Source organism: Phycodurus eques, chromosome 8 (genome assembly GCF_024500275.1).
Source record: "Phycodurus eques isolate BA_2022a chromosome 8, UOR_Pequ_1.1, whole genome shotgun sequence".
Taxonomy (NCBI): domain Eukaryota; kingdom Metazoa; phylum Chordata; class Actinopteri; order Syngnathiformes; family Syngnathidae; genus Phycodurus; species Phycodurus eques.
Window position 1 is genome coordinate 20,075,395 of NC_084532.1, and position 260,026 is coordinate 20,335,420.

General features: G+C 40.8%; 8 protein-coding genes and 1 long non-coding RNA gene across 18 annotated transcripts; 6 read left to right on the top strand and 3 right to left on the bottom strand.

Moving 5' to 3' along the window:
• Positions 1–747: 747 nt before the first annotated feature.
• On the bottom strand, positions 748–7,672 carry atp5f1d (ATP synthase F1 subunit delta). Of its 2 annotated transcripts, none has more exons than XR_009769096.1 (5): positions 7,432–7,672; positions 6,194–6,347; positions 5,985–6,073; positions 1,858–2,030; positions 748–859 (listed from the first exon to the last, which is right to left on the bottom strand). XR_009769096.1 is itself a non-coding variant. In XM_061684758.1 (5 exons), the coding sequence occupies exons 1-4, from the start codon at positions 7,546–7,548 to the stop codon at positions 1,908–1,910; spliced, it is 483 nt and encodes a 160-aa protein (XP_061540742.1). In that variant the 5' UTR covers positions 7,549–7,672; the 3' UTR covers positions 748–859; positions 1,896–1,907. The 2 variants fall into 2 exon arrangements, 1 of the variants encoding a protein (XP_061540742.1); XM_061684758.1 differs by having other exon boundaries at positions 1,896–2,030.
• Positions 7,673–9,715: 2,043 nt separating this feature from the next.
• cbarpb (CACN subunit beta associated regulatory protein b) lies at positions 9,716–31,335 on the top strand. Of its 2 annotated transcripts, none has more exons than XM_061683869.1 (10): positions 9,716–9,776; positions 17,729–17,801; positions 18,036–18,187; positions 23,559–23,620; positions 24,034–24,196; positions 24,724–24,895; positions 25,250–25,393; positions 26,999–27,236; positions 28,129–28,291; positions 28,614–31,335. In XM_061683869.1, exons 2-10 carry the CDS (start codon positions 17,754–17,756, stop codon positions 30,079–30,081), a joined length of 2,610 nt encoding a protein of 869 aa, XP_061539853.1. In that variant the 5' UTR covers positions 9,716–9,776; positions 17,729–17,753; the 3' UTR covers positions 30,082–31,335. The 2 variants fall into 2 exon arrangements, with proteins under 2 accessions (XP_061539853.1, XP_061539854.1); XM_061683870.1 differs by lacking the exon at positions 9,716–9,776 and adding an exon at positions 14,115–14,230.
• A 28,571-nt stretch (positions 31,336–59,906) lies between these two features.
• Positions 59,907–67,320, top strand: fstl3 (follistatin-like 3 (secreted glycoprotein)). 3 transcript variants are annotated; one of them, XM_061683866.1, is made up of 6 exons: positions 59,970–60,060; positions 60,606–60,769; positions 61,849–62,028; positions 65,284–65,499; positions 66,508–66,735; positions 66,799–67,320. In XM_061683866.1, exons 3-6 carry the CDS (start codon positions 61,854–61,856, stop codon positions 66,849–66,851), a joined length of 672 nt encoding a protein of 223 aa, XP_061539850.1. In that variant the 5' UTR covers positions 59,970–60,060; positions 60,606–60,769; positions 61,849–61,853; the 3' UTR covers positions 66,852–67,320. The 3 variants fall into 3 exon arrangements, with proteins under 3 accessions (XP_061539849.1, XP_061539850.1, XP_061539851.1); XM_061683867.1 differs by having other exon boundaries at positions 60,606–60,655; XM_061683865.1 differs by lacking the exon at positions 60,606–60,769 and having other exon boundaries at positions 59,907–60,060.
• Positions 67,321–81,692: 14,372 nt separating this feature from the next.
• Positions 81,693–94,165, top strand: LOC133406717 (E3 ubiquitin-protein ligase RNF126-like). The gene is made up of 9 exons (XM_061684546.1): positions 81,693–81,964; positions 86,754–86,812; positions 87,234–87,294; positions 88,949–89,184; positions 89,270–89,338; positions 90,071–90,140; positions 90,221–90,314; positions 91,549–91,664; positions 93,305–94,165. The coding sequence occupies exons 1-9, from the start codon at positions 81,890–81,892 to the stop codon at positions 93,479–93,481; spliced, it is 957 nt and encodes a 318-aa protein (XP_061540530.1). The 5' UTR covers positions 81,693–81,889; the 3' UTR covers positions 93,482–94,165.
• A 4,046-nt stretch (positions 94,166–98,211) lies between these two features.
• On the top strand, positions 98,212–111,309 carry bsg (basigin). 4 transcript variants are annotated; one of them, XM_061683143.1, is made up of 9 exons: positions 98,212–98,444; positions 103,315–103,665; positions 105,013–105,181; positions 106,269–106,357; positions 106,605–106,741; positions 106,821–107,097; positions 109,457–109,481; positions 109,560–109,632; positions 110,502–111,309. In XM_061683143.1, the coding sequence occupies exons 1-8, from the start codon at positions 98,381–98,383 to the stop codon at positions 109,618–109,620; spliced, it is 1,173 nt and encodes a 390-aa protein (XP_061539127.1). In that variant the 5' UTR covers positions 98,212–98,380; the 3' UTR covers positions 109,621–109,632; positions 110,502–111,309. The 4 variants fall into 4 exon arrangements, with proteins under 4 accessions (XP_061539127.1, XP_061539128.1, XP_061539129.1 ...); XM_061683144.1 differs by having other exon boundaries at positions 110,505–111,309; XM_061683145.1 differs by having other exon boundaries at positions 109,469–109,481.
• Positions 111,310–113,124: 1,815 nt separating this feature from the next.
• On the top strand, positions 113,125–147,627 carry hcn2b (hyperpolarization activated cyclic nucleotide-gated potassium channel 2b). Its single transcript, XM_061683142.1, has 8 exons — positions 113,125–113,774; positions 114,983–115,406; positions 120,701–120,862; positions 128,269–128,487; positions 138,669–138,815; positions 140,059–140,299; positions 143,137–143,301; positions 146,753–147,627. Exons 1-8 carry the CDS (start codon positions 113,125–113,127, stop codon positions 147,625–147,627), a joined length of 2,883 nt encoding a protein of 960 aa, XP_061539126.1.
• Positions 147,628–153,048: 5,421 nt separating this feature from the next.
• polrmt (polymerase (RNA) mitochondrial (DNA directed)) lies at positions 153,049–198,338 on the bottom strand. Of its 3 annotated transcripts, XM_061683972.1 has the most exons (21): positions 198,165–198,338; positions 197,787–197,885; positions 196,172–196,941; positions 195,056–195,189; positions 192,280–192,466; positions 189,478–189,627; positions 187,890–188,057; positions 187,593–187,763; positions 186,801–187,040; positions 183,799–184,584; positions 183,259–183,381; positions 177,457–177,579; positions 176,436–176,615; positions 174,642–174,728; positions 171,186–171,299; positions 163,756–163,808; positions 162,418–162,516; positions 161,943–162,015; positions 159,880–159,971; positions 159,046–159,119; positions 153,049–156,115 (listed from the first exon to the last, which is right to left on the bottom strand). In XM_061683972.1, exons 1-21 carry the CDS (start codon positions 198,325–198,327, stop codon positions 156,066–156,068), a joined length of 3,936 nt encoding a protein of 1,311 aa, XP_061539956.1. In that variant the 5' UTR covers positions 198,328–198,338; the 3' UTR covers positions 153,049–156,065. The 3 variants fall into 3 exon arrangements, with proteins under 3 accessions (XP_061539956.1, XP_061539957.1, XP_061539958.1); XM_061683973.1 differs by lacking the exon at positions 189,478–189,627; XM_061683974.1 differs by lacking the exons at positions 153,049–156,115; positions 159,046–159,119; positions 159,880–159,971; ... (2 more) ...; positions 163,756–163,808; positions 171,186–171,299 and having other exon boundaries at positions 174,675–176,344.
• Positions 198,339–201,323: 2,985 nt separating this feature from the next.
• LOC133406713 (uncharacterized) lies at positions 201,324–202,359 on the bottom strand. Its single transcript, XR_009769088.1, has 3 exons — positions 202,070–202,359; positions 201,677–201,760; positions 201,324–201,610 (listed from the first exon to the last, which is right to left on the bottom strand). It is a non-coding gene; the product is annotated as an uncharacterized LOC133406713 (long non-coding RNA).
• Positions 202,360–215,128: 12,769 nt separating this feature from the next.
• Positions 215,129–256,893, top strand: fgf22 (fibroblast growth factor 22). Its single transcript, XM_061684038.1, has 3 exons — positions 215,129–215,498; positions 252,533–252,636; positions 256,661–256,893. The coding sequence occupies exons 1-3, from the start codon at positions 215,129–215,131 to the stop codon at positions 256,853–256,855; spliced, it is 669 nt and encodes a 222-aa protein (XP_061540022.1). The 3' UTR covers positions 256,856–256,893.
• Positions 256,894–260,026: the final 3,133 nt, after the last annotated feature.

Here is a 260,026-nt window from a genome sequence, read left to right on the forward strand (position 1 = left end):
ATGAACTCATCAACATCCCTTGTATAAGAGTGCATTAAATAGTTGCTTGTGATGCGTTTCTTCCAGCATGTCTGAGGTGTTACTCGTGCCCACAAGCAGATTGAAGATTTTGATGAAAGCGTACAAACGGATCGGCCCATGAGCTGTCGAGAACTGGTCATTTTTACTACAGATCTGAGACATCAGCCCACAGGTCCATGCCGTGATTTAAAATAGTATTGCATTTATGTATTCACAAGGACGTAAGACGCCTAACCTTCACATAAGGCCTCCAAGAGTGTTTGGCTAGTAATAAAAAAAAATAAAGTGCTTTCATTGCATGCGCCTGATGTGTTGAGGGTCCTCAAGAGTCTTGACATTCAAAACAAACTGGTTTGAATCCAGCTCGTGAATGAATGAACTGGGGCTTCAAGGTGGTTATGAAACAGGAGAGGGTACCAGTTTACCACAGTGGGTAATGGAGGTCTTTTTCCAGCTTGATGAGCAAAGCCCGGGAGGTCATCGTTCATAACAAACAGATGTGTTATCTCATCTCAAAGTGGTTGTAATGGTGCTTTAATTCCTTGAAGGAACGTTTAAAGGTCAGTTAAATAATAATCAGACGATCTAACACAGTACAGTACTTGCTTTCTTCCCATTTCGCTGACATCTGCTGCCACCAATAGGCGGAAAAGCCACACAGCAACTAGTTAGAGGCAGTGGTTAGCGGTTTAAGTTGAATAAAAACAAGTACCAAATGTCACCAGATAATTCCAAGTAAATTTATTTTGTTTTTTCGTCCACTGTACAAAGCAAGCATGGAATTCACAGGACAACTGAAGATGCTGAAAGGGCGTTCCTCCAAAAAAAGCACTTTGACCTGGAAGTACAAAGGAGTAAAACAAACATTGATTAGCTGTCAAATATCTCTTATAGTGTATTTACTGGCCACTTCATTGGGTAACCCTGACTGGTCAAATCAGCCTACCTGTCTTCATTTTCCCGCTCATAATCTGTGAAAACCAAGCCCCATCAGTTGGAACAAGACATGTTAACAAACAGCAACAACTGAGGTGAACAAGCCTCTTGTATTTACTTCGACATGAGGCAAAAGCAAGGAGGCTGATTTTATGCAAGAAGGGAAGGAGGGCAGCAAAAAAAAAAAAAAAACAACCAAACATTCACGGATTCTTTTTTTCTCTCTCCATTTTTCTCTTTTTTTTTTGTTGGGGGGCAACCTCGAAAACGCTTATTCATCCCTGCTTCCATCCATCCATTTTCTGTACCGCTTCTCCTCACTAGGGCCGCGGGCATGCTGGATCCCATCCCAGCTATCTCCTGGCGAGACGCGGGGTACACCCTGAACTGGTCACCAGCCAATCGCAGAGCTCATCCCTGCTAATTCAAGAATTTTGCAGGGTTAAAAATTATATCACAATGATGAGGGCCATCAATTATCTGCAGATTTTTGCTGTTCGAGGTCCGCCTCAGTCTACCCCCTGCAAATAACGAGGGTACACAGTATAGGCTATCGTGCCACCAAACTCGGTGAGGTATGTTTCTAAAGCATTTTACAGTGGTTCTTTAACTCATGAGTGCACCAGCCTGCAAATTTTTTTAGTTACAAGTCGTCACTCTTAATTTGTTTGCTTTGTGTTGAGAGACAATTTGAGAACCGAGCGAAGCGTCATATACACCGCCACTAGATGGCGGCGGCATCAGACCTCACAGCATCTGCCCAGCATCCTGCATCTCACAGTTTGAGGTCACAGAACAGATTAAACTGGTATTACAAGATCAAAAAACTGTACAAGCATGTTGTACCCAATGAAGTGGCTGGTGAGTGTGAATCAACTTGTACAGTATTTTTTTCCATACAGATGAACTGGTGGATAAAGTTGGGTGGTGGGCCGTACCGCAGGGCATGTCTACTCCAACGCCTTGACGATGGCTTCGTTGGCATCTATGCTGACCTGAACCTCTGCCCTCGCCATCTCGTCTGACGTACCGGCCAGGTCAGCCTGGGACTTCTCCAGGTTGGCCTTGGCAGCCTGCAAAGGAGCAAGAATGGTGAGTTGAAAGGGGAATGGAGATGAAAAGAATTGGCTAATACAGTGCAGAGAGATACAACTACGAACAAACAATTGTTAATTTTCTAATTTGAATACATGACATCTCCATTACACAATTGGTCACTGTACTGAAACAAACACACAGAGACACCGGAGACCTCCACCGAGGCTTAAGATGGGTATATGCTACACCTAATGACACCTAAATCAAGTAGAATTGCTAGCTTAGGGTGTCGTCACATGGCATAATTAGATTTAGAGAAAGAGAATCATAGAATACAGGTCTTGAGTCCTAACAGCAAGTTTTGAATCACAGATGATTCAAGAATTGTTTGTCGTACAGTTTACATGGGTAACTGCTGATAGCGCTCGACCAGTCATGTGAACACTGGATGAATTACCGGCTTCAGTCTGTTACTACAGTCATCTCGAACAGTTGAAGCAACGTTAGCACTAGTTGTTTTTTTCCCCCCACAGACGGTGGGAACATCGTCCTTTTTGACGGTACACCACCAACACTTACAGGAGTTCAACGGGACAGCAACTTCTAGTAAGAAGGAATGAATAGTACGTTGTACTTCCCGATCATGACCCTCAGTTTTATTTTTGTATGTCGTAGGGCTGGGCTGAAAAAGGCTGAAAACTGTAGATCAGGGTGGTTACATTTTTATATAATGGGATACGATTTAACAGGGATATGCATTGATTCTTGTCGATATTTAACAGGCGTATCTGTGAAAAAATACCTACCCATCATAAAAAAATTAAAAATAAACCTTTAACTTGAAGAAAACAAATCCAGCGACACAGGTAAAATTTGTACAACCAATCACCTTCAAAAGGGGACAGAGCAAGTAACAGAAGGCAACTCGTGACGAAAGTCGGCTGGAGAAAAATCAGAACTGCCGCGTTTGCTCTGAAAGCTCACAGCGGCGATTAGAAAGTAGAAATGCCAAACAAGGCTGGAAGTGAAAGGTCTCCCAGTGGGGATTTGACACATCTGCTATAACTCAACAGTGAATGACCTTTCCCTGCTTATTAGCGGTGTGGCCCTCGTGCACATTGTTGCCGCACAATCCAAGAAGGGGATGGGGGTTTAAAAAATAAAAATAAAAAAATAATTTTTTAAAAAAATGCTCAATTAGTCCTTTGGAGTGAAGTTGACAGTGGCATTGCCCAAGGTCAAAAAGAGGGCAGCGTTGATAGCGTGGCGGAGCATTAACAAGCCTGACATTTAAACGGTCAAGTTCAACTGCGAAGATGACCAGACGGGTCGTCACAGACGCCTCGGCGGATCAAAACGAGGTCATTGCGGGGTTCACAGAATACTTTCTGCTGTCAAAGAGCACATCTCTGCTGGGAGGCACACCCGAACCAACGCCTGTAATTATGAATGCTTCAATAACGTAGATGAGGACACCCCCATCTTTCAAATCTCATTAAAACAATTAAAATCTATAATAATAGGTGTCGCACTGGACTGTTTTTCTTGGATGCAAGCAGAGTTTTCCATTTTAAGGCTGTCCATAACAAAGGTAACACATTTCCAACATAACAGTTTTAGTTATCTCTTGCAGACTAAAAATTGAGCTCGACTGTCAAACACACTAAAGCGTGTAAATTAGGTGTTTCACCCAATTTGTTAACAAAAGCAAAATTTTAAATGTCCAAATTTTGGACATTCAACTACAATAAAGCTTGACACCAGCATATCATGCAACCTGCCGGCGCACATCAGTACACCACCTTTTTATGGATATTATGCATTTATGAATTTATAATTTATTTATATAGATAATTATTGCATTTATATATATATTTTTTGTTTTTTTGGGGGGCATACTTAGAAAATAAAGATGATTCTGATGAAAGCATACGTAACAAGACTGTGAAATAAGTGGACTAATTTAAAGCAGAGTATTGCTCCAGTCTTAATGAGTGTTTCAATGTCTTGATAGCTGGAGCTGATCCCCATTAGTCATATGGATGACTGAGCATAAGTCCTTTGAGTTTAGCACAGCAGTTTATTGCTTACATTTTGGTAGGTTTTTACCTTATTTTGATCTGATTCCAGTTGTCTTGATGGGACTCTCAGCTGGAGTCAGTATTTACCAACCTTTTATGAACAAAGGACATATTTGGATCTTCTGTGACCAGTCTTGTAAATTTGAGACCGCTGTGACTGGTGTTGTAAATTTGAGGGAGGGTGGTTGCTTTGCTTTGGTTTGGTTTATTGGTTGATTGATTGATTGTCATTTTTAGCTGTTAGGTCAAGCAGAATGGAGGCTCTGTATCCCTTTTAGGGTGGAACAGTTTTACAGTGTCACAGTGGAGTTTTTGAGCTGCCGCTGTGGTTTCGTAGTATCATCATTTATATTCATTGAGAATCAGAGTCGATCAGTCGAACAAAATGTTTCTAGAGGGGTGTGAGAAAATAAGACAAAAGACAAAGCACTAACTAAACGATGAGGAAAGTAAATCATTACATATCTAGAACAATTAAACATTAGATATGAGTGTTGTCTGGGGCAGTAATGCTACACCCTGCGAGGGAAGGACAGTACAAGACAGGACACGACAAGGACAGGAGAAGAACCCGGCTGTACAACTGAAGTGTGGTGGGAGTGACTGTAAATTATAAAAGTCTAAAGGACAAGAGTGTGAGTGAAGGGATACCCAAGCAATTCTCATTTTCATGAGTTATTTGTCGCAATAAGTGAGTGGCCCCACACCCAGCGAAAGAGCCCCAGGGGGGTGTGCCTGCGGACACATGCAAGTGAATTGACACGGTTTCGCATGCACAATGACTGACAGAAGGGTCCTGTAATTGTTATGCCTTCACCACGGTGGCTGAGGACCCCACCCAAACAATCGAGAGACGGGATCAGGCCCAGGAGTCCACCCGAGAGCAGCCCGGCAAATGGGACACGTCCCACACCGAGGGACCAAGGGCAGGTCCGCCGGCCGCACCGAGGTGCCACGACAACCAGCCACACGGAGGAGGCCACAAGGACCCAATGCCACCCCCCATGCACCCACCCAGCCGCAGGGCATGAGAGGGGCGCCCCAAAGCCAAGCAGCCATCCAGCCCGGGGGGCCCGGTCTAAGGAGCACTGCCATGAAGCTTAGTGAGAACCCCCCCGTTACTATGACTGGCAGTCATTGGCCCTACCGTGTATCAGTGCCCCCCCACCCGAGTGGTGTGGTGCATTAAAATCTGAACAATTTGGTTCATTTGTTTATGAATTTTGGCAAGTAGCACTGAGTGAAGATGTAGTGTGGTAGAGCTTCTCACCCTAGCCTTCTGTTTGTCACCTGTGATCAAAAGGTATATACGTGTTGGATTATGTAGGTTCGACTCCAAATTATGCATCATTTAGAGTTTTCATTCCTTACTTCGTACTGCTGTATATGAAAGCCGATACAGGGCTTCCCCGGTTCGCTTTACGAGCCAATCCAGAGATACAACATTTGAGGTTATGAATAGTATGTAATGAACTAGTTTGCGCAGCGGTGTGAGAATACGTGGTCACGCAGCACAAGAAAGCACAAAAGTGATTTGGAATGGGTTCATCCAATTCAAATGGACCAGGCTTGTCTGTGAGTTACAGCTCCATAGACCACTTTGAGGTTTACTTCAGGCTGAGCAAAGAGCACTTACTTTTTTTTTTTTTTTTTTTAAACCATGTCACAAGTACATCATCTGACCCTGAGCTGGGGGCACGGCATTAATTACAGATTCCTCAATTTTCTCCCCCATGCTGTTTTTGCCGGAAAATTATGCTAGTCTCTTGCCGTTTACTCAAATTTGGGCACATGAGTATCATATCTTAACATCAGTAGTGAATGTAATTTCTAAAAAAAATCATTTTAACACACACAGGCTTAATGTGTCCATGTCTTTTTGTTAGAATTCCTTTGTATTTCACTCACAGCAATGTCCAGCTGGTCCAGCGGTACAGCCTCTTCAGCGAGCAGCTGCACTGAAGAATCGGCATTGACCGTTATGGACCCACTGCTCACTACATGACATACAAGGAGGCAGGAGAGTGGGGGAGGGGGGTGCATTAATAATAAATAAAAAACATTATACCACACTCAGGTCTGGTTGGGTTAGCTGTTATATGCCATGTCTGCTTTACCGAAGTATTTAGCAGCGGAGCCGTCGTCGCTGAAGACCGTGACAACGCCAGGCCGCAGGACCTGCAAGGTGGGCACGTGGGCAGGAAGGATACCAAACGCGCCAGTCAGCGTGGGCACGTCCACCTGCTTCACGGTGGCCTCTTTGAAGAACACCTGCAAATATGACATGAGAAATATGATGGGAATTATTTGTCAACATTATAGATGTTTCACAAAACTCCAGCTAGGTGTTTATAGTGCAGTAAAGTAAACCCGTGCCAATTTAACTTTTTCTGAGTTTTGTTGTAGAACATAAACTATTTGTTGCAAATCTGCCTTTTTTTGTGCTTTTTTCCATCTCAACCCAAGACACGGCCAAAACACTTGCAGAATGGTCTGGCTGATTATTGACAGTGGTGGAAGATAAGACCTGGTCAACTGCTAACAGTTAGCTGCTTAAGATAAGGTACAGTAAGAGCCCAACTAATTCTAGTCTTTCATAATATATGTATTTGAATAATGAGAGTATATATGCATCACTGAGTATTTTTGTGTGATACAAAGCAGTGTCATACAGACCTGCACCGTCATACTTACAGTGCATTTCCTTCTGTCAGCCGTTTCTTTATAAAGGTATTGTTGTACGATGAGTTTGAAATGCTATTAAAGTTGCTTGAGATTGCAGCTCTGGGTATTATAGGCAATATCTGGGAGCGTGCAATACAACTCAATTTTTTTCTAGCCGTGCTGGGGCATGGTCCCTCAACTCCAACAATTGCTACTGTTTCAGATGTGACCTGAATTCCATACAACTCTTGTATTGGACGCCAGAAGTTCAGGTTTACTTAAGTGTAACTGTCCATTGAGTAGAACTCAAGGTTAGAGAGCTAAGTTAAAATGTCAAGTTGGGGTCATATTGTTTAAAAATCGTGAAGTAGTTCATATGAGATTTACACAAGAATAATTTCAACCTAACGTGATTGTAATTAGTTCCACCGCAGGTCAACAATAAATGAATGGCATCTCGCTGACCGAGCTCGGTAAGGCTAACACATTGCTAATACTGTAAATTGTGCAATTGTAAACGGGAAAAGAAAAAAAACGGAGCATGGAACAAGGCATTAATATGCATGACAGAAAAACAGACAAATGACATACACTGTCGAATATTTTTTGACAATGCATTAAACCGAATATTGAGCAAACTGTTCTGTTAACGCTAGCTAGGCCCGGCTAGCATTCTCAACGCCGCGGCTACCTGTGTCGGGGAGGCGAAAGTGAAGGACATCTGCGGGGCACCGGAGGCAGCCTCGGCGTAGCAGCGCGCTTGCCTCAGTACGGGGAGAGAACGGCGGAGCAATCTTGCTGCAATCATGTTGGACAATTCCAACTTAGTTCAAGTACTAGTGAATGACAGAGACCCCCAAAATCCCAAGCGCGAAGCCAGTCGGTGGGCGCTTGGTGGACAAGGACGTTGGTAACCTACCCACAAGGCTTTGCGGCGCTGCTAGGTAATGTAGTCTTTTCGGGGATGGGTTATACCGGAAGTAAGGGCGACAGGACTTCAGACAGACAGACAGACAGACAGACAGATAGATAGATAGATAGACAGATAGATAGATAGATAGATAGATAGATAGATAGATAGATAGATAGATAGATAGATAGATAGATAGATAGATAGATAGATAGATAGATAGATAGATAGATAGATAGATAGATAGATAGATAGATAGATAGATAGATAGATAGATAGATAGATAGATAGATAGATAGATAGATAGATAGATAGATAGATAGATAGATAGATAGATAGATAGATAGATAGATAGATAGATAGATAGATAGACAGATAGACAGATAGATAGATAGATAGATAGATAGATAGATAGATAGATAGATAGATAGATAGATAGATAGATAGATAGATAGATAGATAGATAGATAGATAGATAGATAGATAGATAGATTCCTGTTGAGATTCCCAATGAGAAATACCAAAATTATGTGTCATTATCCACAGTGAAACGAGTACTGTACCGACATGGGCTGAATGGCCACTCTGCCAGGAAGAAGCCATTACGCCGAAATAAGCATCAAAAAGCCAAATAACAGTTTCCAAATGCACACAGGAACAACGACCTTGGTTTTTGGAGACTTGTGGTTTGACAATACTAAATGGAACTATTAGGCTATAATGAGCATCCTTACATTTGAGGGGGAAAAAGGGACGCTTGCAAGCCTGAGAACACCATCCCAAATTTGAAATAAGGGGCTGGCGGCATAATTTTGTGGGGTTGTTTTCTAGAGAAGGGACTGGTGCACTTCACAATATAGATGGCATCACGAGGAAAGAACATTATAAGGAAATACTGAAGCAACATCTCAAGACGTCCGCCAGGAATCAAATAAAATCGAATTTCCATCACAAAGCCCTGATCTCAATCCTTCTGACAATTTATGGGCAGACCTGAAAAGGCATGTGCAAGCAAGGTGGCCTACAAACTTGGCACGGTTATACCAATTAGTTCAGTTCAAGAAAAATTGACCACAATCCTTGCCAGCTCATGTGAAAAGCTTGTGAAAGGATACGCAAAACGTTGGACCCTAGTCATAGAGTTTGAAGGCAAAAGTACCAAATACTAATAAAATGAAAAATACTAATGTATGTAAACATCACTGCGATTGGCTGGCAACCAGCTCAGAGTGTACCCCGCCTCTCGCTCGCAGTTAGCTGGGATAGGTTCCGGCATACCCGCGACCCTGGTGAGGATAAGAAAAAGAAAGAAGAAAAAGGTAGAAAAAGGATTGATGTCAACAACAGACTTTGAAGAAAGTAATGAAAAACTGTCTTCTGCCATTTAGCAAAGAGAAATAATGTTGGTAATCCTAATTGACCTAAAACTGGGGGGCAAAATTGTCTGATTTCATGTCAGACAATGAGAGGGGGGGGGGGGGGAACATGTCTCTCTTCGTGTGGCGTATGTAAATATTTTATTTCAACTGTAGATACATGGCAGGTTGAGTTATATTTGCCAGGAGAGGGCGCCATATTACTGTTCGAAATACAGGAGGCTCAGAAATAACATGGACAAAGACGTTTGTTAACTTCAATGCCAGAATAATAACTGACAAAATAGCGAATGAGCTTTATCCATGTAATGATTTTTTTTTTTTACATCAAAAGTTTAAGTTAGATGTTAAACGTGTACGATTTGGAATTCAGATAATGAAACTTCTTATTTTATTTTTTTTTATTTTTATTTTTTTAAATTGCATCTTAACTGAGGGTCCTTCTGTGACTCTTTTCCAATGTTGGAAAATGATCTAGATAGATAGATAGATAGATAGATAGATAGATAGATAGATAGATAGATAGATAGATAGATAGATAGATAGATAGATCAAGCGTCGTGCCGCTTGTCTTTCCCTCACTGATGACGCCAATCTGATTGGCCGGTGGGCGTGTCTTAAAAGCAGGGGGCTTCCATTCATAAATACCTAAAAGCCTTTTGAAAAATCTCCACATTCAAAAGTGATCTCAGCAGATTTTCTCGTGGTTCGCCCCTCTCCGCCTCTGGCCGGACCACGCAGCTAGAGCAGGTAAGTGCCATGTGTATCGACGTGCGCTTGTTTGTGAAGCCTGCTGTGGATGAAAGCCTTCGATGTCGAGTGTCTTCGCCGCCGCATTCATGCATTCAGACCTCGCCGTGTCATCGATTAAGTGCATTTCGCCGTGAATCTGCATTCTTGGGTCTTCGATGCTCTTGAATTGTCACCTAATTTGCTTGGAATCGATTAATATTGCTGAAATATGCCTGCACCATACAGATTTTAGTGTTGTGTTAGAAACAGTGCAAACATAGCAGACAATCTAATACGATAAACAATGTTTTTTTTTTTATTATTATCATATATGTTTGTATTATATTACAATTATAAATAAGACTAAAAGGTAGCGTAACCGCAGTAATATTTAATATTTACTTTATTTAGTAGTGTTCTTTTCCCATGATAATGTAAATACAACGTCTTTTCCAGGGACTGTCACCATCAAAAACCTTTTTCAACTGATTTAAGATATATTTGAACGTTCTTAACGGTCGTACAAGTGTGAAAATAAGTTAGTTACTAAATGGTCAAAAACAATGATAAATCCGAAGAAAATGCAAATCACAAGTGCAGTTGATTAAGCATGGGCTAATTAACTGAGGTCTCACTTTGTTTGCACCCAATCATTTTGCAATTGTGTCACTGCTCTGTATTATATATGAAACAACATTACCCTTAACTGCAGATGGAGAGAGCTCTTTCTTTGTACAAACAAATGTTTTCGATAATATAAACAATATTACCAGTATATAACAATGTATGACAAGTGAAACTAAAGGTTAAAACAAAATAAAAAAAGCATTTATTATGGAGAAAGGCAGTGGAATGGTAAGAATCACAACATTGTGGAGTGACCACAAGTTCTACCTAAACGCTAATCGTCACATAATGCAAAATCAGGTTTACAAGTCCCAACACTTTAATTAATCTGAGAGACCGTTTCCATGCTGTACCTGAAATAAGTCCACTTGGTACCCTGTTTTTTCTTCCTTTTGATTGACAAAGGGAGGCATTTATTTGAGGGAGGTTTTTATTTGTCTTCAGTGGACGACCCGCACGCATGACGATAATTAACATATTAAGATGAACTTCAGCACAGACATCCATGCATCATTTTTCTGTCGTGCCTGTCCTATTAGGCCCACGGATTTGCTGGAGCCTATCCCGACCTGGACTGGTCGCCAGCCAATCGCAGGGCTCATATAGACAAACAACCATTCACTCACATCCACACCTATGGATAATTTAGACTGGGGCGTCCAAACTATTGGCCGGGGGGCTTTTTGCGGCCCATTTTATAGCAGCCCATGGTATATCCCAAAAATAACATTTGTCATAGTCCACAACGCCATTGGGTGAAGGTGTTGAAACAGTCAGAGGGTTTCGAAACCTACATCCCCCGTGTGCGACAACTACGACGCCATACAGTACGTCCCACCAATGTCGGTCCGTCATCATAAGTTCCATTGCCCATTGCTGCACTGAGAGCATTTGCTCATTGGCAATATGTCACCGCGACGTAGGTATTAAATCGAAAATGACCTCCACCACACTAAATCAAGTTAAGCTGGAGCACCGGCCAGGGTAGCCTCTTCAGAAAATCAGCACCCGAGTCCTCATTTGACAGTCTGCAGAAGGGGGGGGGGGTTCATTGTCTATGTTTCATCATTTAAATCTCGTGTCTAAGTCATGGCTGGTGTTATTGTTTGGTTCCATGTGTTAACACACCAATTTGTTTTGAGAGACATCACCTGTTAGAATTGAATGTACCACACACACACCAAACTAAAATATTATTAAAGTCAATTGCGTGCCAGACACGATATGCACCAACATCCATCCATTTTCTGAGCCGCTTCTCCTCACTAGGGTCGCGGGCGTGCTGGAGCCTATCCCCGCTGTCATTGGGCAGGAGGCGGGGTACACCCTGAAACTGGTTGCCAGCCAATCGCAGGGCACATAGAAACAAACAACCATTCGCACTCACAGTCATGCCTACGGGCAATTTAGAGTCTCCAATTAATGCATGTTTTCAGGATGTGGGAGGAAACCGGAGTGCCCGGAGAAAACCCACACACGCACAGGGAGAACATGCAAACGCCACACAGGCGGGGCCGGGGATTGAACCCGGGTCCTCAGAACTGTGAGGCTGATGCTCTAACCAGTCGTCCACCGTGCCGCCCATGCACCAACAATTATATAAAAATAAAACAGTTGTTCATCACCCATTTGCCTCAGATGGAAAGACGCCAGCGACTATCAGTCAATATCCGTTTCACAAGCATTTTACTTCTGCTCTGAGGTCACCTAATTCGAAAGAGTTGGTTAACACCATGGATCAATGTATGAAAGTGCTTGATAAATAAATTTGGTTTTGATGTAAAATACAGATTTACTTCCCAATCTGTAGGCACCTATGAAACATCACATAATATTAATAGTCACTTTGAAGCATTTATCTACCGAAGAACACACTGACAATGATAAACAACTAGGTCTTTATTGAACACATGTAACAGTGAGACATGTCAGCCGTGAAAGAAGCTTTGTCAATGCTTCCTTTGAAAAGCAATACACAGATTAGCCAACAGATAGCGCTCTTTTTAAGTGTGTCAAATCAAATGCTTCGAAGCAGTGTATCATTTTACGCCAAGTGTCTCCAAGTGATTCATTGTTTCAGAAAGCCTCTGTTTCTCCATCCCTACCTTTAACACGTATGTAAAGCTGGCAACCTGGCAAACTCAGTTTGTTCCTACAGTAACACACAACTTCATTACTTCATTCTCTACCAGTTTAAGTGAAATGATAAATTACCTGAAAAATGCTGATGGCGAACGGTGTACTGGTGCTGTAATCAATACAGCTGTGCACAATTGTACAGCCGCTGCCTGGTAAATTCCCGCCCACACAACATGTGATTAGCCAGCCCAGCTGATGCAAAACAGACCTTGCTGAGATTTTTAAAGAAGCTGGGTAATACATACGTTTCGGCCAATGCTTATCAGACTGTTAGCGACTGCCGCCCGACATGCCCTCCTAGTGGCCGACGTCAGTGCGACGTATGTTTGCTAACTGGGTACTGATAACAAATTGGTTTTATATAGAGCTTTTATGGATATGCAAAGAAACTATTTACAACGAAAGTAATAACAACATTTACATTTATAATACCTCTGGTATAGTTCATTTTCAGAAGCAAAAATGTTTTTCTCCACTTTCTGCTGTGTCAAGGTCTAAATTTATGAATATATCACAATAATGGTTAATTGTGATCCTCAAGTAAACACTGCTTTAAAGATTGCCAGCTTACTACTTGTTTTGGTTCAGAATATTGAGATCCGGGCGGAACGGTTGGACAACTGGTTAGCACATCTACCTAACAATTCTGAGGAATCTGGTTCAAATCCAGCCTCACCTGTGTGGAGTTTGCATGTTCTCCACGTGCCTGCATGGGTTTTTCCTGGAACTCGGGTTTCATCCCACATCCTAAAAACATGCATGGCACAAGACTAAATTGCCCATAGGTGTGAATGGGAGTGCGAATGACTGTTTGTCTATATGTGCCTGACTGGCGACCAGTTCAGGGTGTACCCCGCCTCTCCCTCAGAGTTAGCTGAGCGCCAGCACGCCCGTGACCCTAGTGAGGATGAGCGGTACAGAAAATGGATGCATATTGAGATCGGCGAAAGGCAAGGGCGGAACTATTCTAGTGGGATACAGGGCTGCGAGCCACCCCAAAAATCATGAAAACTCCAAAACTATTTTCTTTCTAACCTTTAACAGAAAGCTTTGATGTAGCAGTTTCTCAAAATAACTAAAATATAATTTCTTGTACACCCATGATTTAGTCTTCATTGAACCTTGACGTGCATGTTTTTGGAACATGTGGGGAAACCAGAGTACTTGGACAAAACACAAAAGGACATGCAAAGTCCACAAAGGAAGGCCTGAGCCGTGATTAGAACCCTGAACCTAAGAAATGCGAGGCAAACATGATAAACACGTGTCCACATGCTACCATGCCAGACACAATGTTATAAAACGAATAATGCATTCAGAATAATGCCTGCCTGTTATCGCTCATGTATTTCCTCACGTAATGGCCAACTTGACATTTAAGCGACCATTCTGCGGCTATGTTTTTGCTCTCAACCGTGCCGCCACGCTGTCCTGTTTCTTCGAGGCCACTGGGCCGCTGCTGAGGGAGGATGGGGGAGGGACACACACACACACACACACACACACACACACACATACGCACACACACGTCCAGAGCTGCTGCTTCCGATGCTATTGCTGCTCTTTCGCACTGCCCTCCATCAGGGGTAATACACTGGAAGCAAGCAGGAGGATAAGACAGGCTGCGAGCATAGGGTTATGTTTACAGGCTCTGGTGCTCAAGTTGCTGCAGTGAGTGGTGGGCATGTTGCTTCTTCCATGCTGTGGTGAGTATCCAGGTTGTGTGTGTTTGTGTGTGTTGGGGGCGTGCATATGATGCTGCAGTAACAGGATTAATGGCCATGATCTGGAGGAGCCAAGACATAGCAGCAGCAATCAGCAGTGGACCTCAGCTTCTGATTAGTGGCAAGAGCTTGTGTATCTGTGATGGGAGCTAGTTAGACATTCTACCAAGTTGATGTGCTGGAGTGCTGGCTGATGATTTACACAGCTCAGATGCTTTGCCTTTTGTTTTTGGCTGAGGATTAAACACATGCATGAGCAGCACGTGAGGGGCACACTTTTATCTGCTCACAGTTGGGATTTTGCAAAGGATTGCTGCAGCATCTATGCTTGCTCTTGTTTATTTTTAAACACGTATTATATTACCACCAGTAGGCAACAGAATAAAATTCACCACAGAGTAAAATGTGTGATTTAAATTGGGCATACACTGTACAATTTTAGAAGTGTTATTTTGGAATGATTGAAGTGCTCATGCTGCAGAGACAGACAGTCCAAGTTTACTCTCGAACAGTGATCACCAATCACAGCACTTTGTCACATTAGTGTGCCATAAAAGCGATATCTCAGCGATATCTGCTTGATCAGTGTGCTGCTTACTTGGTCTGAAAATGACTATTTATTTGCGACAAATAGTGTATCTTTATCTACGTAAACCACGTATGGTCACAGGCAAAATATTTTAATTCCCTTCCACTAGATGGCAGAAGGTACAGTTAACCCGTGTATCCAACTGTTGGCATTCATAGAACGTAAACCCAGCTTTTATACTGAGTACTTTGAGAAAAGCTCATCATTATATTAATCATTTTTGGGACATTTTCATCTGGGGGTATGCCAGCACGGTGACTGACTGGTTAGCACGTCCACCACACAGTTTTGAGGACCTGGGTTCAAATCCAGCCTCGCTTCTGTGGAGTTTGCATGTTCTCCCCTGGTTTCCTCCCCCATCCCAAAAACATGCATGGTAGGTTAATTGAAAACTCGAAATTGCCTATAGGTGTCAATGTGAGTGCGAATGTTTTTTTTTTTTTATATGTGCCCTGAAATTGGCTGGCGACCAGTTCAGGGTGTACCCTGCCTCTCACACAATGATTATTTGCTAAAAACAATAAAGTTGATCAGTTTGAACATTAAATATCTTGTCTTTGTGGCGTATTCAATTAAATATAGGTTGAACGTGATTTGCAAATCATTGTATTCTCTTTTTATTTATGTTTAACACAATGTCCCAACTTCATTGGAATTGGGGTTGTACAACGGAAAAACTGTACTCATGTAAAAATAACACAGGACTACGGACGTACCACTGAACCGAGGACAGGCGACTCGAAACTCGGAATACTAGAAATACAAAATTGCAATGGCAGTAGGCAGAAGCAATAATCTCACAACTCCATTCGCCCGCCCCTGGGCTTTCAACTCTACACATTGCAATAGCTTGCAGGTGCGTCTCAGCCATCTCCGCCCACCAACGGTCACCAAGGGAACTGACAGACAATGAAACCAAATGCACAGCAACACCAACTGGGAGCATAACAGATGATCTTTTCCATCACATTCAAGTCACACACCTCTCACAATCTATTATGCTTGTGGATATTATTGAATCGACCATTTTCAATGGCCAGAGAGAGAGTACCAGACCTCAACTGAGCAACCAAAGACCTTTGATTTCTAGATAAACGAAATAAAACGTTCAGGTATAAAGCTTTCCTTGAACAGCATATACGTTTTCATTTTGGGTTTTAACAAAATATTTTGGAGACAAGCTTCTTTAGTTTGAAGAAGCTTGTTTCTGGCAGAATAGATGTTACAACACAAATTATTCCTGTAAATATATCGTATATGCACTATTTCAAAAATTAAGAAAATCTCTTTGGTCCAATGAGAATCATCTAATTTGCGCCACTTAAAAACTTTCTTATTGATTCTACCCTCTGTCATTTTAACCAGTCGTTTCCATAGGGATAGACCCAGGGACCCAGCCCATATCTCCTTGAGTCACTGGAATTGGAGCAAATCTATGTACCCCCAGAACGGACCTAATACCTCTCTTCTGTTTGGCATCTATTGCTTTGTGTTCTTGGGTGCCCCACACCCCAGCAGCATAAATTACAATTGGTGAAACACAAGCATTGTACAATAGAGTATATGTAGACCAATCAAGCTCCTTACATACTTTGAGTTTGTTCATTACTGATAACAAACCTCTCCGAGCAAAATTAGCAACGGTCCCTGTTCCAACGTCAAAACAAATTCATAGAGAAGGAAGCCTAAATATTTTTATACATCATCATATTGTAAGGCAGGGGTGTCAAACTTATTGTAGGGGCAGGACCTGATATATAAAATAAAATAATAATAATAAATAATTGTAAATAAATAATAAAATAACCATACGCTTTTGTTGTGGTTTGAATGCAAAACAAATACATCTACATACATTTTTATATTTCCTAATTTAAAAAAAAATCATTTTTCAAAACAACTTCAGATTCCTTGATAATCTTTTGCTTGAGTTTGTCATCTACGTGTGTACATAACAGTTGATGACACTGAGTGTATTTTAAGGCACAAAACATTATGTCACAGGCATTTGGAACAAAAAAAAATTGTTGTATTGCACTTTAAAATTTAATCAACTTATGAAGACATAGGAAACATTACCATTCCGTTTTTTTTCCAAGAGCATAACAATTCTCAAAATTGTCCTTGTCCTACCACCACAATGTCTTATATTTTTTCACTTTCAAATTCATCCTGCAGGCCGGATTGTACCCCCAAGCAGGTCGAGCCTTATGTTTGACACCACTCTTCTAAGGCAACTGAACCTAAATGAAATAACTGACTGCTTCTTTCCATATTTTTTGTTCTGAAATGCATTATTCGTGATTTGGTCTGATTAATAGCCAGTCTCCATTTATTAAATATAACCACGCATTAAATATACTCTATTTACCGGTAACATATTCTATAGATTGAAGTCAGATTCAGCCAATAAAATAATATCATCTGTATGTCATCATAGATACATTTATTATTATTGTTAACAATCAATTCCACTCAATCGATCAAATTCTTTACAATCAATTAATCGACTAATGGATTATTACTCACATCCTTATGTGGTTCATTTCTACATAGAAGGTCAAGAAGATCATGGACTGAAAATGGCATCGCCTTAAAGTGCTTACTGAACCCGTCCGCTCAGATTGCTCTGACGCACTGAGCAGCGTTGTAGTCCTCAGTTCATTTCTTACTGTACTTCCACTTGGATCGTCAACGGCGGCTCTCAGCATTCACGTGCATTTGCTGTACGTTTAACTGTCATCTCTCGTTAGACTTCAGATTGTTTACTTGATTTAATGCAAGCAATGGATTGTGGGTACTGAGTGGAGATAAAAGGCAGCCGTCTGTCTGGTCTGCGTTGACTTTTGTTACTCCAGTAAGCCATTTCCTCTGTGTGTGTTCTCTCCCAGGGGGACTCCATAGTTGGCCTGGACCATGAGCTATGAGTCTACCGTCTGGAACATCCTACCAGAAAACTCTACTGTAAGTCTGGCCATATGTCAACCTTTCTGTGTTTGTACGTTTAGTGGGTCCATTGCCCTCGTTAATAAACAACTTCCTGACCTGGATCCGGAATTAGTAAATCAGTGATCCAATCCAAAATTTAATTTCCCCTCACAGAGAGGCAAGATGATGATGATGTACATTCTATCTATCTATCTATCTATCTATCTATCTATCTATCTATTGAGCTAATCTTATCTAATCATATGTCAGGAGGTACCGCTCGAGGCGGAGGAGCAGCAAGATGGCTACGTGCTTCTTCTGGTGATCCTGTCCATTTTCCTGGTAGGGACGTTGATCTTCGCCTCCATCCTCCTCATCACCTGCCGCCGCTGCTGCCGTGGAGGAGATCAATGCTGCAACAGGTATGAAAATAAAAGATTTTATTTCGGGCCATGCTGGTCATTGTCAGGCATCAATTAGGGTTCCACAATATAATTTGTTTATAGTGGAAAAAATGGTGACCTTACTGGTGGGACTTGATGAAAAACGTATCTAATTACTTTAAAGCACAGTGGAACCTAAGTTTTTGCATGTTCTAGTTTTCATACGATTTGGTTTTCGATGTCACAAATTCATCAAAGTCTTCTGCCTGCCGGCGTGACTCAACCACTAATTTCCTGGAATCGAGCACCCACACAAAGCTTCCCAAGTGCATGCACAACTTTATTGAGTGTTTTGTTGTTGAGTGAGCATCACCCAGCATGTTCATCTGAAGCATTGTGAAAGTTTGTTGTGCTTATTTATTGGGTGTGACTCTTCAACAAGCCACCGTGGGGCCAAGAAAAGTTCCTAGTGATAATAAATAAGGCAAGAAACACAATAGAATTCAAGGAAGAACTCAAAGCAAAGTACAAAAATGGCAGATTCCACTTCCAAACAATAACCTCAACTCCTTCCTCTCATTTCATTAGTCTTTTATATATATGTTACATTGTTTTCTGTATGTCAAACGGTAGTTATTCTCTATAACAATAATTTTTTAAAGATTTTTGGGTATCTGTAATAGATTCACTGGATTTCCATTATTTCGTATTGGAAATATTTGGCTGTAGTCTTTCAAAAAAAAAAAGTAAACTTTTTGAAATGGCTTAGTCACAAAAACTGAGATTGCACTGTACATTCCAAACCCTCATTCATCCTTGGCCAAAAGTAAACAAATGTTATATGAAGTGACATTTCTAACTTTTAAGATGGTTTAAGAAAAACCACATCTGAAACAGTCCCTTGTGTTGTATGGTGTGCATGTGTTTGTGGACTTCCAAGAGAAAACCGGACTGAACACGATACGCAGCCTTCATTTGTTGGGTGATAAGCGCCGTATTTGGCAACCGGTTTCGTGCAGCCGCCATTCATGTTTACATTAGGCAGTCAGGTGGCAGCCATGTGAGTGCATGGGGTGCGTTCAGGGACATGCTAGCGAAATGATAGTAAATGATAGCGAATGTAGTTCTTTTGTAATACATCATTGTGAAAATGAATGAGGAAAATTATTATTTGCATCAGAACGCTTTAGTTAAAACGCTATAGAATCATAATATGGAATTTTTTTATTTTGAAATATAAGAATAGATTAGTTGTTAATATAGTCAGCCAGAGCTGCGAGGAATGAAAAGTAATCAATGTCGGAGACTGAATGCGAATTACAGCTGTGTGTTTGTGTTTGCACATTAAGGACTGCAGTCCTGTTTTTGTTTGAATTCCTCTTTTGAAAAAAAAAGAGAAAGCTACAAGTTTTTTCTAATGTTTTTGAGACTGTAGGGTGACAGCTGCAGCTGTTAATTTTTTGAATGGCGACCTTAGGCATGTTAACGGCTGTCTGTAACCATCGTTGTCTCAATTCAACGCCACAGAGACACTACAGTACAATAAATATCATACAAACTGTTGACAATATTTTGCCCCAAAAAAACCCCACCTTTTTACATTTACGAGCGAATAATGGAGGATACAGTAAAAAAAACTTTTTAAAAAATTGGCAAATAGGTTATTGTGCAAATGCCAAAACTTCAACTGTCTGAGAATTTCTATAATTACAATATACACGCGCTCATCTCAAAATCCTATGTTAATTGACACATTTTACGATAGTTTCTGCTTGATCCATTAAGAAATATCTTTGTTATCTTTGCAGGTTAAAAAATATACCGTACCTTTTTTTTTCTCTCAAGTTGCTGCGCCACCCGTGAAGTCCTGTAGCACCCTCGAGCATGTGCGCATCACACAAAACACCAAAAATGGAGTTCTACTGTACATTCCGCATCGTTCAACGTCACAACAAAATGTGATTTAATTAGCAGGTACAGCAACGAAGAGAAACAGAATTGCTTGAATTCTTCCCCCTTGTTGCTAGGCAGAACCCGTGGGCCCACAATCATTTCTTTTCGCTTTAAAACATTTGCGTACATAAGGTCATGTTCACGATGCTGATTCCTTGGTAATTTGAAGCTGAGGGTTCCGCTACTTCACACAGCAGAGAAAGGACAGCGAGATGCTGAAATCAGTCACTCGGCCACACCCCTTAAAGACACACATTAACCTTTAAAGGCATACATAACACATGAATACTACAGTATGTACACTAATTATACTTTATAAAAGCAGTATATATTTGTTTATATTCTCTTGTATTGTTTTATTGTTTTCTACAATAACATTGCTAGTTTTCTTTAAAAAAAAAAAAAAAAGGAACAAAAATGGTGGTGTTTTTGGGGGCTGTAATGGATGAGTGGCATTTCAGGAGTACAATTTATTTGATATGCAAGTAAATTGAGTTAAGGGCTTGGTCACAGAAATAATTAAACTTGTAAGTCAAGGTACCACCGTACTACCACTGTATAAAATCCAAAATAAGAAAAACTTATTTTTATCAGAGCCATATCTGCTTGCTCAGGTGAGATAGTGCCACGCTTTCATCATGTTTAACTGCTTCACATGCAAGTGCTTTCTTAGCGACAGCACCTTTATTAAATGTCTACTTACATAATAGATGAGGCTCGTTGGAATTGCCTATGAAGCGTCCTGCGCAAAAATCCGGTGTGCAAAGTCCCAAAAGTGTCTTTAGTGTGAATACCTCACGAACAGACATGCACAGTAAAGCAGCAGTCAGTTGTTATGAATGTCTGTTATTTACATTTAGGTGGGGATTTTATTAATTAATTTATTTATTTTACAGCAGCACATATCATCGCCCGCACTTGAAAAGAAATATGAGAGGAGGAGCTGCCAAAAGGCAAGGAGGGCTTTAGTGGGTGAGAGCAGCGCACAATCAGCCAGACTGGTTCAAATGACGAATGTAATGAGATTTCATCGCAGCCATCGGTTGTGATTAATCCCCCCCCCCCCCACACACACACACTCATCCCACCCCTCACTGCTCTGTGTGCGCGTGGAGACTCCACACACACACATACACACTGACATGAAAACTGTGGGAGCCACACAGGAAATGAAAGACAAGAGGAAGCTGAGATTTGGGATGGCACACATACACACCCACATGCATGGAGCTCATAGCTCTGCACCAAGAAATCAGATGGCGGGAAATGACTGGAAGCGGATTTCATCCTCTTTTCTCTTCCTCATAAAGTAAATGGCAGTGCTGGGATTTCACTTGGATGGAGCAAGGCAAGCAGAAAGATGTTTAACCAGATACAGTGTATGTGACTGAAGTCTGTTGATTTGATTGTGCCACACTAACATTTGGGTTTTTACATATATTATGTCCATGGAAAACTATTTTGTGCCCCTTTTTATGGCGCTCTTCATTATTGTTTTATTTTGTGTTAAACGTGGTAAACTTAAAGTAGAACCTATAAAGTTGAGCACAATCCATTCCGAGACTCTGATCAACCTCTAATTTGTTGTCCAAATAATTTTTCCCATGGGAAATAGCAAATATGACAAATATAATCTGTTCTGTATGGGAGCATTTTAAGGTACCATTGTGAGTGTGTCATAAATATATCTGTCGATATACATATATAGCATAGATGGCAGGTTTGCAGGTGAACTGGAGCCTGTTCCAGCTGACTTTGGGCAAGAGCCAATCACAGGGAATGTATACGGGGGATATAAAAAGTCGACACCGTGTTCAAATGCCAGGTTTAAAACCTTTTTCCCACCGTTGATGTGACCTATAATCTGTAGAAGTCAATTGAAAAGAAAAAAGAAAACTGAGATAATGTGGTTGCACAAATGTGCACACTCTCTTATTACTGGGGATGTGGCTATGTTCAGAATTAAACAATCACATTTAAATTCAGCCAAACAAATCCACTTAAATCAAACAAATCACAGTAACACAGCCACATCCCCTTTTAAGGGAGGGTGTGCACAGTTGTGCAAGCACATTATACTTACTTTCTCTATGATTTTAGTTCATTTGAGTTGTACATGTTATTGGTTGCATTTAAAGCTTTGAGTTTTGTATAGCAGCACGGTGTACGACTGGTTAGAGCGTCTGCCTCACAGTTCTGAGGACCGGGGTTCAATCCCTGGCCCCACCTGTGTGGAGTTTCATGTTATCCCCGTGCCTGCGTGGGTTTTCTCCGGGCACTCCGGTTTCCTCCCACATCTCAAAAACATGCGTGGTAGGTTGATTGAAGAATCTAAATTGCCCATAGGTGTGAATGTGAGTGTGAATGGTTGTTTGTTTATGTGTGCCCTGCGATTGTCTGGCAACCAGTTCAGGGTGTACCCCGCCTCCTGTCCGAAGATAGCTGGGATAAGCTCCAGTACTCCCGTGACCCAAGTGAGGAGAAGCGGCTCAGAAAATGGATGGATGAATTTTGTATAAAAATAAACTGGCATTTAAACAGGGGTGTGTAGACTTTTTATATCCACTGTAAACAAATAACCATTAACATTCACAGCTATGGAAAATTTAGAGTCTTCAATGAACCTAATGTCCATCGCAAGCACCGGGTGTACATATAAACTAAAGGCCGGAGCCAAGATTCAAACCTAGTTCCCAGATGCTAACCACTAGTACACCATCAGTCTTACCTTAAATCTTGAAAGCTTTCACTTTTCATCACAAATCTTACTCACCATCTCATTTTTTGAGATTCTTGTCATTCAAATGTAAAAAGAAGTTAACCACAAACTTAAAACACTCTACCTTAACTCTAGTGTGATGAGGCATACAGTATGCTATACAGTCTGAGTAGTTTTACTGCTGTGAATTACAGTCTGCTTATTCTAGTGTATATTCTTCTTGGCCCACTATTCTCCAATTAACACCATTGTCGCGAGAAAGCCACAAAAAGCCAAAGAAAACTGCAAAGCACACACAAGCGATCATTCCTTTGAAAGGCAAGCCTTATCGTGATGTATCGTGGATGATTTGCTTCCAGATGTTGATTATGGCGCCATCGCTACATAGTTTTGGCAAAATATTTCATTGTTTTCAATTATGATACCGTCATTGTCGAGGAGTCATTTTCATTGTTGTGTCTTTTCCGGAAGTGACTTTCTTCAGGTTTCTGACTGGCTAAAATGTCCTTACGTTTGTTTGTTTTTTGTGCCACGTAAATAAACGAATGATGCAACATGAGTCGTGGATAGACGTGCGCAAGTGCCAGCTGATAAAGGACATTCTGACTGACATGATTTAGTCTTGAAGTCATTTTTTAAACAGCCTTCTGAAGCATCAGCTCCTGTCTTTGTCCCTTTGGTTTGATGTTAAACAAGACAGAACAATGTAATGCATTTTAATGTTTTTTTGTGCCGCAGCGGCAGCGATGATGCAGAGAAAACCACCGCTACATACACGGAGGAGTCTCAGCCCACCCATGGTAAGCATGGGCGGTGTGTGTGTGTGTGTGTGTGTGTGAGTGTGTAGGGGCGCATAGTTTGATTGATAGAGGGAGAAGTGATGGAAGAAAGATGCAGGGCACAGTGATGCTTTTATCATGTCAGCACAATGTCTAATCTATTACATTTAAAAAACAGCAGTTTTTCGAGCAAGTTGCTTAAAGCACTCACACGATGCCGAGAACGCATTCTGATACTCTGCGGACCACTGAATACACTCTGTCTCTGCAGAAGATGATTTAATAAAAGGCAGCATGAAACTGCTTTTCTCAGGCATTTTTTATGAAGGAGTTTCACCAGTCAGCAACCAATATATCAGATGGTTCCCTTCTGTAAAATGATAAAACAACTGCAATTGCTTGGGCATAATTGCAACTTTTCTTAATTTGTGTAGAAATCACCATCAGGGTGGATGAGTCTGAGTGCCTGTCAATGGCCAGCTCCCACGACCAGGAGACAGAGCGATTCCTCTCCACGGGAACCACGGGCCGTCGAGTTTCCTTCAACGAGGCGGCGCTCTTCGATCACGGCAAGAAGGCCCAGGAGAAGGGTCGCAGGTCAGAGAGAAATACACACAGGATCTTGCGTGCATGAAGGTGGTCAATGCTGGGTCACATCCATCTATTAATCCATTTTGGATAGCTTTTGTCCCCATTTGGGTCAGACTCAATTATTATGTAAATGAGTCCCACTGTTACGTAAAAGAAGTGCAAAACGGCTTGCTCTGGCACATTTTCAGAAATAGGTAGATAACTGAAATGTTCTTTGGCTGTTTAATTTCACACTAGATGAGTCCAGAGTCCCAATTGTATATAAGCACAGAATATGTCCCCTTTAAAGCCCAATCAGCAGCAGTGGATTGTTCCACCCTACTACTACCGTATCATACCACTCCACTCTAGAGTGCCAATAAGTGGTATAGTGTGGCACAGTAACTGTATTTTGGTACTCTTCACACCTTCAGTGAAAATCCAACAAAAGGTGTGTGCCATACTAGCCTTAGCCGAACTACACTGGTTGATCAATATGGGGTTATGCTCTACCCTTATATCAGATTTTTTTCCTTCCCCACTTAAAATTTCAGATACACTTTGACCGAGGGCGACTTTCACCACCTAAAGAACGCCCGGCTCACGCACCTTCACATTCCGCCGCCAGCGCTCAAGATAGTCACCATCCATGAATGTGACTCGGCGGAGAATACCATCACCATGACAACGCGCCCTGTCGCCAAGTCGGCGCTCTCCATCTTCCAGGTGACACTCCCGACTGGTTACATTAGCCCTGTTGCATCGCTCTTGACCAGCGCCAGTGGTGAACATCAGTCACTTCAGTTGGAACGAGAACACAAACTAAAACTAGACATAGAATAGACTCCAGCTCTTCCATTTTTGGCTGGATGCACTGATTTCCTTTTTAGCTCCTCATGTTCAATCATTGGAGCTAGCTGCCTGGGAGGGGAGCGAGTCTGGATTTGATATTCACTCATAGCTGGTGTTGGGAAAAATACAGTAATGGTGCTTTGTTGTTGCCAGCCCAGTCTGATTATTCATTTTCTGATGCAATTGTTAATATAAAAAAGACTCACAGTGTGTTTGCAATCCCTTCAGCCAATGCTGTGTCCCCTACCGCAAACTGCACTGACCAGCTTGAGCCCCAGTGCCAGCTGTGCTCTCCCCGGAGACACCCTCAACTCAACTGTTGTGGACACCAGCTTTCATGCAAATACTGCTGCTAGGACAAATGGAGGCTCTGTAAGTTACCTCCAATTATTTTATACTACATATACCGTTGAAACGAGATGTTTACATGCACTATATAAAAAAAATAAAAAAATTCTTACTGTCTGACAAGAAATCAGACTAAACATTTCCTGTTTTAAGTCAATTAGGATTACCAAAATTATTTCGATTTGCTAAATGCCAGAATAATGAGAAAGATTTTGTTAGGCAATTTTTGATAATTTTTTTCGACATCAGAAGTTTACATACAGTCAGATTACTATGCCTTTAATCATTTTGGGAAAACCCAGATGATAATGATGTCATTTCTATAGCAGCTTTTGACAGGTTTATTGACATTTGAGTTAATTAGAAACAAACCTGTGTGTATTTGATTTAGGCGCACCTGAAACACACTGCTTCTTTGTTTTTTTACTTTCTTGGGAAAGTAAAAAAAAAAAAAGAGCCAAGATATCAAGGAAGAGAATTGCACAAGACGCTGGCTCAATGTGGTAAAAGTTTGTCATCATCCACAGTGAAACGACTATTGTACCGATATGGGCTGAAAGGCCACTTTGCCAGGAAGACGCCATTGCTTCGAAAGAAACATAAAAAAAAAGCCAGGGACAAAGACCTTAATTTTTGGAGACATGTCCTGATGAAACTAAAATTTAACCATTTCGTCATAATGAGCATTGTTACATTTGGAGGAAAAAGAGTGAAGCTTGCAAGCCTGAGAACACCATCCCAACTTTGAAATATAGGGGTGGCAGCATCAGGTTGTTGGGTTGTTTTGCTACAGGAGGGACTGATGCTCTTCACAAAATAGATGGCATTGTGAGGAAAGAACATTATGTGGAAATACTGAAGTAACACCGCAAGACATCAGCCAGGAAGTTAAAGCTTGGGGGCAAATGGAGAATGACCTGACGCATACTGCCAAACTGGTTACAAAGTGGCTTAAGGATAACAAAGTCAGTGTTTTTGGAGTGGCCATCGCAAAGCCCTGATCTCAAGCCTATTGAAAATTATGGGCAGACCTGAAAAGTCATGTGCGAGCAAGGTGGCCTACAAACAGTTACACCAGTTCTGTCAGGAGGAATGGGGCAAAATTGGATGGGCCCAAAGAAACAGCTTTTGCCTCTGCCCATTCCCTTTTGGTTGTTGAAATGAAGGGACCATTGTATTGTATTGTGCTGTATTGTTTGCTAACACTGTGCAACAACAAAATAAAATTATTTATCAAATAAATCAAAAACTCCTGCCCACTATTGTGAGAAACTTGTGGGAGGATATTCAAAACATTTGACCCAAGTCATACAGTTTATCGGCAATGGTACCAAATGTTAATGAAATGTATATAAACTTACTTGGAAGAAATTAATGAAACATTGTCTAAAAAAATCCTCCTATTATTCTGGCATTTAGCAAAAAGAAACAAAATAATTTTGCCATTTTAATTGACTTAAAATTTAGGCTGATTTAATGTCAGACAGTGAGATGAAAAAAAAGTGTGTCTATTTACATAGCGTATATAAACATCTGGTTTCAACTGTATATTGACGTGTATCTGTAAGAGCTACTGTGGAAAAACAGTAGGTGGTCAGAGACTGCAATTGCAGCTCTTCATCTGTTCAGCTGGAGATGATCGCAGCAGGGCCCCGGGGCCGAGGCTGCAGCGTTAGCACAGGAGGAGGGACCACTCCCACCAGCACTGTCCCGCCTGCGAACAGTGATGCAGGTGGCCAAGGTCCAGTACAGCAGTTCTTCACCAAACTGCGGCGCCACACAAGCCTGGAGGGGGCCAGTCCCTATTTCAAGATCAAGAAATGGAAGCTGGACAGCAGCCAGAGGGCTTCAAGTCTGGACATGAGAGGTAACAGACACTCCATTGAGTGGATTCCTGTAAAACTCATCTTAATATGTCTTGGGGAACAGGAAAAGTAGCACAATCCTCAAAGCTCTTTTTTAATTACTAGTGAATACCTTTTCAGAAAGGCATGTGCAGTTGAAGTACAAAGGCTTGCTTAGAGATGCGAGATACATTCAAATCCCTTGGTCATTTTGCTGAAAATTGAAGAGCAACAAAATCCTTAATAAGACTTTGACACATTACGTGATGACCAAATCCAAAATATCCATACCCAAAAAGCCAACGGTAGTGTTTCTTATTGCTGAAATCAGCGAGGCAAAGCATCTTGATTGAATAAGCTTATTTCCGTTATCATACTCTTGGTGACATAATATGTCACAATGTGACATAATAATAATAATAATATTCTATTCCTTCCATATTTTGATCACATGACTCCAACACAGCGCTGATATTTGTCCTCTGATTTTGGGCTCAAAATCAATTTTTGAGCCACACCATGCAAAGATGTTTGGCTTAGGTATTTTGGTGTAAGACAAAAATTAACACAGGGGCTACAGTAATAAACTGTGAGAGGCTTCCTGGCTGCTCTGACTGTTTGGATATGCACAAAGACACAGGACAGATGGCTTGGTGACTCAAAATGTGGTTGTTCCAAGTCAATTTAAGCTCCTGAATGAATCCTCCATGCAATCACACATACACACGCACACCCTACCTAATGCAGCATCAGTTTTTCCATCATACCAAGACTCCAAAGATGATCCCAAAATCTCCCTTCAGACTCCTTAACAGCTGATGGTAGATTTAATCAGAATTAAGTATCATTTCCCAGCCTGCTGTCACCAAACTTTCTTAACTTCTTCTCATGTCTTGAATGTTTACTGTGAGTCAGGCTCACCAAAGAGAAGGCAGTTCCAGCGTCAGCGGGCTGCCAGCGAGAGCATGGACCAGGACGACAATGACACGCACCACATTGACCTCATCCAGTACATCGCCCGCACCCAAGACATCACCTATTGCCCACCTCCATCTGCACCACCCCCTTCCCTCGGCAGGTATCTTTAATTCCCTTGCCATTCATCCTGTCCACTGCTTTGCTTTGCAATCATTTCGTCAAAAAGGTTCAGCGATAATCTGTTTCAGGCTATGTGTCACACTTCTTCCTCAGGCTTCCATAGATATGAACAAGACACTAAATACTGTGGTACTGAGCTAAAATAAGTGTAAGGACATGCCACAGCAGCCATTGCAAGTCATGACAATCATTCCGTGCCCTGTGAAAACAGCCGTGTCGCCAATAAATGTGATATTCATAGTAATGTTCTGACACTGTCATTTTGCGTGTCTCCTTTTTACTTTACCTGTGTGAAACCACAGGGTAGAGGTAGAGGTGATGGTCGAGCCCACCTGCAGCCAAACTGGACCAGGGGTGATTGGCCTGTCCCCTAATCCCCAAGATGAACAGCTTTCCCTGGGGACAAGGGAAAGCTCTGAGCCTCTTGCCCTCCAGGATCCCCAGACACTTTACAGAGACATTTGGACCTTACGTGCATCACTGGAACAATATGCTGCCTCTGACCAAAGCAGCAATAATGATAGGAACTCTGTCTGCAGCGATGCTGACAGTGTGTGTACAGAAAAAGAAAGAGAAGAACTCACCAGCTGCTATTCCCAGGATTTAGGTGATGAAACAGAAGGTGCAGAGGATGACAAAGAGTTTATGGTGTACAGGGATAAGACATTGGGTGCAGAAGGTGTAAGAAGTAGGAAACAACAAAGTACTGAATCTGAGCGTGGCGGGAGCGATGGGGAAACATGTACTCGGAAATTGCTGCAAATGGATAGTGGCTACGCATCAATAGAGGCCCCATCTCGTGGTCCTGAAGATTTGCGGATGTTTGGAAGCAGCAGCCCGAAGGAGAGAACAGCCCATGAGAAGAGGCACCACTTCACCAAGGCAGGGAGATCTGGCACGATCGGTGAGAGCTTTGAGTCTCACCTCTATGAGGAGGAGCCAGACGAGCAATTGCTCGGCGCCAGTGGAGGAGTTTACATAGAAACTGGTGTCAGTCCACAGAGCCGGTTTCCATACGGCCAGATGATCACCCCTCGGGAGGCTTCACAACCATCCACTCAACCTCCAACCCTTCATCAGAGAGACTACAGCATCGATGAGAAAACTGATGCGCTGTTCCATGAGTTTCTCCGACATGACCCTCAGTTTGACCAGCAGGAGATGCCGCTAAAGAAGCACCGGTCCCGAATCCACCTTCGAAAGCAGTGGCAGCGGCACAAGCAGTGGAGCGACCCTGGTGTCAGACACTTCCATTCCTCTTTTGAGAGACAACGAACTCCACTACGGAGGGGTGACAGTGTTAATTGCCCTATGGAGACAAGCTACCATAGCATGCTTCCCCGCATTGTCAGCACACCTGACGAGGAGACCAGTGACTGTAGTACTCCAGAAAATCCAAAGATAGACACTACAACTAGCAAGGTTGCAGGGAAGGACATAGAGCAAGGTTCCACCGAAGACCAGATATCATCACCACATCCTCAACCATCCATCTCTGAGAAAGATGAAGGGAAGACTGAACATCCAGAGCCTCAAGAGGACAGCAAACCACCCAGACACCCCCTAGAACATTTAGATGAGCGGTCGCCCCTTCAGCCACCCGACTCCTCAGGCTATGGCCCACAAACCATCACGGCAGAGCTCACGGACAAGCTGACCGCTAACCTAGACGAAAGGCTATATACAGGCCTTCGAAGGACCAAGGACACAGCGACCGAGTGTTTGACAGTGACGGCTACTCATGCTTCTCCAGACCATAGTCCAGTGTAGCTCCATTTGTTTTTATGGTTGACCCTATAGCTGCTCATACACATCAACAATATTTAGCCTCAGTTCTGATGATTCACAATTTATTTTAAATTAAATCAACCAACCAATCAGGCGGTACAGTTAAGTTTGGTTTGCGAAGGTACTTTTGGCAATTGTCAACCCTTATTTGGATTGACATGGTTCAAATGCAACAGTGTTAACCACAATTAGAAAGTCTGGTTCTTATGTCATATCCAAACAAGAAAATTTGTATGCATGACAGTTTTTTGAATGGTACCTTTTTTTGTCTTCCGTTATAACACAGAAGTGACAAGCATCTGTGAACCAATCAACTGACAGTGGTATGTGTAGCTCCACCCTACCACTATTGAACAATGCCATACTCACACTAAAACATTTTTTTGTCCCCTTTACAACTTTTGAGAGAAGATGTGTAAAAATAATAATAATTAACCATGATACCAAAATTAATCAAACTGTACCGCTTGGTTGTAGTTCAAGGGTCTTATTTTTGTCATTTTTCAGGTCACTGGTGAAATAATTTGGAGAGTCGAAGGTAATGACTAAGTTGAACATTAATCTTTTAGTTTTTTTTCTAGTGTGAAATGTTATGTTATAGACTGGTGTCGCTGGTCCGCTGTGTGGCAAGTCAAGTGGTACAAGTGTAGACTAATCTACTGTCTAAAAAAAAAAATACTATTACAGATTAATTTATTTTATCATTATTTATATACAATTTGTCGTTTTTATGCCACAGAGGGAGTTGTTTCAATCCTACTGTTAAAAAAAATGTGTTGACTGTCTTAGACCCAAATACAGAAGATCTTTCAGGATGCACCGAAACCTGCCAGGAGTTTCAGATTAAGTTAGTTGTTATGTCGCTGCTTTGCCTGATCATCTGTTGGGACTCTCACATTCTTTGACTGGCTTTGTACTTAACTGTATGTAAACAGACACGAGTCACAAGTATCAGTTGCATTAGACAACACTGACACTTTCTTTGGGGAGTTAGCTGCTAGTATTTCTTCTATTAGAGCTCACTGGAACATTTTGCACCATTTTCCAGACACGGTGTTGTTTCAGGTAGAAGAACAATGTAGTTTGCAAACCTTCATACACTTTCTCCCAGAATCTGCTTCAATGTTGTTATTCATGACTAGCTAAATATATTTTTGTATGTGCTTTGAGAGTGAACGCACTAGACATGGCAATCCATCTCCAAACTACAAAGGACTGTGGACAACACTTAAGATGAGCTGTAGGTCCAGTCAAGTCCAGTCTGTTGTAGAAGTTTGCATTTCCGTGATAGCAGTGAGCTAAAAGGTTCGCTCTCACGGATGTTTACGTTTTTTTTTTTGTTTGTTTGTTTTTTATGAAAGGCATGACTTCTTGTGCATGAGGTGCAACAGAAAAGGCTTTATTTGCCTTGAATCAGACATTGTGTGTATATCCTCGGCTGCTCTTGAGGAAGTTGACAGCAGAGTGGATGCCTGCCAATTTACAATACACCCAATAGCCAGTATTTAAATTTTTTTTTGTTTACTCCAAGATCTATTTGCTTCATTATATGCTTGTTTTGATGAGGGAACATAATTCCCCGGGCTTCCTGCCTCATGCGTAGCGAGGGGAGACTGCAGAGCGTGGTGTTGAATATAAATCATAGCAGCAGAGGGGAACCCCTTGTCTTGTGTCTCCTCCTTTCCGTTCCAAGCTTGTTGCATCGCAGTACATCTGCAGTTCAGTTTTGAAGAATAAAGTCCCCTGAGAGTGAAGTTTTAGCATGTTGGTACTAAAACGTAAAATACCATTTTGGTTTTGATAGTGGCGGCACGGTGGACGACTGGTTAGAGCGTCAGCCTCACAGTTCTGAGGACCCGGGTTCAATCCCAGGCCCCACCTGTGTGGGGTTTGCATGTTCTCCCCGTGCCTGCGTGGGTTTTCTCCGGGCACTCTGGTTTCCTCCCACATCCCAAAAACATGCATTAATTGGAGACTCTAAATTGCCCGTAGGCATGACTGTGAGTGCGAATGGTTGTTTGTTTCTATGTGCCCTGCGATTGGTTGGCAACCAGTTCAGGGTGTACCCCGCCTCCTGCCCGATGACAGCTGGGATAGGCTCCAGCACGCCCGCGACCCTAGTGAGGAGAAGCGGCTCAGAAAATGGATGGATGGATGGGTTTTGATAGTGCTGTTAAATTGGTTCATTGAAGTAAAATCAGTTTGCACTATACTGACCCAACACAGTTACATGAACAGTTTAGTGGTAACTCGAAGTCTTTGCTATGAGATGTAGTTACTGTAGTTTTTGTTGAAAATATGGGTCTGTTCACACGACATGGTATTAGGAGTATGTGTCACACTAAAAGCAAACTGTCTATCCATTCATGTTTATGCCACTTGGCCTCACAAGGGTTGCAGGTCAGCTGAACTCTATCCCAGGTGAGTTTGGGTGAGAAGTAGGGTATACCCCAGACTGGTCGTCAACCAATCACAGCCCACGTATAGAAAAACAACCATTCACATTCACACCTATGGACAATTTAGAGTCTTCAATTACCTAACAATGTTTTTGGAGGAACATGCAAACTCCACACAGGAGGGCCCAAGCCAATATTTGATCCTGGCCCTGTCAACTGCAAGGCAGACGTACTAACATCTTGGCTTCTGTGCTGGCCTTGAAAAGAAACATACCATCCATCCATCCATTTTCTTCACCGCTTCTCCTCACTAGGTTCGCGGGCTGCCGGAGCTTATCCTAGCTATCTTCGGGCGGGAGGCGGGGTACGCCCTGAACCGGTCGCCAGCCAATCGCAGGGCACATATGAACAAACAATCTTTCGCGCTCACAATCATACCTACGGGCAATTCAGAGTTCCCAATTAACCTACCATGCATGTTTTTGGGATGTGGGAGGAAACCGGAGTGCCACCACCCAGGCACAGGGAGAGCATGCAAACTCCACACAGGCGGGGCCGAGATTTGAAACCCGGTCTGCAGAACCGTGAGGCAGATGTGCTAACCAGTCGCTCACCGTGCCGGCTGAAAAGAAACAAAAAGGTAAAATTAAAAGATGCATATTATTGCGGTTAATATTACTTTAGTGAGATGAGAACTTTATATTCATAATATTACAGCTTCATTCGCAAAGAAATACATCTTAATTTCAGCCTTCCATTTTCTATACTGCTTCTCACTAGAGTTGCGGATAAAATGAAGCCTATCGAAGCTGACTTTGGGCAAGAGGCAAGGTACACCCTGGACTGGTTGCCAGCCAATCGGAGGGCAACATCTTAATTACTGTAGTATAATATAGTCTTTAATGGTGACCTAATAGTCCTTCATAATTCAAAACATTTTAACCAGGTGTCAGAGTGGTTGTGAAAAAGATGGACAAAGCGCATGGGATTGGGATTGTCTGGCTGCAATCAGCGCAAAATTCTGCCAGAGCAAAAAATCCCAAATGAGGGGGAAAACATTTTACATTTGACCTCACTTACGGCTCACGTATGGTGGCCCTGAAGTGACGAAATTGGTGGAACACCATTTTTGTTAGATTTACACTGATAACGCTTCTCCAGCAAAGTGTACATTCACTGAGATTCCATTAATATTCTAACAATAGTTTTGGAAATGACTCAGTGGGATTAGCAGTTGGCTCGCATACATCTATTATCGCCAACTACTGGCCTGGCATGCACATTACAATGTTTTCAGTCATTCTCGAGTTGCATCTTTATGTGAAATCTTTCAGAAACCCGAAACAAAAATAAAATTGAGACTGTTTTCTTTGATGGTGGTGAGGATGTACAATGATTCTTCAGCGTAACACATTACACAATTCTGCTGAGAGACATACAAACAAGCCAAACCAATCACTTGACCTCCTCGGTAGAGGAAATAAATGAGCCTCGTCTCTCTCTTTGATTTGAGTCTGTGGTGAGGATGATGCTCCTTTTCCAGGCGGTCCAGATTAGATCTCTTTTCTCTTGAGGCTGAGTGGACTCGGAGGCTCATTAGTGGAACAATGGCGCTAATGGAAGGACGTGATTTCAAATAAGGCCTCTTCTTTTTTTTCCTTCCAATCTTATCGTGTTGGCTCCACAGACGCACATTCCCATCTTGACAATTTTCAGCGTCACACAACGCATGCTCTCTAACACATTTCTCATTCGTAATCAGACGATGGAAATGGAATATTGCTTTGAAGTGATGAGTCAGCTGTGATCACAATAACTACCCATCAGATTCAGAGAAGTAAAATGGAGTAAAGCTAATCACCTATAGTGGCAGAACTGCTAGTTACTTGGTTATTATTACCAGGCCCATAACTACCACTAAATCATGCAGTTAAGTAGCTAGCTATACCTACACCCTGAAAATGGATCTTCTCTGGAGAGCACAATTTACAGAACAGCTCTGTGTCGTTATTACAATTTCCAAGTGAGGATGTGATGGGCGGTACGGTGGAAGACTGGTTAGAGCGTCAGCCTCACAGTTCTGAGGTGCGGGGTTCAATCCCCGGCCCCGCCTGTGTGGAGTTTGCATGTTCTCCCCGTCCCTGTGTGGATTTTCTCCGGGCACTCCGGTTTCCTCCCACATCCCAAAAACATGCATGAATTGGTGACTCTAAATTGCCCGTAATTGTGAATGTGAGTGTGAATGGTTGTTTGTTTCTATGTGCCCTGCGATTGGCTGGCAACCAGTTCAGGCTGTACCCCGCCTCCTGCCCGATGATAGCTGGGATTGGCTCCAGCATGCCTGCTAGTGAGGAGAAGCGGCTCAGAAAATGGATGGATGGATGTGATGCTGTGGACAAGCCCGCCGCTAGCTGGTGGCTTCCGCCTCTCGTTGTGGTGTTGAAAGGCCCACGATGAGCCAGTGGGACATATTAGTCCAGCCACCAGAGACTTTAAGTGGATATATTTTCGCAGCTCAAACGTAGGGATGTGTAGGCTTAAGAAACATGACACAGACATGCCCACAGCATTTGAAATCGGAAACAACTGCTTCATTTTTCAGAATTTTGAGGCTTCCTTTTATATTTTTTGCTATCATTTAATCATTCAAATTTGGAATGGTTAACAACACTCTTCCATGTGGAGTGTCATATTTAGAAGACATTTAATTTGACTTTGCAGTGGCTAATGAATTTTTTTTGGCTCATATTGTACTGGGCACCCAGACCCTTTCCTGTGTGAAAGTACATTACATTCCCTTTTCAACGGTTGCTGTTAATACAAACAAACACACCAAAAAAACGGCAAGGAAAATCATTTAGATGCTCACTGAGCTCCCCTAACACTGGGCTTGGCCCCCCATGTACCCACCCCCACCCCCTCAACCCCATTGACAAAATGGATAGGATGTGACCGCAGTAGTCTGTCAGAAATGTTGATTTGCACCCCCACCTGTTAGACCACCTAATGACATTAATGACGGTGTTTCCTTGCTTTTTAGTCAACCGCTTTGTTTCTCAAAAAGGACAAGAGCTTTCGGAACAATTTTGTTTCTGTTCATCTATCGAGCCTGGTGGGACCAAATCACGCACACACATACAATGTTTTTTCCCCTTCTAATCTGTGAATAAAGGAATTGAGCAAAAGCAACTTGCTTCTTTTTATTTGAAGGGTCCAGCCATGGGAACAGATCGCAAATATTTTCCCCGCTAAGGAAACTCATCAGATTTATTTTTACTCCCATTTGCTGTGGCTCAGAGCGAATTTTTTTTTGCCAAATTAATTGGCAAAACAGGACAGTCCAGAAGTTACAGTACATTACTTTTTCCACACATGATTAAGAAAAAAGGAATATCGGCACAGCTCAAACAGAGTGAGAGACACACAGTTGGTTATGTAATTTTAATCCACCAAATCAAGGTGACACATGGAAATAATGTAAAACAGATAAAAATGGAAACTAACAAGATGCAGGACACCAAGATGGAGCTAATCTGTATTATGACTCCAGCTAGTGCCCTAGAGCTCCATAAATAAGACGGTAAGCAAATTTTTTTGTACTGTATATGCTTCACATGATTGAAATAAAAAAAATCACAAACATACAGTATATAACTATTACAATTATTCAAAATCATACAAAAAAGTGCCAAACTTATACCCAAAAGATACCAAAATGTATTATTGAATTCAACGGAGCACCACTGGGGAAAGTGTCAGACCGACATCTTGTCAGAAATGGACCAATTTCACATGGCTCCAACATACTTTTTTATTTAATTTACTCACCTGGCCTGCTTAGATTGGTTGGTTGTTTGGTCAGGTGTTCTCTGACAATAAGTCACACCTGCTCTAAAACAACCAACCCCGAGAAGTTTATTGAGCAACAAATTATGCTAGCTTTGATAGTTAGCAACTTTGCTTTTTTGATGTTGTTGTTGTTTTTTTTAAGAAAAAAAATCATTATCATTATCAGGTGTGTTGTGTAAAATTGAGCTCTTGAAGGTAAGTGATCTTAACAGGCTAGGCCAGAAATTACACACATTATATTTTGTTTAGTAGTTGGAAGAGGACTTGGCCAGAACAACAACGCACACATTCATAGCTAGTTCTGAGCACAGGAACAGGTTTGTCAGTACATAATGCAAACATTAATGCTATCAAGCGAAGGTGGTGACAGGACCAAATCGCTTACCAGAAGCTTAACAGCCAAAGACGTAGTTAGCAAACATTTAATACAATAGCCTGTGATTAGCTGCTAATTGCTAAGGTATGTGTCAAAGTAACTTAGCAGTGGAATGGTAGCTAGTATATGAAAAGTTAAAGGCTAAGGGTACTGAACAGGTAGGTAGGCTTGTAGTTGCTAAGGTGGTAGGTAGGTAGGTAGGTAAGTAGATGGATACATAGATAGATAGAGAGCTACAGTACATACATACATTCATACATACATAGAAGGAGGAAGTGGTGTTACAAATTGAGGTTTTGCAGATTTTTTTTTTCAAATCTAAACTAAAATTGTAACCATGGACATTTCCCAAAGCAACTGGAATTTAATTACACATTTTCTCCCGGCCCCGTCTGTGTGGAGTTTGCATGTTCTCCCCGCGCCTGCGTGGGTTTTCTCCGGGCACTCCGGTTTCCTCCCACATCCCCAAAACATGTATGAATTGGAGACTCTAAATTGCCCGTAGGTGTGAATGTGAGTGCGAATGGTTGTTTGTTTGTATGTGCCCTGCGATTGGCTGGGAACCAGTTCGGGGTGTACCCCACCTCCTGCCCGATGATAGCTGGGATCGGCTCCAGCACGCACGCGACCCTAGTGAGGAGAAGCGGCTCAAAAAATGGATGGATGGATGGATGGATGGATTTTCTCCCGGTAATGAAACAGATTACAATTACATACATTTTATAATACGGTAATCTCGTTACGTGTAATTAGTTACTCCCTAACAATGCAGACAGGCAGACATATGCTTAGTAAGAAGTGAAATCTAGCTCTATAAAAAGCTAAAGACTCACGCTACCGAATGAGCATTTATTTGAAAAAAATAAAAAGTAAATTAGCATCATGAGTAATGTGAAGCAAAGCTATGTGTGTGTCTCAGCAGGGTGTTCCCAATGCTAATATGAATATTGCATCATATAATGTGATCATTATTCCGGCAACTCCATATATGTGTTACTCGTCCCATCTGGAAAGCACGGATAATTGCAGTGTTCCCATCTTTTTCACATCGTTTCTCCTCCCATCCGCCCACACACTGCACATTTCAAGTCACTGCACAAAAACACACGCGAATGAACACATTTTTCTCTTCACCCACCTTCTTGCGACACCTCGCCTCTCCCGAGAGACACTGTGAGGAAACCCACCGCCCTCCTTCTCTGCTCCCTCTCCACTCGCCCACTCAATCTCACCATTACCCCCACAAGATATCTCCTTTTCGTAAGAGCACATTTCTTTAATGTGCAAAAAAGGACGCCCCGACTTCCTCCTCACTCCCCATATTTGAATTCTCACCTACGAGGATGGAACTGAATATCTGCGAGGAAGAAGGAGGAATGTGCAACGTTGACATTATGCTGTATAGCCCAAAAGTAAAATTGAGTTTACACACAAACATTTCAGGCTCTGAACAAAAAAACTCTCACAATCACCAAAAAGCTCACACACACGCCAAAAAAATACTCTCATACATAAGCAAAATGACACTCACCCAAAAACCCTCACACGATTGCACCAAAAACCTCTCTCACACAAAAATAATTGACTGACACAGACACCAAAAACTTTCACAAATATAAAAAATAAATATTTTTCACCAAAACCCCTCTTACTAAAAAAACACAACAAAACAAACAGAGAGAAAAAAAAGCAAATTTTTTTTGTCTAAGTGATAGTGAAAAATTGTGTGTTTGAAAAAAAGGCAGTTAATGCCTAAATCAAACTACAGGATTTTAGCTCCAATGATCGCGGGCGATTTCCCAGATCGGGCTTCACATACGTATTTTGTTGGGAACGAGATAACGCCATAACATCTTGCATTGTGACATACTGTAATCCATGGCCTACGATAGCATTACGATACCGAAATGAAAAGTCTTGCATGTTTGATTTTTTGGGATATCTTTCGTGTACTGTGACATATCATCGACAACACTCCGACAGCGCACCTTGCCGTCCACCAATAGGATTGCGTATTGTGCCCTGCGCATCGCCTGCCGTGCTTGCCGTTGTCAACATACTTGGTCGCCATTGTAAACATATATTCATGTGCACAAACCAATGTTTACTGAAGCTTTAGAGCAATATTTGACAGACCACCGGTATGTTTATGTACAACCGTTAGTGCTAGCACTGGCTTGTTAGGCGACATAACATTTTGTTGCCTGCTTGTGAGCCGTATCGTATTAAACGTACATGACCATACCTCAAGCAATCCTTGAATCGATAGCCCAAAACGTCATCTCCCGAGCACCGCACATTTATTTCTTCACCATTGCCGCAGCGATCCATTGTTTGACAATAACTTGTTGTTGCCATGGTAATGTTTGTATCTGGTTGAGGTGGAAGATGACACGTTTTCTGGGCAAACCACCCCGACAGTGGTTGATTTAACAAGATAAACCTCAGTGATCTTTGAAGATGGGATATGATGGTATCGGAATACATCGTGTGGTATCGTGTAGTGTTGCCACTGTCTGACCGAGATGTGGCAAGATTTCATGGGTGCAATCTTGAAAGACCAAATTTTTCTTGTAGTCTGATCCGGGCCTAAGGTATTTCTCATTTGGTAAAGCACAAAACCCTATTGTCTCAACTAAATCCTCAGTGCCCCTTGTGGGTAATGATGTGAAGAAGCCAATGAAAGACAGGTTGTTAAAGTTTCACTATGGCTCGAGACAATCAGACAGAGGCAGGGTAAGAAGTGGTTGAGGAGACAAAGCGCAATGACGTATTTCAGATGAAATACTTTAGATTTGAAATGGCTTCCGCTTTCAGTTTGACCTTCCTTTTGCACAGAATTTTTTACTTTTGCCGAGACAAAAAAGAAGTCTCACTTGGACAAAAAGGCGAGGAGAGGAGGATTTTTTTTGTAAGATTTTGAGTGACTAAGAGAACTTTTTTGATGTGTGTAATAGTTTTGGGGTTTGTATAAGAGGTTTTATTGTGTGTGTGTGTGTGTGTGTGTCTGTGTGTGTGTGTGTCAGAGAATTGTAAAAGAGAATTTCAGGTGAGTGTGAGAGGTTTTTGATGTGAGTGAGGTTTTTGTTGTGTTTGAATGTTTTGTGGGTTTAGTTATGTGTGAGAGTTTTTTGGGGGGGAGTGTATGAGAGGTTTTAGGTGTGTGAGTTTTTTTGGTGTGAATGAGAGTCTTTTTGGTGTGAGTGGGAGGTTTTTGTTTTTTGTGAGTTTTTTTCTGCGGGTGCAATGGTTTTGGCATGAGTGACAGTTTTCTTTTTTGGTGCATTTGACAGCGTTTGGGGTGCGTGAGTTTTTTTTGTGCGCGTGAGACATTTTTATTTGTGTTGAGAGTTTGTCTTTGTTTGTGTGAGAGTTTTTGGTGAGTGTGAGAGTTTTCTCCGTCTCTCCAGGGAAAAGCAACGTTGCGGTCCAATTAATTGCATGTCAACTGCGACAGCTTGACAGTCACACGTCGCCATGTAGCTACCAGTTAATTAAACCCCGGTGTGATACGATGGCTTGATGTCACAAACTGTCAACTTGTTCAGAGCTTGTTAGCCTGTGGTACCTTGTGTTGCCATATTTCTAAAGGCTAATTTATTCTGTTCTTTGAGTCTTTGGTCCACATGCTTTATTACTTTTTTCCCTAGTTCTATCCATCTTCTGGAAAGTTGCTGGTTTGGACCAAATGTTGCAGTACGACCAGAAACTGTGGGTGCAGCGTTTTTGTAATGGAAATTTAACAGAGCAGGCTGCTAAATGTGATCAGGTCATTAGACTTGCATGTGGTTCTTTCCTAAATGTTATTTTCATATGATCTGTTCCCAGTAAGTTTACAACTGTATATTTGTGAACAGGAAGTGGATCTTCTCTAGTGTAGGAGCAACAGCAGTTACTCAGATTCTTTCTTGCAAGCATTTAACATGAAAGACAACTCTTGGGGTTTCACAGTGTTTATTACAGTAATATAGAACCAACTGCCACGACAATCGCTGTTTTTGGAGATTTTGTGTCCTTTTATACTAGAACTCTGGTTTTAAAAGGGATTCTATACAGGAGGTCCTCAGTTTATGAGCTACGACATTTTGCGCCTACAAACAGCGCACATCAATTAACTTGTTTGTCTGGGAGTGGACGAATATGTTATCACAGGGCACAAAATGATGATATATGATATACTACAGCGACTTATGTACTGTAATGTAATTTGGGTTACCATATTTTCACGACCGTAAGGCGCACTTAAAAGTCTTCAATTTTCTCCAAAATGGACGGGGCGCCTTATAATGCGGGGCGCCTTATGTGTGCACCGAGTTCCAAAATCTGTAAATGTTGTTGTGTGACTTTGATGAGCGCTCCGCTTGACTGACTGGGAGCATTTCCTGCCGACACGCTGCTCATATAGAGGAAAGGCGGACGTGACTGAGGTGGTCTCCTTTAAGTGGGTGAGACTGTTTTGAACCATTGGCGTAGGCGTCACTATTTGAGGAAATACGGTAAAAAGATGTGACTTTCAGCTTTTCCTGTCAGGAGTCGCCACAGCAAATCACTCAAGTGATTTGTTTGGCACAGTTTTTACTTCAGTGGCTCGGTATCGGTGCACTGACAAGGAATCAAACCTGTGCTCTCTGGGAAAAAAAAAAAGGCAACAACATGTACCACTACACTACCACCGCGAGTAAATACGGTAACAATATAAATCAGTATTTATGGTTTATACTAGATATCAATATTGACATCAACCTGTTCTGGTATAGGACAGTATGGTAGTGTACATCTGTCTTACAATTCTGAGGATCTGGGGTCGAACCTCTTCTCTGTCTTTCCTTCCTGGACTTTGCATTGTCTATCCAGCTTCGTCCCACATCGTCCCAAAACAATCATGTTACTTTAATTAGAGACTGTAACCTGTCCATAGGTGTGTGAGTTTGAATGTGTTTGTCTTTGTATGCCCTGTGACTGGCTGGCGACCAGTCCAGTGGGTACCCCGCCTCTCGCTCAAAGTCAGCTGGGATAGGCTCCACTTTACCCACTACCCAAATAGGGGAAAGCACTATAGGAAGTTGATGGATGGATTTTCTGGTGTAACTATATCTCGCTATCACTATCAGTCATCATCTCTGTATGAGTTTATTTGGTTAGATTCCATTGTGAGTTGGTTCCTTGGAAGCTCCAAATGGGATATTTCCTTCTTTCCAGTGAATGCATCATTAATTCAACCTTTACGACAATAGTGTACAATGCCAGTCAAGCAGAATATGCTTTTAGCAAATAAAGCTCTTTTCATCAGCGCTAACAAGTGTTCTTGGTAACAATTGGGTGCCTCTTTCTCTCTTCGCCCACTTCATCATTGCCCCTCCCTCACAGCATGGGTCTCAGCTGCGGGTTTACTGATTAGCGGCATACATAAATATGCAATCAAAGTGAGAGCCTTATTATCACCCTGCCCGTCTAAACAGGAGCCATCACCACTAAATTTACACCGTTTGGAAGACAGCGGCACCTCAGTGCACGAATAGCAAAGGGCCGGTGGGTGAAACGGAAATAAAACGGCAAAGTGAAACACAGTTACCGCGAGTGTGCCTTTAAGCTGACTGCAGCAGAATGACTCACCCTGTTGCTATGACAACCTAAAGACATGCACTCCTTCTAATGTGCAATTTCAAGCAGCCAGTTTGGCAGGGAGACAACCGACGGGGGTTGTTGTGATGTACCGTTTCCGTAAACCATTGTGGAAAAGGGTCATTGAGGGCAGAGTGGGCGCGTAGGTGTCGTGGTACCAAAAATAAATAATAAAATAAAGTATCAGCAGCGATAAAGCAGTATACCAATGAAAGGCATTGTGTATTGAAATGCTGCGCGTGGGTGTTCAGCTCAAATGGCCCTGATAAGTAAAAGCCACGCTGGACAAAGTCTGGCCTCCCACCTTCTTCATTATAAGTTTTTATTGCTCGAGGAATTCTTATGCTCCCTCCTCGCACATTCATTTCCCTTACGCTGGGCATTTCGAAGCACAATGACACATTTGTTTTAAAGGCCAACCAGTTGCAACACTGCTTTTTTTTCTCTCACTGTCACTGGGATGAAATGTCAGAGGTGTCTGTCAGCATGTCAGATGTGTCTCAGGTAACATTTAATGCAAGCTGCAGACAGCTCTGTGAGTGTTTTCATTTTGAACATTACACATTGTTCTTTTGAAAATAACATGCCGTTGTATCACGAATGAGAAGGTGGATAGATGTGTGGATGGATGGCTCTGTGTGTAGATTTTGGCTGGACGCCACCTGGGTACAATGGACGGATGGATACATCCATGGAAGTATGGCTGGCTGGCTGGTAGATGACTGGATGGACAGAAGGCTGGATGGATGGACAGATGCATGGACGGTAAATTGAATTGATAAGTATAGATTGATGATACATGAAAGTAGGGCTGGGTGGATGGAAAAATGGATGGGCAGGTACAGGCATGGATGGTTTTGGGTATTTACATAGAGCATGAGTCTATGGACAGATGGATGGATGGATGGATGGATGGATGGATGGACAGATGGATGGATTGTTCTTCTTTACGTGTCTGCTTTATGTAATGTCTCCTCTTCTTGCAAGAATAACACTTATCTCCCAGTGTTTACAACAGTAATAGGGAAAATACAAAAAAAGAAACCTTTTTGACATGAGAGGATGAATGTCGAGGTGGAGTGCACAATGCTTGTGTACTCTCAAGCTGCTGTACAGTATGACAGTGGAGCTGTTCAGTGACACAACATGAAAGGGAATGTTTCCGTCTTCCCTTTCAGTGGAGGCGGGAGAAAAGCAAGCGAACAGACAAAGGAAATGCCCTGGTGTTTAATTTAATTGGCTCCTGTGTGGAGACACGCTCTCTTCCTGGCTGCTAGTTCGTTACGCTCGGCAGAGGGAAAACGAAAAAAAATTTTCACTTTATTCTCCTAAAATTATGACTTTATTCTTGTGATATTACCATTTTATTCTTGTGAAATGGTGGCTTATTACTTGTAATATTACGACTTTTGTCTCATAAGATTATGATTTAATTCTTGTAATATTCTGACTTTATTCTCCTACAATTATGGCTTTGTTCTTTTACTATTACAACTATATTGGGCAAAAGTGACCAAAACTGTATATTCTTATAATATTACAACCTTGATCTTGTAAGAGTATTCACTTTTTTATATTATCACACCTTTATTCTTGAAGGGTTAACTAGTTATAACATTGAATTACAATAAAAATGTAATTTAAAAAACTGAGTAACAGGGTGTTGCAGTTTTTTTTAAAAATATTCTTTTTTTTTTTAAAGAATATATAACAGCAGTATGCTTCTTTGTGCACGCGTTATGACAGTTAAAATCTAAAAACATTAAAATCTTAAAAACGTTTTCTGTTGTTGGTTGTGGTTTTGCTGTGGGATACAGTTTCAAGGTGAAATATATTCCTTTATCTCGTTATTTCTATAGCTAAATGGATTCAACACACACACACACACAAACACGATTTACACTCACGTGACAGAATAACACAATAACTAAAATAAATAAATAAATAAAAACTTTCATTAAAGCTTTGACCCTTTTTGTCGCTTTGTTGCCAAGAGAGACAAAGAAAATATGTCAACTTTCTGACAGCTTGTTAGCGTGAGTGTGTGTGTGTGCGTGTGTTTTCCCATGCAGCCATGGGATTGGAGTGAAATGAGAAAGAGTGTGAACACACTTCATAAAGAGAAGATGCCAGTTATAATTCTGTCACGCACCCACACCTACACACACACATAATACATATATATACACACACACACACACACACGCGCACACAAAAGGAGCTTCTGTGTCTCCAATGATGTAGAAACAGCTGGCATCCTCCCCTTTCGCATCCACATTAGAGGATTGTCATTGTCATTCATAACATTTCAAGTGGTCGACCAGTTGGTGACATACTGTCGGCCTCCCTCCCCCCCTCACGTAACCACAGTTTGGAAAAAAACTAAACAAAAACATTCTCTAAATTGTCCTTGGAATGCACAATGACATTTTGAATTATCAACTGGAATAATAGAGCAGTTACGTATTGACCGTAAACAGCTGTCCTACTTTTCGGGCTAGCACATTGACCAGAGCATATGAAAGCAGCGTGTAGAACTTTTGTTTTGTAACGGCTCACACAACATGGTGACGCATTGTGTGTGTGTGTGTGTGTGTGTGTGTGTGTGTTTGCTAAGTGGTTTTCAAAATGACTGCGTGTAGTGACACGTGGGAGGCGCAAGTGTTTAGGTAGAGCCCAGCATTCTGGGAAATAACGACTCCTTTTGTACACTCGTCGCACATCCAGGTGGCGTTTTGTCGTCATCTCCATCCTTGTGCGCTGGCTGGCTTTTGTTTTCTATTCTATTCATCTGATATTGCTTTTTCTTTTCTTTTTTTTTTATTTGCAAGCAGCAACCCACATGTTCATGCTCCATATCTACTGTACCTCACCACCTCCACCATGCACTTACATAAAAGAGCTTTAAAGGGCATTTACACCTGTCACCTGAACGGACTTCTTTGGCAAATGACTCATGCGCTACCTGGGCTTTCAGGCCTCAGGAAATATATTTGTTTCCCTCCTTTTTTGGTTTGCTTGCCATTATTTTCGTTATTAATAGAATTTTTGTACTATGAAGGAGGCCACAAATGGAGCCTAATATTCTCAGCAGCTAAATTGGGGGGGGTGTAATCCGTAAAAAGTCATGATATTACCAAAAAAAAGAAAAATCGTAATTCGAAATATTATGTTGAAAATATGGGATTGACTTCTTTCTTTAAGAGTCTGTATGTTATGCAGGTATACGTTCATGCCAATTTTATTCACATAAGAATTATTTAAAAATGTTATACTATGAAACTAAAATGAAGAGTTTCTTGTTCAAATCAAAAACACTTAATTTTCATAATAGCTCAACTTTATTCTCGTAACATTACACAACAGTTTTGTAATATTGCAACTTTATTTTCATAATATGTTGTTATACATGTTTGTCTTACTATTACAACTATTGTATATTCAAGTAAAATAACTTTTTCCCACAACATTAAAACTTTGTTTCTGTAAAATAATGGCTTGTATCTATCTTTTTTTCCCCTGTAAAACTGTTACTTTATCCTTGTAATTAAGAATGCATCGATACCACTTCTTTTGTACGCGTACAAGTACTTGCATTTGAATTCTTACCGATACTGGGTACTGATACTATAATGCCATTATATCTTGGAACTGTAATGAAAATGTGATTTATTTGAATCAAATATATACTTATATTACTTTTCTAAAGCACCTTGTATGAGCACATTACAAGCACATTATAGGGTACATTACAAAACACAGAATATTATCAACAGTTCCGGACCATCAAAGTAATGTGACTCACCACTCTACATGCGCAGTGGAGAGACGCGAGATTGCAGCAGCGGGGGTGTTTGTCATCCATTTTGCAGAGCATAATTTGCAGTTGCCTAAAAGTGTTGTTATGTTGTGGCTCCTACCCAGAAGATGTGGGATCGGCACTTATAGTATCAGACAAATCGCACGATTATCGATATTGTACAGTATTTGCACCGATACTCGATACTGGTATCAGGGTAGCTCTTGTAATATTACAAGTTGGTCAAATGATGACTTTATTCGTGTTACTGCTGTACATCCTCAGAAAAAAAACTACTTTTTTCTGAATATTGTGTTTCTTGTATTACAAATGTATTCTCATGAAATAAAAAAAAACTTTCTCTGAATGATTTCAGTCTTCTAAAATGTGGACTTGTTTCATGTAAAATTTTAACTTTTTTTCATAATGTTGTGACTTTAGTCTTGTAAAATAAAGTAGTTTCTTGTACTATTGTCACTTTCAACATAAAATGACAATGTTTCTTGTATTATTATGACTATTCTTGTAAAATGATGACTTTATTCTTCTAACATTATTTTATATCCTCCAAATTTTATATCTGTAAAAAATATTTTTAAAATTCCATAATATTGGGACTTTATTCTTTCTTGCAATATTACACATTTATTCACATAAAATCACATATTTCTTTGTCAATTACATTATTCTTGTAAAATGATGACTTGCTTCTTGTGTATTAAAACTTTATTTTTTTAAAATATATTCCTATTGTCTATTTCCATGTAATATTACTACCGATACTTTCGTCACATTTTTGGCAGCCTTGACTTATTTATTTTTCTTTATTTTTTCTTTTTACTAAATAAATGAATGGAAAGAGGATATAGTGGAATATCTGCACACCAATTTCCATTAGGACAATGTACTTCGGCTTTACAAGTAAAAAGTCTTTGCAGCTTTGAGTTCAGAGTCAGAGATCTATATTTTCTAATTTGATTGAAAGCAGCACAAACTGCCATCAGCCTTTTTAGAAAAAAAAGGTGTGTTCCATCAGCTTAAGAGGGGCAAACCAAAGGCAGAGAAAACAGGGGTTTTGATGGGAAATTGACTTTGGCTGAATACTTTATTTGGAGTAGTATGTGTAAATACATGTAAATAAAAGTCCATTGTAATTCTCCTCAAATCATTATGTGGTGTTAAAATGCTACTTTGTTTCGATATACATCATTGGTATGTTCGGTACTTTACACCACCCTTAAGCAGAACGACATTAGTTGTACTGCTCATATTTTGTTGTCATCCTCCTTAGTTAAGTAACAGGCTTTTTATCCCTACAATCTTACAGGCATTACATTTTTTTAAACCAATTACACATTTTTCAACTAATTATCCATTGTAATCCCTGCTACGTGATGTTTTCTTTGTGCAATGTACAGTTGTGCGTTCTATTTGAAGTGTCACGGCTCGACTGATGAATACTGCGTGGACTTCGGCATGGGGCCCTACGCTCGGGTTCATAATAACTGATGGGGTGATTCCCAATTAATTCAAACGATCCATACATTTAAATATTAATTACGCGGTAGGCTCATTTCGGTCTCCATCTACAGTTACCCGTGGCGCCTGGTACCGTGTGAATCAAACCGTGCACTGGTGGAGATTGATTCGAAAGGGAAGAGAAAAGGAGACTCATGAATCACCTTGTCAATGAATGATTGAAAAAGGGGAAACTAAACGTGGGGATCAGTTGCAGGTCGTTAGCATTCCTTTCCATGTCAACCTCAGGTGGATCTCAGGGACATTCAGTGAAAAGTTGAATATAAAGAGGTGTCTAATGCATAGCAAAGGTCCCCATAAGCACTGTATTTTGTCGCTGAAATGGTGGTTAAGTTGCGAATGACAGCAATATATGTTGAAAATAAATAAATAAAAAGTCTATTCATTCTGGGCTTGAAGTGATTTGCAGTATGTATCCAGTGGCGTTGTTCATGTAACAAAAGCCTCAGCCCTTTGTTGCCATGGTAACTGCTGCCAGCTGGTGCATCAGCACTTGTGTCATCAGAAGGGGGCTTCATGGTGGACACAGACAATTTCTGTTTGTTTGTTGTTTGGCTGGCTGCTACGTGTGATAGAGGATTTCAGCATTGGTGAAGCAGCATGTAGCTCATTGCCAAGGGTTATTTGTGTACTCCCTGTTCCAAGTACCTGTAAATAGTTTGTGTTCAAGTGATGGCTCCTGTTTAGTTCAAGTGTGACAGCAGACCTTGTCTACTGCATTTCGTGCTTTTGCTCTATGAAACCTCTTTCTTGCATGAATAAAATCACGTTTGTTTTTCAGGTACACTGCCAATAGAGTGAAGTGAAAAAAATCGAGCAATTAAGATACTGGAATGCCCTCCCATGTGGGCAAGAACAGCCACAGTCACCGATGCACTTTCAGCCGTTTATTAAATGGGACAAACGGTCATACACACAAACACAAAATGAGAACAGTTGCAAGGAACTGCTGTAGGCCACAACTCACACCCGGACTAACCAAGTCCAGCTTCTGATGTCACTCACTAAGCCACGCCTCTTAAAGGCACACATCAAACACACGAATACTACAGTATTTACAGTAATACAACTTCATAAAACAAATGTATTTCTTTACATAATTATTTATGAATAGAATACCGTGATATATATATATATATATATATATATATATATATATATATATATATATATACATGTTTTCATAAAAAAAATTTTTGAAGGGCTGGAACAAATGAATGGCATTTCAAGTCATCTCAATGGGGAAAATCGATTTGATATATGAGTAAATAGAGTTACAAATTTGGTCATGGAATAAATGAAACTTGTAAATCAAGATACCACTGTAGAGGTGACCTTTATAAAAGTGATTTTTTTTAAAGTTAAGTGTTCACTTTTCTAATACCTTCATTACATTACATTTTATATGTACACATTTGGGCGGCACGGTGGACGACTGGTTAGAGCGTCAGCCTCACAGTTCTGAGGACCCGGGTTCAATCCCCGGCCCCGACTGTGTGGAGTTTGCATGTTCTCCCCGTGCCTGCGTGGGTTTTCTCCGGGCACTCCGGTTTCCTCCCACATCCCAAAAACATGCAGTAATTGGCGACTCTAAATTGCCCGTAGGCATGACTGTGAGTGCGAATGGTTGTCTGTTTGTATGTGCCCTGCGATTGGCTGGCAACCAGTTCAGGGTGTACCCTGCCTCCTGCCCGATGACAGCTGGGATAGGCTCCAGCACGCCCGCGACCCTAGTGAGGATAAGCGGCTCAGAAAATGGATGGATGGATGGATGTACACATTTATAATAGTCATACAATTGTACAAAAAAAAGGGGGGAAAGTGAACCACTGTATAATCCAACTAAAATAAAGTGAAACCACTCACCCTTTCAACACCGTTTTGTTCTTGAAAAGAGCTCACACTGTGTGAACCTTGTTGAGCAGATGAGGGATGGCATTTTTGTATTCAGTTCATCCTGAATGCACAAAAGACTTAGCGACTGAAGCACGGAAGGCTCGTTGACCTTCTCTGATTAGCAAGTAGTAATACTAATAATAACGATGATGTTTATTTGTCACTTCATCCTCAGACTGTTACGGACTTTCATGGTTGCAAATGAGAGCCTGAGTAACACACTCTTGCTACATTCATTTTTTTTTTAACAGGATACACAATAATGATGAGAATGGTGTATTATTAAATAGTTGCTAGGTGATATCGATTAGCTTGTCTGACTGCTGCATGCAGCTCCGGCCTACTTATACTTTGTATGGATTTACACCTGATTATATTTTGGCTTCATGTTTGCGGTGAGTCACCGGGTGCAAACACAAACCTTTTCATACTACACAGGAGCTGACTTCCATCTTGACAAAGCAGACTTTTTTTTTTTTTTAACTGTACAAGGTGTGTCAGAAAGGTTCCAGGACTGGTGTCACTAAAGATATATTTCATACCCAAATTATGTGTTTTCCCCTTCAACCACCATGTCTACAAAGAGATCCTGAGGCGTTTGCTTTGTTCAAGAAGAGACGAGAGTTGTGGCAGCACAAGGACGAGTATCTGACAGTTCCTGACCCGGGAAAACATGCTGGAGCAACTTCCCTTCTCACCTGCCCAGGCTCCAAGTGATTTTCTTTTTCTTTTTTACCTCTTTTCCAAGCTCAAGGGGACTCGTTTGGAAGACATGGCCGACATCAAGATGCCATTAAATCAAAAGTGTGTTAGGCTCCAGAGGGATTACTTCAAAGGGGAAAACTGTAGTTTGTCGTTTTGATTTGAAATGTCCTGCTTTTTCAACACATTAGGTAATTTTGCAATTTTTTAACTGATGTATTCAATCACTCAGGGAGCATTTACAGAAATGAATGACTCTCCGCCCACACGGTACGTGTGAGTCACAGTCAGGTGCGATATCAAGTGAAGGTTTTTCATGCTATAATCTTAGCAATTTGAATTGTAAAGATAGCTAATGGTTTTTTTGATGGTGGTTGCAACCACAAAAAGGGAAGTATGTTCTTTTACAAAATGCCTGCCAATGACTTCACATTGTGATCAATATGTTGCACATTTCAGAAGTTCTGCATTCTAGACACTTTGTACCCCATAAAACTGGCAAATTTAACCCAAATTTTCAGAAGTCAAATCATCTGTAAACTATTTCTTTAAAGGGTAATGTTGTGAAAGGAGTTTGAAAATATTTGTATTTTGGGGTTTAGTTTCTGGCATTTTACATTTAAACTATTAATATAGACAATCTAAAAAAATATTTTGGGGGGGTGTCAGTTACTTTTTATTTTTCTTCGTTATTCATGGGAGGTAGTAACTGAGCCCTGCTGCAAATACAGTTGTGAAAAACCGTGAGGGTGTATATTGTATTCTACATACAATGTTGTACTTCCTAAATGAGAGTCCACCCTGTTTTATTCCAAAGGCTAAATCAACTGAAGTGTCCAAATACTTGTGGGCCTAATAAGAGCTTTAATACTCCTGTGAGGTGGATAGATTATTATTGTGACTTTAGTGCACACTTGGCCTTTATTTTGCTTACGTCTTTAACTTCATGAGCTCTGGCCAATGTTCCAAATGTTCCCAAATCCTGTGTGGAACATCTGTTTATACAGCAGCATGCAGATGGAGCCCAACCGGAGGCCATGTGGCAGCAGTGGTGGTGATGGTGTGGGGGATGGGGGGGGGGGGGGGGGGGGGGGGGAACTTCCCCTCAGTCACGACTGTCTCGGCGTGCTGCTCTCGTCAGCAAGTGCTGGGGAGCTGAAAGGGGAGGGGAGGGGAGGGGAGGGGCTGTTCCAAGATAAAGGTGAAGAGGAAGGAAGGAGGTGGGGGGTGGGGGGGTAGCAGCATGAGTAGAGCGTGTACTGACATTAACCTTTTCCATTAATGAAGAGCCGGGGGGACTTTGCATCGACAGGAAGGAAGAGGAGAGGTTGAGGGCTGCGTCAAAGTGGCAGAGGAGGAGGGCCATCAATCAAAATGAGGCTCAAATTGAGTGGACGCATGACGTGGCTGCTTTTAACCCCCACTGCGGTCTTAACTTTGTTTACACTGTGACGTACACAAATGAGAACTTCATTTATTCCCCATCACGTTGACTCACCCGTATTTCACTTGGGATGTGTTTCATGAATCAGATGACATCAGGTCGATACTCAAGCACTGTGGGATACTGAGGTGTTCCTGAGCTGCATGTAATATTAGAATCAGCTCTGAGTTTGATGAAGTCCAATATTTACACAGAAAACTACGACAACATACTGTTACTCTGCCCATCAAAACATACTATAATTATGTCACTGGTCGATGATGTAGTTGTTCACCCCGCCGACTTCATGTTAGCAGTGTGAGATAAGCGGTATAAAAAATGGATGGAAGGCTATTTTATATAGTACTGCAATAAACACTGGGAAACACCACAAGTTGCCGTTTTAGTTTTAATCTAGCAGGTGAGGTTTGAGTGCCGACGCCCAGAAAACGCCGCCCCGGGCGGCTGCCCATATCAGAAACCGCCCCTGATTCACTGATGAGCTATTTTTAGAACAGGCCAGAGGTCTGCTCATGAAGTCTTTGAGAGCTAACTGGTACCTGCGGATAGAACGATGATGACCCCTGGCCACGTGGTTAGCACATCGCCCTCACAGTCAATGGGTACCAGGGTTGAGTTTGTGTATTTTCCCTGTGCTTGTGAGATTCCTCCGCTTCCTTCTATGCCCTGTGATTGACTGGCGATCAGTTTTTGATTGAATGTCCAAAATCTTAATTTAATTGCCCTTTATCTCAAAATGAGGTCGAAAACGAGGTCAAAATGAATTCCCATCATATGCAAATGCTGCAAAGGCTGCCTGAGCGTGTGACTGGATTATTGTAAAGGTAAATGGCGTCCTCGTCTGGTGCGGATTGGTGAACGCAAGAATATTTTCAGCATACAGTAGTCTTCAAATTTTGACATCGTCCAAGTGGTAGAACGAGGTTAAATTAAAAAAAAAAAAAAGGCACATCCCGACATATTTACAAATATTTACTTCACCGTATCATTATTCACTATTGCTAATATTAGGTGGGGTCATAATATGAGCGTGAGCTAGCTATCTCCAGCACAATGTTGACGTTGTCTAAGCTAATGTACTTACTTGCTGGTGTCTTTCTGACTTCGTCAAACTAGGACAAGCTGTTGGCACAGACTATTCACAAGTATTGTTTTACCTAAACTCTGGTCATTTCGGAGCGCAATGGAATGTGGAATGTGAGTTTTCCTATTTAGGAAACAAGGAGTTTATGAAAACAACAGTCAAAAAGTACCTAAGGGTCCGTTCGAAATCTCAGTCTGACGCCCTAACACCGCGATGACAGTGCGAGTGTTCCGAGAGGCAGACCTTGCTCCCTTTTCTTCGAATTTACGAACGGCCGTTATTTTGTGCTGGTGTAGGTGTTGGTGACAGTGCTGACAGTTTTCTGACCGTTGTGGTCGTTGTTGTTGATGAACATCCTCGTCCTGCCTGCCACTCTGTCGTTCTGTCTGAACGTTCCAGAGTGTAGAGAGCGGACTTGGAGTTTTTAATTTCTGAACGTACCCGAGGATACAGCACGTAGGATACAAGGCGCCTCTTTGACACATAAGTCTCGCAAAATAACCGCATCAAAACAATACCAGAATCACTTGGCATTTATCAGCGTTTTTCTTTTACACATGCAATGGAAGTTCACCCGAACAGGCTGCTATATGTGATCAGATGAGAAGGTCTATGACATAGTGAAGCAGCATGTGGCTAATAATTACCCAAAATTAGATTCTAATCCAAAGCCTTCTTTCACTTATGCTAACCACTGTGTTGCACCGTCTACCCATTTGATTATTATCCCACTTTTCTTTTACAGTGTTGCAGTGGAAGCACGAGTTTAAAAAGAGACGACACCATGATTTGGTCGTCCGTCAATCTCAGGGCAATTGCAGGTGAGTGGGACTCGATCAAACTGGCTGTACCAAAAGTCAGCTGTGTGTACCACTTCCCAAGGACCACTGCTGGACATTCATTAAAAAAAATCCTGTTCAGGGTTGCATTGAAATGAACGCTGATCCCAGATTGACTACACCCTTGATTGGTCACCGGTCTGTCCAAGGGTGATTGCCAGGTGGGAAATTTAGTGGGAATCAATCCCACACTGCCAACCATGTGAACTGATACACAACCAGTGGTAACTGTGCTATACATGGGACAAAATAGCATTTTTATTTCCAATTCTGAAACTTTATTTGTTTTAAATATTGGACACTTTCCCATTCAATACAAAACCAATACTGTCTGCCTGCTGTCATTATTTGTATTATCTGTGCATGTGATGCAGGAATGCACCATGCATGCAGGGGGTGAGGCCTCAATAGCTCCACTCTAATTAATGGGTTGTGTGCATGGGGAAGAGGTTAGAAATAGAATAATACAATAAGTATTAGTTTCACAATGGGGAAATTCTGATTTAAAAATAGCAAAGTTGGCACATTTAACAGACACATTCAGGCAATGAGATGGAGCAGAACAAGTAGCAACAGTGTATGTGGCAACTGTACATGAATAAATAATATATATACAGATGTGAATAGGAATACTGTACATGAATAATAAATACTGTATATAGGGATGTGATTGAACAGCAGCAAGATGAGTCTGTGGCATTGTATGTAGCAAAATAATTTACATGTATCAATAAATATTTCAAATATAAGCACTATACATGAACTATAATATATAAATATACTATGCGGAGTATAGTATATTATAGAGTATATACACAAGTTACATGAAGAAAAGCAGCAAGAATAGTCAGCAGCATTGTATGTAGCAAAACCTGCATGTATTACTAAAAAGTCTAAATAAAAGCAAATGAGAATGAGCTAAACACCAACAATACCATCAGCATTGGCCTAACTGTACATGAATGAATAAAATATGAACTGGTGACTGGTTAGAGCATCAGCCTCACAGTTCTGAGGACCGGGGTTCAATCCCCGGCCCCGCCTGTGTGGAGTTTACATGTTCTCCCCGTGACTGCGTGGGTTTTCTCCGGGCACTCCGGTTTCCGCCCACATCCCAAAAACATGCATGATAGGTTGATTGGAAACTCTAAATTGCCCGTAGCTGTGAATGTGAGTATGAATGTGAGTGCGAATGGTTGTTTGTTTATATGTGCCCTGCGATTGGCTGGTGACCATTTCAGAGTGTACCCCGCCTCTCGCCCGAAGATAGCTGGGATAGGCTCCGGCACGCCTGCGACCCTAGTGAGGATGAATGGATGAATAAAATACTACTGTATATAGTATGCATACTGTCTATGCAGATAATGAACAAAGCTAGAACAGTTTAATTGTATGCAACGATTATACATGGATCACCAATACTATACATATAAATATAGTTTTAACCAAGATTATGCTGGAAAATGGTTTATTTAAATGTGCTGATATGACCGACACTGTTATTCAGGATGCCAACCTTTCGCCACTAGATGACAGTGATGTCTTCCACCGCATGAGCACAAACATTTTGGCCTTCCAACCAGAGTGCTCCACACTTGCCCAGTCAGTCAGAAATGCAGATGTGTGTCTAGTTCAAGTTGGACACAGTGCATCGTGCGATTATTATGCCGTCTCACGGAGTCCCGCTACATGAAAGGGGGCCCCGTTACGTGCGAAAGAGCATGCATTTGAGGGCGCTCCCCATTCCCCACCATGCTGTATTCATTTGTATGGATCGGCAGCCGTGATGCAAACCATATGAGTGAACGGGCAGAGACCCAGTGAAAGAAGCAGGCCACCCACGGCTCAAGGGCTCGCTTTTGGTATTCTCCTCCCCTCCCAGGTCAGGCGGCATTCCTTCTAGGGCCCTGGGGATCTCCCCTAATGAAGGAAACTGACATCCTTCACGAGGACTGGGATATTACAACATGTGATACTTTCCTAAAAAAAAGAAAGAAAGAAAGAAAGAATTCGATCAAAGAGAACATGAAAAAAAATGGTGTCAGACAGACTTAGTAGTCAGAAGGTGAATGGGTGCAGAGGCAGATGTTTGGATCAAATATGACAACACAAGCCTCTTCTTTGGTCACAAAAATACATAAAATTGTGTGAGAAGTCTTTATTTCCTAGTTACTTGCCCTGCGCTTGAAAAAATATACATAGGGTCCGTCGTTTTATGATGGAGTTCCATTCCTACAGCGGTGACGTAACACAAATTTGTACATAAGTGGGAATGTGCCGTAGTCCATCACTAACCCACTCAAATGCAGAAGTCGTAGTTACAGTAAAAATGTGACTCAAAAAATATTCTTGGCCATAAAGAAGAACAAACAAATGAAAAACAATAAGCATGACAGTGACAGACTGCGCCTTCTTATGAAAACATAATCATGCCCCGCTCACTAAAGTAGTTCATTGTGGACTATTGGTAACCACGAAAACGCATGTCGTGACCGCGTAAAACCGAGGGCCCACTTTTCTTACAATTTCATCTTGTGATTTCAACTTGCAGCATTTAAACACCCTATTGTCATATGCTTTAACAACCATATGCGGTGCATTCAGAACATCGTAACAAATGTTTGTAAATACAAAGTAAAGGATAATGGTATGTACAAACTTACAAACATGCATATTGGCTCGAAAAGTGGCTTTTGCTGTTCCACTTAAATAACTAAATGCCACATCTAAAATACACGTTTTTACATAATGTCATACTGTCATTCCCACAACACGCAAGTGGTTTCTGCAAAGCTGAAATTTATGTTGGTAAAAAGATTACAATTTGTTTTTATTTATTTGTGGCACTACGGAGAAAGTTTCTCGTTAGAATGAGAAACAAGTTTCTTTTCTTTTTCTCATGTCCCTTTAGGGACAGGTGGCAAAAAAAGTATGTGAACCCTTTGGAATTACCAGGATTTCTGCAAAATATTGGTCATAAAATGTAATCTAACCTTCATGTGACTTATCACAACAACTGCGGGTTCAGATGAGGGGATGTCACCATCTTTGTCAACTGTGGTCCTGTGAAGTCCATTGAGACGCTTATGTGATTTAGGGCTATACAAGAAAACTTGATTTTACAATAGACAAACACGGTTTCCTGAAACTAACACTAACAATTATGTGTGCAATATGTCCCAGTGCAAGATGGTAAACGTTTGTGAATTTCTAGGCTAATGGCTTCTTCAGGAGTTAGATGGAGACAGGAGTCAGTCAACCTAGAATCCAATCAATGTGATGAGATTTGAGGTGTTAGTTAAAGCTCGCCCTGCCATGCGAAAAACACACAAACCAGTTTGGCATTGTAATATTATTCTAAAATGCATGTTCACAAATAAAGACCTTACCCCTAACAGATCTAATACTTGTGTTGGAGTAGTAAATATTCAGTATGGAATAATTAGCATCTAAGACACGACCGCTTTGACCATTTTCCAGTAAGAGATGCTTGTCTACCACTATTTGGAATATTGTATAAAAATTCAGTATATATGCTAAAGTGCTAACTCAAAGATACCAATTTGGGTTTAAAAAAATGTCAAAATGTTTGCAGTTTTGAAGGTTATTGCATTTCAAATATTGTTCATATTAGCACTTAGCCTTGAAGAACAGAGTACCTTCACTCTCTCCCTCACTCCCTCCTTCCTTCCCACACTTTCATTTACCACAAGTTGAGGAATCATTGCAACCGCAGCAGTTGGATCAGATAACAGCGAAATCAGACTGTCAACAACCTGTGGCAACGCTGGAATGGTCTGATCATGGTAGGCACTTGATATGAATTAGACTTGGCACATGCTGGGTAGAGGTAGCCCCCCGTTTATAGTGTCTGAGATCACAATCTCTGGTTTCAATCAAAGAAACCACATTAAGAAGGCCAGTTCAGTCGGTTCCATTAGTATTTGGACAATAACAGAATTTTAGATTTTCCTTTATACACCATCGCAGTGGATTTGAAAGAAAATTATCAAGTTGAAGTGTTAGCTTGAATCTAAATGTTTTCACAAACGTATGACATTCACCATTTAAAAAAAACATACATCTTGTGTACAGTACCTTCAAGGCATTTGGACCAAGTGATATCATTGTTCTGCAACCAGGTCAGGATGTACGCTGTTGCCTCTCGCCCAAAGTCAACTGGGATAGACTCCAGCTCACCTGTAACCCGAGTGAGGACAAACTGCATAGAAAATGGATTGAAGTACTAGTAGTAGTAGTAAACAGTATGCTCTATTGGGTTGAGATCAGGGCACTGACTTGTTCATTGAATACTATTCCATCTCTTTGCCTTCAAAAAGTCTTGACTTGCTTTTCACTTAGAAAAACATCTCATTCCTTTACGTTCGAAATGTCTCTTGGCATTTCACACAGGATGACTAAAGTAGATGATGATAGAATCCTTTTGCCAACATCCCTCACAACATCAACAGAGGCTCTGAATATTCTGGGCTGGTGTATCATTGTCAAAATCTAAAGCTAAGAGATTCCTTCATGGATGTAAGCACACAGGACTCAATACAAGGTGCAAACCACTGGTAACATTCAAAAACAGGAAGGCCTGATTAGACTTTGATGGATGGATAAAATCAAGCATAACCTCCAATGTTGTGGAATCAAATTCTTTGGACAGAAGAAAACATGGTCAACTTGTATCCGAATGTCAGAGAATGAATGGTAAAAGCTCATCCTGCAAAGTAAATCATTTGTCAAAAATAGATGAGGCAGAGTCATGCCATGCCAATGTAACGGGCTCATGGGTATCTATTGATGATGAATTGTGGGGTGTATCTATATACCTCCACCGGTGACGACAAAATCTTGAAAAAAAAAAAAAATTAAATAGAGGTCAAGCAAACAGGTTGATATCATTACTGCTTAACTGAGTGATTGGGATCCTGGGGACTTTTAAGGCCCAAAAAACATGCACATGGAGAACGTGAACCAGGGAACATTAACGACGATAACGCAACATAATTTGAGGAGAACTATGACCTTATTTGAGAGAATAATTTGATGTTGTCGGCTACCAGAATGATTTGTGGCAAATGCGTATGTATCTTGTGCCAGCCAAAAAAACAAAACACCACTTGCTGATGTTCAAAAAGTCTGTCTAATCTGAAGGGGGAAAAAAAACACATACAGGTAAGATGTTTTCCCCCCTCTGATGATACAGAATCAGGAGCAACTTCAATGTTGTTCAAGGACACTTCAACATGGTCACAAGAGCTCAGGATCAAACCCACAACCTTCTGGCTTGTAGGCGACCACTCAACCACCTGAGTCATGCAGTCCACATGGGTCTGTTTACAATGTTAGTAAAACTATGGCGAAGTTGCTTTGATAGCATAAAAACAGGCCAAAATGTCTTTATCATTGTGCCAAGTTATGAAAACTGATCTTTTTTAACATGAGTCATGTGTCTGTTTTATTTAAGTACAGTTTATGAATACTTTCATCACATATGCTTACTGAAGGCAAAAGTGAAGGCAGCAAGTGCCAAAAACAAGCTGCAAGTGAAGGCCTGGCAAAGCATCTCCAGTGAGGAAACTCAGAATTCAATGAAGTCCACGGGCTCCAGATTTGATAGATTGATTTTCATCACAGATGGTTATATTTAAAATAGTAATGTCACATACTGTACAGTAATACTTTGAGCACCTGAAAATTTCAGTATTATACATAAAATGCATGCAATTCTTCAATGGTAAATGCCATATTTTGTTGAATGTCTACCCTTCTTGTTTTATTCTAAATCCCATGTGATGTTGTACAAAGAAAAAAAATACTGTTTAAATAATTCTGGACCTATTGGTATATGACTCCATCCACATTCAGTGATTATTCACCAATATCAAGTGTTTACCCAAACACTTCAAATAGTCTGTGCAAACAACTTTATTTCTTGTATGTTAGTGACAAAAAGGCAAAGCTACACCAGTGCACTTAATAAGCCTGTAATTAGTCTACTATGGAATTTATGAGGTCATGTAAGTGGCCAGCGTCTGGCACTCGGAGGGATCATTTCCCGACTGTGTAAATTGAGTCCGCGTCAAAGTGTCGTGCCTGCCCTGTCTTATTACTGGCTGAAAGCAGCGCCCATCCCAGCAGCATAATTCCATCTGGGCTAAATATTTATACAGAGGAGGAGGGTGGAGGAGGAGGGGGCGGCAACATTACTTAGTCACAACACATTCATTCACATAAAGGGAGAGTGGCTTCTGCAGCAAGTTAGTGTGAGAAGGTTAGAGCCGGAGGAACATCACTTCTATCCCCTGAAGTGACTTTTTAGAAGTACAGCACAAGATGAAGAACTTTGTGGTGTTTGCTGTTATTGTCACGTTTTGTCAGATTGGGAGGAATCCTGCCAGTGGTAAGTGGACTTGTGATTACTGGTAATAATTGCATGAATAGGTGTATATTTCCCGTTATTGTGCAAAACAGCTTCCTACGTGTCCATGATGTACTGGAAATAGCATCACTTATTAGAAAGAACAAAATTGATGGAAGTTTTGGTTGATATGCACTAACTTGGGTCACAGGTGAATTTTTGTTTACCATTTTCATTTTTGCAGATCATCAATCAGGCGCATGATTACTTGGCAAATGTATTTTATTAATTTTTGTTTTTGACACTTTAATTAATGTAATGTTTATCGTTAGTTTATGGACATTATTTATGTTGATGTAATTGCAATTCCAATACAATATATTTCAATACGTTTGGGTGGAGCAAAAATGACAGATAAAAATGTCTCCGAAACCTGGATCAAAAGTCAAGACAATTAGTTAGCCATTTTATGCTCACTTGTCGAGTGACTTGTCTTTGGAATCTACTTACCTAACTACCTACTTTCCGAATCTACCTACCGAATCTATTGACCTAATCTACTAACGAATCTATCTACCTACCCATAGGCTGAGTCTACCTGTCTGTGCAATCCACCTACCTAATTGACCTACCTACAGTACCTACCTACCTGCCTGCCTGCCTGCCTGCCTGCCTGCCTGCCTGCCTGCCTGCCTGCCTGCCTGCCTGCCTGCCTGCCTGCCTGCCTACCTACCTACAGCACCTACCTACAGTACCTACCTACCTTCCTGCCTGGCTGCCTGCCTGCCTGCCTACCTACCTAATCTATTTTGCTACATGTATACATAAACATACATACAGTATACATAAAATGAAGTCAGGACATTGAATAAAACATATGAAAACAGATTACAATGATTAGCAAATCTTTTCAACCTACAGTATATTTAATTGAATACAATAGAAAGACAAGACATACAGTATAATGATCAAACTGATAAACTTTATAGTTTATTGCAAATATGTTTGAAATGTTTAACTTCAGTTTATGTTAAAGATGTTCAACTTCGGTTGCTCATCAGTGCAGGGCCTCCCCTGTCGTATTTTGTGCTTCACAATGCACCACACATTTTCAATGGGGGACAAGTCTGGACTGCTTGCAAGCCAGTCTAGAACTCGCACTCTTTTACTACGAAGCCACGCTGTTGTAACACATGCAAATTGATGCATCACATTCTCTTGCTGAAATCAGCAGGGACCTCCCTGAAAAAGACTTTGCTTAGAAGGCAGCATATGTTGCTCTATAACCTGTATGTGCCTTTCAGCATTAATGGTTCCTTCACAGATGTGCAAAGTTATCCACGCCATGGGCACTAAATGGTTTTCACTTTGCATGATAGAGCTTTAACTTGCATTTGTAGATGACGAACTGTGTTAAGAGACAATGGCTTTCTGAAGTGTTCCTTCAACGTGTTCACTTGTGGAATGTTCCAAAGAGGTGTTTTTTTGCACATTCCTCAATTTTCAGTCTTTTGTTGCCCCTGTCTTATCTTTTTGGGAATGTCTTGCCAGCGTAAAATTCAAAATGAGTGAATATTTGCAAAAAAACCAAAAACATTTATCAGTTTGGACATTAAATATTTTGTCTTCGTAGTGTATTAAATTTAATATAGGTTGAAAAGGATTTGCAAATCGTTGTATTCCGTTTTTATTTACACGTCACAACTTCATTGGAATTGGGGTTTGTCTTTCTCTCTCTTGCTCTCTCTCTCTCTCTCGCTCTCTCTCTCTCTCTCTCCATGCCTACCTATCGATCTACCTGCTCGACTCATAATTTATTATTTTTTGCAGCGGGGATGTGCTGGCTCCAGCAGAGCCAGCGGTGCGACATGGTGCTGATGAAAGGGGTCACCAGAGAGGAATGCTGCACAGGGGGCCGACTGGACACGGCGTGGTCCAACAACAGTCTACCCATGAACGAGGTCAGCCTGCTGGGTTTCCTCGGCATCGTCTCCTGTAAACCCTGCAAAGGTAAACAACTTGAGAAAAGAAACTTGTGTAATTTTAGGTTTCACGTTTTACTAAAAGGGCATTTAATTACGTTGCTTGTGACACAATATTAATTGGACAACATCCACCCATATATTTTCTATAGCACTTGTCCTCATTAGGGTCACAGGTAAGGTGTAGCCTATCCCAGCTAACTTTGGGTTGGAAGTGGGCTACACCCTGGACTGGTCCCCAGCCAATGATTAGGGACATTTTGTAGGAAAACACATGCAAATTGTTCTTGTACATTCACAGACCCTACCCATTAGGTACACCTACACAATCTAATGAGATCCAAAACATCAAAAAAATTTTATTCATTTACTAGTTATTCATTTAACAATGTGCTTATTTGCAGGGGTTGTAGTTTGCATTGGTGTAAAACCACACTACATCATACTAAGACCTGTTTCTAATATCTTATAAGTAATTAAATTGATTAAGTTAAGTTAATTAAAATAATTTTGTTACCTTCAGTTAGCAACATGAGATGGTCAATACTGCGCACAACATATTAATACAGTGCATGTATACAGGTAATACTGATTTAAATGTACACTCTAATAAAGAATCAAACAATGTACAGTAAAATGTAAAGCACAAAAACATACAGCGCTGTAAAAAATTAAAAGACGACGGCAAAATTATCATTTCCTCTATAGGTATATATTAAGTTGAATCAAATTACAAAAAAAAAAAAAATCTTCTATAAACTACTGACAACATAACACCCAAATTCAAAGTACAAATACTGCCATTTAGAACATTTATTTGTAGAAATTTAAAAATAATCAAAATATGAAAAAGATGTTTGGTTTCTTATTTTTATCCAAAGGTTGTATAAGAATAAGAATATCAAATCAATTGTGCTGGTGAAAAAAGGTAAAAGCACTCACTCACTATCCAAATGCTGGAATTAATGATAAGTAATACAATTTTAGTGTCCACTTTCAATACAAACAGGTGTCAAAGTGATTAATGTTGTATTTAATAAAACAAATGGAAATGTAGCATCATAATACACCTCTGAATATCATAGAGCAATGTTGTACAATCACAGTAATACAGATTTGTCAGTGATGTGTCAATCAAAACTAAGAAGAATGTTTTTGATCGAGCTCTTGTATTGCATTGAATTACATTGTGCAGCTATACGTAATGTAACCTCGTGTAGCATACAGTACCTCCTTGTGCATTTATGGTAGTTTTAGTCATGTTGTGCACTGTGCAACCATTTAACGCACTCAAGTTGCCGATGTGGTTTTGCTAACAAAATGCAGACATGAATGAGAGAGACAGAGAGAAAATGTGAGGCGCTCCATATAACTCCTGCCAGCTGTCCAGAGGAGTTTCCTACGATAAAATCTCCGCGAGGTTCATCCAGGTTCACTTGAGCTGTTGAGTTATGTGGTCATGCGATTCATCTGGACTTGACGCCAAACTCAAAGAAAGAGATGTTGGAGGGGCAGGCAGAAGGGTACCACACAGTACATCTCACCGCATGTCTGGTTTAAGTTAATACATCCTTCAAATTGGAAAGGGAGTAAGAACACTCATGGAGGACGACCCTTAATGAGCACCTACTTGACATTCTGTGGCAAGGCAGTATCGGGAACGTTCCAAGTGTAACAATAATTGTATGTATCTTGGTGGCAATGTATTTTACTTATTTTCAGTTTCACCATCCATTTTTCTATAGCCCTTGTGATTATTAGGGTTGCGGGTGAGCTCTTGCCTATCCCAGCTGACTTTGGCCGAGACGTGGCTACATCGCGGACTGGTTGCCAGGAAATCTCATAGCACTTGTAGATGGTCAACCATTCCCTTTCACATCTATGGACAATGTAGTCTTCATTTAACCTAACATGCATGTTTTGGGAATTTGGGAGGAAGCCGACTTACCTGAAGAAAAACCATTTGAAATGTGGTTTGAACCAGGTATACCAGTAGACATAGGTGACACTAATTAGGAAGACTTTGTGCTGTCACCATGGTGTATGGGCATAGCCTGGCACAGAAGTTTGATGATTTGCCATGAAAGAAAGCAAAGCTTGGCTCGACAAGTTCAGCATGTGATGGCCAGTTCATCGCTGCTTGACACTTCAATTAGAGTCTTTTATGGCCAGCCATCAAACTTGCATAGTGACAAAAACAAAAAATGTAGTCTCACCTACCAGTCTAGTAGAACTGCTTCAAATTTGTATTTTTATTTTTTTCATATCAATCAGACAAACTCTCTTAGGCAATATTGTTTTTTAACAACACATGAAAATGACTCTTAAGATGTCTGCTTCAAACCAAACTGTCAGGTCGCCTCTGTCTTTTTGGACATGGCTTTTTGAGATTTTTTTGTGGAACTATTTATGAGAGACATGCCTACTAAATTTCATGCTGCTATCTGAAATGGGCTTCGGGGGCTGAATTTTAAAAAGATACCACCTACTGAAATGCAGAATTTGTGATTTATTTAGAGAGACAAATAACAGCAAAGAAACAAAGCAATTTCAAGACGGCCTTTGTATGAGCGCAGAACCTAATAAAACATTTTAATGAACAATTCTTAAAAAACACATAAGCATTCAATCCACAGGTAATATACAGTATAATAATAAATAATATTTTTAACGTTGCATCGTATTCTTCTTAAATTTAATATGGTCCTTGGAGGACTTTCTAAAACCTGAAATGGTGCCTGATGGGAAAAGGTTTCTCCTCAAAGGTCCTGGGAACAGATAGGCCTGTATTGTTTGGTGTGGACTCTGCTCCGCGTAGGATTACACTTCCTACCGAGCGCCGGTAACGTAGCTTGTCTTCCTCATCTCTCGGGACGTAAAACTTTCCGCAAAAGTCATTTGAACTCCTCCGACTGCCGCTCCACCCTCTCCTACCTCTGCAGGAGCTTAGGCTGTGTCTGTGTGCAGCCGCTTCACATTGGACGTGTTATGAAAACACGACAGGCCCGCATTCCATCAGGCGCGACGCCCCCGTGCGTACCGCTCACCAAAAGCGATGTGTTTATTGTAAATATAAGGTGAGGTTAAAACTTGTGTGGGCGTCTAGTCTATGAAAGAGAACCACTTGCGGTCTCATAAAAGCAGAGGTGGCAAAAGTACTCACATTCTGTCCACAAGTCATGTACTGTACACATACCTGAAAAATCAACTTCAGTACAGTAAAAGTATTTGTACTTTTTTACTTCACACCAGTGCATAAAAGTGAAAACCACTTCTTTTGCAGAGACGTGTGAGGGTGTGAAGTGCGGTGCCGGGAAAGTGTGCAAGATGAAGATGGGAAGGCCACAGTGTGTGTGCGCCCCAGACTGCTCCCACATCGGACGCAGGCACGCCGTCTGCGGCAGCGACGGGAAGTCGTACAAGGACGAATGTGTCCTGCTCATGGCCCGCTGCATGGGACACCCCGACCTGGAGGTCATGTACCAGGGAGAGTGCAAAAGTAAGTGTGTGTGACGTTTACACCAGGGGTTCTCAATTTTGGGACTTCAGGGTCCTATTATGTGCACCCCTAAATGCCATAGGAATTACATTGCTTTGAGATACAAGTTTGACCACACCTGAAACTCTACACGCTCATATCCCAAATCATTGTTTCATACTGAAATGAAAGGAAATGCCATTAATCTGTTCCAGCCTTCCCCCCCAAAAATAACAAACAATTTTGTCATGTGTATTTTAGTTGAGGAAAAATAGCACTCCATAACACTGTACTTTATAAAATCATACAGTAAAATACATCTCAATTCCTTTCTCAGCTCATCAGTATCGCCCTAATATTAGTCATTCTATGTAGAGGATAAAGAATATATGACTGTGAATACTTTTATATTGTCTTTCTACATGTGTTGCTGCACCATTTGTGTTCAACCCATGGCTCAAAAGTTCTTGCGCAAAAATAAAAGTAATACTTGTAGTCCTATAAAAATAAGAGAAGTATAGTATGAAAGCAGTAACATACTATGGCATATCTGACAGGGTGATAATTACCCCAGGGTGCAAAATCGTGGGGATGCATGAATTATCAAAAAATGTGTCTTAAAACAGTCATCTCAAAATGAGTGATGATTACGGGTATGAAAGCAATGGCGTAGCGTGGGAGAGGTACAAGGAGGGTGGTTTCCCCAGGGGGGAAAAAAATAAAAATTGGTGGGTGCACAAAATTCAAAATTTATTTTGCAATAGTAGTCAAATCAAAATGAGTGACAATTGTGGTATGGAAGCAGTGTTGTAGGATGGATGAGGTTCCAAGAGAGGGTTTGCCATGGATTGTAATATTATGGGGGTCGTAGTAGTAGAGGTAAAGTAGTCATACCAAAATGGAAGAAAATGACAGGATGGAAACAGAGTGCTTACCATGGGGTGCACAAAAAAATATATATATATATATTGTAGTAGTAGCTGTATCAAAATAAATGAAAAGGATGATTATTTTGTTGTATTTGCACAGAGTCGTGCTCCAACGTAGTGTGTCCAGGAACACACACTTGTGTGACGGACCAGACCAACAGCGCCCACTGTGTCATGTGCCGCTCCACGCCCTGCCCAAAACCACTGCCCTCCGAGCAGCCCATCTGCGGCAACGACAACATCACGTACCCCAGCGCCTGCCACCTGCGCCGCGCCACCTGCTTCCTTGGCCGCTCCATAGGAGTCCGCCACTACGGCCCCTGCAACAGTAAGGAGAAATGAGAACGCTTTCTTAAATCTCTTCCTTTATCTCATCATCACGTCTTTGCAGGTCCTCCGAGGAAACCGCACGTGTTTGACGGCAGCGAAGAAAACGCCATATAGACGTGGACAAATACACCACGAGCTGACCTCTGTTGATTATGTGACAATCATCCCTCCCTTTTGTAAACAATTTGTTTGATATGGAAGCAGTGGCGTGGCGTTGGGGAGGTGCGAGCAGAGTGGTAGCCCCGGGGGGAAATTTGGGGGTGCATAACATTTCCAAAAATATGTAATAGTAGTGGTCATAATATTTAAAAAGTGATCATTTTAGACTTCCGTTTAAGAGTCCCTATCTGTCCTCAAACTTTGCTTTATATGTTTTGAAAATCTACTAGAGTAATGCACCATGCCACAGACAAACACAATTTGGCTATAAACGCTGACTCCAACTTGTTTGGCTCACTTTCGCATTGTCCGAAGTTATCAAAAAGTACGGTACGGAAGCTGTGTTGTAGTGTGGAATAGTTGACCCGGGTGTAATGTTTTGGGGGTGCGCAAAAAAAAAAAAGTCATACAAATAGTAGTCACATCAAAATGAGCGAGAATTATTGGTATGCAAGCAGTGGCCGGTGTAGCGTTGGGGTGGTGCGTCGAGAGCGGGTGCACTAGGGCAAAACATTTTTCAATGTGGTCACCCTGGGGTGCAAATTTGGGGGTGCACAAATGTAAAAAATTTGGGGGCTATGAAAAATGTCAAAAATATGTCACAATAATCGTAGTCGTTGTTGTCATATCAAAATGAGCGAGAAGTACAGTATGGAAGCAGTGGCATAGAGTGGGGGAGGTGCAAAGCGTGTGTTTGGCAAAAAGGGGGTGGTCGGAAAACTTTGAGGGGTGTGCAAAATTTTAAAACATATGTAGTCGTCGTGGTCACTTTACTGTGTTTGCAACAAGTGCCTTAACAGTGTCTAGTGGCTTGCTTTAATCTCATCTACACATTTAAGTCCCTCTCTGTCACAATGCCCACAACTGCGGCGGCCCTAAAAGGTAAAGACGGCTAAAAACTAAACTGGTGAACCGAGTGATCGCTACGGATCCACAAGTAACCCACGCTACACCACTGTTTGGAAGAGCTTGATTGAAAACTGCATTCCGGTTAGTTCGGGGCAGATGAACGCATCACAAGAGACAGAACTCCACGGGAGACGTGTTCATATTGTAAATAGAACACCGCAACTATTTATTGGAGAAGGTATCAATAACTATTTATGATTTTATCCTAATAACAAATCCATGTATCCTTGGGAAAGCTGACTCAAAACTATATATTTATTGTGCTTTGTTTTTATTCCACTGACGACCGCATTTTTATGGCCTAGTTTTATGACAAGCACAGTCTTCTCCTCATTATGTCGATGGGATGAAATCTGAGCAGAAAGCTAAGACCAAGTTTATATAGCTCGGGAAATTTCAAAGCCGCACTGTGAGTGATAAAGTAGTTGTTTAGTATTTTAGCAAAGCATGTACCTGTAAAGTATTTAATGTTTACTTTGGAAAGCCTTTTGAGCATTTATTCAATATTCTTGATACCCAGCCTTTGTTTCCCACTACAAATGCCACTTTTGGCAACAACAAAACCTTACCAGTATACTACTCTGCTGCACTAGAAACAGTAGGCCCAATAAGTAGATGTGTCACACTAGTAGCTTACTTATCAAGGATAAATGCTCATATTTATTCAATGCTGAATATTGATTCGATATCATGATAAGGGGGCTACTCGTGTCGGAGACATGGCTACTATTTGGGCCTAGTAGTGTTACTAGTGTAGTACAGTAGTTTTTCATTAAGGTTTAATTGTGTAGTAATAGGCCAAAAGTGGCTCTAGTAGTCGTAATGTTCCTGGGACACAATTTTTCTACTATTGCGCTGAATTGTCTTAACTAGCAAGGACAAATTCTATTACATGGACATAAAGCTGGATATCAAGAATATCCACTAAATGCTCAAATAACTTTCCATAAACAACCACATCCAAACATTCCTGACATTGAACATTTATTTTTGTTTTTTTCAACAATACCTCCTCTGTGGAACGCTTGCCTTTGTTTTTGTTTTATTTTGTAAATACAAGGTTTTGTAGGACACGTGTTTTGGCTGCTTCAATTTGGTCAGAATTCCCCAAAAGAATGTAGTGGAGAAGATCGAATTAGTCTCGGAATGGACCACAGTAGCCAACACTTGATGTCGCGCCATCAGAGATGAGTCAGGTCCGTGTCGTGTTGATGGCCCCGATGAACTCCACAAGTCCGTGGTGAAAATCTGAACTCAGCACACGGACTCCTTGTGTCTGTAACCTACTGTGAAAATCTGAGTAATAAATGCATCCTATTTTTGTACCGCCGTTTCCACATTATAAAGTTATTACTATAAGACATGCAGTGTCTTCTCTCTCTTTAGTGCAGTAGAGTTGATCTCACACGCTGCCAAAGGTGGCAAAAGTAATACCACTAAGTCGAAGCACAGATACTTTAAATTTAACATACATGTTTATTTTACTGAAGACTCCGAACATGTCTCCCCAAGGAAGCCCAAGAACTTCAAGCCTTAAAAGATGAATGTTCAACCTACTCGACAACTTGATTCTGAGAAGAGGAGGCCCGAATCCTGAGGGCAGAGGAAGGCCAACCACTCAACTTACAGAAGAGGAGGTCCATGGAGGGTCCAACCACTTGACTCACTGAATCGGAAGTCCAAGCATTTTACTCAAAGAAGAGGGAGCTTCAACCAAAAGATTAAGCGAAGAGCAGGCTCGATAGCTTAATTCACAGAAGAGAAGAACCAAGTGAAAAAACAACAAAAAAACACAGTCATCCATCTACTCGTTTTCTTTCGCTTATCTGGGGTCAGGTCGTGGGGCAGCAGCTTAAGTAGGGAGGCCCTGACTTCCCTGTCCCCAGCCACCTCATCACGCTCTTCCAGGGGAAGGCCAGTCAGCCTCCAGCATGTCCTGGGTCTTCCCTGAGGCCTCCTCCCAGTGGGACATGGCCAGACCACCTCCCCAGAGAGGCGTCTAGGGGGCATCCTGATCGGATGCCCGAGCCACCTCATCAGGCGGATGACCAAGATTCTCACCCTATATTTAAGTGAGAACCCGGACACTCATTTCAGCTGCTTATGTCCGGGATCTTTTGGCTCGGGACTATAGATGAGGGTGGGAATGTAGATCGACCAGTAAATTGAGAGCTTTACCTTTCTGCTTAGCTCCTTCGTCACCACGATCTCCCACTCCATTCTTCCCACACTCGTGCACAAAAACCCCAAGATACTTGAACTCCTCCACTTGGGGCAGGATCTCATCTCCGACCCGTGGAGTGCACTCCACCGTTTTTCAACTGAGGACCATCGTCAAGTGCTGATTCTAATCCCACCCGCTTCAGACATGCCTACGAACCACTCCAGCCAGAGTTGAAAATCAAGGCTTGATGAAGCATACAGAACCACATCATCTGCAAAATGCGGAGACATAAGACTGAGGCCACCAAAAAAAACATGTCTAAAAGCTGCACTGCTGCACAAATTTTAACCAGCAGGTCCACTCGACTTACAGAAGCGGTGCATGGAGGGTCCAACCACCTGACTCAATGAATGGGAGGTCCAAGAACTCCACTCAGAAGACACCCAGTCACCTGACTTACAGAACAGGATACCTAAGAACCTGCCCCACAGAATAGAATGAAGCCTACTGTTTAAAGCAGCCCTGTTGTTTTGCACATTGCAACATCTGGTTCCAACTTTTTGGAGGAAAGGCCGGTTTATATTCCTGCACAACACATTTTAAATGACTCATTTTTACACAATTCATGGCAAAGCCGTCACCTTGAGCCCACATTGCCAGTGCGAGCATACAGTACGTACTCTGGGAGAACACGCTCTCCTTTTTTTTTTTTTATTTCTTTTTTTTATTTTTACTGTTTTGGTTGCTCTAATTTAACGAGCAGGACTTAAAGGAAAATAAGCCTTGTTTTTTAGATCGCATCTTGTTCTCAGGCATGCAAATGATTTGACCTTCCGAATGAATCTGCACAAAGGGACAGCTGTAAACGGGAAACACAAATATGTCCTTATGTAGGATACCGACCACACGGAAAACTCATTAAGCGACTAGAATGGGATAAACACTGGAATAACACGTTCTTGTCTCACATATGCTGAGAATAAACACATTCTGCTATGAACCGTGGCATAGTTATTCTGAAACAGCCAGAGCAGCCCAATTTACAGGGTGTTCCTAAACTCTGGGCGCACAGGAAATGTGGAGCCACTGCATGAAGTTCATGTCAATGTTTCAAAGCGCAAAGTTTCGAGCAAGTCCCAAGTTACTGTCGCAAAAGTCAAGCAAGTCGACCCGAGTCATTATTTGGGTTTAGCAAGGAACAAGTCATACAATGTTGCTCATTCGCACATTAGCCAATAGATGCCAGTGTACTTCCGAGTGGCAGAAAGTGAGTAACTGCTGCTGTCTTGAACTGAAAATTATGACAAACATTTTGGAGGGTCGCCCTGTCAGTTTTTTTTTTCCATCATCATATTAACTATGTTTGAATTTCCACCTCTATTTTCATATCAATTTACCTGAAGAAATCAAAATTATGGCCATTGTTTTTCATCCGCCTTGCAAGTAGTGTACCTCACGTAACATTTTTTCAATTATCGCTTCACACATTCAAACTACAATGGTAGAGAAGGTTAAAATCATCGTTCAAGCCATTGACCTTGAACTTGATTAAATGAGATGTAAGTGTTTGTTTACTTGCGGTACCATCAGAGCTATTGCCACATGGAGGTAGTCATTATGTTTTTTCTATTATCATATGCTGTGCGGCAAGGCGTCAGATTTGCTTTGTGTGTTGTATCATGATGATGTGTGTGTGATGCTGGCAGCTGGCCCACTAGTGCTCATCTTTTCTAAACAAGCATATTAGTCATATTTGCCGACGTTACGTCACGACCTCTGGCTCCCCGTTCCAAAGGCCACTCCTCATGCCGTGACACATCAACGACATCCACATGGGACCTTCCGGATTTGGACAAGTTCCCCCTCTCACTTCCAGTAAGTCAAACAGACAACATCAAGATCATAAATGAACTTGTGATAAAAGTGGGCCCTGCGGACCACCCACTTGTGGTCGAGAGAACGAGAGAGCGCTACCGCATCGTAAATGGCTCCATCCCACAGCTGAAACTAATATATATCAGAGCGGGCCCCGCCCTCGCAATGCATCTGCAAGGGGACGTCGTTTCCAAGGTTGTAAATCTTCCCACATATTAATCCAGATTCTTCTACGTCAGCCCGAACGTCGCATGCATGTGAGCTTTTGTGGGTTCATGGATTTGTTTTCCTTCTTGTGATAAATCATCTTAATTTTCCCAGAAAGCTGTTTTTTTTAAACATAATAACATTATCAGATAAAGCGGTGCCTTGAGATACAAATTTGATTCGCTCATGACTTAAAACACTCGTATGTCATATTATCTTTTCCCATTGAAATAAATGGAAACGCCATCAATCCGTTCCAACCTTCCCCCAAAAAACAACCCATATTTTTGTAATGTGTTTTTAATAAGGAAACAAGCATGCCATAACATTGCACTTTATAAAATTACAGAGTAATAACATAATAACATAATTCAACATAATGTTATATTACAATAAGAAATGAAATAAATAATTTAATATTTTTTTCATATTTTTCAATTCAGTGGACATTGTGCTGCTCCTTTGAATTCAAATATCTATTGATTAAAGGGTTATAACACCGTGACATGTTCTATTTGTTAGCCCGTCAATGGCGTTTTGTATTGCTTGTTAGCATTACGCTAAATTGAGTTTCCGAAGGCAAAAACTATACTTGGTTGTTTTAAATCCACAACATGTAATTATCTGTCTTATGTTTAGTTTGACAGTTCACTTCAACCGAGAATGGCAAAAAACAGCTTAAAGCCTTCTTTTTTGAAGAACTTTCACTGTCTGCCAAACTGCTGCTTGTTGTGAAGTGAGTTGCATTGAGTTCACTGCCATCATCTAGTGCTTGTATCTCAAGTTTGCACTTTGCGCTGGCAAGTCAAAGCAAATAATTGGCTAAATGTTGGTTTGAATCCCGAAATACTCCAAAATCGGGCCACTCGCATCCCCATGCATCACTGTACAGTGGAATCTCTCAGCCTCTAACCTCACTGATTTCATTTTTTTCTCATAGGAAGTAACATAAAAAAAAATTAATCTCTTCCAGCGTCAAACTGTTGCCATCAACAAAATGACTTTGCCCCACTGTGTTGGTTTATACCAGGGGTCTACAACCCATGGCTCCAGATCCGCATGTGGCTCTTTTAACCATCTGCTGTGGCTTTCCATCCATCCATTTTCTGAGCCGCTTATCCTCACAAGGGTCGCGGGAGTGCTGGAGCCTATCCCAGCTATCATCGGACAGGAGGCGGGGTGCCACCCTTGAACTGGTTGCCAGGCACATATAAACAAACAACCACTCAAACTCACATTCACACCTACGGGAAATTTAGACTCTTCAATTAACCTACTCTGCATGTTTTTGGGATGTGGGAGAAAACCTACGCAGGTAATTTAATAATTAGATAATTTAAGTTTCAGCTTTAATTTCATGAATGCTAGGAAGACTCAAATAGAGACTCCATCCATTTCCTTTACCGCTTATCCTGTTTTTTTTCAGTGGGAGACGATGTATATGGCTCTTTGAGTATATAAGGTTGCCGACCCCTGGTTTATATGAACAAAAGGAAGACAAATTACAGGTTGTCGTAAAAATAGGTAGAAAAGGGAGAGCCAAATTTGTCCCCAGACAGTATTAAAGGAGGCAAGGTTACTGAGAAGCTACCATGTTCTCCTAAAAGCACATAGAAGCTTGGCGCTGTCCTGATAATTGATCTCATTCTGGGGAGAGTCGGGATATTACCTTGAAACAAGGCTACACTCACATGGAAATTCATTGCGCAATTTGCGGTTTGGAACGTAACCAATAAGCCATGCTCATAATTTTTTATTTGCATTTTTTTCTTCCTTTTATCCCCTAAAAACCAGGCCACCTTCTTTCATGGACAAGCTTTAGTCCAGATAGTTGATTGTTTTTAGTGGAAACTTGGAAGTTTGTTCTGCTTACTTGGCAATTAGCTTTTGCTTTTTTCTTACTTTGCAATCAGGTTTTGTGTTTCATAATTTTTTTCTGGCTCAATGCCCAAATCAGAAATTTGGTCCCCCCTTGCAATACAGACTTCTTAAAATACTGTATATCAAGTACAGCCATAAAATAAGTACTGTGGTGCCTTGAGATACGAGTGACCTGACTTCCAAGTTTTTTCTAGATTTTTTGCTTCGTTTTTTTGGGGGTTTTTTTGCCTTCACTTGCGAGAGCAAACCTGAGATTCAAGCAGTGTATGGTGGCAGTGAACAGCAGCAATTTGGCAGATAGTGAACAATTCTTCAAAAAAAGAGGCTTCAAGCTGTTTAATGCCACTCCTAGTTGAAGTTCAACTGTCAAAACAAAACAAAGAGAATTACGAGTTGTATATTTAAAACAACCACAGGGCTTTAGCTTAATACAGTCTGTTTAGCCTAATGCTAACAAACAATGCAAAACGCCATAGATGGGCTAACGTTTTTGCTGTGTTAGAACCCTTTAAGCAGCTATTTGAACACATACAGCGAAGCAACACAATAAGCTTTATGAGGAACGTTACGTGACCAAACCGAAAAACCAGCTCAGCGGACTTGTGTGCGCAGCGATGAATGCGATAACTAAGGGTTGATGACATGATGGTTTTAACCCAAAATTGCTAGTACATGTTATTTATCACTGGCATATTCAGACAAATGTTAACACAGACAAAACTTCAATGTATATCATGTACTTTATGTATGTAAACATGAACGAAGAGTAAACATCAGATTTGGTCATCTTTGGTAACTCTTGAAGACATCTTGAGGAAAAAACAGACTACTGTAGACATTTAATATTTCCACAGGTGCTTTGTCCCAGTCTCCTGCCAAAGGGCTCCACCAGTCACCTGAACCGGAAGGAAGCGTTTCGTACTGTGTTGCCTAATGCAGTAGTTGGTTGCGCATAACCCCTTTACTCACAGGGATGTATTCTTTATCCTCTGGGAAGAACCACTAATATTTCTGTGACCGTCTCCATATATACACATCAGTATTATACTGCAGCAAAATTTCTGGCAAAAAGAAAATAGATTCATTCTTTACATTCTCTTTAATTATTTCATTACTGTACAGTATGTTTTATAAAGTATGATATGATAGAGTGCTATTTTAATAAAAACTAATTGCGAAAGTTTGGGTTGTTGTTTTTTTTTTGTGGCAGGTTGGGACGGATTGAGCAACATCTAAAACAACAACAACTTTATTCATGCAAGAATGGAAGCTTCATGTGAAATTTCACAATTATATATAAGCACACAGAATGCATGCACACACACACAAATACACAACTGATGGCAAAGATATTAGACTAGACATGCCAGAAGGGAATCATTTACACATTTCTCTTTGTTCTTATTTCTTGCTCTTTTAGCGTTTTTTTCCCCTTCACACTTGCACATATTTCCACACTGTGGTTTGATAGGCCTGATAGATGGCCAATTATTTACAATACAAAAGTGTTGAGATTTGGGGTCATTTCAATTCCTTATGATAAAACAAGGCCTTGTGTTGCTCTGACCTCACTCTGAACCATATCAGGCCAGATATCCTTTAAAACAGAGTTCTTGATCTGATATTGAACTGTAATATGTAGGTGGGAGCGCTGTGTAAAATGTGTTGATTATGTTATTTTTTTCCACTTAAGTTTAATGTTCTAAATACCACAAACAACCAAATCAGTTGTGGTTCATCCATCCATCCATTTTCTTTAGCCCTTATCATCACTTGGGTCGCGGGCTGCTGGAGCCTATCCCAGCTGTCTTCGGGTGGGAGAACGGGGTACACGCTCAACTGGTCGCCAGCCAATCGCAGGGCACATAGAAATAAACAACCGTCCGCACTCACATTCACACCCATGGGCAATTTAGAATCTTCAATCAACCTACCACGCTTGTTTTTGGGATGTGGAAGGAAACCAAAGTGCCCAGAGAAACCCCACCAAGGCACGGGGTGAACATGCAAACTCCACACAGGCCGGGCTGGGATTTAAACCTCGGTCCCCAAAACGGTGAGGCAGATTTGCTATTCAGTCGTCCACCGTGCTGGCGTTGTGGTTCATCCATCCAACCATCCATCCATTTTCTGAGCTGCTTCTCCTCACTAGGGTCGCGGGCGTCCTGGCGCCTCTCCCAGCTATCATTGGGCAGGAACCCGAACTGGTTGCCAGCCAATCGCAGGGCACATACAAACAAACAACCATTCGCACTCGCATTCACACCTACGGGCAATTTAGAGTGGGCAATTAACCTATCATGCATGTTTTTGGGATGTGGGAGGAAACCGGAGTGCCCGGAGAAAACCCACGCAGGCACGGGGAGAACATGCAAACTCCACACAGGCGGGGCCGGGATTGAACACCGGTCCTCAGAACTGTGAGCCTGACGCTCCTAACCAGTCGTCCACCGTGCCGCCCTTGTGGTTCATTATATATCTTAATAAGTGAAGTAAAATAATAAAATTGTATTCTTTCCACTTCAAGTATCTAAGTCAAAAACCTATTTACAAGCAAACAATGGGAAAGGAAAGGCGGTGGCAGATTGATACTGTCATTTTGTGGCATTCTATATATTTTTAATATAAAATTAATATTAATAATAATACGGTATTGCTCTGTAGTATTTTATTGGCATGTACTATTTAAGAAATTGCTCAAATTGGAGAAAATGGTGGACCTAGTGGTTATTACGTCCATCTCACTCTGAGGATCTGGGTTTGAATTTTGACTCTGGGTACTGCGGCCTCTTCATACATTCCCACAAAATTGATGTTCGGTTAAATGAAGACTCTAAATTGTCCATAGGTGTGAATGTGAGTGTGAATGGTTGTTTGTTTATATGTGCCCTGCGATTGGCTGGCAACGAGTTCAGGGTGTACGCCGCCTCCTGCCCGTTGATAGCTGGGATATGTTCCAGCACTCCCGCGACCCTTGTGAGGTTAAGCGGCTCAGAAAATGGATGGCTGGGATGGAGACGTGTGTCACATGTCTCTTTTTCACCAATCCAATGTAATTACAAATGACGGTTTAACTCCATGTCACCAGTCAAACGGAGCCAGGCAGTCACATGACAGCACAGTCACGGTGGCCCCACACATAACCAAAGTGACTCATTTATGTAAAACATGGCAGAAATCTTTATTTCCCATACAGATAGGCTCTAGCTCACCCGGCCGCAACCTGAGTAAGGATAAGCGGTATAGAAAATGGGATGGATGGCAGTGCAAAAAAGAGCAGCTAAAAATATCAGCATTTAAGCTTATAAGAACTCCAGTTGGAACTTTAGAACTATACAAGAGGCTTTCCCATTCAGCGTTTGCAAAAAGCAATGCTCTGTGAAAGTAAACCGACAGGTCAACCACAGCACGTGAATTGAAATTGCAGTTCGTCTGGCCCAATCTGACCCGTTTGAGCTCCCTGTTCCTCGCTTTAGAAAGGGTTGTGCAGGAACAGGGAGGAAAACAATCCGCAATTCATGCACAAAAGTGGGCACAATTCGCATTGTTTTTGAAGTTGGTGTTTTTCGAAGTTCAAAGTAATTGAAAATATCCATAATTATACAATTAATTTGTATCTGATCACCCTATGTACTGGTTCATGTGTGTAAACAAAGAACGGTAATTTAAGGCTGTTTATAATGCCTTAATATAAGTTAGTATTTTAGTTAGTATTAAGTATTTTTGTCAATTTGACCAAAAATAAAATAAAATAAAATCAATTTGAAATTACTCACCAGCTACTCAGTACTGGCATAGTTTTTTTTTCACAGATTATTTTTTTTTTTTTTTACTTTTACTTTAGTCATACTATTCTAAAGTAACAGTTCTCTTACTTGCGTACGCGTTTTTGCTACTCTACCCACCTCTGCCTATAGGATAGCAACCGCAACCGCTGTATAAAATGGATGAATGGAGTCTCCGCTTGTCGCCAGAGTAGTCTCACCACAGCACACAGTGAATAAGCACCACTATAATATTACATACCAACAGAGAGAAACAAACCCTCAGCTGCAAATGGCGCACACATGTTCCTCTTGCAACATCTACTGTATATTTTGATAGCTGCTTTGGCGAAATCATCCCAAACACTTAACGAGTCACTATAGTACTGTGGGGACATCATCCTGGAACACATGATGTTCCTTTGTGTGTTTGTGTGTGATGCACAGCTCTGGTGACACAATATCAGACAACAGTGTGGCTGGCGGGACAGAGAGTCTTCAACAAGTGGAACTCAAAACAACTGACGCATGAAAGAGGCCCAGGAAGTTCCAGCCCGCGGGTGGCTGTTTTTGTTGTGTGCTTATGTTCGTGTGAGTGTGTCTGTCTTCATGTGCAGGTGTTTAAGTCCGTGATCATGTAGGGCAACTGGCTGGAATGTCTAAAAACTTTAGATGTACATACACCCTTCCAGCACCACTGTCTGCTACCTTTACATTGGCCATTTGCTGGCTTTTAAGAGTTAACTGCTAATTAAATAATGTTGCAGACCAGAGTATACAGTATACCATAGTATAGGATTGGGATCTTTTTTCTTTGTTAGACCAATCCATTTTCTTTCTAGTTCATTTTTTGCAAGAAACAGCAGCATACAAGGATTTTTAAATTAACACGTAAATGCTGTCACATTAATATTAAACACTGAGCTGCCTTGTCATCAAAAACTTTCAGTTGTATACTGTTACTTGGAACAGTATAACAACCTTGGGGGACGAACCACACGCTGCTTGACCACAATAAAGGGCATTACTTTCTGATCACATAGCAGCCAGTTCTGGTAAACTTTACATTACAGACTAATTTATCATTCTCCTTTTACAGATTCACTGGAGTCATTTCTCTCTCCTTAGAATGGAAATTCGACTTACGAGTTAAATTTGTTCCGTTATTTGGGTTGTACCTCCATTTTTACACTGCTGCCATCTAGCGGTACTGTATCTGAAGCTCGCAACACAAAGCAAACAATCGACCAAACGGCACCTCGATTTCATTTGGGAAAATTAAAAAAAATAATAATAATCCAAGCAAATTCACAAAACCGATTGTTCAACCTAAGCGGGGTACACACATATCGATAATCGGGCCTAATTTGAGCCCTAAAATTATCCTGAGCGATTATTCTGTGTGGTGTGGAGTACGTTAGGAGTGATTTTTCCTCACCGATCTGCGTAGAAAACAGTCTGGCCATGCAATCGTAAACGTTAAAACAGTTCAATATTTACACACTCCAATTCTTGTGCGTGTGGTCAACATCAAGTTGGGTCGAGTCACAGACTCTGTCAATGTGACGTGAAATGGAACGATAGCCAATTCGGAAGCTCACGCCGTTAACCACATTAGCTAACAGTTAACCTAGCGTCTTCTATTTCTTCTTCGACTATGACTTCCTTTGTATTTTCCAACAGTCTGGATGCCCTGTGGCACAATGCTGCCCCTCACAGTTCAGTCTTGGTACTCCGACAAGTTGTGGAGGAGACTCCCGACTGTCATCTGGAGTATAACAGAAACTATAACAGCAGAAAGAACACCCTCTTGATGATTTTTTTTTTCCTCGTCATGAGTGGTGTCTCTCACATTGGTGTCTCTCAATTCAGTTGTGTGAACCTGGCTTCAGTGCTAACAGTTTCTTCAAATGCATGAGAATATCCAAACGAAATCTGTTGGGACACGTGGTCATCTACAAATACGACGTTCTCGCAAACTATCAGACAAGTGTCGAAAGGCATTTTTTAATATGCAGTACAGCTCTTATATTGGCTCTCATTGGATTGAATCTTAATTTCCCACCAAATAAGTGAGTTCATACAGTCAAATCCAGCAGTGAGGGTGTGAAAATATCCCACGGTTTGTTAGGAGTTGTTCTGTGCGGCCAACATGACCGGCGACTGACCCGCAGTCACTCCCCGGTCACATTTGGATGGGTTCGATGAGCGGTGGACTGGAAGACCGGTGACGCACCGGGGCACAAAGAGACAATAGATGACCTCAGCCGGGCAGACATAGCAAACCTCCGTGCTATCAGACCTTCTCTAATCTGGACCCATGGGACAGACAGGTTTCTCCTGCTCCCACATGGCCCCGGCAGACACAACAGCGGACGCGCTAGACATGACATCCACAGCCTCGCTTCGGAGGAAACGACCACTTAATCTACAGTCATCTCCACACTGTTTTCTTGTCATTCTCACAACAGTTTACAGTACTTTACACTCCAGCATAATACAGGAGACATGAGATGTTCTCTTTGTTTAGTGCAGTGCTTACAACAGGTGAACCCAGACCTACTATCAAATTTTTTTTGACCAGTACAACTTCACTGTAGTCCTTAGGGAAGAAACCTCTTAAACTCATAATTGAGTAGCCCTTCTTTAGTGATTTTCTTAGAAAGAATTCAATCCATTTTCTTTCTAACGTGGGCCGTGGGTGGGCTGGAACCTAACCCAATTGACTCTGCAAGAGGCGGGGTGGGGTGCCCCTGAAATGGTCGCCAGTCGATTGCAGGCCACATACTAACAAACAAGCATTCCCATGCACTTTCACGCCTATGGACAAGTAATTAACCTAACATGCATGTTTTTGGAATGTGGGACCAGGAAAAAAAAACACACACACACAAGTACAGGAGAAGAACATACAACCTCCACACAGGAAGGCCAGAGTCGAGATTCAAACCCTGAACATCAGTACTGTAAGGCAGATGTGATAATCACAAGGCAACTGTACTGTGCAAATAGATATATGCACATGTAATTGTAATGAGGTTGTGACTTCAGATTGTTAAAATGTGTCAAAAATGAAGAAAGCGACCATTTCTTTGTTTCTTTAATATTTTGCCACTTTTGAAACAAACAAAACGCAAACTTTTAATTGAGGAACTTTCTTTATTTGATTGTGATTTACAGTATTTGCAAAGAATTCCCCCCCCCCACCCCCCAAAAAAATAAGTTACCAGTCGTATTCAGGTCCATGTATACAAACTTTAGGCCAGTCGCTCATGGAGATAGGATTGGCTGATGCGTCGCTAGTAAGAGAACTCCTACTCACTTTGAGCCATGCAGCCACTCTACACTTCTCTGCACTTACGGTTATCCCATTAAAAATATCTGAAAAGAATGCAGCCTAAAAATAAAAAGGAAAAGCAATCACTTTTCCACCCATTTGGTACTATTTGTGTCCAAAAATGTGTTTGACATAAATAAAGATAATGTCTTTCACGGATGTTATCTTGGTTTTGTTTTTCACAGAGCACTTTTTTAAGCAATGCTTTAAGATTGTTAAATAAAGTGGAAAATGAGACAGGAATCCAATGGGGAAAACAACAACCATTTTCTAGACGATGCAAATTGGTTGGCGTAATTGCAAAAATCGTTTCTCCTTAGCCTAATTTATTTGGCGGGTGAATGAGAACCTATAAAAAAAAAAAAAAAAGCATATTTTTTTTCCACACTTATGAGTTTATGAGTATGACCTCATAAAGTTGGAGATGTGACCTTTAAATTGGGAAGTACGCTGCACACCAATAGATTCACATGCCTGCCATCTTGTGGCAACATTGTGCTACAAGATGCTATTAAATGACACGCCGTAACGGTCAAAGCTGACTCAATTCGGTTCCATAAAATTAACACTATTTAAAAAAAAAAAAAAAAAAACATTGAGAAACCAAACATTTCTTATAGTTTTGGATAAAATATGTTTGAACTAATTTCATTCATCTCGATTCGTAATTTCATATTAACGCTCGGTAGTTATGGTCTTCAGTCAAAATAGATATTAAAATGCCTTTATTTGTCTATATATTTATATAGACTTGGGGGGGGGTATTTGACACGTTTTGGCAAGTCTGTGTGGGGAAAACATTGTCCTCTGTGGTGCCCCATACTTGCTCCAACCTCTCCGCTTCAGAGGCTAAAAGATGGCCGAAGCTCAACCGTGGCCTAGCCGATTCTTCTGTCACAGATGCTCCGCGGAGATTAGCCCTCGCCTTCCTGTAAGTACTCCCGATAGTACGTTAAGGGACAAAACGTCCCATCGTATTCAACACACGTTTGATGTTTTGTGACGTTATTTCAGGACAATTTTCGGCATCGGACCGAATGTTAGCACGCTAATGGCTACGAGTTCTCGTTTGAACTGTAATGCTAACGGAAGGCTAGCCAGTTTGCTATCGTAAGGTTCATTCTATTAACGCATTACGTGTAAAACGCGTTGGGTTACAAAATTTACATGTCACTTGTACGGCAGTTAGCTAACTCCCTCTCTCTATAAAACTATTTTTACTATGTTACCTTTTTGTTGTGTGACGACTTAAATGTCAATATCGTGATGATATTAGTGGAAAACGTCACTCATTTGCTTTCACAATACCGTTTTTTTTTTTTTTTTTTGCTACACTAAAAGAAACCCGCTGTGTTCTGTTTTTATCGTGTCATTCATGAAGGTACACAATTTGGATAGGCTGTCACTTTCTAGAAAGACCTTGTCTCATCCACTTGCTGCTCCAGTGATCCTGTACTTTCGAGGTTTGTCAGAAAGGTTCCAGGACTGGTATCAATCACAAAAAGATATATTTTAAACCCAAAACTACGTGTTTTCTCCTTAATGCGGGCCAAACGTCAATGAGGAGCTGCTGCCGCGTTTGCTTCTTTCAGTGTGCGAGAAGAGGTGAGAGTCGTGGCAAGACAACTCGTGGCTGCTTCACCATGACAACACGCCTGCTCAAAATGACGTGACCATTAGACAGTTCCTGTCCGACAACAACATGGCACTGCTGAGCCACCTCCCGAAGAACTTGACTTTGCTCTGTCCCCCCCCAGGGGATCCATTTTGAAGACATGAATGACATGAAGATGGCTTTGATGACGGAGCTGCGGAGGATCCCATAGGAATCCTTCAGCAGTGTATGAACATGTAGAAGAGATGGCTGGGGAAGTGCATTAAACCCCAGGGGGATTACGTCGAAGGGGAGAAATCTTAGTTTGTAGTTTGGATGAGTAAAGTATCCATTCCTGGAACTTATCAGACACACCTCGTACCTCACACCATTTAGTGACAAACCTGAGCCTTTTTATATTGCATAAATATTTACAGTAACCCCCCGCCATATTACGCTTCAGTTTTACGGTTCCAATATTTAGAATTTTTGTTGTTGTACTCTATTTTTTTTTTAATACTCTTTTTACAATATTTTTGTGTTCATTGCTCTCGGTCTCTCAATATATGTTTTAAATGTGTTTCTGTTGTTTTAAACCAAGCACTAGCTAGCGTTGAATAGTTTTATGCGATCAAAACGTTTTCCTACAACAGGTGTGTCAAATTCACGATGGGCCAAAACTATAAAATTGGGACAACGTCGCGGGCCAAACTAAATTTTAATGAAAAATCACTGCGATGTGCATGGTTCCTTTCTCTCCAAAGATGTAGCGTTAGTTTATCGTATGACAACGAACTTAAATTTTGCTTAAACACTGAATCTGCAATAAACAAACTTTAATATTCTAAACACGAGAAATCAAATTTGCGATAAAAGACATCAGTGGTATTTGTATGTTGTTTTGTATTTAAATAGATACCATGAATTCGTCTGTCTCTCGAGCTTCTATTTATCAAACTCCAACTACCTTTCTTTTTTATGTAAATCTTTTTTCAAAGGCCAACAACAAAATAAGAATGTCCCTCAAGAAAAATCCAAACTTCAAGTCTCTGCCTAGGAGTTGATAAAGGGCATTAAAAAAAACATTAATTCAGTTATGTTATATTCTTTGTTACAGCCACGTTGCTCCGCACGCGACAAACAGGTCTGTCTTTTACTTTAGTGAACAGACAATCTGCCTCCCACCTGTCTTGGAAGTTAACCATTTTCCATCTTTCGTTTGGCCATTTTTGGGAAAGGGAAGTGTAAATTGGCTCGAGGAGACTGGTAGCACAGTTGCTAACGACTGCAATGGAAAGGGAAGGGGCGCTCGCTGGTCTCGACTGATGGGCCAACACACTAGCAAAGCATTTTGGGATTTTTAATATTAGTGGCGCATCCGCTATATAATGGCGGGCCAGCTCTTATACACATTTGATATGGTCTTGCAGGCCAAAATATAATTAAATCATGGGCCAAAATTGGCCCCCGGGCCTGAGTTTGACATGCTGTCCTACATCATCAGTTCTCTTAAATATGGCCATGTATAGGGAATATCATGCATCTCTGAATTTGTTGCATCACTGTGGTTAAGGCTCCCTGTTTTTGTTGCTCCATGTCTCTGCTGTTCCTGTTTTTTTTTCTACACTGAGATCTCAACCACAGTTGACTTGTATCTCTCTCTTTTTTTACGTCTTTTTTTGTTTTGTCATTTCGTCATCCGCATAGGTTGGGGGGGGGGAGTAACGAGCCTATTTTGACAAAAGTAAAGCGTCAAAAGAACATGTGTTCAAATGTCGAGAGTAAAAGTAAACAGAAAAAATACTAGTGGTTGGCAAGTGAAGCCTCACGAACCACTGAGGCTTTCCTAACATCCATCCATCCATTTTCTGAGCCGCTTCTCCTCACTAGGGTCGCGGGTGTGCTGGAGCCTATCCCAGCTGTCATCGGGCAGGAGGCGGGGTACACCCTGAACTGGTTGCCAGCCAATCGCAGGGCACATAGAAACAAACAACCATTCGCACTCACAGTCATGCCTACGGGCAATTTAGAGTCTCCAATTAATGCATGTTTTTGGGATGTGGGAGGAAACCGGAGTGCCCTGAGAAAACCCACGCAGGCACAGGGAGAACATGCAAACTCCACACAGGCGGCGCCGGGGATTGAACCCGGGTCCTCAGAACTGTGAGGCTGACGCTCTAACCAGTTGTTCACCGTGCCGCACTTTCCTAACAATTGTGCCAAAAAAGATTCAAAGCTTCAAGGCTTCAGTAATGGTGACATCTAGTGGACAACTGAAGCCATAGCTACCTCGAAAGAACACAATTGAAGCACTGGCACTGTTTCCCATGACAGCAATACAAGTTCAGAAAAGTCTGGATGGTCATCATTCAAGTGTTTTGTTCATTCATACCAGATAATGATTATATCGTCATTGCAATAAAATATGCATATGCTCTCCCCGATACTCTAAAACACATTTCAGATTAACACAAAGAATAAATGCAAATTATATTAAATGTTAAATGTGGTTAAGGGTTTATTTAAAGCTTTGAGCTTTATTTCAAAACTGTACTAAAAGTCGCTAACAGGATTAGAGAGCCTTCCTACTTTGCATGACCATGGTGTGTGAATTCAGAAACATTGTTTTCTTGTGTGTGCTGTTTTTAAGGAAAACCTTTAAAGATAATGGTTTTTCATTTCGGGACCTGTATGGTTGACTTGCCAAAATACTCTCACTCTCCAAATCTCTTATCTCCTCACAACCCCATTTTGAAGCATAATGATGCATCTTATATAGCTAGTACGGCGCCAAACCACTCAAATCTGTCAAACCTGTCAAGCTGTCATTAGCTCAGAATGCATTGAAACGCAATGAGCCAATAAAAAGCGTTGAAACATTTTGAAGGACTGAAGCACGAAGCGAAACAGTTATGACGTTCGACGCTTCAAACGTCATCGGTCACGTGACACTGGTGTTTTGATACTTCCGACAGCGTTTCGAATCACTCCGCTTCAGGAAGAGTGACACAAGCTCCAAAGCCTCGGTATCATTTGTCCATCACTAAAAAATGCAAATACTGATGTACAGATCCCTGAAAAAACTACTTCAGCACAGTAATTATGGGGGTTAGAGCCCAAGCCAAAATGCGAAAATTCGCCCTAACCCCTAATTTAAAAAAAAATAGCTGAAATTCTAAAGAGTCAATTGTTTGCAGTTTGTGGTACATAGGTAGTCTTTTTAACTTTTTAAATACTTGCGTTCCCGGTCAGAAATTGGGGTCACTTAGAAATGTCCTTAATTTTTTTTTTTTATTAAAGAAAAGCACTTATTGTTTTTTTTTCAATAAAGATTACAAATGCAGTCTATACATTGTTACTATAGTAAAGGGGGGAAAAAAGTACATTTCTAACTTTTGATCGGTTTTAAACGCACATTAATTTTAGCAATCCCTTTCACACTGTCTTTAAAACCCAACATGTTTCTGTCTTATTTCTGTGAGGCTGTTAATGCCATAATGGGTCAGACCAAGTCAACCTGAGAATTTATTTACACACCGGGCCCTTTTATTTGTTTGTTTATTTATTTTTCTTCTTCTCCCACACCATTTTACCAGCTCGGTGTCCTGTAAGGTACCTATGTTTGATGAGATGTGGTTTAAAGTCGACTCACAGATGGAACTCTGGCTGTCTGTTGGTGGAGCAAGATGTTTTTACACCAGAGACTCACTGCCTCTAGCTTGTTCGTAATGGAATTCGTAATGCCAGGACAGAAGTACGAATCAACCTGACACGCACTTCTCCCATTTCTTTTTTACTTCTCACACTCTTGTGCTGAGAGCAACTATCAGTCACTGGTGCTGATGTATGTAATGTAATTATCTGATGGTGGAGAGACGCAAAAATACCCTGTTTGGCTGCGTTCCCTATGAAAGGCGACGGCAGATAAATGCTGACTCTTCTATTGCGTCGCTGATGATGCAAAATTGTGAAATCTCTTGTCACACATGACCTTGGTTCGAAATCCTACAATTTGTACGATTTACAGTACTTTAGCGGCACATTTTCACCATAAAGTGCTCTTTAAATTGTGAATTGAACGACAATAATTGAGGACATTTAACAATTGATGTTGATGTTTTTTAAGGAGTACACCTGTCCAAGATGTGAGTCAGGGTTCATCGAGGAACTGCTGGAAGAAAGAAGGTATGTGTTTTTTTTTTTTTTTTTTTTTTGAATGAAGTTTAGCACCATCCAATTCAGGTATTGTCTCAATTTGTGTACATTTGAACTAGTATACCACCATTAATTGTTTGTAATGAAATAACAATCATAACTATACATTTATGTAGTGTGGAAGCGGTAAGGATATAGAAATCGGATGCTAATCGATGTGATGTGGGATTAATAGGAATCTAAGAAAACAAGCCCGATTGTTTGTAACGAAATAACAATCATAACTATACATTTATGTAACTATACATTTATGTAGTGTGGAAGCGGTAAGGATATAGAAATCGGATGCTCATCGATGTGATGTGGGATTAATAGGAATCTAAGAAAACAAGCACGATTGGTGTGGTTAAAAAAAGCAACATAACTCGTCAACTATCTGTCTCCCGTCTAGTGCTGACAATGGCTCCATGTCTACCATCTCCAGCGGGCCACAATACCAGCAACCATTTGAGGTTCCTAACTCATTATTTACTTACATCACATTCTGTGTTAAAGGGGACATATTATGGAAAATGACTTTGGAATTGCTTGTATACAAATAGTTGAGTCTCTGGAGTGTCAGCCCACCCATCAAGTGTGAAATTACACACCCAAGTAACTCTTCTGTTGGCTGCCTATTTTTTAAAATGTGTCAGAGTATAAACCGTTTAGAATTCTGAAGCAGCGGATCTACTTTACATAATAAGTACCCACTCGCCACCACTTTCAAGCCACAGCCAGACTACACTGTCGGAAGCAATATACAGTAAGTCAAACTCAACCATAGCTGCATTGGGTTTTGACGGATGCTGAGATTAGCATTCGCGGGGAGAGTTAGCTTCTGTAAGCGCTACATACGTGATTTTGGTGACATGTCCGCTGCATGTGCCAAATACTACATTGATCTGCACACTATCAAGTGTAATCCAGCTGCTTTTTTAAACTTGGGGCATCATGTTAGCGATACCTGTACTCGCCAATGGCCCAGCAGTATATGAGGAAGGATGAACAGTGGCTCGCATAAGACGGGCCTCAAAATGGGCTAATTTCAGCTAGACACAAAAAAAAAAAAAATCATGAATGCACCGGTATCAACACCAATACTGTACCTCAATACTCATACTCGAACTAATTAAAAGGCTCAGAGACTACGACACCCAATATACATAATATAGGTACTATACTATTCGGTTCTCACTGAGCTTTAGCTCTGTTAGCTAGCTTAATGCTAACATAATGCAACTTGCCATAGACTGACTAATGAATTGCATTGATCTCGCCCTCTAAATCTAAATAACCAATATTCAAACACAAATGGTGGAGCAACAAAAACAGAAAAAAAGGCTATTAAAATACTGGCATCAGTGAGTAATAAAATGTAAGTGCACTTGGTCTTTTGAAAGATGGATGGGTGCATCCCTACAAAAAATGCGGTGTATCAAGTGTACTGTAATTCATGATCCTTGAGGTATTTTTGATAAAAGGAACTGTTTTAAATTGTGAACAAAAAAAATATGTCTCCTTTAACTGTCAACTTGACTAACCCTCTCAAGGAAGTGAACTTCAGCGCTTGGTAATTGATGATATATATAACCAGTTTAGATGTCACAAAAAAAGCACATTGAATGTATAACACACACATTGACAGAGACGAGCAGAAAAAAGATGGCGGTTTGGATTCATATAAACGGGGGTCCTCGGTTTCCAACGGAGTTCCTCTTCTTATGGTGATGATGTAACTTGAATATTTAGTAAGTCAGATTGCGCTGTCACTAACTTAGGCTAACCTCGTCGTTAAGTCAAAATTACAGTACAGTTAAAATTTCTTTGAAAAAGTGTAAAACAATCAAATGAAAAGGGGGTAAGTACTTCGGTAACTGAGCTTCTGTCCTGTGTCATGTGACTTATTCTTTCGTATTGGCACTCTCACAACCTAGTTAATTTCATCGCTAACCTTAAAACATATGTTGGTACCATAATAAACAGAAGACCCCCTGTATGATATCAAATGCAGCATGGTTTGTTTTAACCAAACATAACCTGACAAAATGTGAAAACAACCATAGCGTTATAGCCGGTAGAGGTTGTAAAACTCCTCTTTGTTGGTGGCCAAATTTCTACCACCAGAACACAGACCAGCACCTGTTTACATTCCCGTCGGGCTACGGCCAGTTCTCGCTGAGCGTCTTCGACGATCCTTTCGACTTCGGAGCTGGACTTGGAACAGAGGACAACCGTGACGCTGAGAGTCGGCGAGAAAGAGAGAATGCGTCACGGCAACGCTACAGTGCCAGGCAGCCAAGGAGTCGTCACGGCTCAAGACGGCAGCAGGGAAGGCATGAGGGAGTTCCGACTCTAGAGGGGTGACTATCATACTGTACAAACACATGGCACAAAGCTTGTTTTCACATATACTTTATGACTTACCTCCTCTGCTTGTGTTTGTAGAATCATTCAGCAGCTAGTGAATGGAATCATTGCCCCTACTGCAATGCCAAATATTGGTGTTGGACCCTGGTGAGTGTTTGGAGCAGAGTTATGGTCACCGTTTAAGATATTTGAAATTTATTTCCTTGAGTGATGAATTGGAGAATTCTTGATTTGTATATATTTTTGTATTCATTAAAATGCTTGTCTTCATTATGGTTGTGCGTGAGCTGGAGCCTATCCCAGTTGAGTTACACCAGCCAATCACTGGGCACAAGCATTCACTCACATTCTCATCTATGGACAATTTAACATTGTCACTGAACATAACATGCATGTTTTGATATGTGGGAGGAGAGTACCCAGAAAAACGAGACAAACGTGGAGAACATGCAAACTCCACACGGAACAGAACCTCAGGACTGTGAAACACATCTGCTAACCGCTATTCCACTTTGCAGCCACAGATAATATTAAAGCATATTTTGTACAGCTGAAATCTTCCAGTAAGAAACTGTATTCCAGTGGTATTTGCACTATTTACAAGCAATGTCCAGCACCCAACTTAACTCCCTTTTGATTGTAGTAGCAAACATTTAGGGCCTGAATCAATTGCGCCCTCTGATGGTTGGTGCCAAGTAGTGAAATATTAATCCTTCATCGCTTCAAGAACACACAATATTAAGTCATTTGTACAAATTCAACATCTGCGACAGTTATTAATAACCAATCAATGTACAGTATTCATCTTGTCCCCCAAGATTAACAACAACAGAAACTGTCCTTACATGGCTTTTAATGCTGTATGTTTTTGTTTCACAGGGGCGTTCTTCATTCAAATCCTATGGATTATGCATGGGGGGCTAACGGGTTAGATGCTATTATAACTCAGGTATTTTCAGTCATTTTCTACTAGGAATAACAATTTCCTGTGCAGTGTGTGACCATACTGTATTTTGTCCTCAATTTCAGTTATTAAATCAGTTTGAGAACACGGGACCTCCACCTGCTGATAGAGATAAAATCAAAAATCTGCCTTCAGTCCTAGTTACAGAGGAGCATGTTGGTAAGTTGAAAGAATTCTTGCTATTGAGATACAGGGTGTCCAGAAAGTCTCTCTGCAATTTAAATGTTTTCATTACAAAAGCAATTGAGCTACATTAATCAGATTTCTTGTGTGTACTCAGCAGTGATCGTTTTTAATCACATTGCATTTGTGTATTTCAGGAGTCTATAAAAATATTTATAGACTCCTAAAAAATGATTCCTCCTCAAGAAAAGACACAATGTTTATCATGGTTTATTAAAACAAAATTGGATATATTGAGTCAGTGAAACTACAGGATTAAATATCAGAATCATCTTTATTTGCCAATTATGTCCAAAAAACACACAAAGAATTTGTCTCCGGTAGTTGGAGCCGCTCTAGTACGACAACAGACAGTCAATTAACAGAACACTTTGGAGACAGAAAGACATTGACAAAAAAAAACAGTCACTGAGCAGTAAAGGGTTGCTAGTTATCTGGTAATGCCGGTACATTTTTTCAATTTATTTATTTATTTTATTTTTTTGGACAATTGTGCATAAAGATGCAGCGTCCTCTAGCACTTAGAGCAGTTCGAATGACTAATATTGCAATAGTCCGGTGCAATGACCATTGTGCAATGGGCGCTGAGACTTCAAGGAATGTATGCGGTTTAAAGTGACGAGTAGTGCGATAAATGAAGGACAAGCTGTGTCAAAACCAATGTCTGTAACATTTGCAAAACCAATGTTGGTTTTGCAAATGTTACAGATACTCCTCAATCAGTGTGCAAATGGAGCAGATGCTAATCTGGCATGAGTGGCCAGTATATGCAAATAGTGCAGCATGGCGAGACAACTACAGTGAGTGCACGAGTAATACGTAATTGGCCCCACAGAAATGTGACAACGAACATGGAAGACATCCAATTTGTGGATGATACAAGAAATTTAGGGAGATGGGGGACAGTGTTGGATAAAGTCAGGAGTGGACGACATACTAAATAAAAACAATTCAACATCTCATTTTGTGATAATTTTCACAGATTTGTCAATTCATTTACTTTTGTGACGTGTTAAATTGTATAAAAACATGTACCCACTGCACTGTTTGGCTAAAAAAGATGACATTCATTTGAAAATTGCACATTTCTTGCTCAAGAAACAGGTGTTTAAATCGCTTTAGTCAGCAGTTCTCAGAACCACTTAACGTGTTGTACTGTCCTATTGTCGGTTTAAGTCGTATTTGCCATGTTATGCGGCTTGTCTTCCAGCTTCAGGACTGGAATGTCCAGTGTGCAAAGAAGATTACAGTGTGGGAGAAAACGTGAGGCAGTTGCCGTGCAATCACATGTTCCACAATGATTGCATTGTACCCTGGCTAGAGCAGGTAAGAGACCACCGCGTACACTGGAAACGTACTGTAGGTAATCAGATTGTGTATTACGCTGCAGTAGAGCACAGTCTCTTCTGAGATCAACAATTAACATGCATATTTTTGAATGTGGGAGGAAGCCATAGTACCCAGAGGAAATCAAATGAGTGTGGGGAGAACAAGCGCACAGGAACTGTGTTTTTGACCCAGAACCTTGCGACTGAGGCAGACATACTAACTGCAAGCACACCGTTTTGCTTGAAGTTAAACATTATACACCAAAACAAAGTAAAACTCCCCCCATTTGGATGTATGACACTCATAATGTAGGGAGAGGGAGGCTACCTGAATGTTGTTGTTTGTTCCCCTCCGTACACTTTTTTTTTCTCTCCATACAAGCGTAAAAAGGAGTAACAGATGTTATTATTCACACTTTTCCTAGTTAAAGTACGCCATTTTAAACTAATAGTGTTTTGGCAACCTCCTTTTGGCGGTTGCAAAAATGCATCAGCCCTCTTTCTGCTGTTGTAACAAAATCTGTGACCCCCCCCCCCAAAAAAAAAAAAAAAGCTCCCAGGACATAACCAGAGGGCTACGGATAGTTTTCAAATAAACTGGATTTTTCATTTGTTGGACAATGACGTGTTTATTCAGAATAGTACAAGGAGTAACGATTTGTGATTCGCTAGTCATTGGGTCATAGTCATTAGTCGATTGGGGATTTAGACAGTAAGTACCAGCTCCATATTGTAGCAAATCTGCTGTTATGTTACGTAGATTGTTGCAAGAGTTTTATACGATCCGACTGTGAAGGTGTCTGTAATTGTGATTGATTCGATAAGTGAATTGGGGGGGTGGAGCGAGTGTCTTCTGGAAGCGGGCTGAGGGTCGAGAGAAAAGCTAGTAGGGTGATTTCTTTGGGGACATTAACTGTATATTTTTACAATAAAGTTTATTGATCGACCACAGCTTGTCCTTCATTTAATTTTCTTAGAGGACGCTATATCTTTCTGGAGTTTGATCAATTTTGATGACCGCTGACGTGAGGATTTAAGGCTGCTCGTCAGTTAGCGTTAGCGGATGCCTTTTCAGGTGGGCGTGCATAACACTTATACTATTGTTATATTTTGTTAGTATTATTGTTTCATATTTTGCAAGTAACCAGGCTACTGGCCTCATTTTTAAAACAATGTCATCACACACTTGAGGAACCTCTGGTTTTCTCTTGAGGAACCCACCACCTGTTCATTTCAGCAAGTCGTACGTGTTGCCAAAACAAGTGATTGGTGATTAATCAAGCTCAAGCTATAACCATTGCGCAGTGGTAAAGTCGACATGTCGACCAGTTGGTTCAAGCCCTTATTGTGCATTACAATTCATTAAACATTGAGAAGCGACCATACATAAGAGTCTACTGGAACGCAAATCATCGTTATCATAACGTATGATCAGCTTTAATACTGTGCAGGGAAACCTCACACCGTTTCCGTCCCTCAGTGAGTGCTGCTGTTGTTTTTTTTTTTTTTTTTTGGTGCAACTGAGTTTGAATAGGCTCAGCAGTTAGGTCTTTGTGTGTGTGTGATGCGCAGCATCTATTACTATTTGATGAAATGATCCATGATGTATGTTTTGACTTCCTCTGTCACTGTCTCCAGCACGACACGTGTCCGGTGTGCAGGAAAAGCTTGAGCGGCCAGAACACGGCGACCAACCCTCCAGAACTATCAGGGATGAACTTTACCTCTTCCACTTCCTCAATGTCCTCGTCGTCTTCCTCCACCCCCCAATCCTCCAGCTCCACCAGTAATGAGAACTCCACTGACAACTCGTAGGGAAGCATTCTTATCCGTCTCCATCTTTATTTTTATTTTTTTTAGCTCTTTGGAGCTTCCAGGCTGCTGTGACCCCGCTGACTCCCTGATAAAGAGGAGAAAACCGGGGTGCAATCTCGTTAAGAGAGCACCCGGTTCCGCGGTAAGACGACTGCTCCTGTTTTTTAAATCCAACATGGATCCAAACAAAAGACTGGTGGAGGCCTCCTGGAGTGTAACCTCTGTCAAGGACAATGTGGGGATGTGTGTAAAAGACTTCAAAAGACACCTCATGCTCAAACATTTTTGGAATTGGAACATTTTTTTGCCAGTTGAAAAGCAAAATGAAATGTACATATATTCCATTTTTTTTTAAGAGTACCATCATATCTAAGGCCTTACCGTGCACCCTATTTTTTCTTCGTGGTTCCTTTTGGATTCAAATTCGCAAGTACTTATCAAGGCTCGACTTGCAGTTTTTACTTAAGACCCAAACCTATTTTGATGTGAAACCTTGCTTTCCACACATAGCGAATTTTATCCGCAAAGCCTAAAAATCTTTTGCATCCTCCATTTAGAAGAACCATTTCATACATGATTTAACCTGAATGGAAAGTGAGTTCTTTTCTAAGGTTGCCAGTTGATTTGCAGTATGATCATGTATGAAAATAAAGACATTTGGGTGATAACACTCAAGACACATCATTCACGTCGTGTGTAGTTTTTGCCACACTGTAATGTATGTGATCAACGTGAACGCAGGCGCTCATTTGTTACAATAATGAATCAAAAGCCCTTTTGCTCAAAGAGTGTGCCTGCTTGATGATTGATAAACCTACATAATTTAAGAGCCGGCCCAATCCAAATGGAACCCGTTTTGATGCATGAGCCCAAACTCTTGAAGCAAATTCAATGTAGAATAAGATTTTTCAGATTGTTTTGTACTTTTATGGTGTTCTGGCTCTCTTAGATTCTTCCCTGCATCAATGAAGTCATCAATTCAGCTTCCTTTTTAATTGTATGGCCATCAGGGCCGTACTTCCTCCATTTTGTATCACTCCCCTCAGCTTCAAAGGGCTTTGATCAGAACAGATTGTTCTTATGGACATGACTTTAGTTTTATGAAGAGGGGAAATAAAATAGCCTGGCTTTATTATGTGAAACTATTCAAACTTTTCAACAATGTGATTTAGTCTGCAATAATTGAGTTGCCCTTTCAACTGGGTCAAGCAGCTATGTAATATATTTACATCACAGGAAGTTTTATCAACTCTATCTTAATCATTTGTTGTGATTTTTTTTCATACAGCTTGAGTTTTACTTTACGATAACTGATGTTGAATTAAATTGCATGTACTTTTAAATAATTTGAAATACGTACCTTAATACAAGATCTCTGCCTGCCATGCAAGTCTGAAAGCAAATAAAACCTCAGGAACCGATTATAAAAGGCCCAAAACATTTACCCCACAAATGCCCATCAAATATCCCAGCAAACTTTGGGCAAGAGGTTGAGTACGCCTTGGACTGGTCATCCGTCAATCATAGGGCACACACAGATAAACAACCACTCTCACTCAAATTCACACCTATGGACAATTTAGTCTTCAATGAACTTAACATTCATGGTTTCCGAATGTGAGAGGATGGGGAGAACATGCAAACTCCACACAGGAAGCCCAGTGCTGAGCCTCAGAACTGTGAGGCAGACGAGCTAACCACCAGTTCACCGTGCTGCCCCTCATAAAACATCCATCCAGTCATTTCATCCAGTTGAGGGTCACTGGGCACTGGAGCATGCAACATACAGACCATTCACTGAGTAGGAACTGAGCCCACGCTGCCTGCACTGAAATCAAGCGAGTATGACATTACACAAGGGTTCAGTGCCCGCAGGCACTAGGTCGCCCCTAAAAACCACAAGTAGCCTGTGCGGGCCTGTTTTAATAGTTGTTAGCGTTAGATAGAAAATGGGATATTGTGATTTCCTATGAATGTTGCATATGTCTATGTTTCTTACCTTGTTAAATTATTGTTGATAATTATTGATCATTACCATTGTCAGTGTCTTCACATATGTGAATACCATCCAACCATTTTCCGAGCCGCTTGTCCTCACTAGGGTCGCGGGCGTGCTGGAGCCTATCCCAGCTGTCATCGGGCAGGAGGCGGGGTACACCCTGAACTGGTTGCCAGCCAATCGCCGGGCACATACAAACAAACAACCATTTGCACTCACAGTCACACCTACGGGCAATTTAGAGTCTCCAATATTTGCATGTTTTCGGGATGTGGGAGGAAACCAGAGTGCCCGGAGAAAACCCATGCAGGCACGGGGAGAACATGCAAACTCCACACAGGCGGGGCGGGGGATTGAACCCCGGTCCTCAGAACTGTGAGGCTGACGCTCTAACCAGTCGACCACCGTGCCGCCTGGTATGTGAATACCATTATTACTAATATAATTAAAGGTAAAGCAAATTTATTTCAGTAGTGTGTATCAAAGTACAACCCCAATTCCAATTGAGTTGGGATGTTGTGTTAAACAAAAATAAAAACAGAATACAATGATTTGCAAATCATGTTCAACCTATATTTAATTGAATACATTACAAATACAAGATATTTAATATTCAATCAGATAAACTTTGTTTTTAGCAAATAATCATTTACTTAGAATTTTATGGCTGCAACACGTTCCAAAAAAGCTGGGACAGGGTCATGTTTACCACTGTGTTACATCACGTTTTCTTTTAACAACATTCAGTAAACGTTTGGGAACTGAAGACACTAATTGTTGAAGCTTGTACGTGGAATTATTTTCCATTCTTGCTTGATGTACAGCGTCAGCTGTTCAACAGTCCGGGGGGTCTCTGTTGTCGTATTTTACGCTTCATAATGCGCCACACATTTTCAATGGGAGACAGGTCTGGACTGCAGGCAGGCCAGTCTAGTACCCGCACTCTTTTACTACGAAGCCACGCTGTTGTAACACGTGCAGAATGTGGTTTGGAATTGTCTTGTTGAAATAAGCAGGGGCGTCCATGAAAAAGACGTTGCTTGGATGGCAGCATATGTTTTTCCAAAACCTGTATGTACCTTTCAGCATTAATGGTGCCTTCACAGATGTGTAAGTTACCCATGCCATTGGCACTAACACAGCCCCATACCATCATAGATGCCAGCTTTTGAACTTTGCGTCCATAACAGTCCGGATGGTTCTTTTCCTCTTTCCTCCCAGAGGACACGACGTCCACAATTTCCAAAAACAATTTGAAATGTGAACTTGTCGGACCACAGAACACTTTTTCACTTTGCATCGGTCCATCTTTGATGAGCTCGGGCCCAGAGAAGCCAGCGGCGTTTCTGGGTGTTGTTGATAAATGTATTTTGCTTTGCATAGTAGAGATTCAAGTTGCACTTACGGATGTAGCGCGAACTGTATTTACTGACATTGGTTTTCTGAAGTGTTTCTGAGCCCATGTGGTGATATCCTTTGTCGGTTTTTGATACAGTGCCGCTGAGGGATCGAAGGTCACGTGCATTCAATGTTGGTTTTCGGCCTTGCCGCTTACATGCAGTGATTTCTCCAGATTCTCTGAACCTTTTGATTATATTATGGACCGTAGATGATGAAATCCCTAAATTCCTTGCAATTGTACGTTGAGGAACATTGTCCTTAAACTGTTTGACTATTTTCTCACACACTTGTTCACAAAGAGGTGAACCTCGCCCCATCTTTGCTTGTGAATGACTGAGCAATTCAGGGAAGCTCCTTTTATACCCAATCATGGCACCCACCTGTTCCCAATTAGCCTGTTCACCTGTGGGATGTTCCAAACAGGTTTAATGAGCATTCCTCAACTTTCTCCCCACCTGTCCCAGCTTTTTTGGAATGTGTTTCAGCCATAAAATCCTTAATGATTATTTGCTAAAAACAATAAAGTTTATCAGTTTGAAGATTCAATATCTTGTCTTTGCAGTGTATTCAATTAAATATAGGTTGAACATGATTTTAAAATCATTGTATTCTGTCTTTATGTTTAACACAATGTCCCAACTTCATTGGAATTGGGGTTGTAGTAACCGTTTGCATTAATCAGTAATCAAGAAGTAGCTCTCATTTTCTCTCTAGTCTTCCATGAAAGCAGACTGATTGTCTTTGTTTAATCAAAATAAGACATTTGTAAACATATTCTTCTACTTTGGAAAACAATGATCAATATTTTTGCCTATTTGCTGACATGTTGTGGAGCAAAGCAGTAATTTAATCATAATCAGTTAATGTGCGTTTTCTGCACTGTCAATATGAAATAAAGGGATCGATTTTTTGTTTAAATCCGAGTCATACATTAATTCCAAAAGTAATTGACAGATTAATCAATTATAAAAATAATCAGCCCTAAATGCATCACTTTATTAACAGTATAGATATATTCCCAGGCCACATCTACATGGTCTGAGATACTACGCACAATGCACCATGTACAAGTGGTGCACAGCCGCCTCACAATTCTGAGGCTGAATATTTGAATCCGGGCTACTTCCTGTGGGTTTGCATGTTCTTCCTCCCACACTCAAGAAACTGTGCACTTTTACACAACCACAATATATTATTGAATTAATAACTAAAAATGTAATATTATTCAAATGTAACAGTTGAACCTTCCACGTGACTTTTTGATCACGAATGCAAAGGCATTATAAAAAGCGACTAGTTGACCACGCCTCCGTGCAGTGACGTAATCGCGTACGTACGACTCGGGGCGTGTTTGCGTGATCGCAACTAGAGGACGACAAGAGTCTCGGCTCGCCAACATTCGGCGGCTCGAACTTGTACGACGCGAAACACGAGCAAACACAACCCGGCGTGGATTGCATCTATCGGCGTGTGGTCGAGCACGTGCCGGGCTTTCAACCATGAAGCTATTTTGGGCTGTCGTTGTCCTTGTGTTGAGCTGTTGGCGGGCGAACGCGTCCACAGGTAAGCGATTTGTTCCTCCTCTCTCCATGGTCAGCCATGTTGGTCGAAGATGGAAGACTTTGCCCTCGGCGCGGACGTCGTTTATGTGGCTCTCTACGCTGTGGTTTATCGACGTTACCGCAGCGGTTGGGTCTTTTTTGTCGATGTAAAAGAACTAATAGGTCACAACACGTCGACTTAAACTTAACAAAAAAAAACACACACACACACGCTTGTATATTCTAATTTGCTGAGGGTGAAATTCATCAGCACTATTCGCTTCAATGACCCCGTCGTGTTTCAACGTTAAAATGTTTCTTTTTGAGTTTGCCTTTGTAATATTGCTTTGAGTATCGTTATATAGCACCAGGCAATGTTGACGCTTACGCAATAAGTCGTGTCGCGCTGTAAGATAACCGGTAACGTATGTCTTGTGGTGGTTTTCGGTGTCTCTCGGCCTGTAAAGGCCACCAATGGTTGCTAAACATTAGCAGTAATAATTTGAGGTGAACTCTTATTTTTCCCCACGCCCTTTAAATGAAACGTAAGACTTTGAATGTGATGCTGACTCGTTCTTCACGGGTTTCCTGTTTTAATTCGTCGAGCCAATCGACGACACTTTCGTGTTGGCTATTGTTGAGTTAATGCTACAACCAACTGTGAATTATCCTGTTTTCTTACGGCAATGGTGTAAAAGTGTGGCTCTTCTGCTGCCACAAAGTAATCAAATACAATACACGCGTCCTCGACTTACGACGAACTTCCGGTCCATCATTGGCGACGATTTTTACGTATGTCGGAACTCGTCGTTGTTTGAGAGTGCCCCTTTTGTCTCGCGCTGCAACGCGTAACACCTTACAAAAATCTTGTACCGCAGTGAAATCATAATATACACTTTTATGTCATTAAAACACGCTGATGAAAAAACTTGGTACGGAGGTTAGTGTGTGTCCCTTGAGTACTACAGAGAGTATCGTTATATTGTAATTGTATTCCCACCGATAAATGTTGTTCGACAATTTCATTTAAGGTCATTTAAATACACATTCCTCCATCTTGTGATCAGATCGTTTTTTTTTTTCAAAAAAAAAAATCGGCGATCGGCCCCAAAAATCCTGATAGTGTTATGACATGCTGGTACTGGGTGTCGTAGTACTAGACTTTTTTTCGAGTATGCATACTATAGAGAGAGTATCGATGTATCTCTCTGCTGAAGTGCTAAATTGTATTCCCACCAATGAATATTATTTGACAATGTTTACAGTGACAAAATATTTTATGTTATTTACGATGTATCAAAATATCGTATCCCAAGTTACGATGTGGTTTCCCGCACTGACTAATAACACCTCAAAAAATGTCAATTGTAGGTGGTTGGTTCAGTCAAAATGTCCCTCTTCCTTTTACCACAGTTGCTACCAACATTGAGTTTGTGTAGTCACGACACTTGGTGGCTGGTTTTGCAATTCAGTGTAGTGCTAATCAATACAAGAGCTGTATCACAATGTCTGCCATTGCCATTCAAAAAGAATATTATTAGAAATGACCATACAGTTTCCCTTTTATCTTGCTTAACTTTGATGTGAAAACTAGGCCATAATGCAGTCTTTCTGACACCCTCCCAGAGTCATTTTGGGGAATTGTTTTCAATAAGGATTTTTTTAACCTAAAAACCATTGGAGAGACCAGCTGCTTAACCTGCTCAGTAAAATTATTCTTCTTTTGCAATAATGGCCTGAGCAGTAATGTTGAAATGTGAAGTATGCACTCTGCCCCATCAAATTAATGATTATTCTTAGACATTGTATCAGATCCACTAAATGTTCTGTATGTGGGCTTATGGGCCAGGAAGTCAACCCCTCTTTTCCTGCTAAGCAGGTGGCCAGGATCATATAGCTTCAGTGTATCTCAATGTTTTCCCTTCTTTCCATTCTCTCACCGTTTTCTATTGTACGCAACCTTGACATTGTACTAGTCTTTCCAGTTGGGTGTAAAATGTCAATATTTGCCAGTATTGCCTGAGGACTGGTCTTACTTGTCTTTTCCAAAGCCTGAAGCAATCCTCAGTTAAATTTCCCCATACTGATAAATGAAATATGAACATGAACTCTCCACAAAGATAAAGCAGACATACTCAGTTTGCTCTTCGTTTCTCAGCTCTGACACTTTGTGCAGAACCATGCTCATGGTTAAAATTTTATCTTAAAATGTTGCTATCCTACAACAATCATATGTCATGTCTGTTTTTTTTTCAGGACCAATAAAATAGTTTTATATCTTTTATAAAAACATGAGACATGACTGTTATTAGATGCATTTAGCACCAGACTGTTATGTCTATGGATTTCAATGAGAAAGCATAGCATGCGTATGAACCACCAATCTTTTCTTCGTGTTCCTCTTAGCTTGTAACAATGACTAAATTAGGTTTCCACAAAGCTCACAATGTTGATCCATGTTATACATTGAAATTAGGGCTACAAAGATCATTCCAATAACTTGAATATTTCCATTACCAAAAAAGGTTGAAGTAAAATCTCTGCATCGAAGCTTCGCAAAGATTTTTAATTTTTTTTTACATGGACTAATGTTACTGCAGTCGCATGCAACACTCTTGTTTAGAAATAAGTTGGCACGAGGGCATAGAGCCAGGAGTAAAGAGTCTACAAAAGACAGAATGTCCAAAGTTTGGGATCATTTCACACTTTAGGAAGCGAAAGTGTAGCGCAACAGCACGTCTACGATCCCGATCACAAAATAATGTATTGTTTGCTAATTTAGTATAACCTACCATTGCCTGTCAGAACGTATTGTAATGCTTAGTGGTTAAGAATAGACAGTCACCAGTTCACTTTCAATCACTTTATTAAAGAAACGGTAAGAAAACAAACTCTTAACAAGCACATGCATACACAAGCTGCCGATGGCCACAGCTCAGACTGAAACACTCAACATGAAGACTGGCCAGTTATTAGCCAGCCAACTATACACTTTCATTCGCTCATGTCTACGTGACATGCAGAATACATTTTTATTCAATTAATCAATGGGATAATCAGTAGAATACTCTATTCTAAAAATATTCAATAGCTTTAGTCGTCATTGAAATCAGCATAATGAATAATTTCAACAATGAATGTAGCCACACAATTTGGACTGACAATACACCATTATTATAAGCATGAAGATTCCATTCATTATACCAGGTTGTCTGTAAGCACTTGATCAAATTAACTTTTTTTTTTTTTTTTTTAAGAGTAAGTTTGCACCCATTATTTCTGTCATGTTGTTATGTTGGTTTGACCTGACTGATTAGAATACATAACCTGACAAGATATTTTTGAAGATACGCAGTATACAGTACACAAGTATATACAGTGAATGAACCTGTCATTTCACTAGACTCATTGCTCCATCTTGTGATCGCATTGGTTATTGGTTTTTGTAAACTCTCTGATTGTCCCCAAAAATCGTGATCATGAAAAGGTGACCTTTGGTTAAAGTGGCAAAGACACCTTAATTTAAAACGGTCACATAATGCACGGGCAGACTTCGGCCCTTGTTTTACCACTAATCCGCCTTCTTTAAATAAGCCAATTAGTTGGATCCCTCGTTTGTTGTAGCTTCATACCCCTGAAAAATCTTGTTTATTTTCCTGATGTCCCTGAGAAGGAGGGCTAGCTAGCTTTTGCTCTGTTCGCCTGCCGTTGTAAGAATTATGTCCTGGACCCACCCAAATGTACTGTACAGTATATCAAGCCTGAGCTCCCATTATCCACCCCTCAGAGACACCAAAGAAAACTGCTCCACCTGCTATAAGGCCTGTGGAGAATTGTGCAGTAGGAAATATTCTTGTGCTAAATGTAGGAAATGTGGCTTTTGAAGTAAGAGAAAGCTCTGATTTTGCATGTGTGATTATATACTTTGCATTCAGGCCTACAGTGGAATAATCAAATGTGTTGGCAAACGGTGTTTCCTTCTTACATTTGGGGGGTGAATTTTCTGTCCTGAATCCCTTTCTGGCCCCTGTTCAGCTCTGGCAAACCAGAACAGAACAAGGAATGTTCTTGTTAGGATGATTCTTTTTTTTTTTGCATTATGAAGTTGTCGTAAATGTACACAATTTTCCACCGCACTACCATCATGTATACATTTTCCTTCACACAAAAACACGCACGCCCAAAGACATTTGGTTGGCTCATGAATATTTCTAATCATGTGAATGGAATACGCTTATTTCATTCTTTATTACATCTCACCCTCATCTGTTTTGCCTGTCATACGTTGTTAACCATGGCATGCTTTTTTTCTGGATATCATTTTTCTTATGACAATTTGGGTTTTAATTAACTTAAACCTGCATTCTTTGTGAATCCAAATATAATAGCAGACACTACTGGGCTGCCCTATTTCAAATCTTGGTGTGGTATGATACAGTTCTGCAGTTACTCGAATTGTAAAGGTACAAGGTGCTTTTATTGCCAATTCTTCAATATGCGTGACACAGAGGATTGAAGTTATGGTACCTAAGGGCCCGCGGTGCTACAAAAGACAGTACAAATAATATCAAAATACAAAGATAAATAAAACTATGGCTTTTCAGTCATTTTTGTATATATTATACAATTTTAGCTTAATGTATGCAATGAATTAGAAACTCCTCGAATTCAGTTTTCATATGTGAGTGGAAATCATATGTTCTGTTTTCTGTCTACTTGCATATTTCCATTTCATTCAAGTTTTATTAATCATTTTTATCTTTCTCTTTCTTGCCTGTTTTTCTTCTGTCACTGCCTTATTTTTTAATCGCCAATCCATGAAATCACCTGGCTTTGCTTGAACTCCCCACAACATCCAAAAATATCTATTAACACATGCCTGACTGGCTCAGCGGGCTTCATCAAGTCTCCTCTCTCCATCACCAAGCTACTCGACGACAGCGCCGAGCTGCATTGCGAGGTGATAGGCAGCCCCATCCCTGAGGTACAGTGGTGGTTCACAGAGGGCCAAGAGCCCAACGAGACTGCCGTGCAGCTCTTTGACGGGGCACGCGACGACCGCGTGCAAATAAACGCCACATACGTCACACACGCAACAAGCACTGTTCACCTCACGAGCCTCGCCCTTGACGACTCAGGCACGTATGAGTGCCGCGCCTCCAACGACCCCGACCGCAATGAGCTGAGGAAGACGCCAAAAATCAAGTGGATCCGCTCACAGGCGAACATTATTGTGATTGAAAGTGAGTGGCACAGGAAGCCCAAGGAGACTCTGGTCAAAGTATCTCCCAGTAGTCGAGCTGTGGACATTCCACTTCTCGTTGAACCCCACCCTCCCTCTATCAGCCCTGTAGTAAAGCACACCCTGCTCAGAACCCCCATTCTCATGATATAGAATGGATCTCAATCCTTTACCTTTACCTTTTCCTATGTCATGAATAAGGTAGCAGTATGATGGATATTTTGCATATAATACGGGTCATAAGGTTGGGTTTCTGTAAAAAGCTTCTGGAGAGTACTATTTTCTTGATCAGTTCGAGTAGAAACTGATAGACTGAACCAGCAGTGCCTCTGCTGGTTGCAGCCAAATAGTGCATTCAATTTTCTGTCATTTGCTTCAGGACACGATTCCTCACCAAACAAACGACCAAATTCTGAGTATTCAATTAATCTACAATTAAGCCCATCCCTATTTTTCTGTTTTAGTTTTATACAGTACTGTGCTTTTACGCCACCTCTAGCTTCATTGGCGTTCTGTAGGACATTTTTGCACAACATCAATTTGGGTGAAAATCTGGATGTCTGTGCACTAAAATGCATAAAATGTGTTGCTCATTTTTGGCCACTTTGTTAAGTTTGTTCAAGGTTTGCGTCTCACTGGGTCCATTGATTTTGGTCGTTTGGCATTTGTAAAACAAGTCTAATGGTCACCTAAGACTTTTGCACAGTACTGTCTGTATTTGCTTGACTTTAAGAAAAACTTCGGCTGAGGCTAATAGTGTAACGGTATACAAGCGAAAGAGGCTGATGCTGCTTTCCGTAGCTATTCCCCATCCTTGTGGACTCGTATTACTTCAGTCAGCATAGAGGAATAATATTAGTTCTGTTGGTCTGACTGAAGCATCATGTGCCAAATACTTGTGTACCATGTGATTGGAATTATTTAACTTTCTCTGCCATCTTGTTGCTGCTTCTGCATGTTTTTCTCTAGTAAAAAATATTTTCCTTCATTTTAGTTCACCTCTATCCTTTAGTTTTCCTCTACAACTCCCTTTTCCATTTTCTATTGAATATTGTGTACAAAGTTTTTGTAACTAACATCTGTTTATTTTAATTTGAGAGAGAGCTTCAAGTTTTATTGCAACACTTAACCATACTCAACTGTTGTTACAGAGAGTCTAAACATAACTTTGTATGTAAATAGCCTATACATCAACAACATGGCAAGTGATATTTTCTCATGCTATTTTGTGAGAGCAGTTGAGTGTAATGTGGCCAAATCGAAATTTGAGTTGTTTTTAGTGTAGCTCCTCACACCGTGATGAGTTGAGAAGGTTAAATGTCTTTCTGCTGCTCTTGTACTTCTCAAGCCCCAACCATCATCACTGATCCTACTGAGGTTAACAATCAGACCACAGCTTTGCTAAGCTGCAATTTGACAGACACCACTCTCGTCGTGAAGGGCTCATACTGGACACACAACAGCAAAGTCATAGAGACGTCCAAATCCACGGCCGCCGACCACAGTACGGCCCTGCGGTGAGTAGCAAACGTGCATGTTTCCTGAGGCACTTAAACAGTTGTTTACATACATTCATCATTGACAAGAATACACTTTTAGCCACAATGCTACGCTTTTTTTCTATGACTCTTTCATCTCTTCCTGTGTCGGTGCCTCCGTTCGCAACAGAGCTCAGGGCGCTTTGTCAGGCACTCGCTGCTCCTGATTAGCGAAGAGATGGACCGTGCAGACGTGCCGATTGGCATGTGTGCTTGACAGCATGGATAAGCATGGTGTTGCACTCTCGCTCTGACCTTAATTTTCCATTAGGCAAGAAGCAGGCAAGACCCACAAGCGCACAATTGTAATGACCACAACAACTTCAACCATTTAGTTTTATTTTTGTCAATGGTCTTAAAACTTTTTCTAATCCTCCCATATAACTACAAAGTTTTTTAAAATTAAAAGTTATAGTTTTTATTTATTTTATTTTTACCACAACACTCTTATGCTTGTGTGCTGCTATGGTCCAGTTTCCCACTATAAAACTAATTTCCCCATTGGGGGACTAATAAAGGCTTATTGTTTTCTATTACAGTCCCCTACAAAAGTATTGGAACGGCAAAGTCAATTTATACTGAAGACGTTAGGGTTTCAAATCAAAAGCCGAATATGAGACAAAAGTTCAGAATTCCAGCTTTTATTTCATGGTTTTTACATCTACATGTGTTAAACAACCCAGGACAGAGCACCTTTTGTTTGAAGCCACCCACTTTTCAAGTGAGCAAAAGTATTGGAACAGACATTAAATTAACTTAAAGTGAATAACATTTATTTGGTGGCATAACCCGTACTTGCAATAAGTGCATCAAAACTGCGAACCATTGACATCACCAAACTGTTGCATTCTTCATTTGAAGTGCTTTTTCCAGATGTCTGTTTTTGAACGGACTGTGTAAAATTAGTCTGTAAAACAAATACTTAAAGTACAGATACCTGGGAAAAAACTCCTCAAGCACAGTAACAAAGTAGCTTACCACCACAGTCTACAATTATAAATGTCAAAGTATATCAGCAGTCCTCATATATATTTTTCTTCTTTTCTTTCTTTCCCTCCACCTCCAGATTGGACAAGATCACCTACAGTTCTGGTGGAAAGTATGAGTGTGTCTTCCTGAGTGAGCCACAAGTGCAGCAAACAATTGAAGTCAAAAGTAAGAAAATTATTAATCTTTGGAGTTACCTCTAGCAAGTCAGCTGGTTTGTAGTAGCATTTAAGCTTCCAGTGGAATTTGTGGGTAAATTTCTTTTCTGCTTTTTATAACCGCTCCACTGAGGGGTTTGTGTTGTTTTTATTGCATGTTAAATGCTCTTACAGGCTGTTCATGGCTGGTTCTGGCTGTCCAGTTTCCTGACGTGCGAGTAACGGCGCATCTTCTACCTTTCTCCTCATGCTTGTAGCCCTACCCCACGTAGCACCGTACAAGCACTCTGAGCACGGCAATGAGAGAGACAAAGGCGTGATGGTGTGTGTGAGCCATGGCTACCCACTGCCCACTGACTGGACCTGGTTCAAGGTTCAAGATGGCGTCCAAGAGGTAAGCAACTACCCGTCAGCGCACATTCCGTGATTCCTCACCTTTTAAATGATAACAGTTGCGCCATTAAATGCTTCAGCCCATCATCAACGGCACCAGCGACAAGTACGAGATCAAGAGCACCCCCAACAAGACCGTGCTGACCATCACGAACCTGAGCATCGAGAACGACGTGGGCGACTACATCTGCTCAGGCACCAGCGACATTGGGACCAACACCGCCCAAATCCACATGCGAGTCCGCAGCCGCCTCGCTGCCCTCTGGCCCTTCCTCGGCATCGTGGCAGAGGTCATCATCCTGGTGACCATCATCCTCATCTACGAGAAGAGGAGAAGGCCTGATGAGGTTACAGATGGTACGTAACACTCTTAAAAAAAAGTAAGCGCTGTTTTAAGTGTATTGGCATTCATATACAAACAAATCCTGAATGTCAGTATACACTTACCAGACACTTTAATAGGTACATTTAGAAACCTTTACCTTTTTAAAAGCCTTTTGCCTTTACAAAGATATTGCTTTTTTTGTTTTGAATGACACCGTCAGTTTATCAATATGTTCATTATTGTAGTTATAGTTTGGTGTAGCTACATTAGCGGGTCAACGTACAGTATTAGCGACAGCAGTCAGTATAATGCAGTACAGCGCTACACCAAGACAAAAACAATAGAAAATGTATTGTTGAATTATTGAATGCTCTTATGTCTGTCTGAAATGTATCAATGTTATCTTTGCAAAGGCATTTTTTGTTTTGTTTTAAAGCCACTCTTGTATTGAGTCGCTGCAATAATAATAATAATAGTGGAAATACTGTTGACCGTTTTAATTTAATTGTTTTTAATTTGGGCTGGTTTCCCCCCATACTAATTTGGACCGACAAGACTGGGAGCATCAATTTGCCGTCACGGTGCACTGGCATATTTCCAGTGTCCTTGCATGCATTTAGTACAAACTCCTGTCTTCATTTGGTTCTTTGTCATTATTTGCATATTCTGGTAGAATTTTCACAGTTCAGTTTCCGCTACTGTATACTACGATTCTTTCATTTTATTTTTATTCTTTACATTTTTACTTCTCTGTTCGCTGCTGATTTTGCATTTGGTAAGTGAATAAAACCGCATGACAGACTGAAGTGGTTGAGCTGAGGTGACCGCGTGGTAAACTGGAATGAACTTCTCTCTTGGTCACCACCTCTGAAAGGAATGTGCTGTTCACTCTTTCACTGGCCCTTTAGAACAAAGAGACATAGAGCTTCATTTTGTTTCTCCTTGACTCCATTTAATTCATTTTTTGTTTTTTTTAAATGTCATCTGAGCCAGAGAAAGAGTCAAATGAGACCAAGTGACATTAAAACCTGAGATGAAGAAAAGTGGCAGCATTCCTTGCATGACCTCTGCATCTTGTCCTCAGTGCATGATAAGGCCGTTAACAGTGGTACCTCGAAGGTCGAACGCACTTTTTTGCGTGACAATCGCAGTTTAAAAAAATCTTGTTACTTTTTTAACTGTCAAAGTATAGGTAGTCTAGTGGTAGTATACAGCAGGTCCTTGGTTTATAACAGAATTCCGACTTAACCAGATTTTTTTCCATCACAAACAATTAGGGTAACTATTCGCTCCTCGACCACAAATATAAAATAATGCAATGAAAAACTGAATTAAAATTGTTTTCCTTTACTATACTGGGGTTGGCTTGCACTCCAGAAGGAGCGAAAACTAGTTAATTGCGTGCCGTTCGTAACCACAAAACATAATGTGGGACCTCCTGTATGTTAAGCATTAAAAAACAATACTCACCAAACCTGACTTTAATGACATGTTGCTGATGCATCTCATTCACATTTAATAGCCATACAAGTATTAAATAAGTCTGCAAAGGTTGAATCAAGGAACCCGGTGTGTTCTTGTTTGTTGAAGTCGTTTCACTTTTGTTGTTGTTGGAACCGCCACCAAGGAAAGTTACGCACAACCACACTGATAAGAACAAAAGACAGTCGCAATTTGTCCATTAATGGTGCTCATATTCTTCTCTGCCATCCTTCTTCCAGAAAGTGTTGACTTAGTCATTTAATTCTAGCTGAAATGAGGTCCAGTGACAGCTGACGGCTTGTCTGTTATACTGATGTCACTCACTGTGGCAGATCAGTGTCGAACATTTGTACAACATTTAAGGCAGAGTTTGAGAGAATTAAAATTTAGGAACATTTGAAGAGAATTGTGGTTAAACCGAACTCTTAAGGCCTTGTAAGGTACCACTGTAGTTATCTCATGAAGACGTTTGCCTCATTTCTCCCATCGAGCCCCATTGAGAGCTCGTTTCTGCATACATGGCTGTGGTGTCATCAGGCCACTGTTTCAGCGCTCCCAGTTTCCACAGTTTTACTGTTTTGATATCAAGCTCCCACCTGCAGTCTTCCTTTGCTGCTCTCTTGCTTGACTGCATGGGCCTCTCTAGTGTAGTTTATTTATTTATTTATTGTACAAGCTTCATCAGCGCGTTGCTGTGCATACAATTGTGTATATATTCTAAGGTTTGTGTTGTCAGATGCAACAGGCAGGCATGAGTTTTCGATCTTTGTCCGAACCCATGGAGTCACCATGCAGAAGATGAAGGCTGGAGTGGCATGCACTTTACACACAAGCACACAAGTCGCCTGCTGTTAACTGACTCTCCTTTCTGTCTGCCCTCCTCCCGCTGCTGCTTCTTCTGCGGCCCAGACGACGACTCAGGCGCGGCTCCTGTGTAAGTACCCATCAGTGCGCTCGCTGCATTTGTTCCAGCGACAGCCCTCATGTTGGCAGTCTGTTGTTCGTATTTCAGGAAGAGCAACTCCAACGCCAACCACCAAGACAAGAACGTGAGGCAAAGGAATTCCAACTAGAAGTTAAAACAGGTAATCACATTGAGTTTTTCTGGTAAAAAAAAATCGATATATTTTATAAGGTAAAATTACAGGGGATTCTCAGCCTACGACAATACCAACATACCAAGTTACGAACAGTGCACAATTAGTTTGTGTAGCGGCTTAAGAATAACTGGTCACATGGCACAAAAAGGCACGCGCAGTTACTGCCTTACGTAGCGTTTTTCATTTGTTATATGTGTGTGTGTATATGTGTAAAAATGTTTACCATAGGAGACAAAAAACCTTTTTAACGAGAGTAATGTTTTAATACTCTTAATTGTGAAAATGAGCAAACTACTCTTATTAGAAGAGCTCTCACTTTTCACATCAATTACTGTGTAATACAATGTTGATTGTGGAGGTTCCTTTGTGTGTACAAATGCATTTTTCGAATAATAACTATATTAGCAAACTGTTACAGTTATCTCAAGTGAAAGCAGAGTTAAGAACAAAATAAGGACCTTGCAGGGAGAAGGCAACAAATAAAGACAACTGGGCGGAACAAATAAGTTGCGTGGCTTTCACGGAAACGTAAATATACTGTAGATGCACAGTAAAGCGGCCACATCAGAATATATACCCTAAAATTGTAAGTTCATCTTTAACATGGCGAAAGACTAATTACTTTCACTGTTTTTGTGCTTTGATGGGTGCTGCTGCTTTTGTTAGCAACCTATTCTAAATATTGAGCCACATCCTGACCACAAACATTGTTTCCAAATTATATGGAACACGGCGTTCAAAATAGCCTTGGATAAAGAGCTGCATGCTTTCTTGTCAAGCCTCAGTACAAAGACATCATCTACCTGTGGTGGTAAATGTGCGTGCCAGTGGCTCATGTTTGTTTTCTCTCCTAGAAGGATGTCTAAGCGGCAGCCCTCGTGTCCAAGCTGTCCCACGGCACCTCGTCCCGCAAACCCTGCAATGTCAAAAGAACTTTTTTTTTTTCTTTGTGCTCGAGTGTTATTGATATTAAGGCTGAGTTCCTCTTGTTCTCTTCTCTAATAATCTTAACCAAACCGTGCTGCCCCAGAGAGCCTAGTGTATGACGTGCGTTGCTTGAGGCCAGTGGGCCGCCGTTGCATGAGTTTCAATGCCGTCGTAGCCAAGTGTGTCTTCTTGTAACAAAAAAAAAAAGAATAATCATTGCAGTGTCCAAAATGAGGACCGCTAGTTAGTGCTCATGTTTCCTGACAACCTTTTAACACCCTTTGCATCACTGCCATGTTTTACACTTATGATTGGTTGCTTCACAAACTCCTCTCAGCGAGTTTTTGATTTTGCTCTCTCTCTCTCTCTCTCTCTCTCTCTCTCTCTCTCGCTCTCTCGCTCTCTCTCACTCTCACACACACCACTTGGAAATGTGACTGCAAAGTTAAAGCACTCTGCTTGCTTTTTTTTTTTTTTTTTTTTTTTTTTTTTTTTTTAACTTGTTTGTTCGATTAAGAAAATATATATGAAGTACCGACTGCCAAAAAAAGTGGGGTGGGGGCAAATCATGTCACTGTTAGAAAAAGAACACACAATGCATTCTGTCGTGATTGGATGTTGCTGTTTCAGAGTTACACAACTACATAAAGAGCTTACTTAGCCAGATTTGTGAGTTAGTGAGAACGTCACCATCTGATGTACAACTTGCACAAACTGAATAAAGTGATGATTTTACAGTTGTCTTCAATTCAATTGAGTTATGACCCACCAATGTGGTTCTAAAAACAAAACCTCATAGGGACGAAATAGCCCAATAGCATTTAACCCACAAATGCACATAACTAGTAATGTTTGATTGTTGGACCTTTTCCCCTTCCCATGCAGTCTATTGTCTGCTTTTAAGTTAAACTATATTGTCTCAATGACAGAAATACTTTTGCTGTACTGATCCCTAACTGGGTAAATACTTGGGATGAAATGGCAAAACAATAAAATACTGTTGTGTGTGTGTGTATATATATATATTCACACATATACACATATATATATATATATATAAAAGCAGGCGCATCTCAATAAATTTGAAAATTATGGAAAGCTATTTCACTGCAATTTATTAAAACTAAATTTACTAAATTATATATTGTTTTAATAATAATTTAATTATTATATCTTAAAGCTAACAACCCAAATGCACCATCTCAAAAGACGAATTATCAATCTAAATTACAGAAATTAGGTACAATCTTTCCTTCTGTATTTTCCAGTTTAATGGATCCGGCACGGTTACGACTGGTTAGCACATCTGCCTCACAGTTCTAGAGTTCAGACTCTAAATTGCCCGTAGGTGTGAATGTGAGTGCGAATGGTTGCCGTAGGTGTGAATGTGAGTGCGAATGGTTGATTGTTTCTATGTGCTCTGCGATTGGCCAGCGACCGGTTCAGGGTGGACCCTGCCTCCCGCCCGAAGGTAGCTGGGATAGGCTCGAGGCTTCAGCAGCCCGCGACCCGAGTGAGGATAAGCGGTAAAGAAAATGGATGGATGGATGGATGATTCTGCATATGAGGTACTTTCTTGAATTGAACTACTAAAATTAGCTTTTTCTACAATATTCTTTATCCCTGTGATGCACTACTTGCAAACAATGTGCATATCAGGGTTTTTAAGATTGAACTACTGAAATTAGCTTTTTGTTTAATATTTGTATTTGCTGTGATGCATGAACTACATTTGAATATACTAACGGATAAAAACAAAGTCGGTGTGAGTGTGAATGGTTGTCTATATATGTGCCCTGCGATTGGCTGGCGACCGGTTCAGGGTATACAAATTGATGGGTGCAAGCTCTACTTAAAGATGAAGGTGGAAAAAGGTGCACTATGGCACTTTTTAAATTTTTTTTTATTATTTTTTAAAATTTCTTATCAAATACAATACAATACTGTACTTCTTTAATGGACAGTACACAGACCAAAAAAAGTGTGGTCGGAAAAAATATATACAATGAAGAAATAATTGCATTTTACCAAGAGGGTTTTTTAAAAATCCAGTCGAACACGGTAATGTTGTAGTTCCCCGTATTTTCCACAAGATGGCGATATTTAGCTGGAAGTGGACTGAGCACGTGTTCGTTCCTAGAAGACAACAGGCTGACCAAATCTACTTTTGGGTTTTAATAAATAACAAATAATGGTGAGCACATAAGCACAGTGGAATGAAGTTAATATTTAATGCAACATAGTTTTTGGGGTCGCTTCTGTTTGAGTGTGAGTCTTGGTGTTTTGTGTGTGTGAATGTTTCTATGTGTGAGTTGAGTATGTTTGTGTTTGCAAGTCTGTAAATGTGTTTGTGATTGCATGTGAGCGATTATGTATGAATGTGTTTTTGTGTTTGTATATTTGTTTGTGCGCGCGTGTGTTCCAGTGATGAAGAGCGAGGAGGAGTCCAGACCGCCCCTCCACCCCCGCCCCCGTCCGCCCCATCAGGCGCGTCCCCCCCTCAGTAAGCAAGCAGCCGAGGCTGTTCGCTTTGGAAGAGCCACCCGCACCATGAAGAGACGTGCGCCGGGAAGAGGCGTGGCCTCCAAAAAGTCCAACAACAACGAGCTCTTGCTCCTTCACGACGAGCCCCCAGAACCTTTGGGCACCGTCAGCGCAGCGTCGCCTCGGCTTTTCCATAGGGATGCCCGGCGGGACTCGGCGGCACCAGAGGCTGCCGCGCTACGACGAGAAGCCGGCGGCATGATATGCAACAAGAACGGAGACTGTCGAAGGGAGCCCACCAGCTCGGGGAGTCTCTCCTCACTCATATCCCGGCAAGAAAAGCACGCCGATGGGGAAGTAGAAGCGGCCGAGGGCGGTATGGACGCGGCGTCAGAGGGACCCGGGGCCGAGGTCAAGAGCCCCGCGGGGACGGAGAAGAAGGACTCCCGGGTGTCTTTCTCCAACGCGCCCGGCGGTAGAGGGCTGCACACCCCGACTCAGCTGTCCACGAAGGCGGAGGCGGAGGACGGCGTGGCCGACGACGGCGAGTCCAACCGGGGCCAGACGTACATGCAGCGGCAGTTCAGCTCCATGCTGCAGCCCGGGGTCAACAAGTTCTCCCTGCGGATGTTCGGCAGCCAGAAGGCGGTCGAGAAGGAGCAGGAGAGGGTCAAGTCGGCGGGGAACTGGATCATACATCCGTACAGCGACTTCAGGTACGGACGGCTAGGGAGGAACGCTCAGAGGACAAACTTCCCAAACTTTTCATGCATCAAGATTGTCACAACATAATAATAATAGATACCATGGTTTAGAAGTTTCAGCACCAAGGACAGCTCAGTGAAAGAGCCCTTATCTATCTATCTATCTATCTATCTATCTATCTATCTATCTATCTATCTATCTATCTATCTATCTATCTATCTATCTATCTATCTATCCACTCATCTATATATAAATATATATATCTACCCCATTTCTCCATCATCCGTTCATCTATTCCTCCCTGTCTTTATTCACCTACCTTTCCATTCATCCAACAATCCATTCATCCCACTCTACATCCATCCTTCTATCCATCGACCCACCCTTTATCTCTCCATCATTGCATCTTTCCACCTCACCATCATCCCAACCACCTCTCCATCCATCTTTCCATCCGTTGATTGATCCATCTATCATCTATAATCCCTCCATCTCTCTAGCCATCCATCCATCTATCTCTCCATCCACCATCCACCTTTCTATGTCTACCCATTCATCCATGTATTCTTCTATTCATCTACTATCTATCGATCCATCCAGCCATCTCATCTTTTATTCGATGAATCCATCCATATCTCCAACTATCCTTCTATTCATCTATCCATCCCACTATCTCCACATCCCCCTCTCCATTCATCTACTGTATCCTTCAATCTAATTGCAATATGTTCCAGAGTCAAACTGTCCACCATCATAAAACCTCTAACTGTGCAGGCAGTATTTCAAGTAACATTTTACCATTCTTAACTGTCATACAAAAGTGTAATAATTTACTACTGTAACATAAAACTACTGTACTTACATGCCACCTAGTGCCATTTTATTGCTATTATTTAAATGAGTAAAGCTTTTGAGGTTTATTATTGACCCGTTCCCATTTAGCAGTGAGTTCCGTTTCCAGTTTTATGCTTATCATCACATTTTTACTCTTTGGGCATCATCACCGGGACCCTTTTGTGGTGGCACAAAAGCCAAAGAAAAAGCCGAACACACATGCAGACTTCATCTTTTGGACGCCCATTGAGCTGAAATCGCATGTGATGATGTTTTGAACTGTTTTGTATAGCACGTATTCACTACGAATGACCACTTTTGAGTCACTGGATTGTGGATAATTGTTAAACCAGAAGTTTGATTGTGACACGTGTACTTGGTCTAGGTTCTACTGGGATTTCACCATGCTCCTGTTCATGGTGGGCAACCTCATCATCATCCCCGTGGGCATCACCTTCTTCAAGGACGAGACCACCACGCCGTGGATCATCTTCAACGTGGTGTCGGACACCTTCTTCCTCATGGACCTGGTGCTCAACTTCCGCACGGGCATCGTTTTCGAGGACAACACCGAGATCATCCTGGACCCCAAGAAGATCAAGAGGAAGTACCTGCAGAGCTGGTTCGTGGTGGACTTTGTCTCCTCCATCCCGGTGGATTACATCTTCCTCATCGTGGAGAAGGGCATCGACTCGGAGGTGTACAAGACGGCGCGGGCGCTCCGCATCGTGCGCTTCACCAAAATCCTCAGTCTGCTGCGCCTGCTCCGGCTCTCGAGACTCATCCGTTACATCCACCAGTGGGAGGAGGTAGGAACCAAGGAAACTTCGTACACACTGCACTACATCTCTAGAGTTACAAAGAAATATTACCAAACACAATAGTTCTATATTAATGTAATATACACTGGGAAAACACCAGGAGTTGTTTTATTTCATGCAAGAAGAGCAGAAGTTGCACAGAGTAAATACACGGAATGCAGTATAAAAGCTCTTTTGACTAACAGGGCAACTGCTGTCACAATCTAAACACGAGCTGCCTCGTGATCACAAACATACAATTAAGAAAATATTATGAGAAATAAATTGTTTTATAACCTTTAAAGTGATAATTTTACGCGAAAAAAATTCATAATATTACTAGAAAATGTAGTTATGAAAATAAAATAGTTTAATTACCAGGAAAGATTTCCGAGTTTTATTTGAAAGAGTTTATAATATTTCTAGATTGTTTTCAAGTTATGTTTTACTAGTTTAAAGTAGTCATAAGAAAAAGTGAGGATTTCACAAGAACATTTTTTTCATTACGCAGGGGGGAAAAATCATAAATTTAAGAAGTGCCGTAATTTTGTTAGAAAGGGTAGCTGCAAGTTGTAGTTTTTATAAGAAAAATATATTTTATGAAAAGTTGTTTATTATGAGAAAAACATATTAATTCTATTTTCATCCTATTACAATCTTTTTTTTAAAATTTCAAAACAATCAAATCATTAAAGGAGAGAAAAAAATAATTTGAATGAGAAAAAGATGGAATTTTGTCAGAAAAAAAAAGTTAATGCAATTGCAATAAAGCTGTAATATTACGTGCATAATCAGGAATGCCATATGCAAGGTCTTCTGGCCAACATGGTCGCTGCTGTGACTGTACTTAGCTTGAGCTGCCTCATGATCCCAAGCACACAATTGTTGACAGTTACTTGGAACAGGTTGTCCACAAATAGCCATGAGGCAATGAGTCACATGCTGCTTCACCATGTCTCCAGACAAAAACATTATTATCTGATCACATGTAGCAGCCTGCTCTGGTAAATGTCCATCACAACTGCTGTGACCGTTTGAACTCTGTTGCTAACTAAAAGAGCAGCAGCACCTGACAAAGCTTGTCTCTCTGATGAATGACTTTGTGTCATCTTGTGTTATTGTCAAAGCCCATCAGAAATATCAAGTCAATGTAAAAGTTGAGGCTATGGTGGATATAAAAAGTCTACTACAGCAGCTTAACTTTATTTGGGGATTTAAATCAGTTTAAATTTTGTCAGCTTTGTGCTGACTCCCATTTAACAAGAGTTTGAATGTGACTGTTTAGAACACAACCACGTTCCCAGTTATAAGCGGGTGTGTACACCTTTGCAACCACATTACCTTTCTCCAGGCACTCCGGTTTCCTCCCACATCCTAAAAACATGCGTGGTAAGTTAATTGACAACTCTAAATTGCCTGTAGGTGTGACTGTGAGTGCGAATGAATGAAAACCATTCATTTGACTAGAATGGTTGTTTGTTTGTATGTGCCCTGCGATTGGCTGGCAACCAGTTCAGGGTGTACCCAGCCTCCTGCCCGATGACAGCTGGGATAGGCTCCAGCACGCCCGCGACCCTAGTGAGGATAAGCGGCTCAGAAAATGGATGGATGGAAAAAAATGGCATTCGAATAGGGGTGTGTAGACTTTCCATATCTACCTTGAAGCCATATCCACTAACACACTACAGTAGCTAAGATGCATCATTATGCTACATAAACACAATTAACCCCACTGCACAGTGCGCGCGTGTTTGTGTGTGATTAAATATAAATCACATCTTTTCCTTTTCAGGCTAACCGAGCTTCTATGAATCACTGAAAACAACCACACAGTCTTTTAATTATCCAGCAGTAATTTGAGCTCGGGGAGAAGCCTGATTACTGTCTTCATCTCACACAAACAACTACATGAACCTGAGTACATGCATCACATCAGCTCCAATCAGTTCTGAGTGGTTTGGCAACACATGATATAAAACCTGCAATATTAACAAATATGTCATGAAAAAGTCCTTGTTTTGAAATAAAAAGTATAAATTTTAGGAAAGAAATGTTCATACAACTGCATGTTTAAAAAAAAAATATATAATACATTCCGAGAATAATGTAGTTACATTATGGGAAAATGTTATATTTTGAGGAAAACAGTTCTAAGAATTACATTGTTTTTCCTAATACTACCATATTAGCCTACCAAAGAAAAAGAGAACAAGTTGTAAATTTACAGGGCATAATATCTATGCATCCATTTTCTGTACCGCTTTATCCTCACAAGGGTCTCGGGCGTGCCGGAGCCTATTCCAGCTATCTTCGGGCGAGAGGCGGAGTACACCCCGAACTGGTCGCCAGCCAATCACAGGGCACATATAAACAAACAATCATTCGTTCACACGGTAACACTATTAAAATATCTTTATTTTACCAGAAAAAGCAGTGACATTATGAGGTTAAAAAGTCATCATTTTATAAGGTCATAATATTTGAAGACACATTACTTAGATTACAAGAAAACACTTTTTGCAAGAACGTAGCCACGAGGAAATAAACAAGAACAAAATGTTTACATTACGAGATAAAAGTCACTGTTATAACTTTCTCTATTTTGATATGCACTGAAAAGCAAAGCGTGGAGAGTCTCTGTCGCCGTAATGCACAAGTCCAGTCTATTTATGGGGCGATCGTTGTCATGAACCTGTCAAATAGCCACACTTTGTCCTTTATTTCTCACCCGTTTCTTCTGTTTTTACGGTTATATTTTAAGCTACAGCAGCGAGGGCAATATGCATCGTTCCTTGACATTCAAGCCACACTGTGGTTGAATAAAAAATAAATAAATACAGTAGCATATGTTGCGCCTCCAAATGTTGTTTGGTTGGTATGTGTGTGAGGGTAAATCTCCTGGTCTGCGGGTGTAAGTCACCGACTGTATTTTCCAATTCGGGGCCCGACCAGAACTGAAGATTGGGTCGTAGTGCCTGCTGATGTATTATTTCATATTTTTGAAAGAGGTTGATTTATCTGCGTGTGTGTGTGTTGGTGGCTTGTCCAGGCAGAGGCCGCGATAAGCATTGTCGGGAATAAGCGCAGCAATTTCCTGAGGCAGGAAGCTCTTTTCATACGAGCTCTTCACTTGCTGGCGAGAGGATGCATTTGTCTTAGGATGAAGCGAGGGAATGTACGTGTGCGTGTGCGTGTGTGTACAGTAAGTAAAAGTGATGATTGGAATGGAAATTTTCCAGAACAGGCTGCTTCATGTGATCAGATAATAACTCGAGTGTCTTTAGACTTGGTGAAGCAGCATGTGGCTCATTACTCCAGAGTATATTTGTATTTTTGTTTCCAAGTAACTTTAAGTAATTGTGTGTTCGTGATCTTGAGGCAGCTCATATGTTTTACTTTGAGTGTGACAGAAGCCTATTGCAATTGTGCCTATGTTGGCTAGTAGTATATTCTGACCCAGATTTTAGTGTGACATTGACACATGACCGCTCTCTGTTCTAATATCGTGAGGGAAGTAGAGGAGGTGCCGGTCTATTTGTGAAAGAGCTGCATTAATCATGTCAGGGGATGCCGGCCAGGTCTCCCTTTTGTCACTGCATCTTGAGAACCTCAAAAGAGTGAAGGAAGCACGCTGTCTGAAAATAGAAGTACACGAGGGGTCTGTGAATTGCGATAATGTGCTGTTCATAAATTCATGATAAAGAACACAAAATGGTAACTGTTTGTTGCTTTTACAACTTTTACATGTACAGTACAAGGGATGCACCGATACCACAGTTTACTGATTGTGTAGAAGTGTAGTGGTGACTTGAGATATGAGTGACTTACGACTTTTTCCAGATATGAGCCGTCATTTGGCCAATAATTTTTTTTTGCTTTCACTTGCGAGCGCAAACGTGAGATAAAAGTGCTGTGTAGTGGAGGGTAGCGCCTCAACTCACTTCACAATACGCAACACTTTGGCAAATAGTGAACAATTCATCAAAAAAAGCAGCGTGACTGTTTCGTACCTCTCCTACTTAAAGTTTACTGTGGGACTAAACATAAAAGTAGGAGAATAAAACAAGCACATAGCTTAGCCTCTCATCCGCTAGCTTAATGCTAATGCTAAAACACAATGGGAAGCGCATATATAACTGTTAAAGCAACTGATATCTGAACACAAGCAGTGCAGCAACTTATTTAGACATTCAATATACAGTAACAGTACTCACAGTCATACATTCTTTGTCCTCTGCAAAGAGCTGAGATGAGCTCAGCCATCTATACTGTACAGATGCCCATGCACAGTAAATCTGTCTGCCTTGTTTTGGTACTTAATTCTATTTAATTACTGTACGTAATTACTGTATGTTTTATAAAGTACATTATTATAGAGTGCTTTTTTTTCTCCTTAAAACACATAAATTTTTTTATGTTTATGGTGAGTTTGGAATGGATTAATGGCATCTCTATTCTTTTCAGTGGATTTGCGATATTTGTGGTTTGAGTTACAAGTGCGGTCATGGAACAAATTAAACTCATATCTCAAGGCACCGACTGTCCTTTCATTTTTGCACTTTTGTACTTTTATGAATTTATTTTTTTTACCTAAATTTCCATTATATATTTAATATATTTTGTATTGTTTTGGGCGGCACGGTGGACGACTGGTTAGAGCATCAGCCTCACAGCTCTGACGACCCGGGTCCAATCCCCGGCCCCGACTGTGTGGAGTTTGCATGTTCTCCCCGTGCCTGCGTGGGTTTTCTCCGGGCACTCCGGTTTCCTCCCACATCCCAAAAACATGCATAAATTGGAGACTCTAAATTTCCCGTAGGTGTGACTGTGAGTGCGAATGGTTGTCTGTTTGTATGTGCCCTGCGATTGGCTGGCAACCAGTTCAGGGTGTACCCCGCCTCCTGCCCGATGACAGCTGGGAAAGGCTCCAGCACGCCCGCGACCCTAGTGAGGATAAGCGGCTCAGAAAATGGATGGATAGATGGATGTATTGTTTTGGTAAAAAAATATTATTATTATTATTTTAATTAATACACACACATTTTTAACACCTTTGTTTTTGCACTCGAAGGAATTAATTCCCATTTAAATTACACGACAAATATAGGAAAATATAAAAAAAACCCTCTGTATCCTAATGCAGTCACCAGTTTTTATTTTAATTGTATTTAATATTATATTTCATCAAACCATTTATTTTTAGTCGTCGTGTCGTGATCTGCCGTAGCAGCAGATAACATCGCTATGGGGTTTGTCAAGTCCCGACAACTTACACAAATGAATAATTGACTTCCTCTCGCCAGATCTTCCACATGACGTACGACCTGGCGAGTGCTGTGATGCGAATATTCAACCTGATTGGCATGATGCTGCTGCTGTGCCACTGGGATGGCTGCTTGCAGTTCCTGGTGCCCATGCTGCAGGACTTCCCCTCTGATTGTTGGGTGTCACTCAACAAGATGGTGGTAAGTACTGGTAAAAGTTAAATTTGTATATCCTATAATGACAACATTTCAATTTTAATTATCCGTGGTACTGTTACTGTATTAGCATGAATCTTCCTGTTGTGTGTGCGTGGCACCTTTAAGAGAGTAAACACAGTGTTTCCAATTCATTGCCTTTGTCGCTATATTTTCAGACCCCTCTCATGAAGCATAAAAAAAAATCCACGTCGCTTATTCTGGTGTTGTTAGAAACTTTTGTTGACTCAGAGACTTTCTTGCAGATGTCGTCAGATGTTCACCCCCTTCATGTCCAGAATGACGTTTGTGTACATATCTATTGTCTACATATTATATCACATACATGTTACATACTTTATCTAAACATCATATATACATATCTACGTCTAGTCATTGACCAAAATTAGGTGGATTATTATTATTATTTTAGTCCCACCACTTAACTCTTGTCACTGTCGCCTTAGTCGTTTTCATAACTTTTTGTAGGGTCTTGGATAATTTACTTTAGGTGTTGTTATTTGCATTTGGTTGAAATTATGTTTAGTAATATCAATGGTAATCATGATCGTTTGTCTCATGATAATCGTAATTTTCATACTGGACCATCTGTACTTACAGTCGAATTTACAATTTTCTCATAGAAAGACCATTACAACTCCAGTACTATTGCTTAAATAAGCAGCAACTCATCATTACTGAGGTATTTTTGAAGCCTCCCGCTCAGCTTTAGTACTTCAAGGAAACATTCAGTGTGCGACTACTTTCGATTCATGTCTGTGGGAAAACTGCAGAAATAATGACTGTCACTGAGTTGAAATGAGCCTCGCCACACAGATTTTGTAACGCGTCCAATGCGAAGAGATTCTGGCAGTTAACAAGCAGTCTCAGATAATCAGTATAAAGCACAGCCCATCCAAAATACTCATTAGAATGCTGTTTTAATATTTATGTTTCAGCAACAATCACCGGAACATTTGGCACCATGCATGTCCACAGTGTCCTCAATGTGTACTCGGTTTCAAGTCAAGCAACGCTTCTCACCCTTGTGCTTGGCGGAAGTATAAAAAGGCTTTGAGCAACATCGAGACCACAGCAATCTGAGTGACAATGATCATCTTCTGGTCATGCTGTGACATCACTGCCCTTTTTTTTGCTTCGAAGTCCAATATTTGGGAAGCAGTAAGCGTTTGGGCTTAGTGAAGTAATGCTGATTATCAGTATTTGCAGTGTGCCAACTTTTTTCCCCCCTTTCGCAATTCAGGCGTTGGTGTTGTTTCTTAGTTGTTTTTCCTATTAGGAGTAATAAATGATCATTTTGAGGGTGTTCAAGGAAACCTTTGGAAGACGTTTTCATACTGGTCAAAATGTACATTTGGGTCTGAGCTCGCCAAATTTGTCTCAGTAGCTCCTCTTTTTACCCAGAAATATTTTTTAACTTTAGCCAATGGAGATGGTTTCACTTACGACAGCGATTCTCTCTTTTTTTTTTTTTTTTTTTTTTTTCCACCAAGTACCACCTCAAAAAAATCCTTGGCTCCCCTTGTACTACCATAATGAGCAACATTAGAATACAGTCTGTTTTAGGTAGTTTTAATTAAAAAAAACAAAAAAAAAAACAAGAGTTTTTATTCTCAAAAAATACATCGGTGTAACATTATGCAGTTTAAACACAACACAACACAAACTTAATGATTCAATTGAACAGAAAATTTCCATAAAAATGTTACCCAAATAAATGTTTGAAAACAAACCATTCTAAAAATGCAAATGTATTCTACTTAAAGGCCCAGTAAACTGACCAAAAAATGTATTTGACACACCACAGAGAAGAGTATTGTTAACAAGCTGGACAAATTTGAATGAATGGGCACTTGGCAATTATATAGTGGGGGAGGCGCGACTCATGCTGTTCCCTGTTTGCATCAGTGCGCCCCCGTTTTAGCCCCACCCAAAATAATCTGGACAATTTAGATGGTAAAAAAACAGTTTAATGCTATGTTTCAACAATTCAGTACTACATTCTTCTCTGTCTTTGTACATGTTTTCAGCATTGACCTTCAGACATATTTAATGTATTTAGGGGAAAAAACACGAAAATGACTTTAGTGAGTCTCTAAAAGTTAAATACAACTGAACTGTACTTAACGAATCTATTGTACTGGATTAGAAAAAAACAAAGCAACTGTTCTAACAGGTACAGTTTTAACATTTAATTGAGTGATTATTTTGTGTACCACTAGAGGGAGCCTGTTTACTACGAGTGGTAATCAGAGTAATTTAATTGGAAATGATGGACAGCAATTTCTTGCTTCAAAGTGCAATATTTCAGAAGCAGTAAGTGTTCGGGCTTAATATCGTAATAGCACGGGACTCCCAAATGACACCCAAGTTTTGTTCTGGAGTTGGAATCAGTCGATCGATGGTACTGTTATTAAAGCATGATTAAAAAAAGAAGGCGCTCGTCGCAACGTATAACTACATATGCGTGAGGAGTAAATCTACTATATGAAGATGTTTAATTTGGTATCGATCCAAATTAAGATTGTTTGGCCTTGGTGGGGGGTTGCACTTGTGCTGTTTTTGTTTGGCCTTGTTCTCAATGACATACAATAGATGCAAACCTGGACCCGCCCACTTGTGTGCAAAAATCCTCCATTCATGCAATTACTAACGAACAGCAGTTGGGACTATTAAGTAGGAGAAAGACTTTAGTGTTCAATGAAGTGCTGGTATGTGTTCTTTGATACTTCCATACATCCATCAATCCATTTTCTATATAGCGTTTCTCCCCATTAGGGTGACCTGGCGCCTTTCCTGACTGAGTTTTGGTGAGAGACGGTGTACTGCTAGGACGAAGGGCAAAGTTTAGAAAACAGTGGTGAGGCCAGCCATGATGTACGGATTAGAGACAACAAGAAGCAGAGCTGGAGGGGGCGGAAATGTAGATGTTGAGGTTCGCTCTCGGAGTGACCAGCTTGGATAGGATTAGAAATGAGCTCATCAGAGGGACAGCCAAGGTTCGATGTTTTGGAGACAAAGTTAGAGAGAGCAGACTTCAATGGTTTGGACACGTCATTATATCTGACTAAACACACATTTTGTTCTTGATTGAGTTGGAATCTGTTGATTGATTTCATTTGTATTAACCGTTTTGTTGAATCTTGTGCACTTTACCTGGTGTTTATTCATTCTTTTCCCATCATTTATTGTGTGGTTGCTGGACGCGTTTGAATAATAGATAGAAACATGTCACTTTTAAACAATGACTCTCAATGTAGTTCACAAGCGCTTAATGTATTAAAACTCTAAATGGAGCTCTGCCAAGCAAGATAAGATCTCTGTTGCTGGTTTTAGACTTAGTCTGCACCCTGTCACACACACACACACACACACACACACACACTCTTGTGTATCACCCTATCATACATCATAGATGTCACATACTGCCATTGTGCTGCCATCTAAATGGATTATCTGAAATTGAAATAAATTAGACATTCAGTCAAAAGAAAACAGCCAACACAATGAGCACAATGAGTGTTTTTATTTCATTATACATACTCCTCAGCCAAAGGAATCCTCCTAAGAGTCTATCAAAAAACAAATTAATAGCTAGTGATATACAGTATGTGCCTCTCTTATCTGTACTCATTAATTAAATACATAAATTAATTGATGTGACATAATGATAATGAAATGCTCAAAAAAGTTAAATAATGAGACTGTATTATAATGCAGTGTGACTGATAATGACAAATGATAATATTTTATAAAATATTGAAAGTCACAAAGTAAACTAGACTGGCTCTTAGTCGAGTACACGTTATTAGGAATCCCACTCATGTTCTACGCAGGAAACGCCTCTCTGCAAAATGATCGGCTCCTGCATCGCGGCAGGGCAGGCTATGCAGATTTAACGAGATGACCGCTCCATATATGTGTAAATTAGGGTTAGGGTTAGGGCTACGGACGGGTTAGTGTGGGTGAGGATGGGCTAGCGCTAGGGTTAAGGTGGGTAATGATTAGTGGGATTCGGAATAACACCGTCACACTGAAGTCACATATTTCTTTTCCTGTCTGGAGGCAGTAGGGCATGTCCTACCGGTATACAGCGGCCAATCATATTGCAGCAGAGTGCCATTCCTCATAACGCCACAGGTACAGACCTCCTCCAAGGCCAACTTGCCTCAACTCACCTTTATTTAAAGAGCACTTAAAAAAAAAACAATGACAGCGGTAACAAAGTGCTGGACACAATAAAACTTTACTTAAAAAATGCATAGTGAAATAACCATCGTAATAACAAATTACATTATTATTTTAAAATTTCTAATTAAAATGCACCTTTTTAAAAACAAACTCCTGCAGCACCTCCTCTGTGTCTTAGACACCAAATATATATACACCATATATATATAGAACTTTTACTCCAGTAACTGTTATGTTCCGTAAAATTAAGTGAAGGCACCTGTACTATAAATTTACCACAGTAGACTTGGTGAAGCAGCAATTGGTTCATCAGCCAAGCTGTTTTTTTGTACTCTGCTGGATAAAGATGGATGGATGGAACTGTAATACAATTCTTAGTGTTTAACAGTTGTTATTCTAGCAAGATACTGTGCAAACATTGCCTGAGTTGTAACATTTAAAAAAAAGAAGAAATCTCACTTTCTCTATCCTAATTGCAATGTAATGCATTTTTATTTTCTCAGTGTCCCCAAAAAATGTATGAACTCTTTGACTGTTCATTACTCATATATTTGATTTACATTTAAGTGTTTATTGACATAGATACAAGTCAAATAAGTTATTTTAGAAAAAAACCTTAAATTTAAGTTCATTTAATGGCATAAAAGAAAGCATTAGTCGAAACATGGTGTTTAATGAGAACATTCTCAATGTCCAAATGTTCACACACATACCATTTTTCATGTTGCAGACAGAGCAATGTTCTGGATGTCACTTGTGGGGACCACCACACACAGTGACTGCATATTACTCATATTCAAGCATTGTATTCTCAAATAAATTATGCAGTCTAATCACATGTATGCGTCTTATACATGCAATGCGATGCTCTCCAAATATGTTTACATCCATAGAGTTTTTGTATGCTATGGTCATCTCTTAATGTTGTTTATCCAGCAGGAGGGTGAATCAGCATGCTTACCACATTTGAACACCCAATTTATTTAATTAATTGGCTTTGTACCAAATATTTGTCACTGTAATGGGTGCATGCTAAAACGGTGTGTGAACCGCAGATGTTTGTACAATATCGGGGTGAGTGGTGCCAATGGAGGCCTTCCTCTTGTTTAATGAACCCACGACGGGGGAAATTCGCACCAATCGAGGCAAACTAGAGCAGACAGATGTACGCTCGTCTCATTAGCGCTTCTTCCCGCTCTCCCTTGTCAAGACAAAGCTGCATGTGGTGATGATGATGATGATGATTATGATGATGATGGTTCGGGTCTCCAACCAAACAATCACCAATACTTTCAGAGACAGTACTCTTGAAATCATGACTTCCTGGTTTCACAATGAGTAATCGAGAGTGCCATAGGAGGCAGGCGTAGGTCCTTGCATCCATTTTCTATAGGGCTTGTCCTTATTCGGGTCACGGGGGAGCTGGAGCCTATCACAGGTGACTTTGGGCAAGAGGAATACCCTGGACTGGTCACCAGTCAATCAAATGGCACAGACCTGTGAATATTTTCAGTTATTCTTTCGGGGCGTTGACTCGATCGCAACTGGACTCTTCTGATTGCCGCCTCTCATCAAACAGGCTTCATCACTTCATGGGTAATAGTAGGCGTCTCAAGCCTTAGTGTTGGAGTAGAGACCCAAATATTTATCACCCAAGATAGTTGCTCGCCCAACCTGAATGGTATGCAAAATGACGTTCGTTGCGATGCGCTGAAGAGCGGCCTTTGTATGCCAACAAGGTGGAAATGGAATATTCCATTTGTTTGTTTATTTGTTTGTGCAGGGCACATAAAGACAAACAAGCATTCATATGCACATTCACCTTTATGGGCAATTTCGCGTCTTCAATGAACCATCCAGTCATGTTTTTGGAATATAGGAGGACAAAACCCACCCAAGCACAGGGAGAACATCAAAACTGAGACTCAAACCCAAAAATCATAACTGTGTGGCAGTCGTGCTAACCACTCAGTCATTGGTGTCAGGTCAAAATATGTTCGGTATAAAGGAAGTGAATTTACTATGTTAGTTGGTCTAAAAGAAAAACATTTTGTGACTTTAATAGATGTTGTCAGTTTTAGGGAAACCTGAAGTTAACATACTCTAGCACCACTAATAAAGGAATGATTAATCTGTAAAGAGTTACTTCTAATTGAGGTTTTTAGACTTACGCTCACACGATTAGTTTTGATGCATTTTTCTGTAAATTGCCAGACAAAGTGGTTTTGTAGACTTCAGAATTCATTCTGCTGCTACCATCCTGAGTGACAGTACGTCATCAATAAAGACCAGTGAGCCCGTTCCAGAAGCAGCCATGCAAGCCCAAGCCATGACATTACCTCCACCATGCTTCACAGTCTAGCTTGTGTGTTTTGTATCATAACCAGATCCTTTCTTTCTCCATACTTTGGCCTGTCCATCACTTTAGGTAGAGGTTAATCTTGGTCTTATCAGTCCATAAAACTTTGTTCCAAAACTTTTGTGGCTCATCTCTGTACTTTTGTGCAAAATCCAATTTGGCCTTCCGATTCTTTTTGCTGATGAGTGTTTTGCATCTTGTGGTATGGCCTGTATAGTTCTTCTCTCAAAGTCTTCTTTGAACAGTAGATTGTGATACCTTCACACCTGCCCTGTGGAGGTTGGCAGTGAAGTCACTGACTGTTGTCTTTGGTTGTTTCTTCACAGCTCTCAGAAAAATGTGGATGGCTAAAATGAGCATTTTATGTGCCACTTTGCACCGAATCAAGTTGCTATACGCGGAGGAAAAGAAACTACAGGATTTAGTAGTCCTAGTACCATCGAGGGAAAACAGGGTTTTATCACACGCTCACTTGTTGTTTAGGCAGCTTAATGAAGGTTGTCTGACTATTAGTTGGGAAAGTGCTTCATATGCAGCAGTGCCCTCATTTTACATTTAAAATCGCCAACTATGAGGTTAATTTAATTGTGGCAGCCAAGATCGTGGTCATGATAAAAATTCAATTAATTGTGCAGCTCTACTTCGCCATGAGCACAAAACCAGCAAATGGGTGCGTTTTTCAGCCAAGCAAAGAGGCCACAAAAATCTGCAAACAGGCAAATTTGTGAATGCCAAACCACGACTACTGTATGTTGGGGTTCGCTGTGGTGCGTTGGTAGATATTCAAGGTGTTTGTCGTATCCGTCACAAGTAGGCTGCTTGCCTTTCCGTTCCCTTCCAGAACGACACGTGGAGCGAGCTCTACTCCTTTGCGCTCTTCAAGGCCATGAGTCACATGCTGTGCATCGGCTACGGACGCCAAGCCCCCGAGAGCATGTCGGACATTTGGCTCACCATGCTCAGTATGATCGTAGGGGCCACCTGCTACGCCATGTTCATTGGCCACGCCACCGCACTCATCCAGTCTCTGGACTCGTCCAGGCGACAGTACCAGGAGAAGGTAAGCACACTATCTGTTTTTTGTTTGGGTACTTTCCTTTTTGTTGGTCCTATGGACCCCATTTTCCTCCGTATTTACAGTAAATTTGAGTCATTGAACCAACTGTTTTGAGTTCTTAGGGTTCACTTTGATAAAAATGCATATTTAATATGGGACAACAGACTTTAACCCTCTGGGCTATATGCTGGCCACCTCGTTTCCTTTACATGTATTTATTTATTTACCATTTTAGCTGTATTAATGCAAACCTTCCCAAAGGTGGGAATTACAAAATCAGACAAAAATTTAATTTTATAATTTCCTATTTTAATGCTTTAAATATACGAATGGACCCTTTGGCTCTATCGTGGCCACTTTTGGCCAAATGAAACCCATTAAAAGTACATTTTTAAAGTTCTTGTTTTTTAATTGATTGAAGCATACAATTTGAGTGAAATGAGTTTCATTCTTGAAAATTGCAGTTTTTTACGTTTTGTTTTGTTTTATTTTTTTACCAGATTACATCATTTACAAATTTTTGGACAAGGAAGCATTAACATGTAATATTCTTAGTTTCTGAAAGAGGCATTTAATGGCTTACTGTACACCACTGATGCAAATGAGTGATACAATTTTGATTTCAAAAAGTGGAGATACCCTCTACTGACCATGTGAAAATTTAAGAAGTGGAATCTTTCTCTGCTGGCTGTAGAAAGACTGTACTGTACAATTCCATCACTTCAAACTTCATTTTGCCTTTGAGCAAAGCAAAGCAAAACAAAGAAAATTTATTTATATAGCACATTTCATACACAAGGTAACGCAATATGCTTCACATGATTAAACGCATTTAAAAACAAAGAAAAAAACAGCTTATAAACATGTTTTAAATGTTTATAATGTTCAAAAATACAATTAAAACAGCGTACAGTGCAAGAAATAATTAAAAGTGGAAATGCTCTAAAAAGCACGGGAAAAAAGAAGAGTTTTTAACCTGGACTAAAAACATGCACACTTGGGGCTGACGTCACTTCTGTTGTCAAATTATTCCATTTGTGTGCAGCATAATAGCTAAATGCTGCTTCACCATGTTTGCTTTGGACTCTGTGCTCCACTATTTGACCCGAGTCTGTCGATCTCAGAGCCCTATTGGTTTTATATGCCAGTAGCATTTCATTTGAGGTGCAAATGTCCCATGGGGATGGGACGTTTCGTGAGAAGGAAGGCTACAGTCCTCCTACAATTCTCTAATAAAGTGGCCTTACGGATGCAAATGGCTTCGGCCACCCAAGGAGAATTTGTTCCTCGTCTGAAGCGCAATCTACAGTATATATTTGAACTCATCACGAAAGGAGGGAAAAAACGCAGAATGTTGTGCTGATATAGTTTGCTGGGAAGATTTCCAACTATTAACTCTTCTCTCATATCCACTGTTTAGTTTTGCAGCCCTTTTTTTTTTAATTTGACACCTGTTCCCAACAGCGCGCACAAACCGCTAGAGTGCACACACGTAAAAAAAAAAAAAAGCAAATGCGATCTCCACAAAGACTTGGCTAAGCGTGTCCCATTTGATATGAGTTCAACGGTTTCCTCCTTTAATTCCAGCACTCTTTGAAAGGGACACCATGTGTTCCATTAATTGTACGCTCGTGGCCGCCAATTGCAAGGCCTTGGCCTGTCGCGTCACCTGTAGCGCTGATCAAAGCCGAGCTCAAGCCGGCTAAGGTTCCTTTTCAGCCCCCCGTTGCCTGTCTTGCAGGCATCCTTAGATCCTGGATGAGATGCTGCCTAATTGCACCTATATTAATGCTGACACACATCCTGTACACATCGGGGTGCTTTGTTGTCTGGCTGACTCCTCAGGCTATCGTTGAGCTGAGATTGATCCTCGCCATGTGTGTTGTGGCAATATTTTTTAAACACCGGGAAACACCAAGAGCTGTCTATTTAGTTTATTTTTTGCAAGAGGAGGAGGAATTGCGTAGAGCAAGCACGTGGAATGCAGTATACGAGACTAATAAACCACCACTTCATGACAAAGCTCAACTCAATTTTATTTATAGAGCACTTTCAAAATAACTATAGCTGAAACAAAGTGCTGTCCATAAATACAAAAATTGAACATAAGACAATCGAACATAACATAATTTAGAAACAATAAAACAAAAACAAAGTTCGAAACAATCAAAACAAATAATTAAAACAAATCTCAGCGAATGCAGCTAAAACTCAGTTCTCCCTTTCATGAGAGAAGTGTATTATTATTATTTTTTTAAATTGGTGTAACACCTGAATTTCCACTCTGGGGCTCAATAAAGGATATCTTATCTAATATCATGTCCAAATGTGAGTGTCCCAAGACCCCCTAAAAAGTGATTATGTGCTTGTCACTTTGCATACTTGTACATGCATGCATGAATTTTGTTGAATTTTTGCAATTCTGCCTTCTGAGCTTCAAGTCTTTGTCTATTATTCACAACTAATTTTACCTCACATTCTCATGTAAGCACACTTTTATGTCGTTTACTGCGCCTTTGGTCTTGTTTGTGAATGAACTCGCATCCAACTTGGTTCTATTTTCAGACCACCCCATGTCCCTATAATCCATGGAAGAAAATGTATCCTAGCTCGCCTGTTTGTGTTTGTCTGCTTGCACCCAAAACCTGTCAACAGATATTATTGGACCGTGGTGGACTTAATATGTTAAGTTTGAAAAGTGAGTCAAGCTTTTTTTCAGACTATTGTTTGTTAGTGGGTTAATTATTCAATTGGTAATTTGGTTTCTAAGTTAGTTAGTTAGTTACCAGGTGTAGTCTCCCACGCCTTGTTTCGAGTAACTGTAAACAATTGTATGTTTGCGATCCTGTTTTGTGAGACAGCACCTGCAGGGACCCACCTGAACCAGGAAATGGAGCTGAAGTGAAAAAAGCCTGCTGTGCGTGATATTTGGTTTGCTGAACTTTACCACCACCTACAGGTCTGCAATGTAACAGTACCACCTGGAGCGTTATGATTTTTCAGTCCGAGTCCGACATGTTTGGGATCGTTTGGCCGTAGAGGAGGTCTGTTTCTTTAGTTTTACTTCGGTCTTTATTTTTTACTGAACTCGCTTCTAACTTGCTTTTTTCAGACTTTTGACACTACTTTCATTGAGCTCAAAGTGGGGCAGTGAACAACCACATCCAGCAGACAGAGCTGAAGTCAAAAAAGGCTGCTATGAATGATAGTTCTCACTTGCTCTTACTTGTTTCCAAAATTTCAGACCCCCCAAAGTCCTTAATATAGTGTCACATTTTGGTGTTGCAGTCCACTTGCATTGGGGCTAAATAGGGGCAGTGACCCACCACATCTAGCAGATGGAGCTGAAGTGAAAAAAGCCTGCTTTTCATGAACAGTATCGACACAATATTTGGTCCGACTGACTGGTGGTCTGGTTTGTTTTTGTTTGCAGTGACTTTGGTCTTGTTTGTTAATGAACTCTGTTCCAACTTGGTACTATTTTCAGACCCCTACAGTTTCCCTGTTATCCCTGGGAGAAAATATATGCCGGTGCGCTTGTTTGTGTTCATCTGCTCGGTCTCAGCTACTGTACATCTAACAAAAACTGTCAACAGGTATAATTGGACTGAGCTGGAAGGTGTAAACAAATCCTATTGTGTTGTGTGAAGACATCCCCTATAGTGCAGTGTTGTTTACAGGTATTTCCCAAATGTGGTCAAGCATGGATCTCTGTTCAAAGTAGCTGCAATGTCTGTAAATGCGTCTGACATGTATTGCTGCACCATGTCAGTGGAATCCATTTTTGGTTGAGCTGCAGGCAAAGTTCTTTCAATAGTGTTTTTAAACCAAGTATGGAGGAGATAATTGGGCAAATAGTCTGTCTGTGGTGTCCACAACAGTCATTTCCTTTTGTTTCCATGAGCAATTAAACAAACATGCTGGCAGCTCATGGACAAGAACACGACCTAGTCGACATCACACGACAGATTTACGGGTTGGAATTTCTTGTATAAGATGTAGCGACAGCAAGGACTTCAACACTGGAAGTTAAGTCAACAGAGACAGCAAACGACAGCAACAGCGTTGTTGCACGTTTATAAAAGTTGGAAACATATTTCTTTGTCTATTTCAAATCTTTCTGAATATGTAATGAGATCCACAACAAGAACTGCAATAAAAATTTGACCTTGACAAAGTTTGTTAAAATGTCCTCCACCAAGGCCAAACATTGCCTAATTTAAAATCTAAAATCTGGTCTTGTCATTATTCAGTGTTAAAAATATGGAAAGTTTTACAGTGTTTACATAACTGGAAAAAGAAATGTCACGGTTCATTACGGTAATATCAAAATACATTGCACTACGTGACCCCAATCTAAGTAGACTGTGAATACTCAAAGTGAAAATGATAAAAAAAATACATATAACGTTGATACTGTATGTACCTTTATCCAGATCCACATAAAAATTTAATGGGTGTAAGTCTTTGTCTTCAGGCTTGGTGAAGCAGCATGTGGTTTATTGTTTAAGTTTTTTTTTCTCATACGCTATGCGCCAAATAAACCACAGGTGTCAAACTCAAGGCCCGGGGGCCAGAGCCGGCCTGCCGTATAAACAGTAATAAAGAGGTGCCTTGAGATACAAGTGACCTCACTTACAGGTTTTTAGAACCAGGGTTATAATAGTTTGGGATTTTCGATTTTAGTTTTTGTTTCGTTTTGACTTTTCTTTTTCAAATTAAGTTTAGTTTTTATTTTTTTAAAAATGCATCATTTTTTTAATTAGTTTCACTATTAGTTTTAAAATTTTTTTGTTCGGGTTATTTATCAAGTGTGAGATTAAAAAAAGAAAAAGATAACAGTAAGTAGTGTTTAATAAAAACTCAACAAAAAATGTCCTGTTGTTGGCAGTAGTTCAATCACCTGCTCCTTGTCTAGACAATATAAAAATACTCACACGCATATATTCTTTATCCTTTGCGGGAAAAAAACACCAACTAATGTAACCTCTGTACAGTTTACTATACTTCCCCCTGGTGGCCAAGGCGTGCACACCAGAAGGAGCAGCACATTGTGCATTGAACCGAAACAAAATAAAGGTGGCAAAAATGGTTAGTTCTTTACGTTCGATTTAAGAATGCCATTACTGTATATTTTTATTTAGTACTATATTACAGTGATAGTTTTCTTTAAAAAAAAAAAAAAAAACACTACACAGTCATGGGGGAAAGGTTGTAAATACTTAATGGAATTTCCATTCATTTCAATTAACACATTTTTCCTGAACTGGAGTGGAACATTACAAATTCCCATAATATATGAAAATACAGTATACCTCTGCAGTACACAACAAGGAGATAAGGAGGAGTACATTAGTTCGCGGGTCACATTGTCCATGAAGACTTTGTCGTCTATCTTTTCACATGGAGTTGACTGGAGCCTTCAGCTCACGTTCCTGCACGTCGTCATCCTTAGTCCCCGCATCCCACCAAACCTTCCTCGTCGATTCGCCCTAGTGTGTCGATTGACACACTATCTGCCAGCGGACATGGCAGATGGACATGGGACGCTGGCTGTTATGTAACCGCTCCCCCCCCCCACTTATGGGGCATCCTCGGAGGAGCTTGTGACCACCCCCCACGAGGCCAGCAGTGATGAGCACACGGTCACTAGACCTTGACACAAAAAGGAAGTGCTCAGTTCATAACATGGCCAATCGCTGAGGTCATACAGTAACACCTCAGGATGAAGCTGCATTCAAGAAAAATGGAAAGGCAGACGTTTTGGACCTCTGACCCGGAGAAGGACACTCAAAGTTGGATTTCACACTTCAAAAGTTGGGGAAAATCAATGTAGCCCTCTTGAAGGAGTATGAGGGCCACTCATCAAATTTTATACACGACTTTTCTTGTGGAAATTTTCTGTGCACAGCATTTCAGAAAATGAACACATGTATACATTTTAATTTCATTGTACCTGTGACAATGGCAAAGATCTATTCCATTCTATTTTGAATTTATTTTCATATTATGTTTTTCTTATAAAAATATGCCATTATTCTTATAACATGTTTCTTGTTAAAACAGTTTTGCTTTTATAATCTGCACACTTCTATAATTTTTCTTTATCTCAATTTTATTTTTAATTTCAGTACATAATGCTCATTTTTCCAAGATAAAAAACAAAACAAAACAAAAAAACCTGCCGTTTTACAGTACTGCTGACGGCCTTTGTGAATGTAAAACATTAATTAAAAGATAATATACAAACTGTTCTTCATGGAAAGTGGTGTAAAACTGTTGTTAAATCATATATGCGTGAATTTATGCATTTTAAAAAAGGAAACAAGCTTAGTTTAGTTATGTTGTCGCCATGCAAGATGACTTATCGAGGTCGTCAGCAGTCGTTCTTTTTTTCAACTGTATACCGGAATGTTGTGAGGATTTTTTCAACTTTTTTTTCCTCCAATGGATCCATAAACATACGTCAATCAGAATGAAAGCACAATTAAATGCAACCCAGCAGTCACAAAATGCCGCATAGTGGCGCTTAAACGTGACTTTTCCGCTACATCAACTTTTCGGAGCCCGGTTGGCTTTTGACTGACGCGGCCGCTAATCTCAGGCTAGTGCCGCGGAAATCACCAAGTCAATAAAACTTCCAACGACAACAACTTCTTAAAAGAGGCGAAGGCAGCAGCGAGCGAGCGAGCGAGCTGTCATTTGGCTTTAATTGAGACTGTCACACCCACTGACTCGCTGGGCTGCAAACACTTAATAGAGTGTCGCCTCCTTATCCCGCTCTGGCGGTTTTATTGACCAGCGGCTTCTCCGCAGTTACTGATGTACTGAAAACTTGGGAGGGTTCATCCAGTATGTTTTTTTTACTGACTATATGATATCATCACAACTCTTTGACAATAACACCGATAGAATTGTGCAATAATCAGTATATTGGAAGAAAACATTTGAAATGTATCAGAACTGGCTGTTACATATGATCAGATTTGTCTGGTGATTTGTCTGGTGAAGCAGCACGTGGTTCATTGTCCAATGTTAATCAGTCACAAGACCTTGAATATGGCATTCTACTTCTGCTCTATGTAATTTCTCGCGTTCCCACATGAAAAAACCGTTTCCCTGCGTTTGTTACAGTGATATTGAAAATATTGCTGCCCGTGCTTCTTCAAATAGTGACCTCTACCGTGCCCAAATCAGTTACCGTGGGGACATCTTTAACGTAACTAAAAGCCTTCCTCAAATAGACGCCTCCTTTTTCCTGTTTGGAAAAAAAGGGGTAGTTACTGTAATTACCTCCATTCATAAACGACTTGTTAAATTGTTTACTGATGATCCTATGCGAACTCTGTTGCTAACCAAAACAACAGCACATACCAAGTAAGCATTGGGAATTCAGTTATTTGAGTTTTTTTTTTTCTATAGGACATACTGTCTATGAGGATTTACCTGAGTAGTTTATCTGAAGTTTATCTTTGCCATCAAAGTTTAAATTTGAAAAATTGAGTGTAAAAAAAAAAATCTGTATCTTAAATTTAAATTTTAACTCAACCTATTTACACTAAGTAGTTTCCACTGACTTTTTTAACAGTAAAAAAAAAACAGATGTCAAAAGATTTGGTGAAAGATTCGGCGAGAAAACAAAATTCTGACTCAGATGGCACAAAAATGGATCTAACAGAATTTCTTTTACCATCAAAGAATTTAGTGCAACATTTTCGAAATCCGGATGGCACACAAATACCACAAGATCAAATAATAATAATAATCTGTCAAATTAGAACTCAGATAGCACAGATATACTTCCATAGAGATTTACTGCATATATTAAAGAGCAGCATTAAAGTCGATTTTACATTTTGTGGAGACGATTGTTATTCCAGTCTGGAATCACTGCACAATGTTGTGTTCATCCATGTTTGTATTTTATTAATTCCGTCCATTCCCTTCCTTCTGGATTACTATTTTTTTTTTAATTCTATTTTAAACTCAACTGTTTTTTTTTTTAATCATACAAGTACTGTATACCATTGTTTAATATTTTTCCCACCAATAAATGCCCCCCAAGCGATGCTATCAATTAAGACTGATTGACAATTGTAGTGAATAGTTGACTTTCATGTAGTTCAACAAGAAGCTGTAAGGAAGATTTGATGTCAGTAGTTGTTGCGGTTGTTGGACAGCAGACGTTGTCCCTTGACCCGCTGCTTGGAAAATACCACTCATCCAATTGACAGTTGATTCCACAGAGATCATGACTCACACTGCGTGACACGCACACACACAAACACACACGCAAACACAAACGCGCGCACACACATTCGGTCGAGAAAATCCTTACCTTACATTTTAGAGCTCCAAGAGATTTCTTGTCAGCAGTCTTCTGGTCTCAATTATCAAGCAGCCCTCCTGAAAACTGTGATGTATCACTGTATTATATAGCTTAGCAAGAACCCTATTGATTTTGAAAGCGGTCAGACAACAAAAGAAGGTGGCCCAGTCAAAATCAATGCGCAAATAGTACTTCTCAGAATTCCGCTAGACATTTTCTTCCTGATGCTCTTACATTTTTAAAGGATTGTTTTATTTTGGGCGGCACGGTGAACGAGAGCGTCAGCCTCACAGTTCTGAGGACCGAGGTTCAATCCCCGGCCCCGCCTGTGTGGAGTTTGCATGTGCTCCCCGCGCCTGCGTGGGTTTTCTCCGGGCACTCCGGTTTTCTCCCACATCTCAAAAACATGCATGGTAGGTTAATTGACAACTCTAAATTGCCCGTAGGTGTGAATGTGAGTGCGAATGGTTGTTTGTTTGTATGTGCCCTGCGATTGGCTGGCAACCGGTTCAGGGTGTACCCCGCCTCCTGCCCGAAGATAGCTGGAATAGGCTCCAGCACGCACGCGACCCTTGTGAGGATAAGCGGCTCAGAAAATGGATGGATGGATCGCTGTTTTGTTTTGATTGGTGCAAGAATTTTTATAAACACGTTTTATAAACACATTTTATAAACACATACAACACAGAAGTCTTCTGATGTTTTTTTTTTCAAACTTAGAAGAATGACTACTGTATATTTGCTATTTCACTGCAAGAATCCGATTGATTTTGAAATATATCAAGGCGGGAATTACAAACAATTCCAAATAACAGTCAGTGTTGACACAAAACCTTCAGGTTTCTGTTAGAAAGCAAAAAAAGTCAGTACTAGAACATCTTAAATTTATTTGGGCTTAATCGGAGGCACTATAAATGGTGGCAGGTGTGTGCTGACTCATTTAACATGAAGCTGATCGCCCCACGCGTTCCATTTATAAAAGGGTGTGCACACATTATTTCAGTTGTTTATTTATTTTTCCTCCCCACTCGATATTATTTTAAAACATTCAGTTGAATTGTGCAAGTTCTACAACTATTAGTAAGTAAGTTCATGATTATTGGCTAAAAACAACAAAGTTTATCAGTTAGAAGATTAAATATCTTGTCTTTGTATTGTATTCAATTAAATATAGGTTGAAATTGATTTGCAAATCATTGTATTCTGTTTTTATTTGTTTAACACAGCGTCCCAACTTCATTGGAATTGGGGTTGTAATTCCAGGGACCAAAATGAGTTTTAAGATTAATTTCTAATGCTCTGTTCCAAGTGACTGTGAACAATGATATGTTTGGCAGCTCAATGTTTAGTATTAGTGGACAGTAGCGGTCATGTTAGTCAGAAGACTTGGAGACTGCACTGTTTGCCATACTGTTAATGATGACAATTTTTCCTGTTTCTTACAATAAATATTCCCACTTGGAGTTTTCAGGTTTGTATTACAGTAATATAGAACATATTGCTGTAGTATATTTGCAACCATACTACAGAAACAAGGAGGAAAACAACCTTTCATGGCAACAAAATTATACAAAGATAAAAAAAGAAAAAACATAATGGTGTAACAGCACGACCTGCATCTTCTCACAGCAGGTTTTATGTTTTCACCTCATCACTTGGAGGAATAAACAGGTCACGGGCTTCTCATGTGGATCCATGTGTGTAGCTTGACTATCATTATCACTTCTTGTTTTTATGTATACTACCTCAGCTCATCAATGGAACACAAATCTCCTGGTGAAAAAAAGTGGTGTGCTCATGTCCTCCTCCTCCTCCCATTTTAACCCCCCCCCCCCCTTCCCCCTGTGGCGTTCAGTACAAACAAGTGGAGCAGTACATGTCATTCCACAAGCTGCCGGCAGAGTTCCGGCAGAAGATCCACGACTACTACGAGCACAGATACCAGGGAAAGATGTTTGATGAGGAGAGCATCCTGGAGGAGCTAAATGAGCCTCTGAGAGAGGTGGCTAACACGCACACACACACGCGCACACGCACACAAACACACACACACACACACACACACACACACACACACACGCACTGATTGTCATTATAAAGTGTAGTCAGACTCTTTAGATGCTGGCAAGCTGCTTGAATATTGATAGAGTTACACCTACTGTCACCTCATATGTCTCTTATTAAGTTCCTTCTAAGTAGTAAGAGGTAGTAAGTAAAGGTTTAATATTTAGAGGTCCAATCCAATATAATTTAAAATATAAATCTTATAATTTTATAAAAAGGCAAGGGTATTATATTATGCATGTGCATAATTCTATAAATTAAACATATGAGAGCAGATTAACCAAAATTTAAAATATATACATTTAATATTTAGATGATCTCTTTTCTCTCTTTGTTATTTTATTTGTCTTACTATACTTCATAAATTATCCTGCAGGACTCACTAACCATGCAAATAGAGTCATGGATTTACGAGAAAAAAAAAGTGTAATATTTTCGTAAAATTCTGAAAATAAAGGCGAGGTGGAAGCAATAATTTGAGAGAATGAAGTCGTAATGAAACAAAATCATCAAAATAGAAAAAAGTAATCATCTCATTCTATGAGAATACTGTAACTCAAATTGTTTTATGAGAAGAATTTGACTAGAAAAAGAGTAACAGAATAAAGTAATGATATTACAGAAAAAAATATGAGAAAATATCAAAATCTTAAAGTAATAAAGTAGTAATTTTATGATTTTGAAATGTAATTTTACATTTACAATAATAATAAAAAAAATCAAGAATAAAGTTTTGATATTACAAGAAAAAGCTTAAGTAAAAGTATGTCTACTAGAATAAAGTCATAATATTACAGACAATTTTTTTATGAAAGATTATTGTATATGAAACATTATTTTTTTAAATTAATAAGTAAACTTTTTGCGGAATCAAGTAATATGAGAATAAGTCATGGTTTTTATTCTGAGACTGTATTAGAAGATAGCTTTTCATGAGGACAAAAGTAATAATTTTACTCAAATAAATTGAATTTTTTTTTTAAACAAAAAGCCATAATCTTTTAAGAAAGCTAAATATTACAGAAAAAAACCCTATATAAAATTGTCAATTGACGAGAATTGAGTCGTACTAGTCCATGAAAATAATGTCGGAATCTTAGAAGTCCCAATTTCCCCAAAATAAAGTGATATTCCATTTACATTTTTGTTCTAACGGAATGTCGGTCGGTGTTCTCCGTCAGGAAATCGTCAACTTCAACTGCCGCAAGTTGGTGGCGTCCATGCCGCTGTTCGCCAACGCCGACCCCAACTTCGTGACGGCCATGCTGACCAAGCTGCGCTTCGAGGTCTTCCAGCCGGCCGACTACGTGGTGCGCGAGGGCACCATCGGCAAGAAGATGTACTTCATCCAGCACGGCGTGCTCACCGTGCTCACCAAAGGCAGCGTGGGCATGAAGCTGGTCGACGGCTCCTACTTCGGAGGTAGGCGTGCGTATACTGGAGGAGCCGTTTCAGCATTTATTCGAAATCCTTCACATCAGACTGAAAGTCCATGTACTAAAACGTGCTTTTTCCTGCCTAGTAAGACAATTCAGCAAACGATTAGAATTACTGTGTCTTACTAGTACTACTACTATTGTTTTACTTTTTTTTCAACTACTAGTGCCCTAGTCGTGTGGACCTTAAGCCCAATCACGTTATGTCCGTTGTTTGTTTTTACGTCCCCTCTCTAAAAAATAATTTTCAATTCAGTTGTACAGGTTATAGGTTAACTAGTAGTGGATTTTCTTTAAATGAGCTATCTGGTTCTCATTTTTTGTATATCACAAAAACGTCACCTTCTTTGTTAAGAATTATTGACTGTGTTGATTGTGTTAACAAGAATAAATACATAGGTTAAATATATACTACTGTTTTTTTTTTATTAATTGTATGATTAATTTTGGTGATGGGTTCCTTTTTAAAAAAAAAAAATAATATGTATTTATTTTTTTGCTTGAGCACCTGCCCCCAAAAATATCTACGCACGTTCCTGGAACATGTATGACATACGGTATCTTCACACAACTAGGACAACTGCATGTTAATATTGAGGGAAAACTGTGCACTAGTTGACAACTATGTGTGGGACTAGCACTACTTAGTGACATTATACAATCGTACTAGTTAACATTTATGCGGTTCACCACTAATACTAGTACCGGATAGATGTTACCTCGTGCAAAGTATTGCCTCACTAGTAACATAGTTGTCCTACTAGTATGCCTACGTTGTCCTACTAGTGTTCAGAAAGATCATACAGTAGTGGAAGGCAGGAGTGGAAAAAACTATTAAAGACACAGTAGTTCTACTAGTGCATTGAATTGTCTTACTAATAAGGACAAAGAGCATACTAGTACATGGACCTTAAGCTGGATAGCAAGGATATCGAATAAATGCTCAAGCGGCGTTCCATACAGAAAAGTACTTATACTCTGTACTTAAGTAGTAGAAGTACATTAAATAATACGGTAAAAGTAAAAGGAGTGATTAAATGCCTCTACTTAAGATAAAGTAAAAAAAAAAAAAAATAAAAATAAAAGTACAGTCCGAAATGTACTTAAGTACAAAAGTAAGAAGGAATTTTTACCGTTCACATTCCTCCAAGTCGCTGCTGGCCCCAAGATCTCAATTAATGAAAATCTCAACTGTTATTGACTTTTATTTACGTGTCATCCGCACAGATTAAAAAAAGTAATCAGCCCAAGGAGCAGAAAGTACAGATACCTGTTTTTAAATGTGGGTCAATAAAGTAAAAAGTCATCAGAAAATAAATACTCAAGTAAACCTGAAGAATCCACATAAGTACAGGAATAAAGTATTTGTACTTCGTTACTTCCCACCACGTTAGAATAATGAAAAGAGCCACGTTCAGCATATCGCTTGATGCAGGTGCAGCCCATTAGAACAACACAATAGTGATGATGATGATGCGGCCATTTGTCATGTCTCGGCCGGTTTTCATGAGTGTGCACATGGACCGTTCGGACGCTCCCCACGGTTTCTTGACGCGTGGTTGTCAAGACGACAGGGTGTAAAAGATGAGGAAGAAGAAGAAGAAGAAGGAAAGAAGAAAAAAGTGAACGTGATGGAGCTTCGCACGGCCGTCTCCAAATATAGCGGGTGCTCCATTAACGGCGCCTGTCAGCGAGGCGCCACTCACAAGGCAGCAGGTCAAAGTAACCGCACACCAGCGACCCATTCACGATCCACTTTCAGTCACCACTGGGCCGAGCCCTGCCACCTAATAGCGAAGAAACGCAACTAATAGACCCCACCCCCCCAGAAAAAAAGGTTTATTATTGCCCACTCAGTATATAAATAGTTAAACCAGTGATTTTTAAAGTAAGGTACAGGCTACCTCTAGTGGTGTGCGAAATAATCACTGCCTACACGGTACAGTTCATCCATCCGTCCATCCATTTTCTGAGCTCACTAGGGTCGCGGGCGTGCCGGAGGCTATGTCCAGCTATCATCGGGCAGGAGGCGGGGTACACCCTGAACTGGTTGCCAACCAATCGCAGGGCACATACAAACAAACAACCATTCTCACTCACATTCACACCTACGGGCAATTTAGAGTCTTCAATGAACCTACCATGCATGTTTTTGGGATGCGGGATTGAACCCCGGTCCTCAGAACTGTGAGGCAGACGCTCTAACCAGCCGCCCAGTACAGTTCAGTTGTATTTAACTATAAAATATATTGAATTAAAATACATTTATTTAACTGTAAAAATATTGAATTAAAATGCATTACATTTTAATTCAATATTTTTGAAGTCATTTTTTTATTTTTTATTTAAGGTGTTAAGGTTCAAACTGTGCCTAATGTTACAGTGGCTTACAATAATATGAAATAAACCCTCGGCTTCATTTTTGATAAACCCTTGCCAGCTACAGTATTTTAACATTATTCATAAAGATGGTATTTTAAAGTATTTTTTTTTAGGTGATACTTGATGTAAAACGTTTAAGAATCACTGGTTTAAACTGTAAATATTTCACAAATTTCAAACTCATTTTACCCTTAAAATTGCACATGATTTGATTCAGAAAAAAAAGTTTAAATGTAACTGCTTCTGCTTCTTTATCATTGAATAAATATAATTATGAATAAGCGATACAGAAAATGGATGGACGGATATTTACTGTTAAGAGGCTGAAATTTTCAAGTTAAACAAGGTATCTTAATGATTGATCGATGATGAAAAATTGTTACCGATTAATTTGATCATTGTTACGCTGTCACATTACTGACTTGCGTTTTCTTTCTCCAGAGATCTGTCTGCTGACTCGTGGCCGACGGACAGCCAGCGTGCGGTCAGACACGTACTGCCGCCTGTACTCGCTCTCTGTGGACAACTTCAACGAGGTCCTAGAGGAGTACCCCATGATGAGGCGCGCCTTCGAGACGGTCGCCATCGACAGGCTGGACAGGATAGGTGAGTCACGATTCACGGAGGGGTGGGAAATTTTCGGGTATATTTCTGGGAACATTCCGTGGGAAAGTTGGGTAAAATTGACCCAAATCACTAACCCCTAGGACTACTACTGTTAATGTATTTAGCAGTAATACAGTTTGGCACGGGAAACATCATCTCTCGGTAATCACAGGCAATTCCAGAGAAAATCATCATTTTAGTGAAAAGTGTCGTACAAAACGTAGTCCTGGGGATTTCGCTACCCTGATATGTTTAAGACACGGGTACAGTACAATATCTTCATGAAAGTCTGCGAGTCATTCACGAGAGAAAACGAAGCATAAGGAGTCGCCGCGCTAACTGACAGTTGTGATGAATAACGATGAAGATGTGTGATGAGGGGAGCATGGAAATTTATTCACAAGCGGGTTTTTTTTTCTTCTCAATGTAGACGTGTCATGGCACTGGAAACACCCTCTTAGCATATATCACACCTTTTCTCACATTCATTTAAACTCATTTTTTCCCCCTTGATCGAGGCACGGTTCAGCTTTTGCATACATACATACATACATACATGTGACAATAAAGAAATGCAGACATCTGAGGACATACTACATTTATAAGAAAGTATGATGGAACAAGCAAACAAACGTTTCTTATTATAAATTAGGAGAATTTGTGGGTTAAATATTTATTTTATTACAGTTATTGTACTCTGTTGTGCTATCTGCATGCTGAAGAATTATAATTTATTATTATTACTATTTTCCCTATTTTTATTATTACATTTTCACATTCCCAAAATTCATGCTCCCACAATTCCATAAGAAAAAAATGGCATTGAAATGAATGGAGAAATTGTACAAATCGAACCTATCCTGCCACATTTCCCAACAGATTTAAGCCATTTCAATTGCAAACAGTTCAGATTCTTAAGGACACCCTGTGAACCTACTTTTCACATTACACAAATTCACACATTTCTCACAATTCAACATTTACCATTAGAAAACAAAAATTGCATTGAAATGAATCGAAATATTGTACAAATGTAACTTATCCCTCCACATTTCTCAGCCGATTCTAACCATTTCAAATAATTCCTGTTCAGCTCAGTAGCTGTAAGCATATTCGCATTTGATCTATTCTCATTAGAATACAACAGAGTACCTTAATACAGGTCACAATATAAAATTCTTATCAATCTGCTTTAGCACTTTCGCAACTCACATCGCTATCTTCCGTGTGTTAGCATATGGACTGTTAGCATGTTAGCATTTGATCAAGACTCGTGAAAAATTTGCACTTTCATACAAGGAAAGATGAAAAGAATTCTTATCGATCTGTTGTAGCGCTTTCGTTACTCAGATCACTATATTGCTATGTATTTACATATTGACTGTTAGCATGTTAGTATATTATCAATTCTCATCAAAAAACTAATAGCTAGCTATATTTCAGCATTCCCCCCCATTCCACATTTCAGTTCATGGTTAGCTCTTCATCATTTATACATCACTGTAAAGCATTCTAAAGAAATTGCATTCTATAATCTGTTTTTACAATTGCATGGCAGGGCAGATAAAATGCTCTGGGGGGCCATGTATGGCCCGCAGGCTGTATGTTCCCCACCCATGCTTTAAACGTTCTGTCCCAGAAACTTTAGGAGTAGATCGTCAGTCATGGCCATGTTCACAAATGACCCCAATGCCCCATTTCACGCGTCCACTCTCCTTTACCTATTTGCAAAACACCCGGCCTCCCCTGTCCTCCCATCTGTTGCCATAGCAACCACATTCCACACATGAGCAACCGCCAGTCAGCTTGCATATTTGGAGGGTGTGTTTAAAGCGCTAACCCAACCAAAAACACACTCTTCATGTGCACTCAATAGACGACGATCATCCACAGTGCCTTCTTTAGTTGGGCTATATGTGCGTTGTGTGTGTTTGGAACATTAAACAGCAGGCTCCACCAGTTAACAATATTCCGATATCAGCATCTGTTTTCAAAGCTTACGACACGCTTCAAAGATTTCCCTCTCAAGCATCTGTGAGCATGAATGCTTATTGAAGATCCATATGCAGCTGTCAAACCATAATAACACATACACGCAAACAGACGCTTTTGGATTTATTGTTTGTGAGTTATTTCTAAAACATTACATCTTACCAGTTCCTGTCATTCAAAAATATTTAGTTATATTACAATATGCTTACAATTAGAATTACTTTTGAGTTGTGCACCAAAACAATGGCAGTTGTTGCGAGAGTATGACATTTAATGCATCGTCAATGCCTAAGCAAAAGATGACAAATGATCGTAATCTTAGTAGGGCTGATTTCCATTTAACTTGTGTACCTTTTTTTTTTTTTTTTTATTTTTATATAAACAAAATCACACATTAACTATCCTACCCCTAACCATATTGTAGACCTAATCCTCATCTGAACCCTAACCAGACTCTGACCCTGTCCCTGACATAAGCATATTGGAAAAGACCCTAAAACTGATCTATTGCTTTAAAAAAAAGAATAATAATGTTTTGGTGAAACCTCTTCATCAACAGATGAGCCCTGCGACAGGATTATCATCAACCTTTTTGGCATGTTTGACATTTTCTGCTCCCCGGGGTAAGGTATGCAGCCAACCCCATCTGTTTTACTGAGAGTTTTGTTAAACAAACAAAAAAAAAAGACAAAGTAAGGTCACCAAACACACTCTGAGGTCCTCCAAGGAAAACGATGTTCTCAGCCTTTTGCACTTGTGGGGAGCCAAATGGTTTGTTGATTTGCATCACGTCTGCAACATATTTAATTGATTAGACCAGTTTTTTTTGTTTTTTTTTGCCTCATCTGTAATGGACATTTACCAGAGCAGGCTGACACATGCCTGTGTCATGTCTTTTTCTTTAGACGTTTCTTGAAACAGCACCTAGCTCGTTGGCCAAGGCAATTTATTGGACTCTCTGGTGCACGTACTGTAACTGTCAAAAATGGTATGTTACGATGTGGCCGTCCGTCTCAGGAACTGCCATGTTTGTTGGAATTCCTTGTGTACCGCTCTTGTCTGTATCCTGGTCACAATCTCCGCTCTTCTTGCAACGACTACAACTACAAAAAGACATCTCATGCTGTCTGTCGGAGTGAAAGTGGTGGAAATCGTGGCAACAGTGCACGTCAGCTAGCGACGATGGATAAATGTTACAGAATTCAATTGAATTTGGTTAAGTTCCTTTCTATTAATTGATGAATGCATATTTAAGTTGAAACATTCCAAAAAAAGAAAGTTCCATTTAGGTGTGCACAGTTATTTTAAATTGGCATAAGGATTTTAAGAGGGTCCTTGTAAAATAATTCTCTCTTGCAAGGTGCCCCTGGACCCGAAAGGTTTGGAAACCCCTTCTCTCACCGTGGGGCCATTCGTTACCTTAGCAACAACACTACCTGCATTTTCTTTCGCATTTCAGGTAAGAAGAACTCGATCCTGATGCATAAAGTTCAGCACGATCTCAACTCTGGGGTGTTCAACAACCGCGAGAACGAGATGATCCAGGAGATCGTCAAATACGATCGTGAGATGGTTCAACAGGTGGACGTGCCACGACCGCAGCCCTTGTCTATAACGCCGCCTCAGCACAGTGGAATTTTTACTCCGCCGGGTTCCTCTCAACAGCCCCAAAGTTTCGCTATCGCCAACTTGCAGCAGGCTGTAGCCATGAGCCTTTGTCCGCCCACGCAAGGGAACTCGGTGGGGGCCGGGTCGTTACAGTCTCCCAGGATGGTGAGGAGATTCCAGGTGTTGCAGAATATATCCAGCCCCGCCTCGCCGTTGCATTCGCAACTCCTTGCTTCTGGTGGCTTTGCTCCAGTCCTGTCCAGCCCCTCGGTCCAGAGCCCCCGGTATTTACCTTATGGATCCAGCATCCTGGCTGGTCCCGCCGCGGGCTCCCAACTGTCTTTGGTCCAGCAACACACGGCGAGCCCTGCGCACCACCCCAGCACGCGTAAGAGCACCCATTCCTTGCCAATGGAGAACCTCAGCCAGGACACCAGGGCGCTGTCGGCCTCTCAGCCCTCGTTGCCACATGAAGGGATTCACCCGGGAGCCCCCAGTCCAACCCCATCCACTCGTGTTTCCTCTACTTCCATCGGACCCGCTCAGACCCCATCGGGCCACGCGGGTGTCTGCAGCGCCGTACCGCACAAGATTGTGCTGCCCCACCAGATGTCAGCGGGGGCCTTCGGCACAGGTGCAGCGTTCGCATTAGGAACTCCTGTCGGGGACTTTGGTCCGTCCCAAGAAGGACTCCATCGTGAGCCTTCCGGAGACGGAGCAGATTAAAGTCCGATCCCGTTTATCCTCAAACTTGTGATCGTGATTTCAGCCTTCTGGAGTTTATGAGGGGCTTGACATGAACACGAAGGAGCTACGGTACTCCAGTTGGACGGTGTGAATGTATGAAATGAGTGACTGGCCGAAGTAGACTCTGATACAGTAGTTAACTTTGGACTCTTCTGCATTGAGTTCTTTCTACTCACAGACATAATTAAATGCACAGAATCATAGCATAGCGTAGTAGCAACCTCCCAAATCTGCCTCATTTGTCCACCGTAGTTCAAAATATATGCTTAAGTATCCTTGTACCCACTTTGTTTGACTGAGGACTCGAATAAGAACAGGAAGGGGAACCTGCTTCTGAGCTTCTGCCTCACTTTGCTAGCTTTCAACGCCATGGTGTCATAGGGATGTCTCTCTTTAACATCCATTATACAGGTCAGTCCTCTAGGCTCTAGGTCTCATTTTCACCACTTGATTAGAGATTTTTGCTATGACAGAGGTACCATAATTTAAATTCGTACCATGACTCAGCTTGGAAATCAGTTTCATCTGATTTCTAATTGTGAGTGAGATGCTGGGCGGATGTTGTGAGGTTCTGGACTGCGTTGAGCATATCTGAATTCGATCGTAGCTCCAATTTTTACAGCAAAAACAAAACAAAATATCGACCGAATGACAGCTTTTTAACTCCTTGGGCGAGAGGCGGGGTACACCCAAGACTGGTCACTAGCCAGTCACAGGTTGTAGCTCTTACACCATCCATCAATTTTCTGTAGCGTTTAGCCTATTTAGCATAACTGGGAGCTGGGACCTATCCCAGCTGACTTAGAGTGAAAAGGCGGAAGTCAATACCAGTGGACCCCTACATACTGAGCACCTGTGGATTCGCCTATTTGCTGTTTTTTCCCAATTTATACTTTTTTTTTCCCATTTCTTTACTTATTTTTTTGGGAGACCCAATGCCCAAAAATCTTATTAGTGATTTATCCCCGCATATAAATATTTTACTTTTTTTTTTTTCCCATGCAATTATAATGGGAGTCAATTATTTGCAGATTTTTGCAATCCGCAGTCCAGTCCCGTCCCGAACTCTACTGTACCTCTTAAATCGCACGATAGATAGGACACTTCACCTCACCTGTGACCCGAAAGAAAAAATAGATTTTGTTGTTTTTACATTTTATAGTGGTTGACCTCTTGAGAAATGTGTATGGCAGTTAATGCATTTTTTAAAATACTTCCCGGAACAGATAGTGTTCAACTTCAGAGGTTCCAGTGAATGACTCCTGTATTGGTTAAGACCTTTCATGTGCTTTCAGGCTGAATATTCACACATTGCCTGCAAGACGAAAATATATTTGTGTGACCTGCCTTCCAATAGATGAAGTCGAAAAGAAATGATTTTTGATTTCCTTCGGGGCTTGTACAGCAGAGCTCAAAGGGCAGTAAATATTGGAATTCAATCAACAAGGCGGCCTGATAATGTTTGCTGAAATTGCAAGTAGGCGAATACAAAAATATCAGATGGGAAAAGTTTCTAAGGGAGGATCACGTGTCAGAGAAGGCCTCAGTCAGTCAGGGAGTGTGACGGGCCACAAACAAAAAATCACAAATTACAAAAAGACGAAGCTGGAGAATAAACCCAGCAAAAGAGGTTGTTTCAAATTGTGTATTTTCAAAATCTTCATATTCACATCAAATTGTTCATACTGATGATGGCGTTGATTTGACAAAATACTGACTGATGTTCTTCAGTCTTGTAAGATTACAATTTATTTTGCCCAAATAATGCGCTCCTTTTTTCCATAATTAACAACTTAATTCCTGTAACTTTCCAACTTTATTCTCGCAAAAATTACAAATATATTTTGTCATGTTAGTTTAATGATTGTAAATTATAGTATTCAATATTCTAAGTGTACTATCACCTTATAATTGTGTATAACCTTTTCCTCACAATATTAGGACTCCATCCATCCATCTTCTTTACCGCTTCTCCTCAGGAGGTTCGCAGGCGTGCTGGAGCCCATCCCAGCTATCTTCGGGCGGGAGGCGGGGTACAACCTGAACCGGCCGCCAGCCAATCGCAGGGCACACGGAAACAAACAACCATTCGCACTCACAGTCACACCTACGGGCAATTTAGAGTCTTCAATTAACCTCGCATGCATGTTTTTGGGATGTGGGAGGAAACCGGAGTGCCCGGAGAAAACCCACGCAGGCACAAGGAGAACATTCAAACTCCACACAGGCGGGGCCGGGATTTGAACCCCGGTTCCCAGAACTGTGAGGCAGGTGTGCTCACCAGTTGTCCACCGTGCCGGCTAATGTTATGACTCCTTTATCATAATCTTATTTCTAGTATCAATGCGACTTCATGTAAAAATTATTACTTTGTTCTCGTAAAACTATGACTTCTTTTATTATATTTGATTGTATGTATTTTTAAATCTCATAAAATAGTGACCTTATTCATGTGAAATTGAAACTTTTTCTGGCCATATCACAAAATTATCATCGTAAATTATAACAATGTTATGACTTATTTTCTCTGAAAAATTCATGATTTTTTCTCACGTAGTATTATGGTTTTTCCCCAGTAATTTTAAAATGATAAAGAAAATCTTGTAATTCTTTGTCTATACTTTCATAGTAAAGTGATGACATTTGTTTCATAAAATGACCTTTATTTGTCACATTTTGAATGTACTCCTGTAAAATAACTTTTCTTTCATAAAATTATTGTTATTATTTGTTTGTAATATTTGAGTGTTATCCTCATAAAATTATCACTTGTTCCCTCTTAAAACAACTTTATTTCTAATATTTTTTATTTATTCTCATAAAATGTTAAGTTTTTCCACGTTCAAATTAAAATGTTATTTCTAAGTTTTTGAATTTTTATCATGCAAAATCATTACTTTCTCCCCTATTGAATTTAAGACTTTATTCATAATATAGTTTTTATTAATTTGAGTAAAATTAGGACATTTTTCCGCTTAAAATTACACCTTCATTAGTAATATTTGAATTGCTTCTGGTTTATTGTCATTTTCTTTTCTTTTCAGTGTGGCCTTCATACTCGTAGGTCAGTCGAGCACAAGAATGCCCCCCAAGCAGTGCATTTCATCCAATCGTCTAGCCGTCAACATGTAAAACAATTCTGACGCGCATCATTAAAATGTAAATCCAAGTCTTCACTGGGTTAAAGTGGGTCCAGCCCATAATGAGTGGAATGTAAACACTGTTTGGATCAACAGCCAAGTGCTTCAGGCTGCGTGTGGCGGCTGAACCGCGCCATTAATGCCTCAATAAGACTTCATCGGACGCCACCGATTTGTGTCCAAAAGCATTTAGGTTGCCGTCCAAGCTTCTCGCTCTCTCTGTTTGCGATGGGACGGGGCATTCCATTCAGCTCATCATCTCCCTAATGCCTGCACCATTACTGCCTAATGACAGTGGAAAATGGAATCTGTTTGGGACTCCTATTAGTCTCCTTCCATTGGATTTCATTATTCTGTACCAATAACTATTTCTTTCCCCAGTGATGACGATGATGACGCTTTCATTTTGTTCACTTTTCAGGTCAGTTGTGTTTTTGTTTATGCCCAAATTATACCCAGCGGAACTGATTTCTGGGCACTTCAAATTATCCATAATTTAACGTTGTGTCCGCCGTTTTGTCAGACTACATCATCTTAAGTAGCATTAAAGAAGGTTCTAAATTGTCCATAGTTGTGAATGTGAGTGCTACCTCTTGTTTGTATATATTCGCCATGCGGTTGGTTGAGTGTACTCCGACTATCGCTCAAAGTCAGCCGGGATAGGCTCCAGCTCACCAGCAAACCAAATGAGGAAAAGCAGTCTCGAAAATGGATGTATCGAGGATACAATACCAAAATGTGGTGTGGTGCAATAGGAAAAGAGGGTGGCTTGAGTTAAATTGATAGTGAAAACCAAATGTATCCAAATAAATGAAAGAACAATTGAGCCACTGACACCTAGAGTGGGCTCACTCCATGTACAGAAATGAATAGAGATAAGGCATGTTGTTCAGATAAATGCTGGTCCACTCAGCACTTTTCTTGATTCATCAGCACAACACTGGGCCAACTTCCATTTCCAAGCTGGCCACGCCCATGAAAGCAGGCTTCAAATTTACGGTAGTCGTGCTTTTGGTTGCCAGTGCTTCTGCATGTAAATACAAGTGAATGTTTTTTATCGTCTTTCATAAAATATTGATAGACTTGACGGATGTTTGGAATCAAAATCTGAGGACGACCGCAATTTCTGTAAAAAAAAAAAAAAAAAAAAAACAATCCAGAAGAAGTAATCATTGCCATATAAATCATCAAGTGAGAAATCCACTAGATTTGATTAAAGCCATAAAACTTGAAAAAACTCTCCTGAAAAATGATAAAAATGGAGTAAGCCTACTCGAGTTCATAGTGGCTCAATTGTGATATAAAACCAAATAATATAAAGATTAGCTAACCCATTTTTTTGTTTTAATACATTGCAGATGGAGAAATAATTGCAAATATGAAAGGTTTATGACAGCACATTTTGTCATCTTGTGAAATGCTAAGTAAAGGCAGTAACACTAAAATGGACACCATGCAAATTTTTCCTCTCAGCTTAAAATGATACATTTTTAAAAAAAAAATTACATCCGTTTTTTGTAATATTACATTAGTCTCACAAATATTTTTCTGAATATTTTTACTTTGTTTTTCCTAAAATTACAACTTTTCCTCATAATTCTGTATCACCGCTTTGTTGTCCTAAAATTACATCATAATGAAAATCCCCCCCCCCCCCCCCCCCACTCTTAAAATTATTTTGGGAAAACATTCCAAGTTTAATGACCTGATTTAACAAAATTACGGTTTTGCTGTAATTTTTTTGCTGACTTGCTCATTTCAAGCTCACATTTCTCTTTGCTTTTCCACAGCAGCAATAGAACAACAATATGCAAATGTTCGACCAATGGCAGTGAGGCAGTGTCTTACATAAAAAGAAGTTTCCTATTGCTGTAAATTGGAAATCAGAGTTTTTTCTCGATACTTTATTTGATTATTGTATATTTTTTTGCATTTATCTACTGTGCAATCCCATAATGAATTGTGCATACCTACATCGTGCCTAGCATTATACTGTAGTCTCCACATAATATATTCTTTGTGTGTGTGGCTGTACAATATAAATGCATTGTCCCTTATATTCCATATGTCAGTGCAATAGAATAAGAATAAAATAGAGTTGAGTACAGTTATTGTGATTTCCAATGCTTCCTGTTCCCAGAACTCGATTATGCATGTCGGAAAAGCACAAAAAATGTCATGTGGCTCATTTTTTGCAAAACTTTTTAATGCAATAAAGGAATGTGATGGTGAATACAAGAATCTGTTTTTTTTCTTGACAAATACATTTTTCTTTTCTTGGAAAATATGACGTTTTCCAAAAGCATGTCTTTTTTCACCCCCAAAATCATTGAATTAGTGTTTAACCTCTATTACATTTGTACATATAACATATGTTTCTAAGATTTACATCATGTTTTTGTCATATGACTATGCTAATTAATTAATTTTTTCTCTGACTATTCTAATAAAAAAAAAATATCAGAATCAGAATCATCTTTATTTGCCAAGTATGTCCAAAATAAACATTTATAATCATAATTTTATTAGCTTTAATCTGATAATACATACACATATATTTATAGTTAGAATTTGTTTTATAGTAAAGTTAAAACTGTATTAAGGTCACAGATGTTGTACCTGAAAATCCATTGTAGTTCATTTCAAAGGGTTCTTCCAAACCAAACTCTTCAAACTAAACCTTTTTTGAGCAAAAAAACTTCAACAAATGTTCACATAATTTTAAGAACTTTCCCTCATAAAATTACATTTTATTCATGCCACAACATGAGTCAATTCTCTTAAAAATGGTAACTTCTTGTAAAATGACATCTTTACATTTATGCTTGTAAAATTATGACTTAATTTTTTAGATGTCTTTATTATCGTAAAATTTAAAACAGTTTTCTTGGAAAATAAGGATATTATTCTCTTACTCTCTATTATTCTCCCAAAAATTACTGTCATATGTTATGACTTTATTCTTGTAAAAAACAGGATTTTGTGAAATGTTACAATTTTACTCTTGAGAATTTACAATTTATTGTAATTTAAGACTTTATAAAAATAAAATAAAATTGCTCTACTCAAGAACATTTTAAGAAAAAGGTATATCTTAGTTTTTCTCTTTTATTAAGATTTAAACAATTCCCTAATTTAAAATTTAATTTGACCAAATATTTTATACATTTTACTTTAATACTTTAAGACAATTGCCATTTTTTTACTACTACTATAATATTCTGTCATTGAATAATATAAAAATAATACCCATGTTCATGTTTTATAGCTTCTGACTGCCCCTATTTTGTGTTTTTAATCTATGTAAAATTAACATGGATGGACGGAAATGTTTGAAAGTACTTTTAATATACCTTATTTAAATAATACAAGTTTTTTTATTATTATTTTTTTTTAAATTGCTACACTAAAATGACAGCTAACACCATATTTTGCCTTAACTGTTCTCTGCCCTTGTGTAATTGCCTAAAGAAATAAACCAGAGGCACAGTTCCAAAAATAATACATTCTTCATTTAATGTAAGCGCTTACACACACACATAAAACCAGTGACTTTCAGTTTAGGATTATGACATTTGCTGCCACAGAACCGTCAATCCCCGTCACAAACTAGAAATCATCACATTTTGTAAAAGATGATTTGAAGTATAAATAGGAGGTAAGCAGACATGATGAACTGTGTTTTGTCAATTGTCATCTCGTCGTACTAGAGCAGCTCCAACTACCGGAGAGAAATTCCTTGTGTGTGTTTTTGGACATACTTGGCAAATAAAGATGATTCTGATTCTGAAATACAGTACGAGTGGTGTCCCCAGGTGCAAACAGCTCAGTTGTTCGGCCACGTTGGTCTTAAAAATGCATTGCACACGGCATCTGAAAGCACTTGTGCTATTTTTAAATGCCCTGTGCTGAAATATTCCAGGTAATACAATTTTTTTCAAAAAAGAACAAAGATGTGAGCAGCGGATGCTTTTGTGGTGACTCTTAAAAGAGGAGGCAGGCCTTTTAAGATCTTGGACAGCTTGATAGGACATGCAAGTATACTTTTACTTGAAACAACACTTTTGTGTTTTGGGACAACTGTCACATCCTCCTAGTACAAAGGAGTACTACAGCTGCACTGAGAGGGGGAGAAAAAAAAAAAGATACTACTACTACTGGTATTTTTATGAGAGTAAAATGTTAAGGGAATAAAGTTGTAACTTGACAAGGGAAAAAGTTTTTTTTTTTGGGTGGGGGGATTTTTTTCTTCAATGGTCAGAATATGACATGATAAAAGTTCAAATTTAATGAGATTGTAATTTAAAGTAAATTTAAGTGTCAAACCTTTTCTCACTCTCTCTCTCAAAAAAAAGTATTTTCCAAGAAACAGTCCTGTCATACAATTTACTTTTTTGTTTTAATATTACGAGGTTAAAATTCAAAACCTTGTTTTTCTGTTTTTTTGTGATTTGCATGTAAAAAAAAATACTTTTTGTCTCATAGTATACCCACTTTAAAAAAATAAAAACTTTGACATTTTTTTTCTTTAGTCATACAATAACAAGAAAATGCTCTGAGATTTGTACCAGTCATAACATTTTTGCAGTTTTTAAGGAGAATTCAATCTTTTTTCAAGAAAAAAAAGTCAAAATATCACAGGATTAAATAAAAAATAAAACTAATTTGTTTTAACTGAATTTGAAAACTCCCAGTCATTAAAATACTTTTATTGTAGTAAATAATTTTGTTTTTTTAATTCCCTTGAAAAGTGTCCTTTTTCTAAAGAAAAAAAAAAGTTTTTTTAATTGAAAATATGCAACTTTACTCTCATAATGTAATTAATTTTTTTCTTCCCAGTGCGGTGAAAATGTTTATTATTTATGAGTTTTGTGTAATAACAGCTCCTCTCAGGTTTTTTTTATTTTTAGAATGGCAGAGTGGACCACCTCAAACGCTCTCGTGTTCTGATTGATGGATGAAGATGATGGTAGGTTAACACTTGGCGGGGGGGGGGGGGGGGGTCTTCACACACCTGCCCGCCCACCAGAAACGCACACCGCCAATCACTGCTACTCGATGAGCACAAGTGCAGCTCTCGTCCTCTGATGCAATCGTTTTGTTATGAAAACGCCGCGTTTCCTTGATTCAAGTCTTTCTCGGCGTCCTGGCCTTTAACGCACAAGAGCCCATTCAATCAGGCTCAGCTTCCAGGATGCCAAACATCCGAGAGGCAGGAAAAAGCGGGCGGGGCGTGGTCTGGAATCAAGATGCGCCGTGAAGACTCCATGGTGGCGCTCAGCTGAAGAAGTAGATGGATTTTTTCACCTGGCTGAGATCGAAGGTTCCTGGAGAAGAACGAGAGGGACGGATGGAGTTTTTGTGTCATATATATGTGCAACCATCAAATCATTACAAGTGGACATTTAACAAGGAAAAAGAAGTTTCAGCGAATTTTAAAATTGCCATGTTTTTAACTACTTTTTTTTCCCCCAAAAAAATTATCAACTACTTTTGTGAAAACTGAAAATGTAAATGTTTTGGTCATATTCTTTGATATAAGATGTTTCTTATGACTTTTTTAAAATTACAGTCATAATAAAAGAATAAAATGTAAATTTAATGATGGAATATGGAAAATTATACTTTTCACACAATTTCAAATACATTGTCAAGACATTCATATTTGTGATAAAGGAAAATACATGAATAATGTATTCAAAATCACCACTTTTACTTGATATCAAAAGAGTACGCTGCAATAGGAAAGCAGAAACAACAATCAATCAAACAATTTCTATGTACAGTATTATGCACACTTTGCAATATATTTACTTATAACTTCATTAAAAGTTATTTATAACTTGTTTTATAAATCTTTAATTTCCCGCCAAATGTAGTTTTGACAACAACAACAACCAAAAAAAGCTTGGGTATTGGTGTTTTAAGTATCAAAGCCCACTTTGCTCATCATGAAAGTGCATATTTGTGTCCAGGATGACATTTGGTCCCATTGAGGATCCGGACGACCTCCCTCTCTCGGGTTATGCGCGGCCAAACAAGAACAATAATAAATTCAGTAGCCGTCCCAGTGAAGATTAAAAGGATCCATTGAGTTGCGGTATTAAATACACCTGACTGGGCCACGTAAGCTGATTATGTAGCGGAGGAACACAATTAACAGCAATCACTTTACAGCAGCCAGCTGTCGGTGCTCAGCAGACGGTAGTTAGCGTGCAGATGAGATGGAAAAGGAAGAGGGGGGCAGTGGGGGGGGGGGGGGGGGGGGGGGGGGTTGGTTGGGGTTGTGTAAGAGGACCTCCAGCAACCTGACTGTCTGTGTGCCGTCTGCATGGCAACCATCACTCGGGAGGAGGCAAAGACATACGTGGAGTCATGCACCGGGGATGGGTATGATAAATCCATTCATCTATTTTTCAAAGAAGTTTGTCGCTGATGTGGAGAGGTGTTCGATCTAATGTTTGCAGCGAGCAGTTTTGTCTTGTGTAATGGCTACGTCTCCAAGCCCGAAGGTCAAATGGATTTCAATAACTGTTGGCAATTGATTCAGGGACCAACTAGTTTGCTGCTGAGATGGACTGTCACAGAAATTGAAAAACCAAGAATATTGCATTACTGTGTGTATCTACAAAAAATTGTGGGAAATGAATTGAGGTGGGTGACTGGTTGGCACATCTGCCTCACAGTTCTGATGACCGGGGTTCAAATCCCGGCCCCGCCTCTGTGGAGTTTGCATGTTCTCTCTGTGCCTGCGTGGGTTTTCTCCGGGCACTTCGGTTTCCTCCCACATCCCAAAAACAGGCGTGGTAGGTTGATTGGAGAGTCTAAATTCCCCGTAGGTGTGAACGTGAGTGCGGATGGTTGTTTGTTTCTATGTGCCCTGCGATTGGCTGGCGACCGGTTCAGGGTGTACCCCGCCTCTCGCCCGAAGATAGCTGAGATAGGCTCCAGCAGTATACAGGCAAGTCCGAATTTAGAGTAGTGTCCCTTCACTGTAGTACCATGTTTTGTCACAACATGCCAGGCAGTACTGAGCTCTACTGGAAGAGCAAATGGGTCTTCCAAATGGACCTAAGAACCAAAGCATACTGCCAAACTGGTCACAATGTGGCTTAAGGATAACAGAGTCAGTGTTTTGGAGTGGCCATCACAAAGCCCTGTTCTCAATCCTACTGAAAATTGATGGGCAGACCTGAAAAGGCATGTGCAAGCAAGGTGGCCTAGCCAGTGAAAAACGTACTTGGCGAATCTATACGTTGGTGGCTGTAAACTGTTGGATTCCAGTTGAAGAATATAAAAGTCCATGGCAGTGAATGAGTTGAGAGCAAGAAGGAGAGACAGATAAGGTCCCCAATTTACCTCCAGTAATAGTCGTTTCCACCGAGCAGAGAGAATATGTGTCTGTGGGTATTGTATGCTCTATTTGTATGTGTTGCTGTGAGTATCAGCTCTTGAAAGGTTTATAATTACCTATGCTAATTTGCGTGCGCCTGTCTATGAAGTTTCACAAACTAGCAGACTATCGCTAGATCAGATGACATAATTTCGTTGAACATTTTAGTGGCTGCATATAGAGTGCTTAATTCTTTTTTTTGTTTTATGTGTCACTTTTACAGTAAACGTCAACTGGTAGTGAAAAACAGCTTGAAGCAAACACACTGGGCCTCTTATTTTGAGGGACTGTGAGTGAGATAATGAGAAAAGATGCCAACAATTATTTTTTAATGTGTTTTTGATACATTTTAGTGTGTTGTAAATATAAATATAAATGGTAGGGGTAAAACTATTTGATCTCTCAATCACTTGAGCTTTCATCTTACGGTTAGTGTGGGTGAATTTTAGGGTTAGTTCTGATTACATTAAATTTAGATTCAGGTTTGAGATAAGGTTAGCTGGGTTAGTTTCTTTTATAACAAAGCAGTAATTCATCCATCCATTTTCGGTACCACTTCTCCTCACTAGGGCCGCGGGCGTGCTGGAGCCTAACCAAGCTCAAAGATATTAAAATAAATAAAACAAATAATCAATGACGACTTTAAACAACCCAAAGCCATTAAAAGCACACGTCACTCATGAGTGAAGCAGAAAATGGATGTTCAGTGAATTCCAGCGAAGCGGTTCGCTCCAGCGCTTCAGGCTATGCGGATGCTCTTCCAGCCAATTAGGACAAACACCACACAGCATGTTCAATGTCTGGGATCAGCAGCTGCCCTTTGCGGTGGGCCAGAGGTTTAGAAACAACTGCATGCTAACTGACCTGTCTGTGGCACTTTGGCCAGCAACAGCATGAGCCGCCGGTCCTCCAGATACTTTTTGTTTTTGCTGTCAGCCCTGCCAAGGAAGGGGAAGAATAAAAAGTTAATGGCTGGGAAAACTGCATTAAAAAAAAAAAAAAAAACATCATAGCTAAGCCACAATAAAACTCATTTAAGTCAGTCCAGTGAGTTCCAGACTTGGATCTCAATGGGATCTTTCTGTACTCAGCCAGAACAATCCAATCTAATGGTGTCGTGGAACAAGAGCGAGAAAAAAAAAGGGAAACAGGGAAACATAGGGACTGCTCACAAAGAACACTTCACAATGGGCTGCAAACAATCATTTTGGATACAGATTGCGACAAAAAAAATTGCCTTTTAAAAGTCTACTTATCCATGAAAAACATCCCTTTGTGGAGTTTGGGTCTTCACAAGCGAGGTAGCAGGCAATTGTGTAAAGGATACGATGTCCAATTATCTCAGGGAAAAAACTAGGAGATGAGCAGAAACCTGCCTTGGGCCAGAAAATCAAACATCGAAGAAAAGGCAGGGAGGAAAACAATCTGTCAAGCTAATGCAGTAGATATAATACACAGTATTACCTTACCTTATTTCGCGAGTATACATGAAATGGGCAAAATCCTCTCAGGATGGCGCAGTGCTATTTTACACCACTGCAAACTACAACTGGGATAATATACATTTTTAAATACCACTCCTTAAGTTTCAATTAAAGTAAAACACTACCAGGAACCTATGATTATTTATCTGCCAAGATGTATTCTTTTAGTTGATTATGTCTAAACACCTTGCTGCTAGTGGGGTGTGGCACTTACGTGAGCCTGGAGCAGTACTTGTGGAGCAGGAAGTCAGACAGCTCTTGGAGGATGGGCTGATTGTGCAGTGCCACAAACTGCTCCCGGATGACCTACCAAAAGGGGTGCAGATGAACGACAACTGTACAGGAAATGTTTTAAGTCATATTTTTCTAGCATTCTTAACTGTCACAGAAGAGCAAAAAGAAGTAAACCACAGTATGATGAAAATAAAAGAAACTTAAATAAAGTAAAACTACTCACAGCTGACACGCGTAACGGAGAGGGAACAGGAAGGTGTTTGAGCGCGATACCATCATTTGTTTTATCAGTATTGCAGGAATCAATAAACCAAGTACATACAGTACGTCTTGTATATGTCCACATTATTAGCTTTGGTCACTTTGTCGATATGTATTGATGAAAAAACTGATACTCAAATTTGTCGGCTAGAGAAGCAGCAAAAATGTACTGTATCTACTGTACACTAAAAAATATAAACGTAACACACTTGGGTTTGCTCTTATTTTTTTCAGCTTTAAGACTTTTTCCATCCATTTCCAATTTTACTCAGATATTGTTCACAAATTCATGTTAGTGAGCACTTGTACTTTGCAGAGATAATCTCTCCACCTGGTGTGGCACATAAAGATGTTGATTAGACAGTACAAGTTTTCTATAAATAAGTTGATGTAAGGTGTGCCTTAGGCTGCCCACAATAAAGGGCCACTCTAAAATGTGCAGTTTTAGCAAACAGGACAAAGCCACAGTTTTGAGCGAATGTGCAATTGGCATTCTGACAGCAGGAATGTCTACCAGAGCTTTTGCCCACAAATTGAATGTTCATTTTTCTACTATAAGCCATCTCAAAAAGCATTTCAGATACATTTGCACTACTGTACATCCAACGAGCCTCACAACTACAGACTAGGTGCAAACACACCAGCCCAGGACCTCCACATCCAGCGTCTTCACCGCCAAGCTACTACAACCATGGGTTTGCTTACCCAAAGATATTCTGCTCAAACTCTCACAGCGGCTCATCTGCACGCTCCTCGTCCTCATCGTGGTCTTGACCTGACTGAAGTTCGTCGTCATAACAGACTTGAGTGGGCAAATTCTCACATTCGATGGTGTCTGGCACGTCCGAGAGGTGTTCTATACATGGATTAATCCCCGGTTTTCACTGTACAGGGAAGATGCAAACAGCGTGTGTGGCGTTGTGTAGGTGAGTGGTTTTGATGTTAATGTGGATCGAGTGGCCTATGGTGACTGTGGGGTTATGGTGTAGGCAGGTTCTGTTATTATGGACAACAAACACCAGTTGAGGAACACCAATTGGATGGATTATTTTGGCAGAGAAGTGCTCACTACTTAGACTTATGTTATGTTCGTTTCTCAGGAACAGCAACAACGTTCCTGGGTCAATTTTACTTAGGGACTGTTCAAACCTTTTCCCCCCCCATATATAATACAATTTTGAGTGTGAGCGTATTATCTGACATACAGTATTTGTTGTGGATGAGTGATATTGGTTTGTTCAGAAAACTGCCTGTTTCTGCTTCACCTGCTTGAGCGTTGACTAATATGTTAAATACTTCTTCCGCTGGCGCCGAGTTCAATTACCAGTGTAATTAGGTGGGTGGACCCCAGCGCATCAAGAGACAGGGGATTATGCAAGAGGATAATTGTACTCAGGAGAGGACCGCTTGGTTGATTCGGTCAAGATGGCATGAGGACATAAACTGCTTCGCTGCTCTGAAGCTACAACTGCTGGAATATCAGATACAGTATCCCATTTGGTTCAGTGCTATTTTTAACAAGGATCGGCTAGAGAGGAGTAGAAACAGCTTGTCCGTGTGTTCAAAACACACATCCTTCAGCTCCATTTGAGAACAAAATGCTGAAAGTAAAGACGGGAGAAACTGACTGACACGCGAAACCTGCAGCATCAAGAGGGGAATTCTACACCCGGCCGCTATCAGATCAGACAAGAGGATCGAAGGCCAGTGTGTTCGAGGGATGGTGGGAGGATTCAGACATTTGGGAGGGCAAATGCAGTGCAAAGTGGTGAAAGTGAATACCTTATTCATGGTGTCCACCGTAAGGGCGTGTGTCCAGAAACAGTCATGAACTGAGACGAATGTCAAACCGAAGCTTGGGGGAGGCCAGATGGAAATGAGAAAAGAAACCATAGACAAGGTTAAAAATTACAAAGTAGTCAGATTTTTTGTTACATTCATTCACAGGTAACCCAATTAAGGAAATACACAGACTGCTTTCCAAGCAACACTAGTCTGAAACATAAGGTATGGCCAGTTTTAGCGTATGTTTACAAAACAACCTGTGGCTATAATAAAAACTGGAGAAAAGGAATGACAGCTACAGGACTTAAGTGGAACAGCAATGACTAGTTCACGTGAACCCTGAATGTTTCTGAAATGAAAAACATAGCTTCTTGTGCCACAACATAGCTTCTTGTGCCACAATTGTCAATTTGCTAAAAATGTGTTATTAATTAAAAAGCTTTTAATTAATCAAATTTTTTTAATGACCTACCTGTGGCAGTGAAGTGCTGTCAACATCATGTGTGTGGAGTCTAGCGAGTGGATGAAGTTTGGCGGGAACGCGTTTTTCTGCTTCACTGTGTCTGGGCTCCTGAGAAGAGACAACCAAATACACACGTTTATTAACATGTGTCACACTTATGCATGCAGTTCTATCTGCAACTTTACCACATCTTATCATGCCTCATAATGAAACCTCCTAGGAGATTGTTAGCAATTCTATATTGTACAGCATAATACAGTATACGGTGGTTAAGTACAGTATATAGTATACCCAGTGCTACAAGGAAAGTTTTTGTCAGATACTTATTGAAAGAAGAAAAAATAGACTGAAATATTGTGGGGTGGCGGCACGTTGCAAGACGGGTTAGAGCGTCAGCCTCACAGTTCTGAGGACCGGGGTTCAATCCCCGGCCCCGCCTGTGTGGAGTTTGCATGTTCTCACCGTGCCTGCGTGGGTTTTCTCCGAGCACTCCGGTTTCCTCCCACATCCCAAAAACATGCATTAATTGGAGACTCTAAATTGCCCGTAGGTGTGACTGTGAGCGCGAATGGGTGTTTGTTTGTATGTGCCCTGCGATTGGCTGGCAACCAGTTCATGGTGTACCCCGCCTCCTGCCCAACGATAGCTGGGATAGGCTCCAGCACGCCCGCGACCATAGTGAGGAGAAGCGGCTCAGAAAATGGATGGATGGATGGATGGATATTATGAGGTTTGTTTGAATTACTTTTTAGGATCAAATCTGTTATTAATGTATTACCTAAGCAACGATTAAAATTACTAAAGCGGACATGTTTGGTAAAATTGACTTTTTAATGTTTGGATACAAAAAGTTGGGTCTCTGAACTGCCTGACCACCCATCAAGTGTGAAATTACTTTGCCAAGTAAATTGTGGGCTGCCTATTTCTGAAAATGTGCAACTGTATGCACAAATGGAACATTTTCTGCTTTGACTGTAGCTGGGAGGGAGTTCTCAAATTACAAAAAAAAGTCGCTATATTTTTCACATTTTGGAAAAAGTCCATAGGTCTGAATACTAAGTCTGACCAAACTGGTTAAATTATTTTATTTTATTTGTATGATTTACAAAAATAAAAAATAGCAAATAGTCAAACAGTATATTTATATTGATATACTGTAAAATAAACATTACTTAAAACATTGCTGTAACGTTAACAAAGGTTTTATGATGGCGAAAATCTGCACTCTAAAATGAATGATGTCATATTCAATTAAAGGTTGACCAGTACTACAGAACAATTTGTGGTAAACCTTCATGGAACCACTTTGCTCAGATTAGTCAGCCAAGATCTGGAAAAGACGCTCACTGTTTGGTGTCATGGCTGATCTGGAGGTTGAGGTATTGGATGGGGCTCCTGAGCTGCAAAAACAAAAGACACAGAAATCATAAGACTGAGCCATCATGGTGATCATGGCAGGATCAGACGCAACAGTCATCGCTAGGCAACTACCTCAACAACAAATGATTTTACAAGAGCACTTTTATCATTTAGATATTAGACCACTAAATGAAGTTTAGGGTCACTGCCAACACCCCTGAACCCTTGTTGTCTGTTTATTGTGTCATTGACTCAAGTTATTTATGACTTTAGTTGTTTTCTACCACCAGCTTGCTCACTGGTGTGATAAAAGCTTCCAACACAGAGTAGGCCATTGTTGGTCTGAAGCCATAATGACAATTTACCACAGCAGGCTGCAACATGTGTTCAGAAAATCATGTCCCGGTGAAGCAGCATGTGGCTCATTATCCAAAGTTCCAAAAAACCTTATTGTCAGATTATCCCCACCTTTTGAATAATTTATTGGGTTATAAATTGCAATGCAATTATAATGGCCGCCAATTATCCACACATTTTCGCAATTCAAATTCCCATAATGTTATGTCAAAAAAAACAAAACAAAAAAAAAAAAAAACCCTAAGTTTTTATATTGACCATAGAACAAGAAATGGACCGAATTTAAAGCTAATAATAAACTTTAAGATGCCTAATCGACATTAGGCATCTTCACATGGTTTTACTTTATTTTTGTTTAATTTTCTGGAGACTATAGCCTCACACCATAAAATGTATCTGAAGTTTTGTGTTTCTTTATTTTTCCCAGGCTGTTCCACCCCCCTGAAATTCTTACTCAGTGAGGATATTCTGTATTGATGAAGTGTGTTCTGCTTTGTATTTTTTTTTTTTTTGCAATGCCACTAAAGAAGTGCACAATAGACAGCAGAGGGTTTTGATAACTGTAGAACCATAAATGAAGCGTCATAAATGGAACTTACTACAGCGCTTTCTTGTCTACTCTCCATTACATATCTGTCATTCTGAGTGAGTAGTTTTTCCTCTTTTACTTTTATTATACATGGTTTAACTACTGTTTCCACTAGTATGGCAGTTAGAAATGTTATAGTTTTGACTGTACAGGTTAACGATGAATTCACTTTACATTTTTTCCTATGGGAAAAATGGAAGATACCAATCACTGAAGAGATTAGCGGTCCCGTTGTACATTATATACAGTATAAAGATTGATTTTAAGGAAGAGAGTAGTTCATAGTCTTTCTTTCACGATCAAATAAGCTTAACATGGCAGCCTAGAGAATAATATAACTGGCATTAAGGAAGGCAAAGATATTACAGAATTAAGGTGACGGGGGTTTACATGGATTAAGGTCTATCACAGCCACATTCAGCGAGTCACTAAGCAACTCACTTTGATGGTTCTAGTTGATTGCGGCAAGATGAATGACAAAATCACACTTTTATCAAGAAAATAGTTTGAAAAAAGTGCCACGGTGTGGGGAAAGGCCCATTAGTCTCTGCCACAGCAGTTATCTCATACATCAACGCTTGAGCAGGATTGTTCCGGGGGTGGGGGGGGTGGTCTGTCCATCAAGTTCCTCTTTATCTTTATGCCCTAGCACATCTGGAAAAAGGTAAAGGGGAAGCTTGATGTGAAAGGGTGAGGGCGAATGTAATGGAGGCTACCTTTGGTGTGACGAATGGAAGGCCAGGTACTAAAGGAGGTCATAATTTTACATTGTACTGTGCCCCTTTTCATTATAATGTGAGCGTCCATGATCTTTGTGTGAGACCTGCCTCAAAGCTATGATGAATGAGACCTTGGCTAACCTGGAGGAGCGAGGCGGCGAGGGAGGACGGGCCCCTGCGGTGGAAATCACCTGAGACCTGCCGTGCAGATGGCTACGTGTACAAAAGCAATCACTAACCACACAGAAGCAAGCTGTCCCCATTAATCACATCCAGTTAATAAAAGAAAGCTCCAAAAATGGTCATCTAATGTTGAAGTCTATGTAGTCACGCACATTTCGTTCTTTTGACCAAACTCTCTTCCTCGTCCTTGAAACTGAAGCTGCATTTATTATTATTTCACCTCAAAATGCCACGGGATCAACGGAACATCGTGTCACCCTTGGGAATGCCTCGCTCCGGTTCCGACGCCAGAGGAGGCGCAGAGGGCATCGCGAGGACATTTGGAGTTACACACTTTCCTCGCATTTGAATTTCTAAACCTGCCCGCTCATCTCATGGCCTGCTGCCTCTGACACAAAGTCAAACGTTCACACCACATGTAAAGTGATTCTTTAGCCTCGTTCACACAGAGATCCTGTAAAATCTCTGCATCACGCCCGTTACAGAAGATGCAATTTCTCCTCTTTCTTACAATAAACTAAATAGACAACTCTTGATGTAGCTTATAGTGACAGGCTATTGATGGCATAACAAAGCCCTATTGGGCGAAATTACCTGTCAATTCTTGTATAATTTCAAAAAAATGGTGAGTGTGTAGCAACACCAAATTGCATCCATATAAGATGCAGCAATGTAAATTAGCATGGTAACTCTCGTTACATTCAAACACAGTATATCTGTCAACTATTATCTGGCCATTATTTCAGATGTAATTGATTGCATTTAAGTAGAATTTTTGTAATGGAAATGACAAGAGCACGATACTACCTACAAAAAAGATCAAAACACATATTTGTCTTTTGACTTGGTGAAGCAGTCTGTTGCTTTTTATCCATGGATTTATTTATTATTTTGGAACACCTTGTTCCAAATAAATTATACACTTTTAATAATAATGACTCCTGCTTAGTGTACATGTGACAGGAGCTGCCGTGTTAGTCAGAATAACTTGTATACTGCATTCAGGGAATCTGCTCAATGCAAGAAATAAATATACATATACAACTTTTGGTGTTTCCCAGTGTTTATTTCAATAATACAAAAAAATATTCCAAAAACAATCTCATATCTCTGAAAATCTCTGGGTGAATTTTGACCCCATTTTATCTATAACTATTGGAATATGCTATGAAGTATGATTTAATGTGGGGGGAATGTAGCCTCGGTCCACATTGAATTTTTGTTAGTGGACCAGAGTGGAAAAAGAGGTTTCTGAATGAATGACCGCCCCAATTCACCTCAAGGGACAGCGCTTCCAAGAAAGAACCCGTGGGAGTCAAGAGTTCTGAATCAATTTCTGTGAGGATTTTCTGAAATATCAATTGTTTTACTGTATGCAAATTAGCACTGCTGTCGTGGGCAAACTTAACCTCTTGAGTGACTGACGTCTTCCCTTGAAATCCTATACCTCATTACTTATAAGGTTATCAGATAGAAATTTTTATTTTTACAAGACAAGAAACTAATCGTTTGAGAATAAACTTGTGGCAATATGAACATAAATTAGCATTTTTATGGAGAAAACTACTTTTTAAGGGACATAATTTGGGCAAAAAAAGTGAGAAAAAAATATTTTTATGAGAGACAATATGTGTAGTCAATAAGAAACCTTTATAGTGTTAATAGTTTAAGAATTAAGTATTAGTTTTATGAAACCTCATAAGCCCCCTTTATTTTTACAGGTGAAGAAACTTGAAGAAACTTTACGAGGAGGAATTTTTAATGCTGCACTAATAAATGTATATATCAATTCTCAGTTATTATATTCATATTCTGAGAATAGTCGTATTTCTATGAGGAAAAAAACCCCAATATGAATCGAATACAACTGCATTTTTACAAACATTTGCAATATAACAAGTAGTAGCATTTTTACAAGAAGGAACTTGTAATATGGTGAGAATAAGGTAGGATAAGGAGAATAAACTCTTGAAATGCTCAACTAAATTAAGTAGTATCAAGTAGTGTAGTGCATAAAGTAATATTTTTACTGGAAAAAACGTTTATGGGAATAAGATTTCATTTAACAAGAAAAAAATAAAATAAAATAAATATATATATATATATATATATGTAAGAATAATAAAAATAAAACAGCACTTTTATGTGAATAAAATATGGCCATAATAAACTTGTACTATTACAAGGATAAAAACTGGACTAAAATTTGTACGAAAATTGTAATGTTGAAAGAATAAACTGATTATGTACGAGAATAAGCATTAATTTCAAAAGACAAAACTGTAATGATACAAGAATACATGAAAAGAAACTTGCAACCCTAAGAGAATAACCTTGGAAAATTAAAATATATATTATGACAAAGTACAATTTTTCCAGAGGGAAATTTTTTATTTTTTTTTTAAAATATGGCTCCAATAATGTGAGAAGAAAAAAATTGTAAAAAGAGCCATAATGCAACTGATGAGGCAACCACTTTCTCAACACTTATTGGTTTTCTTACAGTACCCGCCTCCTCGTTTCGCAATCCTATCCCTTGTCTAATTACAAATGACCCCCCCGGCAACATAATGGCCTTGGATTGAAGAGGCAGAGAGGAGACTGGGAGACTGAATTGAATTCATCAATGCTTGGGGGGAAAGTGACCTTTCTGCAAGTTACTTTCATTTTTGTTGCTCAATGATGCAACTGGATTAGAGTGTTATTATAGCAGGGGATAATGGACGTCAAGTGTGACGCGACTTCATCGGCGTGTGTATGCAAATACTAAACCTTCAAAGAGCTAAGCAGCCTCCTTGTCCACGCTGGACGTTAAAGCAAGCAGAGCCAGCCAGAGGAATACGAGGGAGGAGAGATGGACCCTCGGGGGAGTCGCCATCTGTCATCGGAGCTCTCTTGAACCTGCTTGTGAGGTGTCACTACTCCCCTTACTGAAGTAACCCTGCGCTTGATGTCATACTTAAAGAGAGGACAGCACAGTGGGCAAGCTTAAGGCCTTGCTGCCTGCGTGTGTTTGGCATCTGCTATACAGTATGTCCGCGTCCTTCATTTACTTAGTTCATAAACCTGGGGATAGAATCACACACATTGTCAAAAACTGGTTCATGTGACAGTACGGTGATCCCCTGCTATATTGTGGGTCACCTATTGGGATTTTTCTGTTAAATACATAAAATGTTTTAGTGTTTAACAACATTTAAAATGTGTGTAAAAGTGTGTTTAAATATCATTAAAGCATGTATGAGGGGTATTTAAGGGCTTACGGGTGTCCTCGAAGGGCCATATACATAAAAATCGAAGGATGTAAAGGCCACTTTGACAGTTTTTCTTCAACTCTACAGTATTAAACACACTAAAACCCATCCATCAAGCAATTAGAGCAATTTGGAGAAACTGCTACATTACAGTTTTCTGTTAAAGATTTTTTTTTCATGATTTAAAAAAAAAAATAGATTCCCCCCTTCCCTGAGCAAATCTCCATATTCAGAACCAAAACAAGAGTAATCTGTAATAAGGTAACAATCTTTAAAGTAGTGTTTACTTGAGCTTCATAATTAATCACTGTGGTATGTTCACAAATCAGGTCCTGACACAGAGCATAAAGAGGAGAAAAAGATGTTTACTTCTGAAATGAAATTATATTTTTTCACAAAGCATTACAGATATATTTTGTCACTATTTTAGTTGTAAATAGTTTCTACGCAGATCTATGTATCTATCTGTAATCTATGTAGAATCAATTATTATTATTAGTAGTAGTTAATTAATAAATAAACAGACTATTTATTTAGTATTTAATGATTTTATTTTGTTACAATGTTAATTTTTACAGCTTAAAGTTCAACAGAAATTCACCATCTCAGTAACTAGAATATTATGTAAGAAGTGAAGATTTTTTTTTTATTTTTCTTTTATTTTTTCATATAGAATTAGGTAGGAATTCGCCTAATGAAAAGTATTTTTTGAACTACTGAAATACATTTCCACGATATTCTAATTTATTGAGCTGCACATGTAGGTAGATTTTTCATTCAGTAAATCGGATATGGCTCATTTGAAAATGCATGTAAAGAGATAAAAAACAAAACAAAAATGGATATAGACTACGTAGACTTTTTCCAAAGATAACAAACACTTGGGAATGTGTTATCCAAAATGAGGACAGCAATTCTGCCACAACACAAGGAATAACTAATCAAACAAACACACATGCACGTGCACACACACAGGCGACATGCTATCATCTACAGACGTGATGGCACGCTGACATTTATCTGTCAGACGTGCCACTCTCAGCCTCTCCACAGTGACAAACAACTCTAATGATGTTGTGGAGCTCCATTACAGTCAGGGCCACCCATCCCAATCGCACGGCACCATCAGCGCTGCACTCTCCAACACCCAACGTATCAGGACCTGGACTTTCTAGCCGGAGCACGCTGGCTCGGGAAACCATCCCAGCGCGTTGGAAATGTACCCGTTGAGAAAGGCATGCTGGGGGGTCAGAACTAAAATGTCAGGCTCGCTAAGAGATCGAAAATACTGTCACGTAAATAATCCATGGTTTTTTTTAACCTGTTACCTGTCATGTACTGAAACTGAAAACGCAACAAAATGAATTAACGTCCTTTTTAAAAGAAGGCAGGCAAGAAAAAAGGAGGCTTTTTTTTTTCGAGCACTAGTGAAATATTTCACAAAATAATGCATAAATATGCATAAACAGGAAGTGAGTCCTGTTAACTCACAAGGGGGTTGAAGAGACTCAACAATATTTATTAATCCAAGAATGTGCATAGAGTACAGTGGTAAGCATGAGAGGAAATTTTATATTTCAACAATACCCCCCAAAAAAGGCTAATAATATCATTTAAAATGTTTTTGGACTCTAAATGTTGGCAGTACCCACAACTCTATGCAGTGTTTCTCTAATCTTGCCAGAACACAGCAAGGGAAGCAAGAAGTTGGCCATGAATTGGTTATTAAATCTTTTTTCTCCCTCTGTGAAAAGTGCAAATAATGCTGTTTTTGCTCAAGTAACAACTTTAGGTACACTTCTACACTGTTCTGTAAAGTCCAATTTCACTGTATTTAATGTGTGTGTCTATCTTTAATTGCTGTGAGTATATCAGCTTTGTGTTCAACTAAACAGCCCCAGACTTAACACTGAGTACGGTAAGTAATTTGTGAGTAAATTAATACAAAACCACTATATCAGTGTACATATACTTCATGTGACATTTTTTTAGGTGGTGTGCCGTGACATATTTCTAATGTAACTGCTGTTGGGAAACACTGAGCTCATGACATGATGACATAAGATAGCATTGCTTGGGCAACTGGAGGAAACATTTAAAAAACGTCCAATGGAATCGTAGAGCAATATCACATTAATGCAAAACTAAAGATAACAGCAGTGCCAACCATTCAAGTATGACCAAAGCAAGGAGGGCAAGAAATAGACTTAGAGATATTGTGATGTGTTATTTAAGGTTATTATAGCCTGTATTTCAACAGGAGGTTTGTGTTTGAGTTAACATAATATACATTGCAGCTTCTAAATGTTTGCTTACCAAATGGTGACGTATACGGTGGTAGGGCTGGATGATGGGCAAACCCAGGGGCGTCAGCCACTGCACGGTGTGTCCCGCCTTGGATATGAGTCTCGCGCTCTCCGTTAACCAGTCCTGCAAAAACCAGACCGCACTAAATTTTCAAGACCATGGCTCAAGCACCTACAAAAGCATCTTTATGATTCAGTATCAATTTAATTCAATTCCACTTGATCCAAGTTTATTTGAAATTTTCAAAAGGCAACAGTAAAAATCATGCATTTTCACATATTTCAAGCAACTGTGTGATAAATCACATCGGTTAGTCAGCCTATATTTGGTGTGCATTTTTAGAAAAGAGGACACAGTTCAATTAGCAGGATTATTATGAAAATGTTCTCGTTCTATAAGTTAATGTTCCACAAATCATCTAAATGACCTTTTTAGCAAAACAATTGTTACTGACTTGCTGAGGAACAGGTGAGGGATTGTTGCAAAAACAGCAAAGTTCAACAGCGTCGCTTGTAAAGCCTCCATTTTGTCTTTAAGCCCTAGTAATGCCAGTAAGTTCCTCCTTACACACACACACGCGCGTGCACGCACACACAAACACACACACACACACACATCTGTGAGAAAGACGGATGATCATAGTCATTCCCTGGGCGAATGTGCTCTCATCTTATATCTCTGTCTGAGCCAGAAACAAAGACAAGCAGACAGCCGGGGAGTGACGGATGGAGTAACTAGATAGTTAGAGACTGACTGATCGATGGGTGGATTGATAGGTGGCGGGCCGAGGGGGAGAGTGTCCCGAGAATAAATGGGACATGTTCGAGGAAGGAAGGAGGTCAGCGGCGGGATTGATTCGGTGCCGGAAATTCTTTATCTCAAACCCGGGCTGTCCCTGCTCAAACCCCAAAGGAGGAGCACCACAGCGGCGGGCGCAGGTTCTATTAGCTTGCCGGGCTGTGCGCCACTTGCGAAGATAATGCACACAAGTCTTGATGCTATAAATGGCGCCTATCTGATGAATGTGCGCCGTTGGCAGTTTTTCATCACCTGTTCGTGCCAGGAACTAGTCATTAATAACAGAAAAATATGACTCTCTGTGGAGCTGGAAGTTACTCATCACAATTTGGCTACAGTATATTTCGACTGTGGAACAATATTTGTTTATCTATTGGATCTGACAAAATATGACAACGGGAACTGGTTGAGAGAGCGAGAGTGCAGTTCACCTTAAGGTGCTTAAAATACAGTATATGGTCATAAAACTTGTAGTTCTGTGCTTTTAAGGGGTGTGGCCTAGTGAGTGACAACAGGAGAATCAGAATCGTCAGGATGTCAGGTTAGCCGATCAGCCTGCATGTGAGCATCTGGGCACGAGTTGTGGTCTACAGCAGCTCCATGCGCGTGTTCTCACTTTGTAATCGAGTTTGACTGTTTGTCCATTTCAATAATCAGCTGAAAGTGAATCTGCACCTGATGCTCTTCATGCCTACATGCACGGGCATTACAGTTACATTAACTGCTTCATTTGTTTTTCACTTCAATTGAGCGGCGGCATATCTGAAGCAAGCTTGTAATTCCAACTGGAAATTGGGCTCGCAACGCAAAGCAAATATCCATCCATCCATCCATTTTCTGAGCTGCTTCTCCTCACTAGGGTCGCGGGTGTGCTGGAGCCTATTCCAGCTGTCATCGGGCAGGAGGCGGGGTACACCCTGAACTGGTTGCCAGCCAATCGCAGGGCACATACAAACAAAAAACCATTCGCACTCACAGTCACACCTACGGGCAATTTAGAGTCTCCAATTAATGCATGTTTTTGGGATGTAGGAGGAAACCGGAGTGCCCGGAGAAAAGCCACACAGGCACGGGGAGAACATGCAAACTCCACACAGGAGGGGCCGGGGATTGATCCTCAGAACTGTGAGGCTGACGCTCTAACCAGTCGGCCACCGTGCCGCCCAAAGCAAAAATAAATAAATAAATAAATTAAATTAAATAACAATAACCAAACGATGGCTTGTAACTCAAAAACTCAAAAAAGTTGGGGCACTCGTATGACTAGGTACCAATGTATAAACATTAGGAAACACCAAAGGTTGTCTTTCCAGTTCAATCCTTGCAAAAAAAGAAGAGATTGTACAGAGTAGACACACAGAATCCAGGACACACTGTCTTCTGACGAACATGCTGTTACCCTAGACTAAACATAAGGTGCCGCATGACAGAAAATGTATAAGCCGTGCCATTCGCAGTTACGGAACGTCACAAGCAAGACAGCGTGTATCCCTCTGATCTTTTTTGACAGTTGTTTGTCAACTGTAAATTTCAGGAAATGTTTTTCGAGATTTGTATCGTGCTTGTGTACGTGATCAATACAAAAACTCTGAAGCCTTGGATTAATGCGAGAGGTTTGATGGCTTTTCCGGGTGTGCGGTCAAAGCATGAAGTTGCGCAATCAGCTCAACGTGTGACAATTGCTAACACACAGACAGCGGGGGTTACACACACAAATCCATACAGCACTTATAAGCACTTGAATTAAACGAGCGTAAAAGTGACAAAAAGTGTCCTTTTCACAGTTAGGACATTTGTCAACTCATTAGCAAATTCCCTATTTAAGTTATTATTGTTTTTATGAATGACTGTAGTATCAATACGTTGTGCATCTTGGATAAAAGATGTTTGACGTTTCTTTCAAAAGCTGATCATTATTTGTGTGTACATATGGTCTAAGGAGGTTCTAAATTTGTTCACAGAATACGAACAAAAACAAGTACAAAAATATTGCTAAATCACAGATTTGTGCATCAAACTTGCATATGCATGATTTAAGCACAAACCTGTGCATATGCACGGTTATTGAATGAGACCCAATGAGTCCAATTCATGATAAACGTCAACTATTTAGAGAAAACAGAATCATTGGGTCCTTATTAAGTTCTATTTTAACACTTTCAAGAAAGTTTTATGAATGACATTGAGGGCCTGAATCAGAATCATCTTTATTTGCCAAGTATGTCCAAAAACACACAAGGAATTTGTCTCCGGTAGTTTGAGCCGCTCTAGTACGACAACAGACAGTCAATTGACAGAGAACACTTTGGAGACAGAAAGACATTGACAAAAAACAGTCACTGAGCAGTAAAGGGTTGCTAGTTATCTGGTAATGCCGGTACATTATTATTTTTTTTTTGACAATTGCGCAAAAAGTTGCAGAGTCCTTGGAGCCGTTTGAATGACTAATATTGCAATAGTCCGGTGTAATGACCATTGTACAAAGGGCACCGAGACTTCAAGGAGTGTATGCGGTTCAAAGTGACGAGTAGTGCAATAATCTGGGACAATGTTGGTTCTGCAAATGTTGCAGATACTCCTCAATCAGTGTGTAAATGGAGCAGATGCTACTCTGGCATGAGTGGCCAGTATATGCAAACAATGAGGACTTTCCTGTAACCCACCCACCTGGATCTCTCTCGTCCCTGTGAACATCTCCTTGAGGCCGCTGAACACTTGTCGCACCAGGTAGTGAGATGCTTCCCATACATATTCCTGAAAGACACCGATGATACGCAAGAGTCCATGTTATACAATGCTGCACTATAGTACAGAGGAACCTTCAAAAGTCAAAGATGATGCTGAATGGTTGCCAAGCTGTTCAACCTTTACCAAATAAAGTGAATTTATCCCTTGTAGGTTCAAACTGTCATCATCATAAAACATTTATGTAGTGTACAGACAATATTTTAAGTAATATTTTTACATTATTGACTGTTATACAAATATAAAGAAAATTTAACCACGAACCTGTTTTAAAAATAGCTCACCAGGGATGGGACATTGTGATTACCAGGGAATCTTGTGGAAGCGATTGCTTGAAAATGTAAACAGTTGCAGAGATTTACATAAATAAAGTGTTTAATATTGATATTTATCTCTTTCCTACCTCGTTAAATTCTTGTTGACAGTTGTTTTGAGAAATTAACATGATCAGTGTCTCCACACAGATGACTATCATTAATAAATGTGTATCTAACTTGTAGCCTTTCACATTAGTCAGTACCCCAAAAGTAGTTCTTGGTTTCAAAAGGTTGGTGACCCCTGATTTAGATGTTCACTGAGCTGAAGTCTCACAAGATTTGTAATGACATGATGATGGTTTGAAGTGGCGGCAGGTGGAGTTTGCATGTTCTCCCCGTGCCTGCGTGGGTTTTCTCCGGGCACTCTGGTTTCCTCCCACATCCCAAAAACATGCATGGTAGGTTGATTGAAGACTCTAAATTGCCCGTAGGTGTGAATGTGTGTGTGAATGGTTGTTTGTTTATATGTGCCCGGCGATTGGCTGGCAACCAGTTCTGGGTGTACCCCACCTCTCGCCCAAAGATAGCTGGGATGGGCTCCAGCACGCCTGCGACCCTGGTGAGGATAAGCGGTACAGAAAATGGATAGATGGTTTGAAGTCCAACTTTTGTTTAAATTTTGAGGCACATTTTCCAAGAACATTTTGGTCATACTCAATATTGTTTGGAGGCTGACTTTGGCGCTTCAAATGTTCATAGATTGCAAATACAAGAGCAGATTTAAGACTAATTAGGAGTATTTCCTATGTATCTGTATCTGGTTAGGGAAACAGTGTCCTGATCCACCATGGTGCCCACTTCTGCCATCAGTCACATAACAGTTCTCAAAAATTATCAAAAAGTCATCTGCAACAACACTCTTGCGTGTGAGATGATAAAAGATAGTACAGCCATGTAGTTCCGATCCGCACTGGAAATGAGATCAACTTTTGGTATAATGCGACTGATTTAAGAAAATTAGATGTTCCTGAAGAATGAGCGATGACCACAGAGGAACCAATTGTGCCCATGCAGGACTAAAAATAGCAGCACACTATCACGTCTGTTGTTTGTACCCATCCACTCCTGGCCTCCCTGATACAACCATACAAATATTATATTTCACTGCATTATGAGTGCGTGTGTGAATACAATACTGTTCTTGTGAATCTGCTGTGTCAAGGATAAAGTGACGTGATGAAACTCAGCCGCTATCATCAGTGTGATAAATGAGCGGAAGCAGAAGGAGAACAGTCCTCAGCAGAGAGGGCTTCACACCTAGCGAGTATGCACATTATGAGAAGTGCCCCACATACAGTTGAGGAGATCCTGTGCAGAGACCGTGCTAAAAATAAGCCGGAGTACAGCGTGAGGGAACCCCCTCGCACCCATTTTCCCCTCACCTCCCTCGCTACCGTACCTTGGGGAACTCATCAATCTCCTTCAGCCGCTTCTCTATTTGGAGCCTTCCCCCGTAGCGCGTGACCCCGTACACCACGGTCATCACAGTCTGTTTGACCACTTTCCTGTTGATGAAGCCCTCCAGGACCTGGGCAATCTTCAGGCCGCTCTTGGCATCACGAGCACGGAACTCCTCCACCTGAATTGCAAAGCAAGTTGGGCGGGAGCACAATCACTGCTACTGTTGTGGAAAAACAGGAGGCAGCAAACCCCCATGGCAACTTGACGCAATCAAGACAAGGTCAGGAATTGTGCAATCACTTCTCGCACCATGTTGTGTTGAAAGTAATTGTCACTGTTTGTTGTGGTAATACACTATTGTAGTCTATGAAACCCTGGAAAATACCAAGTTGTCTTTATTAAGATGATTTCTTGTCAGAAAGAGGAGAAGTTGCATAGAGAAAGCACACCGAGTGCAATAGCGGTTAAAAAAACAGCATTGAGCAATAAACAACATGCTGCTTCACCATATCTTAAGACAAATGCATGATTATCTCATTAGATTAAGACGCTTGTTCTTTTCAGTTTCCAATTACAATATCACAAAGAATGTTTCTGTTCTACAAAGAATACAAATGTTTGGGTCAGTCTGCTCCAAAAAGCATATATTCACTCTTTACGTGTAGTTCGTAGTACTGTCCAACTACAACATGAGGTGTGTCAGAAAGGTTCCAGAACTAGTGTCACAAAATATACATTTCAAATATTTTGTGAGACAGCAGTCCAAGAACCTTTCTGACAGACCTCACACATCATATTAATTTTTCTGGTTTGGCAAAAATCTCCCATAATTGTATTAATTTAAATACATCTATGAAGGTTTAATTAATGGTAAGCATTAGCTCGGCAATGGGAGATATTGACTTGTTTACCTAATGCTGTAACGTATGAGTGTACTGTAGAGCAACATATATTATACCATACATATACCATCTGTTCCCCATCTAGTGAATAGCTGCCATGTTGAGTTGTGCACTGACCTGCTGCGCCACTCCACTGTACACGTCCTGCGGCACGTCACAGGACATGAGGTTGACTGACGTGGCGCCAATAACGTCTCGACCAAGCGCGGCATAGTGCTGGAGCCCGTTGCAGGAGCCGTCCTGGAGGAGACAGTAGGGAAGATTAAACGCAGCCATATGGTGGAAATGGGAACAGAAATATGGATGGGGGATGTGATTCGGGTGCATGCGGGGGAGATGGGGAATTAAAAGTATGTATGAAGCGCAGAAAATAATCAAAAGAGCACCGGAAAACGGTTGAGGTTGTCATCTCAGTTTGACAAAATAAAAAAAAGAGCACAATACTACCCTGGATGTTCATAGATATGTTAATTTAATTAAACTAAATGTCATAATCCTGAGCTAAAATATGAACTGGATGTGGCATCCATCAGCGTGATAGACAATTAACTGAGGACCTCAACCAGTATTCTAATCACTTAGTTATACATAGTAATCTTCCTTAGACGATAACAGCATTGAGTATGTTCAATGAGACTGCATGTATATACTTGGGCTCATCGATTAATTACATTTGCCATAATACCATGATATGACAAAACACGGTTTTATAAACATAACATGGGCGATTGCAACGTGGTCACATGAGCAAGACTACTCCATTCAGTGGCAACTACTCACGCTACGCATTATGAGCCCAAACATGAGCGAGAGAAATGTGGAAATACAAACTCGTATTACTGCTTAAGATAAATCATATTCCGGAGTACAGCTGGGATAGCCAAAGCTCCTCACAGCTACTCGTCTGTGCCTCAAAAGTAAACAAATAACCAAAGAGCACATCGCTGGACCACTCCTTTTTCTCTCCATATGAAAAGAAAGAAAGCGATAAATAAGCGATTTAGGTACATACAGGAGTGCTTCCACAATAACACTTGAGGCAGGATGACTCTTTGAGAGCACTGTTTCCTAAGCTTTAGTGAGCCAAGGTACAGGAACAATTTTACCATACAACAGCATCCCAAAATATTGCAAAAAGTATATATACCGAAATAACGATAATCACGTCCCAATTTACTTACTTACTCAGTTACTGGGCCTGTTTAGCAAGGCAAAGCAAATGTATTTATAGATTGCATTTCATACACAAGGTAGCTCAATGTGCTTTACATGATTGTAAACATTTAAAACAAAGAAAAATTAAAATAGAAGTACAATTAAAACTGCGTACAGTGCAAGAAATATCATTTGAAAGTGGAAATGCTCTAAAAAGCATGACAAAAAAGACGAATTTTTAACCTGGACTAAAAACATTCACACTTGGGGCTGATGTCACTTCTGTTGAAAAAATGTCAACCCTGTTATTGTCCACCCAGTCAGTAAGCGCACATATTTTGCACTAGCATAACATTGACTTAATACAATGAAGTTCAGTGAAAAATCTAAACGTTTTCAGGGTGAAATGGGAAAATCTCAAAAGGTGATACTGACTTGATTCATTCTGTTGTGTGAACAGTAACAGGTGGAGACAAGTTAATTGTATCTTCTGCCATCTAGGGGAAGAGAATTTGTTCTGCCTGTCGCTATACGTCATTGGCATATAGGTAAACAAAGAAACATTATTTGTAGTAAATAAATAATCTTCGGACAAATTCAAAGAAATTGCACAGTGGTTGGGAATCATTGCCCTGGAGTGTAAGCCTATATATATATATATATATATATATTTTTATATATATATTATATATTTTTTTTTTTCAATTTTTTTTTTTTTTTTTATATATATATTTTTTTTTGGCAACACTGCCTTGGCTAAATAACAGTAATGTACCATGTAAATACAACTGTAATGTTCGTGGTTGCTGTCTAACTGATGATGCATGCGATTTCCTTCAGGCTTCTCATATTCCAGCGCAGGCTTCATCATCAGGAACAGTGCACATTCATCAACATGAATAAAGTGGCAATGTTCCAGATTTCATTGTCTATCCCTAGATAGGTTGCACAAAATCTGGCTGCACAAAATCTGGAAGTTCTTTTTTGTCATTTCAAATCCAACAATTTGATTTTGATGGTTTCCTACAGCAGAAAATGCTGTTTCTCTTTCCTGCTGCAACAAAACATGAGGTAGACAGCCACTACTTGAGTTAAGGCGAGGGTTTCATTTTGTCTAATCGGAAACAAAACAAACAAGCAAAGAAGCCGAATGATTTTGAATGAAATTGACGATTTAGAAGGCTTTGAAGGTATAAAGGGTCCATTTAGGGAGGAGCCCTACCTTGCACTTTATCAGGCCTGGCAATAAAATGGTCCGAAAAGGTTAGTGCGGTATTGTATAGTTTATTTGTATGTGCCCTTTAAAAGTGATGATGAAAACATGAATGGACGGTGAAATCTAAATTTGGTGGCTATAAACTACAACCCCAATTCCAAGGAAGTTGCGACTTTGTCCATCCATCCCAGCCATCCATTTTCTGAGCCGGTTAACCTCACAAGGGTCGCGGGAGTGCTGGAACATATCCCAGCTATCAACGGGCAGGAGGCGGCGTACACCCTGAACTCGTTGCCAGCCAATCGCAGGGCACATATAAACAAACAACCATTCACACTCACATTCACACCTACGGGCAATTTAGAGTCTTCAATTAACCTACCATGCATGTTTTTGGGCATGTGGGAGAAAACCCACACAGGCACGGGGAGAACATGCAATTTCCACACAGGCGGGGCCGGGAATTGAACCCCGGTCCTCAGAACTGTGAGGCAGAAGCTCTAACCAGTCTTCCACCGTTGTGTTAAACAAATAAAAACAGAATACAATGATTTGCAAATCATGTCCAACCTATATTTAATTGAATGAACTACAAAGACAAGATATTTAATGTTCAAATTGATAAACGTGATTGTTTTTAGCAAATAATTATTAACTTGGAATTTTATGGCTGCAACACGTTCCAAAAAAGCTGGGATAGTGTCACGTTAATCACTGTGTTACATCACCTTTTCTTTTAACAACATTCAATAAATGTTGGGGAAGTGAGGACACTAATTGTTGAAGCTTTGTAGGTGGAATTCTTTCCCATTCTTGGACATTCATTCTTGCTTGATGTACATTCATATGTACAGCTTCAGCTGTTCAACAGTCCGGGGTCTCCGTTGTCGTATTTTACGCTTCATAATGCACCACACATTTTCAATGGGAGACAGGTCTGGACTGCAGGCAGGCCAGTCTACTACAAACACTCTTTTACTACAAAGCCATGCTTTTGTAACACGTGCAGAATGTTGTTTGGTCTTGCTGAAATAAGCAGTGGCGTCCATGAAAAAGACGTTGCGTGGATGGAAGCATATGTTTCTCCAAAACCTGTATGTACCTTTCAGCATTAATGGTGCCTTCACAGATGTGTAAGTTACACATGCAATTGACACTAACACAGCCCCATACCATCACAGCTGCTGGCTTTTGAACCTTGCGTCCATAACAGTCCGGATGGTTCTTTTCCTCTTTGGCCCAGAGGACACGATGTCCAAAATTTTCCAAAAACAAATTGAAATGTGGATTCGTCGGACCACAAAACACTTTTCCACTTTTTTCCATCTTAGATGAGCTCGGGCCCAGAGAAGCCGGCGGTGTTTCTGAGTGTTGTTGATAAATGGCTTTTGCTTTGTATAGTAGAGTTTTAAGTTGCACTTACGGATGTAGCGCCGAACTGTATTTATTCTTACTGTATACTGAACTGTATATTCTTCACATATTTGCAGATTTAAATTTGATTTATAAAGTACTGCATGATTTGGCTCCAGCTCCTCTGGCTGAGTTCATCAGCCAAAGAAACAGCTCTGAGCGTGTCACTCGAGGCTCTGTCAGAGGTGACTGTCTCATTCCTCTGCGCAGGAGCACTTTCAGTAAGTCAGCCTGGTCAGTGAGGAGCGCTGGTGAGTGGAACTCAGTACCTGAGGAGGTTAAACTGCTTACAACATACAAGGCCTTCACAAAAAAACTGAAAATGTGGTTAGTTAACACCTATAGCTGCCAACACTAAAAGACGAGTATGTTATGATGTTTTTATTGTTTTTATTTTTATTTTATTTTTTTTTTTTTTTTGTTGTTATGATCAAATTATTTGTGGTTTTATTCTCTCTTAATAGTAAGTCTTTATGTATCCTGTTTTATATTATATTGTCTTGTAGATGTATTTTAATGCTTTTTTACATCATGGCCAGGGGACTACAGATGAAAACTAGCCTTCTGGCTAATTCTGGCTTTTTTAACCATGTGTATTTCATGTGTTTTATGAAATTGCATTGTCCCCTTTCAAATAAACTGATTAATAATAATTAATAATAATAATAATTTACTGACATTGGTTTTCTGAAGTGTTCCTGAGCCCATGTGGTGATACACATGGGCTCTTCACACATTGATGTCGGTGCTGCCTGAGGGATCGAAGGTCACATGCATTCAATGTTGGTTTACGGCCTTTCCGTTACATGCAGTGATTTCTCCAAATTCTCGGAACCCTTTTTGATGATTTTATGGACCTTAGATGATGAAATGCCTAAATTCCTTGCAATTGTACGTTGAGGAACATTGTCCTTAAACTGTTCGACTATTTTCTCACGCACTTGTTCACAAAGAGGTGAACCTCGCCCCATCTTTCCTTGTGAATGACTGAGCAATTCAGGGATTTTTATACCCAATCATGGCACCTACCTGTTCCCAATTAGCCTGTTCACCTGTGGGATGTTCCAAACAAGTGTTTGATGAGCATTCCTCAACTTTCAGTCCTTTTTGCCACCTGTCCCATCTTTTTTAACACAATGTCCCAACTTCATTGGAATTGGGGTTGTAGATTCAAGATTGGAAAAATGTGCTCTGGTTCATATGCAGCCCATTGAGTGCACCATTGCTAATGATTATCATATTTCCAAAGGATTAAGAAGTGAATGTAATGTTCCCACCAGTCAGAGAGAGTACTTTTTTTTCAAACATTAATGGGGGCACACTGACCAAGTTTGCACGTCAGTCTTCGAGTTTGTGTGGTGTTTGAAACTCAGCTCTAGCCTTCCTGTGTGGAGTTTGCATGTTCTCCCCGTGCTTACGTGGGGTTTCTCTGGGTATTCCGACTTCCTCCCACATTCCAAAAATATGCATGCTAGGTTAATTGATGACTACAGATCCCAGGTAACAAACTCAAAGCCCAGAGGACTAAAAGTGGCTTGCCGCATCACTGTGTGGCCCATTAAAGTGTTTCTTTCTGAATAATTATTTTTCTTTTCATGTTGCCAGAAAATCTGTACCAATATTGCAATTTGCCTTCTGTTCCTTCCTTTACAACAGATTACAAATTGTTTCATCACCAAATCCCTTCTTAACATCATTTGAACAATAGTTGTGCTGTATCCAAAAATTATTTGTGTGCCACCATTTTCCATGAGTTGTGATTTTTAATTACATTTTTGGTTAGAAATACTGCACATATAGTAACAATCAGTCACAGGTACATTTGTGTATATGTAATAATATGATGAGGTGACTATACTGTACATTTATATGGTTTATACAGTCACAACAGCGCCCTGAGGGGAACCATGACTACAATGTAGCCAGTGACCAAAAGTAAGTTGCGCCCCCCTGCTAAATTATCCATATTATGGCAGTTTGTCTAAATGTGCTGTGTCACTGGCTGGTGACCAGTCCAGGGTATACCCCCTCTCTTGTCCAAAATCAGCTGGGATGGGCTCCAGCTCACCTACAACCCCAATGAGGACAAGTGCTATACAAAAATCAATGACAAGGAAACATTGAATAAATAGTACCTGGTGCACAGGAAAATGCGAGATGAACTGCGTTGGGTCTGGAGATCTCACAGCGTTGGCGATCTCCATGCAGCAGGCGAGCGCTTGCCACGGCTCATCTGCATTCATCCACCATTTCTTACCCTGAGGAGATAAACAAGTGTAAGGCGTGTGACCCTGAATACATACTGTATACTACATCAAGCAATATACAAAAAGTTACTTCGGTTTTAATGGTTGATAACGCCCTACAAGATTGTACAAAAAACAAAACCAACAAAAAAAAAAAAAAAAAAAAAAAAAAAAAAAAAACAAGCATTCGCTGATAATCCTAATTGCAAGGCAGGTAACCCGCCAAATTCCTAGCTGGTTTACGTGTGGTCAGTTGTCACTTGAGTGTTTTATTGTCTTAATGTTTTAAATTACGTTAGTGGTTTGTCATTCAAAAAAATAGAGGGCCATATTATGGAAAATCGGCACGGTGCCTAGTCTTTAGCACGTCTGTCTCACAGTTCTGCTTACAAAAGAATGTGAAGCAAATATCAGTAAAGATAGACGCACATTCAATGGGTGGTCAGCAGAGTCCAGAATGTCTTCCATAATAGAATCGGCGTACTCTAGCCTTCCTTGCAGCGAGCTCCTCTTCTTCAAGCCTGTGAGATTGACCAAGTGGATCTTGAGCCAGTTCAGGCCCTTAGGCCCGAGCGGCTTGCCCTCTGCGAACAGCAGGATACAGCGGGTTACGTCGCTTCCCAGGTGATTGAAGTACGGAGGACAGGGGTAGGTGCGTCCCCGGAAATCCATATTATGCGGGAACCAGAAGACCTCGTCTCTGATGTGGTTGGCGATGGACAGTTTATAGAGAGCGTCCATGCGTAAGCTGTGCATTTCGCTGCATTTTTTTCTGGCGATGATGACCTCCCTCTTCATGTGAGCCTTCTCAGTGGAAGTGTAAGAGGGGTCCTGCGGGTTGAAGAGGGGAATTTTGGGGGCCTCTGAGACGGGAGGAGGGATGTCTAGCTTGTCGCTACCTCGATCATTAAAGATAGAGATGATGACGTCCAAGAGAGGTTTGTTGATCCTCCAGGCACAGTTACCCAGCTGGTTAAGGGAGTCCAGGACTGGGTGAAGGTTCTGGCATCTCTCCAACAACTCCTCATGCTGGGTCACCCCATCCACACTGCGCATCAGCTTGGCAGGGGTCAGCAGGTACGCACCAAACTTGACCGAGGTCCAGGGCAAAGGAGGGCAACGCATGGGCATTACGGAGGAGTCAAAGGTAAGTTTAGTCTCCATGGCCTCCTGCTGCATCTGTGTCAGGATGGGGTGGGGCTTTATGAAGCCCACCTGAGGAGAGAGGCTAGTTCATGAAATCCATTTACAGAAAAATAAGAAATTTAAAACCACGCAAACGCCCTGAAAATAACAGTCACACTAAAATTAAAGAAAGCGTTAGTCCGAAAAATCTTCACTCCAGTAAACAGTTGTTTGCCTTTTGCCTTGCGATTGGCAGGTGACTGCTCCAGGGTGTACCCTGCCTCTTACCCAAAGTCAGCTGCGAAAGACTCCGGCTCACCCGCGACTATAATGAGGACAAGCACTAAAGAAAATGGATGAAGTTTTCTCAAATGAAAGTAGATACCCCACCACTAATTAACACAAACCTATTTAATGCTTACACATGATGTCAACAACAAAAATGCTCAAAATTACAGCAAAAAAACAATTTGCTCAACTGTTGTTAATATGCTGTAGTTTCTTCGAGGCTATAGCTTTACTGCGGAAGAATTAGTGCGCCGTAAATAGTCTTGTGTGAAGAAATACAGCAAACTGACAGCAAAAAATAAATAAGCCCAGCATTGCTTTGCACCACTCAGACTGTCATGCTGTGTCATAAAGTCATTAGCCAGCTCCCCTGATGAGCTAACCTCCAAAGAGAGCAACAGAAAAGGTGGGGAGAAAAGTCACAGCAAAGGCAGTGATGGCAAGAACTGCCTTGTAAGCACAAAGTGAAAGCTCCGTTATCTCCGAGCCGTGCGTCAAGTCCCCAACGTTTTCTCTTGCGCTTTCCCATGACACGGTCACGTCACCCTCCTGCAGAGTCTGGTGGCAGCCAATCAGCGAGCCAATTAAAAATGGGACACTAAAAAAAGGGATTAGTCTGGATTCTTTGCGCAGGAGGGTAAGCGGTTTTATAATTCACCCTCATGGGAGAGCCATGCTGGATATTAGGGTCCACAAGGTGACAGACTTAAGAGTGACAGAAAGCCAAAGTCAAGTGCCTTCAGATGCTTCTGGTCATCATTAATCCACAAATCTCTTACTCACTGGATGTCATTTCAATGAATAGGACTGACCTGAGAGGAGAGGGATAGGATCAATTAATCGATTAATGGATCATTAAGAATTCTGTCGATCATGTGGAGGAGAAATGAAGAGTGTTGTTGATCCGCTATCAACTAGTTTGCGCCCTAAAGAACAACATGATGTCAACTCTACTATGACAAACTGTCCAATCAACATTCATCAGTTCAATACGACACTGGCAGACAAAGTGGAATACAGAACATTAAGAACAGGATTATAACAGCCAATTTAAAAAAAAACCATTATAAATATTAACATCAATGGATTAATTGACGGCAGCACGGTGGGCGACTGGTTTGAGCGTCAGCCTCACAGTTCTGAGGTGCGGGGTTCAATCCCCGTCCCCGCCTGTGTGGAGTTTGCATGTTCTCCCCGTGCCTGCGTGGGTTTTCTCCGGGCACTCCGGTTTCCTCCCACATCCCAAAAACATGCATTAATTGGAGACTCTAAATTGCCCGTAGGCATGACTGTGAGTGCGAATGGTTGTTTGTTTCTATGTGCCCTGCGATTGGCTGGCAACCAGTTCAGGGTGTACCCCGCCTCCTGCCCGATGACAGCTGGGATAGGCTCCAGCACGCCCGCGACCCTAGTGAGGAGAAGCGGCTTAGAAAATGGATGGATGGATGGATGGATTAATTGACTAATCAAGGAAATTTAGTCAAATATCATTGTCAATTCCCTAGCATCTGCTTCTCAACTAAATTTTGCAGGAAACTGTACAAAACGTTAGACAATGCTTCCTTCTTCGTAACCATTTCAAATCAGTTTAGGGATTTAGTTTAGGCCCTTTAATATAAAGTTATTTCATAGGAAAAGTGAATTAATTTCCAGGTTTAAACTGGTGCTATGACACATAAGCATAAATATGTACTAGGCTTACCTAAAACTACAACTAAAACTATCTAATAACCTTTAAAGACACTTGACTGACACATAAAAGAGAGCGAAAATAATTTTTTTATTTTTTTCCCCCCCCCATTTTCATCATTAAATTTTCCCTCTTTTTCAACACTGGTTTACATGTTTTAAGTGGAGTCTGGCATGATAATGGTTTGCACTTCCATATTTTTACTTTAGAGGCATATTTTCCCCCAAAATTAGGTTGTACTCAAAATTGTACCACTTTACTGTGCAAAATCATAATACATTCACATGGAAACAAGCATTCCACTGACAGAGATGTGTGGACATGATACCTGTCGGTTGCTGCGAAAAGTGTACATGTGGTAAAGGATGGGGATGCGCTTCCTGTCGTAGGACGAGTTCAGGATGTCGCTATTAATTTTGAGGTTCTTCACCATCAGATCCAGCAGGTACGTTCCCAGCTCCAAAGTTACTATGTACGGCCATGAGGATTCACACCCCAGGAGTGTGGGCCCTGATGGATGTGCTGTCTCCAGCTTGCACCACTCCTCCCTGGGAAGGACATTATATGCCTGAAAGAAGAGGTCAATAACAGTTTATTTGCCCATAAGCACAAAGTGATGATATGAATCTTGGAAACTGAGTTCAGGTATAATGAGTGTCTAATAAACATTAGAAAATGTCATTTATTTCTAGCTCTGTGCTCTTGATTGAACAATTCACTAATTTTACCTTACATAACATGTCATAATCGCAACACATTATATCGTACAAGCTCTTCCGACTAACACGCCAGCTGCTGTGACACTTATGCTAAACATAGAGCCTCCTTTTGAGGCGAACATCTAAATGCGAAAGGTTACTTAGAAGGGCGTTCACATTAACCTTGGATTATGAGCCACATACTGCTTCACCATGTCTATGAAGAGACACATTATCTGATTACTGTATCGAACCTAAAAATTTTAAATCATAGGCCATATATTAATTAAGTTTTCTGTTGTGTTGTACTGCTTGAAAATATACCCGTTCAACTGTAAGATAGTAACGTCTTAAGCACGCAAAATTAGAACTTTGTTCAAATCTGGTAAAACATTATCTTACTGTTTGATTTTTTTGGATACCTTGGTGTCTTTGGCTAGCAGGTCTGTGTAAGCATTGTAAATGCTGCCCAGCTTTTCCACCATGTGATTCCTGTACTTTTGCTGAACAGAGTACTTGGTGTAAATGCGGCTGCCCACATCTTTGGCTAAAGTCATCAGGGACTCTCCGCTGGGAGGCATGCTGGAAACACTCTAGTAGGACACAGTTAACAGCAGTAAATAATCAGTCGTGTGAGTCAACCAATCACAGGAGTGCCTTGAACCTCCGCTGTCTGGCATTTCATCGAGCGGCCGGCTGAGTTAGGCGGGCTGTATTACCTGTATCATGATGTCAACATAGTCATTGTCCTCCAGCAAACAGAAGTAGGGATAGAGGTTGAGTCTAAAGTCCTTGGTGTTGGTCTTCCCCAGGATCATCTTGCCCTCCCTGAAGGCCTGGAGGAGGGCTCTGCGCCAGTGAGCCCGTTGCTCCAGCAGCAACGCCCTCTAAAAGGATGACTGTAGTTGTGATAACAACACAAACAACAGCAGCCAACAGCAATGCAACTACATTAGTTGAAAATATGCCTCAAAAGTGAAAGAAAACTTGGGAGTAATATTAACAAGCTCACGTTGACATAAATATACTTGTACATTATGCAACACAATTCCAGCAATAGTTATAAAATGGCACTGAAGATAAAATTATCACTCTGCAAACAACATCCTGTTCCTTCTCCGTGTCTTCAAAGGGTGAGTAGTTTTACTTTATTTTAATATAGAGCAGTTAAATCTTTACAGTTGTATGACAGTTAGGAAAGTTACATTGGTACTTAAAACATTGCATGGTTAATAGAATTTTAATAATGGGGACACTTTGTGCCTGGAACAAATTAATTTATGTTACTTTATTTCCGATGGATTTAAATTTTTGTAATGAGAACAACTCGGATGTCAACTTGCATCATTGAACAGATTGTGTTCTTCAGTAGGTTCCAGTACATCTAAGTAGTTAAAAGTAAATAAAAAAACAGGGTTAACACTTGACAACCTTGACAACTATGTTGTTGAAATGTCAACTTTGCCTCAGTGGTAAAACAGTCAGTGGATTTGTGGATAATGCACCATGCCCATCTGAGTATTTTAATACTTTATATTCAATCAGAAATCTTTAGCAAGCTTAGTGCAAGTCTAGATAGCTGATGGAGAGGTGACTCTGACTGCCTCCTCTCTGGTGTCCTCCATTACAATACATTATTATTCTGCCCTGCCTGCTTGCCTGCCTGTCTGTAAATGCTTCCTGGCCACCAGGGACTCTCGGCCTTGTCGCTTCCCACGTAGCCCATCTGCAGAGGGAGACGAGCCAGCCCGGACTGTAAATGCCACGGTTAGAACACAAGATATGACGTTTTCCTCCTCCATACTTGCAGTGGACAATGACTGCCCTTCAAAAGTAGTGAAATAAGACAGACTAACTACAATCAAGGTTTTTTTTTTTTTTTTTTTTTTTTAACAGTACATCAAAATGTTCCATGTCGAAAATAGTCTAAGTTTTTTTTCGCAATTATTTCAATATATATTTCATCCTTTGGAATGCTGCAAAAGATTGAGTTTCTTGGAAAGCATCCGATAAGATCAAGGACATCAATTATTTACTAAATTTACAAAAACAATGACAAAAAGGCACACTACACCCCTTCCCTACACTATTTTGCCATTTCCAACAAGAAGATACCAATTCAACAATAAAAATTCCTTTTATCCCAAAATCTGCCCATGAATAATTTGGTACGTTAAAATACGTTAAAACACCATAGACGCATATTTTGGGTCTATTTAGTCCAGTCTACTTAACCTAAGAAGGTTTTTTTTTAATATTTCTGGTGTCTGAATGCAGATTAGGTAGATAAAAATAAGGGTGGCTTACCATTTTAGCCATGTGTTCTGTGATAGGCTTTTCCGCCTCTACAGAGTCAATGGTGACTGTGCAGGCATGCTCCATGTCTAGCTGGAATTTGAAACGTTCCTGGAGCTCATCTCGAGTGAAATCCAGCTTCGGGTACTGGTGGTTATCCCTCTGAGGTTACAAACAAGGTAAAATTTATTTCATACTATAGTTGCAAGTCATAAGAGCCCAATTAAGAAAAGACCGCAAAACACTATTCAAAGGGACAGGGGTGGGCAATTACAACTTCCGGTCTAAATAGAAATTTGATTTAGCCGGCCATGCAATTCTAATTACTTCAGAGGAAATGTTCTGGAAAAAAATATATATATATTATCAATGATGATCAGAGCATTGAAAAACAACCTTGGTTAATGAGCCATATGCTAATCACTTTTTCAAAATACAAATACCTGATCACACGTAGCAGCCTATTTTGCCAGGTTTCCATTACAAACCTGCCGAATGTTCATAATAGATAAAAATAAAAATGTGTTCATCAATGCACAGTATTTCTTCATTTTATTATTTAGTATGACCCTAATATATGGTACTGAAGGAGCGATGACTCTCTCAAAGTTGAACCAAAATCAAACTGCATTTTATATGAGCATGTGACACAGAGCAAACAGTATTCTAATAAGCTTGAGCTTCTGCCACCAATATGGTCTCCCGAGGCTTCACGAGAGACCGTCCTGTTTGCTATTCCGCTATCGAGCGAGCCAGTTTATTTGGGCAGCATTTCAGCCGTTAAGTCGCCAATGACGTCAGTTGTGAATTATGAAACAAAAAACTCTCGTTGGTCAACAAAGACACAATGAGATAGAGCAAAGCCAATAGGATGCAAGAATGATGTGGACGCTTAAGAATACAACACTTGGAATGGAATGAATGAACAATGTAAAAATAAGGGGAGGTGAGGGAAAGGGCAGATAGGTGAGAGGCATTCAAAATCACTAGAGCTCTTGTATTGGCAAGGAGCATTGGTTGATTACTGGGGGCTTGAGTCATCTACTCTCTAAACTAAAGCATAACGTATATGATATCATTAAAACTTAATGGGCTGGCTCCAAGAACAATATTTGCTTATGGTTTGGAGAAGAGCGGAGAATTTGAACAGTGGTGGGAGCATGGAGAACTAATCCGTGCTAGTCAAAAGAACTATACTCTGCACGTTTGATCAGTGCAATTTCTTCCTCTAAAAAGACAACTTTGGTGTTTCTCAGTGTTTATTGCAGCAATATAGAAAATATTTTCACGGCAGTGTTGAAATATCTTGAAATATTTTCATTTAAAAAGTTAGTGAGAGAAATTGTACACGACCGTTGCACCTGTTTTTGCCAGTTTTGACTATTTTATTTACCATGTGCTATGATAGAATGTAATGTATGATGTAATGATACCACACTGTACAGTTTGTTATCGATGTATTTGCTTTTATTTCGCGTTGTTTTACTCTGTTTTCTGCTGCGGGGTCACCATTGAAAGGAAGACTCTTCTAAATTGCCTTACCTGGATAAATAAAAGTTGAAAAAATGTTTAGCAGCAGCACTGCAATCATAAACTTCAGCTTTACAGATGCCACAACTGCTCTGCAAGCGATTTGTGTTGTGGTGAAGACTTCTATCCCCACACTTGGGGCTTACAGTCTTAGTGAAGGTAATTACAGGCATCTAGTAGGCTCCCATGTTATTTGTTTGATTTTTCCAGAAGGGGGAAAAGGAGGCGTATATTTAAAACGGAGCATGTTATTTAAGTGGGTGCTGTACAAGCAAGCAATTAGGGTAAGGCATGTATTTGAGGAAATGCCATATTACTTGGTAGAAACAGGCTTAACAAATGCACTGTATATTACTGCACATAATGATTATTTTGACTATTTTGCATACTTAAAATTGTGTAAACTTCTTGTAAGGAATTCAATTTCCAACTTCACGTAAAGCAATATTTTGACAGACCGGCAAAGAAACAAACAAACAAAAAAAATCTAATTATTCGTAATACAACTCACCAGTATACTTAATGCAGTTTTTGTAATTAGTGGGAGCCCTGAGCTTGTTTCTCTTCAACAAGCCGGTCCCATCTTGGGGAATAGGAGACAATGACACCACAAAGTGTGTAATTTATCTCCTCTCTACTCTGTAGATTTGTTTCGGTTGCTGTCATTGCAGAAAATCATGCTTCATAAATACAAGTTGTTGGAAATGGAAGCACGGTCAGTGCTTTTTTTGATGGTTTCGAGTCTGTTTACGCAGAGCAGGCTTGGTGCATGAGAATCACATTGCCATAAACCTGTATTTAAGTTGATTAATTTGATTAAGTTGAACCTGATAGTGTCTCTTAAATCAAGTATAATTTTCTTGTAAATTGTAAGCTGCTTTTCTTCTGTCATTATTTGGCCATTTCCCCTTTCTGAAGACTTTTGTTTTTTCAAATTTTTACCAGCTTGTGGGCTTACTTGACTATACCGTATCATAATGTGTGAGAGAAGAGTAGTTAGACATATACAGACGCACACGCAGATGCACCTGATTTTTAAAAGAAAACTTATTGGACTCTAATGATCAGTAAAATATTTTTTGTTCAGTAACTCTCACCATTTTGCTTTAATAAACCAAGTATCGACAACCTATTCTAGTACTATAACTCTGTCTAATAACAGTAATTTTTTTTATGTTTACAAAGTAATTGGGGAAAAAAAAGTGATGCTGATGGTTTTTTGTTGTTGTTTCACTCTCCATCGGCCAGTAACGTATATCATTGAATAAGTTAGGAGTCAGATACCTTTGTGTAAAGGTCCTGAACCAAGGAAGGGGGGCTTTGGCTTGTAGTGTGGTTGGAGGCTGGCTGGTAGTCAGGGTGGATGACGCGTACAGCTTTCAGTGCCATTTCTCTTTCATCAAGCTGGAACACACATTGGCTGAAGACATCGTCCACAGAGAAGCCATCCTCCTCCATCTGGTTCAAGCATCTGTACACACACACACACACAAAAACAGGGTACCATGGTTACACTGCAAAGTTTATTCATTGTTTACAAACAACAGTTGCAGAATATCAAGGACTGTGCTTGCACTGGCACAGGCCTCTTCTGTCTGACCAAAAATGTGAGCCCGATCCAGAGGCAGATGGACGCTGACAGAGTCAGAGAAATTTTGATTCAAAAAGAATCTCGTCGAGGTCTTGACCAGACTGCACAATGCAGATAATGCTAATGTGCACCCAGTGCCTGGCATACAAATGAGAAGTGGAGGAATATAATTATTTAGATACCAAATAAAACCCATGCTCAAGTCGGGGGAACATTTTAAGTTCAAACATTTTTTGGAAAAGTAAATGCCTCGAAATTCATAATTCATGACTTCATGTGAGAAGTCAGAAAATATGGTGAGACTTAAACCAGTGAACATCTAAAGCATTAACTCCACAAGTTTGTTTGGCTTTTTCTTTGGCTTTGTGATTCATTTCTTTAGAAATTAGAACAACTTGGAAGTCAACTGGTGTCTAGGAGCAGATTGTGTCCTATATTGGGTAAAATTAGCCAGTGGTGGCTTTGTGTACGGCCTTTCATTTGCAGTCTGGACACAGAGAAGCGAACATCTCCTACTACATCTCCTACTGGAGGGGGTCTCAGAGCCGCCAAATAAAATATGTCTCCCTACACAGAGGTTCAGTTAGCTTAGTATACATACTTTACTATGCAGCATGCATTCATGGAAAAAATTATTAAACCACCCACCTGGTAACTAAAGCTAAATTTGTTTAGACAAATTATGATAACAAAAATAGCTACAAAGAGTTTACTTTAAGAGCTGATATCTAGCCAAGTTTTTTTCTCTCTCTTTCTTTCTTTATATTAACCAAAATCACTGGGAATACATTCAAGCTGAAGCATGTCAAACAGGACAAAGTATGATGGAATCAGTTGCATTTTTGTTGTGTTCATTGTGTTCTTTAGGTAATATACCTTTAATGGTACGAGGCATTAAAATGAACAAGAAATTGAAGAAAAAAGGGAAGTCTAATATTTTCTCCCATGGTTGTATTGTTTATCTCAAACAAAAGTACAGTATTTCATCCCCTGATATCCGTTTCACTCAATGAGCAAGAGTGGTGTTCAGTGTTTGGTTACATCGCCCCCTAGAGGGAGACATAAGAACTACAAAATATATCTTCTTTATCTATTAACCCTTCCATTATTTGACAACTCGAGTTCAAGCGCGACAACAGCTAAAGCCAACAAGCATCCATCCATCCATTTTAAGTACCGCTTATCCTTGCTAGGGTCGCGGGCATGCTGGCGCCTATTTCAGCTAATTTTGGGCGAGAGGCGGGGGTACACGCGGAACTGGTCGCAGGCCAATCACAGGCCAACAAGAATTTATATTAAATTATTTTATTTATTTTTTTTATCGAAAACAGCAAGGCACCGATTAATTTTGAATAAGATTATACGATCAAGGCATCATTGTAAAATCATCACATGGTACATATGAGCACAACCCTTATTGATTTTTTTATTTTTTAAATCACTGGCTTTCCTGTGTGGAGACTCAGTGCTTGTTTGGGTTTCCTCTGGATACTCAGGCTTCTGCCCACATTCCCAAAACATACATGTTAAGTTCAGTGAAAAGTCCAAATTCTTCATAGGTGTGAAAGTTAGGTCGCTTGGCTATATGGGCCCTGCGATTAGATGGCGACCAGTCCAGGGTATACCCCACTGGTCAACCAAAATCAACTGAATTAGGCTCCAGCGAACCAGCAACCTTAATGAGGACAAATGCTATAGAAAAATGGACAAAATGGTGCCATCCATTCTTGATGAATGGAATGAGGACAGCAATGCACTAAAAAATAACATATTTGAAATGGTATGCAAGGAGAAAGCATTTATCTCCAGCTCACTTTTTGGAAAATTCTCTTAAATTCCTTGGAGACTATGTCAATGTAAAGTGTGCAGTTTTCGTTAGTGGGCAAATTGAGCGAGCCTTGTACAAAGATGGGATTAGTCCGCCAGCTCGTCAGTGTGATCCAGAGGAACAAAGGTGACAAGAGAGAATGAACAATGGGGTGTAATGAGCCTGGTGACTGCCTATGCAGCACCGGGGGAAGCAGAGAGCTCAGGAGGACGCGGCACTCGGAGAGAAAAAGTCAAAGGGAGAAGCGTGTGTTTATTTGTGTGGTTATAATGGGATGGATGACTGAGGGAGAGGATAGTGTGAGGGCAATGAAGGTGAATGCTGTCCAAAGCCATACAGAGGCACCAAGGGATACAGTTCAGTTTGGTTCACTAAGGCTAGGCAATCTGTGCTGTGCTTGGGTCCACTCGATCCCTTAACTCTGGTACATATGATAACAGCTCAGTGAACATCAGGAAATAATTCATAATAATTATCTCTTCTGTCACAGAGGAGGTCATGCCAAATCATTACAGTGACCAGTTCTGACAAAAAAATTGGGATTTAAAACTGAGCGACTGGGGACAACATGACACCTGCTGTTAGGTCTCGGTACTGTACACATTCGTGTGAGCTGTATACAGTGTGTGGTGAATACATACCTATTAATAACTTGGGGGGAGCAGTAAGCACTACGGCCCATACATTCCAGAGCAGCACAATACGATCCAATATTTGGCCGCAGACTTGCCTCCTCTAAGAGAATAAACAAACGGCCAATCTGATTCAAGGTGCCCTAAAAAAAAAAAGGAGAGCCAATTAACTTTGTATGGAGATTCGCCTAAAAATGACAAAAGTACGTCTCCTGTAGAATTAATGTGACCTCAAGGACAACTTGTTGGAACCTCTGCAAACGTTTTAATTTGGAATACGAAATAACTCCATGAAACCTTGCTGTTTCAGTCACAATGGAAGCGGCACCCCCACCCATTTTCTGTCCCTAGTGTGAAGCAAACAGCAGGCTCAGTTATGTTCTGGGGCTGCTTGCTAAATCCAGCACATGGTGTCCTGAAGCTGTGCTGGTTGTAAAGAAATCTCAAGAACATTAAGGCATTCTGGAACAAAATATATGGGTCTGAAAACGAGATAAAAGACAAAAATATACAGCTAATAAAAAAAACAAAAAACAAGAACGGCTAAGAACAAAATATTACTAGACTATTCTGAAGCATCCTGATATAAATATTACTGGACATCTGTGGGAAACCCCCCCCGAAACATACAGTTTGGAGAAGGCACCCTTCGAACCTGAGAAGGTTGGACGAACTTGGAGACTTTGCTCGTGTATATTGAGCCAAAATACCTGTCAAGACATGCTTAAAGCCTCATTGAGAGTTATAGAAATGGTTTGCAGTAATTCCCTTAAAGTGGAATAAAATATTAAATTGAGCCTCAAGGTACCATCATTTTGGTCCAGGCCATTTTCATTAGACTGGTTTGTAAGATAATTCCATTGGATCACAAAAATAAAACAATGCAGACTATTCATTGGCTCATTTTCAGTAATTTTACATTCATTCTTACTTTTGTTTCAAGTTATTTTAGTGTTCCCCCCCCCCCACCCCCCTTTCACAACAGAGAGGTACCAAAGAGTTTCTCGCCATGTGTATAATGTGGAATTTCACCTAGCGTTGGTGGGTCTACTCTGTACATATCCCCCACAATGAACGGAGGTTCACTGGATTGTCATTAAAAATGAACATGACTTTTCACTATACCTTTTTGGCCCAGACTCGCAGCATGATGTTGTAAACGTCCGTGTCGAGAACTGCCCGTCGACTCCGAACTCTGTGCTGGCTGAGCAGGAAACTGTGCGCTCGCTCAATGTCCCCCGCAAACACACACGCCTCCAGCCAAGAGAAGATGCAAGAGCGGGTGTTCCCTACGGCTCCTTCCGTGGCCTGCAGCGGATGCTCCGGTTGAGTCAGGCAGGACCACGGTCTAGCTTGCTGACTGAGCCTCCTCTCCAGTTCCTCCACCTGTGCAAGCTCCTCATCAGTCACATGGTTCTTTGCACTGGGAGGTTTATTCTTAGGGTTCTTTCGTTTGCTTTTGGGGGCTTTTTGTGATGCAGCCTGAACGTTGGCATTCACGTTGCTCTTCTCAGCCAAGCCAGCAGGGTTTTTGCTCGATATCGTTTTGTAACTTGTGCCAGGAAGTTTAGGGTTGCCCTTACCACCGGGGTGCTTTCCTACCACTTTCTCCTTGACGTTCTTCTGCAGCTTCTCACGGAGGTGCTGCCGTTTTTTCAGCTTGCTTTTCTTCTCCTTAGTTAATTTTTCCATCCAGCGAGTGGGCTGGGATTTAGAGGGTTCCCTAACGACATTCTGCGCCCATTTGGAAACATCTTGCCTCTCTGGAGGTGTGTTAGGAGTTCTGACAGAGGAGATGTGGCTCCCTGATGAGGGGGCTTGAAGAAACTCCACATTTGCTTTTTGGACATCAAAAAGACTTTCAGGTTGAAGTTGCTGGATCCTGGCCTCTAGCACTTAAAAGGAACAAATGGAAAATAAAAATAAACACTTGTATTTCCAAATAATTGGCCATATTTGTAACTGTGAAAGTGAAAGGTTGGATGTAATGAAAAAATGGCAACTAGTTGTTGGAGAGATGCTAATCCGATTCCTGGCTACTGTCCCCACTCCCCTAGCTCAAGTGCAGCCCTATTTGCGGGATCCTTTCACTCTCACATCTCCACTTGCAAGCCTGCAAGTGTGTAATTTGGTTCTGTGTGTGTGCAGTGATAACACAAAACATATACATTATAAAGTGCAGTGTATTTTAATTTGAGGAATTATAACCACTTTAAAGGTCCCATAATTTACCAAACCAACTTTTTCTAGTATTTGGAACTCTACGATGCCTTAGGAAACATGTGAAATATGAATTAAAATCGTCCACGCATTCCTGAGTTCCAGACATTTTTCTGCCAAGAGGCCTGAAATTAGGTCATTCAAATTTCTCCAGTTTATCTATGTCACTAGCGAAGATCTCTACCGACCTCTCCGGATAAAGCAGATACAAAATTGGGTCAAACAGAAGTGGCTGTCAGAGGGGCCTTTTCTGGACACTCTTATGAGAAAACCAAAGTGTTGTTTTTTTTTTTTTTTTTTTTTTTTTTAAATGAACTTTACACCTTTATACAAATTCCATGTTAGAGAATTATTGGAATGAAGATCTAAGTAGCCAAAATATGGGGCCTTTAAATTAAAAATATGGCGAAATTAGAAGTGTTACTGTCCTCTTACATTTACCTACCATGCTAATACACATTTGGCATCACATTTCAGGATCAGGAGAAATTATTGCACATAATTGTGTGAAAAGGCTTACCATCTAACAGCTGAGTTTGTTCCACAACACGTTTCTTTGCATCTTCTGTCTTCCGGACTGAAAATGAGACGTTTCTTCGATGAGGTTGCAAATGAGTGTCTGGGGAAAATTAGTAACAATAATAATAAGCATACGACAAACACAAACCTTGGTTTGTATTCATGATGGGTAGCGTGTCTTTTCACTTTAAGTGGTCGAAGTTACTCAAGTTGATATCGTACATAGTTTATTTTCTGTCAGTTTATCTGATATTTTTTTTCGCTTGAGAGCATATTAAACATTGAGTAAAATATCTGTAAATGAAAATCACACAATGCTATCAACGCCCTCAGCCACAACATTAGTCGTAAAAAGCAAACTAAATATCAGTCGCCTCACCTGCTAGTAGCCTAACTGCGCCATTTCTCACCGCCAGACACCGCTGACAGCATTCTGCAAGAGGGGCGCGAGACGTACACTTTTCCAGCAAACTGCGCCGATGAAGACACTTGACGAAGGCACAAACTCTGAGAAGTGACATGTTGACAAGGAATAACCGCATTACATGCCGACACTAGGGCGCCATTTTAAATCAGACCAAGCTAGCGCGAGGCAGCGCTATCGTCATTCATACAGACATAGCTAGATGATCGCAGAGCCATTGATACGTTGTTGTTGTTGTTGTTGTTGTTGTTGCTGTTGTTGTTGTTGTGACACAGTTACATTTACGTGTTTGTTCGTCCCATCTCAACTACATTTTGTTCTCCAAGCATTTAACATTTGCAAGTCTTTCGTTTCATGAAAGGAATGCTGAACTGTGTTCGACCTACAGGTGTCAGTGTCGCTCAAAGCAATTGAAAGCAAACCAAAGTTAAGTTAAGAAATAATCTTACAAAATTAACATTTAAGAGAAAAGTATTCGACCCCTTATGATACAGGTGTCAAACTCAAGGCTTGGGGTAAGTTCTGGCCGCCACATCATTTTAAGCAAAATTTCAAATTGTAATATGTAAGATAACATTGAGATATTGCAAGCATTTTTTGTTACTAAAACCCATCCATCAATTTGTTGTGTATATTTAATATGAGGCGATTAAATATTGGTGTACAGTATATGGTTTCGCAGTCGTAATGGCTCTGTGACAGAAACCATAACTACAATGTGGCCTGCGAAAAAAATGACTTTGAGGGGCTCTATTTTCGTGACTAGTGCAAAAGCAGTGCTGCGAGGTGGGCTAGACCCAGTTTTGGTCATTTCGTGGACCGGCGTATCCCCGGCGCATTTGAAAGTGAGACGTCTGCGCTGGTGTGGGCGTCGTCACCGCCGACTTCAGTCATTTCCAATCGAAGCGTTCTTTTTCATTCCCCGTGAAAAGTGGCGCAATAGTCTCGCATGGAGACATCTCTCTAAGATCCATGCGTGACTGGAGCATTGAACGTTACTAGGTAGCCTTATTAAATAGAGAATGAGATGGTGAAAACCACTGGCAACTTAAGTATGTCCACAGACGTAGTCATGTACAGTATCTACAGCCCCTCCAAGACCGGTCTGCCAATTTGGCAAACACACCAGCGAGCCTTGAACTTGCACAAAAATCAAGATACGCCTCCATTTGTGCCCTGGTGCATGTTTCGGAGTCTACGAAAATAGACCCCGTAGACTCTCAACTAATCGATAAATCATTTAGTCTAAACAATTGATCTATTATCAAAATAGTTGTTGATTAATTTCATAATCCATCAGTTGTCGATTAATCGATTACTGTAGTTGTTTCACCTCTATTATTACATCATATATATTTGTAGTGAAATAAGTAGGGACCCTCCCTACGACGTGTTGCAGTTCTACACTGCAAACAAAAATTACAAATCGTTGAAATATTATATGAACTTTAAATTGTGTTTCAATCCAATCATTACCTATAGTGCTTGCCCTCATTAGGGTTGCGTGCGAGCAGGAGCCTATCCCAGCTGACTTTGGGGCGAGGGGCGGAATACATCTCAGACTGGTAGGGCACCTTTGTATTTTATATATGTGTGTATGTATATGAGTAAATGGTGTTGTATAATGATTCTCGAGCCATCCCAAGACTTGGGGCTTTATTTGTAAACAGTGATCAAATCTTCCCACTTGAGTTTTCTCCTGCAGTCTTTCATTTTGTGTGAGCACAGAAGCTTGAAACATCCATTACAGGTAAGTCACATACATTAGGACCAGAAAAGTCGTAGAACTTTTTGTCTCAAAAGATAAAAACTTCACCTCAATGTGCATCTAAAGGATTAACGCTGTTTTTAGCATTTTCTGTTTTGTCCCTTTTTTTTGTGGTGTGTGATGATAACCATAGAACACTAAATTTAACTTAAGAGTCTAGCCGCCCAGTAAAATATGAGCAATCCAATTAATTGAATGTGAATTACATACACAAATTCACTGTACCGAACAGATGCCATCACGAATGCAGCAATGCAATACATATTATACTCCACCAGGTGACAGTATTGCTCTACAAACACCTTCTTGTTCCGTTTCCATCGTTTGTTATCCTGTTAAATGATGAGTAGTTTTACTTAAAGTTGCATTTAGTTTTATCATAAATATGTATCAAATGGATTAATGACAATTGTGTTTTTTTTTCTACAGCTTTTTGCGATGCCAAAAGATCTGTAGAGTTCTATAGATGGCAGAGAAGAAGTGTGAGAACAGAAGCCGGCAGAGCAACGCTTTCCTGTTCCTTCACTATTATGTGTCCTCTGTCAGGCATCTTGGTAAGTAGTTTTACTTTATTTTAGTTTGAATTGGCAAATGTTACACTGTTACTTAAAAAAAAATATCTGTGCAATTGTATGTTAGTCTGGTACAAATTAATTCAAATTGTTTTAATTTTAGAACAAATAGGAAGTCAACCAGTTCAACTGTACTCTTTAATCACTGTGGGAAAAAGAAAAAAACAACGGCGGCTAGGCGGACAGCCGTCTTTTTTGCATTGGCGGGGTTGAAAACATCCCAAAGCTCAACTCAAGTGTGACTCAGCAGTAAAGCAAAAGTGAATTCATCTCATTCTGTGAGGTCTGCTGTCTTAGCACCCTGAGCTTCACCCCGGTGTGTGTGCGCGCACTTGTGTGAGTCCTTGCAGGAGTGGTGAGTTGAAATCAATCAGCTGCCCTTCTTAAGATGGCCTTGGACTCCACCACGCTGCCAGATTGTCAACTCTCTATGACAAGTTCGTACATCCAGCCACTCAGCCCATTTGTAAAAAAAGTGATGATGAGATGAAGCATCGATACAACTCATAAGGTCAACTGTATCGGCATATGTACCGACACTTCATTAGGAATCATTTACTCTATGGCGCCATCAAGAGGTCAATAAAATATACTACAGTCTTGTTGCCACCTACAAAACAAGTTATAGGAGCACAGTCAAACACAGTATTAGAAATAGGAATGCACTTTTGCTACTTGTAGTAGTGCTTGCAATTAAATAAAGATAATTAAAACCCCAATATTGTTCATTGGTTTTTATTTATTTTTTTAAAGTAGTTTTTCTATAGAGCCAGAACGAAGGCGGTTCCGCTTTTTTGTGAGGATTTATCCTGCTTTGGAAAAAATCCTCTCACAAGGCACAGATGAAGCTTGAGTGGAAAGGTACAGAACAGCCAGTGTGAATAAATTTGGAAAATAATTTCTTTGCTTTCTCCAGTACTGCAGTGGGTCCTCCTATCTGTCTATGTTTTGTTCTGCCGGGTATTTCTGTACTTCGATTGTTGCATTTACTGTCAGTGATGTAGATGTGGGAGTTATACTTTGCTGAATGGATCTGTCCAGGCGATGCCACAGTTTGCTTCCTGAGAGAGAAAAACAGTCTAAGTCACTATATAGAAACATAAATGTTCATATACCATATACATTACCTTGTGTTTGTGACTGTGAAACATCAGATGGCAATGATGAAGCTGAAGTAGAGGCTGACGTAGGGGCTGAAGCGCATCTTATAGCTGAAGCACATTCAGAGGTCAGTCGTCTTTCTGCCTCAGCAGCTTTGTGTGGACTGAAGAAGCCTACCGTATTTTCACGACCATAAGGCGCACCGCACTAAAAGGCACAGTCTCAGTTACGGGTTCTATTTCTATATTTAACACATACATAGGGCGCACCGTATTATTAGGCGCGGGCATGGTAAAAACATATGCTAGCTTAAAACATACGTTAGCATGCATGCACACTAAAACAATGTTTTTAAAAAGGCAGTGGGAGCAAACCTGAGTTCGGTTGTACTTCATTGAAGTATTTAACAATGTACTCACGTTATTTTTTGATCAATCCTCATCCACGAATCCACGAGTCCTCATCTTCTGTATTCAAAATGAACAGCTGGGCAAGTTTTCAATCAAACACAAGCAGACACGTTAGCCCAAGCATCCACAATCAATGCACAAATTGTGGCGTAACTCGCCTGGCGCTGCCTCCTAGTCTTAGTAAAACTGCGTTCGCCATCTGTCATCCATGGCTCCCACGCCGCTCGCAACTTCACTTTGAACGCCCTGTTTACACGGATGTCCAGCGGTTCGTCAAGCCTCCCGGAATGATGGCAAGCTTCCTCACTTGCTGCACATGGCAGAGTTATTGGACTCAGTCGAATGATGACTTGAGACGCTTCTCCCGGCTGTTGTTTGCTCATTAATCCATTGCTCGAGTTGGTCTTCCAACTCGGGCCACATCGCCTTGTTTTCGCGTTTTGTTTTTCTTTTTTTTCCGCGGAAACTCAGCTCCGTCTTCTTGAGTTGTCGAAGCTCGTTTTCCTGCTTCAACCGCTTGCGAACCATGGATTCGTTGATCTTGAATTCTCTCGCGGCTGCTCGATTCCCATTCCTCGTAAGCGTGTCTCTTCTGGGTGCCATTTTCGGGGGTCCCTAGCCAAACTGATGTTGTTTTGCACAATGCACACCCCGGCGCCATATACCTACTGGGGGCGTGGCTTTAGCGTCCTCCTTCACGCACCCTTCCCCCTTTATGTCAGCATGCTGTCCTCAGCCACGTCCTCTTGTCCTCTGTATAAGCAGCGTGTCGGCAGGAAATGCTCCTAGTCAGTCAAGCGGTCAAAAAAAAGTAAAAAAAAAAAAAAAAAAAAAGTCAAGTGGAGCCCCGTCCATTTTGGAGAAAATTTAATACTTTTACGTGCGCTTTATGGTCGTGAAAATACAGTAGTTTTTAAAGTCTTGGATCCAGTATAGTGCTGAGAGATAAAATACTTTGAGATTGCAAATGGAAGAGTTTTTCTTTTAGCTGTTTTTTTTAGACACCCCACTAATGCCATGCCCTCTGGAGTGCCCACATTTATTTCCTCTTCTTGCAGAGCATGATGGAGCATGGCCAGCCATAGGGATGACTTTAGACCCGGACACACGCTTTTCCTCTGATAACTCAATTGTTGCATCATTGAATGGTGCCAGAACTTTTAAAGGATCTGAAATTATGTTGAAATGCTGGGAAGAAAGAGGAGCAATGTCAGTATTCAAGCCAGCCAGGGATGCACCAACCGGTTCAATTTCGTGAAAAAGCCTCTGGAGCATATTAAATGTACTATTCCAACATGTCTCCACCTCCTGGATCAGTCTGAGAACAGGCCGACCCATTTGCAGTTGAACCTGCAATAGTCTCTCCTACAAGTAAATCAAATTATTCTTATTTATCCATACATATACATGTGTGTGTGTGTGAGAGAGAGAGAGAGAGACAAAGATGGAGGGGGGGGGAATTTCTTACCTTTGCAGTAGTGCTGCTCTTGAAATATCCAACAGAATTCCTGCTTTTGTCCCTTATTTCTGATAGTTCGTGAGAATTAAGTGCTTTTAATGCTCAGATTTAATGAATGTGCCAGACAGATGACATGGCGAACTCCCATTTCTTTAGCGCATGCACCCATATTGGCAGCTCCATCCGTGACTAGGCAGGTGACCTTGTTACTGATGCCCCACTGTGCAAGAAGGTCTTTTTTTTTTACACTGGCCAAATTTAAGGCAGTGTGTGATTGTGGAATGTGCGTAACACCTAACATAACATGGTATTTTCATCGACAAACTGGCCAGTGACGGCACGGAATGCATCAGTGTTGATAGAGGTCCACATGTCTGAAGTAAGGCTCACTAATGAGGCTATTATTACAGCGGCTTTAGCCTTCTCCTTCGAATCATCATATTTTTTTCCCACCATCGCTTTCAGGGCCTAAATACAAGATGAAAATCAAAGCAATAAATACAATTCACAAGCAATAGTAGAACCACTTGTACTCAAGATATTTAAATTCACACCTGGCGAGTAGGAGGTACATAAGATGGGTTCAGTGATTTCACCAAATTTTGGAACCCACTCCCATCTACAATAGAGAATGGCAGAAAATCCTCCACTACCACAGCAATCAATGCCTCCGTTATATCAGACTTCTCACCTGAAAAACAAAAGAATTACTTAAAAGCATACGGCTCAACAAAAGACAATTCAAATAACGTTATAATCTCAGATGAAGTACATATACAAATGTCTTCATTTTCTCAGGCAGTGACAAAGTATAATGTGTAGTACTTCCATTGCACCCAAAATAGCTTACCAGAGCTTAAACCAGCTGATGCAGGGCTCTGTGGTGCCTGAGCATGGCTGATGTATTCCCACTGTACCCACTTCACCTGTGGCAAACACACACACAAAATGGTTTCTACTTTGTGAGCATTGAGTAGACGTGCAATTTTATAATTACTATATAAGACAAACCTTATTGGGAGTGATCAAGTCAAAGTACTCCCAAACAGGGGAAAACGTTCTTTTTGTCGCTGGTTCCATCTTTTAAACACTCGCAAATAACTAACCAAACACCAACCAAACTAAGCACAAGATGTGCGGGTCGACTCCATTGTGTTTTGCTGTGCCTTATATTTCAAATGACACGCGGCTCACACGCCAAACAGCAAAGCACTTCCTGGCTCAGTCACGTGGTACGGTGCTTCAGGAAGGTTCGAACGTCATCGCTTACATCATCAAACCACACTCCGAACCACACTTCGCCAGTATTTTTGCTGATTACTCGACACACACTTTGAAGCCTCGACACAGACCGTAACATCACTAAAAAAATACTTTAAATCCCAAGCCTGACTTGTTTCTTGCTCTTCTGCTCAAGCCGCTGCCTTGTCTACGTTCCCTGCAGGCCTGCTCGTTCCAAGCGCCCTGTCCACCCAGATTCAGCTCCCAGATCTTTTCCCCAACCAGCATTAACCCTTCCACCACCTGTTGTGCAATAAACGTCCGTCATTTTAATCTTATTGTTCATTATCGTTTCTGCACTTGGGTCCTCCCTGCCACCAGAACCCTGACACATTCACATCCTGTATACTTTCTGACCCCCGGCAGTCGCCCTCCCTCTTGTCATGCATCCATAAAGCATTCTTAAACACTTTAGCGCTCCTTTGTGTCTCACTAGGCTGGAGGTTAACACAAGCGCTACTTGACAGAGGGAGAAAGGGCCAGGAGGGCAACGGGGGGAGTTCCTGCAAGGGAAATGAGGTCCTGGCAGTACATCTTTTCTCAGCGGAGGCAGCGGCTCAGAGCACAGCGGTGGGTGTCTGCTGCTGAGCCCTAGGTGAGGATAGGGAGTTGTTTGTTGCCACGGTTCACGAGCGCCCCCATCCCCCACCACTACCTCTTTGACAGCCTCGTTTGATGTGGTCGGCCCCTGTCGGCGGCTGGCTTTTTGCGCTGGTGTGACAGTCATTGCCGGGTGAGTGACTGTCAATGCCCGGGCCGACAAAAGAGGAGAAGACAAGCATTCATGAGGCCTGATAATGGCTGAGCTGGGACAAGGCTGCCATTCTGGTACACTTTGATCATGTGGATTCTTGTGCACACCTTTGTAGGGGCTCCTTATTTGTTTAACAGATGCAGAGAGGGCTCTCTTTGAGCGGCTTCACCTGGCCACAGTAACATGGAGAGTCTTATTCTTGGGGATGCTTGCTAAAGGCCTCTGCTACGTTGTTTGTGTGTGACGCATGACGCCGCAGCCACTTACATGGAGTCACTGACCTTTGTCATGAGGACACAATGACCCCGTGGTTCTTCACTTTAGCCTCTGTGTCACAGAGATCCAGCAAAATTGACGCATCAGAGGCATAACAGAAGATCCAGCATTTTTCCACAGAACCCAGCGATGCAGGGTATTGCTGCTTTCATGGACAGACACATCCCACAATTAGATGTATGATGATATCAGGTTATGCTTATGCTTTTGACAGTTCCCTTGAAGTGGGATTACTACATAATAAATCACCATGTTATTTGAATGCATCCATTTTCTATTGCATTATCCTCAGTGTCGGTTTCTGTTATGTGTTCCGCCAGCATAATGCTATGCTATGAAATAGTTTTATATTGTCATCATGACGTATAAATCATTGGCATTTGTATTGAGAATTTGCACCCCCTTGTGGAGTCAGACTCAGCCTTAACTTGGAGCCACTGTAGTATAACCACAAACAGCCACTATGACGAAATATACATTTAGGACATGAAAAAGCACGTGTTGAGAGTCGTAGAGTTGAAGAGGTGTGGTAGAGATTGCGAATGTAGAGGATAATTATTGGGGAGTGATTAGAAATATAGATTATTTATCGTAAACAGAGAGGAAAAGGTCAAAACCATCAGGTGCACGATTTTGAAAGAAAGAGAAATAAAAGGAGGAGAAATTAGCAAAGGATGCAGGTATGGATGAACAAAGCTTTTATTGTTGACAATAGTATGTTATTAGAAGAATTTTGAGAGAGAGAAAACAAATCACCCTCACCCAGTTAACTTTAAAGGTCCCGTATTTTGCCAAACCAACTTTTTCTAGTATTTGGAATGTGATTTTGTCTCTATGATGCCTCAGTAAACGTGAAATATGAATTAAAATTGTCCACGCGTTCTTGAGTTCCTGACGTTTTCTGTTGAGAGACCTGAAATTAGGTCATTCAAATTTCTCAAGCTTGTCTACGTCACTAACGAAGATCTCCGCCTACGTCTCCGCTCCCGAGCCTGTGCTGTCAACATAACAAACGCATGTGCTCTCACAAGTGGGTCTTCTGAGGCAACCAATCAGAGGGAAGAGGGCGATTTTAGCCAAATATGGACAAAGCGGATACAAAACTGGGTCAAACAGAAGTAGCTGTCAGAGGGGCCTTTTCTGGACACTTGTATGACAAAACCAAGGTGTTTGTTGTTTTTATTTAAATTGACACTTTTATTCTAAGTCCATGTTAGACAGTCACTCTATGGAGGTCTAAATAGCCAAAATATGGGACCTTTAAGCAAGAGGCAAAGTAAACCCTGGAACGGTCACCAGCCAATAACAGGGCACATAGAGACAAACAACTATTGACATTAACATCCTATCGAAAATTAGAGTCTTCATTTAACCTAAAATGCAAACTCCACACAGAAGGGCCTGAGTCAAGATTCGATTCCCGTGACTACTATTCTATGAGGGTCCCACTATTCTACTGTGCAGCCCAACTGAACAGATATTTAAAAATACATCAATATTACATTTTATCTACCCAATAAAATATTTCGCTGACTGTACTGACGTCCTTTTATGTTATTTATATCAGCAGATTTCCCCATACCGGTAATTCCACTGCATCACAATCCAGCCTAGTGGGGCTCAAGAGACAAGCAGCACATTTAGGATTTTTACATTCTGTCTAAACTTTCAAACATACTGCAATTATAAAATATAACTCATCACATTACACACTTAATGACTGATGCAGTCCATTACAGTGAGACTGAAGGAATCTTTCCGGGACTGTTGTGACTCACACTCTACTTAGCAGAGTTCCCAACCCATATCACTAAGTGATTCATTTGAAATTGGTTGAGGTTGTGTCAATTGTGTGTCTACAAATGCATCTTAATTGGACAGCATCACTTGTCACTCAGTGGTAAGTGATGGCAGGTCAAAGTCAGCATTCATCCATTAGCCATATCGACACTTTAGTGGTTAAATATGGTGTCGTCATTGTCAGGATGAAGAAATATTTACTATTAGATACAATGGCACCTAAATTTGATCATGCAACTACCAACGAAAGCTTTCCACTGGATAATTATTGCACTAATAAATATGATTCAGATGGCAATAAACTATTGAAGTGGTGCAGTAAATAGATATATTATGTTACTCAGTTAAAGGACGTTTTTAATTATTGGCTAGGAAAACAACTAAGGTGGATAATAAAATACAGTGTTACAGTTTCTGGAGTGTAAAGGTGGCAGTATAGCCATAGACAGATCCTTTATTAATCCCTTGATGGAAATTACAAGTAAGTAGAAAAGTCAGATTTGGTAATGTTATGTATCCAACAAAAATAGGTCAATTGAAAGAATGAACAGATTTCACCATCAATGACAATTCCAGAATTCCGGGAGCAGGAGACATCAGACATCTGTTCCACATATGAGTTGACCACCACAGAGACCAGACCTTAACCCCATCAAAAAAGAAGTCTCCTATCATCCCCAGGACAAATGCTTCAAGGACTTGCGAACTGGTGCTTGATGGGAATAAATGTTGTCACCAAGATATCGAATCATTGCCACAGTAAATCTGTGCCCTAATCAAATAATAAGGCGGTCCAATGAGACTTGTGGCATTAGTTTTTCATACAAAGATCCTGCAAAGTAGGTACATGAGACTATCCTGCAAAAAGCAGTCTTTGCTTCCTCACGCAGAAACCCAGTGTGACTGTGCACGCTCTCACATGGCATCCCGTAATAACGCAATTAAATACTTACGCAATGATGCCAGTGACGTATGAAATACGGACAGCGACAATTGCTTTCAGCACAAATGCGTGGGAAGAGTGTCAAGTGTCCCGTTATCTCGCCTCTGCTACGGCTCTGAAACTATGTTGTAAAGTTTTCACTTTCTCTGGAAATCTAGCTGCCCGATTTTGTTCTGCGGGTATGGTTCAGGGAAATTACAATTTACACTGAGCTCACGAACAGTAGGGAAACAGGTTTTCCCTGTACAATTTACTTCCTACTTTGCTGTCCACGTGGATGCCAAGATAGTGTAATTAGGAATAACAATATAGAGCATTACAGAAAAAAATTATAAAGGCATACCAATGCAAAATAAATGATTACAAGTGAGTAATATACCTGTATGGGAACTATACAAACTATGAAACACCAAATTTTACAGGGTATTGTGTATACTACAAACACTAACATTTACTTTCCGAGGTCGTAGGAAGTTGGTTCATTAAAACAAAGTAACGGTGATTGGCTCTTAGACAGAGGTGTGAGTCTTCACTTTTCACAGCGAGAAGAAGATGGACACTATTGGCAAACAACGGAAGTACGTTAAGCACTACATCATAAATCATGTGTTCACTGGTGGTTTAGTTACAGTGTCGACTGTTCTGTTCTGCGCGAGGCTTACCAGCACAACTACACCCAGCGCAGCGCAAACCTGCAACATGCTAGGTCAAGGGTAAGCAGCTAAAACGCAAACACACCAGCAAAGCGAACGATTTAGCAGGCAGACAAAACAATTAATAAAAGGCCGCTGCTACTGAGGGATTGTCAGGACCTGGCGGGGGGTCGGATTTCAGCCCTTTTTAAGGACTTTGATGCTACAAAACAGGCCTCATTATAGAGATATTATCTCCATTCATACACTTACAGAGGCGCTTGGATCCCTGCTGGGAAAAGATTAGGTTCCTCCACTTGAGAGCATCCTACTCAGGCGAGTGGGTGGCGCTCGGGATGCGGCAAACCTGAATGAAAGTTGTACGTAGTTCAAAATAAGATAATTTTGTCTGCAGCTAGCAGAAGTGGAAACTGATCATAAGACAAAGTAAACTTTGTACACTGGTGTTTTTGTATGATTTTTAGATTAGATCTTAGATTTTAAGAAGTGTGTCTTACTGGTTTTCACTAGCCGTAGTCACGCATTCGCCGTCTGTTATCGGTGTGCAGTTCCATTGGAAGTTTTAAAATTTGGTAATTTAATCATGAATACGTACATCATAAGTGAGCTTCTTGAATAATGGATTGTGTGAAAGTTATACTTTTCACTGCTTCAACGGCTGTGATGTGGGGATGCAAAAGTAGCCTGTTGACTGAGTCATGCAGGTGCAATTCTCGGAAATATGTGTGCATGGTTTCATCAATAGAACATTTTATCATTGTAATTATGTAAAGTGGGACCTCAAACATTGTCGGATGCTCTTGGAAAAAAAAAATTAGTTCAGGTAACCAATAAATATAAACCTGCAGACTACCAACTCTCCAAATTTCACCATACAATAGGCATGCCGACTACTCAGTAATACTCTTTCTGCACTTTAACGAAACTGAAACTTACCTAAAATTCCCAGGAGAGTAGTAGTAGTATGCTTACTGCTTTGGATGTCAGTCTGCTTACTTCATATCCCTTTCTGTCTATTTTCTTTCTCACAGTCTTCTTCTCTTAACCTTAACCATCTTGTTAAGGTGGCTAATTCTTTGAAAATACATTTCATTAGAGTCACAAAAAACTACAAAGAAAAAGCAAAAATATGTGCCCTGAGTTAATGTTGAGACTTCCAAGACCAATTCTGATTATGTTTTTGGTGTCATTAAAATGTCTTCTCATTAAGACGTATTTTCATTGTAACTAACTGTACATATAATAAAGGTGTGAATGAAGTAAAGGATCTTCAACCTTTTACTGTCAGACTTTTACGCATGTCTCAGCACCTTAGCGAGAGTACTAGCTAGCCGTGGTTTGCAATGCAGACATGATCACATTTCACCTTTTTGCCATTGATTTGAGCTTAATGACTGTCTGTCTCTCGACAGACTAACCCAAAGTAAGAAACAAAAGGAGGCTAATGGACTTTGAGATCTTATGACCGACAACTGGGGTCCATTGGGAATATATGCCACAAGCTTCTAGTGAGTCAGCAATTTGTCTCTATTAGCTACAAGAAGTAAATTAAGCATCATTATCTTTGTCAAGGCAATATTTTTGATACAGCCCATTATATTGTGCAGCTGTAACTATTGTAAATCTATATTATATTTTCACAAACACTACCCACCATTGAGGACTTGCACGCTGCCAGAACTAAGACAAGGGCGTGCAAAATCCTCTCGGACCCTCCGCACCCCGGTCACCAGCTCTTCCAGCTCCTTCCCTCAGGTAAGCACTACCGATCAATGCAAACTAGAACTAGTAGACATTCCAACAGCTTCTTCCCTCTTGCGATCAACTTCTTAAACACCTAACCTATAATTCCATTACAGCAAGCTGGCAATTTTTTGACTTGAGTTCGTTGTCACATTTCTGTTGGGGCCAATTATGTATTACTCGTGCACTCACTGTAGTTGTCTCGCCACGCTGCACTATTTGCATATACTGGCCACTCATGCCAGAGTAGCATCTGCTTCATTTGCACACTGATTGAGGAGTATCTGTAACATTTGCACAACCAACATTGTCCCAGATTATCGCACTACTCGTCACTTTAAACCGCATACACTCCTTGATGTCTCAGCGCCCTTTGCACAATGGTCATTCCACCGGACTATTGCAATATTAGTCATTCGAACTGCTCTAAGTGCTAGAGGACTCTGCATCTTTTTGCACAATTGTTTTTTGTCAATGTCTTTATGTCTCCAAAGTGTTCTGTAAATTGACTGTCTGTTGTACTAGAGCGGCTCCAACTACCGGAGACAAATTCCTTGTGTGTTTTGGACATACATGGCAAATAAAGATGATTCTGATTCTGACATGCCACACAGGTTGTAGGTTAGTCACCTCAAGGGGTTTTTGGTAGACCCGTCATTTTATCTTAAATGGAGGCAAGGTAGACAACACGTCTGAGGGGGGTGAGGTGTGCGTTGTTGTTGAGGGGGGTGAGGTGTGCGTTGTTGTTGAAGAGGGGTGTGTGTGTGGGGGGGGGGGGGGGGGGGGGGGGTAGTAAACATGCAAAGGAGTGTGAAATGACTGTCAACTCTTTCCGTACGAGAAGTAGGGCCTGCAACACACTTCCAGCACTGGTGGAGTTTGGCCTCAGGGTGCCACTCAAAGGATCCCTTTAGAAGGAGCTAATTACCATCACTAACCGACAAACCTCACGTGAACATCTTTCAACTCTGCATCCCCACGAAGAGGTTAATTGCTTGTTTTCACCTCACTTGACAAACTAAAGGCCAGTGACATTGAGGCTATTAAAGCCACGTTTCCCCGAAGGGCCTAGCGCACTTAATGACATGTTGAGTCGTGTGTTGTGTTCCTATGAAACACTTAGCAGTGCTTTAAAAAAAAAAAAAAAACTTTTTAAAAAATTCAATCATAGAAAGTCATTAATTGTTCTGTATGAGACTGAAGGCTGGCCCCCTCTCGTCAAAAAGCTTGGGCACCGCATCCCCAGCACCGAGATGGTCGGCATTGATTTCTTGTTCAGGTTCAGCTCCTCTGCAATAATTTTCACTAGCTTCATCACTCTGTCTATATTAAGGCATCTTTATCGTGGAAGGCGATCCTGAATTGGAGTCATCCTCCATCGCCTTGCAGCCACTCTTGAAGCGTTTGCGCCATTTAAAGACGAGCTACCACGACTTCTTCATCAAGTCTCCATTTGATGCACTCACATTGAACCCTTCCTAAACTTCACCAGCAATTTCAAATATCTTTTTTTCTCCACGCTTGTGCCACTTCAAGTTGTGTGACAATATTATTATAAGGGTGGTGAGATGTTTTGTAAAACTGTGTAATAAGCAGCCATCCAATTGGCATGCAATGAGTTATAGGCGTGACTGCCATAGTTTTGTTATTGTCACACCTACTTTCGCAATGGTGATGTATCCTAGATGCCCCCCCCCCCCCAAAAAAAAGAGCAGTACACATAACTGCTATATCATGATGTTATCGGTATCTTTAAAATATCACAATAATGACAATATTATTATTGTACATTATTGCGAGTTAGTCCACCAAGCAGTTCAGTTACGTAAAACCAGATCAGGCTTATGTTCCCCCCACCATTACTGATGACCACCTCCCTATCAAAGAGTTTTCGGATCCTTCACATGACACACACACACGCACACACACACACACACACACACAAACACACGCACGCACGCACGCACGCACACACACACACACACACACACTCACACACACACAAGGATACAGTGGACACTCATATGTACCCGTTCAACCTGATATGTTTGGATTTTGAATTAAGACATAATAGAAAAGGAATTTATTTCATGCTAGGGTTCAGATTTTTGGCAAATTGATGTGAAATCAACATTTGACTTTATCTTCATTCAAATAGCTTTTTTTGTTCAATGGAATTACTGTATATTGTACACAGTATGGCACTTACCACAACACCAACCTGCGTCGAACAAAATTGTATGCATTTATACGCTTTGGAAATGTTGGAATGAATCATTAAAATGTGTAATGTTATTAATTATTCACAAAGAAAATATGTCAAATAAATAAAAAATAAAAACATCCTTGGCCATGGCCCTCCACAAAGTTTTGTGGAAGTTATTTTAGTAGTTTTTGCATACACCTGCAAACTAACAAAACAAAAAGCAATTAAAACATGGAGGTAATAACAGAAAAAGTTTTTGTCATTTCTGCTCTCTTTGACCAAATGAAAATCGGCAAAGATCAGAGGGAGTGTTTTGCTGAAATATTCACACGGGTGATCGGGACGTCTTTCAGGCTTTCGTCTGGACTAACTCGCAGACACTCGGCCGGCCAGCCTGCTCTGCGTTAGCTGCCTCTTGATGATCGGAAAGTGCCGACAATAAAACAAAGATTTGATCTGGAGAAGAAAATATCAGCGAGGTGTCATTCAAGATTCGTCTCCAAAGCGTCTCTGTGGATGGTAACGGAGCTGATATGAACGTGCTACAAAACAGTTCGCCCTTCACATTGTGGGGAGACTGTGGAGGTCATTGCATTAGGGATGGAGGGGGGTATAAGTAATACCAGGTGTCTGTAGCCATGCACACAAAAAGCAAAAGGAAAGTAAACAATCAGTACATTTACATGTACAGCAGGGTGGCAGGATGGAGCATGTAGTTAGCGCGTCTGGGTTTTAATCTCACTCTTGCCTTTGTGGACGGAGTTCGCATATCTTTTTTGTGCTTGCGCAGGGTTTCTCCTGATCCTCCAGCTTCCTCCCACAATCCAAAAACATGCATGCTAGGTTCATTGAAGATTATAAATTCCATTGGTATGACTGGTAAGGAAATACAAAAATGAAAAAAAAAGTTTTTATTCATGTTATTTCTTTCTATAAATTTTTCAAAATTAACGTCCTCGCCCTACTGAATAAATGATATAATGTCAGACATTTTAAGTGATACTAGCCAAATAGCTAATTTTTAAGGACAAAAAAATATGTTTGCATGTGGACCAAAAGTACAAAAATATCTGTGTTCATGTGTACATGGCCTAAACTAATGAAAAACATGGCAAATTCACATACAAGAGTAAATTTCTTCTTTGTTTTAAAATGGTTATGAATGAGTTTGGAGGCCCCGCCCCCTCAACCCTCTCCTTTCAATCAGCCCCCCTGCGTCCTACCCCCCACCCTTCTTTGGATTTTGCTAGCCCTGCCCAGGATAAAATGCAGGGCAAATCAGCCGCTGCTCCCACTGAGCAGAGCGTTGCCTGGCTGAGCCGCACGCAGCAGAGAGTCAGGCCGTTGGCGTACTGCTTCACTGCCCCGTGTGAGCGAGCTGACACACACTCGCCGGGTGCCGCTCGCTCTGACACATACAGACGCACACTCCCACACCGGGTCTCTCCCTCCCTCTCTTGGTAACACACACTAACACGCACACACACAGTCAGTCAGTCAGTCATCAACCCTCATTCAACTCCCTCCCTGCCACGGGTCAGCAGCTCAGACAGGCACCTTGTTCCTTCCCAGCTGGAAAGAGCAGACCATCGCAAGGTGCACGCACACACACACACGAACAAACAAACAAACACACAAGCATCATCCTTCAGGACTTTTATCTTAGGAACGGGACGGCAGGCTTCACTGCGAGGAGGAGAGTGGAGCTTTCATCAAATGAAGATATGTTAAAGCAGTGGAGAAAGCCAGACAAGAAGATGACCTCTGGAGGAACTTTGACAAGATCGTTGCTGTAGGAAGCTCTTTTGTCACCCGAATCAAAGCTCAACATCCAGGGCGTCTGCTGTGAGTGGCTGCCCTCTCTCCTCAGGACTCTTCTCACTGGGACGTCTCCCACCCATCAGCATGCCTACAGCTTGCACATTAAGGTGCACCCTGGGAGTGTGACCCACCATGTGCAGATGGACGCCCTCCGTCGCTCACCTCCATCCTCCTGAACAAGCTCCTGACGCCGCGGCCTCCGCCAGGCGACAACCTGGCCCGCTGCCCGGCACGGCCTCCTTCTGCCTGGCATGCCTGTCCTTGCTGCTGGCCGCCGCCGGTGCCGTGTCTGGGGCCTGCCACCCTGGGCTAGGGCACGAGCCCCTGCAGGTTCTGGCGGGCGGCACAAACTGCTCGTGGACGTTGGAGAGGCACACGAGAAGTTACAATCACCTGGAGGGCGACGTGCGGCTGCGGCGGCTTTACTCGGCCAACAAGTTCTTCCTGTGCATTGACAAAACGGGCAAGGTGGACGGCACGCGGCGGAAAAACTATGCTGACAGTAAGTTGCTAACGCAGCATTGATGATTTGTGACATTTTATTTTTATGGTCGGACTTTCATATCTGCTCTCTTTTACTGCCGTTCATAGGAATATCCTGCAGCTATATCACTGCTTAGTTTCTTGTGTTGTGTTTAGAGCAGGAGACGCAGGTTGCTAGGTAAGACAGGCACACTCCGGTGTGGATTTAGGCTCATGGGACAACCGGTGGTGCATTTTTATTTTTTTTTCTTCAGACGGGCATCAGTTGGCATCGGGAAAAAAAAGGGTCCCCAGGAATTAACTTGTCAAAACTATGATGAAAGTTCATCAATTGTGAGTAGCAGGTATACACAGAAACACACACTATAAGGCCTATTCATGTGACTTGGGGATCACATTTTTGATGAGGATGCTGAGGAAAGAGGTCTGAATGTGGATTTGCATGCTTCCTGTCGGTTCAAACTCTACATGTATACTGTACTGTTTAAAAGTCTAGCAATATAGCGACCTTGCTGTGGAATTGTTTTGTAGTTTTCATTCAAATGCTTTCTAGGCCAGCATTTCCCATTGTAGTAAATATGTGCCTTTATTATTAGTTTAGTTAAATATGTAAAAGAAAATGCACAATATGTGGTATTTAAAAAAAACATTAGTAATTGGGGACTTGAGCTAAAAAAAAAAAATTTTTTTAAAGTTATTAAAGCTATCAAGGTTAAAGTGACCTCTCTTTAAAACTAAATGGTATGGAACTTGAATTGTTGCTAACTAGCTGTATTTGTCCTCGTGTCAAAATCTTTTAAATACATTTTTACATAGTACTGTACATAGAAATTGGTATGTACGAGGTCCAGCTTCAGCCAGACAGGTTGTTGTGTGCATGCAGAGTTTGCGGTTTGGAGGACACCTGAGAAGTGCAGCGGCCGCACCTCATTGTGTCCATCAATGGATGTCTTTCAGACATTTGACCAGGTCAGAGGAGCTGACTCATGAGCTGACCTCGCCTGCATGTCCGTCACTCCCTGACTGACAGGCGGGGCTCGCTGCAATGCCTCGGACTGTAATAATTATGTATTTGTTAATGGCTCTTTTTTAACACGACTGGATGAGTCAGAGTTTTTCCACATGGCTACCGAGGTGGAGAGGAAGGAGCAGCTGTTGTGTTAAAGTCCCTCACAGGCTTGTTGCCACTGTTCCAAGTTGTGAGTGACATTTGCTCACCTGTCCAAAAGAGGCACATGCAAGAGTCTTGTGTCTTTTGCATTCAAAGTCATGCACACTCACTCATCAATGTATTGTTTCCAGGTACCATAAGGTACTATTTCAGTTGTGGTGTCCTAACATGCAGAGCAGATACCATTTGCATGACCTGTGTAAACATTTAAGGAAGCATGGCTAGAAATGTAAAATCATTCTTACATGTCGGCAAGAATTTACAAGAGAGCCCTCTTCCACTGTTTGTCTGTTCATCTAGTGATGATAGATCTGTTCAATGCATGATGGTTTTCGTATTTCCTCCCTTTGCTAATTAGAAGTGGAAAAAAACAACACATGTGCAATTTGTATTACAAACTTTACAACCGATGTACATTTGTATCTAGGTAGCAAATGCAGAAACAGATCTGATCGTGTCTGTTTGTTAATGTACGTCGGTTTCGTTGTTATGTCAAACGTTTGCGCAACGCATGGAGCAGAATTATTTTTGCCCTATAGACAAACAAAAATAATTGGCAAATTCATACATACAGTAGACATCCATTTTAAATCACTACTCTGTATTAAATATAAGTGTACATATTTGAAAGAAAAACAGCACAATCTGTCCGACATACTGGAGTTGCCTCCCCTGGCCCTAATGCAGTCACCACAAATATTATGCAGAATAACATCAGCGATAATCTATACTTTGTAAGTATAAAAACATTTCTGTGTTGCGATAAAAAAAAAAAACCAAAAAAAAAGATGAGGCTTCAAGTTGTTTTGCCGACTTTTGTCTCGCCACAGCAAGTCACTCTCATTATTTGTCTGAAACTTTTGTCTGAAAGTCAGAAATAACTGTTCCTGGGCTCCCACTGCACTTAATTTTAGGTCACTATGACATTCAGGTAAGATGAGATCGATGATTTAATTTTCTAATGCCTTTGAAAGTATTATTTTTGTGACAAATCAGTGTATCGGTGTTAAAAGAAATTTGTGTTACAATCACTTTATTTGTTAAAAACAAAAGTGGAAGTGGCCAACATTTGTCACTAAAACACACTATTGGGCATGGCTGGCATCAAACAAAAACATAGTGTTAAGTATTCCTGATGTAAAACCTACCTAAATGGTTGGTGCCCCTGACAATAGTAACTCTAACCAACCACCAACTCTGCTTTACTCAAACCCTAAAACAACAGTACTCTAAAGTTAAACCCAGATCCAAACCACCCAAACCTTGCACCTGACTCCGCACTAACCCTATCCCCTAAACCACAGTTGTCAAATTAATTTATGTCGTGGGCCACATTGTCGTTATGGTTTCCCTCAAAGGGCTGTTATGACCGTGAAACCATATAAATGTTTAATTGCTTCATCATATTATTACATCCAACCATTTTCTGAGCCGCTTCTCCTCACTAGGGTCGCGGGCGTGCTGGCCCATCCCAGCTGTCATCGGGCAGGAGGCGGGGTACACCCTGAACTGGTTGCCAGCCAATTGCAGGGCACATACAAACAAACAACCATTCGCACTCACAGTCACACCTACGGGCAATTTAGAGTCTCCAATAAATGCATGCTTTTGGGATGTGGGAGGAAACCGGAGTGCCCGGAGAAAATCCATGCAGGCACGGCGAGAACATGCAAACTCCACACAGGTGGGGCCGGGGATTGAACAACTGTGAGGCTGACGCTCTAACCAGTCAACATACGTGCCAACAAATTGATGGATAACTAGTTTTGAAATCAGCAGTCAAGGATAATAGTTTGTTCAGCTACTGTTCAATTTATTTACTGTAAAAAAGGGTTTTGGTACAAAAAAAAACATTTTTTTGTAATATTTCAACATTATTATTTATTAAATATGACAATTTTAAATTTTGGTACAGATTTTAGCAAGAATCATGGAGGTTGACGCAAATAATTTGCTTTCAAGGGCCACATAAAATGATGTGGCGGGCCAGATCTGGCCCTTGGGCCTTGAGTTTGACACCTGTGCCCTAACTTACCGAAACCCTCAGTTTTAACCTTAACCATAGTGTTTTAGCCTTGCTCATGTCACTCAAGCTTTGGTTGTATTTTGTTTTCAGTATGCTTCACGCACTTTAGCCGTCATCCTCTCATTTCCTTTGCTATAAAGACACCTTCTCTCGGAGGGCGTGTACGGCAAGTTGAGCCTTGCGCCAAAACCCCGGCGGTCTTGCCAAAAGCTTAATTGGAACATGCGGTTGCATCTCAAAATACCATATGAAGCTGTTTATTTAGCTATAATCAATTTTTCTAAATTTCAATCAGACTTAAAGCCTCTTGACCCACATGATTTCTTGATACTGATACAGTGACGTGGCTGAAGATTGGAGTGGGAGGTCGTACATATTTAATGACCAAAGCAGTGAATCGGATACCGGACGTACTCACGACAAAGGCAGAGATCCTTTGCTTCCACAACAGCTGCTTTAGAAGTCGACCCATCCTCTGTCTCCGGCCTTGCACCGTTATGGGTCTCGTTGCCCTTGCCTCCACCCCACTCAGTTTTTCCAGCGCTCTCTCAGGTGCAAAAACAGTTGGAATTAGTCAACAAGCACTGTGCTAATTGAGGGTTGGAAAATATTGTATCAATCCCAGCGGAACAGTGGCATGGAACAGCTGAGGGAAGAGGCCGCTGGGAGGAAAAGTGGCATTTGATGAGGGAGTGCGATGAGTTGGACAGAAGAGATCGAAAACAAACCAAAAACAAAAAGAACAGTGGGTGTCTTCAGTTACAGATTATGATGAACGAGCCTTCAAGTTGAGATTGATGTGCTTTTTTCGGAAACCCTTGTTAGAACCAAGACAGTCTGTCAGCGTATCGCTTACATGTTCAAAGTGCCCGAAGAAAGACGTTCCTGCCTTGCCTGTGCACACATGCTCAAACGTATACAAACATACACTCAAACGCACACAAACACCAAGGCTTTGGGTTTCTACGTCCTAATGGTTATTAACAACCATTACCTCAGCTGTGAGGTAACCTATCTGGTATTTATTAATAATTGTATCCCAAAATAAATGCTTAAAAAAAAAGGCTGATTCTCTTTTTGTCATTGCCATGGTGACCAATTTGAGCAATCTTAATATTGCTGCACCATCCAGGACACCTCTTGTTTTATATTAGCACTAGCCTTGATGTTAGCATTATTGTTGAAATTTGAAACGCTTTCATCTATCCATCTATTTATCTATACTGCTCGTCCTCACTAGAATCGCGGGTGTGAAAGAACCTTTCCCAACTGACTTTGGGTGAAAGGTGAGGTGAGGTACACCATAGACTAGTCACCAGCCAATCGCAGGGCACATATAGACAAACAAACATTTACCCCTAAGGAAAATTTAGTCCTCAATTAACCTAACATGCATGTTTTTGGAATGTGGGAGGAAACCGCAGTACCTGGAGAAAACCCATGCAAGCACGTGGAGAACATACAAATTCAACACAGGAAGGCCAGAGCCCGGCTTTGAATCCCACCTTAGAATAGAGAGGCAGATGTGCTAACCACTTAGGCACCGTGGTGCCCGTTTATTCAAAGGCACTAAAATGCAACATCCATCCATCCATTTTCTTTACCGCTTATCCTCCTTCTGTAAGCCGACCATATAACCACTGTGTACCTGTATAGTGGCTTAAGAAGTCAACTAAAGCAGGAAATATACCGAAAAAGACGTCAAACCAAAGCAACCACACCAGCTAAAGAAACAAAGTGTCACATGATGGCGAAAGTTGCTAAAAATAACAACCTCCTTGATGTGTTTTTCTTTTGACCTACGTATGTTAAAGTACAAGATGATTGAGAGGGGAAAACACACACCCAGTGTTTACAAGAGGCAGGTACGCATCATATCCTGGCCCAGGTCATAGGATGTTAAATAGACAGCTGCGAGGCCCTGCCCAGCAACCGCTTTATAATGAGTTGCATTAACAAATCGTAAAGGTGAGATGTAATGAAAAGAAATCGGAAAAGCAGTTGTAGGTGAGCAATTGTAGGACTATATAATATCATATCATACGCGACACAGCATAGAGTATATTCTGTTAAGTAAAGGATTGGTTATTACATGAAACTCATTGACCCGAAGCAATAAGGTTTGCCATAGTTTGCTGGACCAGCTCAGTTCTGATCCGACGTCCACGGAACTCTTTCATTCAGGGCGTGTTGTGTTTACTAACTTTCCGTCAGCGTGCAGCATCTTTTGGGTTTTCTGAGTTCACGTTTGAGTTGGATGGCGCCCAGAGTGTGAGTGCAGGGGGGAGAGTGAAGTGTCGCGGGAATCTTCCACCCTGATGAAATATGTTGTGGAAATGAGTCAAACTTGTTTTAGACACTCACCAAGCACTTTGGCCAGGACAAGTGTGGTAGTGAGATGATTCTCTCAGTGTCCATGCATCAATTTTCTGTAGAGTCTATCCAGCATATAGTCACAGTAGGTGCTTGAGTCTATCTATACCAGCTGCCTGATACCCTGGGGTGATCACGAGCCAATCACAGGGAGAATGTTAAGAGGACATTACGTGGGAAATGATCCTGAACTACTACTACATACACATATTTGGGTTTCTGGCGTTTGAGTCTCCCACCCATAACGTGGCAAAATAAAATTCATAACTAACCATTCACTAACACCCTGTTGTATCAGTGACTTTCCAACTTGTTTGGGACTCTCCTCTCGCTATGTCTCAGAACTCCGGTTTAAACATCCATGGTTTCACTGCTGTACTTTTGGTTGATCACGTCCCTAGAGCCAGCTTCTGTAGCCGGGGATCGGATCGCCTAGGTCCCTGCCTTCGGTCACCGCCCAGCTTTCATCAAGCCGTGATCTCCAACTCTCACTGGTGCGGTTTGGAGCCGAGTGTGAAGCGGGTGGTATGAGAATCAGCACCTCCAAATCTGAGACCATGGTCCTCAGTCGGAAAAGGGTGTAGTGTCCTCTCCAGGTCGGGGATGCGATCCTTCCCCAAGTGGAGGAGTTCAAATATCTTGGTGTCTTGTTCACTAGTGAGGGAAGAATGGAACAGGAGATCGACAGGCGGATCGGTGCCGCATCTGCAGTGATGCGGACTTTGTATCGGTCCGTTGTGGTGAAGAAGGAGCGAAGCCGAAAGGCGAAGCTCTCGATTTAACGGTCGATCTATGTTCCTACCCTCACTTATGGTCACGAGCTGTGGGTCCTGACCGAAAGAACAAGATCCCGGATACAAGCGGCCGAAATGAGTTTCCTCCTCAGGGTGTCCGGGCTCTCCCTTAGAGATAGGGTGAGAAGCTCGGTCATCGGGGACGGGCTCAGAATAGAGCCGCTGCTCCTCCGCATTGAGAGGAGCCAGATGAGGTGGCTCGGGCATCTGATTAGGATGTCTCCTGGATGCCTCCCTGATGAGATGTTCTGGGCACGTCCCACCGGGAGGAGACCCCGGGGACGACCCAGGACTGTGTCTCTCGGCTGGCCTGGGAACGCCTCAGGATCCCTCGGAAGAACTGAAGGAAGTGGCAGGAGAGAGGGAAGTCTGGGCTTCCCTGCTGAGGCTGCTGCCCCCGCGACCCGACCTCAGATAAGCGGAGGAAAATGGATGGATGGATGGTTGATCACACTGCATTAGAGGGGGGTGGGCGAAACAGTTGCTTATTTGCATGAGACAGCACACCTAAACCGGCTGCTCTGAACATGGCGGTTTAGAGAGGGTGATAACTATGCTAAAATGTAATATTATGTCTTCTTTATGGGTTTAGCCTTGATAATGGAGGGATGCGGTAATGATTAGGCCTCACAAATATTGAGAATTGCAAATACAGAAGCATAGTATCTGACGGTAAGGTGGTTCACTCACTTGACTTTCATGCAGGCAGCATGAACCCACTTAGTGACTATGAGTGTGAATGGTTGTCTATCTCTATATGTCCCCTCTGATTGCGCATTCTGCCTTTCCACCTAAGATAGTCGGGATAGGGTCCAGCTCCAGAATGGATGGACATATAGAAAAATTAGCATGTACATATGTTTCCAAATACTGTAAACGTACCGACTGATTTGTGTCATAACCTTGCACCTAAGCAACGGTCGGTGGAAGGGCTTTGGTATTTCGAATCAGCAGAATACGCAGCAGAACGATCAGAACGGATCAGTAATGAGGCAAGAAGAAGGGCAGGGGCGTACTCTATTCGGCATTGAGGTGGAAATGAAAGGCTCTGGGAGTGCTGGAGCGTTTCCAGTTGCTCATTAGGCATTATGTAAGTTTTTCTCCGGGGTGTCTCCGATGAGAGTTGATATTCAAAAATGAGGGTAAAATGCCACAAATCAATCTTGTCACCATCCCGCCGGAATGGACGGTGACCTTTGCCTGTGAGAGGCAGATGATTATTGACCCTTTGCAAGCTGTTCCCAATATGAGTAGTTTAAAAGAACAGGCTGTCCTGGGAACATTGCGGGACAACAGTGTCTGTGCCGCTTTAATTAGCCGAGCATCCCTGCTTTCTGCCACTGGGGCGCCATATCATGAATGGACCCTCGAAATGTAGCAATTAGTAGCTAACAACCTTTGGCAGTTTGGCTCTGGCTCCTTTGCGGGATTTACTGGGTTCATCAGCGGGTTTATAGAGTCTGACTTTGGCTCCGGCACCCAATTCCTTTATCGTTACATCCTGTGGGTGTGAAGGCAACACAAAAGAGACATTACTTCACAGGCCGCCAACAGGAGACTTGGACTTTGAATCAATTGATTAAAACAACACTCATATTCAGAAAGGCTTAAAATCTGTAGGGTAATTTACCAACGCTATAGTGAATAAATCATGTGGATAAAAGACATTTAATACTTTGAATAGTCTTTCAGAGAAAAAGAAGAATCCCTCATGACTAAACTAACCATTAGAGTCCAAAAGTTCCTCCCTTATTGATTTAGAAGGACAAGATGCTTTTGAAACCAGCCAGCATTAATCACACAATGCAACAACAGTTAGTGCTCCAGTAAACTCAAACTAGACTTTTGTACATCGTATGATGAGTTACCCAAAGGTCCTTTACACAGGTAATGACAAAATGTTCAAATCATTGTTACTTTAACACACACAAAGCAGCAACGCATCGAGAGCATTCAACAACAACATGCATGCATTCTCTCTGCTCTGTGGGAACAATGCAATTCTCTGCATCTCTTCCCAGCGACCTCAGTGCCTGCAGCACAATGTGGTACTACACTGAAGACTCAAAATTCGGACTTGTGTGTACACTGTATAAACCCTTAAAAAACTATCGCTTTAAAATTCACAATACAATGAACCGTGATATGGTGGAGGTTTATCAAAGATGCTTTTCTTCCAATATATTGCACAATCACGATCGTGATATCTTTATTAGTTCCAATGTAATACGACAACAGTGGCACAACCAGATAATAATCCTTTAAAATAAGGAAGCTGTTTTTTTTTTTTTTTTTTTATGATCACTGGCAGCTGCTATCACGTTTTACCATTTTTATTACTAGTTAATGCTGATTATTGATCTGATGTCAGATTTGGCTTTTCCTAATCTCTATTGTTCAATTTTACATTTAAATGATATAAGTTTATAGGCATTCCCTATATGTTTTTTCACCATTGACCGAGGCGGGCACTTTAAGCATAATGCTACGAGCCCATAAATTGTTTTTTTTTACGCATGCAACGAAGCCTCCCTGCTTGAACTGAGCCAGACGTGTCGGAAAGCCTTTAACCCCTTGCACAGGACTAGAGAATCCATCCATTTTCTGAGCCGGTTCTCCTCACTAGGGTCGCGGGCGTGCTGGAGCCTATGGCAGCTGTCATCGGGCAGGAGGCGGGGTACACCCTGAACTGGTTGCCAGCCAATCGCAGAGGACTAGAGGAGCTCTCTTCTATTTACTTGGCACCCTTTGGATATACTGTATCGCTACAAGTGACTAACTACTGCATTTAATACTTTTAAATATGTGAGCCTGGCACTGGAGAGGAATGTGATGCACCTGTTGCCCTAAAGACAGACATACCCCCGTCTCCAGTGTCTTGTTTGATTTGGGCCATGCAGGAAATAATAAGAGTCAGTAAGGCGTTCTTACGCATGACGTACAGGTTGATCTTTAGTTTTTATTTCCTATTATTATCACAGGTGCAAGAGGAAGCTCCATAAAGTCCCAATAGACTTTAAACACCCTCTCTTTGCTGGCACACATAAACATAAATAGAGCAACATGCAGGAAAAATATTGTCTTACTGTCAGGCAATCAGGCCATAAAAATATCGATGTTACAGTCAAGTTTTTTTTGGGATACTTTTAGCTTACAATAATCACACTTGTCTGTAGCCACAAATACGAACAACAAACATGAGACGATCCAGCACTATTTACCATACACATAATTTCAATATGTAGTGCCATGTTTTTAGGATTAGTGGTTTTTATACACGAGCCAGCAGCTGCGCTGCCAGATTTGCGTGGCTTTAAAACACGCTGGAAAGTGTGTGTATGTGGGTTATGGCCAGGAAATAAGTGGGCTACTCAAAGCAGGGAAGATGTGTATTTGCTAACCGCAGCAGAGTGACACAAAGTTGGGTGAGAACAGGCAAGATTCGCCTTAAAAAACTCAAGACGGTCAAATGCCCGTCTAGTGCTGCCTTTCAGGGGAAAATATGCCTTTGAAAGTCAGTTTAGCATATTGTGTGAGACTAAGGTTCAACCTTTGAATTTTTGAGATATTAACATGCGTCAAATGTAAAACCTTTACCTTTACACAGGTAATGACAAAATGTTCAAATCATTGCTACTTTAACACACACAACAGTGGCACAACCAGATAAAGACATACACATAATTTCAATATGTAGTGCCATGTTTTTAGGATTAGTGGTTGCTAAATTTAAATTAGTGTTCGATTGCTCGCAGTGTGACTCTAAAGTGCCTCCTGTTTGCAAGTTTTCTCCCAGACATAACCAACAATGTCGACGAAACGTGCTGCACCGACAAGGGCACCAGCGGTCGCACCTAAAAGGCAAAGGAAGGTGCTATCGAAGGTGGGATGTCTGCTTCTAAGAATCTTCTCGCCCAGAAGAAAAAAGAGCGGCAACAACTACCTATAACTATGTTCTTCTCTCGGAAAAAAACTGGAAAAGGACGCTACAGCGGAGCTGGGTCAGGACGAAGAGTGACTAGTCAGAGGAAGCGTCAAATATGCGTGAGGCACAATTAATAATTTCTTGTTTTCAACCTCATACGTTGTTCATTAAAATTTAATTTGTTATTTCTAAAAATTGTCATCATTATTTGTCAGAAAATGTTTACATTTTTATTTCTTAAACAGACATTTGGGTCTTAAAACAGGTTTTGACCTTTGTTTCGTTACACAATAATATTAACAATAATAATAAGTACAACAACAACAACAGCAATTATAGCAATAATAATATTAATGTACTTATTTTTCTTACACAGGTTTGAACTTTGAGCGTGTTTAAACAAGAGAGACAACAAGAAACAACAAATGTTAATGGTGAGGTTTACGGCCTTAAAACACATAGTATAATAATTTTTAAAAATAAAGTTTCCCACTTCGCGGATGTCTCCTATCGCGGGTTATTTTTGGAACGTAACCCCCGCGATAAACGAGGGACCACTAGGATACACATAGATATCTGTTGAGGAGTGGAGTAATCCTATTAGCTAACAAATTAAATGTGTTAAATTTCAAACAGAAACAACTACTTCTCATCTTTGGATTCTTGTGCTTGGACGAGGTAATTAATGAGTAAACAAACCAACGCTGTCATATACAACTTGAATTAAATCTTTTGGGGCTTTTTATAAAAGTTCCTCTAAAGTTTTACTTTGGCCTGAGCAGGCAGTGCAAAGGCCCTCATGTAATTGCTCAAAACATAAAATTTTGTAACCATGTTCATCCTGGTGAAAATGTACTTTTGGTAGCGCTTTCAGTGATGTCACTCCTAAAATTGGGTCGGTAGCGGCTCCCCAATTCGAAATCAAATTTGATCCCGGTTCCTGTTTCACGTAGCACCCGAAATTTGGTATGCATGTTGCTCATTTAAGGACATATGAAAAAGTGTAAAAAGCTACAACCAAAATAACACAAGAAGTCAGCCTTTTTTATTTATTTATTATTATTTTTTTTAAAAAAGCGGCTTATTTTAGCTTTTAGGCTTTTAGGCTTATTTTGTCCATTTCCAGGTGTGCTTCAAAGATGCGGACCCCAGCAAAACACAAAACTAATAACTCCACAAGGTCAGATCTTGATAAAATGTTTTCTGTGCCATGAAGGATTCATAGGCACTCCCCATTGGCGGAAATATAAAGCTCAATAACTCCACTACTAGCACACCGTATACCTGCATCAAATAAGGCATCCAGCGCCCCTTTCAACTTTTGTGGCACTGCAAGGGGCCGTACGTCACTGCTTGCAGCTTTAAAGGACCTATAGGATCCAGATGGCCTAAATTTCATGAACAAGTTTTCTATATGTACTCATATTTACTCAGGAAAATGAAACTGACCTTCATTTCTGATAATATCAGAAATACTCACATCAACTAAATATTTATGAATATGACCATTTATGTTCAATCGCTAATTTAATATGCAAAAAAAAAAAAAATAGTCCGACCTTACAAAAAGCCTTTAACTTTCAAGCAAACACCTGTGTTGTGTCATCTTCCCAAACTCTTTTTCAAAGATCTTGGAGCCATGAGTGATTAAATAAATAAAAATGATGAGGTGAGTATTAGGCGGAAATACAGTAAATCTTCACACACTTACTTCCATATGGCTCCAATCTGCACCAAAGCGTTACAGTGATTGCGTTTAACAAAACAAGAAAACTCAAATGTACAATATCTCACTATTTTCACTTGTTGTCTAAAAAAAATCCAGAATGTCAATACAGACAACAATTACGCTGCTCAGCTTGCTTCCTCAGAACGAGGAAATAGGCTTGTATTATAACACTTGCCAGACATTTTTATTATTCATGAGCATTTATAGATTTAATCTCAAGCTGTTTTCACCACTTTAATTTGTTTAATATTATGTAAAAATAATAGACAAATTGGGGACAGACCAATAGTGTCCAGTAGATTTGTGAAGCAACCAAGAAAACGTACTAGGATAAGGAAATGTGCTCGTCTTCTGTTGCTGAATCAGCAGGCTGATGTGCCAATCATGCAGGTTTCAACCTAAATGTCGGCGGGCCAAAATCTAGCTGAAAATCAAATATGTCATCAGAAAACAAGCCAAACATTATTTTTTTTGAGTCTATTTTTTTTTTTTTTCTTCAGACATGGTTTTTAAATCCAGAACTATGGAATAAGTGACAATGTTCGCAGCGTTAGATAGGTCCTTTAATTTGTTTTTTGATTTGCATGGTGGGCTGGATCAAAGGCTCCAATGTGCCGTACATGTAGGTTACCCACCCCTGTCTTAAAGTGTGAGGCGGAGTGAGTCATCAAGAAGATATTGAATGGAAATATGATGTGCATGATCGCACATCCAGCTATTTATCGCCACGTTTGCCACAAAGGAACTCTCTTTGAAGATGTGTACACTTGGAACGCATGCCCCTGTGTTTATACTCGTGCCATTGCAGGAGCATGAAGTACACCCTAAACTGAAAAAAGATGCATGCTTCCTCTCCCAAATGACTAATTTGAACCATACTGTAACCTCGTCATCCATTCACATACGTGTGTGTATACGTGCAGATGTGAGCGGGTGTTTTTCCCCATTTTGGAGGCGGCATGCTCCTCATTAGGAGACACAGTTGAACAGCACTAAGTGTTGCACTGGGCTAGTCAACCATCTTTGTTCTAATGCCTCACTCATAATGACTTGCAGAGTCATGTTGCCAATTGTGCATCTTAATTGAAAGGTGACACCAATTTCCCTCTAAACACACACTCACCAGACACCTCATTAGACACACCGCTTGTGCGATCCAATATAAGAGCGTTGACTATACAAAGATAATAATGCTCTATTTTGAGAGCTATTATGTCTGGTGGGAATTTTAATAAAGAAAATGAATACTTACCCTACATTTTGAAGAGGGGTTTTAATTCATGATACAATTACTAAAAATAAATTACATTTCTTCATTTGTTTGGCTGTGTTGGACAACCCATCTGATTTAGCTACAACATGATACAAGAGAAACTCTTTTTTTTTTTTTTTTTTGGTAACACAATTAATGCAGTGCTACCCTGACTTACGAATAATGCGGCTTGCGAGTTTTCAAGATAAGAACTGTTGCTTGGACTATTTTTTTGCTTGGACTGGTGAGCAAAAAATTTAGATATGAATGCGAGATGGTGGCAGCGAACTGAACTTAATTGACTCCACAACAAGCAGCAGTTTGACAAATAGCAAACATTTATTTAAAAAAAAGAGGTCACGTGCTTGCTTCAAGCTATTTATTGTCTTTCCCAGTTGAAGTTTAATGTCAAAATAAACATAAAACAAAGAGAATTACACCTTTTGTTTATAAACAAAAACAAAAAAAATCACGTAACTTTACTTTTGGAAATTTCGCTATCTTAATGCTAATGCACAATGCAAAATGCCATGGACGGGCAAACAAATAGCATTGGTGTTGCGGTGTTTTAACCCTTTAAGCAACAAATATTCTAACACAAATGGTGCAGCAACACATAGACCAACAATATAACTATACTCACAGGCACATAGAGTGTTCTGAAAAAAATAAACGACTAATGTTACTGCAGTTTAATGAGCAGTTGTGAACATCAAATGTATATGTGTTTCTCTGGATTATACTGCTGAAGTGCAAACACCAGAAGGAGCTGCACAATGAATTAATCATGATGCACAAGCTGTTTAATTATTTACACTGTATTTATGTTATTACGGTATATTTTTATAAAATACAGTATTAAAGATAATATGAACATTATCTTTATTATTATTAATAATTAATTAATTAATTAATTTGTTTTGGTGGGCGGGTGGGTACATACACAAACAAATCATACCAACCAGTGAATAGCATGAGCCGAACACATAATCACTAACAGCTTGCCGTATATGAGACATTTCAGCAAAGAGTGCATTAACTGTCCGCTAGTCCCCATAATGTGTCTGTTAGGCATCTCAAAGGGTTTTACTTTTTGTCATTTTATTATTTATTATTTTATTTTATTTTATCTTGTGATCCTCTCTGACACTCAAAACTGAGCGTTATTAACTTCGTGAAGGCAGATTTATTTTTTTAAATATTCATCGACCGGTTAATTTCTTTGTGTTGGTCAGTACTTTTTTACACTGCCTCTCTCCTGGTGTCTATCTCACCTGTCCTCTGTTCCCGTAGTGGTAGGACGGGGGTCAAGGCCGTCTGGCCAGTGGAGCAAGTGACAGTTGTGACAGAGCCCTGATCTTGCTCCTGGGCTTTCTGTCACTTCCCTTTTGTGCATGTCTCATTTGAATAATGTAAATGTGGGCCATGCGGAGGCCATGGAGCATATGTCATGTCTGTGCTCACTCACTGGAACACACCGGAGCATCACACATATGCTTGAAGGTGGCAGTGATGTGGAGGGGCAGGAAGAAAGAAGAAAAAAAAAATCAACATCAGTTTCATTCTTACGTTGACATTGAGCCTGGAATGTTGAAGTACAAAATTTAGTCGAGAGATCAGAGGCAGATCTTTGATCAGATACCTCAACCATCTTATATCAAGAGCAAAATCAAAGGGATTCTTCATTTGAGAAAGCAATAATCCCTATAGGTTTAAAGCAGATTGGTCATAAATTGCAGAAATCAATACAGTTCTTCAGCTGGCATTGATCAATAAGCAATGAAATGGCGAGGCAAGGCCAGCATGCCAATTAATAACTGATCTCAGTTAACTCAATAATTTGGTTAAAATAAATTTTAAATCAAGAGGATTCTTGCAACAGTTGTCATGAAGTCATGCACCAAAAGTCAAGAGACTAAGGTAAAAGAAAAACTGTAACAGGTAAAGAGGTGAAAACTACGACAACGACTATGGCTACCTAAGGCATCGTTAAAATAATATAATCCAAAAGCAAACGGATTCTTGCCCCCATATTTCCCTGAAGATCTGCAGTTAAAAAGTGTCAAATGTAAGGAGGTACCAAGGTCCAAATGCCCATTGGATGTCAGAAAACAAAAAAAAATTTTTAAAAAAATGAGGAAACCAAGGCCAAAAACCGAAACACTGAAGAACAATATTATGCCAATTATTACTCAAATGTAATTTATGGCTATGATTATGTACTAACCTAAAAGCATGGCATTGCAATTGCATAAATTAATCCATCCAACCATTTTCTTTGCCGCTTATCCTCACTAGGGTCGCGGGCTGCTGGAGCCTATCCCAGCTATCTTCAGGTGGGGTACACCGTTAACCGGTCGCCAGGCAATCGCAGGGCACATATAAACACACAACCATTCACGCACACATTCACACCTAAGGGCAATTTAGACTCTTCATTTAACTTACCATGCATGTTTTTGGGATGTGGGAGGAAACCGGAGTGCCCGGAGAAAACCCACGCAGGCACGGGAAGAACATGCAAACTCCACACAGGCGGGGCCGGGATATGAACTCCGGTCACCAGAACTGTGAGGCAGATGTGCTAACCAGTCGTCCACAGTACCAGCTCCATAAATTAATATTAATGCTTAAAAGAAAAAATAAATTACAAAATGAAACCAGTCATAAACACTAATACTCCAACAGTGCATAGATAGGGCTGGGCAATATGGGGATATCAGTCGATATCGATCTATGTTACAATATGAAACAAATCACTTTTTTTTTCCAATCTTAAATGTTCCCTCTTTCTCGAAACCTTTTGATTTAAATATTTCCGTCAAAAATTGAACATGACATGCAACATTATATAAATGTGTAAGACAAATAAACCATGTATATATTCCTGAGCATGTATAATCTGACCCTGCAAAAGTTCTCCAATTCCAATTTAGGCTGCAAACATCAGCGACTGGTGCGTCTCGCTGCTAATGTGCTACGGTTTGTCAACATAACTTGGCATGGTCCTATTAAATCTACATGCAAAACCAATGCAATCTATTGAACCGTGTCATGTGTTTATCAAGAAAAAGTCACGTTGACATACAGTATCTATCATTTTATTATCACCCAGCCCAGGCTGGAATGCATTAATTGCATTTCCATTCATTTCAATAGGGTAAGATGATTTGAGTGTGGTAACTGAACAAATTAAACTCACATCTCAAGGCACCTCTGTCCAGCAAATGCATTTAAAAATCAACAGAGACCTCTTTTTGACTTAAAAGAATTATGCCCTGAAAGTTGAAAGAATACTGGTTGAAAATTGTGATGGTGGTGTGGGGTCTACGCAGTATAATCATTGCTTTCAACACAATAGCATGAGAAGTGCTTGTCGAGTGTTTAACTTCACACCACGGTCCCTGGAATTCCCATATGCGCAGGTGCTGTCCTGCCTGTGCTGCAGCTCCAATACCACCTCTGAAGGCGGATCACTTCTGGGTTGAGTTTGTTCCACCCTTCCGTGTCAGTGCCGTTTATACAGACCAGCGACACAGAAAAAGATGGAAAAGTGCGGGAAGGGTAAAAGGAGCTGCTGACATACAGTAATTTACTCCAGGATAAGAGTCCAGGAGAATCCTATAAACGCCAGGCTCTGAAAGCGTAAACAAGCCCTTTCTTTTCATCTGATTACGTTCCCGCGTCCCGAGTCTGGGCTGCACTGCCAACGAAAATCAGCTATAGACACAGCAGCGGCACGCCAGCTTTCAGCAATTTAGTGGCACGGGGGGAATGACCTCAGACTAATGTGGATTCCACCGTCCTGGCCACCATTCCCAGGGCAGCAAAGTGCAGGAAACTGCAGAAGCCGCGTGAGTCACAAAACTCTCAGTGGGCAGATCTGCTCTTAACTATCTGTGAAGCCTTTGATAGGCGGCCTCTGGCTTATTATGGATGTAATGCATGATTTGGAGGCACTCTGCTCTGCCCGTACCCCCTCCCTGATTAAAGAAAAGGCCCCTTTAGTTGGGAGATTGGTACCACACAGGCACACACTGTTGGCCTTCGTTAACCTTTTTCACCCCCGCTATCCATCATTGCAGCCCCCTTCTTCCTCAGGTTGTCCTCTAGTTTTACCCCCACCCCAGCCCCTCCACATGCTTGTAAATTTAGAGTTTGATCATCAGAGGGGCTTCCCAGAGGTTCCTTAAAGAACTGATTGATGTTCCGTTAAGTACAATCACATCTTGAGGGGGGTGGGGATTGGTGTTCAACAGGACAGACAGGACGTGTGCGCTAATTACCACTTGATGAGGGGGTAAATACCAGCATGGTTCGTGTTTGACTAACAGTCTTTCCACCTTTAAATCAAGGGCCATTTCAGTTTTTATAATGTCGCTCGAGGGCCATACAAAATCTATGGTGCAACAATACAATAAATTATTACAGTATTACCAGCATTGGTGGGCTAAATGTTTTTGTGCATTATATAACACTTCCTCTGATGTCGAAATTGCATTATTTCTTCGTCACTATTCTTGGGCCAAGTGCTTTGAGGGCTTTCCCATACTCAAAGGTTCACCAAATTTATTAACATAACAAATGCATTTGCCAGAGTAGATTGTGCCTGTATTTTCTTCGATGTCCCCACTTTAAATGAATTTCAGGATGGTGTCTTTGAAGGTGCATTAACATTGTTCGACATGTTGCCCGTGACAGGGGGAAATGTTTTGAGCACTTAGCAAATAGTCTGGATCTTGTCGACTAGACAATTTCCATCTCTGTTCTCAACCAGGCAGTCAAAACGCTCCCATACTGCTGACCTAAATGAGCTTAGAGGGTTCACAATTTCGGGGTTATTAGTAGCAGTAGCAATATTTCCTCTGCTCCACTCTCCACATGTAGCTGAACTAGCATTAGCGGTAGCCACAACTTTACTCACTCCGGTTTGATGACGGTTACCAGACAAAAGTAGTCACATGACACGCAGTTGAAGGAACCCTGATAAAGAAATTGATCTGCAATCGAGGCTTACATATTTTTTTATTTTATAGGATAATAAAAAATAATAATATTAATGTTGCTAGCACTGTAAGCTCATATGGCTGTATTTGGATCAGCGGCACAAACTCTCGGAGTTGGAGGGCGCTTGTTGTGGTTCTTCCATTTCAAAGGAGACACAAACTTCACTATCGTCATAACTTGACCACGCCTTGTGTCCGAAGAAATTCAGTGGCTCCTCCCCACTGGGAGAAATTTATCAGTTGTAAATTTGTCATTCTTGTCACCCAAAAAGCCCATTGCTGTTTATAGAATTGCATAGCCCATACGTAGGTTGCCAACCCTTGCTCTAATTGTACCCTCCGTTATTTTAGTGCAAACACACACACTTCCAGTCCACTCAGACCTCTCCAGATGTGGATTGCGGAGTACTGGGTCAGTCTGTCTGACTGGGGTAAATCAGACACAATAATCTGTCCTGCGAGGGGAATGGGGGTGGGGGGGTAATTGGTCACATTTGACCCACGGCCCTGTGGACTGTGGGAACGCTGGCCTTATCTACAGCGGTAATTGGCTAATGAAACACTTCCGCAGCTCCTCCACTAGATTGTCATCCACCGGTTGGGATAGGGTGTATGTGTGTGTGGCCAATATGTGTGTGCGTGCATGTGTGTGGATGTGTATGTGAGATGCTAAAGAAAATGACAGGATACGGAACTCCCTGTGGCCATCTCCACCATTTTTTATCAACAACATCAGTCTCATAATGAGACATTGACAGCACACGTGTGGTTGCCATTACGGCTTACATTGCGGTCCGGATCATAGATGGTCAATGGAACTCCAATGGAAGCGATTACATATGGTAGGGATGGATATATGTGCACTTACATTTGACCCATTTTTAGATTGTCAGAACAATCTAAAAATGCTATGAAATGGTAAAATCGGATTTATGGAAGGATGATTTAATGGAGGAAAAAAATTCACCCTAACACTGGATTTTTCCTTGTCCCATGGGCCTAACCTGCCGCAGTACAGAGCATTGGTGAGATTTATTTCATTTACATCCAGTTTTTTCCATCCATCCAGTACATTTAAGTTAACACCTAAATGTTTATTATGGTTATTATCAACACTAAATTCTTAGTTGCTAATTTCTCTTGTTTCCACTCTTGTTAATCATGCGAGATTTTTCAAAATATGTGTTCCTTGCTTGATAAATTATGCATGATTTTAATAACAAAAAATAGGAAAACATTACTTATATAGATCAAATGAGGCATTGCAAAGAAAGCCTTGAGTTTCATCATGTTTTCATTGGCATAATTATATAAAAACTTATTTTGAATAGTTGGGGCATTGGTTAGTAAAGAACAACCCCCCAGGCGCCCAAAACCGAATTTTTTAAAGTATTCAATTTAGACTGTTCGGCCTTGGCAGAGGTCTACTAAGCACCATTCTACTTGGTTTTACAGTAGTTTTCTCCTTGTTTTTCATGGCCACATCTATCAGAAGACAAGAAAAAAAAAAGGTTGGGCAGAGGGAGGTGTGTGTGTGTATGTCGGGGGGCTACTATAAGGAAAAAAAAGGCTAAAGTTACAGTGGTGAGACAATGTCTCTGAGGTCCCATCAAGTGAGCCATTCATGGATGCTGGTCTAGCAGTTTGTGAAGCCGGGCAGACCCTCAGATAGTGTGGGGCCCAGGGTGGCCTTGTCTTTTTGTCCCAAGCTGACCCCTGCTCCACTGCGTGGCCCCTGCGCCCCTCACCTGGCCTGTCCCAGCACTCTGGTAACAGGATACCTGTAATTTGCTCTAATGGCCTTTGAAAGAACCTGGCCCAGGCTAATCCGTGGAGTCTTTCTCCCAAGCAGCGCTGTTTGAAAAAGGGTGGGGGTTGGGTGAACACGGGGGCCTGAAGAGTCCTGAAAGAGGAGGACGGGCCTGTGGATTGTATGTGTGGGAGAATGTCACCTCTTGCGGCCGGCGCTGCGGCCAACAAGGGGACGGGAGTCGGCTTTCAGCAGATCTCCACCATGTGTCGCTTTCACAGGCTCAAAAGAGCTGGGATTTGTCGAGAAGGTTGTCGCTCCTCATCCTTAATGACCCCCTCGTTGGCACAGGGGAAGGAGGCTGCAGGCGACCTGCTTTTCCCTCACAGGATTAAAAATGTATAACTTTAAATATCTGCTCTTTTATCAAGCAGATGGCATCTGTTCATCCTCTACAGACAAAGACGCACTTTGAAAATCTTATCTTATTTTTACTCACAGCCCTCCAGAAATGCAAGTGTAAAAGTGTCAAGTGCAAATAAGAGATCCTATATTCAATATTATATATTGCCCAATTTATTAAATGAATATTTTTTGGGTGGCACGGAGAAAGACTGGTTAGATCGTCTGCCTCACAGTTCTGAGGACCGGGGTTCAAATCCTGGCCCCACCTGTGTGGAGTTTGCATGTTCTCCCCGTGCCTGCGTGGGTTTTCTCCGGGCACTTCGGTTTCCTCCCACATCCCAAAAACATGCGTGGTCGGTTGATTGAAGACTCTAAATTGCCCGTAGGTGTGAATGGTTGTTTGTTTATGTGTGCCCTGCGATTGGCTGGCAACCAGTTCAGGGTGTACCCGGCATCCTGCCCAAAGATAGCTGGGATAGGCTCCAGCACTCTCACGACCCTTGTGAGGATAAGCGGCTCAGAAAATGGATGGATGGATGAATATTTTTCGGACCAGTTAAATCAGGGGTGTGAAACTTATTTTTGTTGTGGGCCACATCGTAGTTATGGTTTCCCTCGGCGGGCCATTATGACTGTGAACCCATATAAATGTTGCCTCATGTTATTACATATGCACAACAAATTGATGGAGTAGTCTTGAAATCAGAAGACAGTAAAAATTCTACGTTCAACTATTATTAAATTACTTTAAAGGGGGCTTGGTAACAAAAACATGCTTGCAATATCTCATCGTTATTGAAAGTAGGACAATTGCAATTCTAGGCATTTTATAAAAAAACAAAGTTGATACACAGGGTTTGCTTTCGTGGGCCACATAAAATGATTTGGCAGGCCGGCTCTGGTCCCTGGGCCTTGATTATTAATATTATTATTGTATTTTGCCATATATTTATTTAAAGGATGGATCTCCAAGGACCCTATTGAAATCTTTCTTATCCCTCAATTCCCTTTTAAGGAGCTTTCACACACAAAAAAAGTACCAAATTTACCAAATACCCATGTATTTTAGTGGTCCCAGAGGTTCTGTACACCGGAGAGTTATAAAATATCAGCACTTGGCCTATCAGCACCAGCTACCAGAGAATCTAATTGACACAGAATCCATGCATGTTCGGCATGCATGTTCAGCATGACAGTACACACGGAAATGAATGAAGAACCTATGCTGTGCACAGCTAGTTGGGCACTTCCTCTTCCTCCTAGGGATAATCACCCCCAAAATATATATATTTTTTTGTTTTTAACGAGTTGGGTCGCATGCGACATGCAGACAACGTTACTGCGCCACACACTGTACATCCTCGAGGGAAAAGACGGCATTGTATAAGGTCATGGCCGAATGACTGCACACAGTGTGTACAGTGTGATTTCCTTAGTGACAACGTGTTTTGCGTCTGCGAGAGCTCAAGTGTGCAAGAATAAAAGAGGCACAAATGAGGTGCACAAATAGTCCTGCTTCTCGTTTCCTGTACGAATTTGATTTGATTAACGCAATCATGAGCACATAGAGGGCGGCACGGTGGGAGACTGTTTAGCACATCTGCCTCACAGTTCTGAGAACCCGGGTTCAAAACCGGCCTCCCCTGTGTGGAGTTTGCATGTTCTCCACGTGCCTGTCTGGGTTTTCTACAGGTACTCCGGTTTCCTCCCACATCCCAAAAACATGCATGGTAGGTTAATTGAAGACTCTAAATTGGCCGTAGGTGTGAATGGTTGTTTGTTTCTATATTCAGGGTGTACCCTGCCTCTTGCCCAATGATAGCTGGGATAGTCTCCAACACGCCCTAGTGAGATCAGCAGTATGGAAAATGGATGGATGAATGGATGAGCACATACCTGATGGACCCCCAACTGTCCAGGATTTTAGAGTCAAATTACTTCCAGGCAGATTGAGCTCCGTTTAAAGCAGGGGTGGTGAACCTACAGGCAGTTGGTCCACATACGGCCCGCCAGAACATAAATTTCTGCACGCCATGCAATTCTAAAAACAAATGAAATCTTAAAGAAGGCTGTTATACTTCCATATGCTGTTTTTCTTGAAAGATCAAATTTCCCTGTAACTAGAGAGCGACATAGATATGGATTTTTCCACAAATTAAGACAGTTCTCAGGTGTCTTAGACCCGTTGCATACCAGGTGACGCGGCTGAAGTGGACCGTCATGAGAAAAATTACAGTTGGTGACTCACGCCCTCACAACCAAGCGATGGAACCCCGCACTATCACATATCTACTGAAGCGCTGCAATGGAAAAAATGCCAACCTGTATCAGGTTTTGAGGCTTCCCATACACTATACTGTAATGCAATATTTTTTATTGAACCACAAAAACATGGTGCAGTTGTCAAGGAAGAAGCAGATTACCACAAAGATGACTGAATTGCACTTCTTTTTGTATGTTGGTAGTGCCTGTAGAGAGTTTAAGATGCAGGTTTTACTGGCTGTGGTTGCTATAGAAGTGAATGTGAGTGTGATTATGTGCTGTGTTATCAGGAGACAATGCTGATAAACGCTAATCTTTGCATCCAACAACACTGCAGCTCTGCATTGCTTTTGGCTTTGACATGATAGTAGTTTCATGTAGTCCGGCTGTCACTTGCGAAAAAAGAAAAACAATAGCTCTTTGTTCACATAACTGCCAAGTCATTGTGGGTGGGGATTACGGAGTGAGGGCAGTATTATTTACAACAAGTATTATTATGAAGTTGTGACGTTGTGTCAAACATAAATTGAAACAGAATACAATGATTTGCAAATCATGTTCAACCTATATTTAATTGAATACACTACAAACACAAGATATCTAATGTTCAAACTGATAAACTTTATTGTTTTTAGCAAATAATCATTAACTTAGAATTTTATGGCTGCAACACGTTCCAAAAAAACTGGGACAGGGTAATGTTTACCACTGTGTTACATCACCTTTTCTTTTAATAACATTCAAAAAACGTTTGGGAACTGAGAGCACTAATTGTTGAAGCTTTGTTGGTGGAATTCTTTCCCATTCTTGCTTGATGTACAGCTTCAGTTGTTCAACAGTCCGGGGTCTTCGTTGACGTATTTTACGCTTCATAATGTGTCACACATTTTCAATGGGAGACAGGTCTGAACTGCAGGCAGGCCAGTCTAGTACCCGCACTCTTTTACTACGAAGCCACGCTGTTGTAACACGTGCAGAATGTGGTTTGGCATTGTCTTGCTGAAATAAGCATGAAAAAGACATTGCTTGCATGGCAGCATATGTTTCTCTAAAACCAGTATGTACCTTTCAGCATTAATGGTGCATTCACAGATGTGTAAGTTACCCATGCCATTGGCACTAACACAGCCCCATACCATCACAGATGCTGGCTTTTGAACTTTGCGTCCATAACAGTCCGGATGGTTCTTTTCCTCTTTGGCCCGGAGAACACGACGTCCACAATTTCCCAAAACAATTTTAAATGTGGACTCGTCGGACCACAGAACACTTTTCCACTTTGCATCAGTCCATCTTAGATGAGCTCGGGCCCAGAGAAGCCGTTTCTGGGTGTTGTTGATAAATGGCTTTTGCTTTGCATAGTAGAGTTTCAAGTTGCACTTATGGATGTAGCGCCGTACTGTATTTACTAACATTGTTTTTCTGAAGTGTTCCTGAGCCCACGTGATGATATCTTTTACACCTTGATGTCGGTTTTTGATGCAGTGCCGCCTGAGGGATCGAAGGTCACGGGCATTCAATGTTGGTTTTCAGCCTTGCCGCTTACATGCAGTGATTTCTCCAGATTCTCTGAACCTTTTGAAGATATTATGGACCGTAGATAATGAAATCCCGAAACTCCTTGCAATTGTACTTTGAGGAACATTATCCTTAAACTGTTCAACTATTTTCTCACGCACTTGTTCACAAATAGGTGAACCTCGCCCCATCTTTGCTTGTGAATGACTGAGTAACACAGGGAAGCTCGTTTTATACTCAATCATGGCACCCACCTGTTCACAATTACCCTGTTCACCTGTGGGATGTTCGGTACAGGTGTTTTATGAGCATTCCTCAACTTTCTTTTTTTGCCACCTGTCCCAGCTTTTTTGGAACGTGTTGCAGCCATAAAATTCTAAGTTAATGATTATTTGCTAAAAACAATAAATTTGATCAGTTCGAACATTAAATATCTTGTCTTTGTAGTGTATTCAATTAAATATAGGTTGAACATGATTTGCAAATCATTGTATTCTGTTTTTATTTATGTTGAACACAACGTCCCAACTTCATTGGAATTGGGGTTGTAAATTAGCCTGAAAAGCAGTACAGAAAATCAATGGATGTTATGTAATTGTAGGGCCAAGATCTGAATGGCTTGCTTAAAGACACATTCTCTGACATAGCAGCAGCTCATAATAAAATTAATTTGTTGATTAATTTCAAATTTGGTGGGTGGGCAGGAACTCCAGACACCTGAATATGTCAAAGCAATCAATTAAAAAGTCACTTTGACACCACTGGTCCAAACTGTCAAGTGTGAACAAACACGCAAATGCAGGCAGCATCAGTTTCAGGTTCTTTGGGCAGAAGTGTGTAGGATCGCTCCCTTAACGGCATGCCTCACAGCTGTTGTTCGGGAATTAATAAATCATACTGACGCCCTGTGGGAGTCCACAGGTGTGAGACATGTTCAGAGGGCCAGTACAGACGGCCACGGAGTAAGTGAAGGACGGAGGAAGGGAGGGAGGTAGGCTGGTTTTCCTAGAGAGAGAGGAAGGAGTTAAGAAGAACGATGTGACGCTATAGGCTGACAGATGGGAGACAGGAAGGCAGGTACAGTATAAAGAGAGGGAGGAAGGTCTAGACTGACAGCTGCTCTGTCACAAAGAGTCTGTTAGGCACACTCATTGCATTCCACACGACACACACACACACACACACACTCTCTCTCGCTCTCTCTCTCAAAGTGGCGCACTCTGCCCCGTAGTGGCGCCAATTGCACCATTACAAACAAATATTCACAGCATAACACCGTTTTATAGCTGCTCGTCACTGCATGAGAGTACGTACACGATCCCATTGACAAAAAGTCGCAGCCACAACCATCAGGTTTGGCAAAACTGTTCTAACATGTCATTGCAGATTACTTAAAGATATCCTGGATAGGAATACAATAGTTGTCTCTCGAGATGGCTGGCTACCAAATTTTCAATGATCATTTAGTAGGAAATTTTTTTATGGGAAAAAATTAGGGACTGTTGTGTTTACATTTTTACGTTCATCAACACTGAAAAATGGCGAGTCCTGCTGGAATACAGTCCATAAACATGGAAGATGTGAAGCTGAAAATGCTACATTTTGCCAGTAAAAGACATTTTTATATAGTATAGTCAATGTATACATAGCTATACAAAAAATTGTCAGCATTTACTCAAAGGTTTTACGCCAGCTGTTACCATTCAATTGTGAGTATTTGGTGAAAAAAATATATCCATCCAGCCATCCATCTATCCATTTTCTTCCATTTATCTGGGGCTGGATCGTGGGGGCAGCAGCTTGAGCAGGGAATCCCAGATCTCCCCAGCCACTACATCCGGTTTTTAGTGGGGGGATCCTGAGACTTTCACAGGCCAGCTAAGTAACTGTGATGGCAACTGGTTAGCACAACGGCCTCACAGTTCTGAGGACCCGGGTTCAAATCCGGCCTCACCTGTGTGGAGTTTGCATGTTCTCCCCGTGCCTGCGTGGGTTTACTCCGGGCACTCTGGTTTCCTCCCACATCCCAAAAACATGCATGGTAGGTTAATTGAAGACTCTAAATTGCCCATCGGTATGAATGTGAGTATGAATGGTTGTTGCTTATCTGTGCCCTGCGATTGGCTGGCAACCAGTTAAGGGTGTACCCTGCCTCTCGCCCAGAGATAGCTGGGATGGGCTTCAGTGCATCCGCGACCCTGGTGAGGATAAGCGGTACAGAAAATGGATGGATGGTATGTTAAGCAACTGAATAATCCTGTTTGTAATCATGAGGCGCCTCATTTACTATGGCAAAAGCTGCCATGTTAGTCGGAAGACCTTGTAAACTGAATTACATGCATGTGCTCTTGGAAATTGTTCCTTTTCTTGCAAGAAATTAAATAAAAATCTCTTGGTATTTTCCAGTTTTCATTACAGTAATATATAAAAATGACACAACACAGTGCACTACTTTTTTGTAGAGTATCCTCCTATTCAGAACACCTACCTAGAGACCCTGGATTTACTTGGACCATACTACAATATCGCCTTGTTTCCCATTTAAAATTCAATAATCAAAAGGTTGCTGTTTTAATTTACATACACTATATAGGTTCCCCACAAATGATTACTGTAAAGGGAAAATTTATTGCTGAGGTCAGTTTCCATATCGCAGAGCAGTGATATCACTACTGACCCACTATCATATGCCACACTGTAGACATATCAGACTCCCAGTGCATCAGACCCGACTTCATCTGTCAGCTAGCAATCAATATGAAGGCAGGGGCAACGCGAGTTATTCTTTGACATTTAAAAAGCAGCCTCAGACCAAACTAATTTGTAAGTTTTCGTAACCCAACTTCTTGCCCTGGATTTGATCAGTCAAACAGAGGGAAAATCCAGAAGTGAACAATGCCACCATTGTGTTTTTACAGTATTTTGAATAGCATCAGTGGGAAATCGCTCCTTGTCTTTTTTCCGATAAATGCTGATAATATGACATCCTTTGAACTTAACAAAATTGAGGCCATCAAGATCACATGCCAAGTGTCTTTTATGGGTTTTAAAAGAAAATCTAAAGCAGGGTACACACATATGAACAATCGGGCCAAATTTGAGCATTTCCCCTCCCTTGAAATCAAAGTAGCAAAGACCCAATTCTCAGATGTCTCTGAAATATTATGAGTGATTATCATGTGGTGTGCGGCATGTTATAAGTGATTTTTCATTCCCAATCTGCTCACAAAACAATCGAGCTGACAGTTATAAATGTAAATCTGTTCAATATTCAGAGTCGTCAAACCCTATCATCACCTCTCAGGATATTTTGTCAGGAACATTTGCATGTCTGCCAAAACAAACACACACCACCACAAAAACTCAAAACAACACTAATATTTTTTTCTTCATATATATATTTTAAACATATTTTCTATCTTTGATAGTTTTGAATGACAGAATATTGACATTTAAAGAAAAAATATTTCTGTTTTGATTTATTCAATACGAGGCACGGTGGCCGACTGGTTAGAGCGTCTCACTCACGGTTCTGAGGACGGGGGTTCAATCCCTGGCCCCGCCTGTGTGGAGTTTGCATGTTCTCCCCGTGCCTGCGTGGGTTTTCTCCGGGCACTCCGGTTTCCTCCCACATCCCAAAAACATGCATGGTAGGTTAATTGATGTCTCTAAATTTCCCGTAGGTGTGAATGTGAGTGTGACTGGTTGTTTGTTTGTATGTGCCCTGCGATTGGCTGGCAACCAGTTCAGGGTGTACCCCGCCTCCTGCCCGATGATAGCTGGGATAGGCTCCAGCAAGCCCGCGACCCTAGTGAGGAGAAGCGGCTCAGGAAATGGATGGATGGATGGATGTATATTTATTTTAGAAAGTAGCATATAGGTAGTTAATGATGAGTAACGTTTCGGAACACATGGCAACAGCCTGGAACAAAATACAGCCAAACCGGAACACTTGGCATGTCTGAATATTTACGATCACAAATCCTTGGGTGTCTATGCCGAGTAAATTAAATCAATACCCGGATGAGACCGTGGTCTAACTCGTGACAGCTAAATACAGTCAACAAATAACATTTTTGTTCTCTGATGACAACTGCCATTTTTCCTCCACTAATCTGTTGGTATGGTCTCCTCTCAAAAAGTGTTGTCTACTCTTAAGTGACTTCACCAAATTACTTAATATTTCCTCCATTTTCCAATCGTCTCAACTACCAAAATTCTAAGGTTTTTACCTATGACAACCCTCTCACCATGGAGCTGACGACACATCCGTATGTTGCTGATTGACAGCCAGCTTGGAGTGCTGAAATGTTACGCCCCACCGTTGTCCTATGTATTACACATTGAAGAGGACCTACTGTGCATGTCAAACTTTTCACAATAGTCAATGGGTAAAGATTTTTGCACCCCCAGAGCGGAAGTGCGTCACGAAATCAGACAACAGAGATGAAATAAACTTTACTCATCATTAACTACCTATATGCTACTTTCTAAAATAAATATCCATCCATCCATTTTCTGAGCCGCTTCTCCTCACTAGGGTCGCGGGCGTGCTGGAGCCTGTCCCAGCTATCATCGGGCAGGAGGCGGGGTACACCCTGAACTGGTTGCCAGCCAATCGCAGGGCACATACAAACAAACAACCATTCACACTCCCATTCACACCTACGGGCAATTAAGAGTTGTCAATGAACCTACCATGCATGTTTTTGGGATGTGAGAGGAAACCGGAGTGCCCGGAGAAAACACACGCCGGCACGGGGAGAACATGCAAACTCCACACAGGCGGGACCGGGGATTGAACCTCGCTCCTCAGAACTGTGAGACAGACGCTCTAACCAGTCGTTCACCGTGCCGCCTAAATCTACATATATTTAAAAATTATTATATCATAATATTTCATTTTCACTTTAATTTTTGTCTCATTCAAGGTGACTCAGCTGAGTGGTAGGGTGGCACCCTAGCACCCTCTATTGACCAGGAACCACAAGAGTATAGGTATTCTGACATGGCAGCTGCTGTCACTCTTATACTAAACATGAGCCCCCTCATGATTATAAATATACAATTGTTTGCAGTTACTTGGAATGACAAAATAACTTTGGGCAATAAAGAAAGCGAAACTGCTCTTATCTGCTCACATGCATCACCCTGTTCTGTTGAATTACAGTTCCTAATCCAAGATCCAAAACGCGCTCATGTTCGAACAAAGTTTCTTGTAAATCATGAGAGTCCAGTCAAGGGTTAATGTGCATGTTCCCGTCCTGTGCCACCTGTGCAGGCCTCCACTGCGGCGCCTGTTCCCATGGTAATCTCTCAAGGTGTTTAAAGCAATACGGAGCCCTACCGCCTTTGTGTAGGCCGATACACACAGGCGGCCCACTTCGCCCACTACCAGACCCTCGGAGAGGGTCACGGCTGATCAAAGTTGCTGGTCACAGCCATTAGGCCCGGCGGCCTAGACCCGACATGAAAAGCTGCTATTTTGTAAAGGAGTGCAAAAGGGAAAGAGGAAAAAAAACAACAGGGCCCTCTTCGTTTAAAACGCAAGCAAACTGTGAAATAATTGAAAAGGTGTGTCAATCAAGCACAGGCGCACAGCGGGAACTCTGAGATTCCCAGGCTCGGCTGTGGTCGAGCACTGAGCCATAGAGGGCTGCTCAAGGGGGCAACCCGAGAAATTAAAGAGCCGGCGAGGGAACAAAAAAGAAAAGTAGGAAGAAAAATGTGTGTGACTATTTTCTGCTATTCTTCCACACTTTGCGTGCTCTATTCAAAACTTAGCTTAATAAGATCTTGTCTTTACCTCTCAGGTGAGTAACAAAGACCCCTCGGTCCAACTTTCCTCCCTCCCCATCTTAAAAGCAGCACCTTCACCCTGTACTCTTTTGCACCCTCCATTCCACCCCCCACCTCAGCATAAGCAGGACAAAGGGGAAGGAACCCCATGAGAGTTTCATTTGCTTTCCTTTCTGCCTTTTTTCCCCCCTTCCAAGGTCAGAAAAGGCTTGAATGATCTGACGATGGGCTAACATCCAAGAAATGGGGGATGGAAGGAAAAGAAAGAGTTTTAAATTTAAAAAAAAAAAAGACTTAAAAATTCCCATAGAAGGAAAATAAATGGCGAGTCCACAGTTGACTGGACATGTATAGCGCGGGATTTGCTTGTAATGGCAGCTTGAGTTTATTGACAGTCCCAGCCAAAACATGTCAAAGGTTAAGAGATCTCCCCAATTGCAAGTGGGAAGCCAAAAGCACCTTTTTTCATGAGCTCAATGGGGCCATCAGTTGATACTTGCATAGCAGAACACGCTGAAGAAGGGCCCTTCACCCTCCAATGCCACTAAAGAGCAAACATCTAATTGGACTCCAGTGTTTCTTCTTTTGATATAATTTAAAAGACTTGCATTTGTGCCGTTAGCTTGTGGACTCTTAGGAAGAAAAATGCCATAAGCCGTAAACCGCAACCTCGAGGACACTTCTCTCTTACTTATACCCTTTCATAAGGTACTAATCATGTTTTTAGGGTTATAATTACCCTCATACCACACTTCAAAAACAGGATTAATAGAAGATTAAGGAAGAGGCGGCTCCATAGAGATGTATAATAAACATAATAGTCCAATTTAGATTAAGTCGTCTGTTGGCTGTCCAGCAGAACGCTACTTTAGAAAAAAAATGTATGTAAAAGTTTGAGATTTTTAATATGTCTGCAGAACACGTGGCAGTTGTATTTAGATCACATTCAGCTGTTATGTTTGTTAACAGTACTTGAGATGTCAACATGGACCAACATAGGTACTTTGTTTACAATTCTGACAACGCTATGATTTCCCCATGGATTTAATGTAACTCAAAAAGCCAAAGTGACTATTACTGGAACCTGATTTTTTCCACTGAACAGCTTTTATGGTACATGTTGCAAAGTTGGACACTTTTTAACGGCATTAATGAGAAATTTCTGCATAGAGAAATAATACAATGGAGCACCCCTATTTGCATTGGCAAAATTCGTCTGTCTGCTGCTATTCAGAGAAAAGTTGCCTACTTGCGATTCTCTGTTTTGTGTTGCTGCAACAAAAATGCATCCCTGAAACTCCCTTGGTAGATTTAAAAGGTCTGCACCTTACCGTCAGCAGTATTACTCCATCACCTGCATGGCTGTCTGCACAAACTCGCTAGCTGAGCGAAATGGCTGAGTTTGTTTTTAGTAGTCTATAGCTATAGTCTTTAGCTTAGCAAGGCGGTGGTTTTGCTGTTATTTTTAAGTCATTATTTCAGTGTAAAGAAATTATACTGGGTGATTTTAACTCATTTGAATATCTTTGTTTTTTAGTTAAAGGTGATCCAAAGGTTATTGTTTTAATAATTTATCGGCCTCCAAGATACAATAGAAAATTTATGGAGGACTTTTCAGAACTGCTGTCAGTTATTTGTACTGACTAAAACTATTTTGTCATAACGGGAGACTTTAACATTCAAGTTGTGAATAACATGGGAAAAAAATCTAAAGAACTCTCTGCTACACTAGACACATTTGACCTCTCTCAACATATTAAGAGTCCAACCCACACTCAAGGTCACATCTTAGACCTGGTCATCTCTAAGGATGTGATGAATTCTATCAATTGATATTGATGATATGGCTATTTCTGACCATTTTTGTGTATTCTTTGAATTACAGATTCTTCCAAAAGTTCAGACAACCTCTATGTCTATTAAGAAAAGGTACATAAATGAGAGTACCGCCACTAAGTTTATGTGCCACAAACTGTGAATGCTGAGACAGTTGATGAACTTTTGGATTATTTTCACCTGTAAAATCTCAAATGTCATGAATGCTGTCGCTCCTATTAAAACTAAGACAATCTTGAGGCGACCTAGAACACCGTGAAGGAGCACAATGATGGTAAAGACATCTAAATCAAAATAATTTAAATATAAGCATTGATAATCACTTTTAGGGGAGCGTCAATTATTGGCAGAAATTCGCAGTCTTGCTCAGTACTGTGAATAGCAAGCAAGGGTCCACTGTAATAAACATTTTCTATCCGTTACCACTAAGCAGACCCTCATGAAGGGTTTTAATTGTTATTAACTACTTTATTATTGCATTAAAAAAATACATTACCATTATTCATCCAAGAAGATTATGGCAGTCGCTAAAACAAATTGTAAGCCAACACCTAAATAGCTTGATTATTAATGATTTACAAAGTATTTATAACATTTTCTTTCTTTTCTTTGAATATTTTAAAATGAAAGTGTTTTTTTCCCCACAAAAATGCTGGTACTTTTCCATGTATTCAAATTAGGTGTGAATGTCAGTGCGAATACTAAGTTATAGTTGATATTATTGTAAACAACTGTAACAATGCACAGTTTGAACTTTAACACTGTGCTGAAATATAGGAAACAAAAAAAACTGTACTGAAGTAATTATTCAATTAAAATGTATTAAACTTGAAAGGTAAACATAACTGTACTTAGGAAGTGAATCTTTCACGTACCATACCACAGTTTGAGAATTACTGGTGGAGGTCGTCTACAACCCTGTATTTCTACTCAATTTCTATTTTGGCGATGTGTTTTTAGGTAAACTGCACTTTAGAGTTACTTTACTTTGACTCACTGCATATTGTTATTGACATTTTAGTCATGTGTTCAACCGGTTTAATATAAAGGACGAAATATAAAAGGTCTTGCAAAGTAAAGATTATGACAAACATGCTTCCAACACTCCTACTGTGCTCGGACGTCCAAGCAGCAATTACTGCTGGCAGCACTTTCAGGCACCAGCGGTTTTCATTGGCCTGGACTAATCCCCCATAAATCCTTGCAGCGCTCCAATCGCCAGTCGGGCCTCAGCTAATTGCTTACGAGTCGCTCGCACGCTCCAGGTGCCACCAGAGCACACCCCGGTGTTTGTAAACACAGCTCATAAAGCAAAAAAAAGAAAAAGAAAAGATGAGTGCTGCCATTAAAGTGTTAAGTGAGAGGATCAGAGGCAGCGGAGGAATGATGGGGGTGCAGCTGGACGCCTACCTGGACGAACTAATGGGGCATTCCCTGGTCTGATGCAGCTGGAGCTAGCAGAGACCAAAGACACTCAACAGGAACTCAATGTGTTTGTTTACGTTGTCTTTTTGCTTTGGACTCTTTGTACTTGGTGGTGTCTGTTGGATGAGCTCACCAGGCAGACATGAAACGCTGAAAACGAAACGGGTGAACATTCGCCGTGATGGGAGAAGCAGATTATTTTCTTGTAATACTACTTTATCCTTTGAACATTCTTTCCAGACTTTATGGTAGTAAAATACAAACCTTTTACCCATAATATTAAGAACATTCTAACTTTATTTTTATCTTGTAATATTACTACAGCGTTCCCTCGCCACTTCGCATTTCACGTTTTGCGGCTTCAGTGCTTTGCGGGTTTTTCCAAAATATTCATAAAAAAAATTATACAGCCATATTGGCAGCCATATTGCGGAAAGACGCATTGTTTCATGTTGATGCGCGCGAGAGAAGGTTTCCCTCCATGCCAAACAAAGAGATGAGTTGACTCAGTGGCTTTGTACATGCCTGTACTGTACGGGCACTCATACAAGGCGCGTGATTGGTTCCCGGCGCGACATCGACCAATGAGAGTACGAGTGGATTTATCCTGTGAGCTGATTGACTGCGCATCATCGCAGCCTCACCCAGCATCTTCCCTTGTTGTGTCTCGCCAGTCTTGTCCATGCTGTTCTGTTCGCAATAACTTTTTTTGTTTAAGCGATAATTTTTTGGATTAGTTAAGCATGCCCGTACAATCCCACCAAAGCGCTGTGCCCCTGCGAAAGCTTTCTCCGGGGCGCCCAAGGGGAAGAAGAAGACGATGACCATCAGCGAAAAAGTGAAACTTTTAGATTTGATTAAAGAGGGCAGACGTTATGCATCTGTGGCACGCCATTATGGCATGAATTAATCTTCAGTGCGCTACATCAAGAAAGAGGAAGCAAACATCCGCAAAATTGCTTCAATAAGGAATCAAAACGTGTGGTAACTCCGTGTAATAAGAGACGGGATTATGTCCTTGTACAGGGGAATTTTGAAGCAAAAGAAAAAACAAAGACAACAACTACCCATCACCATGTTTTTCTCCACGGTAAAACCCCATCAGCGCCTCCAGCAGAAGAGTCTCCAAGTGAACCTAAAGCCTCTACGAGTCAAGTGAGAGCCTCTCCTCCGCCACCAACGCAAGCCTCTTCGCCTCTCTCAGAAGGCAATGTTGATGAATGTTAATTACCGTTTAAGGTTTTATAATTAAAGATTTAAGTAAATACGTGTACTGTTCAAATATAACTCAAATATGTAAAATATAAATACTGTTTACATATTTTGAACATTCTGGTACCCACATACACATATACGAAAATTCCTAGGGGGGAGGGCAAATCCTACTTTGCGGGTTTTCACCTTTCGCGGGGGGTTATGGTCCCCATTAACCGTGAAAAATTAGGGAACACTGTACTTTATTCTCCTAAAATGACCGTTTTGCTCGTAATATGCCATCTTTATTGGTCTCTTAGTCTAAGTCTTATAAATTTGACACACCTCAGAGAAGACAAGCATGTAAAGAAGCCTGCCAAATTTTAATGATTAAAAAAAATGGCCCGAATACAAATTGAGACTTCAAAATTGTGAAAAAAATCCCAAGCCATTCTCTCTACTCCTGAATGCAGTGGGCGTGCCCGCTGAATGCAATGAAACCACGCCCCACTCACTGTCAACAACACATATCACTTCTACGACCTGGAAAAACAGATGCTATTTCGTCTAGCCAGTTCCTCATGCCTACACTACGTTTGAGCCGTGAAAATGTAGCCGCTTAAAGCCTCCGGTGGCTGGAATACAGTATGTCCCACCAGGTGGTCGCGGGGCTTTTTCATGCCACGACAACGAGGTGTTCCAAAGTGTCTACCAGCCAACCCCCACCCCAGCATATCGCCCCTGTCCACATGCTGGCTGACAAGTCAGAAAACGTTTTCCTCCCCCTCGCTCTTCTGCTTTCTCTCTGTGATGTACGCACACTTGCGACCAACAACAAGGCGCTCTAAGGCGGCCACAACAGTGGACTATCTGAAGGGATGATGCATTTTCGGGGTGTGGTCATAGCTAGCTAACTACATGTCACAAAGGCGTCGGATAACCACTGATGCGAACAAAGGCGCTCAAGTGCTTATATAGTGGGGGAGGGGCGACTTATGGTGGTGCGAGACTGGGTCCTGTTTTAGACATGCTAAAAACCTGAAATTTTGAAAAACAGTGTAACGCTGTATCTCCATGATGATTATATTACTGTTAAAACACAAACAAACTAAGACTTGTCCTTTCAGTTCATTTCTTGCTGGAAAGAAGAAAAAGTTTACAGAGCAAATGGACTGAGACTAGTATACAAGGTCTTCTGACTAACATGACAACTACTGTCACACTTGCTGTCACACTAAACAGGAGTCACCTTGTGGTTACAAACTTACAGTATACGATAACTGTTTAGTTACTTGGAACACAAGTCACTGATGGCTCATTCGTACTCAGTGGCGGAATGAATGTGAGCATAAAAGGTTGTCTGTCTCTGCCCTGTGATTGACTGGTGACCAGTCCAGAGTGTAGTCAGCCTTTTGCCCCAAGTCATCTGAGATAAAATGGATGGATGGACACTTGGAACAGAGCGCTCAACAATCACTTTGCCAGCCAGTTGTGCCACATGCTGCTTCACCAAGTCTAAAGACAAAGGCTTTATCACATGTAGCAGCCTGTTCTAGTATATTTCCATTTCAGGTGGAGACTGAATTTTTTTTCTATCACAGTTAAAGTCACTTACATGGATTTTGCCACTTTTTAAATCTTTCTTTATATATATATATATATATACTGTAGTAAAGACCTGTGGCATGTGTTTTTCACAGCAGGTCAGTTTTATTTATTGAGACAGCTCCCAAATGTTTCTCTGTTTTGTGGTCATGCAAAAGCAGCTGTTATTTCTTTTTATTTTTACAACTCCTTAATTTCCTTGCAGCAGCTTTTGGAGGAACTGTCTAACTTCTCCTGCAGTCTTTACTTACAGATTATTTCGCAGTGATCGACCCCTAAGTGACACAATTTCATCTTTTTATTGCTTGTTATTTTCTTCATTTTTTTGGAGTCTGAAAGCTTTCATCACACGTGAGCAGCCATATCCGGGTGCTCTTGTGCTCAAATAAAGTTGGGAAAAGCAGTCATCAAAAGAAACATCTTTTCATGCAGTAATTAGCTCCTATTCAGGTTAAAGCCTTCGGGGCATACCCTCAATGTTTGTGACGATCGTTGTTCGCCTTTTTTATTTTATTTTTTTTTTTTTTGCGTGCAGACAAAAGCCAGATCAAGCGTGATCCACATGGGACTCGTTTGCAAGCCGGTGCCCAGAGGAAACAATTAGCCTGCAAACCTGCCAGTTTATTCTCGGTGTGAGCAGGAGCACTCGTGAGGTTGAACTAGACGCAGGTTATTTTTTTTTGTGGCCGTCTGCAAGCAACTGTGGCCATCGTCGGAATGCGGCATCCCACCTGCAGTCACGAGGCTTTTAACAGTCCCCCAACCCTGTAAACAATTCCGTAAGAATCACCTCGGTTTAGCAATATGATCTAATTCAACGTGTGTTGGATAAAAGCTTTGTGTCTGTGTGTGCTCTCTCTCTTGTATTGGCCAAAGAGCATCTGGCATCCCATTGATTGAGCAGAGGCTTTTGATGAGGATCACACACACTCCAAAAAAAAAAAAAGCTAACTGCGACTCTTGTTCTCTCTTTTATTTTCCAGGTCTGATGGAAATCCGATCTGTCAGTGTGGGAGTTGTTGCCATCAAGTCTGTCAGCACCGGGCTGTACTTAGCCATGTCCAAGAAAGGCACGCTCTTCGGATCGGTGCGTATACAACCGGTCAACCTTTAGAGTAGGAGGTAAATCTCGGGAGACATCCGAAATTTGTCTTAACCAGGGTGTTCGCGCATTGTCGGATTTTCCAAAATGAAGGCTTTAATTATGTTTAAAAATTATACTTAATCCTTAAATCTGCCATTTGAATTTTTAAAAAAAGTCACAGACACAATAATCAACACTGATTTAAACATTTTGGATAGGAAAAAAGGAGACATTTATTGGAGGTGCGGTGCTTATTTATTTTAAATGAAAGATGCAATTACTGTCTACTTCTGCGTATGTATGAGGAAATATGGTATAGTATAAAATGCTGCATATTTAGTTTTTCATTTGGGCAAAGAACAATGTCTATTTGGGGTGCGTCTTTTATTTATTCAAGTGGAGCACCGCTGCTGGCCGTCTTGCTTTTCTAGCAAAGAGCACGTTTGTATTAAACTAGCCCATCCTTTCACCTTACTCCTCTTTATGCTAGTTAAGCACGTAAATTGATAGATTGACTGGATTGAACTTGATTACGAAGTAAAGGAACAGCTTGCTGCACTGAGTCAAAGCCATTAGTGGTCAAATTTAGCGAAGGACAAGTCATAAATTTGATCAAAGTCGCCTTAAAAAGGTTTTACATTTTATTATCCAAAATAAAGGCCTTAAATCCTAAAAAATTAAACTTGAGCCTTACATCCCCCGTTCAAAGGTCTTAAAAAGGCCACAGACTCAATAAACCACACTGCTAAGTTTTCTTTGGAAGCTTTTCTTAAGAATTTGAAAAATTTCGAATTAGTCTGCACTCACTATAAAAAAATTAAAAGGAGGAGTCTATTTGGGGTTTGGCGTTTAGTTTTACAAGTAGATAATGCAAGTGCCATCTATTTGGTGGGAGTCAGGAAAATAATATGGTATCGGAAATATGCTCTACAATAAAAATGTTGCATATTGTTGGGTTTGCCGTTCACAAATTCAAGTGGACAAAGGCAACTAGCAGAAGCCACTATTTGAGGAAGTATATCCTTGTATTTCTCTCAAAGAATACAAAACCTCTCACTGTATTAAAATAGCCTTTGTCACTCTCTCACCTGTTTATGCTAGTTATGCAAGTTAACACTCGCACAGTAGATCACTGGACATTTTATCAGGTAATGAAAGAGCATCTAGTTCAGCTGAGTGAGAGCTGTTAGTGGTCACGTTTAGCGAAGGATAGGTCCTAAATTCCATCAAAGTAGCCTTATAAAAAGGTCTTAAATTTTATTACCCAAAATGAAGGCCTTAAATCCTTAAAAATGAAACTTGAGCCTTAAATCCACCATTCAAGGTCTTAAAAAGGCCACAGACTTGATAAAGAACATTGGTAAGTTTTCTTTGGAAATCTTTTCTCAAGAAGTAGACACATTTGTATTTAGTCTTATTTTGAACAGGACAAAAGAAGGCATCTATGCGGGTTGTGGCATTTATATTTTCAAGTGGACGACGCAACCCGTGTCTTATTGAGCAGAAGCCAGGATGTGAGGTCTTCTGTAAAAATTGTTCACATTCTATTTTTCACAAATGGAAAGTTTATTTGGGATGTGGTGTTTACTTATCGTACAAGTGGACAAAGGGGATATATATATATATATATTGAGGGTCCGGCTGCTGCAGCATTTATACATGCAAGTGAACGACACAACCAGCTATTCATTTAGGAATGGCGTCTATTAGAGGAAAAAAACCTTTAAAAATCGATTGTTGTATTAAAAGATATGAAAATGGAGCAATAGGTACCGTCATAAGCACGGTGCGCGACTAGTTAGCACATCTGCCTCACAGTTCTGGGGACCGGGCAAATCCCGGCCCCGCCTGTGTGGAATTTGCATGTTCTCCCCGTGCCTGCGTGGGTTTTTTCCAGGCACTCCGGTTTCCTCCCACATCCCAAAAACATGCATGGTAGATTGATTGAAGACTCTAAATTGCCCTTAGGTGTGAATGTGTGCTCAAATGGTTATTTGTTTATATGTGCCCTGCGATTGGCTGGCGACCAGTTCAAGGTGTACCCTGCCTCTCGCCCGAAGATAGCTGAGATGGGCTCCAGCGCGCCCACGAGCCCTGTGAGGATAAAGCGGTGCCGAAAATGGATGGATGGATGAGACCATCGCAGAAAAGCACATGACCACAAAGAGCCAATCACAAGTGCCGGCTTTAGAAGAAGGAAGTGATATGACAAAACAAAAAATCTCAGCTTTTGTGACAATTTTTCAAATGTAACTAAAATTTGTAAACATGGAAATTTCCCAAAACAACTGTAATTTACTTAAACATTTTCTCCCAGTAATGTAATGGACTAATTACAGTTACATAAATGATGTAATTAAATTACATAATATCGTTGCATGTAATTCGTTACTCCCCGACACTGCTGGTATGGTAGACTCACTAAACACATATGATCCAATACAATGTGTTATTATTAGGGTTGGAATAAGTTTTTACCTTCTTGTAAAAATTTCCCAATCAAAAGAACAGCTTAGTGATTTAGTGAAGGAGAGCTCTTAAATTTGATCACAGAGGTCTTACAAATGTCTTCAATATGTCTTGGCTAAACCTGCAGCTCCCCTGTTAACTTCACCATGAGGTCACCGTGTTCCTGTTCATTACGGCTGTAACACCTGGGCTACAGCACCTTGTCTAACTGTCAAAATACATAGCAGACACAAAAAAGCCAAGCAATGACAAAGAGCCACCTGGTTCTTTTAAAAGTCTTTGCGTGCCATCCCTCTTTTTTCTTTATTGTGTGCACTGCACATCAAGCTTTTAAATGTATTCCCGCCTCTTTGTTTAAGATCAGGCCTGAGGTGTGCGGTCTACCTCCGCGAAAAACGAGACACGCAATCAGTCAGCAGCCGAGCGATAAGGATCACCTTCAACCTGCTACAAAGCGAAGCCGCAATAACATCCCGCCGCGCTTGTAGCATTCGCGTGTTATCAACACAGAGCGCCGCATATAGAAAAGAAGGTAGAATGTTGTACTATCTGATAAGGAGTGCTAAGCACCCATGGAAGAGTGGCTATGCTTTGCTTGCATTGGCTTCACACATCTGTTCATCTTCACGCAAAACTGACTAACTACCACGTCAGGTCAACCCTTGTTTAGTTTCCTAATTCAATCGATGTAGATTTCTGCACCAAAATACAAAACTGGCAAAACACCTCTTCAAGTGTCCTCACTTTCAAAAAAGTTATGGAGTTCTTAACGTTTTTTTACCCCTTAACTGGGAGAAATTTCAGAAAATTGGAACCCCCTCATCATCCTAATGATTATTAAACATCATTTCCATGTGTACCCCTAAATTCCACAGGGGGAAAAAGCTGCCTACTTTACATAAATAAGTTGTTAAATTACAAAATTTGTTGGGCTAATTCGTCGGGTTAAGATCATAATCTTATGAGAATAAAGTTGCATTTTTCAAAGATAAAGTAAAACTGTAATATTATGATATTAAAATCAATGTTTAATGAGGGAAGAAATTCACATTTTAACAAGTGATTTTCAAAATTGTTTCTGGAAATGACAAAAACATTTGACTATTTTCTCAACAACAACAAAAAGACATATATGGGATGATACATCACAATAATAATAGGACTTTTAGGTTTAATTAATTAATTAATTAATTGAAAAATGGGTTCATTGACACGAATCTTTAGGGGCTCCTCATTTTACAACTAAGTTCTGTTCCTACCACCCTGACCTAACCCTAAAGTGTACATAAATCAGACCGAACCATCTACATAATTACAGTCAGTATGGCGGTAACTGAGCGTGCATTTTTGTTCCGTGTCACAAGGTTCTTACACCACTTCGCAAACTAGTTTATTGTGCATCATTTGTAACATCGAAACATTGTTCTTCAAATGTGACCCAGCTGCTAATTTACTAAATGGAATTCTTCCATTGCACCTGACAAATACAGACATTAGCATCGAGTTACAACATAAGCATTAAATGTTGCTGCTAATGTCTCCTCTGTCGTCCTTGCAGATCAAGTACAACTCAAGCTGCAAGTTCAAGGAGCGCATCGAGGAGAACGGCTACAACACGTACGCCTCACTACGCTGGAAGCACGGCGGCAGGCAGATGTTTGTTTCGCTGAACGGGCGGGGGAAGCCACGGCGAGGCCACAAGGCCAGGAGACAACACCCGTCCACTCACTTCCTGCCCATGCTGCCCTCCTAGCTCGCTTGGCACTGGAAGCGGCGACCCGGATGTCTTCATCACCCACCTTCGTTCACCCATGTGTCACATATATGTACATTTGATCAGATTTGTGACATTTATTTGTTGAGCTAGTTTGTGCTTTTAAGTTATTTTCCCCATGTTGAAAAGACTGACAGTAGAGTGGTACTATCCTCAGGCGTGTGTGTGTGCGTGCGTGTGTATGCGTGTGTGTGTGTGTGTATGTGTGTGTGTGTGTGTGTGTGTGTGTGAGAGAGTCAACAGGATTTCCCATTGTTGAACAGAAAAGCCAGCTTTTCCTTCAACTCAATACGAAGTATCTCAGCCAACAAAAATCATTACAAAGAAGTGTCACCGCTGCCTTGGATACTGGACTACTTAAGAGACCTCAAACCCAAAAAGAATTTTGACAAATAGATGGACAAGTAGCAGATTTTAGATAAGCTGTATGTTGTGTGCATTCAACTCTCAAGTGTTGTCAAGTGTGGCTCTAATGCTTCACTTGGTTAAGCCTTCACTTGGTAATGTAAAGTCAACTAACATCCGTTTCCACATTTGCCGTTGCCTGCATTACATAGACGCTGTAGGTGCACTCGATGCGACGTAGCAGCAACAGTTCAGATCATTCATTTTGTACACTAAATAAATGGTTCTTGCTAACGTTTTTCTCCACAACAAGCCTAATAAAACATTTAATATATTCAAGCTAGTTTGTAGTCTTTAACTGCGTTATTATCGAGTCATGTTGAGCTCATTTAGAATGCTACAGTGAAACCATCAAGGTCGAACGGAATCTATTCTGGTCACACTGGTCGACCTCTGATTTCAAACCCTTTTTTCAATTGAAATACAGAGGGTCCTTGGTTTACAATGGTCCCAATATACTGTATGTGGTTTCTATGTGTAGGTTAGTGATAGCCCACGGCATGATCCGACGAGTACATATTCGGGTTATGGAACTTGTGACAACAAACATACAATTGTTGACAGTTACTTGAAAGAGGGTATAAGAATAACACTGGCTGGTGAGCCCCATGCTGCTTCACCAAGTCTTAAGACTCTGTCAATCAATAAACTGACATCAATGTGTCTACAGCAGCTCTACTCTACCACTACGGTTGAAACCCCAAGAGAAGTATGATGGTATTCTTTAGTACTACGTTCACTTAAAACTTAAAACAATCTATTCCGATAGCATTGGTCAATGTCCAATTTCGACCTTATTTTTCATTGGTAAAACAGAGGGTCCTTGGTTTACAACTGTTCTGTCATATACAGTTTTGAGGTTATGAACAGCCTGCAATGAACTTCATTAATGCATTCCAAATATGTAATGTGTTTTGTAATAAGACAAATAGCACTCTATTATATTGTTCTTGGTAAAAAAAAATTATTTCTATTCAATGGACATTATGCTGGTCCTTCTGGTGTGCACGCCTTGGCCACCTGGGAGCAGTATAATACAGACATACGGATATATGTACATGAAGGAGACGTCGCAACTGCTCAGTATACCACAGTAATATTAGTCGTTCTTTGCAGAGGAGAAATAATATATCTTTGTGAGTATTGTTATAATATCTGTTTCGATTCGTTGCTCCACCGTTTGTGTTCAAATATTTTCAATAGCTGGTGGGTCTTGAACGTATCCCCACGATGAACAGGGGATACTCTCTATATTGCTCAAATTGAAAATTGTACAAACTCAAGGACAGGGTACTTGGAGGTTCCACTGTATTGTGAAAGGCGACAATGGCGTTTAAGCCTTTGTGCTTGCTCACTGACAGTTAAGTGTTTGTAACATCTCCATCGGAATCCTCCACCATAATCCCTCATCCTCCTCCTCATGGCCATCATCATCATCATCATAATCATGACAAGAATCCCAGTGGGGCAGCGCTTATGATCGGCGCGGGGGGGCATCAAGGTCATTTAGACACAGTCGAGCGCTCCAGTGGCACAGGAGGCCACTCTGTCTTTTCAGCAAGCAGAAAGGAGACTCGGCGATGAATGCCGGCCGTTGGGAGGGTGAATAAAGGCCAAGCTTTCAGCGCGTCTTTAAGTGAGACCACTGCGACGGGGAACACGTCTGGTCAGGAGGGCGTCGCATCATCGCACTGTAGTTCAACCCGGCGGCAGCCAGATAGCAGCATGGGGGGTCCGCACCTACGCTTGTATTCAGCTGTTCCTCTTTGCAAAATGCCCTCATGTTATTTGCATTCGCGGATAACTACTACAGATTTGTGATACAATGCTACTTCCAAGGTTGACCACCATACGCACCCTTAAATTGGTCGACTTGCGAAACAAAATTTCCCAATGACTCCAATCATATTTGGAATCATTTGTTCCAATGTCCAAACTGTCACCAACTTGTATTAAATATATGGGCAATGCTTTAAGTAAAACTTTTACTTTCTTAACTGTCCCACAAGTTGAATCAAAAGTCAAATATAGTGGTGCCTTGAGATACGAGTGACCCAACTTACGTTTTTCTGAGATAGGAGCCGTCGTTCGCTTTTATTTTTTTTGCTTTGACTTGAGATATGAGCGCTTTATGGTGGCAGTGAACGTAACGCACTTTACAATGTGCAGCAGTTTGGCAAATAGGGAAAAATGAATCAAAAAAGAGACTTCAAACTGTTTGTCACTCCCCGTTGAAGTTCATTGTCAAACTAAACATAAAACAGAGACAGAATTGCACCTTGTGTATTTAAAAGAGCCAAACAACCACCGAAAGAAAGGCCCCAGCTAGTTTAATAATTAGTATATATCGAATATCTATATCTACATATACATATATCTAACATCTAAATCAAATTAGCATATATGTCGTGGTGCTTTAACCCTTTAAGCAATGGATTGAACACAAATGGTTCAGCAACAACATGTAGACAGACAATGGAGACCTAGCCAGGACACGCCCCTACTGCAATATGATTGGCTGCTAAAATGAGGCAAGGACTGCCCAGAACTCAAGTGTTATTCATAATAACCGGAAATCTGTATGTGTGGCGGCCAAGACGGCACACCAGATTTTTTTATATATTTGCGGCACGGTGGACGACTGCCTCAAAGTTCTGAGGACCGGGATTCAAATCCCGGCCCCGCCTGTGTGGAGTTTGCATGTTCTCCTCGTGCCTGCGTGGGTTTTCTCCGGGCACTCCGGTT

What these genes read in the sequence shown, in the direction of transcription:
- cbarpb (XM_061683869.1), top strand. Translation starts at nt 17,754, where the DNA reads ATGAGCTATGAGTCTACCGTCTGGAACATCCTACCAGAAAACTCTACT. An exon ending in GGAGTCTCAGCCCACCCATG is followed by an intron (nt 23,621 to 24,033) that starts GTAAGCATGGGC and finishes TAATTTGTGTAG; the next exon opens with AAATCACCATCAGGGTGGAT. An exon ending in TTCAAGTCTGGACATGAGAG is followed by an intron (nt 27,237 to 28,128) that starts GTAACAGACACT and finishes ACTGTGAGTCAG; the next exon opens with GCTCACCAAAGAGAAGGCAG.
- fstl3 (XM_061683865.1), top strand. Translation starts at nt 59,994, where the DNA reads ATGAAGAACTTTGTGGTGTTTGCTGTTATTGTCACGTTTTGTCAGATT. An exon ending in TGGGAGGAATCCTGCCAGTG is followed by an intron (nt 60,061 to 61,848) that starts GTAAGTGGACTT and finishes TATTTTTTGCAG; the next exon opens with CGGGGATGTGCTGGCTCCAG. An exon ending in CCACTACGGCCCCTGCAACA is followed by an intron (nt 66,736 to 66,798) that starts GTAAGGAGAAAT and finishes ACGTCTTTGCAG; the next exon opens with GTCCTCCGAGGAAACCGCAC.
- LOC133406717 (XM_061684546.1), top strand. Translation starts at nt 81,890, where the DNA reads ATGGCCGAAGCTCAACCGTGGCCTAGCCGATTCTTCTGTCACAGATGC. An exon ending in GAACTGCTGGAAGAAAGAAG is followed by an intron (nt 86,813 to 87,233) that starts GTATGTGTTTTT and finishes TCTCCCGTCTAG; the next exon opens with TGCTGACAATGGCTCCATGT. An exon ending in AATACCAGCAACCATTTGAG is followed by an intron (nt 87,295 to 88,948) that starts GTTCCTAACTCA and finishes TTCTACCACCAG; the next exon opens with AACACAGACCAGCACCTGTT.
- hcn2b (XM_061683142.1), top strand. Translation starts at nt 113,125, where the DNA reads ATGAAGAGACGTGCGCCGGGAAGAGGCGTGGCCTCCAAAAAGTCCAAC. An exon ending in ACATCCACCAGTGGGAGGAG is followed by an intron (nt 115,407 to 120,700) that starts GTAGGAACCAAG and finishes TCCTCTCGCCAG; the next exon opens with ATCTTCCACATGACGTACGA. An exon ending in CGACAGGCTGGACAGGATAG is followed by an intron (nt 143,302 to 146,752) that starts GTGAGTCACGAT and finishes TTCGCATTTCAG; the next exon opens with GTAAGAAGAACTCGATCCTG.
- atp5f1d (XM_061684758.1), bottom strand. Translation starts at nt 7,548, where the DNA reads ATGATTGCAGCAAGATTGCTCCGCCGTTCTCTCCCCGTACTGAGGCAA. An exon ending in CTTTCGCCTCCCCGACACAG is followed by an intron (nt 6,348 to 7,431) that starts GTAGCCGCGGCG and finishes TCATATTTGCAG; the next exon opens with GTGTTCTTCAAAGAGGCCAC. An exon ending in TGGACCAGCTGGACATTGCT is followed by an intron (nt 2,031 to 5,984) that starts GTGAGTGAAATA and finishes GCTCCTTTGCAG; the next exon opens with GCTGCCAAGGCCAACCTGGA.
- fgf22 (XM_061684038.1), top strand. Translation starts at nt 215,129, where the DNA reads ATGTGCAGATGGACGCCCTCCGTCGCTCACCTCCATCCTCCTGAACAA. An exon ending in GCGGAAAAACTATGCTGACA is followed by an intron (nt 215,499 to 252,532) that starts GTAAGTTGCTAA and finishes TTTATTTTCCAG; the next exon opens with GTCTGATGGAAATCCGATCT. An exon ending in AAGGCACGCTCTTCGGATCG is followed by an intron (nt 252,637 to 256,660) that starts GTGCGTATACAA and finishes TCGTCCTTGCAG; the next exon opens with ATCAAGTACAACTCAAGCTG.
- bsg (XM_061683143.1), top strand. Translation starts at nt 98,381, where the DNA reads ATGAAGCTATTTTGGGCTGTCGTTGTCCTTGTGTTGAGCTGTTGGCGG. An exon ending in GCGGGCGAACGCGTCCACAG is followed by an intron (nt 98,445 to 103,314) that starts GTAAGCGATTTG and finishes TGACTGGCTCAG; the next exon opens with CGGGCTTCATCAAGTCTCCT. An exon ending in TTCAAGATGGCGTCCAAGAG is followed by an intron (nt 106,742 to 106,820) that starts GTAAGCAACTAC and finishes TAAATGCTTCAG; the next exon opens with CCCATCATCAACGGCACCAG.
- polrmt (XM_061683972.1), bottom strand. Translation starts at nt 198,327, where the DNA reads ATGCGGTTATTCCTTGTCAACATGTCACTTCTCAGAGTTTGTGCCTTC. An exon ending in ACAAACTCAGCTGTTAGATG is followed by an intron (nt 196,942 to 197,786) that starts GTAAGCCTTTTC and finishes GTTCCTTTTAAG; the next exon opens with TGCTAGAGGCCAGGATCCAG. An exon ending in CTTTTCGCAGCAACCGACAG is followed by an intron (nt 184,585 to 186,800) that starts GTATCATGTCCA and finishes CTCTCTCCTCAG; the next exon opens with GTGGGCTTCATAAAGCCCCA.